General features: G+C 37.9%; 5 protein-coding genes and 1 long non-coding RNA gene across 12 annotated transcripts; 3 read left to right on the forward strand and 3 right to left on the reverse strand.

The window, feature by feature from the left end:
• The first annotated feature begins 21,491 nt into the window (after window positions 1-21,491).
• Window positions 21,492-158,663, forward strand: ITPK1 (inositol-tetrakisphosphate 1-kinase). 2 transcript variants are annotated; one of them, XM_087872792.1, is made up of 10 exons: window positions 21,492-22,094; window positions 52,029-52,053; window positions 103,778-103,903; window positions 120,089-120,206; window positions 142,420-142,518; window positions 144,413-144,453; window positions 147,057-147,222; window positions 151,525-151,592; window positions 152,184-152,346; window positions 155,723-158,663. In XM_087872792.1, exons 1-10 carry the CDS (start codon window positions 22,000-22,002, stop codon window positions 156,040-156,042), a joined length of 1,221 nt encoding a protein of 406 aa, XP_087728918.1. In that variant the 5' UTR covers window positions 21,492-21,999; the 3' UTR covers window positions 156,043-158,663. The 2 variants fall into 2 exon arrangements, with proteins under 2 accessions (XP_087728918.1, XP_087728926.1); XM_087872800.1 differs by lacking the exon at window positions 52,029-52,053 and having other exon boundaries at window positions 155,723-157,909.
• On the forward strand, window positions 54,217-56,505 carry LOC148116403 (uncharacterized). The gene has a single exon (XM_087872787.1). It carries the CDS (start codon window positions 54,769-54,771, stop codon window positions 56,503-56,505), a length of 1,737 nt encoding a protein of 578 aa, XP_087728913.1. The 5' UTR covers window positions 54,217-54,768.
• A 6,192-nt stretch (window positions 158,664-164,855) lies between the features above and the next one.
• Window positions 164,856-186,174, reverse strand: CHGA (chromogranin A). Its single transcript, XM_034418365.3, has 8 exons — window positions 185,373-186,174; window positions 184,358-184,404; window positions 177,502-177,595; window positions 177,208-177,276; window positions 175,372-175,470; window positions 171,940-172,458; window positions 168,885-169,324; window positions 164,856-165,447 (listed from the first exon to the last, which is right to left on the reverse strand). The coding sequence occupies exons 1-8, from the start codon at window positions 185,416-185,418 to the stop codon at window positions 165,364-165,366; spliced, it is 1,398 nt and encodes a 465-aa protein (XP_034274256.2). The 5' UTR covers window positions 185,419-186,174; the 3' UTR covers window positions 164,856-165,363.
• Window positions 186,175-206,402: 20,228 nt separating this feature from the next.
• Window positions 206,403-208,326, reverse strand: LOC132710674 (uncharacterized). Of its 2 annotated transcripts, none has more exons than XR_009621367.2 (3): window positions 208,309-208,326; window positions 207,602-207,914; window positions 206,403-206,568 (listed from the first exon to the last, which is right to left on the reverse strand). It is a non-coding gene; the product is annotated as an uncharacterized LOC132710674 (long non-coding RNA). The 2 variants fall into 2 exon arrangements; XR_015728625.1 differs by lacking the exon at window positions 206,403-206,568 and adding an exon at window positions 206,737-206,974.
• Window positions 208,327-214,669: 6,343 nt separating this feature from the next.
• On the reverse strand, window positions 214,670-235,632 carry GOLGA5 (golgin A5). Of its 3 annotated transcripts, none has more exons than XM_034418361.3 (12): window positions 235,408-235,632; window positions 232,181-232,788; window positions 230,205-230,423; window positions 228,640-228,859; window positions 227,578-227,701; window positions 225,357-225,560; window positions 223,826-224,125; window positions 220,168-220,266; window positions 218,641-218,866; window positions 217,524-217,629; window positions 217,191-217,254; window positions 214,670-215,498 (listed from the first exon to the last, which is right to left on the reverse strand). In XM_034418361.3, the coding sequence occupies exons 2-12, from the start codon at window positions 232,740-232,742 to the stop codon at window positions 215,418-215,420; spliced, it is 2,205 nt and encodes a 734-aa protein (XP_034274252.2). In that variant the 5' UTR covers window positions 232,743-232,788; window positions 235,408-235,632; the 3' UTR covers window positions 214,670-215,417. The 3 variants fall into 3 exon arrangements, with proteins under 3 accessions (XP_034274252.2, XP_034274253.2, XP_087728944.1); XM_034418362.2 differs by having other exon boundaries at window positions 235,382-235,573; XM_087872818.1 differs by lacking the exon at window positions 235,408-235,632 and adding an exon at window positions 235,096-235,198.
• Window positions 235,270-265,274, forward strand: LGMN (legumain). 3 transcript variants are annotated; one of them, XM_087872823.1, is made up of 15 exons: window positions 235,270-235,603; window positions 237,712-238,394; window positions 243,886-244,053; window positions 248,833-248,930; window positions 250,998-251,079; window positions 251,564-251,649; window positions 251,755-251,830; window positions 252,412-252,474; window positions 253,613-253,679; window positions 255,896-256,014; window positions 258,144-258,233; window positions 259,589-259,789; window positions 262,043-262,213; window positions 263,789-263,856; window positions 264,418-265,274. In XM_087872823.1, the coding sequence occupies exons 3-15, from the start codon at window positions 243,916-243,918 to the stop codon at window positions 264,452-264,454; spliced, it is 1,296 nt and encodes a 431-aa protein (XP_087728949.1). In that variant the 5' UTR covers window positions 235,270-235,603; window positions 237,712-238,394; window positions 243,886-243,915; the 3' UTR covers window positions 264,455-265,274. The 3 variants fall into 3 exon arrangements, with proteins under 3 accessions (XP_087728949.1, XP_087728956.1, XP_034274255.2); XM_087872830.1 differs by lacking the exon at window positions 235,270-235,603 and adding an exon at window positions 235,657-235,867; XM_034418364.3 differs by lacking the exon at window positions 235,270-235,603 and having other exon boundaries at window positions 238,388-238,520.
• The last annotated feature ends 5,958 nt before the right edge of the window (window positions 265,275-271,232 follow it).

Consider the following 271,232-nt stretch of genomic DNA (forward strand, 5'->3'; position numbering starts at 1 on the left):
CCTGTTACAAAAATGTTCCTTAAAACAAGTAGAATTCTATGAAAATGGCAAAATATAATGTACCAATAAAAGGAAATTAACTATACTGAATGCTTGTAAAAAAATACTCCATGCCTATGGATAAATCACTTCTGCTAGGATTGTTGCAAAGACCTCTTGGAATAATTTCCACAGCTGGGGCTTTTGAGGAGTTATTTAAAGGTTATTCTTAAGATAAAGGAGGTCCTTTACTCGACTTTATGTTGTGCACCAGTTACACATTTTCCTGGATGGGGAGGCTCTCAGTCACTCGCGCTGGTCATCTCCCGTTTGGACTATTGCAATGCATTCTACGTGGGGCTATCCTTGAAAAGTATCTGGATGCTTCAGCTGATACAAAAGGTATCAATGTTGGGCACCCGAAGAATGGTGCATACCATTGTGCTAAGTGAGTTGCACTGAATGCCAGTTTGCTTCTGGCTCCAATTAAGGTGTTGATTATGATCTTTAAATCTCTACATGGCATGGAGCCAGGTAACCTATAGGACCAGTTTCATCTCATTGCATCAGCCCATCCTACCCAGTCAGGCAGGAAAGGTATGTTGTGATCAATATTAGTTAAAGAATTCTGGCTGAAAGGACTCAGGAAGAAAGCCTTCTGTGTGGTTGCCTCCACCCTTTAGAACAATCTTCCCCCTCTCTCACACACTGGCCCTCAGTCTCCTGGCCTTTCAAAAATGTCTAAAGACCTGGCTCTGCCATCTCTCTTGATGCTTAGAGGGGTGCACTCTAAAGCCCCTCCTTCACCTTTTAATTAATATTTAATACCAAGTTTTAACCAGGGCTGAAATGCTACCGGTTCGGACCGGCTCGGGCGAGTAGGTAGCGATGATGGCTGGTGGTTCGGAGAACCGGTAGCAATGGAAGCTGGAGGCTCCGCCCACCCGCCCCATTCCCCGGAGTCGGGGAATGCACCATTCCCCGACTCCTTCTGCCCACCTTTTTCCCGCAGCTGGCTGTCAGGGAAGGCAAGTACCTGAAAGGTACCGGAGTCGCTCACTCTCCTCCTTGAATGAGTCGCTCTGGTCCACACGCCGGCTGCGCAAGCGCACACTGCTTATTTAATTCAGCGGCAGGTTGGATGTGCGCTTGCGCAGCTGGCGCGTGGACCAGAGCGGCTCATTCAAGAAGGAGAGTGAGTGACTCCGGTACCTTTTGGGCACTTGCCTTCCCTGACAGCCAGCCGCGGGAGAAAGATAAGGACACGCTGGCAGAATAGAAATTTAAAAAGTTTTCCTACTGGGTTCTGTGGGCATGGCTTGGTGGGAGAGGGTCTTGTGACTGAGTGGGCATGGATGTGAGTGACTGAGTTGGCCACGCCCATTCAGTCACAGGACACCCCCCCCCCCAAGCCATGCCCACAGAACCGGTAGGGAAAAATTTTAGATTTCATCCCTGGTTTTAACCATCCTTGCCCCAATTTTAAATTTTTTATATTCATTTTTTTATGTTTTTAAACTTTTATTTGTAGACTGCCCAAAGAGCCTGTGAAGGAGATGGGCAATTTCTAAAGGTAATGAATGAATGAATGTTCTCATTTGTTTCTTCTATTATGCTGGTTTCGGAGACTACATTGAACAATTTTTAATTGTATGAACCCAGCATAATGTTTATTTTGACACATTCTGGTTAAATTATGGCGTATTTATATAAAAGTCATTGGTTTTATTCATATAGGACACCATTACAATGTGGTTTGATTGTGCTTAACATGTTATGGAAATCCTGCCTTGTGGTTGAATTAATAAGTGGAGAGTAAACAAATCATGGCATATTATGTCGGGTGAATCAAACCAGTTTCTTTATTAATGTCAGAAGCACCTTCACATTACAACCATATAACATACAATTCTGACCAAATAAAATAGTTGTAAAATAGGTCATAAAATATAGCATATGTAAAAAGTATGTAAAATAAGTAGGATTAAAACTAAATGACATATGCCTAGTATTGGGCCACGTCAGCACTATTTTCTCTCGCCAGCATAATGTCTTCCTCCATACATGTTAAAGGAATCATACACACCGTAACATATGTGAGATGGATTGTTCTTTTCACACACAGAATCATCTTTTGGGAAGCCCAGGTTGGTTGAAAGTAATTGCCAACATTTTTCCTGTGCTTAAAATTCTGTTGAAGCCCACTAGATGGAGTACAACAGCTGAAAGAAAGCCAATCTTCATGAATAAATCCTAAAGTGCTATAGTAATTCTAAAATACTGGTAGGTTTGACAAATTTGATTGTGGAGATTTGAGAAAAAAAACAGCTTGTTCTTTAGGCTTAACAGAGTAACCTTTCAAGTTGCAAAAGTACTGATTACTGTGCCAGAGCTTCTTAACAATCAGTATTTGCATTTTAGGATAAATATGCTTGTTTGGTTAAACATATGAAGATGTTGCTTTCCATCCATTTTTGTTAAACCAGCAATAATTGTATTTTCCACAATTTCTTCTGTGTAAGAACCATATGGAACAGTGACATTGAGCCTTTGAGCGAGTTTCTGAGAGGCGTTAGGGTGTTGTGAGAAAGAAGCACAAATAGGTTCCATTCATGTGGAGTTGGAGTTCCTGGCCAAAAAGTAATATTGCAAAATCTTTCAAGAAAGGTGAAATGAGAAAGACTTTTGCTATTTCACTTGCATCCCTTTTCTTCTTCTCTTCAGAATCCAATGACAGTGTAATAATTATTACTGGTATAAATATAACTATACATTTTATTTCAGTCTGACTTGCTTGTGCACTAGAGGATCATAATCATAATCATACACAACAGCCACAACAATCCACTTTTTAAAATACAAACCATAGTTCCTATAAAAAAAGAGTGGCTGTGGAAAAGGCAAGGATAATATCAAAATTAAAGTGAAATATTATAGTTATACTATACTATACTATACTATACTATACTATACTATACTATACTATACTATACTATACTAATATTATAATATATTATAATATTAATATAATATAATATACAGTGAAGTTATACAGTATTTTTGTGCAATACCTTGGGAGGTTTTCCTCCTTATGTGGGCTTTTATTTTCAGTCAGAAATCCCCCTTATATATTTATTTGTTTATTTGTTTATATTTATATACTGCCCTTCTCCCGAAGGACTCGGGGCGGTGAACAGCCAACAGATAAAACACAAGAAATACAAAATTTAAAAACAGTATTAAAATCCAATTAAATTAATTTGGCCCACAATTAAAAACACCCCTGTAAAGTGTTGCTTGCTGGAATAAAAACGTCTTTAATAATAATAATAATAATAATAATAATAATAATAATAATAATAATAATAATAATAATAATATTTTATTTCTATACCGCCCTTCTCCCGAAGAACTCAGGACGGTGTACAGCCAATTTAAAAACACCAGACACAACAATGATTAAAAATTAAAATAATTAAATAGATTTGGCCGATTTAAAACCCCAAAAATTTAAAATACCCCAATTTAAAATTATTATGTTGATAGCCCGGCCTGGCGGAACAACATGGTCTTCAATGCGCAGCGAAACACCCGGAGGTCGGACATCTTATGTATTTCCGGGGGCAGTTCATTCCACAGGGCTGGGGCTCCCACAGAGAAGGCCCTCCCCCTGGATGTCGCCAGCCGACATAACTTGGCTGATGGCACCCTGAGGAGACCCTCTCTGTGGGAGTGGACTGGTCGGTGGGAGGCTATTGGTGGCAGAAGACGGTCTTTAGGGAGCGGTGAAAGGTGCGAAGATCCGGGATCCGCCATATCTCTGGGGGCAGCTCATTCCAGAGGGTAGGTGCCCCCACAGAGAAGGCTCTCCCCCTGGGGGCCACCAGTCGACATTGTTTGACCGACGGCACCCTGAGGAGCCCTCTCTGTGGGAGCGTACTGGTCGGTGGGAGACTATCGGTGGCAGAAGGCAGTCTCGTAAATACCCGGGTCCTAAGCCATGGAGCGCTCTAAAGGTGGTAACCAATACCTTGAAGCACACCTGGAAGACCACCGGGAGCCAGTGTAGCTCGCGCAGGAGCGGTGTTACATGGGAACGCTGAGTTGCCCCCATAACCACCCGCGCGGCCGCATTCTGGACCAGCTGGAGCCTCCGGGTGTTCCTCAAGGGGAGCCCCATGTAGAGAGCATTACAGTAGTCCAGGCAGGATGTGACAAAAGCATGAGTGACCGTGCGTAAGGCATCCCGATCCAGAAAGGGACACAACTGATGGATCAGGTGAACCTGATAAAAAGCCCCCCTGGCCACAGCTGTCATATGCTCTTTTAAAGACAGCCGTGTATCCAGGAGGACGGCCAAGTTGCGAGCCCTCTCTGTGGGGGCCAACGACTCGCCCCCAATAGTCAGCAATAGCGCCAACTGACTATATAGGGATGCCGGAAGCCACAGCCACTTGGTCTTGGATGGGTTGAGCCTGAGCCTGTTTCTCCCATCCAGATCCACACAGCCTCCAGGCACCAGGACATCACATCTAGGGCATCGTTGGGGTGGTCCGGGGTGGAGATGTACAGCTGAGTGTCATCAGCGTACAGATGGCACTTCACCCCGAAACCACGGATGATCTCACCCAGCGGCTTCACATAAATGTTGAACAAAAGGGGCGAGAGAACCACCCTTGCGGCACCCCACCCTCCTGACTGGAACGGATCCAGATAGACCTTAGCCAGAAGAAAAAATGCCAGAAAGAAAAATCCATTTCAGTAGAATGCAGGGCCATTGATACGCTTTAAGATCTCATTTTCCACCTAATATTTTGAACTATCATTTTGGAGGTATATCATAGAAATCCTTTGCTGTGAAATACAGTTAGAAGTACATGGTAAAACAAATAACTTTCAGAGATTTTGAGTATGTGTCAAAAACACTGTATGGAATACAACTTAATGGAAGTCTGATCTAGTAGAGTGGAATTGATAAATAGTGTCATGGTGTAGATTTATTAGATCTATATTAGTTCTGAGGCAAGAAATGCATATTTATTGGAACTATTTACATTGGCTATGCATAAGCATGTGCATTTATCCACTGTATAATATAGAAGAGTTGGAGTAAGGAGAAACATAAATGTAAATTATATGCAATGGGAACGGACTACTTGAGTTATATAATAGCAATAGCACTTAGACTTATATACCGCTTCACAGTACTTTGCAGCCTTCTCTAAGTGGTTTACAGAGTCAGCATATTGCCCCCAACAATCTGAGTCCTCACTTTAGCAACCTCTGAAGGATGGAAGGCTGAGTAAACCTTGAGCCCCACCAAGATCAAATGAGTTGTACAAGAAGTGATAGGAGCATGAATGAATTGGTACTAAATATGAATTGAGTAAAAAAAGTAACTGAGCAATACAAAATACATTGAAATTTTGTTCAGAAATGAGGATCAAATTGTAGATCAGCTACATGAAGGAATAATGAATGGATTGAAAGGGGATGGTTGAGAAGATCCTTACTGAATGGCTTTGATGAGATCTCAGACATGAGAAAAATGATAAATGGTATTGGTGTAAACTGGATTTAGCTACATTTCCTTCCTTATGTCATAACTTTAATTGTTTTGCCTTTTTCTTTCTTATTCCTTTTCTATGCTTTCTATAATCTTGCTTACCTCAGAAGAAAATAGGTGATGCATTTATGTTCTTTTACTGTATCACCTAATCAAGATTACATGAAGTAACTGTAGCAAAGATTGAAATTGCTCTATGAACTAACTGTATTTTTTCATTAACTAAATCTGGTCTGTTTTCATTTGTGTTGTTTATGAAAAAGGACCCAGAAACACTATACAGCTATGCTAAGCATTTTTGCCACCAAGATTTGTTGGTCACAGAATTTTTATACAAATTTAACATGATGAATGTAATAAAACATTGCTGGAGCTGCTTGTCTCTAAGACCATATTAATATAAGACCATATTAATAAGATGAACTGGTTCTCATTACCTGCTCCATTCCATTTCTTTCAGCTTTTCTAGCAGGGACGTCAGCACCTTAAATCAAGGAAGCTTGCAGTTCTATAATGCTCCCATGACATTTTCATAGGCATCAATTGGAAAATCATATTCTGTAAACATATCACTTTATAGTTCAAGCTTATTTCTTATAAGATTTAGAATCAAGTGCAGGTAAATGGCATAAGCGAGGAATTAGTCATCCTTTGTGGGCCTTTTGTGATGCTTTTGTAATTTTAAGAGCATGTCATGGTTGCTCCAACAAAATTACTTCCATGGAGAGAGACTTGCCCATTGATGAGATGATGAATATGTCCAGTTTATTCTACTTTTTCCTGCACACAGAATTTGCTCTATGGTTTTATTGCTCAGAAGAGCTTCCTTCCATCCAAACATTCTGAGGTCACATACAATAAGCATTTTCTGAGAATGAAGAATGATTAACTTTTGCATTCTAGGCTTCACTGCTTCCATTTGTTTATTCATAGGATCTGGTCTTTTAATGTAGAGGCATTGGTTAAGCTCCAAAGGACCACTCAATTACTCCAACGCATTCAAAATCCCTTTGGTATTAATTGAATACCAGCTTTACTAGGTTTCATCCATAAACAAGGCTAAGCTGCTTATTGTTGACACTTACTCATTTCCTCTTCATTTTTGTTTTTTCTAGCACTTCAAAGAGTGCTAGATTTGTACACCTACTTACCTATCTTTAATTTTTCTAATTTCCATACCTATAATCACTCAGAGGCATTGTGGAAGATCAAAAGAATGGCTTGGCACACCTAAATAAACAATGCTATTTGTTGGTGGTGTTATGCCACACTTTTTATTTTTTTAAGAAAACAGCTTAAGTTTGTCATGATCCACATACAATATAGAAATAGGAATTACAGGACTCTCTGAAATGGAGATCCAGATAGTGTTGAGTCTTAGACATAATTTTTTCCATGAAATCTATTCCCAACCTAGTCCTTCTTCCTCCACCCATTGCCACTATAATTGTCCATCTGTCTTGCTGCTGGTCACCGTCTTTTATGTCTATCTCAGGGGTAAAATCTACTTACCTTCCCAATCGGTTTGGAAGTGCATGCATCACATGCGCATGCAGACCCTTCTGCTCATGCGCAGAGGGTAAACTGGTTACTTCCTGGTTAAAACCAGGAAGTAACGATGACTGGGTGGGTGGGCGGAGCTTCATGCCGCCATCACTACCGTTTCTCTGAACTACTGGCCGCCATCGCTACCAGTTCAGCCGAACCACTCCGAACCGGGAGCATTTCACCCCTGGTCTATCTTTCTCAACAATATAGACTTCTCACAGATTCTGGCTTTGCAAAATGTATGATTAGAGCCTGGTCATTTGTGTCTTGAATGAGAACTTTGCATTGATATATTCAATGATCCATTTGTTTGTTTATTTTTGGCTATCCCTAGTATTCTCAGGAGTCTTTTCCAACACCAAAGTTTGAAAACATCAACAGTAAAGTTTTTGAAAGCATACTTTTTCTATCCTGTTTTTTCAAATCAAAGTTGAAGTTTTGCTTCTATGGAGTATTGTAGGGAAAACAATTGCAACATAATTTTGATTTTTGTAGATCCAAGTATCTTTTCCAAGATCCTCATAGCTGTTTTACCAAATGCTAATTTGTAGCATATTTCTTGAATGTTAGTCCCTTTACTGTTGATAATCAACCCTAAAAAGCAGAAATTATCCACCACTTCAGTATCTCCACTGTCATTTTTAAGGCTGGTTGCTGTACAATTTGTCATTAGTTTGGTCTTCTTTATATGTATTCTTAGTGCCCTTAACCTTAGTGAAAGTTAATAACAGGGTTGGACGGGACCTTGGTGTCTTGGAAACCCATCTTCAGTTTCTTTACAGCTTGTCATAATACTGCTTCTTCTTTCATCTAACAGCTCTCTGAGATTGTTTAAGCTTCTTCCTAAGACTTTTGTTTTCTTGGATTTGGCTTCTTTTCTTTTTCTTTCCTTCTTTCTTTCTTTCCTTCTTTCTTTCTTTCTTTCTTCCTTCTTCACAATTTGTTTTAACCTCAAAGTTTTCCTTCTTCTGTTTCTTGGTTTTTTGACAGTCTCTTTTTAATTCATGCTTACCAGCTTCCATTTCAGATTGTCTCTGGTTTCCTGTTAATGAGATTCAGGACTACAAAACAATTTCTGATCATCTCCTTGAAAATGGGTGGGTATATAGTCAAGATCATATCATGAAAATTAGTTGTTGTTTTTTCCTTTCATTCTAGTGTAACCTGAAATGTATGGGCAGTACATGATCTGTTTCACAGTAGCCACTAACCTCATCTTTGCTGTTATAATTAAATTCTTCCACCTCCTTGTGCCAATAATATAGTTACTTTGATGTCTGTATATTCTGATCATATTCATGTTTTTAGACATCATGTGGTTATTTGAAGTGTGTTAGCAATGAAAAAAACATTCAGCTCACAGAAATGGATCTCTTTCTTTTGCTTCATTTTGATTTCCTATACAACTTGAAACTGTGGATAAGAAGCACATCTCCTAGAAAAGAATCCAGTGATTTTTTTTTCTTAAAATCATATTGTATGTTCCATTTAACTAGTCCACTTAAATATTATTAGTTCAGCCTTTTAGCCCAGCTTAAATTTCCAAGTATTTACAGTACATGGCAGTTTTATATAGAGCAGGTTATACCAGTCCAAGTGGAATATTACCATAACCAATGAAGACTTGACATTTTCATTGATACTATCAGACTGGGTAGCCTTGGCAGCACATCTCTCAAGATATAAAATCTGACCTTGTAAAATGCATATGTAGGCCTACCCTGTGTTTTTCAGAAGGTAAACTTGTAGCCCAGGGAATACATAGCCATTGGGAGAAAAATAAATATATATGGACAGATATATTTTCCTAAAGTTTGCTTTGCTTCCACCCTGTAGATTAATCACTTTCTCTACCTGGTAACGTAATACAATTTTTATAGTACTTGAACTACTGGAAACTGCACAGGCACTATTAGAATTGCGTGTCCTTAGAACTGTAGATTTTATATCTGATTAAACATTTAATAGCAAACAGCTCTGACATACCACGTAGCAGATCTGCTAGGATAAATCAATCTGATCTTATTATTTACTGGCATTTTTCTGGGGAAATCTGGGATCTGAACAGTATCTTTTTGCCTGAAACTCAGTTATTGGATTCTTGTGAAGCTGATCAAGTTTTGAAACTATGTCCAAATACTAGTAATTCTTGCATAAAAAAAAACAAAGAGCTACCCAGATGAGACAAAAATCCTTCTGATCACAAATGGGAATTCAACCTGCTTTAAATTAATATGAATTCAATTAGGGTTATACTGATGCTTTCTATGTAACTCCACTACTGAAGGCATTCTTCACAGAGCCTTCTGCTAGTCTAAGGAAAGACCCTCCGTGATAAGAGTTTCTGCTTTGCATGTAGAAGGTGTCGATTTAATTTCTAGGCTTTCCCGTTTTTCCAATGAGGCTGAGAAAGTGAATTTGTCAACTCTTCTACGGTTTAAATTTTGCATTTTATATTTGTGGATTGTGCATGTTTTAATATTTTGTGGTACTTTGGGTTTATTGTTTGTTTTTCTACACAAAGTCACATTGTTTGAATTGGGCAACTTTATAAAATCCGGTAAATGAAAGAATAAATAGAAATGAAATAAATGCTGAACTAGCCTGATGTACGGTCTGATTTGTTATAAAGAAACTTCCCATATTCCAGTGGTAGAGCATGGAATCCTTTTCCTGACAAATTATGAATAGTTGTAAGATAAGATTCACATTAATTGCTTTGCTCCCCCACCTCTACAAATCCACTAAGAATACTGTGTATCATGTTTCTGCTGAGGAATTTCATATTAAGCAACAAGAAGAATGGACATAATAAACAAGTGTATTATATTGCATCTTTGCTTCCCCCTTTCCACCACTTCAAATATTTAATTAATTTAATTAATGTATTCAATTTAAGCACCACTGACTCCACCCAACTGGGCGGTATACAAGAAAACCAAACCAAAATAGAAAATATAATGCAATGTAATAACAAAGGAATATCTCAGGTTCCTCCAAGGCACAGAGGTACTTTCTGAACAATACTCAGGGGAGATGTAGATATTGCTAGAGAGGAGGGAATGATTCATAAATGGCCTTAGAACCTAAAGTAAATGAACTTAAAATAAATTCACAAGAATAAAGTTTTCTGCCTTCTCTTCTTTGCAACAGCCCCTCACATTGAAAATAAATGGCGGGGTGGGGGAGGGAAAGTATTTATTTATTGGTGATATTTATGTATGAAAGCAACCAGACTCTAGATGAACTTACTTAATAAAATCCTGGTACAGAATCAGAATAATTACTTAAATTAAATAGCAGTTCCAATTCAATTTTCAATTGATGCTAAAAGTAAAAAGCTGAAATTATAGACTGTAGGGCCACAACATCAGTGGTGGGTTGCTACCAGTTCTTCCCGGTTCTTGCGAACCGGTAGTGGAAATTTTGACTAGTTCGGAGAACCGGTAAATACTACCTCTGCCTGGCCCCGCCCTAATCTATTTGCTGCCTCCCAAGTCCCAGCTGATCAGCTAGAAGGAAGAAAACTGTTTAAACTCTTGCCGCGGCACTTCAAAGGGCCACCCTATAGCTGATCAGCGGTAAAAGGCAGTGTGGTAGTAGACCAGTGCGCTCCAAAAACAAATGGGTTAGACCGGTGCACTCCAAAAACAAATAGGTAGACCGGAACGCTCCAAAAACAAATGGGTAGACGGGTGCATTCCAAAAACAAATGGGTAGACCGGTACGGCTCTGCAAGCAGTTAAAAGCCTGGTAGATCAGTACCTCTGCTAAATCCTTAAAAATTGTCACATGACCATCAAACCACGCCCACAAAATAAGCCACACCCACAGAACCGGTAGTAAAAAAAATTAGAACCCACCCCTGCACTACATATCTCCAGAAGAGCCATGTTTTCATCTGCTTCCATATGGCCATCGGAGAGTGCGCCATCCATGCCTCAGGGTCATCCCTTCAAGGTAAATCAGACTTGACTACTAGTCATCAATTCTAAAATTGCTTCTATTATAGAGTTAAAGTAACAGAATCTTGCAACTCTGAATGTGCCTCTTCTTTCCTTGTCTTTATTCTATAGAAAACCAGGGAGGGTCACCTGAGACACTTTCTCAAATTCCATTTCTCCTTTGAGCTGAGATTTCTCTTATCTGATGATCATCACCTAAGCTGCAGCTCTTCCTCCTCTTCCCCTTGGTCTTCTCCCAACCCATTAAATTCAAGAGTCAAGCTATTCTAGAAGAGAGCTGCTGAAGAAAATGCCAGCTGTTGGGCCCCTCCTGCCATAGCCAAGGCTCCTTATTAGGGGCTCCCTAGTTATATGGATAAAGTGGCAGAAACTATTGAGGAAAGAGAGTCCCTAAAATACCCAAGTCCCAGGTCATACAGAGCTTTATAGATCTATTATGGCTATCATGTTATATAGGAGTAGAAAATGGAAGAGGATTCAGCACATTCTCCATCTGTTACAATAATTTTTACTTTATTTCATTTTTAACTGCTGACTCTTGGTCATTGCTGACAAAAGTCTGTTGTGCTGATAGGAATGAAAGGATATCCTTCATCACAGCTCTCTCTAAGTTTTTTTTTTAAATAATGTTAAAATTTATTTTAAAAACGTTTTATAAGTTGCATTAAAAAGAATCAATCTCTCAAGTAAGCTTTTAGTTTAAATCAGCCTTTCTCAGCTGTTTTCCCCTGATGTTCTTGAAATAATTTTCAAGTCTCAGGGAATCCCTGCATAAAAATTATTGAACCTACAGTTGGCAGAATGTTAGTGTAATTAGTACGCACTCATCCCACCTCTGCAAACATTAGCACTTCACAGTGTGCAAAGTTCAAAAAAACAATGTTTTTTTAAATCATAATATATTGTGATTGGCCAGTTGAGAAAGGCTGGTTTAAAGGCTCAGTATAAATCCTTTTGTTAGAGTCTTAAAAAAAGAAATAAAGGAATAAAAGATTTACAACATTCCACAATCAGACCTCCTAACTTTACTTCATTTCCTCTGCTGGATTTACAGGAGCCTCAGGAAGGAATAATTTTGGAAATTTTGCTTGTGTGAAGTTCCTTAAGTTAGTATTTCAGATCCAAACCAATAGAAATATTATAAAGCTAGAGTACCAGTGACAATGATGAAATCCAAATTTTTTTACTACTGGTTCTGTGGGCATGGCTTGGTGGGTGTGGTGTGGTTTGGTGGACATGGCAGGGAAGGATACTGCAAAATCTCCATTCCCACCCCACTCCAGGGGAAGGATACTGCAAAATCCCCATTCCCTCCACACTCCTGGGGAAAGGATATTGCAAAATCCCCATTCCCATCCAACTCTGGGGCCAACCAGAGGTGGTATTTGCAGGTTCTCCGAACTACTCAAAATTTCCACTCCACTCAGCTAGGTTATTGATTGGTCAATATTGGAAAAGGGATGATATGCCTACAATTCAAGAATGGACTTTGAAGATGGCCAGTTTTGCAGAAATGGCGAAGATATCACCATACTTAAAAGATCGGACTCAAGAGACTTATGCATGGGAGTGGAAGAAATGGATAGATTATGTGCAGAATAAATATCAAACTAGGAAGTACCAGATAGCTTTTAGCTAAATGCTGTGTAGAAATGTATAGTTTATAGGGGGCAAAATAGCCTATTGTTATGTAGAATTGTATAGTACACAGGGGGGAGAATAGAGGGGTGGTAAACTGTGATATAATGTGGATGGATTTCACCTTGGGGAAGTCATGGGGGTGGAGAGGGTTTGGGGGGGTAAGGGAGGGATGGGGGGGAAATGGGGAAAAAATTGATGTTTGTAAAACTTTTTCAATTAAAAAAAAAAATTTTCCACTACCGGTTCTTCAGAACCTGTCAGAACCTGCTGGATTTCACTCCTGACCAGTTATCATCCCATATACCTATGGAGATTCTCAGTCATCCAAGTCATGGTTATCCCAAAGATGCTTGTTTAAAAGGCAATTGGACTTTGTTTTTCCTTGAAGATGTTTAGCTTTTCATCCAAGAAGTTTCTTCAGTTGTCATCTCATAGTTACTCAATGATAATGACTCTATTACTCAATGATTTAGACCTGAATTAAGAGAGTAAAACTAGTTCAGCGTTGTATTTGTAAAAATAAGATAGGATGTTATTAAACATGTTGAGCTTCAGAGGGCACTGTGGGTTAAATGATTCATCATTTGAAAAATATAGCCGGCAGCAGGCAGCTACTCACCTTGGTAGTGTTGTTGTTTTTCCAAAAGTAAATATGGAGGCCTTCCAAATCAGGGAACAGAATGAGGGGAACACAGGCTGAATGCTTCCCTCTCCAGCTGAGACTGTTCTCTGATATCAGTACTCTGTACTGCAAAAGATAGGGATAGGAAAAAAAGTGAAGAAGACAATTCTCTTTCCAGAGAACTTGTTATGCAAAGAGAGAAGTTTGTGTTACACTAGGAGGCAAAAGAAATTGACAGATTCAAGCAAAAATTTTGGATTCTGTTAAAGGGCAACAAACTACCCATTGTTTATTTGCAGCCTCTCCCAATCTGGAGCTTTCCTGATAATTTATGACAATAATTCCCAGAATTTCCTAACCAGCATGTTTCTTTGTTTTAATTGTATTTAAGAGGCCTTTGGATTTGGCACCTGCTCTGGAGACTATTATGTATCTGTCAAGGAACTGGGACTGTCCTTGAGGACCACTTGGAGGCTTCAGCTGGTGCAGAATGCGGCCGTGCGGGTTGTGATGGGAGGGTCCTGATACTCCCACGTTACACCCCTCCTGCGCGACTTGCATTGGTTACTGTTTGCCCTCTGGGTGAGATTCAAGGTGCTGGTGATGACCTATAAAACCCTATATGGCTTAGGCCCAGGATATTTGTCGGACCATCTGCAGCCAGCAACAGCTTCCCATCGTCCGGTACGTTCTCACAGAGAGGGCCTTCTCCGGGTGCCGTCGGCTAGACAATGCCGGCTGGCGACCCCCAGGGGCAGAGCTTTCTCTGTGGGTGCACTCACTCTCTGGAATCAACTCCCCCTGGGGCTTCGGTTGGCTCCTGACCTTCGCACCTTCCGCCACAAATTAAAAACATGGCTGTTTACATCGCCCAACCTGGACTGAGGGGGTTTGATTATTTTAATGGGTTTTAATATATGTTTTAAATTTATATTTATACATTTATGTATTTTGTATGTATTTTATGTTTTATTGGGTTTGTTTTTATTGTTGTGAGCCGTCCTGAGTCTACGGAGATAGGGCGGCATACAAATCACAATAAATAAATAAATAAATAAATAAATAAATAAATAAATAAATAAACAAACTATCTGTTGGCATGTTCTAACTGCCTTCTAATCCTTTGATGTGGATAATAATCCTGTATTAAGCGACATTTAAGAGTTTTTTTTTTCTGGAATGGATACCCATAATGTGCTAAGACAAACCAGTGTCTATAAACCACAATGGCTCAGTGTGCGCAACAACATAAGTCAAAACCCAGCTAGCAACCATATTATTTCTTAATATTATATTTATTTCATTGCCAAATTTACATGACTGCCCATCTTACCCGAAGTGACTCTGGGCAACATACAGTAAAACCAAGAGTTAAAACATGTTGCAAATCCATTAAAAGAACAAACATGGATACAATAAGAATAGGAGAGAAAAGATGTTTAAATACAGTATAACTAGTGTGTAGGTTCCCTATTACCAGGGGATCCTCAGGGTTGCTGAATGCCACCCCCACCCTCGCACACATACATTTTGAGAGGTTTCCTGAAGGCTATAAGGATTGGAGCTAACTTCACCTTGGGAGGGATCCAGATGGCCAGTACTTGGTGGAAAAGGTGTGCCCCCTAGGTCCTATCCGATGGATTTTCTTTGCAGAAGGGACCACAGCATGCCTCTCCTGCCAGACCTGACAGGTTGGGTAGACATAATCAGGAAGATGTGGTCCCTCAAATAACCTGGCTCCATGCTGTGTAGGTGAACAACATCTTCCGTTTCCAGTTAATTGGTTTTGGGCTGTAATTTTCCTAATTTGCAAGTTCCAGTGTGCTAATTCAATCCGAATAACAAAAGAGTGCAACTCCTTCCTTCCTTCCTTGCTAGCAAGTGTCATTTAGCACAGTAACAAGAGCTTGCATTTTCACACTCCCATTTTCGGGAATTTATGTATAAATACCATAACTAAGCGTCATGCTTTGCATAAGAGCAAAGCTACCCCTTAGGCTTTGATTTTCCAGTTATTGCAAACAATAGCAGCAGCATTGCTTACTATACTTGGAGCAAGTATATTACGACATTTCTCCATCAAGCTTTCCTGTTCATACTCTCAAGTTTCCCCTATAAGCCGACCTTTGCTACCTTTTTTAAATAGCAGGGAAGAGTTAGTAAGTCACACCCAGTCTGGTGAGTCACCAGGATAAAAAAAATATTTCCTGCTCCTTGAGGTGCAAAAAGAACCTGCAGTTACATGAAGGGGGAACAGATGGAAGGGCAACCCTGTGGGCTACAGAAAGTGAGAATCATTTAATTTTGTTATCCACATGAACTGAAAACTGGGAGACCAAACTTTCCAAGATCTCCATTAAGAAGACCATAAAATAGCCACATCATCTTCTGTCTGGTTATTTTGTCCCTTATCAATCTTGGATTCACTGCTTTCCTCACTTGCCTGCTTAGAGAAAAAACGCACGCACTCCAGGCTGAGGGGAAAGTTAGACAAAGGGGCTCAGCAGGTTCAACAGAAACCAATTGTTAGGGCTTGCTTCCTATGTTATTGGCATATACTTTAATTCTCCAAGTCCCAATTGAGCAATTTTCCAATTAAAAAAGTCAATTATCTATGCTTATTAATTAGAGTGCTGAAAAAGATCTTGGCTCTCTCAAGGTCAAAGTGGAGGTGAATTCCAAACAGCTTCATACTTGCAGCATGACCATTGAAAGCAGTGGAAATAAGGATAGGTGAAATTGGGCACTCCTACGCCACTATCTTATATCTCTTGGGCACTGTCTTTGGATCCGATTGTTGTCACAATGTCATTTTGTGTGTGGGGGGGGGGGAGAAGTGCTTTTGTTTTTACTTTTGTTTACAGTAACTATTAGTGATTGCACATGTGAGGGTGAGCCATTTTTTTGCAGGAATTTTTGCCTCACTCCTCCTCCTAAATCCAGTCATCATTACTGTTCCTTTCCTTCCACCCTGTCCACCCACAACATCCAGATATCTCATATCTGATTCCTGGAGGTTCCAGTGACTTCAACACTTATCTTTCTCAAACACCAATCCAGCCATTATGACAACATGCAATTTTCATAACCATTATGAAAAATGCCTAAGTTAAAATAGATTGATATGCTATAATTTAAGTATAACAAAGAAATAATGCCAAAATAGCTAGGAAGCTTTTTTTGGGGGGGTGGGGGTGGAGGAGGCTTTTCAAAACATTTTTTACAATTAATTTTCTTGAATGATGATATCCTCTACAGCGGCCTCTCCAATTTTGAGGGCAAATTATGAGGCAAATTTTATAAATCATAGCAATTCAATTATACCCCTTTTGTGTGGAAAGAATGGACTTTTGTTATTTCATGGTTGTGACAGCTCAGGGGACATGATACCAATTGAATGATATGTTTCTTGTTAGTTTGCTGAAGGGAAAGGATGAGCACTGATCGGTTCATGGTGTTCTCTGCATGTTGAGATTGACAGAACTGAAGATGAAAGCAGATTAGTTTCAAACTACTTAGTAAGGTATTAAAGGGAGAAGAAACACTAATGGTATAGAAATAAACATTTTGTAGTTTGATTTCATCCAGTTTCTAATTTTCCTGACTTCAGAGCCGGTCTTTTTGCTCTTATCAGCTTGTGAATTGTTTTGCATCAAAATATGCAAACACTTCCAAACTGGCACATTTTTATTATACTTTGCACATTTTTTGTACTTTCCCTCCAATAGAATTGTTATATTTTATTTTTACCAACGTAATGGTGATGATGTTATCCATTCAGCTGTGTCCGATTCTTATGGGCCAGGTCTCTTCACATCTTCCGATCTTGCACTACTTCTTTGAATTTTTCTATGCTCTGATTGGTATCAGTTTTGATGATGTCCAGCCACTGTGTCCTTTTACCGCTAACACTTCCAAACATAATTACTTTCTCCAGTGAATTCTCCTGCATGACATGGCAAAAATAAGTGAGACGGTTTTATGATTTTGCCTTCCAGTGACATGTCTGATGTTACGCTCTCCAGTATGTGATTGTCAGTCACCTTTGCTGTCCAAGGTATATGCAGGATCCTTCTCCAGCCATCATAGCTCAAACAAGTCGCTTTTCTTCCTGTGTTACTTTTTTAAGGTCCAACTTTCACAATCATAGGTGGCCATGGGGAACACACTAGAGTGGACTAACCTATATTTGGTTGCCATGCTGATGTCCTTGCTTTTCCACATTCAGCTCGTGTTCATCATCATAGTGCAATCCAATGTTTTATTTCTGAGCTACATTCACCACTTTGAGCAATCTGCGATCCTAGGAAAATTATTTTTTTCAACACATTCTATCTCTTCATCGCCAGTTTCTATTTTAACGTTTCCATTCCTTGTAGTGATCATGAGCTTGGTCTTTTTGATGTTCAGAAAGAGCCCAAAATTCTCCCTTTCTTTTTTTGATTTCCTTGAGCAGATGTTCCAGGCCTTCTTTGGTTTGAGAGGAGAGTTGTATCATTAGCATATCGAAGATTGCTAATGTTTCTTCCTCCAATCTTTATCATGATTTTTGATTCTTCAAAATCTAGCTTTCTCAATTTTTTGTGAAATGCATCTCACAATTGAGAAAATTAGATGACTGATTTCAGTTTGTGTATATGTGCAGAACACAAGAATTAAAGTGTATGCTAATATTTGTCTACCAACCCTAATAAGAAGCTATATTTATCTCCCTATTGATCAGTATTACTGTGTTTCCCCAAAAATAAGATCTATCCTGAAAATAAGCCCTTCCTTCATTTTAGTGTTAAAACCCTAACCCTAATCCAAAATAAGTCCCACCCCAAAAATAAGTCCTAGTGAAGTGTGTGTGTGTGTGTGTCCAGCACAGGAGGCGGTAAGCGTGTGCGGGCCGACGGTGTCTGGTAACAGCCAAAGCTCATGTAGCGCAGATGAATTGATTATCTGTCCAAGCATCAGGTGGAAGCAGAGGTGGGGGGAAGCACATGATCTGGGCGTGCTGAAAACCCAGTTGGTGGGCCGGAGCAGAGGGCAGCTGCGGGAGGCTCATCTTTGTGTCCCTTGGGTTGCCTGCAGCCCAGGCGATGCATTGGCATTGCCTGCCTTCTGCCCCGTGCCGCTGTGTGAAAACAAGCCTCTCGTGGCCAGCCACTCTAGCCCACCAACTCTCAGCTTTCCTGCAGTCTGCACAACGCATCTGCATCACCTGCTCCCCCCTGCACTCTGCCTCCGTCTGCTGCTGAACTCACCTGTGCTATGCGGCTGCACAGCCTGAGTGCACCAACCAAAGGACTGGCGGGCTGCAGCTGCTGCCGGATATTGTCAGTCCCCAAGCGCTTGACGCCTCTTGTGTATGTGCCAGGGATGAGGCGTCCAGCTTGGCTGATGACCCTGAAATCATGTTTCCCCAAAAATAAGCCCTAGTCCTTATTTTGGAGCAAAAAAATATATAAGACTGGGTCTTATTTTCGGGGAAATGCAGTATCTATTATGATTGGCAATATTTTTTTGGTTGGAAAGGCTTCTGTCATTATGTTTCAATCAAAGTTCAGTAATTTCAATTCAATGAGATTGAAACCCAAGTACGTGCTCTAATTGACTAACTCATATAGCATTTGCAAGTTTTTTTAAAAAAACTGTGCATATATGACTGTCTAAAAATGGCTTTGTATATTTTTGCACTCTTTTATTCTATCATGTGAGTGTAGTCTGTATTTATTACCTTCTTATAAATTTTGCCCAAGAATCATGAAGAGAGAATACATTCAGATAGGTTTGGCTCAGGTTCAGAAATTTATGTCTACAAGGGAAAACTATGGTTAAGCAAAAATTATTAATTCAACATACTAACTACTGTTTGATAATAATTGTGGCTTTAAAAAAATCCCATTCTGAATTAAATTTGAGCATATGCTTATTTTTGGCTTTTGGCCTAGTCCAAGCATATAGTTTCAAATAAATAAAAGAACAGTATAATAAAGAGGCTTTGCAAAATTATATGCTTTTACAATAGCTGCCTTCTGCTTACGTTATATAATATATAACTATTATAGGATTGGTCCCTCCACCCAGCAAATGTGGCTAGAAAGTCCAAGGTACTAGATACACGTGGCCTGACCAAATGACACAAGAAAAGCATGTTATACGATACGTTAAATTATAAAGTTTGGAATTTATTGGCTACACAGTCACCATCATTTTATCCCCTAGCCTATTTGCATTTGAAGCAAACTTTGTTTTGTTATAGTGTTTTACCTCAAAATAACCATAGTTTTGGAGATCTGGAACTGGGGTTTATACCAAATTTGTCAGCTCTGGCATAATTTTGTGTCCTTCTGGTTGGAGTCCCACATCAAATTTAGTCATAATGTGATGAGTGTACTTTTGACATACTCAATTGTGTGAACCCAGCTACTGTAACTACTTAGTTTGTTGTAGGAAATCAGCCAATTATTATCCATTAAGTCAAATTTAAGCAAATAATGAGTTACAATGATATCTAAAGTCAGTTGTAATCTTAGACTTGTCCATCATGGTGCCCTTCAAGTGTCTTGGACTACAAACCTCCAACCAGGATGCATAGATTTGTATGGGGTGTAATCCAAAGCTACTGGATGACGTTAGTTTTGACAAGATTGTTTTACATAATGCACAAAACTTAAAAGATATATCCTCGGACAAGAGGGAGGGAGGGAAGACAAGAAAAGAAAAGAAGCAAAGATGAAGTACAACCAGTTGCATATTTGTCTCTTATCCTTGTCTTTGCTCTTCCCTAGGGCCAAAAGGCAATAAATGGTCAGATCCTTAGCTTATAGCCATATACCTGACAACACCAGCCTCTTGTGTTGTCCCTGCATAAGTCTTAGAAGGAATTCAAGGTTGAGTTCTCTGCCTCTTTATCTCTTCTTTTCAGAAAATGATGAAGGGTGGCTTTTCTGCATTGCATTAGAATGCTCTTACTTGCAACACTATCAACACAAACAGGTCTCCTCTGCTACAAAGAACCTCCCTTCAGCCCAATCTGAAAAGTGGGGGATTACAGAAGGCACCCCATTATTATTTTTTTCTTCCATACCAGGTTTTTCCCCATTATTATTTTTTTCTTCCATACCAGGTTTTTCCCCATTATTATTTTTTTCTTCCATACCAGGTTTTTCCCCATTATTTTTTTCTTCCATACCAGGTTTTTCCCCATTATTTTTTTCTTCCATACCAGGTTTTTGTCGCCCCATTGACGCAGCTGGTCCCAAAGTCCAGATGCCGCCATCCTTCTTGGGGAGCCTTTTCCGCCTTTTCTCCCCGGTTTTCTTCTCAGCCCCCCCACCCTTTCCTTCCCCCCCCCTCGAAATAAAACCTGTTAATGGGGAGATTCACGGAACAGCTGCCTCACGCCTTTATAGCTTGGTAGCACTCCAAGCGGACGCCCAGGGAGCAGCGCGGGTGTTTGTTTTTTATTTATTTTTTATTTATTTTTTTATTATTATTATTATTATTATTATTATTATTATTATTATTATTATTATTATTATTAAAGGCTCTTGTTTTCTTTACGCGGGAGTAAGCCGTGTTAGCCTAAGGGGCTAACTCGCTTCCGAGTAAGCGAGCAGCCACCCTCAGGGGGATCAGCTCGGCGAAATCAACCACCTCGCTCCCCGCAGCCTCCAAAACCCGACAGGCGAACTTCGATTACCCCCCCACCCCCGCGGAGACTACAGTAAGGGACGAGCCAGCCGCCGCTCCTGCGCAGGGAGAAAGGCGGCGGTGCCTTTCGCGGGCAAGCGCCTCCGCACGCGGGTGCCATAGCAGCGGCGGCGGCGGCGGCGGCGAGGAGGAGGAGGGGGAGGGTGTGTTCTTGAGCCCCCTCCCCTCGGTGTCGGAGGTGGAGAGAGGAGGAGACCGGCGGCGGAGGCGGGAGGAGGAGGAAGTAGAGGCGGCGGAGAATAGCGGGCAAATGGAGCTCTTGAAAGGCTGCGAGAGGTCCGGAGGAAGGAGCTGAGCCGTGCGAGCGGTTTCGATTCGCCCCTTTCCGCCGCCCAGCCCAACCCAGCCGGGGCTCTGGCTTATAAACTCCGAAGTGCCGCCGCCTCCGCCTCAGACGGCGGTTTCCCCAGAAAAAAAGCCCAGCCGCGCCGTCTCTACCCCTCCTATCTATTCCCTCACCCAGGGCGGGTGGAAAGAGAAAGCTCTCCCTCCGCCGGAGGCAACCTTCTCGCCGGCTCGGAACCTTTCCGGATTCGCCGAGCCTCTCGGAGGGCCTGCAGAAAAGGGTTGCACCGAACTTGCTGCTGCTGCTGCTCGCCTCGCTCCTTTGCCTCCCCGCCTCGGCCATGCCCCGTCGATGGCGTGAGGAAGTTTCCTGATGGCTGCTGAGAGGTTCCTCTTCTCTTCCATCCCTACCTCTCCGCTCCGGCCGAGGCTTGCGGTGCTTTCGCCCCCCGTGGCCGCCTCTGGGTGAAATGCTGAAGAACTGGGCCCCCTCTTCGCCTTTTCCCTAGTTCCAGGCTTTTTTCTTCCTTTCTTTTTTTTCTTTTTGGAAATCGAAAACGGGTGTCCTCTTAACGGCCGTAATTACTTCGGAGTAAGGTGTCGGCATCCTTGGCGAGAGGGGAGGAGAGGAATCCTTCCCAATTCTTCTCTCTTCAGAAGAACGGCATGCTCTGCTGAAGGGGGGCAACAAGATGCAGACCTTCTTGAAAGGGAAAAGGGTGGGTTATTGGCTGAGCGAGAAGAAAATCAAGAAGCTCAATTTCCAAGCCTTTGCAGATCTTTGCAGGTAAGGGATTGGCATTTTAGATTAGCTGCTTGGGTGGGGGGGAGTATGTGGGGTTGTTTGGGTGAGAACTCACTGCCCTTTCTCCAGGAAAGTTGGTATTCCAGCTTCTGCTTCTGTCTTGGATAAATACTGTACTTAATTATCCATTTAATTCATTTCGATGCCACCCAGTAAGGTTGGGGGGGGGGGCTACATGGCTATTTCTAACTATCAAAGGTGTGCATAAATTCCACCTGGGTTTAATGTTTTGGTTTTCCATAATCCTCAGCCAACCTAGTTTTGAAGCAGGGTTGGCCGGACAACTTAATGGTTGTCACTTGGGGCATTCAGCTGCGTGAAAAATGCCAGATTATTAAGGAAAAAGATCCAGGGAGAATGTGAAAAGCTTTCAGTTTCATTGGTTTCACTTGATGGACCTAACAGATTAGCTATTACAGGTAGTCCTCCATTTACATCCACGATTGACTCTAAAATTTCTGTTGCTAAGTGAAAAATTTGTTAAGTGAATTTTGCCCCATTTTATGACCTTTCTTGCCACATTTGTTAAGTGAATCACCACAGTTGTTAAATTAGTAATACGGAAGGTTGCAAAAGGTGATAATGTTGCCCTGGGACATAATTTGCCAAGCAACTGAATTTTAATCACATGACTGTGGGGATGCTGTAACAGTCGTAAGTGTGAAAAAAAGTCAAGTCTTTTTTTCAGCACTGTTGTAACTTTGAACAGTCACTACATCAACTGTTGTAAGTCGAGGACTACCCGCATAATGTGAAGCTTTAGGAGTGATGCATTGTAGGCAGTGCATGTTTGAAATAATATATTGAGGAAAGTTATAGCCACCCTTTTTTTTCTTTGATGTTTTTGAATTTTCTTTGCCAGGTTTAAATACTATCACAACATAAATTGATCCATAAAAGCAGGTTCCTTCGCTTTGAAAGACTCGGTAAACAAACTGGAAAGTTAGGCTTTCCATAATACTGTTTTTGAAAAAAACTTCCTCAGTTTTGCTTCTTTTTTAAAGATACCTTGCATCCTTTCCGTGTTATTTTTCTTTCCCTTCTAAGTGAAGTACTAAATTCATATGCCTGAGCTAAGATAGGCCTAAAGATTAGCATTCTTTTTTTCAATTAAATACTACAAAACTCAAAAGCCATGCTCCCTCCCATCCTCCCTCTGGCTGTGCTAGGCTATTTTGAGTTCAAGCTTTCAGACTTTGTTAATTATAAAACTAAGAAAGATTTTTGTTTCTGGTTGGGACTTAATATAATGGTTCTTACTGGTAACTGGATGAATGAGCTAGTTGTTTTGTTATATAGCAAAAGCTATTGAGATTTTTCATATAACCATCCCCGTACAGATAGTAGTGTTAACAGGATATTTGGGAAATTTCTGAATGGTTAAATAGGAAAGTCTACATCTGTAAGGTTATTTATTACATTTCTGCACCTCCCATGTCATCTAAGTGACTAAGTGCCAAGCAGTTACTAAACAAAGCCGGTATTATTTATGATATCCTATTACTGGTAGTTGCTGCTTTTTTCTGAAATTGTTATCTTTCTTGATCAGCTAAATTCTGCAAATCAAAAATGTTTGTTTAAAACCAATATAAAATGTACATTTACTACAGATAATAACTGAGGCTTTATGGATTTTATGCAGATATAGCTTTGATTGTTCCAAATATGTTTATTTGTATAAACAAAAATAAAACCTATTCAGTATATCTAAATCTAACAAATGATTTTTGACTATAAATGTAGTATTTGGATTATTAAATGTTTGTTTAATGTGGGAAAGTAAAAGAAGAGATAAATATCCTTCCACCTTGTTAGTCTCCCTAAAATATTGGACTATATATCACCCATTAGCTTAAAAATGGCACTGAAAAAGTGCTTATTTCTCATTCATGTTTCAAACTGGAGGAAACAACAAGTACAAGCTATAAGGTTGGGTTTGGGGCCTATTACTGTATATTAATGGCATGGATGAGGAACTGAAATATATGCTTATAAAATTTGCAGATTACTAGAAGTGGGATAGTATAACTACTCTAGAAAATATCAAACTTAAAAACAATTTGAAGAAATTAACTGAAAATAACAGATTGCATTTGCCTCTGTTAAATCTTAGAATTTGTTGTTTTTGGAGGAGAGGGAAATCTAATACACAGTTAGAATACTTGTCAGCAACAGAATTTATAGAAAAGATCTTGAAATTATAATTGATTATAAGCTGAATGCTGTGATAAAAAGGCATTCTTGACATTAGACTGCAAAATATACTTCCAATTAATTTTACTCTATATTTGTTGATCAGATATTACCTAGAATACTGTGTTCAATTTTGGGCAAAACACTTTAAGAAGATTGAAATTAATCTGAATAGATTAAGGTCAGTAGGAAGGTTTGCAGAAACTGTGTGTATGTGTAACTTTAAGAAGAGAAGTTTGAGGGAGGTTTCTTCAGTCTAGCTGAAGAAAAATTGCATGAAAGGTCCAAACTCCTCCTCTGTCATCCCAGTAGATGGTGGACTAATAATCTGTAGGAAGGCAGGTTTTTTAAAAATTTCTTAATAAAGGAATTGAATAGCGGGATCAATTATTTTAAGAAATTATGAGCTTTTATTCATAGGAGCTACTGAAACAGAATCTCTGTGTGCTTTAATTTGAACTCCATTTTTTTGTAAGTATGGTAGTTTAGATAGCCTCAGTGCCCTCTCAATGGTACTATTCCTAAGACTCTTCTAAAAAGTATTAAAGCATGGATTTACAGTGAAAACAAAATAAAATTTAGTTTCCCTACATCCTTACTTTCCTTTAGTACTCCTTTGCCAACCAGTTATGCTACCAGATTTTCTGCTTTTGATTTATTAAATAGTATTAATATTGGTGTGATATTTCGCAACATCTTGTTTTAGTTATGCTGTAGATCAGCATTTCTCAGCTTTAAGATGTGTGAACTTCAACTTCCACAGTTCCCCAATCAGCATGCTGGCTGGAGAATTCTGGGAGTTGAAGTGCACACATTTTAAAGTTGTCAAGATTGAAAAATAGTTTGATAATTTCATAATTATTGTATATCTTAGTGATTTTTTAAAAAAAATTGTGTGAACTTTCTGTTTTTTCAAAAAAGCCCTTTTTTCTAATTGCTTCCTTGGCACTGGTTGTGGTAGTGTCTAAGGCCTGGTAAAATGTAACTACACTGTTAATATTCCACTTATATATAGATTTAAATTTGGCAGCACTCACTAGATCAGTGATGGCACATATTTTGGGCTTGACATGTCAAAAATCCAGAAAGTACCAAACTTTACTTTGGTAGTGTCTCTCTCTCATACACCCACACATATACCCACACACATCCTCTGAACAGAAGAGAATCAATTCTCTACCTTCCCACTTTCCAGGCTATCCTGAACAGCAGCACTCGGTAAAACCAAGGTTAGGCCTGAGTCTTTCATCCTAGTATCACCACTACCACTGGAAAAGGCCAGTTCGTGCTATATCCCAAGGCGTGAGTGTCCAATGGTCCAATGTACCCCAGGATCTGGGCACAATGCTTATGTTCAGGTGGTGTCCTCTTTCTGTTGACAGACCCCTGGGGTCTACCCAAGGCTCTCCTCCAGGTTGCACAAGACCTTTGTTCTTGAAGCAGCTTTGGAGAATGCTTTTCCATGGCCTCTGCAGCTTCCAAAACTCATTGAAACGTAAACCCTGTTCTCTTATTTTCTGAAACTCCAAAGGCCAGGAGAGAGCACAGCCCCCTTGTGTGACTTCTGGAAGTGCCAAAGGCTGCACAAGAGCAAACCAATTTGTGTGACCTCTACAAATTACACAGGAATGGGGCGTGATTTCGAGAATAGCTATATAGCCAAAAATAGTTGAGAATATTAGAACATAACACGTATGTTTAAAACACAAAGAGAAAGAAAAGGGATTTTCTATCTGTTTTTATAATATTTGAACAATGGGAAGCCAATAATGGATTATAATTTGAAAGAATCCCTTTTTAAATAAAGTATTTGAATTAATTGAACTGTAAAGATGATAATTTGATTGATCCCGGACCTCCGGACCTTCCGTAAAGCCCTGAAGACGTTTTTATTTCATCAAGCCGGCCTAGCCTAAATGGTTTTTTAATTGGGATTTTAAATTTTATGGATTTGGGGTTTTAAATTTGGATAGCCAATGATTTAATTCTTTTAATTATCTTAACTTTTGCATTTGTATGTTTTTTAATTTTGGCTGTTCACCGCCCTGAGTCCCTTCTGGGAGAAGGGCGGTATACAAATTAAATTAATAAATAAATAAAATAAATAAATAATTTAAAAGAAATATTTAGTGTTTTAAAAAGAACACAAAATTGGAATCAAATTTTTTCCCTTTATGGCTGTTGGTCAAAGAATCTAAAAGAATTTTGCTATTATAAATAATGACAGTGCAAAAAATCTAGTAAGTGCAAATAAAATAGTATTCTATTTCTCACAACAGGAAAAAATGGATAGGGGAAAATGGATCTGGTTGAGATGGCAGTGTAAATTGTTTTAAAGAAAGATTTTATTTGGTCCTGTTTCCATTGGAAAATTGTTTCTGGTTTCTATGCTCGGAATAATAAAAAAAGAAACATAGACTTTCAATTGAAGGTTGAATAATTGTGTAGCTATAGAAATGGCTTGTAATAGCTAAATGGAATCCAAAAAGTGGAGGCTATAACAGTAGTATTTCACTGTATTGGAAAGAGTTGAAAGTCAATGCTTCCCCACCCTTTTTTATCCCACATCTCTCTTAATCTTTATTTTCATTGTATTTTATATTATAATAAATCTTTATAAAAATCAGAATAGTTGTCAGGTGTTGGTGAACACTGGTACGTCACCCAAAATGTTGTGGCGTGTCATCTGTGAACACTGTCCCAGATTTAATGAACATTGGTTTAGCAGATTTCAGATGTAACAGACCAATCTATATGTTACCATGCAGGGGTGAAACGGTCCAAACTGGTAGCGGCGGTGGTGCGTGGTTCGGAGAACCGGTAACAGCGGCAGCATGAGGCTCCGCCCATCTGCCCGGATGTTGTTACTTCCTGGTTTTAACCAGGAAGTAACCTATTTTTGACCCTCTGCGCATGCACAGAAGGCTTTGTGCATGCGCAGAGGGTCCAAGCATGGAGCACACATAATGTAATGGAGTGTGCATTTCTGAACCAGTAGGGAAGGTAAGTAGATTTTACCCGTTACCATGCATGGATAAAATCCCATTTGCTGTAATTTTATCTTACTCAACAGTCTTGAAGTTTTCATGGTAGTTATAATAGTCTTATAAATGTGATATAAGAAAAGAAGACAATTTTTAAAGTTACTTTGTGCTCAAAATTTTTGCTAATTGCACAATGCATTTTATAGGAACAAGCAGGCCAAAAACTATGGAGAGAAGAATGATAAAATTTTAATATTGAAAAGTGCCATTGAAATAGTAAAGCAAGGAGGGAACACTATTTCTGTCACCATGCTTTAATTCTTTTGTGAGATTACTATCCTCCTTCAATTCAGAACAATATTACTAGTTTAAGAAAAAGAATTGTAGAAAAATTTTCAGACAATAGCAGCAGTTGTTTAAAATACTGAACATTTCTAATATCCAATCCTGTGAACTTGTTCAAGATAGTCACATGATTGGTTTATACCCAGAAAAAAAATTAAATGATGAACTGTTGTTGCCTCTTCTTTCTTTTGGTGGTGTCAGTGCTTTTGAAAATAAAAGCTAAAACAAACTCATTGTACATGTTTAATAAGTGTGTGGTTAGTTACTCATTGTGTACTTCAATGGGGGCGCAAAGGCTCAGCAGTTAAAAATGCAGAGCTTGTCAACTGGAAAGCTGGCAGCCTGGGTTCAAGACATGAGCGCTGTGCAACAGGGTGAGCCCCATTAGTTGCCCCATCTTTTTCCCATCTAGCAGTTCAAAAGCATGCAAATGCAAGTAGGTAAATAGGTATCGCTTTGGTGAGAAGATAACAGCATTCCATGTGCCTCGGCCACATGACCACAGAAACATCTTTGGACAACGCTGGCTCCCTCGGCTAAAAAACGGAGATGTGCATCGCCCCCTAGAGTCAGATACAACTGGACAGGGGAAACTTTTACCTTTACCATTCTTCAAGAATTGGAAGCAGGACAGTAATAAGGTGGTGTTTTATATGTTTCTACCCCCACTGGAGCAAACAGATAGATATTTGCTGAATCTGTGAATTTTTTGTTATAGATGAGGTAGGATAAGTATTTCCTGGAAAATGAATTAAAGCCATACTTCCATTTTTTTAAATTAGATTTTTTTAATTAGATAAGGCATCTAATTTAAGTTAAATTTAATTAAACATTGTTAGGATTGAGCATAGACCATTAGATGTACTAGCATAAGAGATGATCAAAATATAAAATATATTAATCACCTATTTAAAAAGTAATGAAGTATATTGTATATCTTCCAGGAACTTTGATAAACCAAAAATTGCAGAGTTTTAATAGTTCTTTGTTAGATTTTTGCCTAGTGCCAACTAAGAGTTTACTTTAGATTTCGAAGTTAATATTAAGAACATTTAAGGGCATGCTGATTTGTAATAATCAAATATTTTCAGTAGAAGGGATAAATAACACTGTTCTAATGAAGTTTTAAAATCCTGAAAAATCTTACTCTAGTTGTTAATTTGATTTGTTCAATTTTTGTATTAAAGCCAGAAATGAATTCTATTAAATATTGTTGGTATCTTGATTAGCTAAACTTTATTGAAAGCACTAAATCATAATTTGTAATGTTTTCTAGTCAGGAAAATTTTTGTATTGGAGCTCTTTTCACTGTCTTAATGATCTTCTTATGTGGTTGTCTCTTCATTTAATTCATAACAACAGTGATTTTCTTCCTATTCATCTTCCCATTCCCCCCCCCCCCCAGCTAGTTTATGCATTCTATGATTTCTGTAAGAGTTTGTGTAGTTCTAATTGACCTGAATATTTAAATAGATAAACAGAATTGGGGAAGGGAAATTGTTGCTTGAGTTACCTCTATATTATAGAGGCTGCCATATTCATTCATTATTAAATATTTTCTAAATAGAAGCAACAACATAATTGGAATGCAAGATGGCATTGCAAAAGAGAATCTGTATATGTAGAGAAGCTAATTCTTTTGTTATCTGTAAATCATCTCCTAAAATGCTTACCTAAGCTGTTCTTTTTTCCATTGAACGTCACCTATTCCTATTCTCTTCACACAGAAACATTCTGAGTAGGCAAATTCATAGATGATACTTGGATTACTATTAGATAGACAGAAACACAAAGAAAACTTTGGTCAAGAAATAAATTTTTGGGCTTCTTTTTTGCCACTGGGAAAAAGGCAAGAGAGTTCAATGAAAGTGTGAGTAGGGGTGTCATTATATGCAAAGGAGTATGGAGATGGTCTTGAAGAAGACATTCAACAACCATTTCATAAATACCAGTTTAAATTAACCTGAAGGGAAGAGTGAGCAGGAAAGAAACTCAAGATTGCCTTGCCTTGATTTTCTTTGATATAAGACAGGAATCTCTAATCATACTTTTAAGATTCTATTATTATTCCTTGTAATATTCTAGTAGCCCTTGTGGAGGCCTTGGGATGTTTAGGGCAGGCAGCCCTGGACCTACGCTAGGTCTCCCAGGGCCTTCCTCAACTTGAGGCACCCCGTGCTCGGTTTAATGACTTATGTGTTTAGCGGCCTCATCAGGGAGAGCAGCGGGTGTGCATTGTCAAAGCAAGGCCATCTCACTTAACAGCTGTCATAATGACCCATTTCAGTCCTATGACGAGGACTACTTATACGCATGTGATTCGTACATTATACCAGGCCTTGAAATGCCATTTTTAAAGTTTTGGTGTAATATGTTACATGACCCCAATCTGTTCTTATTTATTCATTAAATATTTCAACGAGCAGTGGCCTCATAGAATATGTTTCTCATTTAGTACCTTTTAAGCTAATACAAATCCTAGATTATTATAAAGATAGGCTTTGCATTTTGAAATTCTTAGATTTCATGTAAGAAGGAAAATAAAAAAGTGCTGTAGGGGATGTTGATTCTTGTAGCCCTTATTTTATTTAACAAAGAGACATTTTATAGTATATGGATCCCTCTTGGACTGTGAAAAAATAAATTTGCCCTAACAAAACATTACTTAAATTTTTTAGTACGTTTTAGTCTTATTAAGGACAGAACAACATTAAGTTGAACAAAAATTAAGTGAGAGACAACCATCTATTCTTGTAAGAGCAGTTTTTGAATAGGATTTTTTTTTAATTTGTTGTATAATTTTGAGGCACGATTAGTAGGAAATATTTTGCAGAAATAGTGCACATTTTAAGGATAGTCTCTGGGGTACTAAAGTTTGTCATTTATAGAATGACAGAATAGCTTCTGCTACAAAGAAAGTGGATCATAATTTTTTGTCCTTGATTACCAGTTTTTTTTACAAGTCCATATGGAAGATGACCTGCAATTATGATTTGACTGAACTGCATATTTTATGCAGTGTTTGATAAGTAAATTGAATAGAATTGTCCTTGATTTTTTTTGCTCATGAAAAAGCCTAAAAAGTAATGCCTGTATATGCAAGCAATATTTTTGAAAGAAAGCTTGTATTATACCAGTATCTCCTGATACTAGTGATTTCTTACTTGTCATTAAAAGGACATAGAAAAGTAGTATGTCAGCTGATTATTTTACATGGACATCAAGTTGACATTCCTGTGTTAGCAGAAACGTATGCCAGAACTATGTGGTAAAACACATATTAAAAGTCCCAAGGTCAACTCATGTCGTTGGTCAGGAATGGCTCCTGCATGAAAATCTAGGAAACTATTGCTAATCTGTGTATAAGCACTTTTTCAACCAGATAGCCCCAAGATACAGTAGACCATGCCCATAGCATCTAGCATTAGTGAAAGGAAATGGGTTCTAGTCCAGCAGAACTGGAAATCAGCAAATCAGAAAGATTGGCAGGATCAATAATGAGTTTCTGGACCTGTGGTCTGATACAGTAGAAATAGTTTCCTATGTGACTTCAGAACAGCGAAAAATCATTAATAAATGGCTTGTAAAAATAAAAGACATTGGCTGGAATGTTCTACTATTATATTTAATGTTAAAGCCCGCAAACAACTTTTGAAAGCCATTATTGTATCATTCTTTAATATTTTTAGCCTCTAATAAGACAACCTGTGGCATTTTATTGGCAAAAGTGAGATACTGCAATGTTGGCATTATGCAATGCCTAGAATTTAGTGTGCTGTGTTAAACTTGAATTTCTAAAAATGTCAAACAGGTGACTCAGAATGCTAATAGTGTATCAGCATTCCTCACATTGGTGCCCTAAATGACTGGGGAATTATGGGAGATGAAATTTTATGCCAGGATAGGATATGGTATAGTATGATAGCAGTCTTCTAAACTAAACATACTACTGTATGATTTTTTGTTTAATATTTTTCAAGACATTATTTCTTTACCAAATTGTTAGGGCTAATATTTTGGGGAACCTAAAAAAGCCTAGTTTCTTCTATGAATTAATTTTTTAACATCCAGCAATTGCTTTAGCTGAGGTGGACACCTGCCTCATTCCCACCTTTCCTAGTACAATATTTATACAATATGCAATACAGATTGTCCTCGACTTACAACCAGAATTTCCTCTGTTAAGCAAAATAGTTATTAAGTGAGCTGCATGTGATTTTTATGACATTTTTTGCAACAGTTGTTAAGTGAATTACTACACTTTTTAAGTGAATCACACAATCATTGAGCCAATCTGGCTTTTCCCATTGACTTTACTTCTCAGAAGCCAACTGGAAAAGTTGCAAATTGTGATCATGTGACTCCAGGATGCTGCAACCATTATAAATGCATGCTGGCAGCCGAGCAACCAAATTTTGATCACATGACTATGACGATGCTGCAAGGGTCATAAGTGTGAGGACTGATCATAAGTCTCTTTTTCAGTGCCATTGTAACTTCAAACTGTTGCTAAATGAATGCTTGTAAATTGAGGACTGTCTGTATATAACTTTCTGAAAAGAATTGATAAGGGAGCAAATGCTTTAACTTTTATGTCCCATTAAGTCTTTGACTTGGTTCACACACATGCTAAGCCAAAACATGATTTATTTATGTTTAGTATACTTGCTTGTCAATGTGGTTGGTAGTAGTTAATGGTTTAGCATGCTATGCGCACTCATTAGGTTGTGGTTTATTCTGTAAAGCATGGATAAACAGTGGCTAAAGTGACGCATACCAGTTTTATGTCTCTATGAAACCTTAGTAATTAGTAACCTGCTTCTTATGAAAATGACAAGCAGCTGCCCTTTGGGATAGTTTCACTAAGAATGAAGAAAATTGGGTGAGACTGTAATTATTTAGCTGGTCCTGCAGCTGTCATACAGACAAGGAGTTCATTAATCAAATTGACAGCTAGGTATACTTGGATATTCTGTTTTTGAAATAATATGACTTAATTTTTTTTATCCACATAGTGGGGCAGGGGGAACAGGTTGCCAGTTTTCTGTTTTGAAATAAAGTAGCTGAAGTTTGGTCTATTGCTTTAAATATTTTAAATCTTTTCTACATAAATGAAAGACAAATTTTATTCTTTTCAAAAGTGGGAATGACAGTGCAACTTCAGATTTGTTGGAATTCAATATAGTTCTTCACGGTTAATGACATTCTTATGCTTGAGGAGTATCCAAGATTGACTCTGTCATATCTAATCTTGTCACTTATCAACATGCTGATAGTTGCTAGTAAATGATTTGCCCAATTATAAAATAATAAGAGAAACTATATGATAAAATATTTATTTATTATGTACCATGTGACTGTGCCAAACTAACAATTTAGTTCCCCAAACTTATTTTTGTGCTTGGAAATTGATTTTTCAGAGTACGTCATCTTCAGCACACCCAGAATAACTAGAATTTCATGAGATGTATTTTGAGACTGCAAGTTCGGGTTTGGAGAAATATATCTGAGTACCATATGCTATTATAGTATTCAGTGGCCAAAATTCCCAAAGCAAGGAAAGGTAGCACCAGAAGCTCTTTTTGGAGATATTTCTTGTATTGAGTCATATGCCAGCCTGGTAGGACGAGTCATTTACAGCCCTCTCTGAATGGTTTACAGAATCAGCATCTTGCCCCCAACAATCTGGGTCCTCATTTTACTGACATCAGACGAATGGAAGGCTGAGTCAACCTTGAGCCAGTGAGAATTGAACTGTAGAACTGCTGGCAGTCAGCAGAATTAATCTGCAGTAATATATTAGCTACAATTCAACTTGTTCTCTAAATTTCCACTGCTGGACCATTGGCCACTATTATCTCTTGTGGATAGGTGGAGTAGCGATCTTAGATAATAGCTCTTTCCCCATTTCCTTCTGCGAAATAATCTCCTTGAGAACCTGATTTTTCTTTCAGCATATGTCCATTGATCTGTGTAGATAGGTCAAAATCAATGTGTGCTTGTTACTATTATATGGCTACTATTGTACCCTGGGAAGCTTTGGGTTATAAGGAGAGATGTATTGTAATGTATTTAATGTATTTATTTAATATATTAAAAATATTAGATCATAGCAGCTACATATTTATCTTAAACCCTGTATCAATCCTATAGGTAAAACAATTGTGCTTCCAGCAAATGAAATGCATTTGCCAACACCCAAACCAATAGCTTCCATCCATTGAAGAAAATAAATAATATTGTTATTCAATGGCACTAAATAAATAGATACATACCGTAGTTCTCTGTTTCCTATTAAGGACAAATTGACTACAATTTTAATGTCTCCATTCAGTCTTCCAATGTTACTACTGCATTGTGGTAACAGGAAGCTGTGGCGCAAGCAAAACTTAGTAACTTTGCACTCATGCTCATTGCTCTTTTCTGCTTACTCTGAAGCAGTTACTTCCTTATTAGCCTGTTGCCTTCAACGTACACAGTTGCACAAAGGGCATTGTTTCATGAGAGATCTGGCACATAACCCTTTTCCTGTAATATATTTTCTTCCTTAAAGTTAAAAAGTAACAGCCTAATATTATTTTATTGACTAACTCTCCCAGGGATACTTGTTATTACATAGAGACAATTGCCTTGGTTTTCCTTGCCTCTGATAGATGCAGAGCATTCAGAGTATTTAATTTCATTTGTGCCAAGTTTAAAACTTGACAGCAATAGGATACAAGAATAAATAATCCAAATTGAAAAAAGGGATAAGCAAACGGGTGTAAATTTTAGGCTCTTGATTGCTTTCTTCTGTTAACTTTCTGTTAAGTATCTAGACTCATTGGGGAGGAGGGAGTACAGAAACTGTCCAGGTTTATCAGCTAATTATTATGTTTTTCTAACTCCTTAAATTAGAGAATATTGTAGGATCCAGCTCATTTTGTGCATTGTACAGAAAGGTGTCTGAATAAGAGTTCCAGTCATTTGGTATGTTGATTGTAGCACATGAGATGAAGGAAGACCAAAGGAAAGGTAATATTGTATAAGAAGCTATTGTATAAGTTCATGTAAAAATTATGCTTAACAGTGGACATTCAAAACTCAGCTATGTGTGCAGAGATCTACAATATTATGATTAATGTATTTAATTGAGAGCTGTCTTTAAGTTCCTTTTTAGCATCTGCCTAGGGTTAAAGCCTGAATACATTGTTTTCTCCCAGAAGTATTGATCATTTTTCTTCCATAATACAGGGAGTTTGCAAACTTTGTGAGATTGTGATTCCCTAAATTATAAATGAATTTGTGGAGCCCTCCATGAATAAATAATTGACTATTAGAAGACTAGATTCATATATTTAACTACCTGTTAAAACTTGCTCTGGCTTTACTTTCTATTTTGCCTGCATAGGCCAGTTGTGGGCTTGTCTAAGCAAACTGAGAGCAGGTGCTGATAGAACTATTCCTTTGCTTGTGCAAGATTGTATTTTTTTAAAAAGTTGTGATTCCTTTCCAAATTTCTTGCTGCTCTGGATGTGGGAAATGCCCACCGTTTGAGAACCTCTATCAACACAGAAATGCTTAAAGTAAAATATCACTTACTGACATATTACATATAGATAATAGTAATGAAATATGCCTACTATTCATTCAAATACTTACACAGAACTTTTATGTATGTATATATATATATTTATACATGCCTTATACTTTTTTGTGTACCTCCCTCCCTCCCTTCCTGTTTTCTTCTTTTGTATTTAATTAATAAAAACAAAAATTAAAATCAGTTCTCCTTTCTCTGTCACACTGCTCCAGAAAAAATAAGCTGTACAATAACTTCAATAATCATACAGAAGACATACGCTGCTGAATCTGTTTCTTATTTTCTCAATTATCCAAACCTGCTGTAATATTTGGCAGATGGAAATGAAAGTCATTTTACTTATTTGCTTTGCTACAATCAGCATTTCTACTGTTTGCCTCTATGCTTTGTACATTCTAAGTTTGGAGGCCTCTAATTGACTCATAACAATGCAACGAGGGCATTTATAGAGCTCTTAAGGAGTAATTAAATTAGAGTTATGGAGAGAGGACATGGTTCATTTTCTCCCACTATAATAATGAGAGGGTTTAATTTCCCTACCATATGTTAGAAGACAAACTCTACTAAGGATGAACCTTCCAGGAAATTACTGACTTTTCTTGTGTACAATCTTTTCCTTTAGAAAGTAAAGGGAGTCTAAAAGAATCAGCTACACTTATCTTGATGCTAATCAATAGGAAAGACTTATTTGAAGAATTGGAAGTAGCAACAACATCGTGGGAAAGAGACCATGTAATGTTAAAGTTCTTGATTTTAAAGGAAACTAAGTCATATATATCTTGACTTCAAAAAAGTGGATTTTAATAAACTCAGATCAATGTTAATCAAGATCTTATGGTTGAAAAAAGTAATGGGAACAGGAAAAGTTAGGTGCAAATTCTGAAAATAGATACAGTTTATTTGATGATCGTTCGAAGTTACCCCAGCACTGAAAAAAGTGACTTATGACCACTTTTCACACAACCACTGCAGAATTCATGTGATCATGTGATCAAAATTCAGATGCTTGGCAATTGTCACGCATTTATGATGGTTGTAGTGTCCTGGGGTCATGTGATTGCCTTTTGCAATCTGACAAGCAGAGTCCATGGAGAATCTAGATTCACTTAACTGCAGTGATTCACTTAATGACTGGCAAGAAAGGACATGAAACAGGACAAAACTCAGTTAATAAATATCTCACTTAGCAACAGAAATTTGGGGCTTAATTATGGTCATAAGGCAAAGACTACATGTGCTAGATAGACAGTTGTAGACAATTCCAATGAAGAGGAACAAATGGAGGACAGACAGAGTGGTTCTCACAATTTTAGTAAAGTTCGGAAAACTAGAAAGGACCCATAGAAGTAGTAGCTAGGCTATACAATTAATGTCACACTTTGAAGCTGATACATGGAAGGTAAGCATACACAGCTAGTTAAGATTAATGAATATATGCTAAGAAAGTCAAAAGAGCTTCTTGAGTTATGTTCAAAATAAAACTAAAAGTTCAGTATACCAACTGTTCAGGGAAGATGACAAAATTTCAACTGTTAATGAGGAAAATCATACTTCTTATACTCCTGTTATGCTTTATGCTTCAGAAAAATAACGTGAAAATAGTATGTAACTACTTACTGCATTATGGGATATACATAGAAGCATAATACACCTTGATTTAGCAAAGTATCTAGTAGAAATCTCCATGACAGCAGAGCTAATTAACTCTGGACTTCAGCATGATAATGAAGTGCTTATATTGCCTGCTTGAAAGTCATAGTCAAAGAATGTTCAGGAAAGATTCCTCATAAAATTGGGGAGAGGTATGAAATGGAACGCTGCAAGGATCAGTCCTGAATCCTTTACTTGTCATGATTGATTTGGATGTATAGAGTATCCTGCTCTTCTACTAAAGGCACCTGATTTTTCCATTGACATTGGAATAGTTCTGTGAAGTTTAGAAATAAACAAAGGAATGTCATCTACGCTTTTATCTGGATTGTTAGACCTTGCGCATGGCCATTCATGCCCTAATCATTTCTCAGTTGGATAACAGCAATGCACTCTACATAGGACAACCTTTGAGAAATATTTGGAAGCTACATCTGGTGCAGAATGCAGCGGCACACACTGAGGCCTCATATATAGGCTGGCACATATAACACCACTGGAAGTTGAGTCATGGCAACTGGACTTCTTTTCTTTTGGTTTGAAACATTCTGCTCCTTATCCAAGTAGCCTCTTTAGTCTGAGCAAGTTGGTTAGGGAGACACCATATATATGTTTTCCAGGCTGATTTTATTTCTCACCTAATCTGAATAGGTGAATAGGCAGAAAGTTGTTGCTCCTAAATCGTTTCTCCTAGGTAGGTTGTTAAGTGTGGCCTCCCTGGTGAACGTATGAAGTGGTCTTGATCTTCCTGTGGACTGATGCAAGGACAGCATAAAAATGGGGGACCGGTTGTGATTGAGGCCTCCCTCTCTATTGAGGGAAGAATTTTCCACTTTAGTACCCTTCCGGAAGAGTATTAAAATTTGGTTTTGCTGGTTGACCCGGGGGGGGGGCACTCACTGCTAGATGTGGTTGACAGGGAAGACCTTGCCACCATGCTGTCCATCTTGTTGGTTCTGGCAGGGTTTTTTTCCCCTCCGGAGTTTTAAATTTTTTAATGTGCGTTGTTTTAAAATTGTAATTGCTTTTCTGTTTATCTTTTTAGATTCTGTAAGCTGCCCAAAATCAGTCAATTGGGGAGATGAGTGGCATATAAATTTAATACATAAACCTGCAAATAAAACCAAGTTGTATTCAACTAAGTTATGTACTACTCCATAAATCTTCCTGTGTTGTCTAATAGCATGAGCCAAGAGTTCCATGCAGATATTAAAAACTAAGGACTAAAGTAGATATCCTTGTCTAGTTCCTCTAATGAGAGAGTAGGAGAAAACATAACTTTCACTTTAGAGTGAAAGACTCATTATATGATGATTATATTGTAATAATTTTATGAATTCCTAAGGAAATACAAAACTATAGTATACTATGTTAATTGGTCCAAATTGAAATTGATGCCTGTAAGTGAAATTTTGGTTATCTATCCATTTCAGGAAAATCAAGTCTATACTTGTGAGGAATCCATTAAATATTTATGTATTTGTATAGTAAAGGATGTAACTCAGCAAAATATTCTTCAGACTTTGATAGATGGAAATCAATAACCTTTACCCTTTGGATGAAGTTGAACGCTCTCAAATGAATATTATTCCCAGGTTACTTTATATTCTGAAAAGAATTCCAGTTTATATATCTGAAAAATATTTTCAAAAAATAAATTCTTTCTTTACAGATTTCTATGTGGTTCTTTGATTCTGACAATATCTTTACAGAAAATGCAACTACCTATTGATGAGGGAGGGTTTCATTTTTTGAATCGGGAGCTATATCATCACACTTACCTATTGTCAAATATTAAGTGCTGGAAACCAATAATCAGTGTTAATTTTCTGATTTGGGTAACTTTGGAATATGTTTAATGCCTTTGGTTGGATGGATATTATTAGCATCTAATTATATTAAAACTCTAGTATTTCTGGAACAATTACACCAGTTAAAAACCTGTGCAATGTAATATCTAATAAAAAAGATTGAATCCCTTTTTCCCCATGCTTAATTGACTTTATGGGGAAGCTGAATCTTAAAAATGGAAGAAATGATGGTGATATGGAAACATTAGATAGAAGTGAGGATATTCATTTTGGATTGATAGATGATGATTTCTAACATATTCTATGTTAAGAGACAAATATCATTTATCAGGTGTAATCTAATGGCAATATTTATCATTACATTTGTTAACAATTATGCTTGGATCAGCAGCTTTTTTTCAGCTTCTGAAATACAACTTGTTAAATCCTTTAAAACTAGAAACCTAACTATTAGTTTTTATAGATATTTGTTATCAATAGATCGATTTGATATGGAAATTTCCAGAAATGAAGAATAGAATTAAGAATTAGAGGTAGAATTCTTTTCTAAAATTCTAGAAAATAGGAGAGAGTCGATTTCTTTAGCAAGAGAGTCAATGGACCTCAAATTATGACTTATACATCAAGAAAGTAACATTTAGAATTTATTGGATTCCATTACAATTTATCCAGGTAGTCCTCAATTTACGGCCACAATTGAGGCCAAATTTTATGTTGCTAAGTGAGAAATTTGTTAAATGAGTTTTGCCCCATTTTACGACTTTTCTTGTCATTTTTGTTAAAGAGAATCACTGCAATTGTTAAGTTAGTAACACATTTGTTCAATGAATGTGGCTTCCTCATTGACTTTGCTTGTCAGAAGGTTGGAAAAGGGAATCACACAACTCCAGGACACCGCAACATTCATAACTGTGAGTCAGTTGTCAAGCATTCAAATGTAAAGCACATGATCATTGGGATGCTGCAACAGTTATAAGTGTGAAAAATGTTCATAAGTCACTTCTACAGTGCCGTTGTAAATTTGAACAGTCACTAAATGAACTGTTGTAAATTGAGGACTACCTGTATAGAAAAGGACTGTCAAAAACAGCATTTTGGTGGAAATATAATAAGGATAATGCTTCTTTAAAAGACAGTGTACAATAGTTACTAAGTTTGGGGAGAAAATATTGAATTATATAAATATAATTGGGCCACAAAAGCTAAAATTTTCAGATGATAGCATTCTTATGAACTATGATTAATTTGGATGAAGAAATGGAGAGCATAATTATTAAACTTGTGAATTATGAAAAAATGTATATGTAAGAAGACAAAATTCAAAATGACTTTGATAAAGAAATGGCTGAAAGTAACAATCAAATTGAAGAGATGTTTGAAGTTTGTCACTTAGGAAGCAATAATCAAACGCAACATTATAGGGTGCGAATATTACCTAGATTGATAATATTTGTAAGAAATGTTCTTGCAATAGTAGCTAATTGTAAACTGAGATGAACTAGCAGTATGATGTGGCTACAAAGAAGCAAATGTAATTTTAGCCTACATAATTGGAAATACAATTTCTAAATCATAGGAAGTAATTGCTCTATTACATTCTATTTTTAATACACATTCACACACTGAGTATTGTCCTAGTTCTGGGCATGACAATTTAAGTTGGATTTAAATAAATTAGAACAGTTCAGAGAAGGGCATCCAAGATGATCAGGGGACTAAAACAAAGACTTATGAAAATAAATGGAAAGAGCTTAGCTTTCTTATGCCTTGGGAAATAAATTCTGGGTGGAATATGACAGCATTTTTCAAATATCTGAAAGGATGTTACATAGAAGAAGGTCAAGGCTTTTTCTCTTGTTCCAGAGTGCAGGATGTAGAACAATGGCTGTAACTTGAAGAAAGCAAATCTGATAAATTTTCAAAAAAGCTTCTTGTAATTTGGTTTCTTTAAGAGGAGGAAGTCAGTTTCTGTCTGGGATACTTTAATATGGATTCCTGCATTGAGGAGGCAGTTGCATTGGATGGCCAAAATTATCCATTTTTAAAATTATTCCTCAGGGCAGTTTGATGTTAACTGTTGCCATAGAGCTGAAGATTTAACCATTTCAAATTAAAGACAGTCTGGAGTTTACGAAGTCAGTTAAATGGTTATGAGAAACTGAGAATCTAAGGTAGTATTAGCTACTAAAAAATAACATGTTAGCTCATGTGCAGGAGCAGCCAAATTCCCACATGTGTTTAGTCAACATGGTGATTTTAGTTGAGTAATTTTCAGTCTAGGAGCAACTGAGGTGGCTGTGAAAGCTTTTTGCACTCAAATTAGAAATTAATGAGACTATTGCTTTCTATAGTTGCTAAAGCTAATTTGTCTATTTTTGCAGTGGGGTTTTTTCCCCCAGTGTTAGTAATGTGTGGTCTTTTTTCTTATTTGTCCAGCTTAAATGTGAGTGGTGTATAAAAGGAGGAGAATGGTTTGGTAGTATAGTATGTAAGCACCATTGTGATGCAAAATAACAGCCTGTATAGTTAAAGGTGTTCCAGGTGAACAGCTATGAAGGCAAAAAGATAGCATAACCATAAAAATTGTTCAAAACTCCCAAAAGACTTTTGTAACTCAGCCTGGGATTGAGAACAGATGTGATAATGATACCCTTAAATCCTGTGTCTGCTAAATAGAAATTATAGCAGCTTTTGGTTTTTCTATTCTATGGAGAAAGAAATCCCTAAGTTACATCTCTTAATTTTTTGGTAGGGTTTTTTTTTAATTATCCTGCTTTGAGCTAAAAAGAGGCATTGCCTACACATATAGACATTAGCAACCAGACAATAGAAAACATGGTTAAAAACTTGCCACAACTTGCAGCTTTGAACCTCAAGAAGTTGACAAAATTACCCCAAAATCTCTGGGTGGTATCTTCCCCGAAAGTGATCTATGGTCAGAGGTTGCCAGGTTTCTTCAGTTTATAATTGGCATGCTGAAACTTTGTAACCATCAAGATACCACCTACCCATTTGAGTATTTTCCTATTTTTCAGCGATAGACTGTGTGCCTTCAGTTCACTATCAGTTGGTCTTTGGGGCAGGGTGGATTTGATTTAAATCAAACTGATTTAAATCACGATTTAAATCACGATTTAAATCACTAGTCAGTAAAGCTTGATTTAAATCATAGTTTTCTACATAAAGACTAATTCTTGCTGGTATAACTTTAATATGCAAGTAGATGAAGATTTTTAGAATAACAACTTTTCATATTAGTTTTTTTATTCCCAGTTTAATAGGTTAATCATTCATATTTGGACAACTTTTCTGTTGTACTTAGGAAGGAGAAAAATAATCATTACCTTAATAATAACAATTTAAATAGATTTATTCAACTGAAACAATAACATTACAGCATATGTTATTTGCTTAAACAAACATCCATGTTTGTTAACTAATTTGGCTAAACAATATATATATATTTTAAGAAACTTAGACTGTCAGCCCAGCCTACACATGAAAAACTTAAATACTGTCCTCTGTAGCTCACTCATCATCTTCATCATCTTCTTTGGTCATAATCTGGAAAAGAAAAACAAGCTTTCCTGCTTTATCGGGTCCCAAACGATTTCTCAATTTAGAATGAATGAGTCCTAAGGAAGAGAATATTCTTTCAATGCCTGCAGAAGACGCTACTGCTGTTAAAAGTGAAATCATTACTTGAACAGTCTCTAAATCCAAGTGCTTAAGTGACTTCCACCAGTTCACTGGTGTGACTTTCTTTAAAATATCTTCAGCAAACATATATTTCTTGAATGGTTCCCCCTTAGCTTTGAAGTTTATTATAGTTGGCATTACAGATGGATGATTGCTGGATACCCATGTCATAGCTAACTCCTCTTCCTCAGCACTTAAGTTTTGACCCTGATACTGGATATTGACAATATTTGCCAAAAAAAGAGCTGGAGACAGTACTTGTCCCATTCATTTTTTTAATGCTTGTAATTTAATTCTGTCCATGTGTAGTTCTGTTTTTAAGTGTTCACTCAGTTCCTTCCAAATTTCAACAGCATGAGCAATAAAACATTGTGGACATTACTCCACCCATCAATACTTAGGTTAAGAATTCTACCCTCCAGAGCTGTTGCACATTGCTCCATTTCTCTGTCATACACTTTATCCAGCAGTTTCCCTGCAACATCTGCTCTGCTGGGTGGACTGTATCCTGGTCTCAGTGACTGAACCATATTAATGAAATGTGGGTTCTCAGTCAGACGGAAAGAAGAGTTCATTGCATAAACAAACTGGGCAATTTTTTCAGCAATTAACTCTTTTTCTAATCTGCTAGTTTTTATCACAAATTTATCTATGGTGGTTCCAGGAGGGAAGGGTTTTTTCTTTCTTTTAGGTGATAATGATATGTGGCTGTGGGTGTCTAATGATGATGATGCTAATGAAGCACTATCCTGGATGGATAACCCTGTAATTGTAGAACAGGAGGATGGTGATCTTGAAGGTGGATAGTTTCCAGAATCCATGAATTCCCCTAAACAAAAAAGTCAATGCTGTTATTTTATTGTTTATACAATTTCTGCTTATTGTACACAGCACTGTCCCAAAAGGAATATTTGCTTTTCTTCATAACTGTACCAAATGACAGTAACATGCAGTAATAATAAGAAATATAATTTTGCTCAAACATGACAGTTCAAGGCAGTCTTTAGAAATATGATTCAATAAAAATGTTTACCAACCTGAAGATCCTGCTTGTTCAAATGTGTTTTTTCTTTGGTCATCTTCATCACAGCACGATATTGCCTCATTCGGGCCACCAGGCCTTGCATTTCTTTGTTGCAGTGTTTGCAGTTTGCACGCATGCCTGCCTTATCGATAGGTAAAGGAACGTCATTAAAATATTGCCAAACTGGGTCTCTTTTACGGCCTGCTGCCATTATAGGTTTTTTCCTCCAAGGAAAGAATGTGATAAACCTCAGGTCATACATACAAAAAGACTTGTCTGTCTGTGACTGTGCAGTATTGTGCTCAGAAAGTTTCACTTTCATTTTGTACTGCTTGTCTGCTTGCCCCTTCCTCCTCACACTTAGTTTCACTTTCTTCTTGTGCAGATCTACTCAACTCCAAACAATCAGAAAAATATTGTTTCTATTCTATTCACTGAACTTCTTGAAACTTAGCACTGAAGGGGTTGATTCTGTATTCATAGGTTTGTAGAACAATAGGATTAAGGTCTTTTTCTCAACTCTGTTCATGTTATAACATTTTTGCTGTGAAGAAGAGGCATGTGATCTCTGCTGAGTCAAATTCAGTTTTGAGACCTGCAAAAGTAAACCAAGCATCTGTGATAATATCTTGTAGGCAGAGAAACTGCCCAATAATCTTACAAAAACCTCTGGAAGAGCATGACGAATGGATTAATGGAATTTATTTACCAAAAAAATTAAACATATACAGCCTTATTCTACATAATTAAAAAACTAATCTTTATTTCATGATGGAATAACCTTTGGATGGTAATATATTTTCCTCAAAAAGCATTTTATTTAAAAAAATCCGATTTAAATCAACAAAATCCGATTTAAATTAAAAAATCTGATTTTTTGATTTTTTTAAAAACAATCATTGATTTTTATCCACCCTGCTTTGGGGGTTCTTTTCCTGCTTCTACCAGGCACTGCATTCACTACATATTAAGACTTTTAAGTCGAAATTAATTTCTTTCCATTATCATCTACTGTGGCAATAAAAAGGAGACTAGAAATTTCTACTTTGGTTTTAAATGGTTACGTATATTACAATGTGATATTCAGATTAAAACTTTGGTGAATTTTAACTACAATTAAATGAAATAATTTTCTAAACTTTGATTTGAATTTGACTTCCAGTGAAAATTACATTTAAGTTTATTTATTCTATGGTGTTAACATTGCAGGTGCTTTAGAGGGGAAGAGTGATATATGTAAAATGTGTGACTTGATGCAGATAATTTTTATGAAAAAAATTATCATATACCATTGTGCTTAAATAGGATTAATCTGCTGGATGGTAGCACTTTAGTTTGTGATTTTTTTTCCCTATGTGTGTTCTTCATTGGATTTCCAAGAATGCTTTCTCTCCCTCCCCCCCTTTTCCCTGTCTATTAAGGTTAAAATATTTATAATGAATTTAATTATCTAGCAGTTGAATCGATATAATCTTTGCCCAAAACATCATTCCTGAAGGTCAATATTAGTACTAAAGTAAGTTGGGATGTTGTAATACTTCTAATGCTACAGGCTACTGTTTCATAAAATCATAAACCTTGGCCCTCAAGTATTTAGAAAAAATAGAGACTGCTCAGGGCTGAGTCAAGGCCCACTAATGCCCTAAGCACAGCTCAATAGAGGTGCCTCTTGACAGAAGCAAAATGCTGACACCAAGAGACAGAAACAAATCCAATGACATTTTTAAATCAAACTTTTAAACTGTTGTCACTGAACATATAAACCCCCCTCCCATTTTTTAAAACAACAAGAACTTGTCTTTCAACTGAACATAGCAGTTAAGGACAATTATAAAAAAACAAAGTTGAGTGTAGCAGTGAAAGAGTTAGGGACATGATAGATAGGGGGACAGACTTAGTGGTGCCTTTCCTCGTTTGGAGCTCTAAGCATGTGCTTATTTTGCTTAATGGTTAATCCAGGGCTGAGACTACTCAATGAAACAAACAATCCTCTCCCTAAGTTTTCATCATTAATGGCATGAGAATTCATATATTTGGCAAATTAGAAAATGATGGTTGCATTTATGTATGCCTTACCATATTTTCTATTTTTAAAGAACTTTAAAAATGATTTTACTCATATCATAATAGGAAAATCTTGTAATACAAACCTGTTGGGCAAGAATTATATTCCCTAGAAACCCCATAAATACTAAGGGGCTAAGAATGAACGGACTTTAGTCTGGTAAAAACCTATATTAGTCAACATTGTATTTATAATTTGTACTTTTTTTCTGAGTTTGTACAATATTACAGTTACATTTAGTACAGCATAGTACATGTAGATTGAGAAGACCTGTTGAAAATTCAAATTGCTGAAATTTGGTACTGATGTTGGTACCTGTATTGTCACTTTCTTGCTTTTAGTGAATCAGTTTTCAGTAATTGATCCATTCTTGCAAACTAGATGGCTGTGAGGCCATGTGGGAAGGCAGGATATGAAGCTGCTGACAGGCTCTGGCCCATGAGTATGAGGAAGCTATGGCAGGCCATCTTGGACCTCTATAGACAACACTTTTAAGAATCACTGACTTAGACTACAGTGATTAAGTAGTCTTAGTCTACAGTAGACTAAGACTACTTAAGACAAATTCTGCATAGTCTTACATAATCACAGAAATTTGGATCATATTTTTACTATATTGAGGAAGGGCTGCTTCACAATTCACATGGCTTTCTAGCTCTCATTTAACTGAATATTAGATTAATAAGTTAATCACGAGTTAACATAGTCGGGCTTTCAAGACTAATTTATGAATAATCATCCTGAAATGTTTCTCTTCTATTAAGTTACATGGGCAAAGTATAATTGCTGAATTTTCTTCTCAAAACATACCTGTTCCAAAAGGAAAAAGAAACCAAAAACTTGAATATATTGTTTTGGTTCAGTCAACCATATCATATTTTAAAAGTAATTTGATAAATATGGTACAAGAACCAGATTCATACAAAATGTGAAACCAAAACCAAACAAAACATAATGTGACTTTTTTTTTTTTTTTGCTTTAATTTATATGCCGCCCTTCTCCGGAGACTCAGGGCAGCTTACAATGCGTTAAGCAATAGCCTTCATTCTTTTGTATATTTATACAAAGTCAGCTTATTGCCCCCACAAACTGGGTCCTCATTTTACCTACCTTAGAAAGGATGGAAGGCTGAGTCAACCTTGAGCCTGGGGAGATTCGAACTTACAGTAATTGCGGACTTGATGATATATGAGTGGGCTTTCTGGATTTAACTAACAGAATTTTAGTTAATAGCTCTACTTTTTTCCTGAAGTCCAAATACTGTTGTGATATTTCTTTCTGTAATGTTCATTTGGTAGGCATGCCCAGGATGCTTATCCAAATGATAGTTAATTTGCAGTAAATGACATTTAAAACTTTTAAAGGGAGACAAACACATTTCTGCTAAATTACCCTATTTATGGCAAAGATAAGGACTCTTAAGTTATGCACTACTCTTATTTGCTATTTTTACAGAGTACCTTGAACCATATTAAACTAATTGCTATGTAATTCCTTACAATTAATGTAAATTTTCCACTGAGGCACACTATCATCTTTGTATCTAAACAGTGGCCCCCATCATTTCCCTTCTGATTTTTTTTAGTTTACCATAGTCATTTGATCTATTAACACATTAGCATGTGGTATCTGTAGTACAATGAATCACCTTGGAAACTCTGTGGCTGCTTCTATACAATTCTGTCCATACTTAAGCTTGACTTATATCACACTGAGTAATAGCCCTGAATAATCACCTATTCCTAATTCCATGTTGCCATATAAAAAAGTAACAATCTTGATGCAGATCCTTACTAATTTTTATGTAGGTGCATGGCAAAATTATAAATTACTGGACTCACCAACACGTTATGCTGACCAGCATGATAATAGTTGTAATACAGCACATTTGGAAGAAGATAATTTCTTGTCATTTAACTAACATAATGCTATCAGTAATTTCTCTTCATGTTTGTTTATTCAATTTATAATCCACTTTTACATTTATAAGTATGTTTAAATAATTTAAAACTTTTTTTTCAATCTAAGAAGTTCATTCATATATCAGAGGACCAGCAGAAGCATTCTTAGACTTTACTTAGATGTTCTTAGACACTTTGATGCTTGGAAATATAAATTGAGATTAAAGAAAGTTTCCAGGTAGAAAGGAGATGCCTTGTTATGTTCTTTTGTAAATAGTTTATTTATTATACACACAAGCAATTGATTATAATACTTTGTAAGCTGCCTTGGGTCAGTTGGTAAGTGGGTGATCTTAAAAATTAAAGGATTATTGTGTGTAATATGGACAGCTGTATAAGTAGCATAAATAAAAACATTAACTCATTCCAGTTCAGAATACTCTTCCTGTGTGCTGATATAACAACCAGTATAGTGCTCATCAGCATATTGAATATTTGTAGCTAGATAATCTTAGTATATAGTATGTTTTGCAAAGTTTGCTAACTGGTCTTCAAGGATTTCAAATAGAATTTCAACACTTTTCCTCTACAAGTTTCCTTTCAATATCTCTCATGAAATGCATACTGTTACACCTATTCACCAAAAAAGAAAAAATACAAAAACATTTGAAAATTTTGATTCAGAGAGTTTATATGAACATATTAATACTGTAGATGTATAAATTAATCATAAACAATAATCCTTGTAATATAAATGTATTCTCAAATACATCATTAGGTTGTTCAGGACAAACTTTTCCTAATTTACCTTCTGCTCAAATAGAAATTTAGTCTTTTGTTTTTACATATAAATTAGATTTATATGTAAATTTCCATTGGAATCTTGTTATTTTATTTTCTAAAACTCCTGTAGCCATTGCTGTTTGAATAGTCTGTATTCAATAATGTATAGTGCAGTTGCTTTGTTTACAGTCTGTTCATACAAATGCATCAAACAAAAACCAAGAAAATCATATTACATTTGTATAGTATATGAACTTGCTCTCTATATTTTATAACCCCTTGTTTATAGTTTTCAATTTATTTATTGATTTATCAATCAATCAGTCACATTTATATGGCTGCCCATCTCAGAGAAATAAGTCTGAGCAATATATTATATGAGGTCAGTTAATTGTCATTAACTCAATAAGCAATGATTACACAAACCATTAACACAGTATATAAATCCAGTCATAGAATTAATAATTTCTCTGTATCATAACAGACATGATTTATTTTGACTTGCAAAGTAAATCCTATTTTAATTTTCATATAATCTTAATTTGTATGAATTAGCAAGCAAGATTTTAGCAGCTGTTATGTATGCAGAATAAACTATTTTGATGGCCATGCTCAGCCCCACGTTTCCTTGACTGCTAGCCAGGGAGTAGTTTAAATCCTGAAATATTTTTAGAGAAAATTTGAGAGGCATGTCTTATTTTAACCTCAAACATTTAGTTTGATTTGCTTTTCATTGTTAAAGGGTGTGATACCACAATGTCTTTATTGAAAGCTCTCTGAGACCTTTAGAAAGAAAGTTATATATGCCTATAAGTGTGGGAAGGGATTTTAAGACTAAAAGATAGTCAAGCAATTGTACATCAATCATTTCACTGTCCAGAAGATCATCCTTAAGAGAAGTTTTCAGATAACCACTAACTTGCTTCTGCCAGGCCTCAGACAGCAAGATGCCAAAAAAGTTTCTAAGAACCACAAAGTTTCATCAGGTGATCTAGTAGTTGTTCTCTTACCATTGTTTATGTCGCAATACATGAACTTACCATTAGAAAAAAGCTGCACAAATTATATTTACATGGGTCCCAGAAAGAAATGATGTATGCTAATTCTTGTTGAATAAATCACTGCAAGCTCAATTTTTCATTTTTTCAGTTATATCACTTTTATCCTTATGTACTGTTTGAATGAAAATAAAATATTCCATATATCTTAAAAAAGAAAAAAAACCCTGTACATTGCATGAACCTACTCTTTCACATGTTTGTATGCTGAGTTTATTAAATTCTGGAATGTTCTTAGGAAAATAGGAATCCTTCTTATTGTCCTCATGTTAAACCTAAACACAATACAGGAAACCACAGTCTAAACATGGTGAAAGAGACTGGCTGCAGGTTGGCAGTAGAGTGGGATAACCATGTAAATTTTTTCCTTATGTTGAAAGGAGCTGAATTGAAAGATTCTGAGTTTGAAAAATTCTGTGCATTTCTGTAACAAAGTTTTGTGGCTAAAATTAATGCCATTCAGATTTGAAGTTCAGTATTATGCAGTGACTTAATTCTGATTGTTTCCTAAAAAATTCTTGTTACCTGTTTATACGCTTTTCATTTCTTTCGTTTTATTGGTGTAATCCTTTTTATTGTAAACCTTTTAGATTAGCCCCATGGCAAGATAGGCAGCAAATAAATTTAACAAAGAAATAAGAATAAAACCGATAGGTTTAGGAAGTAATAAACTATTTAGCGTCTAAATATATTGTATCATAGTATTGTTGTGATTTTTACAGGTTGTGCGGCTAGATAAACCTTATAAAGAAATGAATAAAATTTCCCAAAGTTCATGACTTTTTATTTCTTCTAAGAGATTCCTTAGAATCTCTTAATATGCCTTGCTGACTTTATATTGTCAAAGCCCCTTTAATATGTTGGTTAAATGAATTTGGAGTCAATAAATACAAGAATGACCACTTTAGGACTAGTTTTCTAAAAAAAATAACATTTTAATTTCATTTGCTGGAGAACTGAAATGCTTCAGTGTATTAATAAAATTGTAGAATACTGCCACGTAGATTATGTACGAACCTCTTAAAGATATTACTGGCTCTGTGCCTGTGTGTATTGCCACCGTAAATATTTTTAACTGTTAACCCTGTTGACAGCGGAAAAAAAATAAAAGAAACTAAGTAATCATCTAGTTCAAAACATCCCACTACCAAAAGCAATGGATGATTAGTTATTTAGATTCCTCTGTTTTTTTTCATCTCTCATTTATCATGAATCGGAGCTCTTTTTTGGCATTGTTTAGGTAACAAGCTCTAATAGTACGAGAAAAATGGATTTTCCTTTTTAAATAGTCAAAACTTCAATCAACGAGATTATGGTTTAGACTTTATATCAAGTTATTTCTTCATTGTGAGACTTTTAAGTAATCTCATTCCTTTATAAAATTTGAAGGGACAACAGTTCAAGTTCTGGTTTTCAAAATTTATTATCTTTATTATAATCTCCCTTTCCTAACCTTCCCCCTACATGATGAAAAACTTCGAAATTAAATACTAAGAGGTGGGGGGGTCTTATCCAGTTTACACCAAGTCTTCAACAGGGTTTCTGCCTTGCTGACTTTGTACCGCCAAAGCCCTTTTAATCTAATCCAAGAAAGACTGCGAGTATCACAAGTTCAAGAGGAAAAGAATTTAGAATGCGCTTTGTTATGCATTAAAGAATCCTGATTAGGTTGAAGGTCAGATCATCTTTCACTATCAATCTTGACAAAAGTTACTACTCATAATATGTTCTTGTATATTAGAAATGCTTTGAATAAATATTTGGTCTAGAGCCGTGATGCCGAACCTATGGCACGCGTGCCATAAGTGGCACACAGAGCCTCCCTGCTGGCACGTGGGCTGTTGCCCCAGATCAGATCTCCATGGCATTTCTTTTGTGAGCTTCTGTTTCCCTGCAAATGATGAAACAGAAGCTCACAAAAGAAAAAGATATTACCTCTTGCCATGCTGCCGGTGTTGGGATGCCACGCTTCCCACCAGCCAGCTGGTCTTTGGGTCTCTGCTGCGCATGTGTGCATGTTCATGCATGCATGCATGCATGTTCACACATGCACACATTTATGCATGTCCGCACATGCACACTCGCATGTCCGCACATCCCACTGGCCAACTGGTCTTAGGGGCGGAACACATGTGGGGGTGGGGTGCATGCAAGGGGCCACGTGCAAATGTGTGTGGGGTGGGGCACATGCAGGGGCACGCGCACATTGCATTTTGGGGGTTCGGGCGCACATGCTTTGGGCACTTGATCCGGAAAAAGTTAGCCATCACCAGTATATAGTATATAATGTAGTGTAGTGTAGTATATAGTATAGTATAGTATAATGCAAAGTGTGGGGTGGGAGGTGGGGGGTGGTGTGGGGTGGGGTGGGGTGGGGTGGTGTGGTGTGTGGTGTGGTATGGTATGGTATAAAATATGCTAATTGTACTACCAAATTGTAGTTTAAACAGACCTTGACATTTAAAAAGGTTGTTTTGCTTTATGCTGATGCATTTATTATATTTTCTTTTGGAAATTGACATTGTAAAATGCTTGAACTGTAATTCTACTGAATTATAAAACCTTCTTCTAACCAAATATTTACTTTGCTCAAAACTAAATGCCATTAACTTTAATAGAACTTCTTCACAAATCAGTAAATAGTATAGAAATTAACCACAAACGTTTTAAATTATCAAAAGATTTCTTCTGCTGAATTAAAAGTTTAATCATTCAGGGGTAAAATCATCCCAAATACTGTTTTACTGATGTTAAACTTATAACTGGTTGTGTATTTCCCTAATATATATATATTTCTTTTTTCTCCTTTTGTTTCTCCAGGAAAAGAGGGATAGAAGTTATACAGGTGAGTGCATTATGTTTGATTTCTATTTTAATGGTTATGTGTATGCTTGTATGGCATCAATATCTTCTCATCTTATATATACGTATATAAAATAATTTGAGAACATCTAACACTAAAAGTTGACTAAAGGGAGTCCTTGATTTATGATCAGTCATTTAACAATTGTTCAGAGTTACAGTGGCCTTGGAAGGGGTGCTTTATGGCCTGTAAAGGACTTCTGCCCCTTGTAAAATGTTGCTCCCCTGCCCGCATTTTGGGCATAGCAACTGGCTCATGTTTATGACCAGTTGTAGCATCTCATGTTCATATGACCACAATTTCCAACTTTCCTGCTGGTTATAACCACATGATTTAGTACCAAATGTGGTACTAAATTGAGGATTATCTGTAGTTTATGAATTTTTATGAATAATAATTGCATATATGAGTAACCCCAACATTATTGTATTTAAAGCTGTAGCTTTGCAAATGCAAGATAGACCTTTTCAAATCCCTGTAATTCTCTTAGTACATTATGTCTGTTTCCTTCTTTTCCTGCTTTCTTCTGTAATTCAGTAATGAAATCTGCAGTGTGATTGACTTCATGTTGTATTTATCAGTATTGCACAAATTAAAGACCAGAAGGAGAATTGGGTTTGTATGCTGTGTAGTAACCCTTCTATTTTTAATACAGGTAGTCCTTGAGCTACAAGCGATTGAAATTATGATAGCGCTGAACAACTGGCCCCCAGACTTCCAGCCATCTCTCTGCGGTCACATGGTCATGATTTGGGTACTTGGCAATCAATCTGTACTTACAACTGTTTGCAGCACCCCATGATCACATGGTCACTTCCCTGCTGGCTTCCCCAGAAAGTCAATGGGAAGCACGGTAGGGAAAATAGCAATTCACTGCAATAAATCACGATGCCAGCCACTCATGTACTCTTACCATGTCTCCCTCATACCCCCATGCACCCTTTCCAACTCACATTTCACCCTTATGCACCCTCATATACCCTCCCTGAATCATGCTTCTCATGCAACCTCGTGCAACCTTTCTGACCCCACCATGCCTTTCACACACCATCTTACACTTGTCTAGACTCATGTAGTGCCTCTGGGGCACCCTCACACAACTTCCCCAACCTGTACTTCTTACATAGCACAGTGCAATCTCCAGACCTTCATTGTACCTCTAGTATATTCCTTCACTTCCTCGCACACCCATCCTGACTTATGCCTCTCACACATTCTCCCTGACCCTCCCCTCCAACTTATACTTTCCCTGTCTCTCTGTGCTCATGACATACCAACCATTTACACACCTTCCTCACCCTCACTGTGCCTTCCTTGCTTTCCAATTGCATCATTTAGCAATGAAAATTCCTGTCCCAATTGCCATCATAATCAAGGACTACCTATATACTTCCCAAATCCATTCAAAGTCTTTAAGGAGATACTCCTAGCAAAAAAATAGTACAAAGTGAAATAGTGACCACACATTCTCCATTGAGAGTGGAGACAGCAGCCAGCGTGGGTAGTGCCCATCCAATCAGCTTGAAGGACTGAGTCTGCCAATTATTCCTAGTCCCGCCCTTGTTGCCGGGCAGACCAGCTTTTGACTCAGTCCTTCAGCGCTGGCTGGTGTGTGGGACTTCTCTCTAGTTTAAACTCCTTTTCGTCTCTTTAGTGTGGTTTTCTCTCGGATTTTTTTGACTTGGACTGTTTGACTGTGCTTTAGTATTCCGATTTGGACATTGATTGCTTTCTCCGGCTGACTTGGACCGTCCTGACGTCGAATTTGTGAGTTGCCATAGACCTCCGTTAACGCCGGTCTCCCCTAGCTTGCCAGGGGCGTGGGGATTCCTTGCCCTCGTTTCTACCAAGGGAGGGCCTTTGGTCGTGAGATCTTCGAGGGACATTCTTCCCTGCGGTTTTTTCCACTCTCCCTCTCAGTTTGGCCGCCCTCGCCCTCTTCTCTCTCGGCAGTTTTGGCGGGCGTTTCTAGCGGCCGCCATTTTGGACGCTGATTTCCCGCCGTTGGGGAGAGCGATTTACAGCGGCCTGCAATTTCGCTAGTAATTCGGCCGGCTGAGGCATTTTCCATCCAAAACGCCTCTCTTGCGGCCGCTCTCTAATTGAATTGAAGCGTGGCGGGCTGAGCGGTTCTCCTGAGGAGCTTCGCGCCCCCGCCCTGCTCTACTGTGGCCTGCAGCTGCGGCCTCTTTTAAAGCGCCTCGTACTAGATCTAACGCTAGCGGCTTGCTGGCGGCAGAGGAGCTTCGCGCCCCCCCCTCCCTCCTTCAACGCTGCAAGATCCGAGACAGGAGGAATTGCTACTGTGCCAGTGGGGCTTCACGCCCCCTCCCTCTGTTGAAGCTATTTGGTCTGGCCTCTGTCTATCATTAATGTCAGTGGAGCTTTGCGCCCCCACACTTGTTCTCGCTTTACAACGGTCACATGACTGTGACCTAGATTGCCTTACTGTTTGTTTGATTAATTGATTGCCTCCCCCCTCAGCACGTGCAAAAAAGCCTTCTCACCACGCCTTTTCAGTTTGAGGAGTTGGTACGCTCCCTTCTTAATTGGTTTGGCCTTTAGTTTATAATTATTCTGTTACAGTCTATTCAAAGCTACCTCACGTGGAGTTTCTCTCGCTCCCCCTTATCTGTTCTGAGTCCGTCCATTGAGGCCCAGTCTAGTGTGTGAGGCTTTTATATTTATCTTGGCACCATGCCTAAGGCCCTTGCAAAGTCTAAGCACGGCCGGAAGGCCAGTGCACGTGAAGTTGGCCAATCAGACTCCATGTCTGTTACCCAGCAATCTGTCATGGAAGATTCCAGGTCTCGTTCCAGGTCTTCTCAACCCTCACGTTCTCATCACAAATCTTCCTCTCGGGACTTGGCATCCTCCTCTTCCAAAGCGGAGAAACGTAGAGACAAAGTTTTGACCAGATTATGCGATAAGGCAAGCGCTCAATTAGCTCCCTCCACTCCTCAACCACCTGACCCTTCTGTTTCTTCCCCGGCCGCTGTGCACCACTCACCTACTCCTGATCAGCTATCGTTGCAGGATTGTCCAGTAACCATTTCCGACGACAATTTGTGGGGTCCTGGCTCAGTTTCTCATCAATTGGCCCCTGATCCAGCACCAGTACAGGGGGATCCTCCTTCTGATCCTGTACCGACCCGCTCTTTGGACTCTATCGTGCCTCCAGATCAACTTCAGCAAATGATCGAGTTGGCGGTTCAAAGGTCTTTGGCTGTCCGTTCGGGTTACTCTAGTCGACATGGATCGGTGAGAGAGGTTTCTCCTTATTCAGCGGGCCGCAACGATGAAGGATGCTCTCATTCAGTTCGATCCGCCTCCCCTACTTCTTCTCACTACAGTCATCCTTCTGCCTTAATTGATGAGGAAGCTCCTGATTCTGACCTATCGGAGGATGAGAACCTTCCCCCTGACCAGCCGGCTTTCACAGGTCTCTTTCCTCAAGCCTTATTCAAATCATTACTCTTCAAAGCTGTTAATACGGCCCGTTTATCCTCTCCAAATGCTGATCCGGCTCCACCTTCATCTTCCTCGGGATCTTTGGACCCAATGTTTGCAGAACCAGCTAGACCCATAACATCCGTTCCTACACCTCCCCTCTTTCTGGATGTGGTGAAACGACAGTGGGAGTCCCCTGCCTCTGCTCCCCTCCCTTCCTCAAATGACAAAAGGAACTTTCAGGTATCCTCGGATCTGGAGGCTCTTCTTCAACTTCCTTCTGTGGATGCTCCAGTCGCAGCTCTTCTTCCTAACTCTAATGTTCCGGGCGATCCTGATGAGGGTCTTCGGCCTGATGAACGCAGATCAGATCAGGTTCTTCAAAAGGCCTTTCAGAGCTCTTCCTGGGCGATTAAAGCAACCACTACGGCTTCCTTCTTCAATCGAACTTTGCTCTGGTTACGTCAGTTGCAAGAAAAGCTAACCCCCGGAGATGCTCGTATCAGACAAGACCTGAATAAGATTGTGGCTGCCGTCCAATTTTCAGCCGACTCTACTCTAAATGCTGCGAAGTTCTCTGCAAAGTCCTTGGCTTCGGCGGTCACAGCTCGTCGTTTACTGTATCTCCGTCACTGGCAGGCGGATGCCAGGTACAAGTGGCGATTGGCTTCAGTTCCCTTCAAGGGCACGAAGCTTTTCGGGGACGCTTTAGATCCTTTCCTCACAGAAACCAGGGACAAAAAGAAGGTGTTAGCAGCTGTTTTCCGGAGAGGACCGCCCCGTTTCTTGCCTTACCCTCCTCGTTCCTTTTCCCGAGGTGCGGATGGGGGATCTTCCTCCTTTTCTTCCTTTCCCTCATTCAGGAGAGATGGGTCTTTCAGCAGACAGCGGGGTTCTTCTGATAGGTCATTCAGAGGGCGTCCCTTTAACCTCAGACGGCCCTTTCGAGGGGGAGGAGGTCGTTTCGCCCGCCGCCGTCGCTGATTGCCCCTTCGACCCTCCCATTGGCGGTAGATTGGGTCTCTTTGCTGCTGTTTGGGAGGAATCCACCTCGGACAAGTGGGTCCACGCCACATTAAAATCTGGGTTGGCCATTGAATTCGTTGCCCCCCCTCCTCGCTCCTTTGTCTGCTGTCCGCTTTCTCGTAATCCCGTTAGGAGGTCCCTTATGGATTCATCGGTTCAGCACCTCCTGGCTATCAGGGCAATTCAACCTGTGCCTCCCGGTCAGGAGGGTTTGGGATTCTACTCGAGAGTGTTTCTTGTTCCTAAGTCTTCGGGGGGGTGGCGTCCTATCCTGGACCTCAAACGTTTAAATAGATATGTTGTGTACCGAAGGTTTAAAATGCAGTCATTGAAGTCTATTCTCGACGGTGTTCGGCGAGGTGATCTCCTCTCTTCTATTGACCTTACTGAGGCCTACCTTCATATTCCTATCCTCCCGTCTCATAGACGGTTTTTGAGGTTTTGTTATAACGGAGCTCACTACCAGTATAGGGCCCTCCCATTTGGCCTTTCTTCTGCCCCTCGCACCTTTACGAAGGTGCTGGCTGCTTTGGCGGCTCGGCTCCGACTTCGTTCAGTCCGCCTCTTGTGTTATTTAGATGATATCCTGCTATTGTCCCCTTCTTTGCATCAGGCTACCATAGATATTCGCCTGACGGTTGAGACGCTAGCAGCTCACGGCTTCTCCGTGAATTTGGAGAAGAGTCATCTCTTCCCCTCCACTAGATTAGTTCACTTGGGTGCCCTGATTGACACTCTCCAAGGCAAAGTCTTTCTTTCTCCCGATAGGCAGACTAGTCTGAGAAGGTTAGTTTCCCAGGTTGAAGGGAGTCGGGTTGTTTCCCCCTATGTCCTGTCTCAGCTCTTAGGTAAGATGATATCTGCGATAGCTATTGTTCCCTGGGCTCAGCTTCATGCCAGGGAACTCCAATGGTTTCTCTTGCCCTTACAGAAGGCTGGCAGAGGCACCTCACTGAAGCCAATCCCTCTCCCTCCCGCGGTACGAAGATCCCTCCGGTGGTGGCACTCCCCCGCTCTCTCGGCGGGGTGCTTCTTCCTCGAACCCTCCAGGGTAGTGGTGACGACAGATGCCAGTCTCCTGGGCTGGGGAGCTCATTGCCAAGGTCATCTGGCTCAAGGGACTTGGACACCCTCGGAAGCTCGGCATCCCATCAATTGGCTGGAACTGAAGGCTGTCCTTCTTGCTCTAAAGTCATTCCGCCATCTGGTCTCCGGAGCCCACGTCCTTGTCCTCACGGACAACGTCGCCGCAAAGGCTCATTTAAACAAACTGGGAGGCACCAGATCGAAGTCTCTTCTGACCCTGGCTGTCGCGTTGGGCATCTGGGCGGAGCACCACCTGTGTTCCCTGCGGGCGGAGCACATCTCCGGGGTAGAGAATGTTCAAGCGGACTGGTTGAGTCGCTGGCGGATAGACAATGCGGAATGGCGTCTCCTCCCGCTCCTTTTCCAGGAACTGTCTCTTCGCTTCGGCCGTCCTGTGATCGACCTGTTCGCGACTCACGAGAACTCTCAACTTCCGCTGTTCTTCTCGCGATACCCTCATCCTCGAGCGGCCGGCGTCGACGCCCTTCGGACTCCTTGGCCGTCGGGCCTTCTCTACGCTTTTCCCCTGACGGCCCTCCTTCCCAGGGTCATCCGCAAGATTATCTCCGAGAGAGCGGAAGTGATACTTGTGGCTCCGCATTGGCCTCGGAGACCTTGGTTTGCGGACCTCGTGTCCCTATCGGTGACCCCATCGTGGCGCATTCCTCTCTCGGACAATATCCTCTCACAGGGCGCCCTACAGCACCCAGACCCGGCCTGGCTCAATCTAACCGCCTGGAGATTGAGCGGTGCTCTTTGAGGGAGGTCCAGGTTCCAGCAGACGTTGTGCATACCTTACTATCATCCCGACGTCCTTCTACGGAACGCATCTACTCTGCCACCTGGCGGAGTTTCTACACCTGGTGTAACCAAGTTGGTGTCATTCCTCTCCAACCGTCTATTATCCATATTCTGATGTTTTTGCAGAAGGGCCTTTCCCAGGGTCTCTCTCCTAACACTCTCCGCCGGCACGTTGCAGCTTTATCTTCAGTACTTACCTGTGGCTCATTGTCTTCTCTAGCCCAACACCCTTTGATCCGCCGTTTCCTTAGGGGAGCTAAGAACTTGTGTCCTCCTGCTCTGCATCGATACCCTACCTGGGACCTTCCTCTCGTCTTACAGTCTCTTACGGGCCCTCCATACGAGCCGCTTCGAACTACCAGTCTCAGACTTCTCACCTGCAAGGTTGCCTTCTTGGTGGCCATTACTTCGGCTCGTCGCATTTCTGAACTCGCCGCCTTGTCCACCCGTCCGGACCTTTGTGTTTTCCATGCAGACCGAGTGATACTCCGTTTGGATCCAACATTCGTGCCAAAGATTAACTCGGTTTTTCACCGGGCCCAGGAACTTGTCCTGCCTAATTTCTGTCCCCGGCCTTCTCACCCTCGGGAACGTCGTTGGCATGCCCTTGATGTCCGGCGGGCACTGCGGATCTACCTGAAGCGGACGGCCCCTTTCCGTCGCTCGGAGTCGCTCTTTGTCTCCTTCTTACCTACCTCTCAAGGCAGTAAGGTCTCGTCTTCAACCATTGGTCGATGGATTCGCCAGACTATTGCCACGGCCTATGATGTCAGAGCCCTTCCACGTCCTTCAGGATTGACAGCTCACTCCACCCGCAGCGCAGCTACGACAGCAGCTTGGGCAACGCAGGCGACTTTGCTGGAGATTTGTAGGGCGGCCACGTGGACTTCCCCTGGTCCTTTCATCCGACACTACAAACTCGACCAGTTTGCATCAGCCGAAGCGTCATTTGGTCGCCGAGTTCTGCAGAGAGTGATTGCCGGAGAGGATAATGTGGTCCAGCGTGATCCCCCCCTAACATCGGGACAGTGAACTTGGGTATGTCCCACGCTGGCTGCTGTCTCCACTCTCAATGGAGAAGGATCGTTGGTTCTTACCTGATACGTTCCTTCTCGTTGAGTGGAGACAGCAGCCAGACCCTCCCCTTTTTTCTTCTTCGTGCTGGACTTGTCATGCTTTCTGTCTTTTCGGCCTTTGGCTTCCCCTTTGTCCCACACACCGAGTCTGTCTTCCAGTCTTCGCCAAAAGCTGGTCTGCCCGGCAACAAGGGCGGGACTAGGAATAATTGGCAGACTCAGTCCTTCAAGCTGATTGGATGGGCACTACCCACGCTGGCTGCTGTCTCCACTCAACGAGAAGGAACGTATCAGGTAAGAACCAACGATCCATTCATTCTAATATAAATATCTTCAAACATAAATATTCGGTGCCTCAAGGATCATTGTTCTTAGTAAGAGATATCTTGTGACATATGCATTAATTAAAAACGTGTGTATCTTCCTGAAGCTGACCAATGGTAAGATAGTGTCTGTGATGAAATTTTCTAGATCCATATCTAATACAGAATAACAAAATTGAAAGAGACCTTCTAGTCCAACCCTCTGCTCAATCAAGAATCCCTATTCCATTCTGGACAAATGGCCATCCAACCACTTCTTAAACCTGCAGTGATGAAGCACCCACACCCTTTCTAGAAGTTGCCTGATTTGATGTAGGAAGTAAAATATGGCTGATCTGCATAGTGAACTAGTCCATTGAAATAGCTTGCAGGTAGAATAATGCATGCTTTTATATATTGTTTTTTTTTTGTTTAGAGCAACCTCCTGTCACACATATGTGTTAGGTTGCTGGATGGAAATGCTAGGAATTGTAGTCCACTATATCTTGAGGGTACCAAATTGAGGAAGATCGAATTAAAGAATTTAAAACAGTATTCATATAATGAAGATTCAGGAATATCTCAGCTTTAAAGTGCTTGCCCTAACCTAGATTACTATTGTAAGCAAATCAACCTTTGTGATTGTTGTGTGTGAATTAAGGAGGGGATGTTAAAGGACCTGTAACACTGTATTTTGTGCATGGGGGAAATACAATCGCTTTTAATTTTTTTAATTTAAAATGTTGGTATAGTCATTCTTGATCTAAACAAGGACTAAAGTTCCACACTGGAGGTAGCTCTGGATTGATGGCAGACTCCATCATTTTCTGGTCTCCACCCAATCATCTTTTATTATCATACTGATGTATTCTCATTTTTTTTTTCATTATTTCATTGTTCTATTATTTTACTTCTGTTTTGTTTACACTCTTTTAATTTCATATTTTTTATTGTAAGCCATCTATGATAACCTCATGGTGAAAAATGTGGCAAATAAATGTAACAAAAATACATAAATAAAGTATATAAATGATGCAATTCCAAAATGTTTATGGTCAGAGTTGCTGATCTGATGACCTTGATGCATATAAATAATAGTTACAATCAGATTAGAAGTATGCAGCCACCCAAGAACATTAAAGATATAACCATTTGTCTGAAGTGGTGTAGGGTTTCCTGTCTAAGCAGGGAGTTGGACTAGATCATCTCCAAGGTCCCTTCCAACTCCGTTATTATATTATATTAAAGAGGTAGAAAACCTATTGTAAGAAAATGATCAAAATGTGGTACAGTACACATTCCAAGAAATGAAAATGTGATGAAACATATTGAAAGCAAATTTCATTTCTAGACAAAATAATTTAGTGTGATTTTACATCTATAAATTTAATCATTCTGGATGGGTAGTTGATCATTTAATATTGTTAGTAGCTGCTCCTTCATAATACAGGTCAAAACTTATTAATGGCAGTTATTCATATAACAAATGCCAATATGCAGGAATTCTTTTTTAGCAGCAACAAAAACAGCCAGTTACTGCCTTAAATCTCTTTCAGACATTATTTTCTTTTTCTTAATTAGTGTGATGTCTGAACTTATCCCAAGGAACAAAGCATGGTTTACAAATTATAGGATGGATGAATACATTTTGGTGCCCAAGCAAACATTGCTTAATATGACATGATCATGGAATCTTAAACTGGAATATGTACTACTTAGAAAATGATCTGTATTGTATTGTATTTGAAAAAACCAAGATAGGGAAAATATTTGTCAAAAAATTATTTTGTCCTTTCATAATAAACACAAATATGCATTAATACATGAAGCTTATATGAAGTTTGAAAAATCAGTTTTGAGTACAAAGAAATAGAAGTTATAATATGTTTATTGAGTCTGAAATAGCTGGTAGAATAGAAGATCTTTTAAAACATTCTATTTAATATTTAATTGTGCTTTGGAAAGTGAGATTTGAAATACATTTGCAGAAGGAAGGTGCTAATTTCTCTCCTTCTCAATGAATCAGCGTTGTGGGTAATAAGTTCTTCTGAAGCTGTAGTCTGCCAGAAGTAATTTGAAGATTTGGTTTAAAATGTCAATTCACAAATAATAGAATAACACCCTTGCAACAGTCTATATTTTAGTAGCTGATCCAGGTATTATTAAATCAAGTCCTGTTAGGATTAGGTAAACCATCAATCTGAAACACTTCTTAGAGAGTAAAGCCCTAGATTAGTGTATATGAAAACAAATGCACTGCTTTGTCTTTTGCTATGTTTTTATTTCCTTTGCGCAGCCAAAATTATTTTTCCTTATTTTTGTTATTTTCTAGAGTACACTAAACCTAATGCTGTTCCATTCATGAAGCGGTCTCCCAATCTTTGCAGCTTGGCGGCCCGGCTGGGGAGGGAGGAGAGGGGAACTGGGCTGTGTGTCCGCCGATCCGCCATTTGCGCATGTTGAGCACGCGAACACACACTCCAGCCAGGCACTCACGTGGCCCAATTCCAAATAGGCCACGGCCCAGTAGTGGGCCACAGTAGTTGGTGACCCCTGCATTAGTGAACTTTGAATTGTGTTTTTATAGAAGTGCTTATCTACAACAAGAATAGCTATGGGATGAAGGTGACCCTCCAAGTGTTGTGAGATAGCAATACCTGTTACCTCTCACCATTTACTTTCGTTAGTTAAAGCTCATGGAGTCCAACAATGTTTGAAGCGCCACAAATTGCCAATCTGTGTTTTAAAAACAAATTATGTTGAGAAATCAAAGCATAGTAAATTGCAAATTAAATCTTAAATTCTGTCATGTTAATAGATTCTGAGAGCATGGCATGCAGTAAAACAGCATGGATGATCCCATATAAAATTATAAAAAATAATGGCTTTCCTTTATAATTGAGAGGGAAAAAATTTCTGTTGTTTCATTCCTTCTGCACAGAGGAAGAGTCCTTACATTTACTGATAACTTTGTTATTCAAAATTGTTGTTGCGATTTAGTCTGAACTAGCAGATTATGTCCAAGAGAACATTGTACTTTTTCAAATGTATTTTGTCTTTAACCTTGACTTAATACTGTCCTCTTTGATGTGCTTGCTATTGCAGCCTGTGTGAACTGTCCTCCATTTTTGTGTATAATTTTACTAATTAAGCATTCCGTTACTTAATAGCAAAAAGATTACACATTCATGTTAGAGGTTTGAAATAGGGAACTAACTACCCACTCTCTGCTGGTTATATATTTGCTTGTTTCTGCAAAAAAAAATTGGGGGGGAACAGCAAAGTCTGATAAATCTTTACTAAATGCGTAGCATTAAATCACTAGATTGTACTTGAAGATGTCACTTTTCTGCTGCTGTTCTGATTGCTATGAAAAAACTGTGGGAGGTAAAAATAAATCCTTCAGAGATTTAACTGAAACTCTTATTTCTGAAAATGGACAAATCCTTAGCTAGGTGAAGTTTATAAAGTTTTATTTAAAACATTTCTTATATTAATAAGAAAAATAGCAATGCTAAATATCCTAAATATTTAATGAACTGATTGGAGGAATATTTGTATTAACCAGCAGAATTGCTTTTAATTTTTCTTTCCAGTGTTACATACTATTGAGCTAAGCTTGATAGAATTCTCATATTGCTGGCATGAGTCATTCTCCTTGAGTGGTTAACAAAATAAAGATTAAATCATAAAGCATACAATGTAAAGAAACAAACTAAAAATAACTGTAGCAAGTAGAAAAATACGGGACCTATTTGTTTTCAAGTTCTTGATGAATTGTAGTTTGTATGGCTCAGTGTTTAAAGACGCTCAGATTGTCAGCTGGAAAAGCGACAGTCGAGATTTGAGAGTCGAGATTGAGTGACGGGGTGAGCTCCCCTTATCTACCTCAGCTCTTGCCAATCTAGCAGTTCAAAAGCATGTAAAATGCAAGTAGATACTGTAAATATGTACCACTTTGATGGGAAAGTTACTGTGTTCCGTAGTTTCATGCTGGCTGATGGAAGTGTCTCTCAGACAATGCAGGTTCCCTCAGCTGAGAATCGGAAATGTGTTGTATCATCCCCTTGAGTTGGTCACAACTGAACAGGGGGAATCTTTAAACCTTTTTAAAGTTGAGCAGTATTTGAGGGGTCATTGATCAAAGATCAGAAATATTTAACATGCTAAAATAGCAATAGCACTTAGACTTATATACCGCTTCATAGTGCTTTTACAGCCCTCTCTAAGCGGTTAACAGAGTCGGCATATTGCCCCCAACAATCTGGGTCCTCATTTTATCCATCTCAGAAGGATGGAAGGCTGAGTCAACCTTGAGCCTGGTGAGATTTGAACTGCCAAATTGCAGCTAGCAGTTCAAATAAACTCTTGGTTTAAAAAAAATTCATTTGATGCTGCAGAAAATGAAAACAAATAAAAATTTGGTCACAGAATAGGATCACAAAAAAAGGAATTAAATAAAGCTCTATGCCTGAGAACCTAGAATGTAGACGTACCCAAAGAAGGATCAGATATGTGTGCATCCTGCCTTTTTATAAATATTCAAAGAAGTGTGCAGCCATTCGTAAACTGGCATTCCAGTTAAGGGTAGTAATCTGAAAGGTAATGGCCAACTACCCATTGGCCTTAGGAAAGCAGTAAATAGTAGAGGTTTTCAATTATTTGTGCTTGTCATATATGAAAAAGCCCTGGCATGGGCATTCCTATTTTGAATTTGCTTAAAAGACAGCCTTATCATTATACAGAATAGTAGTTATGCTAATAACAGTAGTAAATAAGTCTAGCAAGACTTTACTTGGATCTCAACAGGAAGAAGAGGCAAAGATAAGAGAGTGAACACAGAAGGTGCAATTAAACCATCAGGCTAAAAAACCGGACACTGAAAGTTTTAGTCTTAGGCACAAAGCCATCTGGGTGACCTCAGGCCAGCCCTAGGAAGGAGGCAATGGCAAACCAATTCTAAAAAAACCTTGCCAAGAAAACCGCAGGCCTTGTCCAGGAAGTTTCTGAGAAATCAGACACAACTGAATGGAAGAAAAAATAGTTCTGAAGAAGTGTTTGTTCAGCTGTGAATAGTTGTTGATTGCAAGAAGTATATCCTGAGAACTGTTAATTGCCTGTTGCATGTATTTGAATGTATCCTGATAATTAAGCAGCGATATAGAAGGAATATAAAGCAGCTGAGTTAAGCACTATAAGTGAGAAAGGAATACAAACAGGGGTTTGCTGGTGGAATTAAGTGAGACCTGGTGGGAAGGCAGGATTTGGGGAAATTACTAAGAGGCTATGCTTTGTTACAAGGGATGGAAAAGTCCTCTTCTGAAAAACTGCTAATTGCAAGGAATGTGTTCTGAGCATTTTCTGGTTTGATTGATTAGAAAAATGGATAGAAAATTATACAATTCAAGAAAGACATATGCACACATTTTTGTTTAAGAAACAGTAATGATGTGCTTAGATATAAAATGAGGGATATGGGAAGTCCTTGCCTTATGATTATACTGGAACTTCTGTTGCAAAGTGAGTTGGTTGTGTGAGTTTTGTCTTATTCTATGACCCTTTTTGCCACAGTTGTTAAGTAAATCATCCCAGTTGTAAATTAATTTTTTAAAAAAATTTGATTTATATGCCGCCCTTCTCCGGAGACTTAGGGTGGTTTACAATGCGTTAAGCACTAGCCTTCATACTTTTGTATATTTTTACAAAGTCATCTTATTGTCCCCACAAACTGGGTCCTCAATTTACCTACCTTAGAAAGGATGGAAGGCTGAGTCAACCTTGAGCCTGGCAAGATTTGAACTTACTAATTGCAGACAGCTGGAGTTAAATTACAATGCATTAGTCGTCTGAGCTATCCAGGCTCCTTACAAGCTTCCCCCATTGACTTTACTTATTCGAAGCCAGCTGGGAAGGTTGCAGATGTCAATCACATGATCCTAGAATACTATAACCATCATGAATACATCCTGGTTACCAAGTGTTTAGATTTTGATCATGTGACCATGGATATGCTGCGATGGTCATAACTGTGAGAACTGGCTATAAGTCACTTTTTTCAGTGCCACTGCATCTTCAAATTGATGCTAACTATATGTGACTTGGAAATAATACTTGTGAAAACTATCTTAGAATGATAGTTGAATATAAGTCAACAATGTGTCATGGCTACAAAAAAGCTTTAATGCAATATTAGGTTGTATCAGCAAAAGTATAGTTTCTAAATTATGGAAATAATTCTGTTTTACAATGTTAATCTAGCCTCATGTTAAGTATTGTGTTCAATTCCAAAAATTACAGATTAAGACAAACTGGAATAGGCTCAGAGAAGGGCAGGAAGAATGTGAAGTCCTATGATGAGAAGTTAAAGAAGCTGGTCGTGTTTTGCCTTAAGACGTTGAAGGGAGATATGATAGAACTCCTCAGGTACCTGAAAGGAAGTCTTACAAGAGACATTCAAATCTGTGTTCTAATGACAGAACATGTACTAATTAAATTAAGCTACAATGTCAGGGGTGTCAAACTTGCTCGCATCGGAGGCCATATCTTGATGTATCACAATGTTATTTGCCTTTGCGGAGTTGGGGTGGGTGTGGCCTGCACAGGCTGTATACGGCTGCCAGTTGGACAGGCCTAAGCTACAAGAAGGCAGATTTTGATAAAACATTAGAACTTTCCAAAGTAATAAGCAGTTTAAAAATGAAGACAGTTACCCAGAGATTGTGAGTTCTTCTTTCCCTGGAGGTTTTCAAATGGAAGAAAGTGCCCCATCTGTATGAGGCCCTTTAATTTGTATTCCTGCAATAATAGAAGATTAAACTCAATTGCCTGTTGCTTTGTAGTTCTTTGTAATGTACTTATATAATGTCATGTGTGGTGCAGAAAAAGTTTAATAGAAAATAGGAGTGGATATGTTTTTAAATATATAGTTTATAGGGCAGCACTGTCATGAGAAATTACAAATTTTGTAGGTATGTTCTTAAATTACCACTTTGAAATGGGAAAAGGGGGAAAAGTTTCCTTCAGTTTTGAAACAGCTGGATTCATCACAATGCTACAAAGAAGTACATTTGTCTTCAGCCTAAGTAAAATATTGCTGAAAATAGTTTGCAGTAGTTGTTGCTAGGCAACACTTGTTTTTCTGAAATATTGAGGGGGTTATTTTTAAGTGAAACATTAGTCAGTTAAGGAATATACCCAAGGAAAGAGAGCTTATAAAATAAATTCTCAATAACATATACATGAAGACTAAACTGAAAGCCCTCCAAGCAAGCTTAGCATGGCTTAAATGATGTTGGAGAGCTGATTCTGTAGAACCAGGAAAAGGGTGGTATTTATGTTCTTTCACCCTAGCAGTTCCATACAAAGGCACATTTTGTTTATGCATTGTGACTCAAGTCTCGTTACACTTAAGGGGAAATGATTGTATATAAATTAATAAGCATATAATAGTGTTCCAGTATTTCTTATAGAACCCCCAAATACTTACCTAGTGCTTCAGGATATGGAACAAGTTCATAGATTTTGTTAAGTTTATACAAAGCAGTACTAGCCTCAGTACAAATGTTAAACATTATTAGCCTGATTCAATCAGCTGCAGGGTAAATTTCTCCTCATTAAGTTATATACTCTATTCAACCACAATGTCCAGTGCAGGCTGGTAAACAGATGCTTTTCAGTTTTCTGATCTACAGCTGAGTACGAGTAATTGATCCAAAGTCACCCAATCAGTTTATCTGCCTAAAAGAGGACTAGAACCTGATTTTTCCACTCCTTGTTCATCATTTTAACCATTACACTACATCACGGGTGTCAAACTCGCCACATCACTTTGCTGTCATGTGACGTTTCGTGAAGTTTTTCCCATTTGCGAATCTGGGGTGGGCATCTGCATGTGATGCATCTGGACCGTGGGCCACCAGTTTGATACCCCTGCACTACATTGACTCTTCAGCACACATGTGTATGAATATGTGTGTATAAATATGCCCACATACACATATACTATATAGGAAAATATAAACAGCTGCAGTCTGGTAAATTCCCTCATTTGCTTATTTATCTTAGTTTAAAAACTTCCATTTCAGATGGATGGAGCAAGCAAATTATAAATTAAGACTGTACAGAGTCTGTACACAAAAATGTTTTATTTTAAAATAATTCTTGCAACTGATGTATGGAAATGTTAATGATAATCTCTTCTGTATTACATTCTGAAATCTCAGAACTCAAAATGCCAGATGACATTGGTTAACTTGGAAAAAAATAATGTAAAATATCTATTTTCTATACTGCTTTTCCTCCCAGAGGAATCCAAAATAATTTAAAAAGAAGAAGAGTAAAGTTTTAAAACCATTGCAATGAAACCAAAACTACTTAATAAATTAAAAAATGAGGTAAAGCCAGAAAAAAAGTATACATACACACAATGTATACTATACATGTGTGGACAAGGATAAATATGATGCTGATCAGGTAGTTGGCCCTTTTAATTTTTGGAAATTGATGTGCCATAGAGAACAAGTGCTATATCAATATTGATGTATATTTACACAAGGCCATTGAGTTATGCAAAAATTCTATTAAGATCTTAAAAATCAGTGTCAAATAATTTGTCTTCTGGCAATTTTTTTCTTTATATTTTCTTCTGTTTTAATGCCTGTGGTTATATTGACAATAGTTTTATGAATAGGCCAATCTCTTATAACCCTGATTTTATAAATGTGCCCATCACAAATTTTCAGAATCACTATCCCCAAAAGGTTGGAAAACTGGCATACAGCTTTCATGATTCAACTGTGCTTGCAAGGAGACCAAGATATTTGGAGGGTGCCAGTTTGGAGAAGGCTTTTAAAGTAAAGTACTGGTAATCTTTGACACATGACCATTCAAAGTTATGATAAATTTTAAAATCTTTTGAAAGTTTTAAAATCACCCCATCACATGACACTTGGGTCTCGAAACCGGGCTGTCAGCTTTTCAGTTTACAAGCTTAGGGTCTTTAACTGCTGAGCCAACCATGCCCTTCTTCTCTATATAGTCATAACTTATGTGATCCATTCAATATCTAAAGTGCCAGTTTCATGAAACGAGAATTTTCAATTCAGACAAATGCATCCTATGCAAAAAAAAAATCCTACTGGTAAAAAAAAAAAATCACGATTTCAGTTGTTAATAGAAAGGTTAACAATTCCACTTTGCTTCCCAGTGTTCTCTTGCTAAATATTAGCTAATTATTTAGAATGCTTGGACAGAATCCATTGAGAAAGGGATAGAAAAAAGACTGTTGGGCTTGAGTAAACAGAAGGAAATCTAATTATTAGGAACGAGAATGAAGATGGCAACTGGTGCAGATAAAAAATTTTTTCTAAGTTTTATTGGGTAAAGAATTGAGCCTTATGGTTTAGATGCATTAGATGCCTCACTGCAGATGGAGCCTGCATGACCTTGATAAAAGTGTGTGTAAAATGCACTTTAGTATGTATTAAATGTTTAGAATTTTAACTCTTTACTGTAAACAGTCTAATAATTTATTAGACAAATATTGTAAATTTAGAATAAAATTTCAGGAAATATATAAATGGCTCGCTGTATGTATGTATGTATGTATGTATGTATGTATGTATGTATGTTCCAGCATAACTTTGGAACGCCTCAAGCAATTTCAGGATTGGGATAAAGAAATACCTGGGCAATGCCAGGTTATCAGCTAGTTACTGATAAAAAAAGTAACCTGGACATTCTGTGACTGAGTTTATTTTTTTTAAAAAGTTGTTAGAAGCCTTACAGAAAAAGATGGTCTTGGATAAATTTGTGTAAACTAGCATTTTGTGTATCACTATCATTAGGATACTAATCCAGCGGTATGATTAGGGATGGAGGCAACTTTGATGAATTAAACCTTTTAAAATTCATTACAACAAATGCTAACAAAGTTGGCTGCGAAATATACTTGCCTCTGACACAGCAATTTTGCATTCATTTATTCTTCTAGTATGGTGGTGTATCTATTTTCAAACTGGGATGAAACTGCAAGATACGTTGCAGTAATAAATGCTGTAAATGTTAACTTATATTTAGGAATTAAAATCTTCCTAAATATTTTAATTAAATGTTCTTTACATATTCCCACATAGCTTATATACCTTAAATTATGCTTATTTGTCCTTCCATTCATCAGTATGCATTGTAAAAAGAAAATAAAGGAATACAGTTATTTGTATTAACTTAAGATAGTACTATTGATATCAGTTAAAAGAAGAATATTGTACATCTTGCTATTAAAGAAAAGTGGTTATCTACATACTTACTCAGTGCTAACTTCAAGTCTTCATATAAACTAGTTCTGGGCAGTTTTTCAAAAGAAGGACTGTCCTCCGTAAAGGAGGGCACATAGGCACATTTGTAGTTGAGTTCATACATCAAGCTAATCTGGTTAATTTCTTCTAGGGTAATGCTTCATGTAGACACATCCATTGTGGTTTATTAATAATTTACAGTATAGCACTTATTAGAAAACGTGATAAAGCAAACACTGAGTTAGTATAATACATTAACTACCGGTAGTTATTATTGCAACTTGTAAATATAAGACAGTAATACGTACATGGAGCTATAGAAAATTTCATTGAGATTGGATTCCCAGCACACTTGAACCAGCACACATGATTTTTATTAAGATATACTTGGTTGACTTATGCAAACTATTAAACTAAATGCTATGATTCATGAATCAGTGTAACTTGCATTTTTACAATTCATTACATAAAAGTTCACCAAACCACATTACAACTTTATGCAATGTAATAATTCTTTGACCATCCAGAATTTTAATAAAACTTGACAAATTGTCTGAGTTCACATATTTCTCTAAGCCATGTTGTCATTGTTTAATGTATCATGTGATTCAAGACAGTTTTAGAATTCCTCAAGGTATTGATGTTGGGTTTTCCTTTTTTTGCAAGTGAATGTCTAAATACTTTTCTAAAACCCGGAGCATTACAATAAGTACAGCCCTTTACTTGCTTCCCTCGCAGTAGATCTCTTTGAGCTCACTTTTGAATAGGTACAGGATTAAATTTTTCTGTGGGTATAAGATTACACTGAGAGAAGCCTTTTGCAATTTTCAGGTCATGGCTCTCCAGTAATAAGAGAAGCAATATACTAAGTAAAAGGCTGTAAAAAAAATTACCGGTTGCTCTGTGTAGTTATGAACTATTCAAGAATAAAGGCTTTGTAATCCTTTATATGTGCACATGTTAACAAAGGAAATGAAGAATTCACAAAGTTACCACCCAATCCTCAAATTGAAAAAAAAGTAATACAAATAAATGCAGAAATAGATGAGTTGTGTTGAAGAAGGTCTTTGGATATGTTCTTAAAATTTTGCTTCTGTTTGCTTTTATTTATGCTTGCCTATGTTTTGACATAACCAACATGATTCAAACAAAATATAAACACCTTTGATCTCTATGGATTTCAAGAGGAATTTGAAGTACTCACATCTCCCTCCCTCCCCGCTTCTCTCATTCTTCCTCCTGACCCATGAAATAAACACAAAGTATTTAGCTTTCATTCCAGTGACATTTTTGCAATTAATACAAGTCTAAAGGGCACCTAGAGCAAGATGTCTTATTTTCTCCATTACAACATTTAAAAAATATTTTAATTTTTTTGGTAAGGAAAACCCAGGAAGAGATTCTTTTTGTGAGTCCTCTACCTTTTTTGTGTGCCCTCTACCAACAACCATATTTAGCCACGCTATTGTTAAGATCTAACTGTTAGATTTCTGTTCTAACTGTAAGATCTAACTGTTAAGATTTCTGGTTTTGCTGATACCATTTTTAAAGGATTTTGAATGCATTCTACTTTTTGCCCTAAGAGTTGAGCCTTTGAACCTTTCTTTCAGAATTGTGTCACACCGCTATAATGGACAAATTTGAGGTTGTCTCATCCTACTTCAAATAAGCTATTGTCTGTATTTTACTATATGAGATTGTAAAACCAACCTCTCTGCAATGACTCACTTTTTAAAAGTGCTGAAAGCATTAGAAAGGAGAAAATCTAATTAAAAGGTTTTCTAATGTTGTAATTGTTCGTAATTTTGGTTGGAGCCAATAAATGTACAGCATTTTAATTTTTTTTTAGATTGAACTTTATGAAAGTTTATAAATCATAACTTTATTGAAAATTATGATTTAAAAATGGAAATAAGATTGAAAGCTTTCCCATTATGAAGCTGAGTTTGTTTCTGTTCTTATTCTGACATTTAATAAATGGAATACAGGAGACAATTTTTTATGCATGCAGTAATTAAAATTACTTCTGTATGAGTGATAACTTCATTTTCTTTACTTGGCATTTTATTCTACAGCATCATAAAATTTCCTTCTGTAAATTTGTATATAATATCCTTAGAATCCTTTTTTGCCTTTATACTTAAAAAAAAAACTACTACAAATCCTAGAAAAAATATGATTTTTAGAGGAAATATGTTAGAGCCTTTTAATAAGGACAGCTATTGTGGATAGTATTTTATAATAATAAAACTGATTTAGGTAGATGGAATATCATATTAGCTTAAAAAGCAAGGATGTCTTGGCAGTTTTCAGTGTACCATATAAAGTATTATTGATACAATTCATTTCTTTCTTGTACTTCAAAACTGCCCTAGAACTGCAGTTCTCTGGGTGGGTTGTCATAAGCACTATCCAAAGGCATTATTTTGCTGCGTATTCATTTCTCAACAAATTATAAAGTTAGTAAAGTAGTATCATGTAGCAGTTGCTGTATTGCCCAGTGTTCTTCCTTTGAGATTGCTCGCTCAATTCAAAATCAACAACATGTGACTTACTTGGCTTTAGTTAATATCTATTAATACCTTTTTCTGAGTGAATTCGAAGAATTATTTAATGAGTTACCTTTCCAGAATTTGATACCAGTTTGCTATGGGTTACCAGTTCTAAATTAATGGAGAATAAACCGTGGCTGCAAGGCTGCCTGTGGCCTCTTGTATCTGTGTCTGATCATTATTGCTAAAAATTACAGCCTCAGCCAGTTTGAATCAGGAAATAGATAAAAAACTGGAATAAATACAGGTAGTCCTTGGCTATCAATGGTATAGATCGTCCATGACTTATGACTATTTGTTTAACAACAGTTCAAAGTATCACGGCTTCTCAGAAAAAGTGACTTAGAACCCACCCTTGAAGTTATGAATGTCACATCACACCCACACGCCCACGGTCATATGAATTGCAATTTGGGCAATTGGTAACCAGCTCACATCTATGATGGTTGCAGCATCTTGCAATCATGTGATCTTGATTTGTGACCTTCCCATCTGGCTTCTGAGAAGCAAAATCAACCGAGGAATCCAGATTTGCGTAATGACTGCATGACATGCTTAATCACATGATTCACTTAATAACCGTAATAAAAAAATTGGGTCCGATCCCATGCTGACTCACTTTATGATTACTTATGATGGAAATTCCAGCCCCAACTGTGGTCATAACTTGTGGGCTACCTGTTATTGGAATTGCAATTTCCATCACTAAGCACTGCTGTAAAGTACAACATTACATTATCTCATTGCTTAGCAATGACAATCCCAGCATTGTTACAGTTAAGTGAAGATCTCCTCACAACATCCTGCCAGCTTCCAACAACCAGGGGACCCGACAGGCAGTTGCAAATCCCAGGCAGCTCACAAACAGGGTAGCAGATAGGCAAGTGCGTGCACGAAGATGCCTGGATGACCATTGAGAGCATGGTGGTGCTCAGGATGGCTGCTGCCATGTGCAGTAGACTTAAAACTTTCCCTGCCAGCTTCACAATTTAAATATCCATTTATCTGCAGAAAGATCCATATATACTTTGCAGTAAGAAATATAAAATATCCCTGCAGCAGTTACTAGATATAAAGCTAGTTCAGTATAGCTCACTGGAATATTAGGTTTAGTACCGTAGTATTTAATTAAAGTGTAGCACTAGAAAGGAAATTCACTTTTTGGAACTGTTTCATTCTGTTATAAATCATTTTCCAAAATTGTTGAGCCACGTATTGCTATTAAATACGAAAAAAAAAGATGTAGTCTGATCAATACATTTTCAATTTTTTTTTAGAAAATTAACTGCTGTTTTTAACAATGCTGAAGTAACATACCAGACATAAACATGTACCAGTTTTTTCTAGGTATAATGTTCAGAATACAATGGAAGGGACCTTGGAGGTCTTCTAATCCAACCCCCTGCCCAATGAGGAGACCCTATACCAGGAATGTCAGATTCAATCCCATTGCAGGCCACAATGATTTTGCATTCCCATGGTCATGTGATTTACATTCGGATGCTTGACAAATGGTTCATATCAGGGTGGATTTGATTTAAATCGAGTTGATTTAAATCATAATTTTTAAAGAACAACTGTCATCTCTGCTACTCCTTTGACCCACTGTTGACTCACCGATAGTCCCAGTGTTGCAGAATATACAGCCTCATGCTACATAACTAAGCTCCATTTCATGCTGAATAAACTAAATTATTTATGTATCTTAAATAGAAAACTATTTTATGATAGATTTTTACCCCAAAAGTTTTTTATTAAAATAAATTCGATAAAAATCAAAAAAATCCGATTTAAATCAAAAAAATCTGTTTTTTTTTAATTTTTTTAAAAAAATCATTGATTTTTATCCACCCTGGTTCATATTATGACGGTTGCAGTGTCCTGGAGTCATGTGATCATCTTTTGTGAACTTCTGGCAAGCAAAGTCAATGGGGAAGCCAGATTCATTTAACAGCTGTGTTACTAATTTAACAACTGCAATGATTCACTTAACAAATGTGGCAAGAAAAGTTGTAAAATGAGGCAAAACTCACCTAACAAATTTCTCACTTAGCAAAATAAATTCTGGGCTTAGTTGTCGTAAATCAAGTATTAACTGTATATCCAGGTCATAAGTCGAGGACTATCTGTATATCTGATAAAAACTCAGTAGTGTCTTCAGGTTTTAAAGGAATATAACTTTTTTAGTTCTAAGCTTCTTTTATCTTAATATAGGCAAATTCAATAAGTATGCCATGGTAATGTTCTTTGTACTGTTCACAAGCTTATTCTGTAGATAGTTTGAATTTCCAAAATTTCATTTATATCCAAATTGAGAAAGGTTTTGAGTAAGTGTTATATTTTGCTTTCTAAATGTTCTTTCCCCAAATCCTCAGGTATACTTCTGAACATTATGTTATTTTTATGTAATTCTCTTCCATTATTTTTAATTTGGCTTCCGTCATTGTCCTGTCTACAAATCTTTAATTTCTTTATCCTGGTGATCTGATTTAATTTGTCACTTTTAGCATTACAATCAAGTTTCAAGGAATCCAATTTTGCTTCCAAATTTTGATGTTTTTATTGAATTAATTTAGTGATATTCTGCTATATGCATTTCTTGTTGAAATTCAGTCCATTAACTATGAAAACTTAATTTGTGATAATGTAACAAGAATTTATTTTTAAATATTGTAATAAAGATTAGGCAATTTCCAGATTTGTATCTCCTTTGCCATCTTCTACTGATCATTTATAAATTTAAAAAGTGATTTTACATTCAAAAATTATTTCATTAAACAGATCCAGAATAAAATGTACAGTTAAGAGTAAATTATCAAATAAGAAAAAGAAATCCTAAAGTCATGTTTTGTGGAGGTGCTGCAGCCATTTGGAGTTTAGTGGCAGCTATAGAGAGACACATTAGTGCAAAATCCTATATGGACAATCTCCCCTCCCTCACACACACACACACACACACACACACACACACACACACACAAAATAAAAACTGAGAATAAGATTTATTAATATATCAATCTCTAGCATGTGAATTAGGAAGTTCCTTCCAACTTGAGACATTTCTGTAATTTTCTACCACACAACAGGGAAATAAGGAACTTGCATACTGGTTGCGCCATATACGGAGCTAGAATGAAACATGAAGAAGTGGTTTTCAAAATAGAAGGAAACGGTTATCTTTTTAGGCTGATAAAGCAACAAAGTTGGTCCAAGAAAACAGAAAGTAGGTTTTTAGCTGTGGAAGCAGCATAGCCGTGCACCACAGGAGAGTCGAGGATAGCTGTTTTTAAAATAAGAACAAGAAAATCCTCACAAGGAATGGTTTTGGAAGCCAAGGAGAGAGACTGGATTGAACTTGGAAATCAAAACTGACAACATGATAGGACAGATAGGTGTTCATGGAAAAAGAACAAGAAAATCGTCAAATGTCTAAAAGTAAGGGTAGTTCTTTTTTTTTTTCCTTATCAAGATTCTCAGTTACTCATTAGGTATACCTCCTACAATTTGAGCTACAGTCATCTCCTCAAATATCTTATCAAATAATAAAGAAAAAAAACTGTCTGTGTACAAGGTGTTTCCCTTGGGCACTGCACTTTCTCCTCTTTTTGTTGTAAAAGTTAACTTTCATAGATAACTTGATGGAATATAATCAAGTTTACATCGTTTCATTACCTCCTCACTGTCCCCCCCCCCCAATATTGGACTAGTATGTGAACTTCAGAGCTAATTATTGTGGCTGTAAAAAAATCATAAAAGGATGATACATAGAGTCATGACGAAGTCATACAAAATTTTAAAGGAAAAGAGTTTGCCAGATGTATGTATGTATGTATGCATGTGTCAAATTTGGAAATTGCACCTCCCTCACAGTGTGAGTCTGTAGTAGCATGTCTTTATTGTCAATATATAAGCTTTGGCTCTAATATATAAATGTAGAAATCCACAACTAATAAGCCTATTGATTATCCTGCTGTTGCCTTTTGTTCATCAGTTCAGATATAAATAATTCTTCATATTACTTGTACTGCACTTGTATGCAAAAAGCAACAACAGTGTGCTTCTGCTTTTTAAATTGTAAGATATAGAAAAATCTAAACTTATGCTTTGCAACTGCCTACCCAGTTCCTCTGTAGCTGAAATATTTCCTGTTTTTATGCTGCTAAATCTTCACTGCAACATCCCAGGATTTTTAAATGCATATTGACTTTTGCTGCATTTGGGAGTGCATCCAAATATCAGATTGCTATGTGATAACAATGTATGCACCCAAAACTTCATTTCTTTCCTTTTTATATCCACTGCTTAACATAGATATAGGGATAGCCTTCAGTTTGTCTACTGAGTAAAACAGCACAATCTCCAGGTATGCTAAAAGGATTTCCAACTTCTGTCATCTTTTGGCAACAAAATAGAGGTCTAATTTCTCTAAATCACTCAGCTATCATATATAATATATAAATCTCTCTCTCTCTCTCTCTCTCTCTCTCTCTCTCTCTCTCTCTCTCTCTCTCTCTCCCGCTCCCTCCCTCCCTCCCTCCCTCCCTCCCCCTCTGTGTGTGTGTGTGTATGTATATATAGGTATATGTAGGTCTTTGGTTATTCGGGTTTTCTCCCACGTAAAATTAGAAGGGTCTTGGCGATGTTTCGACGAAGTCTCATTCGTCATCTTCAGGCTGGTGTTTTCGGCTTCGTGCTTCTAGGTGCTTCTTGATCGCAGCTGTTTCTTCCTTTTAACTGCCAGTGGGGGTGTGAACTGATTGGGTGGGAGCTTGGCTGTGTTCTGATTGGGTGGAGGTGTGTTCTGATTGGTTGGGAGTTTGGCTGTGCTCTGATTGGATGAGGGTTGGCTGTGCTCTGATTGGCTGGGAGTGTGTTCTGTTTAGGTGGGGGGTTGGTTGTGCTCGGGTTAGTCTGAGTTGCAGGGGATTTAAGGTGGTGAGCGGCGTTGCTGTTGTTTGGCTTCGCGTTCGTGGTTGTGCCACATCTTCATGGTGGGTGTCAGTTTGCTTCATGTATGGATTGGAGGGGTTTAAAGTTGCTAATGATGCAGCTGTGGTCTGGCTTCTGGTTTGTGGTCGTGCCTCATCAGTGTGGGTTTGCTTTTTGTGTGGATGTGTGGTGGTGACATCCTGTGTGGTTTTCGTGAGTGTGGGTCTGGTGTCATTCTTTGTGTTAGGGACTCGTTTGTCAATGAGGGTGGGTTTCCAAATGGCTGGTAGGCGGGAGGTATCATCTCGTTTATTCATGATGTGTGGCTGTTTTTCTATCTCGATGGCTTCTCTGATTATTCTGTTGTTAAAGTGTTCAGTTTTGGCGATAGTTCTGGTCTTTTTAAAGTCAATATCATGTCCTGTGGCTTTAAGGTGTTGGACCAGGGAAGAAGTTGGTTCCTCTTTTCTGACTGAGTTCTTGTGTTCTTCAATGCGTGCACTTATTCTTCTGTTGGTTTGTCCGATTGGGAGACTATGGGCAGCAAAGGATCTGCTGGCTGCCAGAAGGAAAAGAAAAAAAGCCCAGAAACTAGTGAATTGTGATTTCACTGAACTAGGGCTGGATAATATCTTGGTTTACGTAGGTGGAACCTGGCTAGAGAGAAATACACATAAAATCTATGAAAAAGAAAGAAAAACAAATATTGTACCTTTACAGGGAGGATACATGAGATGAGGGTGGGGCTAACTGATGAGGCCTTATAAGGCTGAAATAGATCTCTCTTAGTCTCCCAATGGGCAGCAAAGGGTCTGCTGGCTGCCAGAAGGAAAAGAAAAAAAGCCCAGAAACTAGTGAATTGTGATTTCACTGAACTAGGGCTGCATAATATCTTGATTTACGTAGGTGGAACCTGGCTAGAGAGAAATACACATAAAACCTACGAAAAAGAAAGAAAAACATATATGTATATGTATATATGTATATATATGTGAGAATAAGCAGGGTTGTGAAAATATAATATTGAATAAGAAAGAGGATAATGAGGCTGCATTACTCTAATTTAAGAGTCCAGATATTTGATGATAAGGCAGTCCTGCATATGTGTAAATTCCAAGATCTAGAATGTATAGTGCATATTAATTGAATATATGTATGGACTACAGTTTTGTGAAAAATTATTTGCTCACTTTCAGATTTTCTAAATGTATTAATATTTCTTCACTGACTTTTATCAGAGCTTGATATAGGCCCTCTTTGTATATAAATGAAGTCTGAATAAATAAACAGCACCAGGGTTTACTTGTTTTCCAACATGTGCTATGTCAATGTGAAAAAGTGATCTCCTCCCAAATTCAGTCAATTTAATGAGGTAACTACAGGCAATTATGTGATTATTTCAGGGATATTTTGGATCACTCATATTTAAATCTCAGAAACTTTGGTTTCCAACATCACAATGAGTGACTACTTTTTCACACTGCTATATTGCATGCTGGATGATGATATTTATGAAAGAAAGAAAACCACCAAACTTTGATGTTATTTAGTCAGAGTGTCTTTTTTATATATCCGTAGGTTTCACAAAGAAAGCCAATTGGTACAGTGGTTAAGGAACCAGGCTAGAAACCAGGAAACTGTGAATTCTATTCCTGCTTTAGGCCCAAAGCCAACTAGGTAACCTTGGGCCAATCCCTATTTCAGTAGGGGCTTGATCTAGAAAACCTCCCTTCCAACTCTGTTGTTCTGGAAGCAGGTAATGGCAAATCACTCCTGAAATCTTACTAAGGAGCCAGTCCAGGCAGTCACCAGGTGTCCATACCGACTTGTAGGCACAATTTTTTTTACACAAATCTCTGTCAAAATTATGGAAAACCTCAAAAACTCCAAAATGGGGACAGATACCTTTTCACCAGGGGTGAAATGCTCCCGGTTCGGACCGGCTCGGGCAAGTAGGTAGTGATGGCGGCGGGCAGTTCGGAGAACCGGTAGCAAAAATCCTTGCCCCCGCCCCCCATGCCCAGCTGAGCCGGGCGATCATCAGAAGCTTTTTTTCTTTTAAATGGCTCTGACGATCCCAGCTGAGTTGCCTGATTGGCAGTGGGTTTTTTAAAAACCCTCTGATGATCAGGCAACTCAGCTGGGATCGTCAGAGCCTTTTGAAAGCATTTTTTTACATGTAAAAAATGGTTTTAAAAGTAAAAAAAAATTGGCCACACCCACCCAGTCACATTACCCCCCACCACCAAGCCATGCCCACAGAACTGGTAGTAACAAATTTTAGATTTCACCACTGCTTTTCACAGAATTCTATCTCTGTATTTTCAGCCCACTAGGCAGTTGAATAACTAGTGTAGGCTCTACTGATTTCACAGGTAGCAGTGAATATTCCTGTTTCTTAATTAAGCACTTTTCCAGTTTAGTTAGGAAACTATCAATGGAGCCCAAAAGTATAGTCCTCTCTGTATTGCTGTTCTAGTCCCTTTGCTATACAGAAGGAAAGAAACTGGTTCTTTGTTTTCACTTAGTATTTATTCATTAGCCTTTTCCAGATGTTTCCTCTTAATAGTCAGTCTACTAGTATGAGTCTATTACTGACTTTTGCAGTGCCTATCTAAAGATGGGGTGCTCATTCTTGTAATGTTGGGAATGATGTTTGAAAAATATACATCATTACAGGCTTTTAAGTAATATAGTGGAAATCCAGCAAAACAACTTGGAATTACGGTATATGAGAGATTTTAATTTAATTTTAAATATTCTATTTTTTTTCCTCCAAAGCCTTAAGGCAGCTTACCTAGGAATTTTTCACTATTTTATTTAGTAACAATCCAATTACTGTATTTTTCGGAGTATAAGACGTACCTTTTCCCCCCAAAACAGAGGGTGAAAATCTGGGTGCGTCTTATACTCTGAATTTAGCTCCGCCCAACTTCTCAAATGGAGGTTTCAGAAGCTGAAAAAACAAAGCTTCAGAAAAGAAGCCCCCAAACAGAGCTTCAGAAAAAAAGCCCCCAAACAGAACTTCAGAAAAGAAGGACCCAAATAGAGCTTCAGAGGCTTTTTTTCTGAAGCTCTGTTTTGGAGGCTTTCAGAGGCAGAAAAAAAAGCAAGGCACAGAGCTCACAACCAAGGAACCTGTTGCTAAAATTCACTTCTGGGGACAGCTGACTGGGGGTATTCCGGGAGGCCGATCCACCTGTCAATCAGCCTTTTTCTTATTTTCCTCCCTAAAAACTAAGGTGCGTCTTATACTCTGAAAAATATGGTAGATAGATTGGACTGAGAGAGAGTGACTGGCACATTGTTACCTAGTGAGTTTCCATGACTGAGGATGGATTTGAATTTACTTTCATTGTTTTGAAATGGTCTAGTCCTGGTTCCCAGTCCTGGTATAGAACTTTTAACTATTATAACAAAATAAGATACTAATAAGATACAAACTGCCGCAGAAGCATTACCAGAAATTTAGGTATCATTATAACATTTTCACAAAAACAGACACATGCATGATGGTCTCTTCTAATATCGTGACCTTAATGCCTTGGGGCTAAATTTTAATAGAAGGCTAATAGGATTAGGGCTCCTCCACATGACAGGGAGAAGCTGTTCCATAGATTAGGAACTGTGACAGAGAAGGCATGCCTCCTTAGTCCTACAAGATGGCACTATTTAATAGAACCAGGAACATGACATTCCTATTGGATCGTGTGGAGTGGCCATAATTCTCAGAGACAGATGGTCCTTCAAGTAATCTGACCCTGTGTCATTCAGGGATTTAAAAGTGATAACCAACATTTCATACATTATGTCAGAATGTATGCAGAACGGTGGATGCTGAGAAAAGCTCCATTAGCTAAATTGCAGAATGACGGTATAAGAAAAAGTGACACATTCCTTCATGTTGTATTAGCATAGTCTTTTTTTCAACCTGAATAAAATATGTACTCAAGTACATATTTTCTTGAAAAACTATTGTTAAAGAGAATTCAACTTCTTCCAGCTGTCAATTTATGGCTGTATATGAATAAGCAAAGAATGCTACCTTGATTCTTATTTTCTGGATCTATGAGAATTCTTCACCAATTAATTTAAACTAGTATTGATTGGTACTGATTTGTATCAAACTTCTATCTTATGAGCATTTTCTTAAATGTTCTCATTAATTCAGTTTTTTTTCTTCCTAATAATAGGCTGGCCATGTAGAGTTCTGTAATGAATTTAAAGTGGAAGTGGTTTCATCTCTTTTGATGATCAGAAAAGGGCTTTTTTATTTAGAAAGGAAAAAAGCATCCAAATAGGAATCTGGCTTTTGTGTTTTTTATTGTATCTGGATACAAAAGGTTTCAGTATATTTTTGTTCCCAAATCTTTGGCTAGTGACAAAGACGGACAGCCAATTAGTGAGCTTGCTGAATGAAGTTTTGTTATAAAACAAGCTCTCTTTCTAATGCTTCTAATTTTCAAGAAAAAATTCTTGGTGTCAAGTTGATAGCCGGAGAAGCAGAACTGTTGAGAAATTCTGTAGTGCAATGATAGATGTCCATATTAAAAGCCAGTGTGGTGTAATCCAACCTTGGTTTAGGATTGACAATGAAAAGCAGTTTTGACCAAAAATCTTTTAAAAAACCCTTTAAACTTTTGGATTATAGCTCCCATACCCCTCCAGACAGCACAATGAGCATGGAAAGTGTTGGAAATAATAGTCTAAATAGAAATTTGGAGACTTAGATGTAAAAAAATGGGTGGCTTGAGGAAAGTTTCCTTCTGTTCTATATTTTGGAGAAGCTTTCACATGTCCTCCATGGATATATTTCACTCCTTGCAGATACCAGTTTGAGGAAAAGTGCCCTAAATGTTTACAAATAATAATTTTGCATAATATAAAACTGGACAATATGTGCAATGATAACAAAAAGTAATAGTGGCGAAGGAAGATATTTTATGAAAATAAGAAATTTGAAAGCCTGAGACCGGGCTTCTTTTAAGTGGACACAAATAGAAATGTGTTCAGGTAAATTAATTTTAGTTGCCAAAGTTGTATAATAATTAAGGTTTTGGAATAGAACTCAGGGAACTCACATCTACCTTTTCCTAGGGCTCTCTTGATGTGGGCCTCTTTTTCTCAGGTAGCCTGCCTAGCTCAAAAAGCTGTTGTGGGGATAAAGGGGAGATCCTCTTGTAAGTTGTCTTGATCTAACAAAGTTGTCTTAAAGCTAACAAAAATCAACCAATCAATCAATAAGTGGCTCGAGTTTTCCATAAGAAAGCTGAAATCTGCTTCTGTAAAGTCTTCCAAGATTTCTAAGACTTATTGCTGGAAATGATGATTACCGTATTTTCCGGCGTATAAGACGACTTTTTAATCCAGGAAAATCATCTCAAAAGTCGGGGGTCGTCTTATACGCCGGGTACCCGAATCTGAGTTGCTGGCGCTGACTGATGACACTTTGGGAGCGCCGGCAACATTGAGGGGAAGCTGTACTCTGAATTAGTTCCAACCTACAAGAGGTGCCAGGCAGTGCGCGGCCCACGAGAAAGGAACGCGTCCCCACTCTACCCCGGAATTCGGGTCACCTTCCTTCCTTTCCCAGCAGTCCACGGTGAAAGCGGCGGCGCGGTCGACCTGGGCCAGCGCCTTGCACACCTGGCTCTGCGTCTCCATTATGAGAAGCTCCATGCGACTTCGCATGTCTCCGCCCCAGTCGCGCAGCTCTCGCAATCCGCTCACCGGAGGAGCCATGAAGTGCTCGCACCGCCTTGCCAGATCTTCCTCGTCCTCCTTTCCCCACGGCTTTTCCCGTTGTAATTGCTGCTGCTGCTGCCGCCGAGGCTGCTCCTTCATCTCCGCCCACCGCACCAGACCCAGCCCGGCCAGCACCGCCGTGGCTCCCGCAGTCCAAGAAGATCGGCACCTGGGCTCGCAGGCGAAGGGTGGGAGTGCGCAGCGATCGACGCTGATCGCAGCCACCCACCATCGCCCCAACGGGAAGAACTGCCCGGCAGCGATTCCAAGGAGCCCGAAGCGAACATCCTGGAGCAGCACGGGCTGGCCCAGAGGCTTAAACCCTGGGAGCCCAGATGCCGAACCCCGCACAGCAGAAAAGACATGACAGCCGGTGCCCAGTTCCTTCTGCAGCCATCCGGATCAGCGTCCGGGCTCGCAGGCAAAGGGTGGGAGTGCGCAGCGCATTTTCCTGGCTTGGCGCCGATCCGGACGGCTGCAGAACGAACTGGGCACCGGCTGTCATGTCTTTTCTGCTGTGCGGGGTTCGGCACCTATGCTCCCAGGGTTTAAGCCTCCGGGCCAGCCCGTGCTGCTCCAGGATGTTCGCTTCAGGCTCCTTGGAATCGCTGCTGGGTGGTTCTTCCCGTTGGGGCGATGGTGGGTGGCTGCGAGCCTGGAAGAGGTGGTGAAATGCAGAGCAATACCTCGTGGGGAAGGAGTCCGCCGTGGCTCCCGCAGTCCAAGCGACGCCGATCGCTGCCACCCACCATCGCCCCAACGGGAAGAACTGCCCGGCAGCGATTCCAAGGAGCCCGAAGTGAACATCCTGGAGCAGCACGGGCTGGCCCAGAGGCTTAAACCCCGGGAGCCCAGGTGCCGAACCCCGCACAGCAGAAAAGACATGACAGCCGGTGCCCAGTTCGTTCTGCAGCCGTCCGGATCAGCGTCCGGGCTCGCAGGCAAAGGGTGGGAGTGCGCAGCGCATTTTCCTGGCTTGCTTACCTTAGCTCAGTGGTTGGGGGGGTCAAACAACCCTTTCACAGGGGTTTTGATGGTGGTGCAATACAGAAAAACGAGCGCAGCCCTCGCCATCCGGAATGAATGGTGCTGTTGTGGCGGTGGGGGAGGGGGCGGCAGAAGCGGGAAGAAGCGGCGTTTGCGATGGCTGGAAGCTGTGGGAGTGAAGCACAACTTTCATTTGTATGGCAGCAGCATTCCGCCTTGGTATATTTGTGTCAGGAGTGGCGCAAGGCAGCCTTTGTTTCCTGCTGCCTGGGACTCAGAGTGGTAAATGGCGTCTGATCCGGAGAGCTGCTGGATTTTGCTCTCTAATCCGGATGCCAAATCGGCCCCCTGCAAACTCTCGTCTCTCAAGGAGCGCTCCCTGAAGCGGGGCTGGAAACTTTGGTTGGACTGCTTGAGAGGAGAGCTTGCAGGGGGGCGATCTGATGTCTGCAATGGAGAGCGGCATCCGGCTTTTTCTCTCCGCTGTAAGAGCGCTGTAAGAGTGGCAGCCCTCATCTCCTAATGCTTGGGACTGCAAAATCCAGCTGCTCCCTGGACCAGTCACCATTTATCGCTCCGAGTCCCAAACATTAGGAGATGAGGGCTGCCGTTCTTACAGCGCTCTTACAGCGGAGAGAAAAAGCCGGATGCCGTTCTCCATTGCAGACACCAGATCGCCCCCCTGCAAGCTCTCCTCTCAAGCAGTCCAACCAAAGTTTCCAGCCCCGCTTCAGGGAGCGCTCCTTGAGAGACGAGAGTTTGCAGGGGGCCGATTTGGCATCCGGATTAGAGAGCAAAATCCAGCAGCTCTCCGGATCAGACGCTATTTACCGCTCTGAGTCCCAAGCAGCAGGAAACAAAGGCTGCCTTGTGCCGCAAATATAGCAAGGCAGAATCCTGATGCTGCACTTTCAGCAGACAGATGAGGGCTGCCTTGGCCATCGGCTGGCGCAAATATACCAAGGCGAATGCTCATGCCGCACAAGTTCAAGTAGTGCTTCGCTCCCACACTTCTTCCGGCCCTCAGTCTCTCAGGGAGATGCTTGACTTCCTCTCAGCCCCAAGACACTGGCTGGCCCATGAGATGAGAGAGAGAGAGAATGAGAGAGAAAGAGAGAATCAGAATAAGACAGAGAGAGAAAGAGACAAAGAATGAAAGAGAGAGAAAGACAGAATGAAAGAGAATGAGAGAAAGAGACAGAGAGAATCAGAGAGAGAGAGTGAGAGAGAGAGAATGAGAGACAGAGAAAGAGACAGAATCAAAGAGAACCAAAGAATCAGAGAGAGAATGAGAGAGAGGGAGAGAAAATGAAAGAGAATCAGAGTGAGAGAATCAGAATGAGAGGGAGAGAGTGGGGAGAGAGAGAAAGAGGGGGAGAGAGAAAGAGAATGAGAGAGAAAGAGAAAGAGCGGGAGGGAGAAAGAGAAAGGGGGACAGAGAGAAAGAGAGAATGAGAGAGAGTGGGGGGGAGAGAAAGAGAGTGGGAGAAAGAGAGAGAGAAAGGGGGGAGAAAGAGAATGAGAGAGAAAGAGTGGGAGAGAGAGAGAAAGAATGAGAAAGAGGGGAGAGAAAGGGAAAGAGTGGGGGAAAGAAAGAATGAGAAAGAGAGGGGGAGAGAGAAAGAGAATGAGAGAGGGGGAGAGAGAAAGAGAGAATGAGAAAGAGTGGGAGAGAAAGAAAGAGAGGGAGAGAGAGAGAAAGCGAAAATGAGAGAGAGAGAAAGAGAGAATGAGAGAGAAAGAGTGGGAGACAGAGAGAGAGAGAGACAGAGAGGATGGAGAGTGCCTGAAGGACCCCATCCCGTACTGGGAGTCCAGGTGCTTCAGCAAGCGGGGCACTGGATTCGTATTAGTGGTCTGCGAAATTTAAAATTATGAAGTTGGTGGTCCCTGAGGTCCAAAAGGTTGGGGACCCCTGGCCTAAGACCATCGGAAAACAAATATTTTTGATGGTTTTAGGAATAACTTTATCGTTGGGGGTCACCACAACATGAGGAACTGTATTAAAGGGTCGCGGCATTAGGAAGGTTGAGAACCACTGCCTTAGCTGCTTGCCTTGCTTCGCTTGCCTGAATCCATTCCATCAGCAAGCAACTCCCTGCCTACAACCAAGCAGGCAGGGAGTTGTGGACTTCAACTCCCAGAATTCCTCAGCCAGCAAAACAAAGCTGGCTGAGGAATTGTGGGAGTTGAAGTCTACAAGTCTTAAAGTTGCCAAGGTGGGAGACCCCTGTTCTATTGGGTACGTAAGTTTTTTTCCCCTTTGGGATCTTTAAAAAAAAATAGTTAATTGGGTTTTTTTTAAGTTCTTTTTTAGACCTAGCCATTTAAAGTTTAGGAAGTTTTAAATTTAGCTTTCATATAAAAATAAAATAAAATAAAATAAAATAATATTTGTGCAGCTTTCTGAGATTTAGTGTGTTTCTGTAGTGTTTCACTCTAACTACACAAACACACAAAATCTCACACAGCTGTATGTGGAATTTTGTGTGTGTAAAGTGTGAAAGTTGGGTTTTGGGGCTTTTTGTGGCTGTGTGAAGTTCCTGCTTGTTGCAGGGGCCATTTTGGGTCTAGCACAGCTACTTTTACATTGTGGATGAGCCAGTTGTGTTGTGTTGTGTTGTGTTGTGTGTGTGTAAAGCGTGAAAGTTGTTTTTTGGGGCTTTTTGGGGCTGTGTGAGGTTCCTGCTTGTTTCAGGGGCCATTTTGGGTCTAGCACAGCTGCTTTTACATTGTGGGTGAGCCAGTTGATGTTTTTTTAATTTTTATTTGGTGTGCGTTGGAAGAGGGATAGTCTTATACGGCGAGTATAGCCCAAACCCTATATTTTAACAGGAAAAGTAGGGGGTCGTCTTATACGCCCAGTCGTCTTATACGCAGGAAAATACGGTACTATGAATTACTTGTAAGCTTCTCTGGTAATTCTGAAAAATGTGTGAACCTGCTGGTTAATTTAATTAAAGTAGAAATGGCTTTTGCAAAGGGTGTTCAGAATATTGTTTTGGGTTTTCATGTTTCTTCATGCTCCATTTTATTTGGATTGTTAATATGTGGAATAAGATTTAGATTCATAAAGGCTTGCCAAAGAATATTTTTTCTAGTTTAAAAACTGGGAATAATCTAAAAATGACTGACATGAAGAAAAGATTTAGTTTGTTTTCAACAAATATTTACATGCTATAATATTGCCAAGGTGATATCAACTGAAAATTGAAGAGGAAAAGAAATACATCAAAATAATAAAAATATTTAAGATTTTAAAACAGGCTAATTGTTTTAATAAGCTTAATAAGAAATATATTTCTTACCTGCTGTTGCAAAAGAGCCTGGATGGAATTACTTGGTAGAGTCTTATTACTGAGTATCATCAGTATATTGATGATATTTGTCAGTGTATTTTAGGGGTGAGCTCACCCAGTGCTTTCAGGAAGATGTTAAATAAGAGCAGCATAGAGGGAGTAGAGCCTGGATAGCTCTGCAGACTAAGCACTGTAATTTAACTCCAGCTGTCTGCAATTAAAGTAAGTTCGAATCTTGCCAGGCTCAAGGTTGACTCAGCCTTCCATTCTTTCTAAGGTAGGTAAATTGAGGACCCAGTTTGTGGGGGCAATAAGCTGACTTCGTGTAAAATATACAAAAGTATGAAGGCTATGCTTAACGCACTGTAAGCCGCCCTGAGTCTCCGGAGAAGGGCGGCATATAAATCAATTTTTTTTAAAAAAAAAATCCCTGCAGGACCCCAAAGTGTAGTGCTTTATGGCCATGCCTCTCTCCCCAGAAGTACAGGTGTTAAATGTATTTGTGTTGGAGCTTTCAGAAGATGCCCTATTGAAAGTCAGATCATAAGGTGAAAACAAGGGATCTGTAGAAAGCTTGACCTAAGCAATGTAAGGTTTTGTATTGTATAGTGGTTGTGATATGCAACTTGCAACCAGGCTACTGTACAAAATACATTGTCTGAGACACTAAATAAATCTTATATGTGATAGCAAGCTATATATACTATGCTGTAATTGGGACCAATTTATATCAAATTTCTCTCCCAATATTTTTCTATTGTTTTGATTTGTATTGAATTGAAAGAACAATAAAATCACTTTTGAAAGAGCCAATATAACCTCTGTAAGATCATCTTCTAGTTTCTAATGTCCTCTGTATTGTTCTCAGGCCTGATTTGTTATCATATCCAATTCAGTGCCAGTTTTGAAACCTGAAAAATGTGCAGGTTTGATTCTTTTACTTGATATTTAGCTCTTTTTGACAAATTCTTTCATAAGACAATTATACACTTTCGGCTGAACTACACTGCTTCAAAATTCATTTTCAATAATTATTTTGAATATGCAAGTTCACTACTCCTGCTAGAAATGAGTGAATGACTAAATTAGCTCTGTGCATCTGCCTTATTATGTAACATTTCTGTCATCCACTCTTTTACCCAAAAAAGATTTAACTGCTTTCTATTCCAAGCAGGTTTTATTCTGTGCGCTTTCTTAGTTAAATTTCTGTTTTCAACACATATTCAAATAATCACTGGGAAAGTGTGTCCAATGGGAGAGCAAGGTCACTTTTCACGAAAGCATGTCTATAAAATTGGGGTATCTGAATACTGTAGAGAGATTAGTATAACTAGTTCCTGTGGCTTCTGGAATAAGATTAAGTGTAATTTTGTAGTTATAAAAAAATTAATTCAAACCATTAAAATATTGCTGGCTATCAAGCCTTGATTGGAAAATGGAAATATAGTACCACTATTTCTTAAAATGAGAAAAATAGAATATAGATTTCTTTATGAACATATTAATAGCAATATTATGTTTACCATTATACATGGGCTACATAGAATAAGTTCACATGTTACATTAAGTTAGGGATGCTCAGCTAATTGTAATTTTTTATGCTACAAGTTACTGGTTTTTAATTGATTTGATTCTGCTTTTGTTTTAATTGTATTTAATTGTTTTAATCATAACTACCTTAAATACTATTTTTAGTGAATAGCCAGAATATTAATATATAGAAATGAACTATGTATACATTCTTTTTGCACACAGGATAGTGTAAAAGTAATGCCTATGCACATAAATAACAACAAAAATCATTAATATCATTGACTTTTCAGTGCCTATTTTAATGAGTAATAACAAGAAATATTTTATTGTCCAGATATTTTGCATTGGTTGTGAGCGCTTATTTATTGATTCTCTTTATGTTGGATATTTCCAGTTCTGTGAAAAATGAAAAAGTAATGCTATTGCTATTATTAATTCACTGTGAGAGTTGAATTTTCTCTCTGGCAGGCTTTAGCATGGAGATATTTGGCTGATCAAATATTAAAGGGAGAGAGAAAGACTGGGAAGCCTCCACAGTGGATTTGTTTCCCTAGTTCTGGTTTTCATTTGGCAGAAATTAAATTGATAATCAAATGAACTACTGCAATATGTAACATGGTAGAGATAAACAGAGACTTGTGGTTGAGCTTTTTAGTCTTTTCCTTACTGTCTTGAGTTACCCTTTTCAGTAGCTTTTCTAATCACAAGAAGAGGTTTATAAGCCACTTGTTTTTCCTCCCTCCCTTTGGTTGCAACCCATTTTAACTTATAGCTGAGCTTATTCTAACCTTTGAAAAAAAAATTGACTGGACAAAGCCGATAAGGAAATGAATAAGTATATTAATATATATTATTAAGTATATATTGTATTTATAAGTATATGTAAGTATATATTGTATTTAATATATAAGTATAATAAATGATTTACTCCAACTCAGTTTGTTTCCCTGCTTTTAGATGACCATATTTATTGCATCTCTTCCTTCTTTCTCTAGTACTTCTACTGCAGACTTTCAAATGCACTTGAACAGATGTAAATCTGAATCTTTTTCTGTCATGCATTTGTTGAAGGACATAGGTGCATTTGTTGAAGGACCTGACATTCGTGGTTTTGAGGCCTGAAATAGCTAAAAATTATTATGAAGTTGCAAGATCAAGTGTACCATTAAATCCAAGTTCTGGAGGTTCTTTCATAATTGAGCATTGAAGAATTGAAAAACGTGAGAATATACTTGTATGGAAGCCCATCAAGCTTTTCATAAATATCAAATGCAAATGTACTTTTTCTGAAGTATAGATATATATACACATGCACATTGTTACACACCCAGTCTTTGAGTAGATAATGAGCTTTTCAAAGCTCTGTTAATCTAGTTGCCCCCTAAATATATTCCCAGTTCAATAAGAATTCCAGTAACATGTTTTGTAATTTTACAAAAATTACAAGGATTTGTAATTTTTGTAAAATTACAAGAATTTGTAATTTTTCAAGACCCAATAGGATTTCAGCTTTCAAAATCCCTTTCCTTTGGATCAGTGACTGTCTTTGAATCCATTCTTCCTCAATGAGTGGTTGATAGAATAAAAGGAATTGGTGGGAGGAGACTCACTTATATGGTCCTGATTTTCACACAAAAGCCAAGGAAATATAAATATTATAAATAACTAGATAAGATTTGATAGAAATAAATCAGTTGAGTTATATATTGTTGTGGAGGCTTGTTTTTAGTGCACTTTGTTAAATTGAAATCTCAAACTACAAATAAATGAAAATTTTCTGACTTAGTAACCCTGAGAGAATAATCCCTACATATTACAGTTGCCTCAGAAATACTGCATATAGACTTTGGACAGGGTCAGTAAAGGCGAGCTCTGTACATTCTGTTCTGAAGAAGTCAAGTCCAATGCCAGAAGCACTGAAATCAGTGTGAAAGCATTAAACTGTACAACTTATGGAATTATGTTGTGCCATAAATCTTTTGTTGAAGAATACGGAATGTACAAATGCTATTAATTTTTGTGTCTAAGATAAGGTGTAATATTACAAAACCCAAATCCTCAAATGTTAAACTTTAATTTTAATCTGTACAATGGGATATTAACCATATTTGATTTTGAAATTTTTAAACTATTACCATTATATGTAAAATATGTTGTTGAAGTCAACAGAATAACAATGAGATAAAAAAATAGTAATATGTAACACTTACACAGTATGTGGTTTATATTTTAGTAATCCATACAACCAACTAAGAAAGATTGGGTTTATTGTAACTGAAATTATACCATCATAGAAACAAAAAGTAAAAAATAATTTCAACAGTATAGGGAAAATTTATTTTCTCATAGTCTCACATGCAGGTCTTTAGTTTCTGAGCTGATATAAACTTAAGTTTGTGCTATTATCTGCTGAATCCAATTGCATAAGTAACTCTAGTATGTGAGTATAATAAAAATTCTATTAATCTAGTCTAGTTTTGTCTAGAATCTATTTTGTTTCTAAAATCCACCATACTCTCTATCACTGTTCAATTCTACCATTGGCTCTCTCAGATTAAAACTCCCACATCTTGATTTTCTTCTTCTTCTTGCTGATTATAGAATCAGAATATATAAGCAATACACTGAATTTGTCGCAAAAATTAATGTTTTAGTGTTACTATTATTTAAAGGGAAATACTGCAAGGAGCAGGTAACAGGAGAAGCGGAATTCCAGTCAGAAAATGACATTCTGTTTTGTGGTTGTGGTCAGCAGAAGTCCATAAGAAATATGCACTAAGAAGGAGCTATTTCTGTTAGAAAAGCTTTATTTTGTTGACATAAAGACTTTATGCCAGCATACAAAGAAAACATGGAAAGAATCCAAATTCGGTTCAGTTTAGAAATATTTACTTTTTTATAGTTACAAATTGTTCTCAGAACATGAAAATATTCTTGCAAACATTATAATCTGTCTAATAATTGGCTGACATTGTCGGTTCTTGCTATTAGAAATTATGATCTAGGCAAGGTATTTCATATTTAGAAGCCAGTGTACATCACATGGAACAAATCTCTTCCTTATCTAAGCACTGAGGGCAAGAATTTTCTCATGCGAGAAAAATTAACCTCACAAGATTGATCTTTATGCTTCTTCACTTTGGGATATGTTTTCTGAAGTGAATAGTTCTTAGCAAGATAGGGATTTTTTGTATTGTGATAGTCATATCATAAAAGGCAGAATACAAAGACATATGCATGCATAGAAAGTATACTTCTAGACAAAATATACATGAGTAGCAAAATCAGTAAAATCATATTTTAACATATGTATTCATACGTTTTTCATACAGCCTATTTATTTGAGGCCTGGTAAGGAATGCTTGTTCTTACAACTCAAATGTAATTTTATTTAATATACTTGTGTAAGGGGATGGTTATTTAACGTGACTGTTAATCTCCTATGTTAAATATTCTGTTACTATACTACTATAAAGTAACCTTCCTGGAGCATCGGCAGTGTGTTTCTTGTATTTGGTCTACCTTGAAGGGCTGAGAAGATGTGCAATTGAATGGGAAGGGAAGAAGAAGGGGGGGGAGACAAAATATGTGGGGGGGGTTAAATTTCATGTGTTGCCTTATGTTCGGTGATCTCAGCTTATTCGCTGCTGACTTTATTTTTTTACTCAAAAAAAAAAACTAATCTAGAAATAGAGTTAATATGGAACAAAACATCCTTTTGGCATTTTCCCCAGCTATTACAACATTCATTCTCATAACAACATTAAAAAAACCTTACAACGTAAAACAATTACAGCAACAAGAGAGTAAGACAAAGAAATAGTTGGATATGAGAGATTCTATAGAAGACAGTGAAGTTGTCACATGTGGGAGTTTCTCCACTTTAAGCTGGCCAACTTTGTCTAGGATTGGAAGTTATCACTGTCAGTCCTGGTGAAAATGGTACCTAGATGAACAACTGCTTGAGAATTCCAGGAATATGGACCAACCATGGATGTCAAACTCAATCGTGTAACGTGATGTTACATGACGTATTGCGGTGTTTTTTGGGTTTTTTTGCGGAGCCGGGGTGGGCGTGGCCTGCACGTGATGCAAGCTGCCAATTTGACACCCCTGGACTTAGGCCATGACAAAATGCTTCTGTACTGTTGCCAAAAACAGATCTATCAGCTAGGAGTTAAGCTTGATTCAAAGGAAACATTTTATAAAGCACAGCAGAGTCTTACAAAACCTTTTTTAAAATTTGATGATTTATATCAGGCCGGAAAACTGCAAATATGCTTTGTCTACTTCCTATTGATCTGAAATAGAGTTCTAGCCATCCTTCGAGCATAAATTGTCTAGATTTCTTGTTCTAATGAAAGGAATCCTGCAGGGCGACTGCATATGAACAATAAGTTCCTTCTTCAGATTAATGCCAGTAGTGTATTATCTATCTATCAATGTTGCAGACATAACAGGCAGACTTTGTTTTCATTATTAAATGTTTGCTGACATAATTAGAAGATACCAGGCAAAAAAATAGTTACCTTTTAGTGGGAATATCATTTAGAATCTATGCAGTTGACTCTAATGTCCATGTTTTCATGCTTTTTTGAAGGCTGCTAAAGAGGATCCATATAAAACTCTATCAGGATACTCTTCCAGAGGGCTAATTCCACAATAGAGAAAACCTTCTTCCTGGGGCCCTATTAGATGGCATTGCTTCATTGACAGGACCCAGAGTGAAGCTATACTGTATAGGCCAGGCAGAAATGATAGGAGACAAATGGAACTTCAAGTACCTAAGTTTAAGGTCATGTGAGGTTTTAATGGACAATGAGCAAGTACAGGTAGTCCTCGATTTACGACCGTAGTTGAGCCCAAAATTACTGTTGTTAAGTGAGATGCGGTATTTGTTAAATGAGTTTTGCCCCATTTTATGACATTTCTTGCCACAGTTGTTAAGTGAATCACTGCAGTTGATAAGTTAGTAATACAATTGTTAAGTGAGTTCCCCATTGACTTTGCTTGTCAAAAGGTTGCAAAAGGTGATCACATGACCTTGGGACACAGCAAGGGTCATAAGTATGAACCAGTTGCCATGCATCTGAATTTTGATCACATGATCATGGGGATGCTACAAAGGTCATAAGTGTGAAAAAGGTCATGTCACTTTTTTCAGTATCGTAACTCTGAACGATCACTAAATGAACTGTTGTAAATGGAGAACTACCTATAAAGCAATCAACTGAGGAGATAAGCCATAATCAAGAATTAATCTGTCAAACAGATGAAATCAGCAAAATTTTATTAACTGTAGAGGGAAGTTTGATAGGTACTTATAATCCTAAAATATAGGAAATCATATGTAAAAGCAAGATTTTATGTACTCCAATCTATAGTGTTACCAGGCTAGTTTGGGTTAGGGTTAACATATCAACTCCTATGAATCAGGATCAATAGTGAACATTAAGCATATCTTACATATAGCTTTCATAGCAAGTCCCATGCTAAGTATATTTATACATCTTTCCCTGCAATTCCCAGATCACTTGGAACAATTCTACACCTTTTTATTCCTGTCAAATGAGAAACATTACACATAATGTGGCAAATTTTTCTGTGATCGCATATAAAGGTTGATAGGAGGCAATGTCTAGATTACTTATATGTTTTCTGGTGTCTGCCAGAAGAGTATACATACTTTTTAGCTTGTTTTTATAATGTTCTGCATATATAATGTATCATTGATGCTATGCTGTTCATTAATATTTATCTTCCTGACTCCTGGCTTCAATAATAAAGTTTTAATTGAATTGAATTAAATTAACAGGTTCTAAATTTTAGATTACAGCTTGCTTAGTAGTTTTAATTATATATCTTAACATCACAGAAATTTTATAGAAAACACATTTTATCCATTCTTTAAGGATATTTGAACAAGAATGTTCAAACTATCGCACCATTGCACTCATTTCACATGCTAGTAAAGTTATGCTCAAAATCCTACAAGCTAGGCTCCAGCAGTTTGTGGATCGAGAACTACCAGAAGTACAGGCAGAATTTCGAAGAGGCAGAGGAACTAGAGATCAAATTGCCAACATGCGCTGGATCATGGAGAAAGCTAGGGAGTTGCAGAAAAACATCTACTTCTGCTTCATTGACTATGCTAAAGCCTTTGATTGTGTGGATCACAACAAATTGTGGCAATTTGGAGTTAAAAGAAAGTTGGGGGGGAATGGATTATTTAGTCTGGCACATGTGGTACAAATGGCTAGAGAACAGAAGTAAAGATTAAGTAAGGTAGTTTAAGAGAAATATTAAAATTCAAAGATAATGTATATAGTTAAAGAAAGAACAAGGAATGTTGTATATGTTTTGTATGTATGTGTATTATCGTTGCTGGAAAGCTGTTAAAATTGTAAATGTGATATAAAATGATGAAATATGTTCAGTAAAAATAATTTTAAAAGAAAAGAAAAAGTAAACAAGTTGTTTCACCTAGGCAGTTCTTTGGGCACCTGGCAAGCACTCTGCCTTACCTGGTTTTTAAACTTGTTTTCTAGGCTCAATTTTAAAAGAAAATTAGAAGCAGCAAATGAGTAGAAATGTACTTGTAGCCATAATGAATATACAGGTTTATTTATATTCAGTAAATAAACTGCTTGATTAATCATTAATACATCTGATAACACCATATTGCACAATACCATGGAATTTCCTCCATTTAGGCTAAATCCAGTAATATTTTGGGAACAGACTAAAACCTCGCCATAGGATTTTGTTTACTGATGTGCCAAGTCACACTGGTCCTGTAAATATAAGGCCTCCTGACTATACAGCCGTGCAGTAACATATATAAAGGTAAAGGTTCCCCCACACATGCATGCTAGTCGTTTCCGGCTCTAGGGGCGGTGCTCATCTCTGGTTTTAAGCCAAAGAGCCAGCGCTGTCTGAAGACGTCTCCGTGGTCATGTGGCCGGCATGACTAAACGCCGAATGCACACGGAGTGCTGTTACCTTACCACCAAAGTGGTTTTTATTTTTACGTGCTTTTGAACTGCTAGGTTGGCAGAAGCTGGGACAAATAACGGGAGCTCACCCCATTACGCGGCACTAGGGATTTGAACCACTGAACTGCCGACCTTTCGATCGACAAGCTCAGCGTCTTAGCCACTGAGCCACCACGTATAGGCAGCTTCTAATGCTCTTCTCAAAATCTTACTTATTTCTCACCTCCAAAGTGATAATTTGGCACCAACGTATGTATTTAACAGTTGAAAAGAAAATGAGAACAGGTTTGCAATATTCTGCAATGAAATAATACAATGCTCTAATGCCAAGTCTTAGTATCCCCATAGAAAAATTAGTATTATAAACTAGATTAATATGACATTCCACTTTCAAGAAGGAGTAGGAAATTTCTATGTTCAAATAAAGATTTGCCTTCATAATTGTTATATAAGATATTGGAATATGATTTTTAAATACTTGTGGAGTAGAGGTGTAGAATTCTTTTCCTGATCCATTTTTTCTTTTTCTGTACAATCATTACCCACCATCCTCCTAATAATAGTTTTTATTCTTTCTCAGCTGATCCTATCTATCTATCTATCTATCTATCTATCTATCTATCTATCTATCTTTTCGAGCCATTGGAAGATGATAGATAGATAGATAGATAGATAGATAGATAGATAGATACATAGATACACACATACATACATACATACATACATACATACATACATACATACATACGGAATAGAATAATTGTGTTCACTCATTATGATAAGCCTGTTTAAAGCATAGTTTGTAAAATAAACCAAATATACTAAACCAAATAAATCACATTATGGCTTGTCATGCCTTTAATTACTTAATTTAATTTAGATGCCCCTGTCCCTTGGAAAATCTGGCTTTTTTTGTAGGCCTTAGGCAGGGATGAGATTCAAAAATTGTAGCAACCAGTTTTCTGCCTGGTTGCTGGGTGGGCGTGGCCATGGTGGGCGTGGCCTACTCGGTTTCCTACACCATGGTGGGGGGGGGAATTTTCACCCTTCCCAGGCTCTGGGAAACGGCCTCCCCTGGGCTCCAGAGACCCTCCGGAGGCTAGAAACGGGCGAGTTTCCAGACTTCCGGGAGCCCGTTTTTTGCCTTCCAAGAGCCTCCATGTGGGCCCTGCACTTACCTGGCATCTAAAATGGGCTGCATGGAGACTTTTGGGAGGGTAGGGGTGGACGGGGTCAGCCAGAGCTTGCAACTACCGGTTCAGCGAACCAGATGTAAAATTAGCATCTGGTTTGCCCGAACTGGTCCAAACCAGCTGAATTCCACCCCTGGCTTTAGGTTATTGTTACTCAATTCCCCATTCTGAAATGTAACTGATAATTTGAAATGCATGCAGTGGTAATACAAAACTCAACCATGACTGTTTTCATTCATTCCAGGTTTGTGTGTCTCTGTATATCACATAAATGAATTTAAACTGGTGAGAGATAAAAGTATAATTTTCACAAGTGGAAAACCCTATGGAAGCTATTGGAATATAACTTATAATGAGCAGTAGCCTCATAACAATATTAGTGGCCTTATGCTTTTCCCAAAATTATTTACGGTAATTCCTTATTAAGTCCCTATTCCTGATAGGTGAGAAATTAGTACCGTATTTTCCGGCGTATAAGACGACTGGGCGTATAAGACGACCCCCTACTTTTCCTGTTAAAATATAGGGTTTGGGCTATACTCGCCGTATAAGACTATCCCTCTTCCAACGCACACCAAATAAAAATTAAAAAAACATCAACTGGCTCACCCACAATGTAAAAGCAGCTGTGCTAGACCCAAAATGGCCCCTGAAACAAGCAGGAACCTCACACAGCCCCAAAAAGCCCCAAAAAACAACTTTCACGCTTTACACACACACAACACAACACAACACAACACAACTGGCTCATCCACAATGTAAAAGTAGCTGTGCTAGACCCAAAATGGCCCCTGCAACAAGCAGGAACTTCACACAGCCACAAAAAGCCCCAAAACCCAACTTTCACACTTTACACACACAAAATTCCACATACAGCTGTGTGAGATTTTGTGTGTTTGTGTAGTTAGAGTGAAACACTACAGAAACACACTAAATCTCAGAAAGCTGCACAAATATTATTTTATTTTATTTTATTTTATTTTTATATGAAAGCTAAATTTAAAACTTCCTAAACTTTAAATGGCTAGGTCTAAAAAAGAACTTAAAAAAAACCCAATTAACTATTTTTTTTTAAAGATCCCAAAGGGGAAAAAAACTTACGTACCCAATAGAACAGGGGTCTCCCACCTTGGCAACTTTAAGACTTGTAGACTTCAACTCCCACAATTCCTCAGCCAGCTTTGTTTTGCTGGCTGAGGAATTCTGGGAGTTGAAGTCCACAACTCCCTGCCTGCTTGGTTGTAGGCAGGGAGTTGCTTGCTGATGGAATGGATTCAGGCAAGCGAAGCAAGGCAAGCAGCTAAGGCAGTGGTTCTCAACCTTCCTAATGCCGCGACCCTTTAATACAGTTCCTCATGTTGTGGTGACCCCCAACGATAAAGTTATTCCTAAAACCATCAAAAATATTTGTTTTCCGATGGTCTTAGGCCAGGGGTCCCCAACCTTTTGGACCTCAGGGACCACCAACTTCATAATTTTAAATTTCACAGACCGCTAATACGAATCCAGTGCCCCGCTTGCTGAAGCACCTGGACTCCCAGTACGGGATGGGGTCCTTCAGGCACTCTCCATCCTCTCTGTCTCTCTCTCTCTCTGTCTCCCACTCTTTCTCTCTCATTCTCTCTTTCTCTCTCTCTCATTTTCGCTTTCTCTCTCTCTCCCTCTCTTTCTTTCTCTCCCACTCTTTCTCATTCTCTCTTTCTCTCTCCCCCTCTCTCATTCTCTTTCTCTCTCCCCCTCTCTTTCTCATTCTTTCTTTCCCCCACTCTTTCCCTTTCTCTCCCCTCTTTCTCATTCTTTCTCTCTCTCTCCCACTCTTTCTCTCTCATTCTCTTTCTCCCCCCTTTCTCTCTCTCTTTCTCCCACTCTCTTTCTCTCCCCCCCACTCTCTCTCATTCTCTCTTTCTCTCTGTCCCCCTTTCTCTTTCTCCCTCCCGCTCTTTCTCTTTCTCTCTCATTCTCTTTCTCTCTCCCCCTCTTTCTCTCTCTCCCCACTCTCTCCCTCTCATTCTGATTCTCTCACTCTGATTCTCTTTCATTTTCTCTCCCTCTCTCTCATTCTCTCTCTGATTCTTTGGTTCTCTTTGATTCTGTCTCTTTCTCTGTCTCTCATTCTCTCTCTCTCACTCTCTCTCTCTGATTCTCTCTGTCTCTTTCTCTCATTCTCTTTCATTCTGTCTTTCTCTCTCTTTCATTCTTTGTCTCTTTCTCTCTCTGTCTTATTCTGATTCTCTCTTTCTCTCTCATTCTCTCTCTCTCTCATCTCATGGGCCAGCCAGTGTCTTGGGGCTGAGAGGAAGTCAAGCATCTCCCTGAGAGACTGAGGGCCGGAAGAAGTGTGGGAGCGAAGCACTACTTGAACTTGTGCGGCATGAGCATTCGCCTTGGTATATTTGCGCCAGCCGATGGCCAAGGCAGCCCTCATCTGTCTGCTGAAAGTGCAGCATCAGGATTCTGCCTTGCTATATTTGCGGCGCAAGGCAGCCTTTGTTTCCTGCTGCTTGGGACTCAGAGCGGTAAATAGCGTCTGATCCGGAGAGCTGCTGGATTTTGCTCTCTAATCCGGATGCCAAATCGGCCCCCTGCAAACTCTCGTCTCTCAAGGAGCGCTCCCTGAAGCGGGGCTGGAAACTTTGGTTGGACTGCTTGAGAGGAGAGCTTGCAGGGGGGCGATCTGGTGTCTGCAATGGAGAACGGCATCCGGCTTTTTCTCTCCGCTGTAAGAGCGCTGTAAGAACGGCAGCCCTCATCTCCTAATGTTTGGGACTCGGAGCGATAAATGGTGACTGGTCCAGGGAGCAGCTGGATTTTGCAGTCCCAAGCATTAGGAGATGAGGGCTGCCACTCTTACAGCGCTCTTACAGCGGAGAGAAAAAGCCGGATGCCGCTCTCCATTGCAGACATCAGATCGCCCCCCTGCAAGCTCTCCTCTCAAGCAGTCCAACCAAAGTTTCCAGCCCCGCTTCAGGGAGCGCTCCTTGAGAGACGAGAGTTTGCAGGGGGCCGATTTGGCATCCGGATTAGAGAGCAAAATCCAGCAGCTCTCCGGATCAGACGCCATTTACCACTCTGAGTCCCAGGCAGCAGGAAACAAAGGCTGCCTTGCGCCACTCCTGACACAAATATACCAAGGCGGAATGCTGCTGCCATACAAATGAAAGTTGTGCTTCACTCCCACAGCTTCCAGCCATCGCAAACGCCGCTTCTTCCCGCTTCTGCCGCCCCCTCCCCCACCGCCACAACAGCACCATTCATTCCGGATGGCGAGGGCTGCGCTCGTTTTTCTGTATTGCACCACCATCAAAACCCCTGTGAAAGGGTTGTTTGACCCCCCCAACCACTGAGCTAAGGTAAGCAAGCCAGGAAAATGCGCTGCGCACTCCCACCCTTTGCCTGCGAGCCCGGACGCTGATCCGGACGGCTGCAGAACGAACTGGGCACCGGCTGTCATGTCTTTTCTGCTGTGCGGGGTTCGGCACCTGGGCTCCCGGGGTTTAAGCCTCTGGGCCAGCCCGTGCTGCTCCAGGATGTTCACTTCGGGCTCCTTGGAATCGCTGCCGGGCAGTTCTTCCCGTTGGGGCGATGGTGGGTGGCAGCGATCGGCGTCGCTTGGACTGCGGGAGCCACGGCGGACTCCTTCCCCACGAGGTATTGCTCTGCATTTCACCACCTCTTCCAGGCTCGCAGCCACCCACCATCGCCCCAACGGGAAGAACCACCCAGCAGCGATTCCAAGGAGCCTGAAGCGAACATCCTGGAGCAGCACGGGCTGGCCCGGAGGCTTAAACCCTGGGAGCATAGGTGCCGAACCCCGCACAGCAGAAAAGACATGACAGCCGGTGCCCAGTTCGTTCTGCAGCCGTCCGGATCGGCGCCAAGCCAGGAAAATGCGCTGCGCACTCCCACCCTTTGCCTGCGAGCCCGGACGCTGATCCGGATGGCTGCAGAAGGAACTGGGCACCGGCTGTCATGTCTTTTCTGCTGTGCGGGGTTCGGCATCTGGGCTCCCAGGGTTTAAGCCTCTGGGCCAGCCCGTGCTGCTCCAGGATGTTCGCTTCGGGCTCCTTGGAATCGCTGCCGGGCGGTTCTTCCCGTTGGGGCGATGGTGGGTGGCTGCGATCAGCGTCGATCGCTGCGCACTCCCACCCTTCGCCTGCGAGCCCAGGTGCCGATCTTCTTGGACTGCGGGAGCCACGGCGGTGCTGGCCGGGCTGGGTCTGGTGCGGTGGGCGGAGATGAAGGAGCAGCCTCGGCGGCGGCAGCAGCAGCAATTACAACGGGAAAAGCCGTGGGGAAAGGAGGACGAGGAAGATCTGGCAAGGCGGTGCGAGCACTTCATGGCTCCTCCGGTGAGCGGATTGCGAGAGCTGCGCGACTGGGGCGGAGACATGCGAAGTCGCATGGAGCTTCTCATAATGGAGACGCAGAGCCAGGTGTGCAAGGCGCTGGCCCAGGTCGACCGCGCCGCCGCTTTCACCGTGGACTGCTGGGAAAGGAAGGAAGGTGACCCGAATTCCGGGGTAGAGTGGGGACGCGTTCCTTTCTCGTGGGCCGCGCACTGCCTGGCACCTCTTGTAGGTTGGAACTAATTCAGAGTACAGCTTCCCCTCAATGTTGCCGGCGCTCCCAAAGTGTCATCAGTCAGCGCCAGCAACTCAGATTCGGGTACCCGGCGTATAAGACGACCCCCGACTTTTGAGATGATTTTCCTGGGTTAAAAAGTCGTCTTATACGCCGGAAAATACGGTACATTTCTATGGTTTTCCCTTTTCATTTTAGACATATAGAGCCAACTCTAATAATAGCTATTTCTCCATTTTGTAATAAATTATATCCTCTATGTACCTACAAATTTATATACTACAGGGTTTCTGAGGAAGAGCTTTGATATAATGGATAGTGAGACGGACAGCATATACATTTAACAAATAAAAGCTTCCCATTTAGCTCCTCTCGACAATATTTTATACTCTTCTCTCTCTTAGTTATTCAGTAGAAACATGACTACACATAGGCAAGATAGTTTAAGTTTTTACTTTCATAATTAATATATGAAGAATAATAAGTTATGATATACACTTGGAGAAATGTTTTTCAAAATCCTTAATTCAGTAGGAAATTTATTAATGGTAGGTATTCTATGAGGCCATCACACTTTATCACATGGTCACATTTCATTTAAGCCACAACAATGGTTGATATAAACACGTTCTAAATAATCAAATTGTAGTTGTTTCTTGCCTCAAGCACAGTTTCAAAATCTTGTCCATCAGGTTTAGTAAGTGTATTGTATGCTAACTATAGAAATAAGATAGGCAAGACAGGACTAGGGAAAACCATTCTGTCAATTTAGATCAAGTGTCTTCCAAAGCCCTATAAGAGACTAGTTAAGGAACTTTTGAGTAAGAAAATCAGAAAAAAAATCTAGAATTTAAATAATGGAACATGAACCTATGTGTAGAATTTAATTTTAGCTTCACTCTTGTCTGGAGTAAAAAGACTAATCTTGCTGAGTCATGTCCATGTCTTATGATGAGTAAACCAATTCCTGAATAAAGGATTAAGTGTCCAGATAGCCAAGTTTTCCGCTATGACTGGTGTGAAACCTATATCCACCCAAGCAGAATTAGAGCCAGTTGGATGCAAGCAGTGCATTTATGACACATTCACACTTACTGCATGGCTTAGCTTGACATCCAAATGATTGTAGTTCATATAGCTAAAATAAATATGAATACAAGCTTGGTTTATTTTATTTTGGAATTAATTTTTGTTAACTGCCTCGAATACTCACTGTTTGTAACTATTTCAGAAAACTTCAGCATGAAATATAGACAGGGAAATAACAAAGCTAGGCTTTGCACACACAGTATTTCAAGTTCACCATTCAGGACCCCAACTGAAAGGTTAAGAAGTGTTTACAGTGCTGTAAAATACTCTGTGCTGTAGGGTCTACAAATCTCTTCTGAGTCACCCTCATCCCTCCAGCTTTGATTCCAGATAATGATAACCTAGAAATCCAATCCTTACCTGACAGCAGCTTTGCTTATAAAGTAGCTCATGGTTTGTAAGTGAATGTTCTATGCAGAAGTCATTATTACATGGTTTGTACAATTCTGCTTGAGAGAGATTAAGTTCAATTATCCTCCCATAAGTATTTCTTTCAAAATTTATTTTATTTATTTATAATATTTATTGGCTGCCCATCTTACCACGTAACTCTGAGTGGCTTAACAATAGTAAAAGATAAATATATATAGTAAAAACACAAGGCTACAATCCAATTAAAGACAGGGAGGGTGGGACCAGGGTGGGAGGGAAGTGGAAAATACTTTTAATTAATTAAGTTATTGGGGAATAAGGAAATATCGGAAGGGCAAATTTAGAACTTTATAGAATAATCCTTTTTTTTCCTTTCATTATCACATTTTTCTCAGCTCGACCTTACCAAACGAATAGAAGATCAGGGCCCATTAGATGTGATCATACATAAACTGACAGATGTCCTAATTGAAGCTGACCAAAATGACAGCCAGTCATTGGAGTTGGTTCACAGGTTCCAGGTGAGTAGTATTTATTATATGCAGTTATCAGCTACATTATCTCTTCAATCCCTCTGCAAACAATTCTTTTAGGTCACAGTTGAGAATTGCCTAAAAATATTTTATGTAAAGAAAGAATATGGAATGTGTTCTTGACCTTAATGGTGAAGGAGCAATCACAGTTGAATCTTCCTCTCCTGACAAACTTCCTGTTGTCATAGATTAAAAAACACATCTTTCAAAAACAATGAAAAAGTGTGACATGAATAAATAAACATGCAAAAATGTGCAAATCACACATTAAAAACTACTGTGTTCCTGTCTGCAGTATAATTTTGTATATGGTAGCACTGTTGTATAGAGGCAATGCCTTGGTCAAACAATTTTGTTCCAAGTATCAGATGAGGTGAGTGTATTCTCTGCAAGCAAAAATACATATTAAGTTCAACAAAAGCATACTACGAAAATCCATCCATCCATCCATCCATCCATCTATCTATCTATCTATCTATCTATCTATTTATTTATTTATTTATTTATTTATTTATTTATTTATTTATTGTTTGATTTATATGCCGCCCTTCTCCGGAGACTCAGTGCGGCTTACAATGCGTTAAGCAATAGCCTTCATACTTTTGTATATACCTGCTTAGTAGGGCTTTCGGCCCCCCCCAAGCGGTGTTCTTTTTTATATAAAGTCAGTTTATTGCCCCCACAATCTGGGTCCTCATTTTACCTACCTCGGAAGGATGGAAGGCTGAGTCAACCTTGAGCCTGGTGAGATTTGAACTTATTGCAGGCAGCTGGCAGCTAAGTGCTACTTAACAGCACTTTAGTCCGCTGCTCCACCAAGGCTCCTTAATTTACCTCTATAAGTTACAATATTATGCTATTAATATCCCTGGCTTTATATCTGGCAACATGCATAATCTAAAGGATACCTCAATGTAAGGAAAATGTTGATGTCTGAAGAGGCACAATGTTGGCAGTGGCCAGAGAGCCTTTTGTCAATTCTGGTATGTCCATCAACAGCCAAAATTGATCTTAGTTAATCTAGACAGATTAAAGATGTGACTCTTAGATCACGGGTGTCAAATTTGATCGCGTCACATGACGTATCGTGACTTTTTTGCGGAGCTAAGGTGGGCGTGGCCTGCATGTGACGCATCCAGGCCATCAGTTTGACACCCATGACTTAGATGTTTAAGGAGTTAGAGACTCTAAATGCATTATCAAACACAATTTTACATCAGTTGAATTGGTTATCAATTCAAATTGTTTGTTAGGGTCTTAAATCTCTAAAAAGTTTGGAACCTATTACCTTAATAGCCAGATTCATTTATATGACATTGCAAACACATTAATTTCTTTTTCAGTGTCTGCTAATAAAATCTATTACACAAGGAACAAAATTGTCTTGATCCAATATTTATGGAATTCAATTGCAGTTGATTTAACTCCTTATATAAGCAACTTTAAAAAGGTCTTCAACACTTCTGGCTTCGTTGCTGTAATATCTTAAGGGTTTATATGACTTGCGGAGTCATAGAATTTTTATCTCATAATTTCTAATATATCCAACATACCTTATCTCATTCTTCTTGTATGGACTTTAGTCCTTGGCTCAGAAACGTTAGAGTGATATTGTGAGAGCTTGGCTGTAAAACTGTCTTGAATAAATAAGATATAAAATGAGTAGTTCTTCCCTTAAGATTAACAGTAATAATCATGAAGTTATACTGTCTAAGCAAAAGAAAAATTAACTAGGCCAGGCAATTAAAAACATAAGTTACTTATCTTTAAAACACAAAATGAGCGTATGACTAGTTTCTTGTATTTCTTTTAAGAGGCACAGTTTGTACAAATAATATATGACCTAGATTGAATGTTTTGGCAAATTTTGTTCTTTTCTTTGTTTCTTTATTTTCTTTTTTCTTTTTGGACCATATTGTAGAGAGACACTTCAAGGTGAAATATACTTAAATGAAAAACTATTCAAAATAATATCCACAATTGTGTAATATTTTAGGAATAAAGTCAGTAAAGTTGTTATTCATAGATATTATTCTGCTTTGATTTTCAAAGTAGATTTTTCTGTGGCATTATGTGACATATTTGGATAGCCCCTGGGCTCATTATTAATAAATCAAATTATATTTTGATTATGTCACATGAATTAATAAAACAGTGTTTCCATCCTATTTTTAAGAGTTAGTACTTTCATTGTTCTAAATCTCACCACTGGAATTAGGGAGCCCCCCAAAAATGAGGAGCCTATTAACTGTATGTAGTTAGACTGCACTCTCCCATCTTTTTATTACAGTATTATATTTTTAAATTTATTTTTAATTATTTTAATTGATTTTAATGGTGGAAGGCTATAGCTTTATGGCAGTGATGGGTAAAGTAAAATATGGGAGAAGGAGTTGGCCACTCTTGGGCAACACAGGACTGTTGTCTTGTGCCAGTTTTGCATTCCAGTTTCTTGGTCTCAACTCCAGTACCTTTTCAGCAAACACTCAGTGGTTCTGGCTTTCAGCTGCTGCTACTGAATTCTAGGTCATTTTGTAATAAGGCCTCCTTCATTAGTGATTTAATGAAGAGTGCCAGCTTATCATGTATCACCATTTCTGGAACGGGGTTGCTCTTTTGGAGATATGCCCAGCTGGGTTTCAGGTGTGGCATCAGCCCAGACTCCAGGGCAGGGGTGGCATTGTGGCTGTTGTCATCCAGGAATCTCTTATGTAGGGTTGCCACGTGTCCACTATTTGAGCGGACAGTCCACTTTTTTCACATTATGTTCACTATTTTTTTTTTCACAAAATAGTGGACATTTTTTTATTCAAAAGCTTTATGATGAAATGGTACGTAATCTAAAGCTGTACAGTCTAAGAGAATAAGGATAGGAGAATCGTGTTTTGTCTTTTTTTTCATAGGTTAGAATGAGACAAAGATCGAATGCTCATTGCAATAATCACATTTTACACAACAGTGCAGAAAATGCATTAAAACAGTTATCTTTGATATCGAAAATGTAGTGCTGAAGGTTTTTGCTGAATTTTCGAATTCTGCGAAGAAACGAGAAGAGTTGAAATCATTTTTTGAGTTTTGTGAGTCAGAATTCCATGAAGTTTTGCGCCATATTCCAACACATTGGTTAAGTTTGTTTAAAGCGGTCGAAAGACTTCTTCTAAACTGGATACCTCTAAAATCGTATTTTATTTCTCTTGGATCTGATGAGTGCCATAAGGTTATCTGGAACCTTATTTCGGATCAGGAAAATGAACTCACAAAGGATGATGAACCAATAATTTCAGAATTGTATTTATATTTCACGCACTTCTTCATGTCAATAATGCAAGACACCCTACTGAAGCTGGAAAGCAAGAAAATTCTTGCATGTGATCTTCACATTATCATGTGTAAGCTGCGTGATTCTTTGCAAAAAAAATACGATGAGCAGTTTTTTGGAATGAAAGTTTTATTTGCCTTACATAAAAAACATTTGCCTGAGAATGCCGTGCAAAAGTTCAAGAAAGAAGCCATCAATGTGTATCAAAGAGCCATTGCGTACCTAGAAAAGTGGTATAATTTCACTGATTCAGTATATGAGACGCTAAGTTGTTTCAATCTAATTGATCGCAATAATCCTCCAACTTTAGAACAAATGACGAACATCTGGTTATTATCACCATGGCGAGAAGAACTTCCACCCAACATTCTCTTCGATGAAATTTCTGCCTTAGTGTTGTGGGATCCCGCCCTCTGAGCCTATCCCATCGGAGGAAGAAAGCTCCGAGCATGAGGAAGAGGAGTCAGCCAGGCCTCCCTCTCCAGGCCCCTCCCCTCTGGCACTGTCTCAGGTGCCGGCCGAGGGAGAGGAGATTAGCCGGGAGACAGGTGTCTCGGATGAGAATGAAGGAGAGACATCATTCCTGGACGCATGCCTCCGAAGGCGTGATAAACTATTGCAGCAGCTCAGGAGGCGTGCTAGGGATTAGAACTGAGTCACTGGACCACACCCCAGAGACTATATAATAGAGGGTGGTGGCCAGTGATCCCTGTGACAAACAAAAATAAACCTTGGATAGTCACTAAAGCCTCGTCCGAAATTGCTGAGAGGAATATTCTGTCTGTTGGACTCTTGTACGCTGAGTATTTTATCTTTCTGTTTCTGTGGAAATAAATGCACTTGGCAGACGGTGTGTATATCGCTGCCAAGTTGGAGATAAAGACCTGGGTGTGTGCCAAGTGCTTCCTTAACCCTCGGCTGGCTGTGTTTGTGTGTGTGTGTGGACGGGGACAGATCACTTAGAAGAAGTTTATGTTCATCTGCAGGGCGATTCATCCCTTGATAAGTGGACGTACTTTTTCAAGAAAGAGCCAGCTCTGAGTTTACTGAAACTGTTCCAGTATTGTGCATCAATTCCGGTATCAAATGCAAATGTTGAACGAATTTTCAGCGTCATGGGAAATTTGTGGACTGACGAACGTAACCGACTGCTTGTACCATCAGTTCGAAGTGAACTTTGTATATTTTTTAATATTTCTCAACGTTGTACTGAAATTAAAGAATTATTCCTTAAACACAAAGAATTGATCAAAGCTGCGCAGTCAAATAAAAAATACACATGACAGCAAAGTAAAATGTAATTTAATATTTTACATATTATTATAATATATTCAATGTTTTGAATTTTAAGTAAAGTTTTGAAGTGATTATTTTAATACATGTTAAAATGTTTGTAAGAAAATATATAATTTAATTGTAAAAAAAAAATTTTTTTTTTTACTACTTAACACCCCCCTCCCCTGCTTGTCCGCTATTTTTTGGAAGCAGACCTGGCAGCCCTACTCTTATGGCTTTCTGGAATGCTGTACCACAGGTCCCCAGATGTGAGAACCTGTTCATTAAGTTGGTTTCTAAGGATCAGTTGGAATTTTTGCTGATGTACAGTCTTCTGCTGCATAACAACCTCTCTATCTGAACTCCATTTCTCAGTTGGCAGTGAAGTTTCCCAAACTTGGTTCTGGGAGACTTTAATCTTCCTTCTCTGGGAATGGGGTCTGAAATGTCTTGAGAGTTCATGGCCACTATGATCACCATGGGCCTATCCCAGATCATCCAGAGCCCAACATGGGACAGGAAGCTCACAGCAGATCTGTTGTTCCTTCCAGAGCAGTGACTGTGTGATCTGAAGGGGGGTGAGTTCTTGGTGTCTCTCTTGTCACGGTCATATCATGCCCTGATTTCCATGGGTAATGGAAATCAGGGCATGATTTATCAAATCACATAGAGGCTGGACTCATTTGATAAATCCAGCCCTGGTGACTGATGGACCAGGATGGGTTTCAGAAGGAGTTGGAGGTTGTTCTTGCTAATCTGCTGTATGGTTGTAATGGAATGTGTGGATAACCTTGGAGGTTGAGGGAAGAGATACTGCCTAGGAAACAGTCAGACAAGAGAGGGGGAAGCCTCAAGTAAATTAAATGTTGGAGGAAGAAAGTTAGGAAGTACCCATCCTAATTGAATAGACTGATAAATGTAATGGCAGGATGGTTGTGTCAGGTTGTCCCAAGGGTGATTTTTTTTGAAAGGCAACTTGGTCATTATTGCTTAACGCAATGTAAGCCACCCTGAGTCTCCAGAGAAGGGCGGCATATAAATCAAATTTTAAAATAAAATAAAATAAAAATAAATGCAAGCCAGTTGCCAAGTTCCCAGATCAAGTGACCGCAAGGGTAGTGGCTATGGTTGTGTGAGTACAATTACTTTTTTGAACCATTTTTGAATGAATGGTGATAACTACTTTTATTATACTGATAGTCTTTGGTTAGTGATTATCCTATTTAGCAGTGTTCAGACAGCACTGAAAAATTTATTTATGACCAGTCCTTGAATTTACGACCATTGCAACATTCCTGAAGTGAAGTGATTGCATATCAGGGACTGGGCAATTGGTGCACATTTATGACACTTACAGGGTCACAGGATCACTATTTGAGATTCACAGCGTCTCAGTCATGTGACATCATGCTTAATGACATCATGTGGAACTGACATTGTAAATTTGGTACCTTCATTTGGTGTTTCTGCGTTGCTTAGTGATGGAGTTGCCAGTCCCAATTGCATTCATTAAATGAGGACTACCTGGACTTTTAAATTAGCATTGACATCTCTCTCTCCCCCTCCCCCCCCTGTCTCTCTCACACACACACACATTTTCCAAGTGCTCTCATACATGTTCTTCATCCTAATGGAAATCATAATACCAAGTTGATTATAATAACATACACTGCACCAGATTGTGCAGCTAAGCAAAAATACATAATTCATGTTCCAGCCATAGGATTGGATAAGTTTCACAACTGTTGGAAGGGAAAAAGGATATAGAGATGGTGAAAACAGAGAAAAAGTATGTACAGATTATGATTTTTGATTAAAGGTAAAGGTAAACGTTCTCCTCGTACATATGTGCTAGTCATTCCCAACTCTTGACTAGGGGTGGTGCTCATCTCTGTTTCAAAGCTGTAGAGCCAGCACTGTCCGAAGACATCTCCATGGTCATGTGGCCGGCATGACTAAACGCCAAAGGCGCACGGAATGCTGTTACCCTCCTACCAGCGTGGGAAGGTAAATTTTTCTACTTGCATTTTTTATGTGCTTTTGAACTGCTAGGTTTTTATGTGCTTTTGAACTGCTAGGTTGGCAGAAGCTGGGACAAGTAATGGGAGCTCACCCCATTACGCGGCACTAGGGATTTGAACCGCTGAACTGCCGACCTTTCGATCGACAAGCTCAGCGTCTTAGCCACTAAGCCACCATGATTTTCAATTATTGCTTGTTAATAGTGACAAGATTTAAAAGGTTATTAATTTGAAAAAAATCTCAGACAATCACTGCCTGTCCACAGCTTTGGGGAGGCAACAAAAGGAGGAATTGTTTTGCTGTTATCAAAACACCCCTGGAGTTTAGCCAATAGTAGAACCATATGACTGAATTTGTATTATAATTATTATTTATATACCGAATATAGTGACCTAAACGTTACATAGTAGTTATGTAAAGGAAGAAACTCTGTTTACAAATATTTGATGTACTATAAAAAGGCAAGGGAATAAGGAAGAGGAGATGTAGCTACTACTATTAGAGATGGGAGATTGGCAGGAGTGATTTTCTGAGAAAAAGAGCAATCAGAAAAAGCATAGAGGCATGAAGCAGAGGAAGTAATTGTAATTTAATTAAGAAAACACTGCAGTGAAGAAAACAAGTAGTCAAATAAGCTATTTATTTATTTGTATCCCACCTTTATTATTTTTACAAATAATTCAAGGACCTGAACGTATCCAACATACCTTCTTACTCCTATTTTCCTCACAACAATCCTGTGTGGCAAATTAGGTTGAGAGAGAATGACTGGCCCAAAGCTGGATTTCATGGCTAAGACAGAACTTGAACTCACAGACTCCTTTCTAGCCTGGTGCCTTAACCAAACTGACTAAATTTGAGAAGAGGGAAGTAAAGCAGTTTAATTCACAAAAGTAAGGAACTTAAATGGGAGAATGCCTGTTTGCTTTGTTTACAAGCAATTGCTGATACAGTCTGCTTGATTGCTCCTGCTTGGCTACAGATATTGATGCTGGACAAAGCCAGTTAGGAGCAGCTGCGAAGCTTCTATGACCACATTGTTTACAACAACAATAAATAAGGATTCCTGTAATTCTCATAACACTTTTTCACAAACTCAATGGATAAAATTCATCTATTAAAAAATAGAAAAGGTAAGAGATTATTAGAAAGGAAGCATGTAGATGGTTCAGGAAGAAAAAAACCTAAAAAATATGTTATTCACATAATATTACAATAAAGGATTATAGGATGGATAGAAAGAAGAGGTTAACATTTATCATTGAAGAATTCCTTTAAGAAAAAAGAGAAAATCTTAGTATTAATAAAAAGAAGATAAATCTAGAATCATGAAAACACATGTCTATCAAAATCTAAAAAGTACTGGAAGAAGAACCGAAACAATACATTATGTAAAATGAAAGCTATATTTTATGTCAGGGGTATCAAGCTCAAGGCCCACGGGCCACATTCGGCCTGCAGGGTGCTTAGATGTGGCCTGCGGAGCCACCCTGGAAAGAGCAAAGGACCGCGCTGCCTCTGCCAGCTAAAATGGAGCTCAGGCTTCACTTTTGGCTGCAACAGCCTACATGTGCCCCCCTCGAGCTCTGTTTTTGCTGGCAGAGGGCTGCATGAGGCCATCGTGGCCAAAAACAGGACCCAGGGACCGCTCGCAGCCCCCCCCAGCTCTGTTTTCACTGGCAGAGGGCTGCAGGAAGCCAAGTGACACAAGTGACATCAAGCTGGCCATGCCCACCCTGGCCATTCCCACCCCCAAGATCAAACACAACCCTGATGCAGCCCTCAGTGAAATTGAGTTTGACACCCCTGTTCTATGTACATGAATGCTTTTATGTTATAGAGGATTCTTTTACAAATTCTGCTTAATTCACATAGAGATTTTTATGAAAGACATACATCTTAAGTAATTTTATTTTAATTTAACTTCTTACTTCTTCATCCTTTTTCTTCAGTTCATTGGACATTGTTCAATGAAAAAGCTGTAAAAAATTTTTTTAAGATAGGTAATGAATTTCCTTGGATTTTTTTTTTCTCCCAGAATAAAAGGGTTAAGACAAGAAAGATGAGTTCATCCGTGAATGTTCTCTTTAGATCTGCTTTTATCTCCATTAGTAAACAGACATTAGTTGCTGTTGTTTTAATTTAGATACTGCATGCTTGTATGGTAGCCAATCCGTTTCATTACGCAATGGATACCATATTCTTGGATATTCCCTAGAATTCACTCTGTGTAGTCTGTAGAATGCTTTTAGTTCAATGACCAGTTTTTAAAGCAGTATTGATTTGCCATTGCTTCAAATGTACGTTGCCCAGAGCTACAGCTACCTCTGTTTACTTGCTGCTCGAATCATATATTTGTGCTCTATGTTCCTTTTACTCAAATGCTCCAATATAATTGCTTTGCGTTTAATTTGTTCTGAAGATTATTGATCATATTGAATGGAAACGTACTAGAAAGGGGCTTGAAAGTAGTTGTAACAAAAATGTTACATTTATTTTATTTCAGTAAGTAAAGTAAGACTGAGATATAAGAATGAGCCTTTTCCTGTGTAAATATTTTAAATATATACTCATTTGTTTTAAATGCAAAGAATTGATGTTTGTTTTTAGGCTTTCTTTTAAACAAAGTATTGATAATCACTACACTGTGTATTTTATGATAAAAATAATTTAGAAATATCATTTTTCCTGGGAGAGATCATAAATTTGTACAATTAAATATTTAGAAGCAAAGTTTTGTGTTGATTATAAATCATTGTGTGAATAAATAGTTCCTAGAGGAGTACATCAATAATTTCTTTGAGCTAGTAATTTTCTTCTGTGGCACTTTACTACAGGAGAGGTTTGAATACGTTCTAACATCCACCTTATGCAAAGCTTCATCAAATATCACCCCTCTCCCCCCAAACAAGAGGGAATTAAGTATATACCCCTAGAGTATATTATAAAAACTTTTCAAATATTTATTTAATATTTATTTAATATTAAATATTCAAAATATTTAATATTTTGAAAAATATTAAAACTGAAAAGGGGTTGGTGAATAAACTAAAAGACCATCTTATTAGATTGGCACTGAAAGTTGAAAAAGAACTCATGTTGAATGAAGTATAATTGACTTTTTACATTCACTCCAATATAACTGTCCGCCTTTGAAATTAATAAAAAATTAGATACAGAAATGTGGACAAAGCAGTCCATTGTTAGGTACTGAATCTCTCCATAGATCATCATCTAAGCTTGAGGTCAAATGTACCAACAAAGAGTACATAGTTTGTGAAGATTCTGCAGGTCAGAAATGGGAGACTGACAGGAGTACAGTTCTAGGAATTGGCTCCTGAAAATAAAAAAAGTTACTGAAGGGGCCTGTTGAGTAAAAATTGGAAGAGAAGATCTAAATCACCAACATATAAATTATGACTATGATAATATTCATGTTTTGATTCTTGCTATTTCTTGTAGCACATGCAGATGATTGCACATACTACTTTCACAAATATGTTGTCAAGCTCCTTATAGCAATATATGTCAGGAAACAAAATTTTCAGTCTTATTAAGCAGGCATGATGGGATTAGATAATACCTTGAAAACCAAATATGAAAATTCATTTATGAGGGAACATGTTAAAATAGGGTCTATGGGGACTGATTGACTTTCTCCCTCACAGATTCTGTAACTGGTGGACTGAAGCCTTATGAAGAGATAACATTAAAATAACCTTCCATTCCTCATTTGCCATGTTTGGATCAACTCCCTTTTCTTTTTCAGATTTGGAAAATACCATTACATATCCTTCTGCAAACAGAAGCTCTCTGTGCACCTTACACAACCTCCAAAATTAAATTTTGTGGTATTGAGAGCCCTCCCCTGACAGCACTATTGAATTTTGGTGACTCAGTTGCTAAAAAAGGTGTCATACTGAGATAGAAAAATAGCACACAAGTATATAAGCCCTAAAGTAGACCATAGTATTTTTTTTAAATCCTCAAAAAATAGATCATTCCAGTCATGTTTGGATGGAATGAAACATTCCTATCTCTTCTCCTTCCCTGTTGTACTCCTCGGGCCACTTACAGTAAATAGTGCTAAATGCAGCTCCTAGTCATCAAAAAGTAGCCCATTTATACAAAAAAGCAGGAAGAAAATACATGTTTTCGCTGATTTTGTCCTGCTGACACCCATAACTATATGCTATTCTAAGAAACCTGCCTAGAATTCCGCTTTTGGAAGAATTATTTTGAAAACTCTGGATCTATATTTTTTTTTCTACAGTATTGCTTGTTCTTTGTAGATAACTAGTAATTAGTTTCTTGTTCACCAAATGGGATTACAGAGTATGGAATGCAATATAACCTTTGCTATAAATCTTTACCCTAAAAACAATCCACTATCAGGATTAAGATTACTATTCCTCTATAATTTTTTTTCCCATGTGAAAATAACTGAACTGGTCTCCCATGAGACTTAGCTGTTAACAAACTGCCTAAGGTAATAGGTATTCATCAGTTTTATTCCTTGGGCCTAACTAAAATAGAGATACAGATGGAGAAATCCAGGGTCAAGCTAAAAATATGCAATGCCTTAATATAGCCATTTTATTTTGCTGTTGCTCAAGGGGGCATTTTCCTCGCTTGCATTCTAAAAGTTGCATATTTCCGTTGATGACATGGTCACACAACTGTTCATTTATTGCCAAAGCCTGGAAAAATACGGTGCCTAGCTGTATTTCCTTCTCTTTCTCCCGGATATGTAGAAAATTAAAAGCAAGCTTGTTTCTAATAGAACAATGGCATTGTAATCATTTTTGCCTTGTAGTTAAAACAAGATTTGTATAGCCTTATTCTTTGGAATTGACTTTCTGCCCTCTCAGACTCAATATGATAACTCAAAGTGGCAGGAAGCTAACTTTTTAACTGTTTCTAAAGTATTACATGTTGCTCCGTAATTTCTTCACATTATCTCTTTCAAATTTAAATGAACATATTTCTGCAGCCTGTTTAGTGCCGAACTATTTTAGCCCACTCTTTTAAGGGAAAGAATTACTGAGCAACTCTTCTCAGAATTAAAAGGCATCCAATTTTATGTTATCAATGCTATGTTCCAGTTTAGGCTCCCATGAAAGAACTAGAAAGTTAGAAAATGATTAGCTTTCACTCAATTTGAGTCTTCCAGGTATTTTTAATTCCCATAATTCCGAATTTGGGAAAGATGGACTGGACTAATAATGTCTAGTCAGGAATGTTTTTACATATTCATTAAACCAGCAACGAGTAATGTTTTATGGGCAGAAGCCACACCTGAGTTTCTTAATCTATTAGTGGGCCACAAGTCTTCTGCTGATACAGTGATTTTCAGCCTCTTTTTTATATATAATTTCTGAGTTTAGAGGGAAGAGAGTAAGAGTGAGGATGGGAATGTTTCCTCTGTAAAAACCCTTGTATTGTCTTTCCTATCTTTAGTTCTGTCTTAGGAGGTTATTGAAAATCACCAAACCTAATTTTGGTGGTAAAAAAATTATGTCTATTGGGGAGCTCCACATAGACTTGAGGCTGCTTATCCCACCATTAAATTATATGTGGTTCATCTACAGCATGTGCATGCAGATCCCTCTTTTGTGGCATGTTTTAATGCAAGCAAAGAGCCTCTTTTTGAAATGGTAAAGGTTGCATTTCCTTGTCTGTGCAGGCAGAGACAATGCATCCATTAGGGCTGTCATCAAAGAAACTGTACATACACATATATTTGTACAGTCTGTCACCTGGAGGCCACAAAGTGGCCCCACCAGCCTTGCAAAGGTCACGGATGCTTTAACATTTCAGGGACAAATGTTCCACTAACACATTTTTAAATCTCCTCTTTCAAATGTTCTTTATAGTCCTGCTTACATGCATTCATTATCATTCCATCACAAAAAGAATTAATGAGTTTAATCAGTACTGTTGCTTATATGCCTACATACCAGTATACATCCATACAAATATATCTGTCATGCTGTTTACTTTCAAATAAGAACAAAGTTATGGAGAGTGCAAAAATGGGGGGGGGGATGGGGGGGATAAGGTAACATAATAAAAGCATGACATAAACAGAAAAAGAAACAGCTAAATGTAGCTTATACAATAATCATTCACAATATTTCTTAATGGCTTACTATCTTTATTAATCATACTTCCTTTTGTTACGCCCATACTCTGCTTTATACAATACCTTTTGTTCTTTACAATTTTCACTTGCCTCTTTTCTGAGTGTCACATCGGCAACCTGCTGGTCTTCCTCTTTCACTCCACCCATTCATTCCTTTATATATTTATTTTGTGATTCGATCCTCATTTGTTCTCCTATGACCAAGTCACCTCATTGTATTTCTTTCACATTGGTTATTCATTTTTTTTTATCCAATCCAAATTCATCCAGGGTCTTTTCATTCCTGTCCATATCTTTTCTTGCTTTAAGATACACATTTCCTAATTACCCTATGTTCCTGCTGCATCCAGCTTATTTTTATTCTTTTGCTAACATACCCAATTTAACTTATGTAAAACAAACTGGGAAGACTCTCTGGGAGTCAGACAGCATATACATTTAATAAATTATTATGGATGGTTGCACAGTCAGAGGTTTAGACTGAATTTGGCATTTTTGTCCACCTATTGAGTCCTTCCCAAGGACCTGGAATAGACAGATGTTGCTGTTTAAAAATATTAAAAGTATCATCACAAGATGTAAGCTGTTCCAAGCAAAGCTATCTTTTGAAATTGACTGATGGTGATTTTGTCAATGCTGATGGTGTTCAAGTGATAGTCAGTTGTTTTGGAATTGCACCCAAGGCATCTATTACTATCAGTACTATCCTTACTTTTGTTTACTACAATCATTCTACTTCTTTGTTTCATCTTTGTTATTTTCTCCAGTTTTCTTTTCTTCTGTCTTCTGGGAAAAAAGAGAGAGAGAGACTGAAAAAATCATACAGCTACTCCATAAGCATTCCCATATTTCAACATTTCTTAATTATCTACACCTGGCAATTTCTGAATTGTTCAATATTCTCACAACACCTCTTACTTCCTTTTCATCATTTTTTTCTACATTACATTCTACAAAAGTTGTTTTGGATCTCGATAAAGAAGCCTAAACAATTATTTCTATCAAAATGGCTTTATTTTGTCTTGGCTTCTTTTAATCTTTTTTTTTTTCCTTATTTGGTTTGCCTATACTCTTTGTAGCTATCTATCCTGACCCCTCAGGTGTGATATTTTCATGGACCATGGGGACAGACCTTTTCTATCACAGTCCTACTTCTCTGGAACAGCATATCTCTAGAACAGAGATGTCAAACTCAAGGCCCAAGGGCCGGATTCAGCCTGCAGGGTGCTTAGATCTGGCCTGCGGGGCCGCCCTGGAAACAGCAAAGGACCGGCTCGCAGTGCCTCTGCCAGCGAAAACGGAGCTCCATTTTCTCTGGCAGATGGTTGCAGGAGGCCATTGCAGTTGAAAACAGAGCTTGCGAGGGCCACGGGCAGCACTCCCAAGCTCCATTTTTTCTGGCAGAAGGTTGCAGGAGGCCATCACAGCCAAAATGGAGCTCAGAAGCTAGTTTCACTGGCAGAGCGCTCGGGCCACCACAGGTGCCCTCAATACGAGTGATGTCGAGCTGGCCATACCCACCCTGGCCACACCCTCCCCAGCCCCCCAAGGTCAAACACAATCTTGATGCGGCCCTCAATGAAATTGAGTTTGACATCCCTGCTCTAGGACATCCCCAATTCTGATATAATTTCAGAAAGGCATTACAGCTTGGCTCTTTTGAGAGGACCTTTTAAAGATATGGACTGGTCAATCCTGAAGAATGCTGGTAGCAATGGTTGTAGGTTTGTTATATCTTTGTTACAATTTGTAATGTTTTGTTATATTTGTTATTGTCATTTTTTAAAAAATCTTTAGATATGGAATTACAAGTTATTCAGAGTAATTTTTAAGTGGAGCAGCATATATTATTAAATAATAAAGAGTCATGAGTCTGGATTCCTACTTTCATATGCACTTACAGCTTAGATGACATCAGGATATTTTTCTTAAAAATAATTGTCTTTCAGGTTTTAGTAAGATTTCCACAAAAAAAAGACTTGAAGATAAGCAGTTTGACATACAGGTTACATTTTTAAAAGTAGAGTTATAAATTGTTCATTCCCTTTTGCAGCACATGTTTTAAAAAACAAAATTATGGAAATTCACCTCTTCACTAAGTTTACTGTCACTGTTCTTTGGCAAGCAGTTCTGATGATTCACAAATGAAGGAATTGCTTGTTGATTTTCTATGAGCTTTTTAAGATACCTTAATAAATATCTGTCCTGAAATCCAAGCAAAGGTTCATTTTCCCAAATATCTTTATTTTTTTTGTCTAGATTACTGCTATCTGGTATTAAAAATGTTATAGAAGGAGAACACACACACAGTATTCAGATTAATTTGATCCTACTGCCCTTTAAATGTTTTAACATGGAGTTGCATATAAATAGAATCTGTATCCTTGCTCTTCTGGCATAAATAGCACTAAACAGATTAAAGACAGAAATAAAACAGTTGAAGGTTCGGAATTGATTTGTATTTTGGAGTCAGGAGATTGTTAGTGGGCTTTTTTTTAATTATTGAAGAGTTTTAAAAATATTTTTGAATTTGCTTTTTAGAATATAGATCTAGATTAATCAGATTAAAGATGTGACATATTGGTAACTCTGCTGAACTTGAGATATTACATAAGTGATTACATTTTGCATACAGTCTTAAGTCTCTAGGCATCATTACTATAATTTTTTTAATTCAGGCATGAGTCTAACTTCATCAGATGTTAATGGTGCCATTGCTACCAAGATTTCATAGTTGTTGTATGAATTTAAGAAGATTTAGATCATCCAGTATTCTGTTCTCACAGTGTCTGGTCATGTACTTCTGGGGAACTCATAATCACAATGTCAATCCATCACTTACTGCTCCAGTAATGGATATTCAGTATTTGGCTGTCTAGCTTGGGAAGTGTTATGGCTATCCATCATGATTATAGCTATAGAAAAAAGTATAAATTATTTTAAATTTAGTTATACCTAAATTGTTTTAATATCTGCTATTATTAGGCTAGTGTTCATTGCAATGAAAGTATCACCAAGGTTCAAATAAGGCTTTTTAGCGTATTTATTGTTAAGAAAATTTTGTATACAAACATAGGAGGAATGAGAGGAATTATAAATCAACTCTCCCAGCTTGATGTCTTCCAATTGTTTGAAATTGCAATTCATACCATCTTTAGTGGAAATTTCAGGAGTTGTTATCCAACCTGTTTACACATACTATACATTCACCATATTCTGTGTCACTTTAATTTTGGGATATGGCTGAGAATCACACCATCTATTACTTAAATGATTGATATGATACTACTTGAAATCCAATTATGGTTAATTGAAGATATGCTGAACTGGAAGTAACTTTCTATCATGTACTAAGTTTCCAACAGTAATTCTTCTCTGAAGAATATCACATGCCATGTCTTCATTTCCCTAGGAATATATTGATGCTCATCCTGAAACTATAATTCTGGATCCTCTTCCTGCTATCAGGACATTACTGGACCGATCAAAGTCTTACGAACTTATTAGACAGATAGAACTGTATATGAAAGGTAAGCCTCTAACCTTTTTATTGGGAAACTAAAAGCTAGTGGTGGGTTGGTAAAACTTAACTACTTTACATTTGTGTTTGCATATGGAGAAATACACTCCTACTAAAAGGAAATTGTTTATATCTGCAAGAAATACCACAACTGGTGGGACTATAAAATAGATAAAGCATATCCAATAGTAGATTTTTTGCATACATATATGCATACATACATGCATGCATGCATACCAGAAAAAAAACTGAGTATAATAAGATATAAAAATAAATAAGAACATAGATAATAACATAACTTAAATTCCATCTAAAATGGCATCACTGTTCAATATTATCTAAATAGTAAGTAAGATATTGCAATAGACTTTGGACTGGACAAATATGCCACCCTTGCTATCAGTGAAAATTGCAGGAATCAAAATGTTCTGTGCAAATAGCATCAAGAGTTTGAATGAAGAAGATAATTCCAAATACCTGAGTCTCCTTCAGGCTGACAACAAAGTCAAGAAGAACATTAGTAGTTAATACAACAGAAGAATGAAGATCTTAAAGTCCAAAGTCAGTGGCAGAAATGTCATTCAATTCCAGTCATTAGATAACAGCTGGAAAGTGAACTTGACTCAAGCAGAACTAAAAGCTCTGGATAACAAGACCAAAAAAATAGTGACAATGAATCATGCCTTTCATCCATGCACAGATGTTGTCAGAGACTATTTACCAAGAAGCATAGGTGAATATGGAATGTTGCAGCTACATCAGTCAGTTGAAGAAGAAAAAAGGCTAGAAAAAGAATATCTGAAGGACATAACATTCAGGACAGAAAACATCCCAAAGCTAGAATACCAGAAGGGGTTACTGAGTAGTGGGAAGACCAAACTACAAGAAATAACCAAACAGTGAATAGCAATAGCACTTAGACTTATATACCGCTTCATAGTGCTTTACAGCCCTTTTTTAAGCGGTTACAGAATCAGCCTATTGTCCCCAATGATCTGGGCCCTAATTTTATTGACCTCAGAAGGATGGAAGGCTGAGTCAATCTTGAGCCGGTCAGGATTGAAGGAATTGAACACCTGGCAATGTGAGCAGAGTTAGCCTGCAGTACTGCATTCTAACCACTGTGCCACCACCACTCTTATATAATAGGAAAGTGTCATGGCAACAAAAATTATTACATGACTAGTACATAAAAAAACCTAGCAGAGAACAAGACCTGGTAATGGCTAAGAGCCGGAAAGTTGAAGAAAGAGGCAGAGAGGCTAATTCTGGATCCATGAGACCAAGCCTTAAGAATAAATGAGCATAAAGCTAGAATTGAGAAAACAGAAACAGTGGAACATCTGGTTAACTGCTGGAAGAAAATCACACAGACAGATTACAAATAGTAGCATAACAAAGTAGCAACAACTGATGAGACCCCAAAATAGCCACAGATAAGTGTCTGCCATATAACACTTCAGACTTTTTTAATCAGAAAGACAAAGTATGGATAGTGGACATTGCAATACCTAGAGACAGCAGAAAAAAATAGAACTGGATAAAATCACAAAATATGCAAATATAAGTAGAACAATTATGGCAAAAGATAGCATCTATAATAATAGGTGCCTTGGTTGCAATTCCAAAACAACTGGAGCACCTCCTGAACACAATCAGCATTGACAAAATCACCAACAGTCAATTGCAAAAGGTAATTTTATTTGGAACCAGTTACATCCTGTGATGATAATTTTAGTATTATTAAATAAGATCTATCTATCCGAACAGCGTGGTGGCCTAGTGGTGGAGCTCTCTCCTCACAATAAGGAGGCGGTGAGTTCAATCCTAGTTAGTGGCAGATATTTCTCTCTCTGAGCGCAAAGAGAAAATATCTGCTGTGAGCTCCACATAGGCATCAGGAAGGGGATCTGGCCAGTAAATGCTCTACTCCATTCAGTTGCCATGACTCCACCCCGATGCAAGGGATTACAGAGTTGTGATACACACACACACACACACACACACACACACACACACACACCTATCCCAAGGTGTTGGGAAAGACAAAAATGCCAAATCCAATCTAAATATCTGGCTGACTGTGCGACCAAGAGGATTATTTGTTCAGTTGTAAGGCCAGATACAGTAAAATATCCAATAGTAGAACTGTTCCATATATGCGTACACATAAATTTATGTGTACATTATTTAATATCTTTTAAATTGTTTTAATTTTTGTATGCTGTGTTTTTACTTTGGCTGTCCACTGCCCTGAGTCCTGCTGGAGAAGGGCGATATAAAAATCAAATAAATAAATAAAATAAACACACACACAGATATCAGAAAAACAATTATAAAGATGAATAAGAATATGTATAAAAACAAAATAAAAGTAGTATTATAAAACCCCTAATACAACATTTTCCACCTTGGTCTGTTGAGTCTACAATTCTCAGAGTACCTCTTCAGCATGGTTGTGGACAGCCCTAATACATTAGATATTTTTGAAATATGGAAACTTCTGTGATTATATATATAATTACAGGTAATTTACAGGTAATTTACTTTTAAATGCTGTAATCTTGCATATTTATTTTATGGGTAAATTTACTCAGCTAATTTTAGAAGTATGCTCACAATGTTAATAATTAGAATTAGTTTTTAACTTCTTTAGAAAGAATTAAAGGATAGGTGTGCTGGCAGTCTGGTCCATTCACAAATTGGAGGATGAATGACTAAGATAGCAGTGCTTTTGAAATGAATGGAAAGCAGTACAATGAGTTTATTTAAAACTTTTAAAGTCTTCTAAGATGAGTTTGATAAGAATAGACTCTGCCACATCAGATTCCCATCTATTTCATTACTAGAAGCCAACAAAATAATCTACATCAGTTTTCATATTTATTCAGTTTCAAGATGTTATCATTCTGTTTTCATTTTAAGAAATAATGAAAAATGATACTCTGTTTCCCCGAAAATGAGACACCCAAATAATAATAATGATAATAAGCCCAATCGGGCTTTTGAGCGCACGCACTAAAATAAGCATCTCCCCAAAAATAAGCACTCCCCAAAAATATTTAAGCGCAGAGCTGGAAATCAGGTAAGACGGCAAGAGGAGCCCCATCTTGCTCCACGCACCCCAAAATAATAAGATCTCCCTGAAAATAAGGCCAAGCACTTATTTTAGGGTTCAAAAAAACACAGGAAAACACAGTATTTTTGTATACATTTTCCAATCTATATATTTATTACTGAAAATATTTGTACTATTATGTATTTTTAATGCTAAAACTATTGTCAGATTCGGGTTAATGTCAGGGTTCCGAGTAACACCCCCAATGAAAGAAGACTCTGAGACTAGAAATTCCTCAAAGTTCCACTTTATTAGAGATGTCGGCACATCTGGGAAAACCCGAATCTGAAAGCTTCCAGGTTTTCCCCACCCAGTTGAAAGTTCACACCCAAAAAATCATCACATGGTCCAATCCATTCTTCCAATGCAACTGGAGACAATCCCCAGCCACTCCCATCCAGGTGCAGGCATATGTCCTTGACTCCCAGAGTAAGGAATGTTGTTGTGGCTAAATTTCCACCGCTTCAACAAAATACCCTCTCCCAATTTTCCAGGCTAAAAAATGTGACAGTCAAGAAGCTAAAAGAAAAAAATGGCTTCCAAAACTGACAACTATATTGAAAAACACCATCTCAAATACACTCTGTCTTCTAGTGTAGGAATGAGGAACATGTGACTCTCATGATGTTGCTGCACTACAACGCAGTATTTCTTACAGTACATAAGTAATCACTATGCTGGCTGGGGCTGATGAAAACATGAGCTTTTCTTGATTTTTTTATCATAAAAAACAAATTTAATACAAACTTATCTCTTTTTAATTTTACACTTTATGACATATGCTCTTTTTTACTTGCTAATCACTGACAACAGTCTTTTAAAAAGTTTCACACTATCTTCCATGTGTCTCTTTCTTAAATATATTGGAAACTCATTGAGTATTATCAGCTAGCTCCTATTGCTATATACTTCCCCAACTATCAACTTGTTTGTATTTTTTCCAAGCAATTTCTTATTATCAAAGTCAGAATAAATGTTTGTAGAAAATATGTATTTTTACACAGTTGTTGCTTTGCAGGGGAATTTGTGGTAAGTTGAGCATGGAAAGCGCATGGATGTACATTAAAATATATTTTCCTCCTCAAATTTATAATTGGTGTTTTGCAAATATATGCAAACATCTTCTGCTGCTTAAAATAAGTAACAGATAACGGGGGAGGGGACCTTAAAAATGTTTGTATTTTATGAAAGGAGAGTATGTTGAAATCTATGCCATAGTCAAAATACTTCTGATTATGTTGAAGATTATATTCTTTGGAATGTGGCTACTGTAGAAACAAGCTGTCACAAGAATTCTTTTACACCTGCCAAAACACAATCTTAAAAATTATACTGCATGATTAAAGAGCTAAAGCCTCTAACTGCAGGGTATTACTGGGTTCTTTTATATCATAATCTCTGGTTCAATTTAACATTTTTCCTACCATTTCAAAAGCACATGCACACACACACACACATACATCCCTCTGCCAAGTAATGATTAAATGCATCCACCAGAAGATAATTAACTTGTAACAGCTGTATGCAAAGTTAGCATTAGATGTTTTAAGTCTTGACATTGCTAATTTTTGTGGTATGATAGTTGCTTATGGTAGGTTGTTGTCATTGAGTAATTCATGCACATAATACCTAAACTAATCTAAGGCAACAGAAGGCTCTTCAGTCAAGTTATCCAGCCTTACAGAACTGGAAACGACAAATCACTGCTCAAAGACAGAAAAAGAAATAAGAAAATATGATTGGTTGACTCATATAATTACCCTTTTTGGTAATTGTGGGCCATATGTAATGTCTTCAGAAGGGAGATAGAGTGGGGAAAAGTAGCAATGAAAAGTGGGTGAGGCTGTGTCCCACATTGGTAAGAATGGGAGTCTCAGGAGGGGCTTGCTGTGTAAGCTTCAAGTTCTATCAGTACTTGTTCAGATCTGTTTTTGGTTTTCCACCATCTTATCTCTAAGGAAGATACTTTCAGTTCCTTCGTTGTCTAGGTCTTTGATAAACCAAGGAGCCACTTGCAGGAATACTCTCTTGGCAAGGGCAGATTTTACAAGTGCAATCTTTTCCACGTCTCTAGCCTTCTCTAGATTCCAGAAATGACCTTGGCATGATACGTACCGTACATCAAATTCTCAACAAAACTCTCAAGCATTCACTAGAACAGGGGTCCCCAACTCCTGGGCTGTGGCCTACTACTGGGCCTTGGCCCAGACGCAGCAGGTGAACACATGCATGTGCGCAGCTCCACTTGCAAAAACAGTGGGTGTGCGCACCCAGTTCTGTTTGTGTGAGCGGTGGGTATGTGTGCCCATCACTCACACAAATGGACCTGTGCATGTGTAACCATTCCGTCTCCCCCTGCCGGTCCCTAAAGCCAGAAAGATTGGGGAACGTTGCTCTAGAAACTCTGGAACTACATGACTGATCATTTTAAAGGGTCCACACAAAGATGTAGGGTGTCAATGATCCAGTGTCTGATAAGGAAATGGTTTGACTTAAGAGAAAGAACAAATGTCAGTGTCTTCAGATCCTGTCCCATCTGCTCCGAAATAAAGATCTGGCCCAGTCACCTGTGTTGGGATTACAATTATTTGTGACAAAACTCCAACATTAATATACCATGAATTTTATCTGTGACCTTTTACATTCAAAAGTTTCTGAACTGTACTCTTCTTTGTCCATTTATAAACTATAGAATTAGAATTAACTTGACTATTCAAATGCCAGCATCAGATTTCCAGAGACCAACTCCCCTGTGTTGAAGTACTCTATCCTCTTGCTTTGATAACCATTTTTTTTTTTATAAATCTATTGTAAATGTGTGTTAATTACGACTTTGTGTATGGTTGCTATATTTTCCTAGTTCTTACTTCTTTTCCTTTTCCACTTTGTGTGCACCATTAATAAAGGCTTATTTGAATGATAAATTTGAAAATCTATTAACATGGAATTCTTTAATTCAGTCTTTTCATACTGGCTAAGAATTACTGAAATCTTACATATTCAGCGTTTATGAAAACGCTGGTCTGGCTGTCTAAAGTTCAGCCTGATTAGATCTAGAATTAACTCTTAATCTCAGTTTATGACATGGCACTATTCTTTCATTCTTTATCACATAATGTCTCCGGTCATTATTTTCTTCTAAGAAAATTACACTTTTGCTATATACCTTAAATGGGAGCACAACTATTTTGTGCTTCTCTCTTTACTAACTCAGTGTTGAAATTCAGTAATGTTTACATTTCCTATTTCTTCCACACTGATTTGGTTAGGAGTCCATGTTTCAGAAGGCTGTTAAAATGCTAAACACAGGATGACAAATTTATGCTTACACATTAACTTCAAATATATTTAATGGTGGAAAGAAAATTTGTAGAAATTTTGTAAATATCTATACAATTGTTCCTTACATGCAATAGCTGCTCTTAGTTACTTACCATATTTTGTAGTTAACGCCAGCTAGTTTGCTTCTACGTATTGTACAGCTAAATGCCAGAAGATCATAGAATTTACATTCAGTTGTATCCTGTTCTTCTGTTGATGAGTTGTTTTTTTGATCAGGTTATGAATTGAGTACATTCTTAGATAATCCTGTCATTGGTTTGAGCTGTGATTAGATGGCATTCTGATGTTAGGATGAAAAGAAAAAAACAGGTTGAATGGAATTATCAGAACGCTGCATTTTACCTATAACTGTTTCATCAATATTTTAAAGTAGTGTTTTTGAAAATCTCTGAGAAAGGATTACTGCTTTGTGATACAGAGGGATGATATAGAAAAGAATGGTTGCCCCTGCATGTGCACAGCAATTAATACCTTCCTCTACTTTGTATATTTCCCTTATTTATCCATACTCTCTTAAATCATTTAAATGTATTGTAATACCATCATTTTTTTAAAACAGCATTACTTTTTTAAAAAACCTCCCTAATTATATTAATGCTGGTGCCATTCTTCCTGCTGTGATGAACACATTAATGAATTTGTACGCTTTAAGTTAAGTTAGCTTTTATCTTAATACAGGTAGCCCTAGACATATAACAGTTCATTTGGTGACTGTTCAAAGTTACAACAGCACTGAAAAAAGTGACTTACTGACAATTTTTCACATTTACTACCATTGCAGCATCCTCATGCTCACTTGATCAAAATTCAGATGCTTGGCAGTTGACTTATATTTATGTCAGTTGCAGTATCCCAGGGTCATCAGCTTTTGTAATCTTCTGACAAGCAAAATCAATAGGAAAACTGGATTCATTTAACAACTGTATTACTAACTTAATAACTGCAGCTATTCCCTTAACAACTGTGGCAAGAAAGGTAATAAAATGGGGCAAAACTCACTTCACAAATGTCCCACTTACAGCAGAAATTTTGGGCTCAATTGTTGTAAGTCAAGGATTACCTGTGTTTTATGACGATGACTCTTACCTTCCCACCAGGTTTTTCAGTTCATGTCATGTTAAAGATACCATCAAATATCTTATCTCTTGATGGCTACACAAATGCTTTTATATATTTTATCTCAGCAACAGCGGTTTGCATTTGCCTTCCTCTGAGACATTTCTTCATCTTCCCCGCTGTATCCTATAATCCTCGCATTTCCTGATGTTCTAAGTATACAAGTAATAACTGGGTCTGACCCTTCTTAGCTATTTTGAGATCAGCCAAATTCAGAGAAGTGCTGCCACCTGCTGCAGCTGACCAATTTTTTTTTTAAACTACATTTATTCCTTGTTAGCAAGTTCTGATTGCCCTATAAATAAGCTATAAATGCAATTGTTTTCTTGGCCAGGATTCCCATTTGACCTTTAAATATTAGCAACTACAGTCCAAAAAGTAGCTGTTATTACAGGAAAAATTGATTTCATTTATTTTAACTTAATTATGATTTACAATAATTAATCCTACACATATTCAACATTAATTTCTATCATACTAAAAGATAAGATGTGGGGACAACTTTTGGAGGGACCAGAAGGCCACATGTCAGCATTCAGGCAGTTGTGTTGAAACTTGGACCTTAAATTTTGCAGCTTTGATAAGAATTATTCCCATCAGAATAATAGAATTGAAAGTGAATTGTGTCACGGGAATATTTTGAGAAATGTTGTTCCATGTACAGAAACATTTTATCCTCGGATTTCAGCTTCCAATGCCACATATTCTAAATAAATATTCAGTGTAATTTTGGAAAATCTCACATATAATATTAACCGTTTGGTGACGATGTACTTTGAAAGTAAGGGCCAAGTATTCTCTTGAAATGTTTATTGTGATCTGTCTATGTTTCAGATTGGAATAAGAGACCTATCACATTGGAACACAAGAGATGGCTGTATATAGCTGCATTTTCCTTGAGCTACTATGGCATTAGAGGCATTTTTAGAGAAAGAGCAGCTGAAATATTTGTATTTTGCTTTATGGGCCATTCCTGCCACCAATGCTTTCCCACTAAAATGGGTCCCTGCTGTTGATTGCAGATTAAATGTTTTTCTAAACTCTTGACTAATAGGAGAGAGAGCTGATAAATAGGAGGCACTTGGAGGGACAGCTATGTCCCAGAGAAAGATCAGGGGAGAGTGCACCATGACTTTGAAAATGCATAAAATGTAAAGGAGAAGTGGGGGAGATGGAATACAGAAGAGAGACGTAATGGGAGTGGGTGGATACCTAAAAGCAAGCAGATCAGAGGAAATAATTTATAATAGTCCAGAAGGATTATGTGTACTTTTCCTATTTTCCAAAAAAAAGGGAGCATGTCATATGTTTGGGGTTATGAAATGCACGGAAGGAGAAGGCCAGTTTGGTATAGTGATTAAGGCATCAAGTTTAGAGAGCAATAATCTCCAAGATGTAATCCTTCCTGAGTCAGAAAGCCACTGGATGACATTGGACCAGTCACTCTCAGCCCAAGGAAGGAGGCATTGGCAAACCACTTCCAAAAAACCTTCCTGAGAAAACTGCAGGACTTCCCCAGGTAGTCATCAGGAGTCAACATTGATTTAAAGGCACTCTCCCCTCCCCTCCCCTCCAAAAAAAACAGCATGGAAGACAGAGGAAAATACTTGGATTTGGATAATCCCATTAATATGGAAGAGTGAAAAATAAAATAATACAGAAATGTTTGGGAAGAAATTACTTCACTTATCTTTTGACGAAAGGGCAGTCTGCTAAAGCAGCAAAGTAAGTGTTATATGTTGAGTTGGGGAAAGCTAAATATAGGCAACAGGAAGGGAGGTGCCTGCTTTGGGTTCAGGTTCTTCAGTAATTTCAGCGGATATTAAATTGGTCACTTACAGCAGCCACTTTGTGGCTACCTGTCCCTCACTGCTACAGGTAATCCTCACTGAACAATCATTCATTCAGCAACCATTTGAAATTATAATGGCAATGAACAAAGGGACTTAATTACTCGTGCTTGAAGTTATAACCAGTGAAAAAGCCCCATGGTTCTGTGATTGTGATCTGGGCGCTCGGCATGCATGTGATTACCATTTGCAATCTTCCTTGCTGGTTTAATGGTGAAGCCAGCAGAGAAGGTCATAAGTCTCTGCCACCTGCTAAGAGGACTCCCTCTGGTTTCTGGGGACTGGGTAAAAATATCCATCTTCAAATATAAGAAGGATTTTGGCATGGAACATTTACAGCACATAGCATTTGCAGCCAGCCCCCAGAGATAAGAGGACTCCCTCTGGTTTTGGTGGGCTGGCTGCAAAAGCCCATTCTGCAAATGCTTTGTGCCAAAATCCTGCTTGGATTTTGGGACGAGCTTTTTTCATTTGAGTTTTGATTTAGCCATCCACAAGTGAATTAGCCTGCAGAAAAGGGTCAGCCAATAAAGATATGCAATGCTTTATAGGCATTGTTTATAGGCATCTGCTTATTGCCTAAGCCTGACACTTTCCTGGGAACACATCTAGAGAATGACAGTTGAAGAAGGCTGTTTTGTTTATTTTATTTTTTGGCAATCTGAAGCTCAGTGTTCTCAATCAGAAGTGTGCGTGTATTCTATGAGATCTAGTTGTAGTTGTGCTCCTGGTTTCATCCAAAAAGTCATGTTTTTTCTCTCTTCCAATGCTGATTTTGATTTTCACCACTTGCAGGGAGAAAGTCACTGTATACCTTTGGAAGATGAATAATTATCAAAATGTTTATGTTTTCCCCATAGAAACACACATGTCTAACATACAGATTTGCAGAGTAATCCAAGTCCCCCTTTTGATTTCATGAAATGCTTTTTGGCCTGACTAAACATCTGGAAGTGGGTAAAAAGCAAACTGTAAATTGTGGCTTTTTGGAATTTGCTTGTCTGTCAACAATTGAAGTTATAGCTCCTGTGCATGGCTGTTTGGGAAACACTGAATATCATAGGGCTGAAACAGACCTTGGGTTCCCTCCACACACACACCCCCCAATCCCTTCCTCCCTCTCTGCTTCAAATTCTGAGACCAGAATTTATCATGAAACATAATTTATTCTTCTTTCTCAATTGTAAATTTCTTAATTATTTCAAAATTTATGGGGCTAGATCTTTACTGACTCAACTGTCCCAGAAAGGTCATGTCTGTTTCCAAAACAAGAAGAGTTGTTTTTAGTTTTGCTACTTATTCCTGATTTATTTACTAACTCCAAAAGTTTCCATATGCATACAGCTTTTGTAGATGGACTGACTAGATAATGTCAAGGCAGTTGTTTTCTCTATATTTATGGCCTTTCTTTTTTACACTTTGTTCCTTTTACTTCCTCCCCCTAAATTCTCCTGAAATTATTTATAGCACAGAATCCAAAAGTATTCTTATCCCAGGTTTTTCAGTAAATTTTCATATGTTCCTGAAATAATACATAGGTTAAAAATGGAAATTGATATAAAGTCTATGTAGATGTGCTACAATGATTGAGGTGCTCAGTAAAAACTGTAAAGGGCTTAATTTCTTAAATTGCTCTCTTGGCATAATTAGAATAGAATAACAGAGTTGGAAGGGACCTTGAAGGTCTTCTAGTCCAACCCCCTGCTTAGGCAGAAAACCCTACACCACTTCAGACAAATGGTTATCCAACATCTTCTTAAAAACTTCCAGTGTTGGAGCATTCACTTCTGGAGGCAAGTTGTTCCACTGATTAATTGTTCTAATTGTCAGGAAATTTCTCCTTAGTTCCTAGTTGCTTCTCTCCTTGATTAGTTTCCACCCATTGCTTCTTGTCCTACCCTCAGGTGCTTTGGAGAATAGCTTGACTCCCTCTTCTTTGTGGCAACCCCTGAGATATCGAAACACTGCTATCATATCACCTCTAGTCCTTCTTTTCATTAAACTAAACATACCCAGTTCCTGCAACCGTTCTTCATATGTTTTAGCCTCCAGTCCCCTAATCATCTTTGTTGCTTTTCTTTGCACTCTTTCTAGAGTCTCAACATCTTTTTTACATCGTGGTGACCAAAACTGAATGCAATATTCCAAATGTGGCCTTACCAAGGCATTATAAAGTAGTTATTGTTCAATTACATTTATCATTGTTTTATGCCATTTTTCTTATTAACTTTAACTAAAAGTGGGATACCATAGTCCTTTTTTTAGTTCTTTCTTAAATACTAAAATTTTGAAGACTACCTCACTCTCCCTTTGATTTTACAGCTTGTCAGTATTCAGTTGTGTTTCAGTGTCTTTTATTTTTGTTATAGAAATGCAAGATACAGATTTTTGAAGGATTCAAACTATGGTTTAGTTTGATTCAAGGCATTGTACGATTGGCCACAATTATGGCAAGTTTTGTCCCTTTGTCAATAAAAGAAATGTCTTTTAGATTTCTCAAATGCAGTAATGACACTTCAGTGTTCCTGTTCCTTACCCAAATATAATGCCCAGCAACAGAAGATGGAAGAAAAGACAGTACTTATGGCATTGTAAGTTTTATACAGAGATACATGAGAAATAGAACACTCACACCAACAATTTTGCAAAAATTGGACTCCTTTGGTCCAAAATATTACCAATCAGTGTCATTTTGGGGAATGGGCTTTGTTTGTTTGTATTTTGGCTTGTGCTGAGAGTAATGAAATGTATCTTGGAAGTATGACTAGAGCAGTATCAAGATGAAAGCAATGCAAACTGGAAACCAGTTTGTCCTCCTTGGCTATGACCCATAACAAAAAAGATGCAGTTTTCTAGTTCAAACCATTCTTTATCAGCCTGATGTCCTTCTGATTTGCTGGTGCCAGAATTCACTATCATGGCCCATGCCCTTATTTCCTTGATGTGACTGGAAATGGCTCCAGTATCTAATTGCAGAAAATAATCTGCTTTGGTTTTCCATCTAGATTCAAGGTTTTTAGTTGGATGGTTCTTTATTTAAGACTATCTAAACCAACATGTTATATAGGTATCATAAAGTCTGAGCTATGGTTGTACTTTTGTCATCTATTCAACTTCCTTCTTTGAAAAAGTTTTTTATGACATAAATTGCCACTGAAGTCAAAAAATGTCCACTCTTTATTACAGGTTAGAAGGGAGCTTGCACCATTTATAAATATTTTTCCATAGCCGTTTCATATTATAGCGTTTCATATCAGTTACCATTTAATATTGTTTCTAATTAACACCCACTATACAGGTAGTCCTTGTCTTACAAATATTCATTAAGTGACTGTTTGAAGTTACAACAGCACTGAAAAAAGTGACTTATGACCATTTTTCACATGACTCTTGCAGCATCCCTGTGGTCACATAATCAAAATCTGAGCGCTTGTCAACTGGCATGTATTTATGACTGTTGCAGTGTCCCAGGGTCATGTCATCACCTTTTGCAATCTTTGACAAGCAAAGTCAATGGGGAAGCCAGATTCATTTAACACTTCAGTGATTCACTTAAGAACTGTGGCAAGAAAGGTTGTAAAATGGGGCAAAACTCACTTAACAAATGTCTCACTTAGCAACAGAAATTTCAATTGTGCTCGTATGTCAAGCAATATATACATGAATGTATGTATGTATGTATGTATGTATGTATGTATGTATGTATGTATAGAGGGAGAGAGGGAGGGAGAGAGTTTTATGCAAATAAATTGTCTTTCCCAACTGTGATCCCCTAGGTGGGAATTGGGGAGTATTGGTTGAGGAAAGTTGATACAAAGAATGATATACCTTATTGTCCTGTTTTACATGTGCTGGGGCTGAAAACTTGCACTAAAAACCTTTCCCAATGGTAGGCTTTATGTTTCTTGTCTTCCTTTTTTAATCAATGGGAACCTAAAAGCTTAAATAGAGAAAACTAAAACCCAATATTTTTTTAAAAGTCTCTCCAGCTCCAAAGAATCTCCAGTAACTCTTGGCAGTTTTACCTGTTCATTGTGTTAGATTACAGCTGTGCTACAAGGGAAGAAAAAAATCATGAGTATAGATTTTTGGAAATGAAAGAAGGTAATACAGCTTTCATTGGGTATTGGCTGAAAAGCTTTTTATATTTTGGTATGAAAAGAATACATTTCTCCATTTTTAAAACAAACAAAATCAAATGTTCATTGTGTTAAAAAGAACAGAGAGAGAGAGAGAGACAGATCTATAAGCATGTTTATTGAAAGACGTTTTTTGCAATGTATTATAGCTGTGGTGATCAAAGAAACAGGTGCTGGGAACTGGATGTTCTTTCAGTGACAACAAAATAATTACTTAGAAATAAATTCATCCTATTATATAAGTGAGGATTAGTAGGGAAGGTAAGGTAGATTCCTTTATTTCCAAAGGCATATATATTAAGTATATCATTTGCTTAAAACCATATGCTAAATAACCTACAATTTCTGTGAGGATTAAATCTTTATATTTGCATGTTAGTAGATGATTCTGAAGGTTAAAAAAAATAAATCCTATTTGTGTTAAGAGTGGACTCTTTGTGTTCAGAAGCCATAAATGAGTAACAACCATAATGGTTTAGTCTCTCTTAAGGGATGATACAAGAGCCCTCTGGATGAGATCCTTGGAGAGCTGCTGCCTGTTATAGCAGACAGTACTGGGATAGATAGAGTAACTGAACAATATTCTGGAACGAGCTCCCCCCGGAGATACGGAGGATCCTGGATCTGCGTACCTTCCGTCGCGTGCTCAAGACTTTCCTATTTCATCAAGCCGGCCTGACCTAAGTCTTTCCCCTTTTTAAATGGAAATTTTAAATTTGGTTTTAAATTATTGGGGTTTTAAATTTGTTCAGCCAAATTATTTAATTCGTTTTAGTCTATTTTAAATTTTGTATTTATATGTTTTATTCTATGGCTGTTCACCGCCCTGAGTCCTTCGGGAGTAGGGCGGTATACAAATTCAATAAAATAAATAAATAAATAAATAAACAAACAAACAAACAAACAAACAAACAAACAAACAAATATTCCATATTATGGCTGGGTCCGTTTTAGAAAAGTATTCTGTCCTACATATTGAAGTAGACTATCCCACTTTTTTATTAGGGTTTCCAGGAATTCAGAAGGAGTAGAAGGTTTTTCAGTTGTTTCATTGGTTATATCTTTCCAATTGATTGAGCCATTTGGATAGATTTAATACGATCTTCCTCAGTTTATTGCATCCACATATATTGAATTTTTATCAAGATTATTTTAATAGGCACAAGATTATGGGATTTAATTTAATCTAACCAATTTAAAATAATCAAGTAAATACTGCAGTCATGATTTTAGAACACTGTTGTGCAAATTATAGTTTCAGAATAAGACACAATATCTTAAGCAAACATAGTATTTTCTTTATAACCAGTGTTAAATTACTGGTTTTCTATTGTAGTAACATTCATGTCGTAATGCTTATGCAACACACCAGTACATGTTATAATTTTTAATTCGTGCATGGGTTTGCTTATAAATTAGGAACATTTATATTGCTATTATTTTACTGTTTATAATCCTAATCATATTATGTTATGATTTTACTTTTAAGACAAATATTTTATTCTTAAGTGGCCCACACCAGTTAAAAATAAAGCTTTAAAAACCAAGCACATACAAGGGACAAATGAGCACGGAAGTTAGAGAGAAAAAAGATCATTTGACAGTACCAAAATACAATGGTGAGTTGTAAATAAACATGCCTATCTAGTGGGGCTAAGATGATCATTGCTTGCTGGTGGTCTTTCTTTGACAGAGATTTTGCGGTGACCTTTTTTCCTGGCTGGTGGCAGAGGCTGAAGTCCCAGGACAATGGGCGTGAATGGAGCAAAATGTTCCTTCTTGGCAAGATTAACTAGCTCCTTGCAGCTGCTATTTCCCTGGCCAGTGAATGAAACCTGGTTAATTTTCTTATTGCTGTTATTAAAATCCATGTAACTTCTCTCCCCTCTCCCAATTGTCATTTTAGAACTATCAAATGGTTCTCTCTCTTTCTCTCTCGCTCTCTCTCTCGCTCTCGCTCTCTCTCCCCTCCCTCCCTCCCCCCCTCAATTATTTTCCTCTTAATGTATTTATGTAATTGCAAACTTGAATATTCCTTGCCCTCAGAAATTCCACTGAAACAAAAGAATCATTATTTAATAATGCCCTTTTTATTGGAACAAAGGTGGGGGACATACAGTAAATCATGATTCAATTTAAGATTCTGTCCCAATAACTTTTATTAATTAATGAGTCAATCCCCACATTCAGCATCAGAACTATGTAATAAAGAGAACATTTAGCTTATTAAAATGAACTGTCTTCATTACACGTGTCAGCTTCTAACAGAATACAGGTAGAGTATCTGATAAATGAATGTTCCCTGATAAGAAATGAATTTAAATCCCATACAAAAAGTATAGCCTATTTTCTGATTAGCAATATAATTATGGTGGTTTGTTTTGTTTTTTTCAATGAGATGCATTTAGTGAGTGATCTCTTATTTGCAATTTGAAACAACAATCTTCAAATATATTACTCAGTAAGATGTAGTCTTTTCTAAAAACTGAATGTTTGAATACATTTATAGTACTTTGCCAAATCAACCAAGCCATCTAAACAGTTTGACCCAGAAATGCCAAACCTTTGCTGTTACATGATTTAAAATGTATAATATCTTTCCTTGGTTTTAGTCCAGTGTTAGATCATAGTATCCATTTATCTTTCATGTTATAATCTAATGACAATATTTTGACTCCTTTATTCCTTATAAATTAAGATCGTTCTGGTATTCTAATTTTAAAAATGCAAGAGATTTTAGTAATGTGTACAGAAATACAGACATTAGCTCATTTGCTCGCTTTCCCCCTCTGGAATGATCATGTTGAGAGATGTCTTTGATTTCATCCAACTATAGTTGGAAGTGGGCTGTAGAGCAGATTTGAATCTGTAAACAGTTCAAAAGGAAAATAAATTGGAGTGTAGAGAATGATATTAAATAACTTAGACAGAAAGGAAATAGATTGTCTAATAAATCAAATCCTACTTTACACAAACCCATATTGGACCATGGTAAGAAGTATCCTGTTTGTTGAATTTAGCTGTGTTTCTTTGAAAAATAGCCAGCACTTTCTCTTTTGTTACAAAATATTACACTTCAGATTCTCTGTTAGGCAGCATAAATCCACATGAAGTAAATTCTTTTGCAGTTTTGTAGTAGATTGCTGGTTATAGCAATACAAAAATTTTCCTCCTCAATCCCTTGAGGCATCTAAATATGTAAATAGTCAAATTAAACTCCATACATAGAGCTTTTCGTGGTCATTGAGTTGAGGAGATTGTTTATAATGTTTGGTAACCCTATGCAACAAGATTTTTTGTTTATACCTATTCACATTGAGGTTTACAAAGAACTATATCTTTGTATAAAACACTTCAGACAGCCAAACACATACTAATAGTCTAGTATTTTAGAGTATTCTAGTATACTAATAGAATCATGGCTAATAGTCATTTATGATTCAGGGCAATTATTGTTGCCTCATTAGTAGCCAAGAACCATTGGGGCACTCACCCTAATGATATTCTGGAAGTTGGTAAAAAAAAATAGCTTTTTCTGAGAGCATTTGGAGCTTGTGCAGCTTGGGTTTGTCTTTCTTTGTTTTATTATTTAATTTCATTGATTGCCCAATTTTATTGGGCAAATCACTAATCAGTGATTTGTTGGTGACTATTTACTGCTGTTTTTTCATGTTGGTGATTTCAACAGTATCAACAACTAATAAGTAAAAATCTCACTTGGGGAAAATGTCAAGTTAGGTCAACAGCAATCTCATTGTCACATGGCCTTAATGAAAGAATGGCCCTCAGAATGTTACTCTAAAAGGCACAAGGGATTTGGAGCTTTCGCTTACCAAGCCATGGGGCCCAGAAGCCTCTTAAAACCTAGTACCATTCTTTAAATGCACTCAGTTAACACTAATTCAGTGGTGGACAATCTGTTTCAGAAGTTAGAAGTTTTTCAGCTTCAATTGCTTATCTCATTAAGAATGTAGAGATCTGTCAGTCAGAATAGACAATATTGGGTTGACGAGCTAATAGTCTGAACTGGTTAAAAGCAACTTCCTGTGCTCTTACAATTTTCCAGTCATAAATCAACTCATAAAGCATACAGTGCATTTATCAAGGCTTTATATCAGCTATGGCACTTAAGAGTTTCTTCCTGTTCTGCTTTCCTAAAGCAAACTCAAGAAGGTTACATTAGTAGATTTATTGTACCGAATTAAGAAACCATACATACAAGCTTTCTTCTAACAACATGCACTAATCCTACCTTCCATGTTAGCCCCAAAGTTTCAATCCCTCCTGCCATTCTAAGACAGTAGCTTTCAGGCTACACATTTCCTGGACTGAAGGTTATCATCATCGTGCCTTGTTTACAAATGGCTTTCTCTGGTGTGGCTGTGAAATGAGAATTGGAGGATCCTGCCTCACCAGCTTCAATCCCCTTAAACTTAATTGAGTCTCATTAAATGTTAAATAGTTGCAAAAGAGAGAGCTAAAAGATGCTCCCCCACTCCAAAAAAGCCCCTTTCCATTGCTACCTTTTCCATGAGCATTCATTTGAATACTGACAGCTAGTTATGCCACACGAAGTAACAATCGCCTTGCTTCAGACAGTGGCTTGTGGGGGATGGGGTGTGTGTGCCTGTGTTACAGGTATTGTACATTCCTCAGAGTTCATGCCAAAATGAGGTGGTAGTTGAAAGGGGCCTTGTTGTTAACCACTTTTCATGAAAGGATTCTTTTCTGTGAACTTGCAACAGCCTGTCTTCCAGTCTGACCTTTTCCATCTGTTCTGATCTGATGGGAAATGCTGGTTCCCAAAGGCATCATATGCAAAGTAGATATAAAATACACCTACTCTACGAAGATCAGTGTTGCAATAGCCATTGGTTAATCACAGAGTTGGTTTAATGCCGTTCCCATAGCTCTGTAACTCACATACAAACTTTTATGAGTATAAGTGGCATATATATTTGCAGCATTCTTGATGAAAACTGATCTTTGACATCTACTGTCACTCTGAGCCACCAGAACTCTGCCACCTAACACAGAGTATTAAATGTGCCTCTGTGTCCAGCAACTCTGTTGTCATGGCACAGTCGCAACACTTCTTCCCTTAAAGAAGGGCATCATATAAACGGTCATTGTGAAACAGATTGCCAACATTTAAAGTAAAAGGTGAAGAATCAGTCTGATATCCCTGGAGGTCATCCATACAAGCCCTGACATATGCAACCATTTCTGTTGAACTCTAATCTGGTCTACAATCTGTCTCCCTGCTCCAGATCTCTCAGAAAGGTCTAACACTGGAGAAAGGACAAGTTGCTTGGCTGCAGTATTGTGGAAGGAGAAATTGAGTAGGAAAAGTCATATTCAAGTTTGCACGATTGAGCATCTGGAAGCTTTTTCTGTGAGCCAGGAGTACATATATGATATGAAAACTGAAATGAGAGAAAAATTGTGCCCATTTGACTTGCTAGGATATGAGAGATTGTGTTTTCTGCAGAACTTCCAAATTCCACAGGTATCTATGGATAACTCTGCTTCCTTCTTGGAAGTGCCTCAATTAGTGGAATGTTGGCTTTTCTGCAAGCATTTTTTTGTTTTAGATTTTTTTTTTCATATACAACTCAAAGCAGTGAACATACCAATACTCCTTCCTCCTAGTTTCCCATAACATTCCTGTGTGATAAGCTGGGCTGAGAAAGTGACTAGCCCAGCTGGTTTTTCATGCCTAAGGCAGGACTGGAACTCAGTTTCCTTGTTTCTAAACCAACATTTTAACTATTGCACAAAACTGGTTCTCTAATGTATTATATAATTATATTAACAGTATCATAGTTCCATACCTTATAGAAGCAACTCAGGCCTGAAAGTTGCAATACAATTAGATCCGCAGTTCATTTTTAATCATTTTAATAGATTAAAATAAAAATAAGCAAAGCCCAGAAATGTTCTACATCCTTTACATTTCTGTATAGTCAGGAACTGTAGCTTTCAAGATCTATTTGAATTCCTTTAGTTGATATTCTATAATCCAAAGAGTTGAATTGGGGAAGATCAAATGCAAAGTGCAATATTTGACTCTCTATCTAAGAACTCCACAATAAAACCATAAAATGATCTCTCTCCTTTCTACTTACATTCAGACATCTACAATGATCTTGTCCTTCGATTTCCACCTGTCCCAGCACCCAGATCACAATCTGGGTGATTGGCAACCCATTCACACTTATGACTGGTTTTCAAGCATTTCATGATCATGTGATTGCCATTTGCAAACTTCCCTGCTGGCTTCCCCAGAAAGTCATTTGGGTAGTGGGCAAGGAAGGTCATAAGTCACTTAGGTATGTCTCCCCCATTCTTGGCGCTCATGCCATGCCATTGCACATCCTCAGGCACCCTCCATGACACTCCCCATGCTTTTTTACACACCCTCCCCAACCTGCACTGTACCCTCATGCACACGAACCCCCACAGCACTTCTTATGTACATCCTCACACCCTCTTCAGCCCTCCCCAGTGTGCATGATGCCTCTGGCACACACCTTCATGCATCCTTCCCAATCCATGCGATGTTTCTCATGCAGTCCCTTGCTGCCTCAATCTCTGCAGTGCCTCTTGTGCATTCTCTTTCAGCCTTGTGCGTCCTACCTTACCCTCATTGATACACTGTTGCTGCACCTCTTGTGCAGCCTCCCTAGTGCAGCCCCCCTGCACCCCTAATGAACCCTCACCAACACTCCGCCATCTGGATGCACCTGCCTGCAGGCCTGAAACTTGTAATACATTTAGATCTGCAGTTCATTTTTAATCATTTTAATAGCATAAAAGCACTGACTTCTTCACTGGCAACTAAGATTGCAGGGATTGCCATCACTGAGCAATGCAATTGTGCTCCATGACCACATTGCTTGGCAACATAAATTCTGGTCCCAATTGCCCTTGTAAATTGAGGACTATCTGTATAGGCCAGATCAGGAAACAGACTCCACAGAATTACTGGGACTTTATTTTTACAGGATAGAATTACCAAATCTTGAAAGCCTTGACAGCATCTTTCCTCCCTCCCTTCTCTTACTCAGGCGGAACTGATCTGAATTTCCTTCTAATATTTTCTTCCTGTCCTGGATTTAAATCATGTTTTTTCAACTGCAGTCACATAATTTTTCCAAGATTATATCTGTGATTCTCTACAATTTCTGAAGAAAGAAAGTTACCTAAAACTTCCTGGTCCAATTGGCTGAGTTTGGATTTATTTTTATATTTTAAATATATACAGAGTATACCAAGGTCCCGTAGACCAATCACAATATTTTATTTATGAATATAAATATTGTTTTCCAGAGAAAATGTACTAGGAATACACTAGGAATATTCAAATGTGATGCATCAAAGAAGTATGTGATGCATCAAAGCAGTATGCTAGAATAAAGTGGCAAGCAACTCATTTATTGTAATATAGTACCATGTTTCTCCAAAAAGAAGGCCGGGTCTTATTTTCTTTTGACCCCCGAAAAAATGGCTAGGCCTTCTTTTTGGATGGTTCTGATTATTGACTCACTTCGTGGTGGTGGCACCAACAGCCCTCCCCAACAGGAGCCCGCTGCTGGCCCACTTCTTCTGTGGCCGTTTGCTGCCACTCACACGCATCGCTCTGGCCTCCGTTTTGCTTTCAGATGCTTGCTGGAAGGCATCTGAAGGCGAAACGGAGGCCAAGGCAATGCATGTGAGTGGCGGCAAGTGGAAGAAGGCAAGGCAGATGTCTGGGTATGCGAGGTCTGGTAAGTAGGGCAGATCCACCGCCCCCATCCCCACCCCAGCTTATTTTTTACCTCTGTGCCTTGGCCCACCTCCTGCACCCTGGGGTAGGTGGGTTCTTAATTAGAGCTAATTTTGTAGGTGGGGCTTAATTTGATTGCATGCGCTCAAAAATGTGATAGGGCTTCTTTTCAAGGTGGGTCATCTTTTTGGAGAAACACGGTATATATAATAATTTAATTTCTATGGGGCCTGACTTTTAGTACAACCTGTATATATTTAAGCTATTGAATCAGATGATCCAACTACTTTTATAGACAGTTTTCTTATTTCTATTCTAATTAATGGATTTGTTGTTTAAACTTATCACTCGTATCCACAAGGCAAATGATAATGTGTGTGATGACATTATACAAATGCTATGACTTATGTACTTGCATTAGAAAATTGGATGCAAATAAGTGTATCATTGTATGATAACGTCCTTGTATATCTGGCATCAGTTTTCAGTAGATTCTCCAGAAATGATATATTAAGCATTTTCTTGTGTGTTTGGAACAAATATTGTTACAAGATAAAATTGATATGACTTAAATATTGGTTTTAGGGATAATTTTCATTAATTTTTGTCACTTTGCTTGGATACAGTTTTCAGTTAGATTTGTATACACAACCATTGCACTATGTGTGAGCAAGGACATGAGCAACAATGTTTTGTTGGAAGGACTAACAGATACAAAGCTTTCATGAACCGGATGCACAAAATATCTTTCTCAGATGGCAGTATTATAGAAAATGCTGAAAGGAGCAGAGTAAAATTGAGGAATATTTACAGTATAGAAAGCAAGAACTGGGATAAACTGAAAACATCTATAAACTGTTCGGACTGTTTTTTCTATCTCTTTTCTTCAGATGACAGAATCTGTTCTCCGCCATTTATGGAATTAACAAATGCATGTGGAGAAGACACCTTGAAGCAAATAGAAAAAAATGGAATTGCATTCCCATTCAGTATGTGAACAGTTTTTATATTTTACTTAATAGTAAAGTTGTAAAGCATTTCCTCCACTACTGCTGAAATCAGTGCAATTTAGCTAAGTACTCTTGAGGGGACGGAGAGGACTTGCACAGGAGATAGCTAAAATAAAAATCTGTAAAGGCTATATGTGCATATCGTGCATAAAGTCCTTCTTTCTGTTATTTTCTCTTTTTCATTTTCTCTGTCTCTGCTATTTTGCAGATGAATTATCAGTTATTTTGGAAGTGTCTGCCTTTATTTCAATATGCATAATGTTGGTGTTGGTTTACTAGAAAAAGGCCCTAATGCCCATTTAAAATAGAGCCTTGGTAGTACAGTGGTCTAAAGCACCCTGTTATTAAGACCAGCTGCCTGCAATTACTGCAGGTTCAAATCTCACCAGGCTCAAGGTTGACTCAGCCTTCCATCCTTTCTAAGGTAGGTAAATTGAGGATTCAGTTGTGGGGGCAATAAGCTGACTTTGTATAAATATACAAAAAGGATGAAGGCTATTGCTTAGCGCATTGTAAGCCGCCCTGAGTCTCCGGAGAAGGGCGGCATAGAAATCAAATAAAAAAAAAAAAAAACCCAAAACTACAGAGTAATGTTTTGTCACATTGAGAACTATTTTTTGCATTTTAAGTATGCTATACTAACATGAATCTTAGATGTACTATTATCTTATAGTTGTTTGTATGTATACTGAGAGCTTATGCACCGGAGACAAATTCCTTATATGTCCAATCACACTTGGCCAATAAAGTATTCAATCCCTATCCCAATCCTACCCTACCCTACCCTATCCTATTATAGTATATCTATTATAGTATATTAAATGTACTACTGTACATTAATGTAAATATAAATTATCTGGGCAAGTTAATAATATGCAACATCAATATATTAAACTATAGAACAATGAAAGTATTCATTTTAAATTGAGAATCTCACACTATCAATCATTTAAATGGCTCTAGTAATGTCAATAGATCATAAGGATTAAATAAGGCAAATTCCTCTAGCAGTGCTCTTCTATATTTCAGATGCCACTCCCCAAAAAGCCATCCCTTTTCATTTTGTTTTATTTGGAAAGATCTTTTTAAATAAATAACAGGTGTATTAATTCCAATAGAATTAGCATAGCTATCAAAGACTTAACCCAGCTATTCATTTAAAAAGTTCAAGAACTTCAACAGTTTGTCACTGAATTATAGTGACAAGTTCTTGAAGAAGAAACAGTGACTGCATATAGTACAGTGTAGTGTAGCAGCTAAAGTGGTGGACTAATTGGGAACATCCAAATTCAAGTACCCAGCTTAACTAAGACATTTACTGTATTACTTCTGGTCAGTTTCCGTTTCTCAGACAAGTCAATCTGACAAGGTAATTGTGGGAATAAGATTAGAGAAGATCCCTGTGTAAACTGCCTCCATCTCTGAGAGCAGCATTTCTCAACTTGTTTTATATTAAAAAGTTTGCGGTCTTCAACTCTCAGAATTCCCTAACTAGCATGCTTGAAATTCACACTTCTTAAATTTAATGTACATTTGAAAAACACTGTCTTAGAGGAAAGACAGGAATATAAATACAATTGAAGAGATAATAATGGAAAGTGCTGGTGCCAGACTCCATCAATGGACCCTAGATTATCCATTCCTTTTGAGAACTTGCTTGTCCTCTTTGATGCCATCCTGGATAATCCAAGAGTTGAAGTATCAGCACCAGATAAGAGAATGCTGGTTTCAAGGGAAGGGCAGCCATAGGGCAAATATCATTCAGTTGGGTAGATCAGCTAAATCAGTAGAGTTAGTTGTTACAAATGGTACTGAAGTGCTCTGTGTATATTCTTTTGTACTGACTCACGGTTTACTTTTTTTATTACTGAAGTTTGTAAGACAAGAGTCGCCCATGGAACCAACTCTCATGAGGTAAGTATTTGTACAAGATGTCATATAATGTGTATTTAGAAAAACTGCTTTGGCTGGGAATTAAGAAAAAAACTATAGTAGTCTATCTGTGAGTTTGATTCATAAACTTCAAGGAAAAGTAAGGAGGTTTTATTCTTGTTGTCTCTCATGCATACATAGAAGTCATTCTTCATAGCCTTATGGCTTCATTAATATTGCAAATCTGTTTTTCTCTCTTTTTGAAGGCCAGTTTATACATACTCATACCCATCTGTCCATCATTTGTTTATTTATTTGCAGTTTTATAATCCATCCTAATGCACAGGTTTTAGGCAGCATTTGTCAAAATAGAACATAAAAGAGAAAGACATAGAATGAATAAATACTCCAAGATGATTGCCATTAAATAATGATGACTTGGGTAAAAAAAAAATGGAATAGGATATTGACAGCTTTACAAAATGCCAGGGGGAGAGCGGAGGGGGTTACAAAAGCCTATGAAGAAAAGGCATTTGAAAATATGGGAACTATAACAGAAAAGTCCTGTCACTTAGTCTTCTTAAAGAGGGTGGAGGGGCAGGGGGAAGGTAGTCTCAAGGATCTTCTCACAATGTTTCTACTTCATGAATGGGTTTAAGTATGGCAAAGAAATGCCTTCTCTAACATAGTGCAATGCTACATAGGACTTTATAGTTTATGATCCGCACTTTGAGTTGAGACCAGAAGCCTACTGGCAACTAGTGGGAAGACTTTGACAATGGTGCCAACCTGCAGTGATGAGTTACTCTGTCATTGGTTCAACTGCCACTTATGATCTAGCTGCAACTTCTGGGTCATCTACAAAGGCATCTCATCTCAATTTGGTAGATGATCTCAGTAGTTTCACAGACATGTTAAATAACATAGGGGAGAGCACCAAACCCTGTGAGGTTTTCATTGGAGAAACTATAGAATTGTCATCTTCCTCGCCCCAGTGATCCAAACTGGATACAGATAGTCCTTGACTTACAACACTTTATTTAGTGACTGTTTGAAGTTACAATGGAACTGAAAAAAGTTACTTATGACCATCTTTCACACTTATGACCATTGCAGCATCCCCACGATCACGTGATTTATATTTGGATGTTTGACAACTGATTCACATTTATGATGGTTACAATGTCCCGGGGTCATGTGATCCTCTTTTGCAACCTTCTGACAAGCAAAGTCAATGGGGAAGCCAGATTCACTTAACAACTGTGTTACTAATTTAACAACTACAGGGATTCATTTAACAACTGTGGCAAAACTGCCTATGGGTTTGCGCCCATAGGGAGGGCCTGCTCAGTGTGCCGTCAGCGAGACAATGTCGGCTGGCGGCCCCCAGGGGTAGAGCCTTCTCTGGGCACGCCCACCCTCTGGAATCAACTTCCCTTGGGGCTTCGGCTGGCCCCTGACCTTCGCACCTTTCACCGCGAATTAAAAACTTGGTTATTCGAGTCCCCCGGCCTGGACTGATGGGGTTTTTTACGGGTTTTTAATTGTATCTGATTCAATTAGGCATTTTAACTTGCATTATGGATTGTGGTTTTATTGTTGTGAGCCGCCCTGAGTCCGTTGGAGATAGGGCAGCATATAAGCCTAATAAAATTAAATAAATAAATAAATAAAACTCACTTAACAAATGCCTCACTTTACAACATAAATTCGGGCTCAATTGTGGTTGTAAGTCGAAGACTACCTGTATTCTCACTGACAGCACTGAAGTGGAGTACATTCTTGATGAACATATCTTTTCTTTTATGTACACTGAGAGCATATGCACCAAGACAAATTCCTTGTGTGTCCAATCACACTTGGCCAATAAAAAATTCTATTCTATACTATTCTACATCCAACGTAGGTGGTGTAGGGTCACCACATAGGTGACCCTACAGATAACATGGACAATGTTTCTAAATGCTGCCAAAAGTTCTCACAAGACCAAGAGAAATATCCTGATCCAATAAAGGATCTGTGAAGGTCATGTAGAATGATGACTACCATTTCCATCCCATTACATAATTGCCTTATTCTGTATTTTATTGTAAACCATTTTGAGATGCTTTGGCGTAATGAAGCAGTAGACAAGCATAATTAAATTTGGAGGAAAAGCTAAATAAGAAATCAGCTGCAAGTTGGAGAGACAGATTGCCAAGTGTTTCCAACTGGATAGCACAGTTCTGCATCTTCTGTTTGTCTGAATACTTGGCTTTTATGCAGCTGGACCAAGCCAGTATCTTAAACACTTCAACATTATGTGTTTTATAGTGATCAAGCAACTGCATTCAAGAGGCTCACAACAAAAAGAAAGGAAGGCAATAATGTTCTTCCGTTCCTGCTCCCTATATTAGCTTGTATTTAAGTTTTGCTATCTCTAATCAAGAATAATAAACACCAATAACCCAATCTTTCATCAGTTTGTTCAATCCCTTTTAAAACCATCTGAATGTATACTAATGCTGGCAGCAGCGAATAATTGTATGTATGTATGCATGCTGTGCATACTGCTACTGGAACCACCAAATACAATGCTTGTTTATGTGAAACATGTATTTTTCATCTGTACAACTGTAATTGCAAGTCATATCTTTATTTTTCAGATGGCTATCATATTCAACCGGGAAGGCCTGAAAGCCATCCAACCTCCATGTGTGATTCAAAGTTTCATCAACCACAATGCTGTCCTGTACAAAGTCTTTGTGGTTGGGGAGTCATATACTGTGGTGAAGAGGCCCTCTGTGAAGAACTTCTCAGCAGGCATTTCTGGTAAGCTTTGGGAATAGTAATTCAACACGATGTACTAATGGGAAAATCTGAAGAACACCATTTTCCATTTTGGTGAATCCTGATCCAAAACATGTAGCGGACATCAGGTTGAAGAAGATTGAACTCGGTGTTTCCCTGACTTTTTGGATTTTTTGATATTTTTTTAATTTGACCCTTATGCTCCCAAACCCTTGTAGCACTAATTTCATTGGGAGATAGCAACTGTTCTTGCCAACAGCTGCTATGTACATTCAGATTTACGTACGAAAATACTAATCTCAAACTGGAGAAAAAGGAGAGGACATCACAGACTTCTTCCTAAAAGAAGCAAGTCAAGATGCAAGCAGAAGAGATTGTTTTGACTAGGAACTCCTACATGTTTTTAATTCTGTCTAGCTTCCACAGAGGTTTTAAGATTATGGCATCATAAATCTTTTGCTAGATGCAGTTGGTTTCAAGTTCTATTTGATACTTGACCCTGACCATCTCCACTGAACTCTTCCTCTTAAGAAATTTGGAAAATTCTTCCCTGCATGATATGTACATTCTACCTGAACTTTATTGTAAGCGCCCAGAGCAGTGGTGGGTTGCCCCTGGTTCAGACCAGTTCACAAGAACCGGTAGTAAAACCGGCGGGAGGATCTGTCCACTGACCCAGATATCATCATAGGTGATCTGGGCATGTGCAGAAGCTTCTGCACATGTGCAGAAGAGCACGAGCGGGCGCGATGCGAACTGGTAGTAAAGGTAAGTAGAACCCACCCCTGCCCCAGAATCACAATTTATGAAAAGGGCAGTTATATAAATATGATTGATTGATTGATTGATTGACCATATTATGATCTTTCTTGAAGGCTTTGATATTTTATTCATATGCTATTTGCTTGAAATCATACTAATGAAATTATTACATTGGTTCATAATATCTAGATGGTCTGATTATGATATATTTTTCAAGATAAATGCCCTGAGTTAAAATGTTCTGTGATTTCATTTATTTATTTTCTTTACTCCCTATGAACAAAACATTTTTGAAACTGTAATAGGTCTGCTTTTCATTTAACTGTTTATGTTGAATCACTGTGTTGATTTATAAATATTTTATCCAAAGTCAATTGTGCAAAATAACAAGATGAAATATTTTTAAAAAGATATTTGCCAAAGTCACAAATTCTAAAAATAAATACACATCAAGATAACAAACCATAATATCAAAAATGATTAAAATTGGTATGAAAAGTTTAGTTTTCTTTGAGTTCAATTCAATTCCTAGTGTACATGTATTTTCATAAGGTTTGTCACTAAATGCTGCAGGGTAATTTTTTTACTTTATCATAGACTACAGTTGTGATTATTCCTAGTAGTCTCCTGTTCAAACAAATAATCCTGCTTTTGTTTTTTGTTTAGATATTCAGCACACATGTAGCACTTAAAATATTCTTCAGTTCAGTACATTATTCAACTAAAATTTAAATGTGGTAGATAAACAGAGGGATTATCTACTGAATAATATATTTAAAAACTGTTTCTTCCATTAATTGAATGATAGCTTTTTAATAATAAAATTATTCCTACATTCCTTCAGTACTTTCAAAAAGTTCCATTGTGGAATGGTCACATTCAAAATAGATATATGATAGTCCTTGACTTACAACAGTTCATTTAGTGACCGTTTGAAGTTACAATGATAGATTTTAGCAAGATGAATATTTATTTTAGATTTTTTTCTTCATATAATGCATAGTTAATTTTTGACTTCTGTTTTCTACATTGTAGCAATACCCATTAATATCAGTGACTTTTAAAGAATCTTACCCAAATTCAGAAATAATAAGGCTGTCAAGTGCACTCAATTGGGATGTTTTGAATTTCCTACAATTTTGGGAATAATTCCAGAAAATATAATTTAATAAGTTTGATACTCTTTTACTTATATGCTGACAATAGCAACAATGACAGCATTGGAAAAGTCCCATTGGGCCAACAATGCAAGATTGGGGCAGCAATAACAAAACTGACAATATATATTCATAATAAAAATTTAATCAAATTTAAGCAAGAAAGGCTTATATACAGTGCATTTCCCAGCAAGGCATATTCAGACATTTGGAATATGGCTTTTAGAAAAAGAGACTAATTTAAAACAACAAACAAAATTACGAAGCGACATAAGCAAAAATCTCAAATATTTAATATTAAGTAATAAAACCATAGCATAAATATTAAAATTGTGTATAATTATTGGAGAAGAGAATGGGAGGAAAGAGTGAATATGTTACCAAAATTACCTTTCACGATGTGTTTACTTGTGATCTACTTTTCCTCTTGCCTTTTGTATCTTTATGCTTTGCTTTTTTGTATTCTTTTAGCTTATGCAATGTAATAGAAAACATCGGAAGTAGTTTGATATTGTTAATCAACAAATACTATTTAGAGTGGTTCGTTAAACCCTATAACCTTATCCAAGTTTTCAGTTTAAATACATATAAGTTTTAGTGCCAATGCACACTTCGCTTTAGCCAAAAATTACACCTTTATTTTTTTAATGTTTCAGTTGTCACCTGAAATGAAAACTTGGGACCATGAATTCAGTGGCTAGAAAATGATTCATCTTCTGCTTATTTCTAATGAATCAATGAATACATCTTCATTCTTTTGGGAGTAGTTCAGATATGACTAATTATTTACATGGGCAAATAGGCTGCAGTATCAGAAACTCTTGATTTCTTGATTTGTCTATGTGATTGATCTACTACTTGAAATCTAACAGACTCTAGGTGGCTTACAGGATTTCTTGCATAAACACCGTGCAAAATTAATATTAAAATCAATTATATAATAAAACTCATAATCTAATTCTCCAAATTAGAGTTCTTACATAATAACTACAAATTAATTTGACATTTGGTTTGGCGCCACTGACTATAATCCCTCGAGGTCTTCTGGAAGAGCCATGTAATCACCTGCTTCTGAAAAACCATAAGGATGGGTGCCATCCTTGTTTCAGGGGGCAATCAATTCCAAAGGAGGTGTGCTGCAGAGAACATCCCTTGTCAGGTCACCTCCCATTGTATTTTGTGATACACAGGGATCCTTAGGTGCTCCCTAGTTCAGATGGGACAGTCCAAAACCATATGGGGGAGGGAAATGGTCTGTATAGTATGGTCCAGAGGATACAGCTTTACAGTGACTGGCCCTTTGAATTGCACTGACAAGCCTTCTAGTAACCAGTGCAGAGCTGTCATATGCCAATATTGTAACTGGCCTCTGGGTATACGTGCTGTAATACATACATTCTTGATCACCCGAAATTTCTGGATGGTCTTCAAGGGTTTCCCTGTGTAGAATGAATTACAGTAACCTAATTTGGAAATGACCGGGGCATGAGTGCATAGCAAAGCAAAACCCCATAAAGTCAAAGATGGAGAAGTTGGCCTCTGGAGCAACAGCCACTCCATCTGGTTTGGGTTAAGTCTGAGCCTGTTTTTCCCCATCCAGACCGTGACAGCCTCCAGACACCGAGTCATGTCTTCCACAGCATCTCCCAATGGGCTTGGAATGGAGATATATACCAGGAGAATAGGACAAATAGTAAGTCACAGACCAAGAGATGGAAGTCAAAGTGGGGAGTGTTAATCAGAGTTCTAGGCAAATATATTGGCAAAGTGGCAGCAGAAAAATAGCTTTACAAAAATTAGCCCAAACAGTAGGCTGCTGAATTATCTTACAGACATCCCTGACCAAGTAGATGTACAAGATGTTCTTCGCTGATCACAAACAACCTGTCTACAGTGACTGGGCATAAGCAGCACAATCTCTTAAAAGGCAATGCTTCTTCTTATTTCATTGTTGAATTATTATTATTATTATTTTGAAGCAAGCAAGCATCAACACAGGTATCTTTTCCCTTCTCCAGCAACTCCTGCCATTTTTTCCATTTTTTAAAATTTCTTTTGTTATTGTTTCAAATAAATAAATAAAAAGCCTGATAAAAGCTCTGCTCCTTTATACAAATTTCCTCGTCAATTATGGAAGCCAGGACATTGCATTATGGCAATTGATTAGAGCTCAGTACAAATAGGAATGGTGTAAATATCAAGGATTTTATTAGTTGAAAATATGGATAAAGTTGCTGGATTATAGTGCCCTCTAGTGCTTGTAGATTAACATATTTTTAAGATTTAAGTAGTGATTTTGAATGTAACTTTTAAGAACAATTTTTGGTTACTTGCATGTAATTTTTTTAATTCTACAGATTTGTTGGTAATTTATATTTTTTTCCCTTTAATTTCCAATCTATAGATAGAGAGTCAATATTTTTCAACAGCCACAATGTATCAAAACCAGAATCCTCTTCCATCTTAACAGCAGTAAGTATTCTAGACTTCTTTCTCCAAACACTGATTCTACCAATAGAAGCCTCTCAATTTAACACTGTTCTTCTCAGGTTTATTTTTAGGAATTATTGTAGGAAAGCAAAAGCTCAGAATCATCCAAAATCTTTCACAAACATATCTGAAAATGTTTTTTTTTTCCTTGAAACATAGGAATTATAATACTTGGTTAAGAACCATTCATTCAGTGACCAATCAAAATTACACAGTCTCTAGGTGAATGGTCCTTATGCCCAGTCCCCAAAGTTGGGGCTCTTGCAGCTCTGCACTTATGACCACAGGGGGGCCTTCAGCTCTCCCATCCACCCACCCATTTCTTTGCCCCTCCGCATCGCTGCCTTTTTGGCTGCCATGCAGTCTACTGCCTCTGCTAGCCCTGCCACCTTAGAGTTGACATTTTGTCCCCAGAGTTATGGGATTTTGTCATTCTGGAAAGATTTCAGACATTTTAAAATATTGAACTGTGGTATCTGCAGATGCTGTGTTTCATGTCTGGAGGAAATGTGAGGATACCTGTTTTTTATTTAATATCCCTCTACAATTTCATTCTCTGTCTTTCTTTTGCAGCTTGATAAAATAGAAGGGGTGTTCGAGAGACCAAATGATGACGTTATCCGAGCAATCTCAAAGACACTAAGACAGACTTTGGGGATTTCTCTCTTTGGCATTGACATTATCATTAACAATCAGACTGGTCAGCATGCAGTCATTGATATAAATGCATTTCCAGGTGAGAGCAAACTGATATATACAATACACCAAAATACAAATATCATACTTCAAAGTTAACATTCATTTCAAGCAAGAGTGCAGAATATTTTTCCCAGACAAAGCCCCAGAATTGTCCTTTCATAATATACATTATATATATTATGTAAATCAGATTAAATCAAATCAGATTAAATACAAATAATAGGATTTCATCCACTTCTATCATAATAAAAAGTATTTTTGAGATACCCTGAGGATTCCAAACTCTGGCTTCCCCCTTTAAAAATTTTAAAATATACTCATTCTCAAGACATGGATGAAGAAACCTAGATCCAAGAACCATGTTTTTGGATCTAAGTTCAGCATCAATACTTCTGTCAGAATTTTATCCTTGCCTCAACAAGTTCAAGAGCAGACAGGTAATCTACATGAGTAAGATCCTCCATTGAGTTAGAAGCTCAAATTATGCAATGGATCCTTTACAATTCTAAGTACAGGTAGTCCTTGACTTACAACAGTTCATTCAGTGACCATTCAAAGTTACAGCAGCACTGAAAAAAATGACTTATGCCCATTTTCCACACTTATGACCTTTGCAGCATCACGTGAAGTGTTAATACGACTTTATAATGCCTTGGTACGGCCACACTTGGAATACAGCAATCAGTTTTGGTCGCCACAATGTAAAAAAGATGTTGAGACTCTAGAAAGAGTGCAAAGAAGAGCAACAAAGATAATTAGGGGACTGGAGGCTAAAACATATGAAGAACGGTTGCAGGAATTGGGTATGTCTAGTTTAATGAAAAAAAGGACTAGGGGAGACATGATAGCAGTGTTCCAATATCTCAGGGGCTGCCACAAAGAAGAGGGAGTCAAGCTATTCTCCAAAGCACCTGAGAAGCAATGGGTGGAAGCTAACCAAGTAACCATTTGTCTGAAGTAGTTTAGAGTTTCCTGCCTAAGCAGGGGGTTGGACTAGAAGACCTCCAAGATCCCTTCCAACTCTGTTATTCTATTCTATTCTATTCATGGTCACAAGATCAAAATTCTGATTCGTATTTATGACAGTTGCATTCTGATAAGCAGTTCTGATAAGCAAAATCAATGGGGAAGCAAATTCACTTAAAACTGTGTACTAACTTAACTGCAGTGATTCACTTAACAACTGTGGCAAGAAAGGTCATAAAATGGGGCAAAACTCAATGTATCGTTGAGCACAGAAATTTTGGGCTCAATTGTGGTTGTAAGTTGAAGACTACTTGTACATATAAGGTAACTGTATACACACCAACTGCAGGCAAATTGTGTTTTTTGAATGTTTTGGACTGCAATTCTGTGGTTTGTTTTTGATCATGCTAGGTAAAGCTGACATTGGAAAGTTAATAAGGTAATAGTAACTTGGTAAAACACATATTCAGATGTAATATGTTATCACAAATTGTTTAACTTTCTCCAACCTGAGTGCCTAACAGTGGTGTGGATCTCAACTTTCATAATGCTGCAGTAGCATGGTTGTCATTAAGGACATCTGTGTCCAACTGTGTATCTGAGGCACACTTAAGATGTGGAAAGATTGCATAAAGTGTACTTATGAAACTGTAAATTAATGCAGAAACCAGACTTTGCTTTTATTCACTGCTACAGTATATTTTTATTGTCTTCAACCCTGTAGCTGATTTCATTAGTAATGTAATTAACAATAGCTTTTTTCCTCCTTTCAGTTAACTGGCTGCCTCTAGATATGATCAATTACTATCCAATTTAGATCCATTTGGTTTCTCTAGTAGCATTAAGTTGGGCACTTCCAGATCTTGGGCGACTTTTCATCAGTCGAAAACCAGCTACTTTTCTATAGATTTCATTTGGTCTACAAATAAATTGGTACTCTAAGAAATACAGGCTGCAAAACTATTTAATTTATTTATTTATTATCACATTTAAAAACTGAATTATACCAAACTATGAAGGGAAGCAAAAGAAATGCTGGGTTTTTAAAAACATATCTTTTTAAAAAGTATATATTGAAGTTCAAGAACATTTCAGAAGAGCTCTGCTGTTAATCTGTTTAAGATATGAACAAGAATGTTAGATTCTTGAGATGTGTTTCACAAAAACAAACCCAGCCTATTCTCCCAAATCGGTGTGGTTTCAGTTTGATTTTAGTGTCAGTAGAAATGCATTCATTAGAGGTACTATTTGGTTTTGGGCTTCCAAGCTGTTCTTTCCTATTTTCACTGAGTGTTCGCTCAAAATTCTGCAGAGCAAATTCATTCTAATTTTCTTCAGAAAATTAAATCATCTATTTTCTCACAGGAGACATCTGCTAATACTATCATTTTCCTTGCTTTTAAAAAGGATTGGGGAATGATTCAGCTTCTGAGACATTAAGTCTCAACCTGGTGGCCTCTTGCATACAAAAATGTTACTGCCCCAAAGCTAAGTGGTCCTTCCATTGAAATTGGCTTCACAAGGCACTTAAAATGACTTCTGTTGCATTGCAGCATCCCAATAAATTCCAAATGATCGCATTGCACTGTGTGTACAGGGCTCATATACACCTTTTACAACAGCAAATATATTTCTGACAAGCATGATGCAATAAGATATTCATTACATTAAACGATTTTACAAGAAGCACTTATGTACAACAAATTTCATTTTACATACAATGTACTTCCTCCTGAGAGGAGCTGTTCCTGAGAACAAGAGGTGGAATGGGACAATATATAATGCTAAATTGAAGGGCAGCGTAAGACTTTGATTGAAAATGGAAAGTTAGTTCTTTGAATTAAACTCTAACTAATACAAGAAAAAGTTCAGGATACGTCTCTCCTGTGTTTAGATTAACATTTCTTGCCATGTCTAAAAATGTCCAGGTTTCTCTCCATAGTATGTTTATCCTACTGTGTCAAGAGGAATTATCATTTCTCTGGAAAAAAAATAAGAATATCTCTTAAAAGCATTGCAGGAATCTGGCAATGTGTTTTATATCACTATATTGTAGCATCACCTTTGGAGAAGCAAGGTTTTTAATCCCCCAGTGAATCTTTCCATCTAATCTGAGTTCTGTGCCTATCTCTGTAGCAGTCATGCATCAATTAATATCAATGACATTGATCAGGAGAAAGGAAACAGTCTCTTAGAGCTTCCTTTGTTCAAAACTTTTGTACTTTTAAAAAGAGCACTTAACAGAGAAATAAAATATGGGAGACGTTTTAAAGACATTTTTAAAAGAAAAAAAAGTGATATTTCCAGGAGGTAGAGCACACAAGTTGGTGAATTATCGCTAAAAGTGATGTGCCATCTTCTTGCGTATGAAGGGGGAAGAGAACTTTAACAAAAAAAACGGTAGCCATAGCTAATGTTTTATCGCCTGACTTCTTCATTACTTTCAGGATATGAAGGTGTCTCAGAGTTTTTCACTGACCTCCTGAACCACATAGCTACCACCCTGCAGGAGCAAACTCCAGAATTGTCCCAGCTGAACCATAACAAATTCTTGGCAGAGCAGAGCAGCAGCCTCGTGGGGGAGCGGACATGCTGTGCTAACACTAGCTGCCGGAGCATGGCAAGCCAAGACCCCTGGATTGTGGAGAACGAGACCAACAGCTCAGTCAAGCTGCAGCACCAGAGGCTGGGCTGTAACTCATCCATGTCACCGAGCTTTCAGCAGCATTGTGTGGCCACGTTGGCCACAAAAGCTTCCTCTCAATGATCCCTATCTGTGCCACAGACTGAGAAAGAAAGCAGTCAGCCCCTGGGCTGTGAATTCAGTGTAATTTTTTGAAAGAAAGTGAAATTAGTGATATGGGTCCACTTTAACAGATTCCTCTTATAGTTCTATAGTGAGTTTATCCATCCATGTATGGGTGCCTGTTGTGTGCATGTATCTTAAACACTATATCTTAAATGTGGGAGGATGGATTTGTGTTTTTTTTTCCCTATGCCTTTTCCTTTTCTTGTAATCATCGACCAGAGTTGGGTGATGAATCGTCTCGGATTGATAAGAATTTGTGTTGAAAATTTGCACACTGGGATTCAACACCCTTCCATCTTTTTTCCACCCCATTCCAAAGAGTAAAACATGCATTGATTGTACACCTAAATCCAGAGGAAACCTGCATACCCAGGATCAGCATTTTACTTCTTCGTGGAAAACTTCGAAGTTAGAAAGTGCTTCAGATAGTTTCCCATTTCCCTAAAGAAGAATAATGCCTGGGTATTTGTTTGCTGTTGTGAAAAACTATAGGTTGATGTAATACTGCCCTTAATCTCATTTGGGGGCAGAGGACGTCCTAATTGTTGGAGGATTACCACATCTAACATAAGAACAAGCTAGGGAGTTTGGCTTTTTCTGCTGCTTTACTGATCCTGAGACTAAAGGACATCACTTTCACGTATTTATTAACTGATAGGGTGGCTTATTTTTAGCTTTGTATGATGCACAGATCCATTCACTGTGATTTATAATTCATAGTTTCTTTGTTAGGGTGGGCTTGTGCATCATATTAAACAAAAAACTCAAATTGTGGATTAGCATTACATGTGATTTAGGGGCCTGTTTGTAAGCACTACTCTGCACAAGTATTTTTCCTTAGTGGTGGGTAGAAGTAAAAGTAAATTTGTTGAAGCAAATCAGCAGCAATTTGTCTCCATTTCTGGTCTATCATTTGTGGGGTTGAACAATTGAGATACAGTATAAGGGTAATATTTATCCAACCTGTAATTCAGTCTGGTTATATTTTAAGAACAAGTAACAAAACAACAGTGCATCTTTAACTCTGTTTCTTTCGACACAACATCATCTTTGTGCAGCTTTGAACTGGTCATTAATTTGAAAAGGTACTGTGAATGAGTTTTGGGACTCTTAATTTGAGACAATCTGTCTCAGGAAACATTGTTAAAGTATTTTACATATTAGATACATTTGGAAAGATTGATCATCATGAATTAGGGATCTATGGACTAATTCACACTCAGGTAATAGTGTGAATATATACGACATACATGCTACAAGTTGTACACATGAATCCCAATTTTTAAAAGGATAATATATTAGTAATATTTGCATACAGGCAACATTATGTGTTTTTTGATGGATTAAAGAAAGTTTGAATTCTCAGATTCTCTCAGTTCCTATAAAGATAACCCATTTCTTAATATGTATGAACTGATATTAATATATTTTCCTCTGCTGATGGCAGCTTTTTATTCGTTTCTTTGTTTTTAGAGTAAGGGGAAAAATGGAAATATCTGATGAAATATGAAAGGGAGGTTAAAAAGGGAGGACCAGAAATGATTCCAACTATGATGTAAGTGCAGGAAACTGTTCAAGAATTAATAGGAAGGAGAATTGCTATGTTCCTTTGTGGTTTTGTTTCTAAAGTTCTTCATAATTCTGCAATAGGTATTGACTATAAATAGCTGAAGAGACAACAATATTTGTAGATAGGTTTCTTATATGACACTATACAGTCATTTTGTTTATTTCTAATTCAAATTTGAGTCATATGATGATCCTGAATTATTGTCTATCTCAATAATAACAGTTACTGCAATTTCCCAATAAATTATTGATATTTCTCCATGCATATTTTACATGCCTTTGGTGGGAGTGAAAAATAGGTCAGAAATATTTTCATAAAACTTTTTTTCAATATAGCAACACTATTAAAGGTTACTGATATTTTTTAAAAAGATTGGATTTTAACATTACGCGCACCCACAAACACACACAAACAATACAAGCCAAAATTGTCCTGATGAAAGGCACCTTTGAACATAGCTGAGTCTCCCCCTCCCCTGTAATTTTAATTAAGGCAAGAGTATTTCATTGCTGTACTGAGCATTGCCACCCCCACCCACCCCAAATACTACCTCCTTGACTGCTGCTTGCATGGATCAAGAAACTAACAATTTGCAACAGGGTTCAAACCATCTTGTTCTTCAGCTTGTGGGAGAACCAAGGGAAGAGGCAAAATAAGTTAGTTCTTCTGGCATGTCTTCAGGGAACAAGCAATATTATCTGATTCAGAGGGTTATTATGACAATATTTTTAATTTTAAGGAAAAAAACCTCCCCCACATCATCATCATTTATACAATAAATTTCAGTTCTTAGGTGAGCAAGCTGGAAAAAAGAATGTTCCATCTGGTTTAGTTAGAAGACATTTCAAAATTGTTGATCAGCCTGGACTATTTGATCCAGTTTAAATATATTTCTGCTATTTCCTATTTTTAATAATGAGTAAGAATTTCTTTTAATGGCTGCCTTCTAAATTTTGGTTAGCCTATTTTGCACTGTTTTATTTCTCCAAAATAAACTACTGATACGTAATTGTACATTTTATATTTATTTACAAATGATATATTTCGTAAATTCTCCAAAGTCTTAATACAAAGTATATCTGATAAAAGTGCAGTTCATATCTTGACTTTAGCTAGAATCTAATTTAATTCTGTAGCCAAATAGGTTGTCGGCTTCGTTCACCCCTTGATGTAACTGCTGCTTATTTAAACAATTGTTGTTTATTTAAACAACAGTTCATACCTTGCATTTAGTTTAATAAGAATGTATTGCAAGAAGGCTGGCCAACAGACAGTTTGTAATCCTTTCTGTGGTTTTTTTCGTATCAGACTATTTTGTGTGGGATAAAATATGAATAATATTGTCAGGTTCCAGAGAGAGCACAGTGTGCTATTACATTACAGAGCACTGAGCATATGGTACTAAAAAAATGAGTGCAAAATCAATTATTTCATCTCTGTTTGGTTGCAGCAAATTTCTTGAACTCTTTTTCAATCTAAAAACACTGCCATGTGTTCCTCCCCAAGGGCGATTTTATGTGAGAACTGAAATGTGCTTTACAGCCTCCCGTTTGTCAGAGATTGAAGATAAACGTGTCTTTTTTTTTCCTTCTGGAAAGCCCTGGGAGAGGAGGGTTGTAGTTTGGTTGTATGATTCCAATTTTTTTCAACCTGAAAGGCCAAGCTCTACTTTTGAGGGTCTGTTGAGTAATAGCAAAAATGTTGCCAATGCACGTAGGTCCCAAAAGAAGCATTACTGGTGTTGTTAAATATTGAAGGACAATTAAAGTAGACAGACTTAAATGTACACAAATAGCATCCATGTTTGATTTGTTTAAGGAAGTGTAACTATCCATAACTGCATCTCTACTCGTGGCAGGAAAATAAGAAGTAACTTTGTAAACATTTTTTTCCACTTTTCAGTATATATACATTACAAATAATCTTTTGTGCCTCTCATTAGAATGTTTCTTTGTATAAAGCTAATTTTCAGTACTATACTTTAAATTTCTACCAGAAAATCAGTCCATCTTCCTTATTAGAGAAATAAGTGTTTGGATGTAAAATTCCAGAAAAATCTTAATGTGATTAAAAACAGCTAAAAATGTAAAACCTCAGTAGACCTGATTTATCACATTCTGTTCAAAATCTGAGGAAGATTACATGTTAGATTTATGTGAGTGAATAATATCTGCTCCATGGCTAGATTACCCTAACTAATAAATGAGAAATAATTGGTACTAAAAATGGTTAAAACTTAAAATTTTTACTCTACAACAAATATACTTTTTATATCATAAATAAGCTAAAGATCATATTAAGAAAGAGTTTAAACCTTTTCAGGTTAATTTCAAAATATGGTAATTGATTACATTTTATATAGGCTGTTGTTCCTTTGCTTTATATAATCAGTTATAAATGGTAATTCATTTAATAAATACTGGAAATCTACTTTTTAAAAAAAATGAATTTAAGCTAAGAAATGATTAACTAGAATTATTAATTACATAACATCAGAACAAAACATGTGCTCTGTCTGAGTAACATAATTATTTTTTAGACACATAGTATAAAATTCTCCACTCTTAGACAAATATATCTTGGGCTTTTTCTTCCATCTGCATCTGGATAAGCAGATCAAGATTTTTTTTGAATCAGCAAACCTCTTATCAGCAAGGGCTCTCCTAGTTGGCAGCTTCCTTTCCATGCCTGATAACTCAGAAGTGCAGATAACTGTAGGTTGTTCTGAGCATTTTATAAGATCTTTTCCCAGAATGTTTATATCATGCTCAGTTCTACTGCTAGCCTGTTCTTGATTGACATCATTGTGTGAGCTGGCAAGAGCAAACAGGTACGTGACGTGGCAGACACCTGTGGATCGAATTTGGTCTCCCAAACATTATTTAAGAATAAAGTAATGCTGTTTTCAGAAGCGCCAGGTTGGTGTTTTGACATCAGTTTTTAAATCCCCTTTTTTTCTAGAAAAGGGTCTTGAGCCATTTTTATTGGGAATGTAATGCAGTAACTATTGGTGTCCCAGTGGTATTCAAAGGGAATAGACATTCCTTACTTTTTATTCTCAAAATATGCTATGGTAGCCTGTCTTAAGAAAATTATTCATGGCACTGAGCTATACATATGAAGAAAGAATGTTGGACTTACCTACAATACCAAGATACTGATTTTTTTTTTTTGTTTTTGCTGTCTTCATATAACTGTTTACTCCCTTCTATTCTTAGTTTCTCCCTCCTGTTTCCATCTATATAAATATGAATGAGTTACTTGATTTGTTGTCTGCAGAATGTTTCCTTTTTGAACCCATCATATGTAAAGTTGGTGGTGTTCAAGAAGAAATACACTTCCTTTATAAAAGCACTTCCTCTTTTGAGACAGTGTAATCTTCCATTTTTATAAGTACTTGATACACTTTTTTAAGTGTATCAAAATAAAATTTTTCCTGATGTAATTTGCGAATAATATTTAAGTCTGTCAGAATATGTAATTCACCACTGATTCAGTTCAATCTTAGTAATATAAAAAAATCAAATTTCCTGATAAATGTGGTCCTCATGAGGGCAAGAATTACCTATGATTGTGTCAAAGAAACTGAGTGCTAACTTTTTCAGAGGCTCTTTACATTTCTTTACTAAATATTGTCTTCTTTAATGTTTGAATTGTGTTCCAAAATGGCAAATCAGTACAAACCAATCCAGTTTTCAATAACAGAGCATTCCTTCCTCAGTATCTCAATAAAGTTAGCTAACACATTTTATTTAAGAATGGCTTTATAAAAATATTACTCTGTATGCAGTTGGGACTAAGAATATATAAGAAGAGGAAAAAGTTGTTCCTGGATTATGGAATACTGAATTCAGTTTCCATTCAATTCAAGTTTTCAGAATTAAAATTGCTGTGTGATAGTGAAGAATTCAATTAGTACAACCTCACCTGCAGTCTGAATTAGTATGGTCAAGAAACATATTTATTTGCTAGGTTCAAAGAACCAACCGGTGTTTTGTAACAAGTTTCCTTTAGTCAAACCCACTTTTGTAAATTGCATCTATTTTCCTTGTGATCTATTGTTTGGTTTAATCTTATTTTCACAGGACATAATCCAACAATTTGCTTATAATGAAAAATTGAGACATAAATTCTCAATGCACTGTTAGATTTTACTTTAGAAGACACTACCAAAATATTATATGTTGTAATGATAAGGATATTGGGTGGAGGAGGAGACTTGTTTGCAAGTAGTTTATGGCCCATTGGCACTTGTATCTTTCACCATTCACACAGCAACATCTTAGTGTATTGTTTAGTATGTGAAAGGACTCATATTTATAAAATGCAAATATGTAAGTATAAAAATAGTGACATCTATATTTCAGTTTGTGTGCACCCTTAAATAATAGGGATTCTTTCATGAAAAAAAAGTGCAGTAAAAATATGGGATGTATTTTTTTTTCCAGTTCTTTAGAATTCTTCCTTGGTGTTTTCGTATAGTTCATATGTCTTCTTCTGTGTTCAATTCCAGTCAATGTCCCAGTGAATTGGACTCATCTCTATGCTAATATGGATTGTACATCTCTTTTTCTTTTTACCCCTTCACCTCTTCCCATCTCCTTTTTATTTTTTGGATGGGACAGAATTTGTGGAAAGTTTTACAAAAACTTAAGGCATGCTTAAGCATTTTATCAGTTCAAAGTTGAAGTTATCTTGGACCATTTCTTTATTATGTCACGTTTGAATTAAGGATATCAATGCTGTCTTCTGCTATTTTAGATAGTGTTATAGCAAGTGTGAGTGTTGTGATTCGCTTTGGCCCTGTTCACAAAATTACTTTCATAAAATTAAATTTTTTCGTATTTAGAGTGTCTGTGTGTACACAACGATACACACATGCATATAAATATATATGATTTCATTTTTTAAAAAATAGCCCTATATAAAACCAAAAATATTAGTACCTTGGCTATTTACTTGTAGTGCATGACTGACGTCCTTCTCAATAATCACATGGTGCTTCTCTTGCTTAAATCATTGATTTCCATAATCTTTTTTCTTCATTTCATCCTTATTTGCCAAACACTTGTGACAAATATTTTACTATTTTAACCATAGAGTTAAAATGCACTTAAATCTCCTCTGTTGTTTCAATGTCTGCTTCAGGGAGAAAACTCCATTTTCCAAAAACATGATTAAAATAAATGCCTTATACAAAACCTCATTCTGTGTTCTGGTTAATGACTGAAATATTGTATATCTGAATTTGTTGATACACCTTTGTATACCTAAATTATGTATATTCTGAGAGTTTGTAACATGGCGTGAATTTGTTCAACTTTGGCACCAAGCACTTATTTCCATTTCAGTGAGATCAGGCTTTCTAACCCTATAATCTCCACTTTATGCACTTCAGAAATCTTACACCAGAAAAGTTGTCTTCCTCCTCTGCTAGTTTATTTTTACCAGGGATACCAGGAATGCAGTCTCCAATTTCTTTGCATGACAATATAATTTATTAGATTTGTAGGGAGACCCAATTCAAATCAGTTCTGGGCAATGTACCATATTAACAATGAATGAAAATGATCAAAAATGGCTTGGGGTACCTCCACAACTACATGAATACACTTGAAGACCCCACCCATAAAGCTAATTAAAATCCTGGGAGAAAACCCAAGTTTTGAGAGCTTTTTGAGGGTGGCATCAGTGCCAGAGAAAGCAGAGTTCCAGGGTCCCATTGGTTGACATTTTATCAGCAGGACTTGGGCATGCCAATTCCGTCAGATCAGATGGAAAGGATTAACACTGGGAGATAATCCTTCAAGTAGCTAATAGCTAGGCCTAATGCTGTAGGGGGGTTAAAAGTAATAACCGGCTCCTTGAATTACATTGAAAGCCTTTTGTTAGCCCCAGTGCATCTCCTAAATCAAAAGATGTTAGCTGGATATACTGAAGCATACAAGTAACTGCCCAGGTTGCTGCATTCCGGATCAGCTGCAACGTCTGAGGTATTCAAGATCTGAGGTATAAAAATATGTTACAAGTCCATATGTGAAGTGACCAAAGGACTTGTGGCCAAAAAGAGTACAATTAGAATAAAGGTGGATCTATGTAAATACCTTTTTAACCAGAGCTATTGCCTGTTTTTCAAACAGAAGTTGCAGGTTCAAAAAACCCTTAAATTGCTCACTAACCCTAAGTGAGGTAATATAACCCTCCCTAGGTGGTGGTTATGTTTGCAACTGTATTTTGGATGTTATGAGCTGCCTCAGAATCTATCTGAAGGGGAAACTTAAGAAATCTAAATCCCCATTCACCAATTCTAGGAGACCCAAATATCCATAGCCATTTAGTGTTACTACCCCATCCAGACCCTCAGGGCCTCCAGGCACTGGGACAGCTGATTTACAGTACTATCAAAATGACCTATCCAGCTGATGAATACTGTGGCCTTATCGGAGTGAAATCCAGCAGGTTCTGGAGAACCAGTAGCAGAAACTTTGAGCAGTTCGAAGAACCAGTAGCGGAAATTTTGAGTAGTTCCAAGAACCAGCAAATGCCACCTCTGGCTGGCCCCAGAGTGGGATGGGAATGAGGATTTTGAAGTATCCTTCCCCTGGAGTGGGGTGGGAATGGAGATTTTGCAGTATTCTTCCCCTGCCACCCCACCAAGCCATGCCCACAGAAGCGGTAGTAAAAATTTTTGGATTTCACCACTGGGCCTTATACTCCTTTACTTGGCTGGCATAGTTGATCTGCGGAGGGCAAAAATAGTTCATTAAAAATAGTTACATTTTAGGAATAGGCATGGGTTTTTATTTTTGTCTTTCTGTTTCTTCCTCTCAATTCAGAGGACTGCTAAAAGAAAAGCTTCACTTTGTATAGCATTCAAAGAGGCTATTTGAAAAGTTATTGGTGCTTATTGAAGTTAAGCCAATGGCTGCAAATTGCCCATCCTGCTTTAGAAAGTACAACTTTCCTTTACCCTGTATACAGGCCAGGTTTATTCACTGAGCTACTTTTAAAAAACTTACCTTACAAAAATATTAGATTTATTCAACAAACCAGAGGAATTGTATGTGAATCTATATCTATACACAGAATCCAGAATCAGCACTTTAATCACTGCACTATCTTGGGCCTTTGCAAAAATGTTACCCAAAAGTATATTAGATTGCAGCTGAAATAGGCAAAGAAGGGAGACAAGATTGTGTCATTATTTTTCTCCTTAGTTTTTATATAGAATATATTGCAGTCAAGAATGCTATCTTTAAATCAGAAGGTTAACAAGTTATTGCAAGTAATTTTATCCAGGAAATCTAATGGGAGAAATAATTCTAGAAATCTGATAATGAAGGAAAAAGAGGAGGGGAAAAGAAATAACAGGAGAGGAAATTATAAATTAATCCCCCCCCCCTTTTTTTTTGCGCAATAGAGAATACATGAGTTAAGTCATACTGCTTGTTATACAGTAATCCAAACATTTCAAAATAAAATGATTACTAAAGCAAGCAGAAAGCAAATAAGCAAATAATGACAAAAAGCAAGAAAGCATCGCAACTAGAAAAAAAGAGAAATGGTTGATTTTTTGTTGCAATACAGGCTTCTGCAAAAAAAATAAAAAAATCACCTCCTCCATTATTACTTTATTGTTTTAAAATAAAATGCAGTGTTTAAAACAGGGATTCAACATTTCTGGTGTCTTGCTCCCATGTTATGGTGCATTAACCTCTTCTCAGGGCGTGGAGCTTGCGAGCAACTTTCTCCAGTTCCGCTTCAATTGCAGCCAAGCTTTCCAGTTCTTGGTCCTAAAAGAGAAAAAAAAAGTTTAATGATGCAAATCATTAAAGCAAAATGATGTATTCACTTTACTGTCCATCTCTATCCATGTACTAACCAATGGATTCAAAAGTGTTTAACTTTTAGGAATTCAGCCAGTGTTGGCTAGGTGCATTTATAAAGTTGATTTCTATCAAGTTGGACTAAGGATCTATCTTCCTCCAATTTAGTACTCCAGATGTTTTGGAATGTAATTTTCATAACTCAACAGTCAAATTCACTTCCTATATCCATTAGCCTGTATCAAATGCCAGGAGAGGGGTTATATCTGAAACAGGTTCTAGTTTATGGAAGAGTGATCTGTACTATTTGGCAATAGTTCTACAAATTCCCATCTATCAGCCTAACCTAAAATAGCTAAAGAACCTCAACTTTCAGTGTCTACTATGATTCTTCTCTGGCTTCATTCTTAGGATATTATACCATTCTGGATATTGGAAAGGCACAGCCTGCGGCACAAAATGATTCCATGGAGCCAAGCACAAGAATATTCACAAGATCCTGTTTGCTGAATTCAGTCCATAAGATAAAACTATAAGAAAAAGCCAATTTAGATTTTCCTGATGCCAAAAAGAATTCATGCTTGTGAAATACAGTACTTCATGAATAATTACAATTGACGGTTACTATCTTTAATAGCCCAACTATTGTTCTTGCATGAATGGATGTACATGTCTGAATGGATGCACCCCTGTCATATTTCTTTTTCCTCCCATGGGTATCCAAACAAGTATGGAGCAATGAGACAAAAAAAAAATATTTCCTTCTTCCTTTTCTCCTTGTACTCAGCTGATGGCAAAGAGTTTTCTTCTCCTACAGGTACCTGAGCAACTGTTGCCAAGGTTCTCTTGTTGATTCCCTGATGCATTGTTATTGCAATTCCATGAAAACCTAGGCTAGAAAGGTGAAAACAAGCCAAAATAGTTAGAATAGAAGAAAAGAAATAATCACCTGGTTTTGTGATTCATTCAGTGGGCTTATTTTTTTTGGATACAAAGCTTTGCAGCTACCGAGCACCAAAGGAGAAAAGAGGCGTGTCTGTGGAGTAGTCCTTTATATATTGCCTTGAGTAAAATTAACTCCATTGTGTGGCCAAATGAAATAACTGCCTTGGGCTGTCACCTGTTTCCTTTCCACCTCTAAGTAACAGCATCCTAGTGATGGTGAGGCTGCTTTGTTACTGACTAGAGCAAGCTGGATATCTTACTTAATAATTTTCACTAAATTATATAACAGGTGGAATCACTTGAAGATTCTCTTCATCAAGAGATAGGGATCCAAGATGGTAATACATATGAAGCCACTGTTCAGCTCATACAATGCACATCAGCCCTACTACACTGTAGTATTTGTGCGAAGGAGCTGGTATTAAATAGAGAACTGAACAAACTGGAAGATCCTAGAACATGGGTGTCAAACTCGCTGCGTCACATTGCCGTCACATGATGTTTTGTGACGTTTTTCCCATTCGCGGCACTGGGATGGGCATGGCCTGCGCATGACACATCCGACCCACGGGCCGCCAGTTTGATGGGGGGGGGAAAGAGAGATGTGTATTCTGATACAAATCACCTAATTGGCCTACTGCCATTAAGTTGGGCTCCCAAACTCCAATCTGTGGACCAGCGGCATGCCAGCAACTAAGCTGTACAAACAAGCGAAGCCCCATCTGCAGGATGCAGGCAGCATGCAAAATCATGCCCCCTCCGGTCCACAGAAAAACCTGCCTCCACAGAACCAGTCCCTGATGCCCAAAAGGTTGGGGGCCACTGCATTAAGTGACATGATGCTCAGTTTTGCAATAAGAATCAAATGCTAATTTTGTTGACTTCTATGTAATAAAAAGGGAAGAGTGGGGGAGCATCTCCTGCTTTCTTTAAGGCAGCAAGCTACCTTGGGTCAGCCTTATGCAGATTATAGTATTTCAGCAGTTGACCTGTCAACAGGGATGAGTAATTCTAGTTCACTCCCTAAAAACACTTACGAGAACCCGAGGCCATAACAATTTTGCCAAAAGTTTAGGGATATTATTTATTTCAGTCCTTGAGTTGAAGCTGCAATCAAAAGGCAAAGGGCTATCCAGCACTGGGAAAATCAGGAGATTCAGGCAGTTCAAATGAGTATACAGATTTATTGCAAGCTTAACTCTACAAGAATCTGGCCAAGTTAAGCAAGGAATTAAGAATTAAGCAAGGAATTCAAGGTGGGCTGGACTTAGATCTCTTGTGGGTGCACAGGAACTCATGATTTATGACACATTTGACCCCTCCCTCAAGCACAGCCTGGTCACCACCTACAAGGGCTTTGGAAATATATTTGAAGATTATTCAGATTCAGAGCATTTTAATGGAATGATCTCAAAGATTTCTAGCTTTTGAATCTGGAACTTTGACCAGAGCAGCTTTTGTAGTATCATATGTAATCACTGAAATTTAGGACATATACTTGACAGTATAAGGAATACATGCTGGGGCGACTTTTATTACAACTTATCTCCTTTATTACAGGCTTGAACTATTATAAGAAATGTGAACTTGAGTCTGGGGATCATTATGTCACATTACAGTCACTCTAGGCATAGTAAAACCCACTTAAAACATTCAGGATATTTCATATAAAAGAATTATATTAGATAACATGTACCTCTAAGCATACAATAAAAAGATTGCTTATACCCATCTCAGCTCACATAATGAGCTGAGTAGCAATCACAAGATGACAATTGTATCAGTAGTGGGTTCCACTTACCTTCACTACCAGTTCGGAACTGTGTGCCTACACGCGGTACTTCTGCGCATGCGCAGAGCATCCATTATGACGTCCAGGCGGGTGGGCAGAGCCTGCTGCTGCTGCCACTACCGGTTCACCAGTAGAAACCCACCACTGAATTGTATGCATGTATAAATGGGGCATCATGGGACAACCTCCATCTTGCCTATTTTGAAACCTCCAATGGACATCACTGTAAAAAGCTTATGAAACACAACCGTACAATTTGGAAAAGACAGAAGAAAAGAGGAAACCCTGATATAGCTCGAGATAGTGCACAAAGGGTGCCTTGCATTTTTCCCCTGTCAATTCTCATATGATTTGCTTTACAACTTCTTTCAGAGGAGAAATAAATTTCTGTGAATTCTGTGAATTTCTTATAGAAGAGGTACGATGTTCTTGCCCTGATTTACTTAAGAAGTGGTCAAGTGTGGTATGTGAAGTGGCCAGTCTTTTGCTGCCAGCATTTCTGCAGCAGCCTGCAGCCTCTCTGGTTTTCCCATCTTCTACCAGTATTATCTGTTATCTCTGACTAAAAAATAAGCTCAAAATTTCCACCAAGATAAATTCTCAAGCATTCTTCCGGCTTTTGACACTTTATTCAAAACATGGTTTCTACAAGAATTTGTCAACCTACCTCTGTCCTCCTGTTTGCACTTCCTTCTTCATCCTTTTTTTCTTCGGGTATGGGAAGAAGTGGAAAACCTTGTTCACTGTCCTCTTTTGAATGATGCTTCTGCAGCCGCCTTGCTTCATCTTCTGGAGAATTACGGAAGTCACCTGTGTTGCGGGATTTGAAAGCCATTTTCATGGATCTATCTGGATCTTCATCACTTTCATTCTCCTCTGCACGCTTTGTAGTAGTCAGTTGTTTGGCCAGTTCATCCATCTTGTTCCATCTCTTAGCATCTTCTACATCTTGAAAAGAGTTTTTTTCCATTTCTTCACTTTTGGAATTGCTGTCATGGGAGGAGTCATCATCCTGCCTTGTTCCCTCTAGAAAACGATGCCCTCTACTTTTCACACTATGATATTTATCTGTATCTTCTGAGATATTTTTGTCATCATCTTGATTATCTATAAGGAAAATAGAACTAGATGTAAATCATTTTTCTTTTTCTTCAGAAGTTATAGTTTGGTGCTATCAATAGGATGAAGAAAGCTGATTTAAAACCTTGTCAAATGGCCATCTAAAATACAAGATATCTGAGTGTATTAGGATGTGAAATCACCTTTGCAGAGTACATGAAATGGTCCTTTATCATAAAATTGATCAATCATCTGGTGCTGTGTAAGAAGAGAAGCCATTTTCCATAAATATATATTTATTTCTTAACCTGGATAAGGAATGAGATTTGCTGCACTGAGCCCAGAGTACCAAATTAATTATTCTTTCAGTGGGGCAGAAAATTATGCTGAATCCTAACCATCTTCTGTGTAACTTACTTTGTTATACATAGTTGTTGTAAAATCAATTAGGATCTCAGAGTATGCACAGGTGGTTATTTCAATTAGCCATCACAATAGCAATAGCATTTAGACTTGTATACCACTTCACAGTGCTTTACAGCCCTCTCTAAGTGGTTTACAGAGTCAGCATATTTCCCCCAACAATCTGGGTCCTTTACCAACCTCAGAAGATTGGAAGGCTGAGTCAAAGTTGAGCCAGTGAAAATCGAACTACTGGCACTTGGCAGAATTAACCTGCAATACAGCATTCTAACCATTGCACCATCACAATACTTTCTCTAAGGATTGCATAGTTACCATGTGGCAACTGTCCCCAATCATACATATTTGAGTACCCTGGACTACAACTCTCAATCAATGTGAACAATTGCTATAGCTCTGTGAGCCTTCTATCAGGTTTGAATTGTTTCATTTGTTTGCCCAGGATTGGAGATTTAACCACTGTAATTTAGACTTTAATATATTACAGAAATGACTACAGTATTATAATATCTACTTCATGCTTGGAATTGTAGTTGATACAACATATTTTAATATACTTTTACTCCACGTGATATGTTGTAACCACTGGTTACCAGTTAATTGCTGATATTAACTTTTAAATTCCTAATGAGACTTATTTAACACAAGAAACTATTTCCATTCCTTTGTCACCTGCTCCTGTCATTTACAATTAAGAGCTTACATATAAGAAACAAGATCTTCTCACCCCAGTACTTAGGAAAGCTGTTTCCTGCAGGGCTCAAATGTGCTTCTCAAATAAGAACCTGTGTCTTCTCCAATTTATTTCCTGCAGAAATGCTGGATTGTAATTCTTATAATTTCCCGGTTGTCATATCCATTTGCTGAAAATTGAAATCCTACACAACCGGAGGCACTATATTATGAAAGGCTGAATTATTATTTGGAGAAGATTGGAGAATATCTAAGGTGACAGTCTTACTTGTTGAAGCGAGAAATAAATGTATGTAGGGAGCATGTTTGTTTGTTTGTTTTACAAAATTCACTAAAATTGATGTCCAACATATTCATGCAATCAATCAAAATTGATTTATGGCCCAAGGTCAAATGTAAGAAAAAAGACTAACAATCTATAAAAAGGAATAAAAATTGTGAGATAAATGCTGAAATAATTAACAGTTGCTATTCAGTAGCATGAGGGAGGAACCAGATGGTTTGCAATAATCAGGACTATTTATAAAAAATTTGCAATCTTTTTTGAGGTTTCTCAAGTGTGATCACTCAGAAGAAGGGTAATGGCCTCCAGGTTGCAACGACAATTAGAGTTGTGTACATGTATTAAATTCAATAATCATTGACTGTAAAGTAGACATTTTAATAGCATATGTGAGACAGATTCTAGCTCCAAATTTGACCAAAAACAAGATTGGTTTTCACAAAGGAGACTTTATATTTATTTTTATGTATGTTATTTATCAAATTTATACACCATCCATTTCACCTAAGTGCTCTAGATGGTTTACAAATAAAAGTCATACAGCCATATAAAAATATAGATAAAAACAAAGTTAAAAATGGCGTATAAATACTGTAAGTTAAAAACTTTAAAAGGCAGAGGGAGCCCCCTCAAGCCACCAACCAACCCCAGGGATTCATGTGGCAATAACCATAGCATTTAAGCTTATATACTGCCCCATACTACAGCATTCTCTAGGTAGTTTATAATGCAAAAGCATTATTTGCATATTGCCCCCAACAATCTGGGTCCTCATTTTACAGACTTCAAAAAGATAAAAGGTTGAGTCAACCTTAAGCCAGTCAGCATCAAACTTCAGGCTGTGGGTAGAGTTTGCCTGCAATACTACACCAGGGCTCTATCTACCAGATGTTGTCTTAATAGGTAATGCCTCAATATGGGCCAAAGAAAGCAGTTTACTATGAGGAATATATAAAATATATTTAGGAACAGTCCTGGGAGAAGGGGAAATTATGCTGTAAAAGTGATGGGAAATGTTGGCTCTATCATTTTGGATATCTATATCCAGATCCTCTGCTTTAGTTAATCCCAAAGCTAGTAGCGCTGGCAGCATAAGATTGCAAAATGCCAAGTAATCATTAATCTGTCATTTTAGCAGTAAGGAGAAGCTATCTAGCAAGGAAGTTCCCCAATAGACTTGCTTCAGCCATAATCTAAAAGATGGGAAATATGGGTCCGCCCCACATATTAAATGTTGAGTTTGAGCCCAAACTAATAGACATACCATCTTCCCTTTGATCATCCACATTATCTGAACTGGTAGGATGTTCTTCTTCAGAAGCATTCCTCTCTTTCTCTTTCTCTTCTTCTTCATCCTTTTCTTCCTCCTCTTCTTCCTCCTCAACTTGCTCTCTGACCTTGCCAACCTCTTCCTCCTTCCTTTCCTCCTGACTCTCTTTGAAAACATGTTCCTTCTCATCTTCAGATCCCTCTGTCCCTGCAACTTCTTCAACTTCCTGGTGTGTCTGCTTAAGTACATCATCTTCCCTGATGTCACTGATGTGATTGTCTATTGTATCACTCCAAGGCAATCCTTCCATTTCATCAACCTCGTTGCCTTCAAATCCTGCTATATTCTCCTTTTCATCATCAAGATCAACATCTCGAATCCTTGGCTCTCTCTCTTCCAAGCTATTTCCCTCCTCCTCTTTCAAAACATCCTCTTTATTCTGAAAAGACTTTTCTGCTTCCAGCTCGGCCAAAGAGGCCGTTGGCTTCTCATTGTGGGTCCCCTCTGATGGATCTGAAGGTCAGAAATAGGAGAAACAAACAGAAGATGGGTAATAATAATAATAATAATAATAATAATAATAATAATTATGGGTAGAAAGCCATATTAAAACAGAACTGCAAACTCAAAGTAAATCAATTCCACATGTTCTTTTGGACATGATATATTTTTTACTTGCTTTTATTTAACTAGAGAGCAGCATATTTTTTTCCCAATCTACTATTTCAAGATTGTATTTCATGATTTAAAGGTAAATCAGACTGTTCTATTTCTAATTCTATTCCATTAATATATGAATTTATTATTCTAATATTCTATCTATAAATTGGAGTAAATGAGACTCGGTATCACTGGGTTTTAGCCATAATATAGAAAAGTATAAGATCTAGTTTATTCTTTGTTCTTTGTTTTATCTTGGTTAAGGATTCCCAAGAAGATTTTTCAAAGGGTACATTAAAAATTATTCCCTGTTCTGATGCAAACAAAAGAATGTCTAGATAGAATTGCTTTTAGAATATGGGATAAGATAAATATGACTGAAATGAAGTCTTAAAGTCTCACTTTTCCAAAACTGTCACTTTCAGTCTGCCAAAAGTATCCTGGAACTCTGGATTTTTTTTGCTACCACAAACTAATGTGGCTCTGATCTTATAATTTCTTTAAATAAAGTGATTAGTTTGTTACAAACGTAAAACTAGATTAATTCCCACCAACCCCAGAAATCTTCATGTGCATTAACACATCAGAGAATTTGTTGTTTAGTCGCTAAATCGTGTCCGACTCTTTGCAACTCCATGGACACCCAAACCCCCCCCAATCCTCTGCTGACTCCCAGAGTTTGCCCAAATTCATGTTCATCGAATCAATGACGCTATCTAACCAATCAGAGGATTACTGTTTGAAATGTAACTCAGGAAGGTAGAATAGCTCAGGTATTTGCACTTCCTTTTTCTAACAGAACAGAATAACAGAGTTGGAAGGAACTTGGAAGCCTTCTAGTCCAACCCCCTGCTCAGGCAGGAGATCCTATACCATTTCAGACAAGCAGCTGTCCAGTCTGTTCTTAAAAGCCTCCGGTGATGGAGCACCCACAGCTTCTGAAGGCAGCCCGTTCCACTGATTAATTGTTCTCACTGTTAGGAAATTTCTCCTTAATTCTAGGTTGCTTCTCTTCTTGATTAGTTTCCATCCATTGCTTCTTGTCCTGATTTCTGGTGCTTTAGAAAATAGGTTGAGCCTTTCTTTTTGTGACAACTCCTCAAATATTGGAACACTGCTATCATGTCGTCCCTAGTCCTTCTTTTCACTAAATTAGACATGCCCAATTCTGTAACTGTTCTTCATGTCAAGTTTCGAGGTCATCTCGAATAAATTGCATTTCAAACAAAGAAAGAACTCCTATTTATTAAGCATGACATTCTAACCTGACTCCAAACGAAGCCAACACTGACTTCCAGCCCCCAAACCCTCCCTTTCCGTTCCCCACTCCCCTGCACTCATTGGTCATCTTCCAAGTCATTCTACCCCTAATCTACTCCAGCTCAAAGGAATTCCCCCCTCCCATCTCATCTCCTAGGGGATATTATCTCCAGGGAAAATAAGTAGGTGAAAAGGCAAATGTCCCTTTCCAGACGCCTTCGCTTCTCCTTCTTATGTCAGCACTAGAGTAAATGCAGGTTGAAGTGCTGACACTTCATATGTTTTAGCCTTCAGCCCCCTAACCATCTTTTTTGCTCTTCTCTGCACTCTTTCCAGAATCTCAACATCTTTTTTATACTTTGGTGATCAAAACTGGATCCAAATTCCAAATTCCAAGTCGTAATAAAAAGGTACTAAGACTTCACATGGTTGTGATTCTATCCTTCTGTTAATGCAGCCTAGGATTGCATTAGCTTGTTTGGCTGCTGCAGCACACTGCTGGCTATATTTTATCATATTTCTTTCTTTTTGTTGACAATATAATAATAATAAATAAATAAACATGAACAGTAACTTTAAAATGACTGCTGTACTCTATGTTAATATTGCATATGTTCTTGGTTATATCCAATAGTGTGGGGAACTGGCATATACCACCTTGAAAAAGCCAATTGTTAAATTTCCTTTTTTTTCCTATTTCCCTTTTTTCCTATTTTCCAAAGCATTAGAAGGCAAGACAAAGAAACAATGGATAGAAACTAATCAAGGAGAGAACCAACATGGAATTAAGGAGAAACTTCCTAACAGTGAAAACAGTTAACTAGTGTAACAGCTTTGCCCTCAGAAGTTGTGGGTGCTTCATCACTGGACGTGTTAAAGAAGAGACCAGACAGCCACTTGTCTGAAATGGTACAGAGTGTCCTGCTTGAGCAGGGGGTTGGACTAGAAGACCTCCAAAGTCCCCTCCAACTCTATTCTATTCTGATTCCTGGAATTTTCTGAGCTGGTTGAGAGCAAAGCAGAGGAGTAAAAGAGCCAGCAGAGCTGATTATTAAACATGTACCAGCACATCAATGGTTATATTCCTACTATTTGGAATCTATAAAGAAGTGTGGCTTTTCTTTAGCTGCCCCAAAAAGAATTGTTGTACAGTGCAATTCAGGAAGGAGAAATTTACACTTGGCTCTTAACATGTGTGTGTTGTCAATATTTGAAGTAATTTTTGCTCAACAAAGAGACAAAGAAGAAGACGTTTAAGCAATATGGTGTTTGTAGCTGTTTGTAACATAATTTTCCTTATTGGTTTAGATCAGCATTGCAGAAGGTTTTTAGATATTATCAAAAATTTTCCTTGCTGTGAATCAAGCAGTGTGGAGATGACCTGGTCACAGTTGTCACAGAAACCAGTTTGGCTGTGAAGCAGGTGTGTGTCCCAAGGCCATTTGAAATAACATCCACATTTACATTGCTTGGAAAGGATTATGTAGAGGTTATGCTGACATCAACCTCTTTCCGTGTTCCCATTGCCCTGGCTTTCAAGGACTTCAGAGAGCTCGTCTTCAAATCCACTGTTTTTCTTCTGCTGCTCTGTTCTTTCACTTGCTCCTGTTTCAGAAATGGAAAATAAGAATATAAACATTTTTTCAGCACTTCTTTTGTTGTTGTCATCATCATCAATATGTGTCCCCTCATCATTACAAGTGCATAGTATACTAAAAGTCAAATCTAAGGGTTCCAATATCCAATATTCCAATTTCTAAGAGGCAACCACAAAGAAGAGGGGATCAACCTATTCTCCAAAGCACCTGAAGGCGGAACAAGAAGTAATGGATGGAAACTACGGTAATCAAAGAGAGAAGCAACCTAGAACGAAGGAGAAATTTCCTGACAGTTAGAACAATTAATCAGTGGAACAACTTGCCTCCAGAAGTTGTGGGTGTTTCAACACTGGAAGTTTTTAAGAAGAGATTGGACTACCATTTGTCTGAAATGGTGTAGGGTTTCCTGTTATTCTGTTAAATCTTTCCTATTTAGTGATAGGGGAGCAGGAGAAAGAATAATTACAACTAGACGATAACTATGATGTATACTATTATTAAAACATGTGCACAGAATGCCACATGGCCAGCTAACTTAACTATGACTTCAACTACAGTCACCATTAATACTAACTGTGGAGTTAATTCATACTTCTTTCACTAACAATTCTCCTTTAAGCATGATGAAGATAGCACTGCAATTTTTGATCAAGCTTCCTGGGAGTATGTTCCCTTAAAGTCAATAGATATACAGGCAATCTTCACTTAACATCAATAGTTGGGACTGGAGTTTCTGTTGTTAAACAATTTGGTCATAAAATGCAATGTCATGTGATTGCTTAGTGATGGCAATCCAGTTAGTCCCAATTGTTGTTGTCGTTAAGCAAGGATCACAGATGGTTAGGGGAGAAGTTTATGTGAGTGCAGCTTGCCACTTTCTGCCAGATTCCAACGGGAAGTCAATGGGGAAGCCAACAGGAAGTTGCAAGTCCCAGTCACAGCAAGTCTTTTCTTAGATGGCTCGCAAGTAGGCTGGTGGGCAGGTAAATGCTACCAAGTGCAGAAGGGCAAGTGGGCAGTAGGTTCCGTGGCACAGTGCAAGTGTGGGTGGGTTGGAGGTGGACGCTACAGCCTGACTTGAGTGCAACTGGGCAGATGAGTACTACTGAGTGCAGATGGAGGAGTGCTGCAGGCAGGTGGATACAATAGAATACAAGATTGCCAGAATCTTGTACTGTTTAGCATGACTTCTCCGTACAAAAAGTGGCAGGAATGGGAGAGCCTTACAACTTCCCTGCTGACTTCCCCAATGACTGATTTTTGAGGCAGCTGTTATCCGTTTTATCATGCCATCCAGCTCATAGTTATAAGTATTTACTTAATTATTTATGTCAGACAGCATTTCAAAATGTACTATCAAATATTTTCCTGAAATCGAAGTACATTATGTCTACAGCATTCCCAACATCCATTAAAATAGTTCTCTGAGCATGACCTGAGGTTAGTCTGACAAGATTTGTTCTTAACAAATCCATGCTGATCTGTTAATTACTACATTTTCTCGAAGTATTTACAATCTCCTTGTGATCTGCCTTACAATTTTATCAGGCATTGATGCCAACTTGATTGGTCTGTCATTTGCTGCATTTTCTATTTCCCCCTTTTGAAAAATAGGGAAAATATTTTGTGGCATTCTCACATTATGTGTAGACATAATCCTATCTGTATTACATTTTAAAAAAAATTCCCATAATAGTAGATAGCCCCAACCCACAAAAGGCACAAAATTCCAACAGAATTGTACCTTGAACTGCAATCTCTTGAAGCTCCCTTAGTAAGTTTTGATGGCGAAGGATGGAACGAATTCTTTCATCTGAAAGAACAGAAGGTCTTATTATTTTAGTAGTAACAAATTGAGTTGGCACACAATGGTTTTGTTCATCATAGTTTCATTGGCAGACCAGTTACTTGAGTTCAACTTATCTACCCATTTTTTTTAAATTTAAAAGTGACTTTTGACATACATGTTCTTAAAACTTTAATATTCAATCTTGTTAACTTCTAAATTGTTTAAAAGAGAATTGGAAAGCAAATGTACCTCCTTGGAGAGTTTCTAGGCATTCTTGGCTGATTGAGAGTGGTTTTGGCTTCGCTACTGTATTAGAAATAACCTCAGCGATGCATGTCATCACCTAGAAAAATACAATATATTTGTATGGATTTTATATTTAAATTTTCCTTCATGGTGTTTTGTTTAATATGTGTAATTCTCCCTTCACCACTCCTGTCCTGTTTTATCCTTGCAACAACCTTGTGAAATAGCATAGATTGGGAGCCACTTGACTATGGTTAGCCACAAAGCTTCAAAGCTCAGAAGGTTTTGAACCTGGTCTTCCTTTCTGCCATGCTGAATCCTAATCCATCATTAACGTAATATTATCCCATTCGAATAAAAAATCTGTGTGTGATTTCAATTAAATGCAGTGCAAACTTCTCTGCACCATTTTTGCTATTTTTTCATAGTCGGAATTGGCATTAAAATTATGTTTTGTTTCCTTTTACCTTATGCTGTTCCTTTTCATGTTGCTTTCTGTTTCCTGTATTCTTCCCATATACTTAAGTTTGTACTAAATTTGAATTGAGGAGGCTTTTAATAAAGGATATCAACAAACAGAAAGATATGATAGAAATAGAGAACTCTTTAGAAAGAACTAACCTTTATAAAGCACAACTGTGGCTTTTTAAAATAACAAATATATTATTCATATGATCTATTCAGGTCACTGTATAAACAAGTCTGGGTCACCAGTCAGCAAATGGTATCAGTGGGATTAGAAATTAGATAAATGCACACGTAGAGTTGTAAAACGATATTCATCTGCTTTTTAAAATCTCTTTTATCATGGATTTAAGGCTTTATTTTAAATACACTGAACAAAAAGAGCTATGAAATGTATATCTATGTTGTGAGACTTTTTAGTAGAATCTTCCACCTGGTTTTCAATTGGGGAAAAGTATTATTCCTGATTTTCATGTACCACGCATCTGCATCAAGGAAAAGCTTTTTTTCAGCCCTAACTCCCTCCGACTCTCAGCTGTGCTTTAGAAGCTTTTTTAATCCCCAAGCAAGGGATAAAAAGTGCTCTCGCTCAAAACCAACAAACTAATGTGCTGAAGCTGACCAGACTAAGGATGCTAGTCAGATGAATACCTGGTAGGCAAATTTTTCCCCTATTTTCCTCCCCAAAAACTAAGCTGTGTCTTATACTGCAGTAAGTCTTATACTCCAAAAAATACAGGTACTGGGTTTTTTCTATGTACAACATCTCCATCTTGTCTGGAATGATTCAATTTATTTGCTTTTATCCATCAAAAGCTCTTTCTAAAACTGCCAGCCCTTCATAGCTGTCCAGATCAGGAAACAGATTTCACAAGAAGATTCGAACTGAGTTCTACATTGGAATCTTGCAAGTCTAATTGTTTTTTCTCTTTCTCTTATACCTGAGTGAGTCAAAGAGAAGCCATCCTGAATTTCTTCCTAATAATGTCTCCCTTCCCAGGGTTTAAAGATTGCTACTGCCCTTTTTTATTTTTGTAACAGCTTCTGAATATTTCCCTCAAAGCCATCTCCATGACTCTCTACAAAATCTCATTCAAGAAGAATATAGCCTATCTGGGAGTTATAAACAGATAGATATTTTTATCCTACAACTAACATCACATTCAAACCTCTGAACAATCCACTCAACAATTACAACTACTACATCTCCCTACCTATCAAACTCATTTTAGAAAGGCACTTTTGGATATTATTGGTTGATATCCTTGAATATTACTAATCCTGTATCTGAATTTTTTTGGCAAGTTTCACATTAATATTTTTAAGGTGTCCTAATGTCATCCAACCATATTGTGCAAATAATGAGGGAAACTTTCCTTTCTTTCTCTTGTCAAAGCTATATCTACTTCTGTCTTTCACTATGCTGAAGATTTAGGCCATTTTGTTCTGATTTGGAACTGGCAAGCCTTTCATTGCTAAGCATGTGTTAAAACTTCATCAAAGAACTGCACATGACAACAGAGTGCACAAGTATGTGAGAGAAAATATGTAGGTTTTGATTGTCTTTCAAAGACTGCATCAAATTAAAGGAACAAATGAATATCTGAAGAAGTGGGTGTTTAAACAATTGATGATTCAGATGAATTGTCTTTCATTATTATGCATAGATATTAAGTGCATGTGGAATACACAACAGTAGAACTGACATAAAACATTAAAATAGCAAGCACCAAGAAATGCTAATTCATATTACATAAGCAAAAAAAAAATATTTTTAGAAATTAACCCCCATTCCATCAAATAAACATGAATGTCAGGATTTCAAAAGCCTTAATTTCAGGTAAACAGTGTGCAATCATAAGAAAAGAACAAAAGGAATCAGAAAGCTATCAAGGGGGGAATTTTTCTGTAGCAAACAACATTAGAATTATTGCCCTAAATTTGTCTTGTAGTTTCAACACCAACAAAAAGAAGTGAGAATCTTTCAAATTATTCCACAACAACCAATGTGAAGTAAAAACAAAGTGCCAAATTCTGGGGGACCAGCTTTGTACTTTTTCCTACTTACAGAAATGGTTCATTTGTGTCTTTTGCTGAGTTTCTTAACTGATTTGAAGGCAAGGTAAGGGTAATAGAACTTTATTTTAGAATTACTGAGTAAATAACTCCTTATTCCTTCTGTCTGTCTGTCTGTCTGTCTGTCTGTCTGTCTGTCTGTCTGTCTATCTATCTATCTATCTATCTATCTATCTATCTTCTATCTATCATCTACCTATCCCTATCTTCATCTATCTATAATCTATATCCCAGTATTCCTCAAAAACTTGCATGAGAATACCTTTTTCATTTTTTTCCTGCATGACAACTAAGGGAAGTTGGTTGAGCTGAGGGAAAAGTGAAATAAAGTCACCCTGGTGTTTCCATAGTAGAGGATGCAGCTGAACGTGGTCCCCCCAGTTGCATCCCAACACCTCAACTTCCACCCCATTGAACAGGCATGTCCAACCCATGCTCGGTAGCTTGCATGTAGCCCTGAACAGTTAGTAATGCAGCCTCACAAGATATAATAAAATATATTTTAAAAGGACATTTGTTATTTATATACATTGACTATATTATATATTTTATGTGTGGCCCAAGATAATTGATCTTCACTCAGTGAAGCTCAGGCAAGCCAAAAGGTTGGATACCTATGCCATAGAAACTTCATTTGTAGAGCTGCAGTTTGCTGTATTGCTTGAGAATTTAGTGAGGATGGTGCTGGTAATTTTTTTGCTGTGGAAGTGGGGTGAATGTATAATCATATATTTGACCTTCTTACATTGTCAGCTATGCTAGATGAATAACAGTTGCTGGAAGGGCTGCTTATAGAAGTCAACCTTGGATTAGAATTTGGCTCAGCAAAGGCAGCATATGGCTGACCTTGTCTGGATTTAGAACCTAAGCTGGATGGGGCCTGTTTAATACTTGGAAATGTGATCACCAAGGACTTCCAAGCAGAGAACGCAAAACATCCTAGGTGGCAAATAATTTCTCTCTGGGGCCACACACTCACAGAAGTAGAACTCAACTTGAGGGAATCTTTTCCTTTATTTTTTACAAGGAAACGCACTGATCTTCAAGTGCTTTTAAATGAAAAATAGTGTTATTAGAAAGTAACTTGTGGTACAGTAAATGAGCAGAGTGTTTTCCAATGGTACTGTCCTATAGCTGTTTATTCCTGTGAGCTTCACTAGGACTTTCCCCCAAGTAACAATCTATTGGATTGCATGGTTTCAGATTCCCAGTATTTGCATGTAATAGTCTATTACATTCTCATTTCCATATAATTCATTGGATTTCTTGGATTATAATTGTTTTTAGAAGTCATTTGATTATATTTGGACATTATAGAAAAATATCCAATAGATTGTACAAATATTAATTTTATATAAAATCATGGAATCATAGGATTGGAAGGGACTTTGGAGGTCTTCTAGTCCATCCCCTTGCCCAAGGCAGGAAACCTTATGCTATTCTGGACAAATTGTTGTCCAAACATTTATTGAAAACCTCCAGCAATAGATCATCCATAATTCCAGCTGTTCCATTCATTGTTCTCACTGTCAGAAAAAAAATCCTTACTTCCAAGTTCAATCTCTCTTTATTTTAATAGATTTTCTGGCTCATGTGCTATTTTCTTCTCTGTGCTGTAGATTTGTATCCAAAATATATACAGCAGTAAGAAAATCCATTTTTCTACCAGCAACAAGAGTTTTCTTTTTCTGTGTGTACCTTATGCTATTCTTCTCTCTCAATTTTTTGCTTTTTCAGATAATTTCCATTTGACCGAACCTATACAAGATTGTGCAACTAGCAACAATCTATTTCTAGTGCTTTCCTTGTATGAGGCAAAGGATCACTTATATTTGGCCCACAATCCAGCAAAAACCTGCTTAAACCTATTCATATCTAGTCTGCATACAGTATATCTGACATTATATGTCATATCATATAGTGAACTTTTATACAAATATTATTCAGGTGCCATATTCTTTTATCTTTAGCAACAGTATGCTGTCATGTGCTTTTTCTAGTATTTTTCTATTTTCTATTACTGAATTCTATAGCACAGCATGTCTTTTTATAGTGCAACACTTGAATTCAAGCCATGGACAATAGCTATGCTGCAGATGGCATCATTAAGACAAAAGAAAATGCAGCACAGATTCAATTGGATATTGAAGCATATACTGTATATATATATAGAGGGGAATTTATGGGCATTTTAGGAAACTCAAAATGGCACGATAACAACAAATTATTATGCAATCTGCATAATACAGTGCCATGGAAAGCACTGATCTACTCTTAATGAAGGAAAATGTAACATTTTGGGCTTCCAAGTAAGACAGTAATCAAGATGTTTGAAATCTTCCAAAAACTGCTGGTTGGACATGCTGACTTCTAAACCAAACAGCCCCTCAGGCTCCCAGCTGGCAGAAATGGGATAGAATTGCAGAGTGCAGAGTTTTAACAGTACTGGAAATTATAGTATGTTTGTAGAGATTAAGAATAATTAATATGGCAAAGAAGCTGGAAAATGTTTCCTGGTTTTATTTCCATCACGGGAAAATTGAGAAATCCCTTGTCATTAATTACATAAAAAATGGGGGAAAGAACTACATTTTCTGTTTAGGAAAATTAGAAGAGGGCAGCAATTTTGAAAATCCAGCATATTAAATAAAATAATTGGCTATTCTGACTGTAAACTCTGGTTTGTTTATGGAAGCCACACACATACACAAGCCAGAAATAGATATCAGACCCAGCATAGGGAGCTTTGCTAGTCTCTACAGGTCTCAGGATTTTTGGCCAATTTTAGCCCTATCTGGAAGGTGTTAACCTGGGAAGAGCTTTCCTAATACAATATGCATAGAGCCAGCCACGTGCTTATCAACTTGCCCCTGTGTCCATTCAATAAAAATCAGCCAATGCTCAGATCAAGCATTGGCAACCTATATTTAAAAATGTATGGATTCATTTTCATGAGTGGATTTACTTGTCCGTATGCACTCTGATATGCATATGTGAAATATCCTATGTATTTATATCTGAATCTCATATATGATGGAAGAATACTGTTCATCCAATTTGCCACACAATGGAAAAACATATTCCAGATTCTAATTGTATATATGTTATACAGTATGTGTATACCACTGTGGATGAGTTCACACATTGTGTTAAGATATAAAACATGGCTTACACAAAATACAGTGTCTGGGTTAATCATGGTAAACTGTACCAAACCATCACATTATAGTTTCGTGCAATATCTGAACCCAACCCATCTGTCCAGAAAGTTTAAAAGTATGAAATGGGACATCTAATTCATACTTATTTAAAGATACCAAACCAAAAAACCAAAACATTCCACTCAGTCGGCACCATGTCATTCAATGCACACAAGCCTGATATACTGTATGTGTATCACATATAATGCACAGCTTTCTCAATCAAAGGTATATTAATATGTGCCCTTTCTTCAACTGCATGAATAAGAAATGTTATGGATAACTTGACATGAAGAATGAATACATTCCAAAGATGTTAGTACCAACTTGAGTTCAGAGGCAACTCTTTTTCCTTTTATCCAAACATACCGTTTATCCAAATAATTCTTTAAATTCAGATTCAGTAATTATGCCTCATCACCATTGTGCATATACTATGTATGCTTTCAGCTATTGGGAGTTTACTGTTCCTTTATGCCACCTGAATAATAGAAATATGTATATTTTTTCTTTGGTTCTTCCTTTTGATTTATATTGCCTCCTCTGTATTTAGTGCCACTTAATGACTATTTTCAATATGCTGTCAGCAACTCTTGAGTTTTTTAAAAGCAACAGGTTAGGTCTAGCTGACAACAAACTTACACAGGATATATATGAAAAGCTAATCCATTAAACTTTCATATTTTTAAGAAAAGCATCTATAACTGTTCCTGAAAGCTAAACAAATTTCCCCATTGTATTATTTGGCCATGCACCTTAACAGGACCAAAAAAATATAGCAAATAAAGCATTTATCTGTAGTTTCATTTCAGACACTCTATAGCACAATCCTGATTTTATAACTGTATATTTGCATAGATTCTTTATTTCTTCATGGATGCACTTGCAATTATACATGGAGTTTAAAGTATTTATTGCAGTTACTCTTCATAGATAGATCTACAAAACTTCTATGTACACTTGAAAAATTAATGTGTGAAAAGACTTAGCAATCCCATTGTTATTTCAAGAAGTTTTAAAAACGATAGATTGTACATTTATAGATTTGTACATACATAGAAATAATATATAACAATATTCCTGCTTCAAATCTTTTTTTTTCTCCTTTTTCAACTCACCTTGGTGTCATCTTGAGTTGTTGGATTTGTTACTGGAAGTGAAATGACTAAGAAAGAGAGAAAAGAAAGAATGACTTTAATATTTCACATTCTCTATGACAGTTCCAATCAGAAGGAGTGTGAAGAAAATCAGTAGAAAGGTACACAGGAGACTGTAAACCAGACCAATAGTATATAAAACGAGCATCAGAAATTTGCTCACCTTTTGCATTTTAAAATAGTTGCTACTAAAAAAAAGAATGGGTGAACTGAGCTGATGATTTTATGGAGGACTCAATCTGCAATCAGTTGAGGATTCTGACTAGTGAATGGAACCATTGTTCGTAACTGCACTATATGGCATTCAAAGATGCAAGTAGAGGAGTAACTGAGAAGAATGGACATTTCATAAGACTGAAGATTAGAATTGCAATTTCTTCTGGTTTTTAAAATAAAACTCTTTGCCAACAGTGCTTTGTTTTGGAAGATTAAACAGTGCTTTGCTGTTTTGGAACATTAAAAAGTTTGAGTAAAAAGGATGTCTATGGAGATCCTCAGTCATCAGGTCATGGTTGTCCCAAAGGTGCTTTTTCAAGAGGCAACTTGGACTTTCTGGTTTTTCTTTGTAGACGTTTCGCTTCTCATCCAAGAAGCTTCGAAGCTTCTTGGATGAGAAGCGAAACGTCTGCAAAGAAAAACCAGAAAGTCCAAGTTGCCTCTTGAAAAAGCACCTTTGGGACGAGTAAAAAGGAACTTGACATTCAATGATGATCCTGCCGTCACTGGCAATAGTCGAATGAAGTCTCTAGATTTCCTACCGCTGACTTCATCATCATCATCATCATCATCATCATCATCATCATCATCAAGCAGGCCTTCTTGTTCGAATAAGCGCCGAACGGCACCACGTCGCGCCGGCCAGCGCATCGGCTATTCGGGGCAATGGCCTCAGCGGCTCTGTCCTTGGTGCTGAAAAGGGCAGCCTAAAGAGGACAGCGCCTCCGCGCAACTTCTCCCACCTACCTCTTGAGCTTACCTGGCGCTACGAGGAGGAAGGCTGCGAAAAACGCCGCGCGAGTCATTCTGCTGGCCGTAGAGACTGCGGGGTGAAGGGTGGGGCCCGTCCGGCTGCGCTTCTCGGCTTGGTCGGCGGGGCCAAAAGATGGGCGTGGGGCCCCGGCTTGTCAGAAGCGAGAGGCGCTGACCTTGAGCGTGCGCCGAAGTCGCGAAATAGATTATCCACTGTCCTTCTTGCCCGTCCCAAGATCCTCTGCCTTCTCCAAAGCGGTTGCCGACAATCCCCGACCGAACACTGCAGCAGCAACCAGGCTTATATATTCGGCCCCCTCTCCTCCGGAAACGGCGTCAGGAGGAAGCTCACTCCCCCTCCCAGGAAGGCCCCGTCCAATCGCTCCTCTGCGGGGGATTGCAGAGCCAGGGTGAGGTGAAGCTGTCCCTTCGCCCGATCACCTAACTAAGCAAAGGACAAGGCGGGGCCTGGCAGCTAGCAGCGACTCGCATCTGGAAGAAAGAGGCAACCAACAGCAAGTTCGACAACCGCTATTTTTCCGCGCTGTAAAAAGCGCGCAGGTGTTTCTTCCCGTGCGGATCATCATCTCTGGTGCTGGATAAGATCTGAGATGAAAGCTCAGCCCATCACTCTGGGAAACACGTCAGGGAAGACAGGAGGTCATCTGAAGCATCTTTAGGATCTTGCGCTTGATCCTTTTTAGGACGACATTTTGGCGTGGTGAAGGGTTGACCCAGGGGTGGGAGAGCTGGCTTCCCAAACTGTGAAGGAGGCGTCTTCTCATCTAAATATATGGGAGCTTTTGATCGTTGTGGTAATAATTGTGCCAGTCATTTATAGAAATAATCAGTTCAAATGTAATTACTAATCCAATTGGCATTTTATCTTGACTGGTTCAGGAAGCAGTGGTCTGAAACTAATTTGGGCTCTTGTTTCTTGTATAATTGCTTCTTCTGAACCCCATAAAGTTCCTCCTCAAAGAACATTCAATTGAAGCATCATTATTGCCCAGGTTTAATTTAGTTTATCATTACTTAGATAATGCAATAATATCAGTCACTTAGCAAAGTAGACCCCAAACTTTAATTCTGCACAATTTTGCCATTAGAGCCACAAAATAGGAAAGACAACAGAACATGGAAGATATCCATTGGAGCAGCATCTTGCTGAAGAATAGTTCAGACAAGTTGGGTTATTCTTGATTTCTTTTCAACCATTATGTGCTCTGTCTCCCTCCCCCCCCTAAAAATCAAGCAACAATACAGTACTTATATGGGTTAAAGAATGGATTAATTTGAGGCACAAAAGACTATTAACCTTAGAAGGACACTGCCTTCAATTAGGTTGGCACATTTTTTTTTATGGTATGGGAAGAATAAGATACATAGCTATTTTCAAAGACACTATATTAGAAACGCATTGTTATCAGTATGGGTTAAAATTAAAGAACAACATTATTTAAAAGTACCAGTCTGGCTTTCCACAATGAAGCATGGCTACATCCTAATGTTATTAACATAGAAAAATTGTAAGATAAAAGATATTCTGAATGAAAAAGGGGAACTAAAAATTAAGCAAGAACTTAATAGTCAAGGGATGGACATAGCATGGTGACCACAAATGCAGATACAATCTTGATATGAGAAAGATGCTAAAATGTATGATTTTAATAAAGAATTAACAGAACTGGACCAGATATTAACTGGAAAGGATGAAAAACCGATAAAGAAAATATATAGCTACTTATTAAGTATCAAACTGGAAAGTGAGCAGGTAAAGAGACAATGATAGTTTGGGCTGAAGATTTTGGATATGCAATAGAACTGGATAAATGGCAGAAATTGTGGGATAGAAATGTCAAATTAGCTATGTCAACTGCATATAAAGAAAATTTGTATAAAGTGTTTTATAGATGGCATTTTGCACCAACAAGACTGGCAAAAATGTTTAAACATAGATCCACTAAATGTTGAAAGTGCAACCAGATACCTGGTTCCTATTATAATTTGTGGTGGACATACCCAAAAGCTAAAAAATGTTAGAATGTGCAGAGATGGATAAATTAACACTTATAACTAAGGAAAAAGAAGAAACTGAATATTTCTTGATATGGGACCTATTTTACCAATGGTTAGATAATAAAAACAGAAGTTAGAAGTATGGGGATATAAAAAGGATAAATGTTATAAAGGAGACTTGTTAAAGTAAATTAAGTTAAATATTATTGTTATTATAGTATTAATATTATTGTGATGAATATTATTGTAAATATCTTGATTATAATTGCCTAAAAATAATTGTACCCAGACAACACACTATTTGATTGAAATTGAATTTTTACGTTATATAAAAAAACAAATAAAACAATAATGAGAATCCGATTAAAAAAAACCAATCAAGCAATAATAAAAATAATAATCAGTATTCTGATTTTGTCCCAGATCAAATTCATATTTTATTTTCTACCCATGTCCAGCTTTTAAGTGCATTTTCAGTCTTGAAATTGTCCTCTTGCTGCTCCCTGTCCTGTCTTGTCCATAAATGTGATAAATCCCTTATTCAAGTCATGTATAAAAATATGTATAAAACATGTATAAAACCTGGGAGTTTTGTTAAATCACCCAACTGAACAATCTTTAACAATGCTTAAATAAGCCAATTACAGTATTCTTCCAACTGGCAATGGTGATTTACTACTATTACTATTATGTTCATTTTATTAAGTAGGAGCTCATTTTAACTAACCTGAAAAGTAATCTGTTGTTCAAACAATCATGGCTCGGATATATTGTTCCCACATATACAGTATTTAATGTGCTTATCTTTGCACAGTACTGTTGGAAATTCAGGTGTGTGAAATCTGATGTTGTTGCAACAGCTGTCATGCTGTATTGTTCTTGATCTGTAAGCAAACAAAACCTGAGATTTTTAATTAAAATAAGTGTTCCTTACAATTCAATCAAGAGCTAGTCAATGGGCTAGTAAATTAAGGTAGCTTACTTATTTAAAATATGAATTTGATTTTAAAAAATGAAGTATTATATAGGAAAGCCAGGGTGGTTAACATAATTATTATTTTATTATAAAATTGCAAACTTTTGTTCATATTTCAGATGATATTAAAAATCATCAGGGATTGCTGTTGGAAAGGACAATAACTCAGAGGGGTATATATGTTTTATATGAAGAAAGCTACAAATTTGGTCTTATTATATATCCAAAACCCAGTTTTTAATTATGTTACATAAAAACTTATGCACACACACACATACTGAGAGAAAATTTTCAGACTTCATTTATGTGCAAGAACTATCTCCTAGGATTCCATATCTTTTATCTTCATATCTGCTTACTTAAAAATTATGAGAATGAGATCATGTCAATTACTTGAGGGGTCTGTAAGTGAATGAAAATCAGGCTGTGGTGCCTCTCATACAATGTTATATTTCTCCAACTAATAATGAAAGAAAATTTCAGTTCTTATAAATCTATCAAAGGGATATCAAGCAGTCTAGAGGTTTGAACGTATTTCCACTGGTTAGAATAGAATTGTTTACAAACTTTAGGCTTTACTTAATTAACAATTGTTACCAGCATTAGGAGGCTGTCAAAGAAAAATGCAACTAAACCATAGCTGAATAAAGGGTCAGTTAGTACTATTACTAAGTCAAATGTTACATCTTTACACCTTTAAATCTGAAGCACTGCACCACTTTAATATGTGGCCCAAACTGGGGTTGAGTTTGATTTTTGTTCTTGTTCCAAACACTACGAAATGCTAAAAAGACTGATAGAGTTGAACATTAGCAAGCCATGCCTGGTTGCAACTTGCCACACTAACAAGTATTAATGCAAGTACCAGATTTGTGTTTGCCAATTGTTTAGGAAAAAACGGCCTGAAAAAAGCCTTGAAAATGGCCAAAAAGCCGAAAAAATGGGCTGAAAAAAACCTTGAAAATGGGCCAAAAAAGCCTCAAAAATGGGCTGAAAAAACCCTCAAAAATGGGCGGAAAAAACCCCCAAAAACGGGCCCAAAAAAACCCTTGAAAATGAGGCAAAAAAAGGCTGGAAAAGGCCCGAAAAAAGCCCAAAAATCAGGCGCGTAGAGGCCAAAAACTTTTTTTTGTTGATTTCCTCTTCTAAATTTAGGTGTGTCTTATAGTCAGGTGCGATTTATAATCTGAAGCATACGGTATATGCTATCAAGCTCACGTCAACTCTTAGCAATTACAAAGATTCTCTCTAGGAAAATCTGTCCCCAATCTGGTCCTTCAGGTCTTCCAATAGTGCACATATCACCATAATGTAATCCGCTATGAGAAAGTAATTCTGTTGGTTTACTCTATGTCAGCTCTTACAGATATGTGAGGGCTACATATCTTGGCATTCCAATTCTCAGTCTCTCACAGTGTAGCAGCCGGCAGGCCTGGGGCCGTTGATCTTGCTATGGTGATCTTGTGAGACCCGGCCACGAATTGGAATGTATAGGTTTTAATGTTTTTTAAAACTTTTGTATGGGATATTGTTCAAATTGTTTTATTCTTTGTTGTTAGCCGCCCAGAGTCCCTTGGGAGTTGGGCGGCATAAAAATGCGACTAATAAATAGTGGCTATAGCAAAACTACTTCTCCTTCTCCTTCTCCTTCTCCTTCTCCTTCTCCTTCTTCATCTTCTTCTTCGTCTTCTTCTTCTTCATCTTCTTCTGGAATTGTAAGTTTGGGGAAGACATATGCTCTTACAGCTATAGTCTTTATAAACAGATGTTTTAAGCCAGGGGTGAAATGCTCCCGGTTCAGACCAGATCACCCGATCTGGTAGCAATGGCGGCGGGTGGTTTGGAGAACCGGTAGCAAAAATCCCTGTGCCCTCCCACCCCCACCATGCTCAGCTAAGCCGCACGATCATCAGAGGCTTTTTTTTTTTTACTTTTAAAGGCATTTTTTCTACAACCTCTTCCGATGAAAAAATGCTTTTAAAAGTAAAAAAAAAAGCCTCTGATGATCGCGCGGCTCAGCTGGGATCGTCAGAGGCTTTTCAAAGCATTTTTTTCTGCAACCTCTTGGCCGAAGAGGTGGTAAAAAAATTGCTTTGAAAAGTCTCTGACGATCCCAACTGAGTTCCCTGATCGGCAGAGAAGCTTTTCAAAGCATTAGAAAAAATGCTTTGAAAAGTTTAAAAAAAAAAAGTTGGCCACACCCACCCAGTCACATTACCTCCACCACCAAGCCACGCCCACAGAACCGGTAGTAACAGATTTTACATTTCATCCCTGTTTTAAGTACATTTAAACTACTTTATTGATTGCTATCATATAAACTTGGAGGGCTTTTTTTCCTTCACGTATTGATGATCTCAATCTTGGTCACCACCCTACAAAAGCATTTGCAATAATAATGGAACTAGAGGTCTGTCACCCATGTGATGTACCTCCACTGAAAAACTGTCCTTTTCATATGCCGTACTGTAGAATAAGTTTGTCAAATCAAAAGTTGAGCCCACCTCATTGATCTTTTGGCAATGAGTCCTGAAATGTGTGCCTTGTATTCTTGAAGAAAATGGCCTAGGAGAAAACTTGCAGGCAGATTGGAATGAGCAGCTAAGTACAGCAGTCCCTGCCATAAATCTTACCATTTGAAATTGTGCCCAAAATAGAGCAATGCTGTTAAATTATGGTGAGCAGTAACCTTGTTTGTCCTTGTAAGAGGGGCCCTCAGTTCACTTTAATTACAGTAAGTGTTGATGTAATGGTTAAGGAAGCTATTGAAGGTACATGATATCCATGCTCAGAAGAAATAACATTCAGCAGTCAATCTAATGAGACTGTTATCTTTAATCCAACCAAGGATGAGGAAGAATATTTATATCCCTTTGTTAAATAAACAAATAAAAAAAGGACCATGAGAGGTTTTATATCTTTGATACATGATAAAATCGGTATTAAAAATGCCAGATGCTCTACAATTTAATTTATCAAAGTGGTTTAGAGGATATGTTTGGATGAATGAAGGTGTGTTTGTTTGATAGGAAAAGGTCTTGTAGCTTTTGTGATGAAGTTTGCACGTCACTCTCCAACCTGATTGCACAATGTAAGCAAACGTTTATTCTTAACCATAGCTTAAGGACATGATTTATTCTTTGGCCAAAATGAAGCCCAATTTGTGTTCGCCAAATAGAACAGCATATAGACTATATTCCATAGAGAATATGGAAGAAAATAACATCCCCACCACACTGACAGGGCAAGATACTGTATGTAAAACAGGGAGCAAACCCTACTCCCTTCTACACTGAAGATATTACTTAACCTGATAACAAAATACCTGCAAGCAAACCATCAAGCTCAAAGAGCATAAAGCCCATTTAGCTAGATTTCATTTTTCTAAGGACCACAATCATGAGCAGAAAGAATGGTGAACAGAAAGTTTTTAGACTGCCATGCCAGATTTTATTAGCCTTTAACTCCATAATCCCCATATACATATTGGCTATTTATTTATTTATAAAATGTATTGGCCGTCCATCTTACCATAGGTTAACTCTGGGCAGCTTACAACCATAATTGCAGATGGAAACTGGGATCCACCAATATCTGGAGAGTCATAACGTTTCCTACCTCAGTTTTAAAGACAGAAATATTAATACTGCTAAAGGAATTGCCTCACATGTTTCCATCCCTCAGGGCCTAAGGACAAGAGATATTCCATTATTTTTCTCCAGTCCTCTTGTTCCAACCTTACCTGTACTACAGATATCTGGATCTGGAAAGAAACAGGAGAAAGAGTGGTCAATAAACAAACAAGAGACAAATGTTGCTATATATCAGGGTAGGGAAGAGTTGAAAGGTCATGCAGATAGGAATCTGCAAAGGTGTATGGATAAAACGGTCAATCTTTTTTAGATTGGAATGGGACAACTTTTCACAGCCAACTCACCACAGCTAATTCATCATGGCCAACTCACCGCAGGGCAACTTGCCATGGCCAACCTGCCACAGGACAACTCACTGCGGGACAATCAACAATTCAATTTAATTATTTTAAATAGTTTAAAGAATATGTCAGAGTTTAGGCAGTGTGACTAGTATTATGAGATAAACCCAGGAGCAAAACACAGCACACAGCACACAGAGCCTTTAGATAATTAACATGGTTTTATCTACAGCTAAATATATACAGACTTATACGTGGTAAATACCTTATCATACAGCTACTGACACGACGAGAGAGAACATGAGGAGAAGAAGAGAACGCCCTCTAATGGCTTCCCTTATATAGGCAGCTTCTGCCCAGCTTCTTAAAGTGGCAGTAACCCTGCTGCCTCATTCCCATTGCATCAAGTTTCAGTTGCTTCCGCTTACAACCTTCCATTAGCTTACAGCTATTCAATCTACATACCCTGACAGAATATTTTAGTTTTGTCATTCAGATTTCATTTTGTCCCTCCTTTGGCATCCTTTCTTTAATGATTCTATTCTACTATTTCTTCAATATTAGTGTAACTCTTGGTCAGTGGTGAGTTGGCCATGGTGAATTGTCCTGTGGTCAGTTGGCTGTGGCGAGTTGGCCATGGTGAGTTGGCTGTGGCAAATTGTCATAGACTGTTTTTACACATGTTGCATATGAGACATTTAAAAAAAGGGTGGGACTTCCTTGATGGAAAAATTAATTAAAGGATCAAAATGGAGGCTAAGAGACTGTTTCCATCTTCCTTCCTTCCAGATATGACCTATGCAAAACCCTCCCATCAGTCTCAGAAAGGACAAAGCCCCCAAGCCAAAAAAAGAAGATGCCTCCTTCTCCCCCTCATGCTGTAGTGTAACCTGTAAATAAAGAAATTGCAAGATAGCAACCAAGCAAAATCTGCAGGTATCCCACTCCCAGCAAAGAACATGCATTCAAGTATTTCAGCTTCCCACCTCTTTAGCAACTGCCTTCATTTTTTGCTCCTTTACATGGAACATTGGGACAAGAACGTGTCTGCTATTTCCCAACAGCTGCAAGTGAATCAGAGCCCAAGGACTTTCTGGTTCACAATCTATGCTTTCTACAAAAATCCACACCTTCCTTTGTTCAGGGTTCCTCTTTCTAATGAAGCTGGGACCCAACTATCTTTGAAGAAATGTTTGTATGCCACACTCACTGGAGTGGGTGGAAAATCAGAGGAGATCTTTGCAGTCACAGGCTTGTACTCAATGTATTTTATCCAGCTGGATATAGGAAAGCCAACTCCAAATCAATCCTATTAGCATAAATTTCCCCAGGCTTGTTTGCACTAGTAACGATAGCCTCATCTTGTTGGTAAAAATCCTGCATAATTATCCAACTTCATAAATAAAGCACCAGAAGAAATCCTGAAAATCAGTCTTAATCTGTACTCACTTTATATCTTATTAGGGTATGAATTTGTTATGTAAAGTATTTATATTCCACTTTTTAGTTAGAATTCCCAAGGTATCTAATAATGCAAAAATATGAAATAATTGATATGCATTTGGCAAAACCAAATAAATATGTGCTTTAGCATGCAAGATGAAGTCATCTCTCGAGGAATGAAAATTTAGCAGCACTTTACTTAACATAGAAAAATTCATTTGAAGTACAGAACAAGGCAATTTGGCAGCATTGAAGACCAAGTTTAGGGAGTTAAGAATGAAGAAATGAAATTGTAGTATTGGACAGGACAGTGATGTAACTTGCTAATCATGCATCCAACTCTCCTTCTGTGTATGATCCTAACTGGGTACCTGACGAAGATTAAGTGAAAGTAGAAAGATTGGAAAATTCAGAAGATTATGCAGAAGAGAAGAACATGACACACTAACTTGGAACTATCTTATTTTTTTCCCCATTGTAGCTAGGCACCTTCTCTGCCTGTGTTATAAAGATGTATTCCAGTGGGAAGATGAAGCAGAATCTAATAATACACTTATCCATTCTGAAACCCTTCCATCCTCCTCTGAGTCTAATTAATTGGATCCATTTTCTTTGGAGGCCTTATAAATGGGATGCTTCTTTCAGCTACCACTACATTAGCACCATTAAACAGCCAATATATAGAAAAACACTTCCACCCTAGGCCTACTTTTAAAAGATTGCTACAGTTTTTGAAATGTTAAAAGGAGGTACCTGCAAGCGCTTACATCCCCTGACCATAAAACAGCCATAGTCACTGTTTTTTGTGCTATAACAAAGTAGCAAAAGGATATAGCTCAGATTTTTTTTTTTTGTTTCCAAGGAGGATGGTGATTCTACTATTTATCTAATTTACCAACTGTTTTGATTACTGCTCTAATGGATGAGAAATATTTTAAACAGTCTGTCTAATGATAACTATTATGATTGCAAACTGTTGACGGTCACATTTCACATAGACTTGACCAAGGGAAATGGATGTCTCTTTTACAATGCAAATGTGTGCAATTTGTAGCCTCATTTGTAAATATCAGTGGAGGCAAAATGACTGAACATGCAGACATCTTAGCTAAACGTTGTTAAAAGGAGCTATGATGCAAGTCAGTTTTCATGGTTGTTCAAAAAGAAAAGGAAAAGAAATATATAAATAAATGACAACTCATATAAACAATTTTAGTAACTTATCGCCTTCTCTTAAAATCAATAAATGATCTCTTCTTCCCATATCTCATCTCTTATCTATAAACAGATCCTTAAAATCTCACCATTTCAGTTCTGATCAGCAAAAGTCCACTAAGGATTCTGAGAGAGAACAATAAATCCATTTTAATGTTGATCAAATAAACCAACTTTAAATTTTGTACTTTTAATAATCTTGATCTTTAGTCTCTTCAAAGAAGGTAAGTAAAAGAACTTGATTTCTTTTCATTTTTTTCTTTATCCCTTTTCATAAAATTCTTCAAGTTTTAACAAGCTTCTTTTGTAAATCCAATATAGGGAAATTATCCAGATTATTGTTTTGGTTTGTTGTTTGAATATCCCTTCAAATCAAATATGTTTATTACAATCTTTGACCAGCTTTTACAGTAAAAACAGAAACAGTTTAATGCAATTCATTATTTGGAAATGAAAAGAATAGGACAATAAAATGATATCTAATTCTTCTTCATCAGACTACTATCCCCAAAGGTGAATTGACTGACAATTGTCTAAAGCATTTTTTCATAGATTTTGATATAATAACTAAGTTCCTAAGTACAATTGTACAAATTGATTAAACTTGAATTTAATTTTTGCTAAAGATTGAAGGAAGCTCACTTATTGCTGTAAAACCTGTTGATCTAAAGCAGGGGTGTCAAACTGCCAGCCCACAGGTCGGATGCATCATGCGCAGGCCATGCCCACCCCAGCTCCATGAAGGGAAAAAACATCACGGTACATCATGTGATGGCAACATGATGCCGCAGGTTTGACATCCGTGATCTAAAGATTTCTAAAAGCTAAAAAGCAATTAACAAACAATTTCCAAAAGTGATCACAAAAGGAAGGATGTAAACCCTTTATACTTTTGAAGGCACCAACTGTGGCTTAGGCAAGAATGACTTTTCTTTATCTGAGGACCCAAGTAAAGGTCCTCAAATATTGGCAGCATACCGTTGGGGGCAATATGCTGACTCTGTAAACCACTTAGAGAGGGCTGTAAAGCACTGTGAAATGGTATCTAAGTCTAAGTGCTATTGGTATCTCCCAGAGCTTTAAACCAGTGGTGAAATCCAAATTTTTTTACTATCGATTCTGTAGGTGTGTCTTGGTGGGCATGGTGTGGCTTGATGGACATGGCTTGGTGGGCGTGGCAGGGAAGGATACTGCAAAATCTCCATTCCCACCCCACTCCAGGGAAAGGATAGTGCAAAAACCCCATTCCCTCCTCACTCCTGGGGGAAGGATATTGCAAAATCTCCATTCCCACACCACTCTGGGGCCAGCCAGAGGTGCTATTTGCCGGTTCTCCAAACTACTCAAAATTTCCGCTACTGGTTCTCCAGAACCTGTCAGAACCTACTGGATTTCACCCCTGCTTTAAACCCACCAGAGATTATTGCCTTGCAGTCTTCTTGCAAGAAGCAACTATATGGAGCACTTGTGAGGAATCTCAAGTCCTCTTCTTGTCCAGAGAGGAATTACGAAGAACTATTTGCCAGCTTTTCATTTTGCTAGAGTTGTCAGTTTTCCTTTTAGCAGAACCATCTTCAGTTTGTCATTTCTTCCCCAAAAACTGATTTTGGCACTAGCTCTTGTGATCTCTTACCATTGCCTGAAGTGATATGGGGTGCAGTAGATGTTTTGAATAAGGTATTTGTTCTGAGGAGGCACGTAATTTCTTTTAAGTAACATGTCTGATAAATCAGACATGCCTGATGTCATTAGATAAATTGGCTAGCCTTGCCAAAACCAAGCCAAATGAGGGATGTTGGGGGGATCAGTGTTACTGAGAGATGACATTAGCACAAATGAAAATTGACAAACCAATGACAATAGAGAAGCAAAATCCATATTTTTAAAAGCATCCTGGCATCGTAACATGAATAAAACATCAGGAATGTGTGCTTGAGAAAGAAAAAGAGCAGGATGAAGGTAACTGTAAAAGCTGCTTGTTTGAGGCTGTCTAGAAAAAACAGTGCAAAGAAGGGACCATAGTTAATGCTCCCCATAAATCCAACAGGGTCATTTCAGTGGAGGATGCTGTGTACATCCCAAATCAACTTCTGAGTGTTAGGTGAGAACCAGACTATGGAACCAATATCATATAGGGCAGGTATATGCAACTCTGAGTGTCAACTCTGAAGCAAACCTGGCTGAAGCCAGCTTGTGCTGCCTCATAGTTGCCACGAAGCCTGAGAGAGGGAAGGGAGGGGAGGAAGTAGATAGCCCAGGTTTAGAGTTGGTTTTCACTGGCTGTGCCAATATGATGTATCCAATAAACATGTTCTTTGAGGAATCTACCTGCCTCGGAGTTCTGCTTTAAATGGGTGTGTTACTTGGAATGCTGACACTGAGTTTCTTCTTAATGTTTTCTTTGTGTCTGTTGTAGCTGATTGGTGATTGTATAGAGCAGCGGTTCTCAACTTGGGGGTCGCGACCCCTTTGGGGGTCGAACGGCCATTTCACGGGGGTCGCCAAAGCCCTCTCTCACCACCCCCCATGCCTTCACTCACCCTCACCGTCTGCCTCTGTTGGATCGCCCGGTCGCCGTTCGCTTACCCCGCCCACTCCCAATCTATTGCTGCCTCCGGAGTCCCAGCTAATGGCTAGAGGGGAAAAAAACTTTAAATTCTTGCCGCCGGGCTTCAAAGAGCCGCCCTACTCTCAGCTGTTTTGCGGAGGGCTCTGTTGCTAGCTAGCTGCAAAGAGGTAAATTCCTGGAGCAGATTTTTTTCCCCCTAGCTATGCTGAAAAAGCAAAGTTGAAAGTAAGCAGGGTCTTGGCTGCAACGTGACAAAATGAGGCAGAGAGATTTCTTTTTCTTTTTCCTCACCAAAAAAGGTAGGTGCAAACTGCAAACAATGGGAAATTTAGAGCAAGAGGAGGTTCAAGATTTTAAAACACAGAAGAAAAAAAGCTCTATTTAACTAGGGAATTGTAATAATTGAGATACTATTAATTGCATATTGTGTTGAAAGCAGAAATGGTTAAGTTGTGGTTTGGAGGAATATATGGGGGAAATTATTTGGTTTATTATTATTGGTAAATATAATTAATTGATTTGTAAGAAATTGGATTGCATGGAAATAATTGGAATATTCATGTTCATATTGATTAATATACAAAAAAGGTAGTTATATAACTAATTGATTTATATTAAAATGTTGAATTTGTATTAAACAACTGTATTACATAATTAACCAATGTGAGGATGGATATAAAAATAGATGACAATGGAAAGGGGTATAATATAGAATAGAAGGGAAAAATTGAATTTGATTAAGATTAGAGATGAGGATGAAGGGTAATATTGGTTTTTTAAAAAAATAGATGAGGAATAAATATGGTAAAAAGGAAATATAAAAATTGTAAATTTATTTGAAATGACTAAATACTGTGTTGGAAGAAATATCCTTCTGGGTTCTGCTCCAAGTGGGGAAAAAGACACTGGAAACATGGAGACTGCTTGGAAAGATGGTTTAATGGTGGACAGGTTCACATGGCTTGATGGGGCCCATTGTGTTAGTTTCTGTTGCTATTGTGTTGCAAATGTCCTTTGACAAAGGATTGAGTTTCTGCCTCTGGCCCATTAACAAAGGGTGGAGGGCAGGAAGGTGGGAGCTGCTTTGTCTGTAAAATATGCTTCTCCATTTCTCATACAGGAAAATATAATATTCTGCCTTTTTAATATTTCCCAAAATATTTCATTCTTCTAGGAAAGGGGTGGGTACCAACCTCCTACAACTGTTTAAATTTGTGAACCGGCCAAATACTCTGTTCAAAGAAAATACGTTGCATGTTTGTATGTGTGTTTCTAATTATTGCTATTTATTGCTATTTGTTCTCTTTTATTCTTTAAAGTTTAACAATTCATTCTTTATCTTAATATCTTAATATTTGTTTGGGGTTGGCTTTCTTCCCTTTCATCTTTTTTATTGTACAGCAATCTTTCTCCTCAAACCTACCACCTCTCTCTTTTCTTTCTTACTTACTTTCTCTTCCCCCCCTTCTTCTTCTCCCTACTTCCTCTTTCTTTCTCCTTCTCCTCCTCTCTTCCTCCCTCTCTTACCTTCACTCCTACTCTAATTTCCCTTCCCTTCTTTATCCCTCTCTATTGCTGTATCCTTTTATGCATATGGACTATTCAGAGGGCTGAAAAAGTTATTTTTGACTGGTCCTCGCACTTTTGACCAGTCTTTGAACTTACGACTGTCCTCACATTTTACGTTTTTTGCCCTATCTTATACCATGTTGAAGAGAAGCAGTAGTGAAATGAGTGACATGGTTGTTAAGAATGCTGCACAGGCATAAATGTGAGGATGGTCATAAGTGTGAGGACCAGTCAAAAGTGCGAGGACCTGTCAGAAATGACTTTTTTCAGCCCTCTGAGTAGTCCCTATACACATAGCCATGGCCACCCAGTCACATGACCAGCTAGCCACGGCCACTCAGTCACATGACCTCCAAGCCACGCCCACAAAATAAGCCACACCCACAGAACCAGTAGTAAAAAAAATTAGAACCCACCCCTGGTTGGGGGTCACCACAACATGAGAAACTGTATTAAACGGTCGTGGCATTAGGAAGGTTGAGAACCACTGGTATAGAGAGAAACGGTGTAGTTTCTCTAAAGCCATTTCTGTGACGCTCTACACCTGAAGCAGCTGCATAACTTACCAATTAACTCTTGAATCAACTTCAAGCCGTTGCTTTTGTCAAAGACCACCAACAATTTGTGACAAAAATACTTGATGCTTTGCCTTTGCTGTTACAAACTTGGTAGCATTCTAAGGTAATCAGAAAAAGTATGGTTTCTTTGTGTTGTAAGTAGATGTCATCTTGTGCAGTGGTGAAATCCAAATTTTTTTACTACCGGTTCTGTGGGTGTGGCTTGGTGGGCGTGGTGTGGCTTGGTGGGTGTGGCTTGGTGGGCGTGGCAGGGGAAGGATACTGCAAAATCTCCATTCCCATCCCTCTCCAGGAGAAGCATACTGCAAAATCCCGATTCCCTCCCCACTCCTGGGGGAAGGATATTGCAAAATCTCCATTCCCACCCCACTCTGGGGCCAGCCAGAGGGGGTCTTTGCCGGTTCTCCGAACTACTCAATATTTCCGTTACCGGTTCTCCAGAACCTTCAGAACCTGTTGGATTTCACCCCTGATCTTGTGGTTAGGCACAGACCTGTAAACCTTCCTCCTCCCTGAACTTTGTAAAGTGCCCACTGATGCATCTGTTAGAACCCGACTCTCCTTTCAGATTTTCCACGAATGTAGTCCTGGTTTTCCCTGTCCCATCTTTCCTGGATATTTCATTACAATCTGGAACCTAGGACTGCACCATATCATTGATTAAATATGTTAATTAAAATGTTTTTAAAACATGTCCTGGTTCAATCTTTCATTCAACATTTCCCTGATGGAGCATCAGGCTGTTGAGGAATCTGAATATGGATGGTTCCTATGACTAACAAATCACTATATTGGTGATTTTTAAAGTAAATTTAAAATGTGTAGACTTCAACCCTCAGAATTCAGAAATTGAATTTCATGCATGTAATTTTCCCCAGAAGTTGAAATCCACACATCTTAAAGTTGCCAAGGTATACTATACTGGTGTGAGTCCAGTGCTGAAATTCTTAAAATGTGGATCATCCCAATTCAGTGTTCTATAGCAATTTACAATATAGTGTTCACTTCTATGTAAACATACATGGAATCAAACTATGTAATATGGTTTACATGATAAGCAATTTATCAGAACATGCTTACTAGATTTATGTCTTGTTTTTCGTATCTTCTACCATGCAATTCCTCATGGAATATATTGGATTCCCAGGTAGTTTCGCCTCTATGCATCACAAACGTATCTTTAGCAAGGCATTCACATTATATGCCTTAAGGCACAGTTTCCAGTGTCCTGCCTTTCAAGCAACTTGAGGACAACTCAAGCATATAATTCTAATTTTAAATAAACATGAATAGGTGTTTTTTGAACTCTGTTCTTTCCATAAGTATGACAGATCTAAAATTCTTTGTGTTCAAATCTATTTTGTTTCTGTTAATCAAAAGTTTTAATTCCTTTCTTATTATATTTTAAAGGAGTTGTGCAACAGTGGATATTCCTTAATGGGTATTTTTTATTATTTCCTGGACCATGAAGTGAGATTCTTGTCAGCAACACATCTGTTTTTAATATCCTGGTACAGCATATAAATGAGATATGATGACTAAACAAAGGGAACATCCAATTAAATTGTCTTTGCTTCTTGCTTTATAAACATGCATGAAATTAATTGATTTATGTGAAAAATAACATGAACACTATGAGTTTTAATAAATTGGCAAAGTAACCTTAGCTGTTTGAACTGAGGCTTTAATCAAGAAAGGTTTACCGAGTAAGCCTATCCAGAATAATATGATTTTTATTGTAAGGATTCGCTCTAGTTTGTGGTGAGCAAACAATCCAGGAAAAAATATGGACAGGGACACTACTAACACAACGGGCAGGAGGCATCTCTCAGAGTTAAATCTGATATATGTAATATTAACGATAATTTCTATGAGGCTTCCTGGGGTCCTTGATCATCTCTGGATCTCTGGATCATAACAAATTATTCCTTCTAAATTATATACTCGGAATCTAACCAAATAAACTAAGCCTGTAATGGGAGAGGTTTTGTGCAACAAGACACAGAAGATTAGCTTGTACATCAAGCTTTTGAAATTCACAGCCAATTTTAGTGGACAAAACAAAGATTATCCAGAGGAGATGTCTCTGTGTGTGTATGTATGTGTGTGTCTGTGTATGTATGCAACAATTGTTTGAACATTTCCCCAGGTGTACAAGAAAAGTATTTTTTTAGGATGTATTATTATAAAAAGTTACTTGGAGCTATAGGTATCAGGTATTGAGTTTGATTTAAAGGGTTTATTTATTTAATTTTAACACTAATTTAACACCAAAATTTGTCTGCCTTCATTGAATCTTTTAAGAAGGAGAAGAAGAAGGGGAAGGGGAAGGGGGAGGAAGAGAAGGAGAAGGAGAAGCCAAGGAAAGGGCTGAGAAGGGAACAAATATCTAATGACCAGGAGTGACCAATTGAACTCTTCCTAGAAGTGTTTATCATGCACTTTGAATTCCAGGGTCTCAAAGAATATCTATTCGGGCAGTTAAATGAGTCTCTATCCATTTCTATGGCAATGAACATGGAAATGGTCCAGAGGAACATAACGGGCCAGCCACAATCCCACCGGGCCAACATGCTGGTTATCCTCCTTGAATGACAACCTAATTGGTTGTAATCTGTAGGGTTGCATGGATGTGGGATTCTTGAAGAAAACATATATATTGAATGAGAACTTGGTGCTGACTCTAATAGATTTTGCTTAGCAAAATGCAGCTTCTGCATTAGAATAACCCAGGGGTGTCAAACTCGCGTTGTCATGGCGTCGTCATGTGTCATATTGGGACTTTCCCCCCTTCGCTAAACTGGGCATGGGCGTGGCCAATGCGTGGTGCATCCAGCCCACAGGCCGTGATTTTGACAGCCCTGGAATAACCCTTTTCCTATGTTTGACTCAGTGATTTAAATCTGATGATACAGTGTAACTCAGACAATTCAGCCTTTTCCAACTGTCTTTATGATTTCTGCCATTTAGGTAGAAGTAGATTTATTAAACGCTCCCCCCCCCATTTCCTTTGTGCTTCTGGGCGGTTGTGGATTCTGTTTGTCTTTGCAGCTCAGTGTTTGTAGCTCAGTGTTTCTTATTTTATTATTATACACTGTTGGTTCCTCACCAAGCTTCTTGCCAGAGCCTTAAATAATTTTTTAAAATATTATTTTATTACAGGTCTCCCTTGTCAGATGATAGTATTTAATTTGTTTGCACATTGGTCATAATGATCAATGAAATAATGCATTTTTCTCTACTAAAAATGTATATCCCCACTTTATTTTTTCAAAGGAACTTAAAGCAATTCAAATGTATCTCTTATTATTATTTTCTGTGAAGTCGGTTAGATTGAAACCAGCTTTCCCCAGGCATAGTCTAACATGCCAACAGACAATTGAAAATTATTTGAATAAGCTAAGCAAAATTTTAAGCCCATAATTATCATCATTATACTCTACAACTTAAAAAATAGACTGCCTGTTTTTTCTTGCTAATTAGCCTGCAGAAGAATTGAATGTTCTCAAACCAGTTTAGTTTAATCTCTGTTTCTTTAAATATATTTATATTTTTCTCCTTTAAAAAAAAAAGTTTAATTCCCAGCCCCCTGCCAGCTTTTGGATACTCAAAAGTTGAACAAATTCTTTCCAGTTACCCAAGAAATCACCTAAACAGGAAAAATTCTACAAACTTGGGAATTATTTTTGAAGAATAAACAATTAAAGTCTTTTAAACTGATCTCAACTCTCAATAATTTACTTAGCAATAATATGGAAGTGGTTTGCCAATGCCTTCTGGGACATTTTTGTTTTTAATTCACCAGTCTAGCCTACAGCTATGGATTAGTCTCTAATTGAGTCAAACTCTCTAATACTAACCAAGTCAAATTCTGCTTAGCCCTTTCAAGATCAACCATGGTTAGTTTACATATTGCCACGTGCTGTGAAGGATACAGAATGCCACCACTGAAAACTTACGTTTTTTTAATGTTTATAAATTTAATTACGAATTCTAATTATACAAATATAATCTAATACAATAAGATTTAAAAAAGAGAACAGAAAAGAGTAAAATGTACAAGAAAAAAATCAAGAATAAAGAAAAAGAAATATAAAGAAGTAACTTCTAACATTTATCACAGGTATAAAAAATTAGTGACTCTTCACCTCCTGCATGATTACAAACATTTATCTTTTCATTGCATACCCCATCTCTTAACTATAAACAAATCCACAAAGCATTATCTTTTCAGTTCTAGTGCCAGCAGAATTATTACTTTACTGCTTTGCAATATTTTTACAAGCTTGCAAATCTTTCCTCTGTTTAAAATCTTTAGTTCCCTATAGTGTTCAGTTTCTGAAATGATAAAATGTCCCTGTTAATTCATTTCTTTCAGAGATTCTGCATCACTATGTTAACTAACTAATATAGGAAAGTTGCACAGGCAAAATGCAGCCTTCTAGGGTACTAAATTTCTTGGCGCCTCATTTTGGAAATATAGAAATAAAATTAGTACTTTGCTATTTCCAAACATTTTGAACTGTTGCTTTTTAAACAATTATTATGCTGCAGGCATCTTTTCACATCTACCATTTTAAACATCCATGTTTTATATTTTCATTTAATCCCATTTTGCATAAGAGTTAAGGCAATCAATGACTAGAAAAATTCAGAATTGTGAGATGTTGCTAGATTGGATCAATGAATCAGTTGTTCCCACTTGGCTGCTTCCACAAAACTTACTGAAGCAGAAAATAATGTCTGAATCAAATTCTCACTCTTCTAACAATATGAAACCTAAAAGCCAGTATTGGTTTGTTGAAAAAAATATCCTTCTGGGTTCAGCTCCAAATGGGGAAAAACACTGGAAACATGGAGACTGCTTGGAAAGATGGTTTAATGGTGGACAGGATCACATGGTTTGAGTTCCTGAGCAGAAAAAGTTCAGAGATGCTGGGAGTCCCTGAGTTTTATGCCCTCTCTGAGCTTTGAACTTCCTTGGGCACAGGAAGGGTATCCTGATTGGTTTAGATTCCCAGGGGGTGGGTGTCTTAGCTAGCCTTGCTGGCTGATGTAATCTTCCCAGGTGCCATGTGGTGAGTTTCTGTTGCTAGATGGGTCCTATTGTGTTGCAGATGATGGTCCATTGACAAAGGTGGGGGGAATGAGTGAGCTTGGCTGAGGCCTTAATGGCCCATTGACAAAGGTGCGGGGAGGCAGGAAGGTGCTTTGTCTTTAAAACATGTTTCTCCATTTCTCATCCAGGGAAATATAATATTCTGCCTTTTTAATATTTCCTAAAATATTTCATTCTTCTAGGAGAGGAGTGAGTGCTAACTTCATACAGGTTTGAATAAAATTATTCTCCTCCCCCCACTCCATATTTTGCTAAGTTCGTGGTTAGTTCAGATGTATATTTCGGCTTGCAGAAGTGTCAAATGGGAGCAGTTGATAACCTGTAGTAGATTGCTCCATCATGAATAATAAAACCTGACAAATTCTAACTCAGCATTTTGATACAAATTTAGTTATAGACAGACTGGTGGTCCAGGCTTGATATTCTGAAAAGATAAGCGGTTGTGGATTTGGTTCAGGAATGCCCAAAGTTTAGTCTCCTTTTGGCCATGGAGAAAGTAAGGGCTGATTGCAGGCCAGTCCCTTGTTTCAACTGAGCTTCTCTCTTAGGGGTAAGAGGAAGTTTAAAGCAGTATATGAGAATTATCTACAAGCCAATATAAAGAACTTATTTTAAAGCAGTAAAATGGCTTTACTGTTTTATTTAAAATAAGAGTTTAATTATACCTAGATCTTACATGCAAATTAATTCCTGTACATTTTACTTTTTTACAGAAATCCCAGAACTTGGTTCTAACCAAATGCCATTCTAGAGAAGTGGCTCTCTTGCAGTCATTTTGCATTTTGTATATCTTTTTGCTCTGGATTCTTTGGAAGCATCAGTTTTTAAAATTTTTTTCCTGTCTACTGCCTTTATCTGCTCAGATCTTTATTTGAAGCCTATGATACCTATGGAAAAAGTCTGTGGCCTTTTCATACATTTATAAACCATCAAAACATTTCCCCCCCCCCGATTTTAAAATCAGAAGTTCATCAGCCACTATCCCCCTCTCTGTTTAGTTCTGGAATGCAAATGGCTGCTTGGTCTCTGCTTAGATACATCCAGCAAAGAGGAATCCACCATCGCTCCTAGGAATTGCTCCAAAATCAACCTGCTCTTATTATTTTTTTCAAAAATAATTCTCTAACATTCAGCTGAAATCTGTTTCTTGTGATCTAAACCTTTTATCTAAATCTTTTTCTCTGCCTTATGTTCTGAATGACAAAGATGCCTTGTCCTTTTCAGATATTTGAAGATTTTTGTCATATTCTCTGTCTTTTTCTTTCTCAATTAAGCATATCCACATCCTTTATTCCCTATGGTTTCCTGTCCTCTAACCATTCACATTGCCATTCTCTGAAACACTTTCAGCTTGTTTGAATGTTGACCACAAGTAATGCATAAACCGCAATCACAAAATCACTTGTCATTCTATCTTTCTGCATTTGCAGATGAGTGAGCCAGCACTGGGGTATGCCTAGAGCATTGTGCTATTTTAAATAACATTTATTTTCTAATATAGCTAATGACAGTAAAAGAGAAGGCTTCTGTCTCGCTTTTGGGGGGGGGGAGGAGGAATCTGAATCCAAAATTTGCCTTAAGCCCTCTATAAAAAAACAATTCCCCAAAAGCTTTAGCTGGAGTCATATTTTAATCCAAGGAAGAAAAAGACAGAAGCTAAGTTAAAAATAAAGAGAAAGGTCTCATTATATTTGCCCACTCAGTAAAAGAAAAACATGCGTGTCCTTTGAGTTCACAGAATTTTCCAGCTGCCTTTCCTCTTTGTATATTTAATAGGTTTTCTAATGAAAGATAACAGAGAAATGGTTAATAATAGATAATTTCAGCTCTCAGCATATTAACAGCGATAATAATAAAACAAGATATTAGTCTGAAAATACGGTGTCCGTTTCCTTATTATTTTTCCTACCCTGATTGCTAGCAAATAGAACAGTTTCATAAAGACCTGATTGCCACATGGCCCTATTGACAGGGTACAAAGGCAAAGAAGACTATGGTAACCACATTAGCTCTATCACCAGAATAAATATAGTTGATACAATGAGCAAAAGAGAAAAACAACACTTACCTGGTGGCCAGTTACATCGCACAGAACAGGCCTAAAAAACCAGGTTCCACCTATGGTACTTCAGCATGACTGACAATAATCCATCACCTTAAGTGTGCTTTTCCAGTTATTGATCTATGCTGATGTAGTTATTGAATTTAAAATAGAGAGTTGGGCCCATTCAGACTCTTAAAGAACAACTAGAAACCAGCCAATCTATCCCAGCCAACAGGGGTGGGCTTCAAAAATTTTAGCAAGGGGATCTCTGCCCAGTTGCTGGGTGGACGTTGCCATGGAGCTGTGGCCTAGTTGGCCTCCTGCACCATGGGGTGGGGGAGCATTTTCCCTTCCCCAGGCTCCGGAGGCTTTCCTCAAGCCTCCAGGAGGGTGAAAACGGTCTCCTCAGGCTCCGAAGGCCCTCTGTTTCTGGCCTTCCAGTAAGCCTGTTTTTCGCCCTCACTGAGCCTCCGTGCGTGCCCTACACTTACCTGCATCCAAAACAGGCCACGTGGGGACTCCTGGGAGGGGCGGGGTGGGTGGGGCCAGCCAGGAGTGGGATTTGGGAATTCTCCAAACTGCACAGAATCTTAGCTAGAGGTTCTCCCAAACCCTTGCAAACCCCCAGCAGCCCACCCCTGCCAACCAAGGAAAAGGGTTTTTTTTGGGGGGGGGGTGAGACAATTATTCTGAGCCCTGAAAGGGAGAATGCTCTATTCAAATTATGGTTCAATATTAGAAATGGTACAAGGAATCTCCTCTATATTTACCAGATAGAAACAAAATTCCTGCTCCCCCATTTGTGAACCGAGGGTTTGTTGAGAAGAAAATGGAACACACAGAAGAGCACATACAAACAAGTAAATGGGTGGAGTGCAAATGGCTGCATACATCCTCTGCATGAAAAATGTGGATGCCTTCCAAAATTAGATATCACTTGGGAGAAGCTGTTTGCCTGGTGAACGTAGGCATTCTTGAAATAAAAATCACCGCAAGATCAAGGTATAAAATATTCTCAGAGCCACAGAGGGGAATGACAAAGGTTATTCAGGCCACTTGTGCATTTTTTTTACGTCAGTGTTCCTGAATCCATATAAGAAAACATAGAACAAAACCAATTTATTTGGGAAACTACCAAAGATGAAATAGTTTCAGAGACTTCCTTCCTTCCTTCCTTCCTTCCTTCCTTCCTTCCTTCCTTCCTTCCTTCCTTCCTTCCTTCCCACCCTCCCTCCCTCCCTTCCTTGACTTTCATTGAATGCTTCTTAGTAAGCAAAAGAAACATCAGATTAAATAGCTATGCCACATGAAGACTCCCTACTTATAATAAACACAGCACTTTCTTTTGGCATATTTTGACCAGTATGCCACAAACAGAACCATCCACTGCAAGCATATTCACATTATTCTATGCAAACCAGGCTCTCAGATGTAAAGATGAGCATAAAAGGAAACTGCCATATATGAATGTACTGACACATTAAATGATTAGACTGAATAGGAAAAAAAAATCTATGATGTCATAGAAAACCCTACATTCTAGAACAGTAAACATGTGAAAATACCCTAGGAAGCTCTTTCCAGCATAGTTAGGATTCTGTGTTTTGGTATATATTCCATATTTCTATTTCCCCTCTGGATTATTCTGTGATTATGCAACATCCATACAAATGGATTTCAGATGGGAAGAAGGGGAGGAAAGAACTTTTACGGGAATAAAATAAAAAGACAAGTATATCTCAAGTATTCTTGACCAATAGTTTTCAGAAGACAACATACAAGGAGAGATAAATTCAGCAAACAAAAAAAGGAAAAGAAAAAAGAATGGAAAATACCGAGGATGCTGCAAGCAATAAAACAAATGAAGAAATTAAGGACATTTCAGAAACTGATGAACAAAATAGCAAAGTAGAAAGTTCAACTATCTTTAAAGGAATAAATGATGAACACCCGGAAGAACAGCATGATCAGCATATTATTTCCAGCAGTGACATGGAAAAAATGTCAGAAGAGTGCCATCACAGCAGTCATAAAACTTCAAGCCAGCCAAAAAGTCATCCTTCTGTTGGTCAGTACTCTCTTCGCAGCAATACAGCGTCAGTAAAACATGGAAAGGAAATAGATAGTGAGTTTAGTCCACCATTGGTAAGCCGAAGAACTGGCAAACCACTGTGCAACAATTTTAACCAGACAAGTCTCATTTGGGAGAAAAAGCCCCTTGCAGAAATTCTACATCCTAAAATACCTCCAATAGGAGGAGATACCGACAAACATACAGATGCTGAAGATCATGTACCACCTTCTGCTGGGGACATAGAAAATAAACAGGCTTCCTTTGAGATCTCCCAATCTGTGGAGGGAGAGGAATCTAAAAATGATGATCAGCTGTCAAAAGAAGAGGAATCGACACTTAGCAATCAGCCTAGAGAAACGAAGCTATCTCAGGACAGTACGAAGAGCATCCCAACACCAGGAGAATACTATTATGGCCCAGAAAGTTCATGCCCAGAAGGACTGCGGATAAAATTTGAGGAGCCGGTGCAGGAGAAAAAACCTCCCCGGTTGCAGCAAATAACTGCTGAGGAAGGTGGTGTTTGGATTAGCCAGAAGACAGGCAAGGAAGTTAGAAGCAATTTCAATCAAACAAGTCTCATTTGGGAAAAAAAGCCACTAGCAGAAATCCTACAGCGTTCTTCAACAAAGAATAAAACATCAAATCCAGATGAGGCTCAGTCACCAGAAGATTAGGAAGATTTTGCTCAGGTTCAAAGTTCTTATGGGGTTCCTACATGAGTAGTTTTTGAGGGGTGTGTTAAATACCACTTCTCTAGGACTATTGAGTACTAATACTACTACTACTAATATTAAATGTTATGAAATATCAGTTCATAGATCCTTACTTCACTGAACATGTATAAATAATTGAAAAGAAACACAGGTTCATTAAAAAGCAACAGAAAAATACGTTCAGTAAAACTCTTTTGACCATGAATTTACTAAAGTTCTTAACATGACTTAGATTCTATTTTAAATATTCCTATTGTTAAATGCTAACTGCAAGAAAAGTCAGTGTAGATTTGTGCTGTAACCTCCTTATTCAATGGTACATCAGTTATGCTAATAGTGCCACATTTATTTTCTGATTCAATTGAAGATAATTTGTTTAGCTCAGCAAATATTCACAAGAATTTCTTTAATCCAAATTAATTAATGGGTATGTAATCTGTAAAGACAGAGTTCTGCTGTGAAATCAGGGCAAATCTCCTTCACATTTAGCAGATTTATGGGCACTTCATAAAAATCTAAAATATAAATATATACACATACATATATACATGTACATATATAAAAATAACAATTGCAGCTTGCCCAACTTGGCTTCTTAATATTTTCAATCTTTGAGGCATTACGTTTAAAACGATATTTAAGAAGTTATGACATAGAATGGACATTTCTAATCACCCAGTCCAGATTTACTAAAAATAATGAGTTCATTGAAAATGAAATTATGAATAAGGTTGATCTGGAATGAAGGAAATACTCAGAAGTATGAATTTTATCTTTATTCTTGATAAAATAACCAAACAGCTATTCACACATAATACTGAATCATAATATGATTCCATTTTGGTTAGCATTGAATAGGCTAGTTGCATTCTGCCTCCTTGCGTGTCATGAACAGATTGAGCAGATTTAAAGTTGGTAGGTAATATATAGATTTTTCGGACCACCATATTTTCAGTTTGCCCAAACAGATTATTTGCCCAACAATCCACTTTGGAAATCAAATTGGAATATTCCTTTGTTGTCTTTTTTCAAGTCTATACTAATATTCAGACAGTAGAGTGAATACATTTAATGTGTAGCACTTGGAGAGAAAACTATGACTGTTTACAAGATGCACTGATAGCTACATACAAGTATCCTGTCCCTTGGGTTTCTATAGATGATGAATTAATAACAATTTCTTCATTCCCCCCTTCCATTTAAAGTAAAATCAAGTATTTTGCTAGCATTTCTCCTCTGCTTTTTTAAGCCATATATTTGTCACTGTGTATTTCTAGACATTCGTCATGTTATTCTTTGGGGAAAAAACAATTTCGGAAAGGCTGTTGTGAGACATAATGAGGAAGATTTATTGTAATAATGATAAATTATGGATTTAAAAGCCTATGTGGTCACCATGGCAGCAAGTTGAATAATAGGGTTATATAGTCAACATCAGAGCAAACTTGCACCTGAAAGTTTCAATTCTGGTTTTTAAAGTGAAATTTATCTCCATTAAAAAGTTTAATCATTATTTTTGATGGTGCTCTGGCTCTTTCTTCAAGAAAGGCAGAATAACATAACAGTTATAGGTTGTGTGGCCTGTAGAGTAGCATTTTTGCATTTAAAAGCCTTGTCTTTCCAAATGGCTATGGTTGTGGTGCTTGTTACTAAACAAGGTAGACAGACATTTCTTGGAAGAATAGATTTACAACATCTATTGTAAATCTATTCTTACAATAGATTTACAATATTGTAAATACTGTATTTACAATGAAATGTACAATATTGTAAATTTTGGTGATTTCAGCCGCTGTATCTGCTCTAATTTCATGTTGAAACTGTGCACAGGAAAGGGGAATATGTGACAAGGATGCCCTCCAGTGGAAAAGAGACCACCCTCATTAGGTGCAGAAGCGTTACTGAACTTTCTGCTCTGATAAGAATTGTGCTATTTTCGAGTACGGGCTGCTGGTACATCGAGAATGTTTTGCATATAACAGAAAACATTAATACCACTATTTTCCCACATCTGATCAAAGTTTTTCCCCATTCTCCAGCCTGGTATTTAATGGATACAGAAACAACTTTGAATGAATTATTTATTACTGCAGAGAAAAAGAGTGTTACTTATATCTTGCGTAACTTGATAAATGCCATAGGAAAAAGACATATATTTTATGTAGCAGTGGCATAACATATGAACCAGGGGTGGGTTCTACTTACCTTTACTACCAGTTTGCAATGAGGCCTCGCGCACGCGCTCGCTTCGCTTGCATGCGTGCTCTTCTGCGCAAGCACAGAAGCATTTTGATGACATCAGGGTCAGTGGGCAGAGCCTCCCGCTGCTTTTACTACCAGTTCTATAGAACTGGTGCGAACCGGGGGCAACCCACCACTGGTATGAACAATATAGAAGTGTGTATTCATAATTAAGACACCTATATTTAGATCTGTGGGAATCTGTGGGGGAATTGGCAGCTAGGCTGAAGAGAAGGGTCAAGCAAGAGCCGAGCTTGGTGTTATTGCACAGTTGAAAATGGTTTAAGCATGACCTCCCCCCCAGAATCCATAAAGCTTTATCTGGTCATTCCCAGGGGAAGACAGTTTGGTGAGATTCTTGTAACATAGGTGCTAAACAATAAAGTTCAAAGTGTTATTCATGAGTGATTTTGGTTGCTCGTGCCTGACAGAATCTAACCTACTTAAGATTCTCAGCAAATGAGGGACAGAAATTTTGAAGTTACACCTTTGACACCGATACTTCGTAGGTGTCGTATGGCAATTGTAATATGTAAAAAAATCCTGAAGTACAAAGTAAACTTTTAAACTAAAAACAATATCTAAGGACAACCATAGAACTAGAACGGCCTCTGATTTTATGATTTGTCCTTTGATATAGACTAAGGGCCTGTGGAGTCTGTGCTGTGGAATATTCTCCCCACTTCCTGAGGTGAGGATGGCTTCATTGCTTCTAAGCTTTTGGGGGAACCTAGATATGCTGGCAAGCTTGGGGACTCCAGCGGATGGCTGAAATGGTCAAGTGGCTCCATTACTATTATCCACCTTTTGCCTATTAATTTTATTTAGTTGTTTTTAATAGTTTTTTAAAAAACATTTTAATATTGATTAATGATAATTATTTGAGATACTTATTTAGTTTTAATGGGGGCAATAAGCTGACTTTGTATAAAAAAAGAACACCGCTTGGGGCCCCCCGAAAGCCTAACTAAGCAAGTATATACAAAAGTATGAAGGCTATTGCTTAATGCATTGTAAGCCGCCCTGAGTCTCCGGAGAAGGGCGGCATATAAATCAAACCAATAAATAAATAATAAATAAATATGTGCTTGTTTTAACTGATGAACCGGGTTTTAAACCAGTGGTTTTTTAAAATTAAATACCAAAGTCTGGTGAGTCAGAAATACTGAGCTGCTGCTTTCTTGTCTTTTTCTGAGAATACCATTCATGTATCCTCATATGATGAATGGCACAGAAGCTCTGCTCTCAACTTTAGCATTAGTCTGAAAAGCCTCTTTAATTCCCTCCCTTTGGCTAAGCTGCTTCAACATGCTTGGCTATTACACAGAATAGGATTTTGAACAGGACTGAAACCACACCTACACGAGATCCTGCTGAAAGTACATTTCAGAGCCACTTTTAAGCCAATTAACTATTAACATCGTGACATCCTTGACATGGGTTGTGCTTTTTGCAGGCGGTCAGATGCCTGCAGGCTCTGAACTTTCCTGATTGCGACGTTCATTTATGAGGCGGTTTGGGTGGACAGAAGAGGCAAGAAGTTCATCTTTCTTTCTGGCGCAAAGCTAGCTCACCCTCCTGAGGCGCACCTTGAGAAGCGTGCAAGCGTGTACCACAACAGAGCTAGTAAATTGGCAGCCAAACTACTGCTCTGCATTAACATTGCAATCTCCTGGCTAATGTAACAATGCCATACAATACTAATACTAATAGTAGTAGTAGTAGTAGTAGTAAAATAAAATGAAATTTGATTTGCAAATTGAAGTTGTGGAGAAAGAAATCAATGGTTGTACCAATAGTAATAGGAGCCCTTGGAGCAATACCAAAAAGGGCTGTCTAGATACATTGAAATGTTGAACTTATTAGACCTGAATATTCTGACTTTGTAAAAACCCACTTTACTCGGAACTGCCTAGCAACTCAGACGTTACCTTAACAGCTCTTAGGTGCTTGGTTAGGACTTGAACTGTTAAGTTTTTACCAGTCCCAGACTGAATCGAATTGAAGATTAAATCAATAATAATAATAATAATAATAATAATAATAATAATAATATAAAATAAAAATGAGAAGGTGAAGGTGAAGATCTTGTGGGACTTTCAAATACAGACGGATCATCACTTGGAACGCAACATGGCAGGTATCACAGCTGTCGAAAACCAAACCATACAATTTATTGACATTGCGGTACCAGGAGATGCCAGAGTCAAAGAAAAAGAATTGGAAAAAATCATGAGATATCGTGACCTGGCCATTGAAACTACATGGCTATAGATGAAACATATAACAGTGATACCCATTGTCATCAGGGCACTTGGTACTATGTCCAAGAATTTTATAAGATACATCAGCAAATTGCAGCTTCCTGCAATAAATAACACCAGCGCAACTGCAAAAAACTGTGCTACTTGGGTCGTCATACATCTGAAGAAGGTACTTGGTTGATACCTAGGACACTGGCAGCAACCCGTATCAACCATTAGCACTAGTCAATGATATTTGTGATGCATTTTTGAATGTTCAGTTGACTGAGTTTCATATTTAATGAATAAAGATAATAATAAAATAATAATAACTGCAAAAAACTGTGCTACTTGGGTCGTCATACATCTGAAGAAGGTACTTGGTTGATACCTAGGACACTGGCAGCAACCCGTATCAACCATTAGCACTAGTCAATGATATTTGTGATGCATTTTTGAATGTTCAGTTGACTGAGTTTCATATTTAATGAATAAAGATAATAATAAAATAATAATTCTATTCTGCAGTTAATAAATAAATATGTATTAAGATGAATGCTATGAAAATCTGAAGAAAAAATAAGTTTTAATAAGATAGCTAATAACAATGTGAAAAAAACAAAGATCAAAAGGCACTAAATTGTACAATTCTTTATGTGCTCTATTGTACATGATAATTAAAATAAGCATTAACAGGTTTTCTGCATTACCATGGAAAATAAATTTCTGATATGCTGAAGGACCATATTTTAAGGACCGCATCATCTCTATTCTCTTCTTTAATGCTTTTTAAAGGAAAGCATTCTGCAAAGCAGCTGTCAAATCCATAATATATGGAAAAATTTACACTAATTTATATTATTTACAAAGTTAAAAGGTGCACTAAAGGCAAAAAAAAAAAAAAGAATAAAAAGCTTCTTCTCAGCTTTTAAGTTCATTTATTTTTTGGACGATAGCCCCATTTCCTGTAGAATCAAAAATACATTATGTTACATATACATCTATAGTCTTAAAACCAGGCTTCTATGCATATATATATGTTTTGACATGAATGTACCACAAAAAGAGGGATGAAGAAAGGTGGCAGCAGCAGTTCACTTAGTTGCTTTTCCCGAAGAAGTTGCGTGTTTTTACAGTTACTAAGCTTAGATCCCCTCATGTTATTTAATTTTTCTCAAGCAGCTAAAGAAAAGATGTAACGGTTGGTTCATATATTGTTCAAATATTGACAAAAGCTTTTCTCTTCAAAGAGTCTTTATTGGATTCTTTTTCAAATTCAGTATATATTGCATGAAGGAGTCTCTTCCAGACTGGTCTAATTCCCACTTGGATGATCATGATGCATTTCTGGTGTGTATGTAAGTAGAACAATCATGACCCAAAGATGAAGCAGGACCTGACAAAAGAAAAATAGGAATAATGCATGGCACTTTAAATCAAAATAAACCAAACAGTCTGATGTGCACATTAGTTGCAAGCAATATGACTGATCTAGAAAGCTAAGCACCTTGACTGAGTTAGATAATTAAGAGGGTCAACCCCTGGCTACTACTTGACTGGAGAACCATCTGAGAAATCCATAGCTAAACTTTGGCAGATTAGATTGGGAAGCCAAATAAATGCTATTTTAAAAAGGCAGTGGCAAACAAAATTTCCATTTCATGTCAAGAAAACTGCATAGAAGTGTCCATGTATCAGGAATTGTATTGGATTTGATAGTAACTTTAACTTTTTTATACAAGAACCAAATGCATCAGCTGGGATTAGTGGTATTCAAGAGAGTCAGAATGGTGGAAGTGGCATCATGATGTAACCTCTACCCCTTTTGTGTGTTGACATATACTTGGAAACAGGCTCTGTTAAGTATAAAGCAAAAAAAGCTTTACATTTAACAAGGACCTAAATATGGATCATTATCCAAAAGGCTGCCTGCTGCCTTCATTGTCGTGCCCTATTTCCTGCTGTGCTGCCCTGTAGAAAAGCACTCACACCGAGAGCCAGATGACCCACACATGCTGTGTGCTGAAACTACCCTGAATAAAAGTCATCTACTTCTGAATTTTCGTGTTACGAACATTCACTCATATAAACAAACCTGTCTGAAACTCCAACCTAGAATGTTCCGGAAGGCAGAAGAAAACGGAAGAGTGAATTTACAGTGTGCCGCATATGTACACTTGGCAGCACTATCATGCATTGAGAGGCCCCCGGGACACTGTCCTCTCCTGTCTGTTCGCTGATTTTGTGGGGTTTAGTTTACAGTGTTCTGCCTTTGTGTAGTGGGTAAGGTAAAAATTGTATTGTGCATATTTTTCATAATTGAATGAAACAGCCTCATGGAATTTAATGTGTTTGTAAGGAGAAGGCTGTCTGTATTGCTCTTTCACAAGTAAGACTAAATATCTACAGTAACCATGACTGCCATCGGTTACACTTTGAAAGTAATGAGCTATGGTGTCTATGGAGATTCTCTGTCATCCAGGTCCTGGTTGTCTCGAAGGTGCTTTTTCAAAAAACAACTGGACTTTCTGCTTTTTTGTTGAAGATATTTCGCTTATCCAAGAAGCTTCTTCAGTTCAGAACTGAAGAAGCTTCTTGGATGAGAAGCAAAACGTCTTCTTGAAAAAGCACCTTTGGGATAATGAGCTACAGAATTTTAAAGACTTTATTGCTTGAAATGATAGTAACATATAAAAAGACAAAAAGACAAAATCTTTTTAAAAAGATTTCAAATTTGCATTAGTTTGCATCCTGCTGCACAGTTACAAGAAGTAAATTGTGTAAGTTCTTATTTATTTTTATCTCACCCTTATTTGTACAAATAACTCAAGGTGGCAAACATATCCAACACAGCTTCCTCCTCCTCTTTCCCCCACATCAATCCTGTGAGGTGGGTGGGATTGTGAGAGGATGGCATGCCCAAAGTCGCCCAGCTGGCTTTCATGTTACTTAGATTTATAGCAAATGATTACAATTAACTATATTTGACCTGTTTTGTACATTTCATTCATTGCATATCAGATCAAGATGAAATAATATATAATGAAAACTGCATATTTTGCATTATGACTACATTAAGCAGACTCACCATGTAAATGATTACAAATACCCTTGCAATAGGATATCGACGCAGAAAGATTCCAAGTCGAATGCTGTAACCAATTACAATAAAAATATTAGAAGATACCCTAGCATATATGTGGCACCAGAGATTTGCATAAAGACATTATTACATTGCAAGTTTTATTGACCATTCATTTTCCAAACATCCCAATAATTCAGATTTTTCACAGGACCCAAATATTGGTTCAACATTTTAATCAGGATATCCACTGCAATATCAAGATTTCTTTCAAAGATCTTCTCCGTGGACATAATTCCTTCTTCCAAGCAATCTTTCTATTCTCTGCCTTCTCCTCACCTGAACTGGTCTATAGTACTTGCAGCTTTGCGAACCTTGCCATACATTCCTGCTGAATTCACATCGAGATCACCAAAAAGGACAGGAACATTTCTCATGCGAGTGCCTAGAGGAAGAATAATAATTTCAAAAGCAATTAGCAGCAGTAAAAACGATTCATAAGCTACAATAAATATTCATTACAATAAGGTATGACGATATTATGAGAAAGCAAAGTAGAAGCAGACCAAATTAGATGTGTGATTTTATAATGTTTTGCATTTTATCACGACCCCTTTGACAGAATAGAAATTTCAAACATATTTAAAAGGACTTTGTATGAGTCTCTGAGGATTTTGCATTCATTTCTATTTTATTTTATTGAAATACTCCACAGGTCAGGCAATCTACGTCTGTAAACATCCTCACTGCAGAACACAGGTTGCAAAGCTATTATCAGAATTACAGCGGCCTATTAAGAATCATGTCATAGCAAAAATCGTTTGGGAAAACTCTCTCTGTGCTATAAAATGAAGCTATTTGAGGTAAAACTTTTTCATTGTAACATGGAGCCCATTACTGTCTCTATTTCGCAGGTTTTCAGATGTGAAATCCACTGCTTTGTTGTTTCATTTTATTTGTTACATTTTTATGCTGCCTATCTCCCCTATAAAGTGATTCTGGGTGGCTTTTCTTATGTAACAAAATGGCTCATCTATATGCATGAGAGGAAGACATTAGAGGAAAAAAAATCAGAAAATATTGGGAAGGCAGAAGGGAAAAGGGAAAAGGGAAGGGAAACCACGCAAAGACTGAGAAGCTCAGAGGCTGTTGAAAGAAAAAAATAATGGAAACTATGAATAAAGGAATGGAATGGAGGAAGGTCGATTGGAAGGACTGATTGGTGTCATGGCAGAAACATCAACATTAATGTGTTAAACCAGCGTTTCTCAACCTTGGCAAGTTTAAGATGGGTGGACTTCAGCTCCCAGAATTCCCCAGAGCAGCTGGCTGGGGAATTCTGGGAGTTGAAGTCCATCCATCTTAAACTTGTCAAGGTTGAGAAACACTGTTTTAAGCTTTCCAATCTATCAAGATATACATTCACTCACAGTAAACAGTTCATTCCTCATTTTACCTTCGCTGTTGTCAATTCCTGCCATATTAATGGAGGAGCCATTTGCTGAAGCTCCCTGGACAGTCTTCAGCTGCTGCTCCAGTCGTTCCAGCTGATAGACTAAAGCATTTTTTTCTGTGCTGAGATTCTCCAGCATGGTTTGTTTCTGAATTAGTGTCTCTGTCAATTGATGCAGCCGATTTTCTAACTCTGTTTGGCTACTGCTGCTCAGTGTTTTGTTCGTTAGCTGTGGAGTGAACAAAGTACCATTGGAAGAGGAAACGAGTAAGCACCTTCACTGGAACAAGTGTGGACTGAACTAAATCCCTTTACTTGTATTTTGTTCTACGCTCTTGCTTAATAGCAGGGGTCCTCAAACTGCAGCTCGCGGGCTGGATATGGCCTGCCGAAGCCATTAATCTGGCCCACACAGGAACACTAGGCTTCCCCGTCCCCCATTGTCCCCCCGCCGTCCCCCCTTTGGCTGAACGCAGGATTTACCTTCGCGAGCCCTGCAGGCTGGAACTAAGGCCGTGTAAGGCCAACATTTTTTGCTGGCAGAGTACCACTGGAGGCCAAAAACGGGCCCATTTTTGGACTGCACAGTGCTACTGGAGGTGGGGGAGGTAAAAAAGGGGTGCGCAGACGCCCTGGGAGGCCAAAAATGAGTTTGTTTTTGGACCGCAGCGTGCTACTGGGGGCCAGGAGGCCAAAAATTGGATGCACGGAGGCCCCAGGAGGGGAAAATGGCGCTCTCTGCCTCCGGCAGCACCTCAACAAGCGATGTCAAGTGGGCCATACCCCTGGCCACACCCAGTCAGTCATGACCAGCCTGTTCACACCCCTTCCCCTGCCATATCCCTCCTCCACACCTCCCAACAGTCTGAGGGACCGTGAATTGGCTCCCTGTTAAAAAGTTTGAGGACCCCTCCTTTATAGTAAAGCACAAAGCCCAGCATTCTTTCCCTTGGAAAACCTGGGAGCGGGGGAAGGATAGGACTTGCTACCAAATAAGCACAAATTGCTATTAGGCAGCAGAATTTGACAGGTCTCATTCCCCCACCCTTCCATTTTTGGAAAAAACTTGGCAGAGAAGTGGCACGGGACTGCATAAAGGTGAATAGATTCCACACAGGAGGCTCTACCCAGCATTTCCACCACCAACCTAAATATGAGAGGTCAGGCTTAGCAGAAGAAAGAGAAGTGAACACATTCATTTTTTTCTTAAAACTTTGTCAATCCAGAAGCATAAATCCAAATGTTGGACATAGATTCCATTTAGCTTTGCTTCCAAAGAATGATCTCCCTGAGACAGCATAACTTTGAAAGGAAGTGATTGCCCTTTGACCGTCTTTGTACCCTTATTTTAAGATTTTTCTTTTTAATTATTTTATTAAGAAAAGATAAATATAATGATTTAAAAGAAATCCAATAGTTGAGCCAATTTCACTTCAAGGTTAGCTGGTGCAATGTTGCAGGGGCATGGTTAAAGATTTTGGTTGTTCAGAAATGTATGTTGACTGCAAAATTGTTAAGCTAATCCATTACCTGATTTCTTAGTTTCTGAATCTCCTCCTCTCTATCTGTTATTCGGCTTTGCAGAGAATTTTTTGTCCTGTACAATTCTTCCTCAGTGTAGCGTAATTCCTGGAAAATAAGCATGTCCAGCAGCAATTAATATATTAAACGTCACAATAAAAGCAAAACATGATGGTACTACTGTGACCTATTTGTGGTTACAACTAGAAACTTGCTTTCTTTTCTGCAATTGAAAAGGCATTGCCGAAGCAGTGAAACACTATATTAAGACCATAACGAACATTTAGAAATTCCTAGATACAGGCAAGTAATTGCAAAAAGCGGTATTACTAGTGGGGACCAGTTTGAACATTTATTTGAAATGTAAAAAGCTGACAGTGTATAGATATTCCTTGGCTTTGTTTCTATAGGTAGTCCTCGATTTAGGACTACAATGGAATCCACAATTTCAGTTGCTAAGCAAGACGGTTCTTAAGTGAATTTTGCTCCATTTTGTGACCTTTCCTGCAACAATTGTTAAGTGAATCACTGCAGTTAAGTTGTTAAGTTAGTAACACGGTTGTTACGTGAATCTGACTTCCCCATCGACTTTGCTTGGAAGAAGGTCACAAAAGATGATCCCATGACCCAGGGACACTGCAGGCATCATGAGTCAGTTGCCAAGCATCTGAATTTTGATCATGTGACCACGGGGATGATGCAACGGTCCTGTGAAAATCGGTCACAAGTCCCTTTTTTCAGTATTGTTGTAACTCTGAATGATCACTCAATGAACTGTTGTAAATTGAGGACTACTGTACCTGTATTTCTTTCATAAAGGTGTTATATGACTAGTGATCTCTATGACAACAAGGAAACATTCAGAATTGTATAGGTAGTCCTCAACTTACAATTGGTTGATTAACCGTCTTTTGAATTTATGACAGATCTCCCTAGGGCTACTTACAACCCGGATTTGGAGTTCTGATGGTGTCCCCCTGCAGTCATATGGCTGCCTTTTGGATACTCAACAACCAGCCTGCATTTATTGCTACCGGTCTTTGCAGCGTCCCACGGTCAGATAATTGCGACTTGCAATGTTTTTTTACTGCAAATCAACATTTATTTCTGCCCATTGGATACAAAGGCGCCCATTGGATACAATGGGTTCATTTAACAACTATGCTGATTCATTTAACAACCGCCACAAAAAGGTCATTAAATGGGGAATGATCATGTGGTGACCTACTTAACAACCAGCACAACACACACGGACATAATTCCGGTATTTCAGAGATGAGACTGTATTTATAATGGCTTTGACTTAGCAAAGGGATAAGAAAAGTATGGATATTGAACTGTAACTTCCTTCATCCCAGCCAGAGTGACTAATGATGATGGATCCTGTGAGTTTACCAAATGTAAAACCACATTCTCAAATGACTTAACAGACAGCATTTCTATTTTGATAGGCCAGAAACAATTTTTTTGCTTTTCCAGAATAGAATGGAGGACACAAAGTAATTACATATGTAAAATGAACAAAAACCTAGTGCACCTGAGTGAGCAGAACCCCTATCTACTTACTGCAAAGCTGTTTCTACATAACCACAGGAGGAGAAAAAAAAGCTACTCTTTTAGTATATCATTCTTTCAAAAACTAGAAATACAACCTGAATAATTGCAAAAAACTAAGATTTAAGGAAGAGTGATGGCAGAGCTACAGTAAACAAAGGACAATCCCACATGACATTAATGCTTAGGACTGGAAAAAATATTGCAACCTTGATGATTTTTATAGACCAGGTGCTACAGTTCAGCTTCTTCTACAAATCTGTAGAAGAATAAGCAAGGGGTTTCCTCAGAGACAGAATACTCAAACCTCTCCTGATCTTAATTTTAGCACTGTTTCAACATGAATATATTCGTTCTTGTATCATTTATCCGAAGTGTTACTTAGCTCCAGAAGATGAATAAAACAAGAATACTTGAGGGAATTAGATCTAGTGCTTATATGCCAATACAAACAAAACAGATGAGATTCAGTTCATTTCAAAGTATTTTTATCCCGGAACAAAATGAGTTAAACATGAAGAGCTATAATAAAACACCACCATATGGCTTCAAGATACAGAATTAATATTATCTTTTGAAAGCAAGCACGGATCTTTTGCTTTTTCATTAGTTCAGTTCAATCCTGTCCAATTAATATGGAGTTTCTTGTGAAACAGGTAACCTCTAAGATAAATAATCAGGAAAAGCAAATTAAACACCTTGCCTTTGATGGTTTCATCTACAGCAACTGTTCACAATAACAATAAAACCACTGAGAAAAGAGACCTATTTTCAGTCAAATAGAATTTACAGACATTTGTGTGGAAATCCAATTGTAACAATTTCTAGAGACCAGTTTTGTCAGCTAATTTTTCATTAGCTGCACCCAAGTGAAAAAATTGGAATTTAATTTGCCCAAATAAGCAGTTATGTGTATTAGGAGCTCCATAACACAATCCTTAATAAAACAATGATAATTCATTTCTAATCTGCACATTATCCTGAGCTGACTGGATACAAGGATGCCTAGGGGCAACTTTTAACTAGGCATTTGCAAAATTCTTTTGGTGAACAGAAGAAATACTTGAGTAAGAATTGCTCTTAAATCCAGTCAGCTATTGAGTTAGATACAAGTTTGTTTCAAAAAGATGTAGATAAAATTGTGTTCAGAATCAGGCAATACTGCTAAACACAAAATATCAAATTAGCTGCATAAACAATTTTGCTTGCTCACAAGTAAGTTTCTAACTATATAAATGTTTTCATTTATTTAGCATATGGCTACAGATGTTTTGAAATTTCAACTTTAGAAGAGGATTTCGAACATTTGTAGACTATTATACTGTCATAGGGGGTGACAAATTTCGCTGGACTTTACTGATCTCAAAAGGGAATTGTGGTTGGACTAGCAGAGAAGCCAAGAGCTACCATCTATAGCTATGTTTTTTTTCAAACTTGGTGACTTTTAATATGTCTGGATTTCAAATCACAGAATTGGGAGTTGAGTGAATGCTGGCTGGAGAATGACGGGAGTTAAAATCTGTGCATCATAAACTTGTCATGTCTGAAAAACACTAGTCGAGACTGGAAAGTTTTTTACAAAGGCAAACCATTTCTATACTGGTATAAAAAAACCTGCACTGATGAATCTAAGTCACCAACACTGAAGCTGACTTGACAGAACTTTTACCTTTATTGTTAACTTTCTAAATTGTACTGATGCTAAGAAAATTTGTCACTTAAAACGGAATCCTATAACTGTCTCCCCCTTAAGCCAAGAGGTCATTTATACGTTCTTTTTTTTTAAAAAAAAATAAAGCCCTGCTTTAGGAGTAATTCCTTTTGGTGTATTTATCCTTTGTGTAGCACACTGCACTAAAAAAAATACATTTGGGCGTCAAAGGATGCACAGAAGCACTGATTAAGGAAGGGTACATATGTCCATCATCCGGTATTTGGTCAATAAGAATACTAACAATGTTGATACCCATCATTACACACATATGGCTTTTCTTTTAATTATGTAATTCCAATATATATCTTCCCCATATATGAGCCCCCAAATATATCAATATATACTGAGAGCTCCTGAAATACCACTCAGCAAGCCATTTCAACCCTTCCCAATATTTACCTGTTTCTGCCTCTCTAGTTCAGCCTCTACTTCTTGTTTGGCTGTTTTGTGCGCTGCAATTTGATCCTGCAAATCTTGAATTTGCTCTCTTGTGGACTCAGCTTCACTTATCTGCTGTGCTTCCATATCCTGCAGTTCAATTCTCAATTGTTGCATTTGGCCCCACAGCTTCTGTACTTCTTCCTTTTGCGTGTCCCGTTCATGCCTCAGTTCCTCTAACTCCATAATGCTTGCTGTTTGACTATCCAGACCTTCAATACCGGAGCCTTCTTTCAGACTGTTTATCAACTTCTCCTTAGACTGAGATGCAAAGACAAAATTAAGGATAAGTGAAATTGCATTACAATCCTTAGTTTGTTAACTGTAACCAAAAGGCAGAATGTAAATACAGTAATGGAACCCTATTTGTGCTCAGTGTCACTACTTTGCTTTGGAACACAAAGTTTCCATATCTAACATTAGTAATCGCCTAAATGTCAAGGTGAGGAATTTATGGACCTCTAGCAGTAATTGGAATTTTAATCTCTCACCACTCACTACTACTGCTTGTGCGGAATAAAATTGATGGGAATTGGAGTTGAACCCTCATTTGAGCGGGACACAAGATCCCTATCTCAAATCAAATATATGGCATATGTGAGCAAAATGAGCTGAGGTGGCGCAGTGGTTAGAGTGCAGTACTGCAGCTACTTCAACTGATTGCTAGTTCAGCAGGTCAGCAGATCAAATCTCACCGGCTCAAGGTTGACTCAGCCTTTCATCCTTCCAAGGTGGGTAAAATGAGGACCCAGATTGTTGGGGGCAATATGCTAATGCTAATGCAATATGCTAATATGTAATATGCTATATGCTAACTTTGTAAACCGCTTACAGAGGGCTGTAAAGCACTATGAAGCGGTATAGAAGTCTAAACAATAATAAAAAGTACATGACATCGGGTTGCCGAAAAACATTATTTAATAAACGTTTTGTTGAAACTTTTCAAATTGAATATAAAATTTTATCAAATGCAAAACTTCCTTAACAAGGATTTTTTTTGGTGATGAATGGTTTCTATTAATATTTTTTAGTCCTTTCAAATCATGCTAAAACACAAACCTAACTAACAACGGTTTTATATTTTATTAACAAATTGCATCTGTTTCAGAGGTGGTATTCAGCAGGTTCTGACCAGTTCTGGAGAACCGGTAGTGGAAATTTTAAGTAGTTCAGAGAACCGGTAAATACCACCTGACTGGCCCCGCCCCCATCTATTCTCTGCCTCCCGAGTCCCAGCTGATTGGGAGGAAATGGGGATTTTGCAGTAACCTTCCCCTGAAGTGGGGTTGGAATGGAGATTTTACAGTATCCTTCCCCTGCCATGCCCACCAAGCCACTGGTAGAACAGAACACTACAGAACTGGTAGTAAAAAAATTTGAATCCCACCACTGATCTGTTTGTTACTTCAGGTTGTAGGACAGCCTGCCCTGTTTGCTTGTTTAGCGATGTCAGGAGGACATTGTTGAACTGGATTACTATGGTGAGCGTTACCTGGAGTATGCGGGTGGCTTTCTGCTTGTAGTCCACCAACTCTTGCTTAGCAGACTCCAAGCTAGCTTTGCCTACTTTAATTTGCTGTTGAAATTCCTCTGATTTCCGCTTCTCTTCCACATATTTCCTCTCGGATGCAGTTATGGCTTCAGCCAAGTTCTGACGTTCAGCTTCCATTTTACTCAGGCGAGTTGCAAATTCATTCTGATGGAGGAAGTTTGGTTTGGTTTTAGTACAAAAGAAATAAATAATAAAATTGAACATGGAAATAGTATGCCTACAAGAAGTGCACATTCCAAAAGGGAAAAGTGGTTTTTTGGAAACCCCCAAACTAGGGAAATTATTTGTAGCATTGGCAGAAACAAACAAACAAACAAACAAAAAAAGGGATAGCAGTTTATATAAAGAAAAGGTTAAATTCCAAACATATGCAGATAATGATTAAAATCTCAATAAAACAAAACAAATAAAGAAATAAATAAACTGAGAGAGATGTCTCAGTTGCTTTTGATACCATCAATCATGGCTTCCTTCTGGACCATTTCTGAGGACTGAAGGAAGTACATTTGGGACTGATTCTTTTCCTTCTTTTAGGGAGTGGATAGATAGGTTAATCCCTAAGGCTTTCTACTCTGGAATGCCACAGGACTCTGATTTTATTATCAGTTATTATTAGTTTATTAGTCATTATTAGCTATTCACTGTGTTTTTAATGTTTGTTGTGTTTATAAGAGCCGTGGTGGCAGCAGTGGTTAGAATGCAGTACTGCAGGCTACTTCTGCCGGGTGTCAGCAGTTCGAGTCTCACTGGTTCAAGGTTGACTCAGCTTTCCATCCTTTCGAGGTGGGTAAAATGAGGAGCCAGATGGTTGGGGCCAATATGCTGACTTTGTAAATGCTTTTGAGAGGGCTGTAAAGCAATGTGAAGTGGTATATAAGTCTAAGTGCTATTGTTATTTATTGCTTTAATTTTTCTTGCTTACTGTCCTTGCAAGTAACACTTAAGGGTTATCTTTAGTTGAAATGGTTTATAAGCCTAAATGGATGTGAATGGATGCACAGGGAAAGGAAGGAAAACAGATTGCCCAGACTGACCCTTACTTAATACTGATGTTCGACATTTTATATTGATGCAGCAGATTAAGACATACTGTTTGAAGTCTGCTAGCTTGCTGGACTACCATCCACCCACAAGGAGCAGCCTTTTCCAATCTAAATGAGTGGATATCGACTTCCAGACTTCTATAGCAATGACTGGCTGGAAATTTTGGGAATTAAAATCTAGGTATCTGAATTGAAGGCATTCTTTTGTTTGTGTTTGTGTGTGTGTATGTTTGTGTGTGTGTGTATGACGACCCTGATATGAAGGATGGGATAAGTAGGCTCAATTCTGATTTTCCACATCAGATACATCCTGAATATAAGGGTACAAATGAATTTTGTTTTTTTTCCAGGATAACCTTTATTACACCTCTAAAACCATATTTTTAATAGTTCCAATAATTTGAAAATAAATATTCGATATTTATTAATATTTATAAATATTAAATATGAGATTTTGCTTTGGGTCTGCATACATTTGGTCTGTCCTGGTTTACAAGCATGTTCCTAATCAGCAAAAAAGCCCATTTGGAGCTGCAACAGGAATTGATCTTTGGCCCAATTATATAGAAAAGCATAGGGCGGAGATGGGAAGTGAGAGCCTCCTTTCCCCCCCCACCCTCCAGGCACCAAATGCATGGATTGGAAGAAGAGAGGGTTTCGTTATCTCCCTTTATGTGAGAAAAGAGAAGGCCCTAAAAACTCTCAGTCCAAACCTCACTTAAATTCAGCAAAATTTCTGCATTGCACAAAGCTAGTTGAGCCATTGACAGAAAGGCAGCCTTCTGGATGATATGTCTAGCCAAGTGTCTCAACAGTAACAAAGCACTGCATGTTAAATCTAATACTAGGTGTTACTGAAGCTTAGTAAATTTGCACAGGAGTGGATACCTTTGAAGTAGATCGTGACTCAGGCACTGAATGCATTGAAAGATATTTGAGCTTTCATTCTAAGCACATAAAATACGAACTTGGCTCCGGATGGTGGGCCTTGGGAATCTGGTCAGAAACAATGTTGATCTAATAAATCTGAAGTGTCTCTGTCTCTATAACTGAGATATAGTTCTTCAATCGGTGAAAAAAAATAAAATAAACAGCATTCCCCAGGTCTGCTATCTAACCTGCATCTGCTTGTAGTTGTCTTGTTCCCGCCTAAGAGTGGACTCCGCTTCATGCAACCGTTCCTGAAGAGTCTGAAGGGCTTGATTGTGCAGGCTGTTGCCTTCGCTATTATCCTTTATTATTCTGTATAGGTAGAGGACAAAGATTTAAGGAAACATCTTTTAAGATCCATATCCATGTTCGGTGGCCTCCTGTACATATTACTTCTTTGTATTCTGCAATGCTCACTCTCCATCACTTCACAGCTTCTTGCCATTCCCAACATCTGTGTTGGCATTGGCTTACAGCTTTTGTTTTATATATTGTTTTTATCCTTGGGTTATAAGGATACGATTATAAGGGTGTCCAGAGTTTGGTTTAAGTTGGCTGGCCATTTAAAAAAAACCCTTGCAAACTCCTTTTCAATTATTTGTAAGGATGTGAAACAAAATAAGGGACCAGTCTTGCTTATCATCTCGTCAGAATACAGATATCACCTCAATCTCTAAAATGCTTTCTTTCCCTTCTATTGTCATGGCATGATATGTTAACATAATTTTTCCTATTTAAAGTCAGTGGTGCAGTAGACAAGAGTACAGGAAGAAATGAAAATACTTAAATCATGCCTGGGATTATATTTTAACTGAGTAGTTTTGCTGCTTTGATATATATTTATCGTATATTTATCTGAACAAAGCCTACACTCTTTTTCAGAACGTAAGAGAAGTATCCACAAACACCCCCCCCCCAAAGCAATAACTTCCACCAAATGAAAAAAATAATAGACAATTAACTCCTTCTCCTTTTGCTTTCGCATAAAGAGGAATCTTCTAGTGGATCCAGTTTTCCAGATGTCAACACGTACCTTTGCTATTAACATATTATTTAAAGTAAATGTTCCTTAATATAAAGAATTAAGATCAGCATACAGACACACACCTCTATTTGGGCACTGAGTTTAAATAAATAAATAAATAAATAAATAGATGCAAAAATAATTTTAACAAACAAGAAGCCAATACACTTAAACCTAAGCAGCCTGATCTCTCCAATAATACAGTGACATGATGGATGCTGAATACCTGGATTTTTCATTCTGTAATGTTTCCAGGGCTTTATTACGTGAACTCAGAAGTTGATCAGCCTCCTGTAATCTGACTTTGAGGACAGCCAATTGGGAATCCTTGGCAGCAGCAGCTTCAGTCAGATCATCAGCTCGAGCTTGAAGTTCCCGAACTAGTCTGTCATTGCTTGAATTGTCAGCATTCCATTTTTCAACTCTTGCCCGGGCATTGGTTAATTCTATAAAGTTGAGGTCAGTAAATATCAGTAAGTTTATAGTTCATATTATTATGTATGCAACGTGATTCTGTCAGTGATCAGAAAAAGTTATTTGGTTCATACATTGACCCACTACACCAGGATTTTTTAAAATCGTATTTTGTTACTTAGACTATATGTCCTGGTTCAACCATAATGCTTAAACCATAATGTCTGGATTTACATATCCAACAAATCCAGAAACAAACTTTAATTATGGCTTAGCATAATACATAAACTCAGTCATGTTTCCAGTTATGTAACTATGGTAGGAAAACCAGTTTGGTGTGTGGTTAAAGGAATTAGGCCAAGAATGGAAGAATGTGAGTTCTAATCCTGCTTTAGGCATGAAAATGTCTGGATTACTTTGGGCCAATCACTCTTTCTTAACTCTAGGAAGAAGGCAAACCACTTTCAAAAAAGGTTGCTATGGAAATCGTGTGGAATTGGAATCAAGATGGACTTGAATGCACAAAATATACAATATAAAACTACTACAGTTGGAATATTAAATCATATTGGAAGCAATCATTACTCCTTTTATTCTTCCACAAACCTGGAAGAAAAATGGAGTTCTTCCATTTTTCTCCTGAATTTGATCACTGGGTTTTCAATGACAGTAATCTTTGAAAATATCAATCAGCTTCAGATCCTGCTTATACAGACAATCCTGGTTGTATTGAGGCAAAGCAAGCAATGGAAACAAAGGAAGAATTCACAAAGAAGTAGATGAAACATGGTGCACTTTCTATCTCAAATCCTAATTAGAAGGAATATTGCATTTTAAGTCTAACATGGAATGCTGATTGCTCATGCTTTATGTGCTTGAAACACTTGGCTCTCTCCTTTTGCATTTCCAGTTAAGGATGGAGAAAAAGACTAATCTCCCTAAGAGGGGCAGAAGGAAGCGGTAGCATTATCAGGGATGGGCAGAAGTTTTACCAGGTACATATAAAACAGTAAACCACTAGACAGGTGGAAGTAAATTACTAAATGAGACATATACATTTGGCTACACAGGAGAAAATGAAAATGAAAAAAGATCATCCAAAGGGGAAAAAAATACTTTTATAAATCTCTGATTTAACCCATTTCTATATGTTCATCCCAACATCATCCCAACAAGAAAATATATGTAATTTGGTGTACTTCAAAGCCATCATTTAGCATTTAACTTTGCTACAGAATACAAAACACCTTGTTTTGATGAACACCACTATTTTTTTTTTTTAAAGATAGCTCCCACTTGGATTGAACAGATTGAAAAGACTTCTTTAACTAGCAGCCCACCAAAGGATCTTTTAAAATGTGCAAACCCGCACTCTACCTGTTTGGGTTTCTTTGGCTCGCTGAATTAATGATGCCATTTCTTGATTTAAAGATTGCACTTCGTTACGCAGTAGTTGATTTTCAAGGCGAAGATTGGACAGTTCATGTGATTTACCATCATTAAGAGTAAGCTTGGGATTAATTTCTGGGGTTTGCAATGAATCCTTTTTAATATCCACGTCAGTCTCCAATCCAGAACTGGAACTATCAGATGTCTCTATACAAAGAGATTCGTATTTAACCTTTCTTTCTCTGTTCAAATTATATAGCTATTGAAAGTCTCATTGAGTTTAACGGGATTGCTACAATAAATAATTGTACATTAGCTTATAACCAGGAACATAAAAAAATTATTATCAAAATAATTATAGGACTACTATAAACATGATACATCCTTACTTCACATGTGCTATAAACAAACCAAACATCTGACATTTTAAAAATAGGAGATAATACATTAAGACTTGTTCGTTTATGACCCACAAAATTAAAGATGTTCAAATGCTGGATAGGTCTCCCACCTTTCAAAATGCAGGCAAAAACTGCAGGTTACATATAAGTGCCTATATATGCACTTGCGTGCAAAATGGTAAACCTCAAAACACAACTGAATGAACTGTGTTCATTTCAGCATGCTGAAAGCCAAGAACCCCTGCTGTTGGCTGGGTCTTACTCTGCCTAACAAAACCAACCTTGCAATAATAAAGGTAATAAACAAAGTATATCTTACAACTAGAAATGGGGGAAAAAAAAAAAGATACCTTCCGGATATTTTGGATTATAATTCTCACAATTCAGGGCCAATTTCCATGCTGGCTAAGGCCGATGGGGGCTGAAATCCAAAACCCTCTCAAGAGTCCCCATTTGCCTATTGCTGTCACATCATTTTTGTCAGTACACTAATAAAAAGAAAACTATGTAGTTTCATAGGTAATTAAAAGAGTTACTAAAATAAGCAACCCTGATTGTTTGCTTCACTAGTTCAGTTCCCACGGTATTATTTATTTCATTTAGCAAAGAGTGCCTTTGGAGGGATAAACAAAAATTCAGCAAGGTTGAAAACTACTTAGAAATATCATGCATTCTTATCATAAGGGAAGATGGCCACCTACAGGAAATAATGAAATGTAGTAAAATGAGAACCTATTCCCAGGGAAGATTTAAAAAGCTGTTATACGTTTTGTAGTATTGCGGGCCATCCATATTAATAAACAGATACATTTGAATTGCTATTTTAAGTACCCATACCTCTGTTTGCAAGAGGCAAGTAAGGCCTCAAATTTAAACGAGTTTCAGAAGTGCATCGGGCATTTTACAATTTGTAGCAATAATTTTAGAGGGAAAAAAAAAACAAGACAACGCCTTTAGAATTAATAATGCAACACTGACTTGTCTATACCCACTCATTATGGACTAGAATGATTAAATATTTAATTTATTAAAATATTTAAACTTGCATCATCATCATCCTCTCAAGGAGCAGGGATTGCTGGAAAATTATAGAAATAGTACATTCAGTGAACCTGTACCAAGGAAATAGAAAACTCTGATATTTCTACATTTGCTGCCAATGGACTAACCTCATTATTATATTTACTAAGATTACATCACTTGCTTTGATCCTTGAAAATCATTTACATGGAGGGCAATCTCCACCCCTTTGCAATTTATGTGAATGCTGCTTATGAAACAAGGATTAGGAAATCAGACGACGATTTCTAATTTACAAAAGAAGTTTGGTATGAATGAGTTTGGTATGAATCTATACCAATGTTTTCAACAAACTATCCAGATGCTTTGATTAGAATTTAGGAGACATCCTAAACTGTGACCCATATGCTTATATAATCTTACTTTAGCCAACAGAATCAGAATGTTCTGATCATCAATATCAGACCAGGATCCTGTCACCATTAACACCCTTCAAAAGAATCCTTAAAACATTCCTTAACATCTGTAGTTATGCTTAACTACCATTGCCTTGACTTCGAATGGAAGGATCTTCCCCTGTTTTGATGCTGTGTGAACTTGCTGACACAGAGCTAATACTTGAAGTCCGAGAATGGTTTTGAACAGTGGCTGCTTTGCTCTTCTCCCTTTTCAGGTCCTTTTTCCCATTAGGTTCTTTTTCAGAACTATTCAGGAAGTCAAACAGGAGTTCATCGTTTGGTTCAGATTTTTTCCTTTTCACATATTGGAAAGAGGGTCTGGACACAGAAGCTGTTTCTGTGGATGGAGATCCTTCCATAGGGGCCCTGGGTGCTACCTTAATATTGGCAGTTCCTGCTAAAATTGTTGCCTTCTGATGTTTAATGTTCTCCGCTGCTGATGAAATAAAGCTTGATGTAGATGACACATGAGCCTGCTGCTCCCTGGTTTTATATGGATTGGGATACACATCGACATCATCCACCTGGCTACCAACATAGTTTATACCGCTTGCATTTTCTTTCTTGCTTAAAGCAGTTGCAGCTCCTTGGTCTACTCTATTGAGAAGGTCCTCTGCCTTGCCAGCCAGGTCGGCAAACCAAGACATAATGCAAATCAAAGAGTCTATGGAATTTTATCATCCAACATTCAACCTGGGGGAAAAAAATACAAAGAACAGAAAAGTTACATCCACACAGTCACAGACTAAATGTCAAAAAACATTAGCACAATATATCTTCTGTTCTTTGAAATGTAATGATGCAATTAATATAGTTTGCCTTTCCCATTCTGCATTATATGTGTTTCCTCATTTTTACAGGCAACTCAAAATGAGGTAAGATGTATTAGTACACCATCCCTGGAAACAAAAGTAGGATGTCAAAAGGAAGATGAAAAACATAAGTTCAAGCTGATAAGAAATGCAATTTTTTTCTTTATATTTCAGAAGAATAGTCTGTCACAATAGACTGTGGAATAGGCAGCTGTCAGATGGAAAGGTTCAATTCACATTACATTTATTTTTTGCTCATAAATTAGAACTCTTTCCCTCGGATTTCTAAGAGATTGTGGCATCTCTAGAAGGTATAACTTGCCTTAAACAGGAATAAGTTGTTTTGGTAGTACAAATGACTTGCTGGAGGTTGACTTGGGGTACAGTAGTAGGCAATTGGCTAGTAGCAGGCAACTACTATGAGACATGCAGAACACAATCCACTTGGAAAATTTTCTCTGCAATTTCCCCAAGCTACACAAGAAACGTGGATGTTTCTAATTTGTTAAATATAGGGAGAAAGCTGGATTCAGATGGTTCATTTCCAAACAGTTACATCAAGAAAATATGTATAAAATAATACTGGTGACATATCTGTACCTGACAAATTTATATATCTTACCACTGGAATAAATGGCCAGAAATATGAATAGAAATCTGTCAAAAATATTAAAAAATTCATTTGCTTTAGCTTCAAACATAATGCAGGAAATTATGTAACATCCATACATTTGTTGTTAGTTGCGAAGTTGTGTCCGACTCATCGCGACCCCATGGACAACTTTCCTCCAGGCCTTCCTATCCTCTATCATCCCCGGGAGACCATTTAAACTATTAAAACAATTGTGATTTTCCTTTCTGATTCTTATCTGCATTATTACTATATGGGTAATCTACCCATGTTACATTGTTATAGTTATTAATTCTCATCAGCAAGCCCAAAATGCATACAATTTCCTAAGCATAAAATCAATCCGGTGTAAAAGATCACGTCCACAGCTGAAGATTCAATTAAAACTGATTTACTGTATTCATGTCAATGCAGAAGAATGGTCTCACCTAATGGTTAGCACCTGCTAGGAGTTAGATAAGGATCAAAGGAATGGGGGGGGGGTTAGACTTATGGCTATGTAGAGATTCTAAGTTGATCCCTCTTTCAACTCCATCCCCTCAGGTTCTGCCACTCCTTCCTCTACAAAATCAGAACACAGTGATCTTTCTGCCAAAAACAAGTAAGTTCCTTGCAGCTGCTACATTTTTCTGATTAAAGTATTAAGTCAAACTAGACTACTCCTTGTTATATTATTCCTGGGAGCCAGAGGTACATCATCTCTGAAAGGTTTATTTCTAGTCAATGTCCGAGTTCAAGATACAGTATGTTTCCTTCTGTTCTACAGTCCCAGGTTCTTTGGAACTCAATATGTAGAGAATGGGAGTGTAGTGATCTTCCTTTTTTTTTTTTATCATCCTCTTGGAAGAAATTATAAATACGTGCAGCACAGAAATCCTCAGATTAAGGCTTTATCGACTTCTGCCATCAAATAAATTACATTTTACAATTGATCACATACAGTAAACGCATACGTGAAAACACTTGTATTTTGCATACAAAAGAAAAACTTTAGGGTACGCTAGCCTCAATATTCTTTTGTATGCTAGTACACTACTGATGATGTCACCTACTTTGGGTAATGAAACATCTGCAAGATAACAAGCAAGCTCAGAGAGCACCAAGGAACCCTCATTTCAACCCTGAGTCACAAATATTCTCCTTTAAAGAAAAAAAATATGTGAAAACAGACTTTTTGGTAACCATGTAAATGGCTATATGGCCATATAATATTTACAAATACTGTATATTGTTTGATGCCACCCCTTACTAAGCTAGGCCAAATTGGTAAGAAAATGGAACAATAGTGCAGCACTCCAGAGTCATGCATTTGGTATCTTTGCCATTAGTCTACTGTACTCAAATTTGCCAATTCTTTCTATTTACTCAAAAAAAAAAAAAATCCAATCTATGAATTCAATCTTATTCTGCTAAAGGTTTTCTCCTTCTTACTATCTAATATCCTCAACTTTGGGCCAGATACTCTCCCTTGCCCTCTTAACTGCCGTTAACTTTGATCTTTCTTTCTTTTTTCTCCATGAGAAGGACACTACATTTTTTCACACCCTCAGTAAGCACCTTTTATTCGGCTGGGTCTCTCTTGTCTTTCCCAGATTCACGGCAGCCTTTCAACAGGTAAAGATCTCTCTGCTACTTCCGACCGATGACGCTAGCAAAACCTGCATTGGCTCAACCTACCCTGCAATTGGCGGGGATTCCTGCCACAATAAGAGCAGGAAGGGGGAAAGACACGACCAGCCTGGAGTCCAAGGCGCTCTAAAGAACTCTCGGGGTCTTGATTCCTCTTCCCGCCCCTCCGATCTCCACCTATTCAGACGACCCCCACCTATATACACACACACACCTCCGGTCTCTTAGGCCTCTGCTTACCCCGGGTTTCTTTCGCCACCGATTCCGCCACGGTCCCTTCAATCAGGAGCCCAAAGCGGACCCGGAATCCCGAGACAGGATGAAAAGGAGGCAAACGGGTTGCCGTCAGCCCGCAGAGGCATCCGGATAAACCTTCCGGGAGACGTGGCCACCGGCAGGCGAGCACAAGGACCCAACGGAACTTCTCTCCTACAAGGTTTGCAAGGCGCCGGCGCGGACAATACCTGCCGGGAAGTGACGCAAACACGCATGCCCGATTCCGCGCGCTTCTCGTGAACGACTGGGGCGCTACAAGGGGAGGGGGAGGGAGGGAGGAAAGGGGTAGTAGGAATAAGAGGGTTTTTTTTTTTTTTTTGCTTTGCGTTGAAAGGAAGAAAGGGAAAAGGATTACGTTTTTGACTGGAAACGCCGAGGTGATACTGACTACACATTCGTGACGAAGATGTGCGCTGCAATCCAGGTTCATACGTAGAACGGTGTTTTTCCGTTCTTGACAACTTTGAGGTGTGTGGACTTCAATTCCCAGAATTCTGCTGCCGGCATTGGTGGCGTAGGAATTCTGGGAGTTGAAGTCCATACACTTTTAAATGTCCCAAGATGGGAATCACCGATCTAAAATGTTGCACTATATACCAATTTACGTTTAACAAATTGTTTACATTACTTTTCGGTGATTTCATGGACACATCCGATTTTTTTCCCCGCGTCAATGCAAAGGATTTGCTGCTGCAGTTTCCAGAATGTTTACATATTATCTATTTCACCATTCAGACTAGTTTTATAATTTCCTGGTGCTCTCCCATCCAAGAACTATCCCGTTCCAACCTTGCTTGCCTTTCTGAGCTCAGCCAAAATTGGATGACAATAGTAGTAGCTTTAGGAGAGTTAGTTTTAACCATTATGCATTTTCAGATAGTATTTCCAAGGCATCCTTTGTTTCAAGAGGTATTTTGCTTTTATTAGTAACAAATGTGATTAATACAAATAACAGAAGTGTGCTTTGAATATATGCAACATGCTGCTTATTTTACAGCTATCACTGCAATTGCCTGATTATGGAAAACTTTTAAATTAGAACACAGGACTTTTATTCTGTATTAAAATATCTTGGGAGGTATATACCTTAACATAATTTACCTTACTAGGGAGAATACTTATTTATGTTTATTCTCCATATAATCTCCATAAAATAATAAAATGACTAAGATAATGGAGTCATCTTTGAAATAGGAAAATATGGGGAGTTGTGAGTTTAATTAGACAACTTAATTTTTAGATTTGAAAGTTGGCCTCAAGCTAATGATGGAATTTTAGTTTTCATCCAGCAGAGGACACTGTCTGAAAACTTTTAGTCTCTCTTAAAAATGGGTTTTGGTTTGAATTTTGGTGTTTTACTACATAAAATTGAGTTTCCTGATTTTTAAAGCATTTCTTCTTTCAAGAAGCTACTATTTTTCCCCTAAAAAGAAGAAACAGACAGCAGAAATGGGAACATTTATGTTTTAATAATAATAATAATAACTTGTCATTGTATGCGTATACGCAGTATACCCCTACAACGAAATTCACTTAACACCCAAAGACCAGGTCCAACACACATAACAATCCCCAAACACACTCCCACCCACCACAGTTCTCCACCCCTAAACCACCCAAACATCCACACAACAGACCAAGTAATACTGTCCAGCAGCTCACTGATGGTGGCCCTTTAGTTAATTAGGAAAGGATTGTGAGAGATAAATAGTGACACACACGCGCACACACACACACTTAAGGAGTGAAAGAAAGGAAAAGGCTAAAAAAAACCCCTCATAAATGGATTATTGAACAAATCAATTCAGCATTCTCACTGGAAGCACAAATGATCAGGCACACATTATCTTACTTAGGACAAATTATGTAAAGACCCAAGAGAAGGCTCTAATGCTGGGAAAGATGGAAGGAAAGAGAAAAAGAGGACAACCAAACAGCAAGGCAAATGGACTTGATCACTGTGGCAATGTATGCACCATTGGAAAACCTGCAAGAAAAGGTTAGAGACAGATCATTACAGAGAAAGAAATCTATTTGGCTGCTAAGAATAGGCACTGACTCGATGGCACATAATCAGTGATTTTCAGAAATGACTGTTAGGGTAGATATTCCATAGGTAAAATCTGTTTAGGGCATATTCAGCTATTCATCTCGAGAATAAGGTAGGATGAAAGGGCTAAAATATGGTTCACCTTGAAATGCAGTCATTTATCACTGCTATTTTTCTAGTTAAAGAGGTTTCTTTTTCTTTTACCAATTTCTTTGTAGGATGTCACAATGTGTGCAATTTAATTCTATTTTTTTAAAATGAGAAAATGAGAGTCATCGCTGCTGAAGGACAGAACGTTAGCCAGGAGAAATACGAGCAAATTCAGAAGTGTTTTTTTCTGCTGCAGTCAATGAGGTTAAATCTCATATACGAGTGTCTGTAGGAATGCGACCTTTAGGCGACTTGTATAAAAAAGGAAACTCGCTAATCCGGAGAAGCCGACGGAACCCTTGAGCAAACACGCATCGGGCTGCACAAGCGGGAATCCTATTTGCGAGAAGCTTCCTTCCCTCTCAGCACTAATCCAGTCGCAGCCTCGACTACCCACATCCACGGGAGCTTATCCTCGGATTGCTATCTCCGTTCCCATCATGCAACGCTCTCTCTCACGCGACAGCCTCCATCCCGAGGGATTGCCATCCTACGCACTCGGGCCTGGCCTCTGGATGCGTTTTGCTGGGAGGCCAATGGTCGCAAAGTCCGCCAATCACGCGCCTGCCCCACCTCTTGTTTTGTTTTTCTCCCCCCCCCCGCTTCCCTCTCATAAAGAGTCTCCAGCACCCGCACGAACCTCCGGCGCCACCGTTGGTTCTCTGTTTCCCGACGGAACGGAGTTGGAGAGGACGGATCGGGCGGGAGCAGCCCCATTTACACCACCACCTCGTTTCTTCTTCCAGCGTAGGTAAGTGCCCACTTGCTGAAGGTTAAATGTTGTTTGGCGGGAAGAGCACGTGGAATTGCTAGGAGGTGGGCATTAGCTTGCAGAAAGACCCCACTCGGGCAGCTTGCAACGAAATTTCATTGTAAGGTATGCCGATTAGTGTACATTCAAAGTGATAATGAAGTTATTCTGTTCTATTCTTGCTGGCGGGGATGGGACGGAATTGGGATTACATTTCCCGGACTTCATCCGCCCCCAATTTGAAGGGGCGAATGATTCGATTAAGGTCCCAAGAATTGCTGAGTTGGAAAGGATCCAGCACTTCGCCCTGCCCGAGGGTCGCCAGAACAACAACAGCCATTTCCTGTTGTTGGTTTCGGGACGGACAGGTTCGCAACCAATAGTTGTGGCTGGGAATGCCCGGCTCCTGCTACGTCAGGTGTGGAGAATCGATGGACTGATTGTTTTCGGGCTTTGATGTATAATCTGATTTCATAAATAGAAGTGACCCCCAAATTTGCAGCCTGGGCTATGAGAGTCTCACTAGCCACCTTTGCGATGGCCTCCTTTCTCCTTTTGTCAGGGAAGGGTATACCTGGCTTTCTCGGTGTTGGGTTGTGGATGAAGCAGCGATGAAGCGGATGGTCTCTGCCTTTCCAGAACTTTAAAGAAAATCTGATTTCCCGGAATTCAGTATTTCACCAGAGTTATTTATCTTGTTTTACTCTGGGTATAAGGATTTCTTCAGGTTGCAGTTTCTCAATCCATATTCTTGATAAATCCAGTAAATGGAGTTACTGGAAGAAATCTTATTAGAATTGGGGGTATTTAGCAGTATTTATTTATAACTGTTAGTATACTCAAGACTTAAAATGTTAGCTTGCGAAAATGTGGAGCAATACTGAATTATGTATTCAGAACTCAGTGTAGTTGGATCCCCTGTGGTTAAAGATGCAGGAAGCAGATGGGTGCATTTCTTTTAGAACAGTAATTCTTAAATTGGAATGTGAAACTTAAAACAGGTCAAGATAGTGGATATGTATGGCTTCATACAGTTGCCAGGAATCAAGCCTGAATCTGTGACCCTTACCTAAATTATAGTATTAGAAGATTAGTATCTTGCCTACACATGTCTTAGAATCCTTTGGTGAAATCGAATGACAAAAATACAATTATCAGAAAAAATAACATAACAAGTTAAGTATTCCCTTTTTTTGGCTATTTGTTTAAAGTGCATTGAAACTGAAGGGGAAAATGTTACAAACATTTTAAAACTATCTTAAAAACCTTTGTGAGAGTCAACATGGCTGAAATACAAGGCTTCTCAGCAAATAAAAATTAATATTTCTTTATGAACAGTAAGTTTTACAAACCACTTTTCTAAAAGCACTTAAGGGCAGCCTTAAGTTTTAAGAGCCCTGAGTAGCTGTGTTCACACAAACTGCAGATTGTTGACACAGTGAACCACTCATAAACTACTTTAGTGTTCAGTGTTTTGTGGAAACCCAGATGTTGGGTTAATGAGTTACTTATTTTGTACAGTCTAACTACTATAATAATTTTACTGCTCCAGTTTCAAAGCGTTCCCTTTGACAGTTACATGACTGGTGAAAATTCGTGCATGGTTTCAAGTGCTATATAGGAAGAAAGTTATACGTACTTGGTTGTTTCTCATACCAGCGGTTAATAAAGGAAAAAAAATGAGAAAAAAATTAATATCTAGAGAGTTTACTTACCGTGTTTCCCCGAAAATAAGACCCTGTCTTATATTTTTCTGAACCCTGAAATAAACACTTGGCCTTATTGCCATGTGCTCAAAAATCCAATTGGGCTTATTATCAGGGGATGTCTTATTTTGGGGAAAACAAGGTATATACTACAGGCAAATGAATTTATCAGTCATAGTTTCATAACAACATGAGAAGTGTCCCCTATCAGCAGCAGGCATTAAGTAAACTGTGTGTGTGTGTGTGTGTGTGTGTGTGTGTGTGTTTTCATGTGAGGGTATAGAAAGTGTCCCAGTGGCAGTAGGAACATTCGGAGCTGAGCCTCCTAAGCTGGGAGAGTGGCTCCAACAGACCCCAGGAACAAAATCAGAGCGCTCTGTCCAGAAGAATGTAATGATAAGAACAGCTAAGATATGGTACAGAACCTTAAAATTCTCCTAGGCCTCTGATGAAGGACCCCAAATTAATGTCTATGGAGATTCTGTTATCCAGGTCACGGTGATCATGGTTGTCCCAAACGTGCTTTTTCAAGAGGCAACTGGACTTTCTGGTTTTTCTTTGAAGATGCTTCGCTTCTCATCCACCTTCGGAAAGTAAATAGGAATGGAGCTGACCTCACTTTGGGGGGGGGGAGTTCCATAAGAGGGGCACCACTGTAGAGAAGATGTACCTCCTCAAATCCACCAAACGTTATTCCCTAACAAGTAGGACCGGCAGCATGCATCTTCTGCCAGATCTGATAGGATGGGCAGATGTAATTGGGGCGAGATGGTCCCTCTGATAACCTTGCCCCATGCTATGGAAAGCTTTAAAGGTTAAAACCAACACCTTGAATTGGACCTGGAAGCAAACTGACAACCAATACAGCATGATAAGCAAAGTAGAAATATACATAACTGCCTGCACTGCTGCATTTTGCACCAAGTGAAGGTTCTGGATACTTCAAGGTTCTTCAAGGGCAGCCCCATGTAGAGCATATTACTGTAATCCAATTGAGAGGTGACAAGGGCCTAACTGAACATATGTATGTATTTGAAGTAATGTAAAATTGGGGCATTAAAACTTAGACATATTGACATAAGTTTAGTGATTCATGGGACTGGACTATCTTTGGGATTACTGTTTTTGTATTGGCTTTTACATTTTTGTAAGCCAACAGGAGTCGCTGAGAGTGAGTTGGGAGGCCATATAAATTTTCATAAATAAATTGGTGTTTTGCATTTGAAGTATTCAGTGGCTGGGTATTATATTCTGTTCTAATCAAGTCTAGATAATGTCACTGTTACCACTAGTTAATGAAAGAAAATGAATGTAACTTTTTGAAGTAGAAGTAGATAAATTTCCATTGTAACCCGATTACATTGCTCTCAGCTGACTTGCACAAACTTTGTTTTTGTGAGATTTTTCTGATTATTGGGAGGTATATAATGGTGTCTCTTCCTATTAAGTTTGCTTCAAATTAGGAGAACTATGGATCCATGGTAAAACATGTGATTTGGACCCTGGCATTTTAGGCAATGTGTCACAAGTTAATGAAGTGCTGCTGTTGATAGTAGAATCAGGACAAGAACATGAAACATTTACAAAATCCTGAAAGCTATATGTAGGTTATGAGATACTTGGTTAAGCTGGCTCCACTTGTAATCACTCAGCCATGGGTGTAATAGTGATGTAAGGAAAACTACCTTGAGTTTACCAGTTAAGAATTTCAACATACTGAAGAGATAATATTTTCAATACAGCATAAAGTCAGGGTATGAGGAGCACTAATGGTCTGGAAGAAGGATGAAGAGTGGTAGATAAACTTTCCCAAGTGACAATTTGTTCTCCATTGCTTATCTTTCCCTGCCAAGCATGACAACAGGACTGTATTGGGTGTGTTTGGGGTCCACCTTTAATATGTGACTTAACTGGCTTAGCCAGAATCCTAAGTGGGTTGAATGCATGTACCTAAAACTCTGATGCTCTCAGAGATTGTTGGATATTCAACACAAGGATATTAAAATCAAGCCCTTTCCTTCTCTTAGAAATGTTAATAAATCATTGCTAGCCAGCTTGGATTGTCTTTATCTAAAAATGATGAGGCTGTTTAATAAAATAGTTCCTTAATCCATCATTTTAATAGGATGGCTGTAATGCTGTTTTTATTTATCAGGAAGTCTCACAAAAGCCTGCAGATTCATTTTTTAAAAAACCCCAGATGTAATTAAGTTCAAAGTACAGCACACTGGGTATGATTATGTACTCAGAGAGTTCAAATGCATATACTGGCATTTTCATGTGATTGAAAAGTTCCTATGATTTCCCAACTTTTCCTGCATAAGGAGAGTCAACACCATAATGCCTTGTGATTCTGTGTTGAAAGAAGCCAACTCCTTGATGTACTCATTTTAAGTCAATGTCAGCCCAGTAAGCTATGCCAAACAAAACAAAAACAATGCCAGAACTGCTTCCCATAAAGTGAGAAATTTAAAAGCAAATTGCTGCAAAGTTGATGATAAAGGGCTGAATTAACACAAGAAGCTTTGGAGGAGAAAACATGCCCCTTCTTATATGATGACTTTCATAGTAACAGATAGAATTACACCATCTAGACCAGGGGTGTCAAACTCACCTCTTCATGGCGGCGTCACATGACATATTAGGACTTTTTCCCCTTTCACTAAACCGGGCATGGGCGCGGCCAGCGCATGACTCATCCGGCCCGTGGGCTGGGAGTTGACAACCCTGATCAAGACACGTAGCAGTATCTGCACTCCAGCTTTTTTTGTTCTCCCTAGAGAAGGGGTATCAAACTCGTGTCGTCACATGACATATCGTGACTTTTCCCCCCTTTGCTAAAATGGGACTGGGCGTGGCCAACATGTGAGGCATCTGGCCCGTGGTGAATTTGATATCCCTGCTCTAGAGCCTCCAAAACTTATTCTACTGATATTGTGCCAAATCACCAAATAATAGTGGCATATAATTCTACTTAAACAGGCACAAATACCTTCTATTAAGCCTCCATTAAATTAAGTGTGCCTAATTTACTAAAAAAAAGAAAGAAAGAAATGCTAATAATTAGGAGATTTTAGTTTTGCTTCCTTGGATGATGTCAGCACCATGCTTTCTATAGCCAAAATTATTGAAGCAAAAAGATTTCCCTGCTCCTGACTATATTTAGATCTCCTCGTCCTGATGTTTCATGTTCTAGGATGCATCTGCTTTTTCCCACTTTAATTATTAAAAGGTAGAGAAGCACTAGAACAATCTCTATATATTTAATACTAGCTGGATCATTGGGTGATTTGTGCAACTTGCTAAACAATTTTTAATGACTTGCAGTGCCCTTTCGCCTTTTTATTGTTTTGTATAAACCAAAAGAAAGAAAAAAATGTGAAGTAGTCTACAGTTTGACTGTGGTGAACAGCGGATTTATGTAACAATAAATAGATCAAATTTAAAAAGTTTTTGCTGTAGCTAAATTGAGGCCAAATTAAGTTGTCAGTTTGGCATAGTATGGTAGAGAATACTATACCAATATAGTAATGGTGGCTAAAGCATCAGCCATGGATCCAACTCCAAGCAGTCAAGTATAAATGCAATACAATAACAAATCAATCTATCAGTTAATTTCAGGCACATATGCTTAGTTTAACCAAGTTCAAAATAAGTCGTATTATCCCTTATCGCACTCATACTGTGAGTATGTGAATCATACTTTGTAAAATTTGTAAAATTCTTTTTTACAGGCATTTTGCTACGGCTTCGTTTCAAAGGTTGTTTGCTATCTTGTCTCTCAGTTCTGGTAGGTCTTGAATAAAAAAGAAGAAATGGCCTTGAAGGTAGCTGTACTTCTGAGCTGTGTGCTGGCAATTAGTACCCTGACCCTGGAGGATCCTGAGGATGGAGGCAAGCATTGGGTTGTCATCGTGGCTGGTTCCAATGGCTGGTATAACTATAGGCACCAGGTGAGAAGGCTTTGAGTCCAGTTGAACAATACTGAGTAAACAGAAGACTTTGTGCTGAATTGAATAGAATTTTGTAGGACTCCCTTTACCTAGCTAAAAATGTCAGTAGACTGCACTGAGAATGAATGTCTTGTTTGTTGAAGTTTAGCCTACTCAATGTGGTTTTTTTATTAATACTAACCTGATGTATAATAATAATGAAATAACCCATAGCTAAAATGTTTAAGCCTGAGCTGCCCATCAAAGTAACTGAGAGCCATCACTGTAACCAATCTTCCCTACTTCACTTTCAAATATTTATTCTCACAACTTGAAGAAACTGCATGGGTGTAATATGGCAGAGGAAATTGTTCTTGTTAATTGTCTTAAGTAACTGTCCTCTTGAGTAGGAAGGCAGGATACACATTGCATAAGTAGAGTCAAAATATTACTACCATTCTGCTTCTAGCACAGGTTTTGGTATGATACAGATTTATTTAGACTTCCCATCCAGAAGTCACCAGCCCATCCAGAAGTCACCAACTTGGCACCAAATCTTAACATTTTTAGCAAATGAGGTTTGGCGTTCTTTGCTATAGTGCACAGACAGAACAGACTATGCTTTCTCCTCATTTAGTGGCTGCATTCTGTTCCATTGACTTGGTCATTAAGTGCTATTGTCACTAAGTGAATACGTGAATAAGAGAGAGATGCTGCAAAGATCACTACCATCTCATTCAGATAAACTTCTCTGGCACAATGTCCAACCTGATTTTCTTCCCTTTTTTCCCCCTTTCAGGGTGGAGAGATTATTTAAACAAGTTGTCTCTTCCTGAGCTGCTCCCCACCCCTCCCAGAGCTTCCCTAAAAAGTGCTAATGCAAGTTAACAGGCTCAGCGTCCTGATCTTAATAAGTTGATTAGAACCCTGCTGCCTGAAACTGACCAAACTTTAATCAGTTTCACTGTCAGGAAATTTTGTAAATGCTACATAGTTCTGAAATGATTTTTTAATTACAGTTTATGATCTTTGTATTTGTGCATGGTCATTAACTAATATAGTCACCAAGCAAGAACTGCTGTAAATAAGGCAATCTAATAGGTTTTGCAGTTCCAGTTCAGTTTTGTAAACATTAAGTACAAACCAGGTCAAAGAGAAACAGACAGAATAAGGTATGTATGGAGGAGGAAGCTTGAGGTAAGGAAAATTTCATAGATAGTCACATGAAGAGAAGTTGCAACAGAAGATGTAGAAACAGCAGCTGTCAGATTCTGCAGAAGGACATGTTTACCTTTTTTAAAAAAAACACTAAGTAAAAGCAACAGTGATTTTTATTGTGAAACCTTCCTCTCTTTTGCCCCAAACTTGTTTGTCCTTGTTGCAACTAGAAACTTGTTGACAGAAGATGGAAACTGTACTAAACTGCAATTGGTCAGAATAACCAGACGTTGCAGAAATGTGCAGCCCTCTTAAAGAAGAGTCAGTCTGAACTTTTCACTGAAGGAAACAAAATAGATTCTATCCCTTTTCATGACCTAGAAACCAATATTTCTCAACCTTGACAATTAAATTATTTGGACTTCAACTCCCAGATTTCTCCAGCTGGCATGAGAATTCTGAGAGAATACTGAAACTTGAAGTTCACACATATTAAATTTGCCAAGGTTGAGAAACAATGCCTAAAAATTACTGTGTCTTCAGATGTTTCTTTTATTCCCTACTTACTTTTTATTATTAATCTCCATTTATTCTCTGACTTTTCAGTATGTAACCTGGCTAAAATATCTCTGTAGATCTTTATTCCACTATGCTTGCAATAGAGAAGAAAATGGAAAGGCTAACATAACATTGACCTATGCATTTTGTGTGACAAAGTTATCCCACTATTGGAACATATGTACATATACATTTTCAGAATTGTTGGAGTAAGAAATGTTGTTCATTCTACGTGTTTATGAGAAAACAAATATTAAGGAAAATACTGATATCCACTATAGTGCAGTGTGAGTTTTGTTTTTGTTTTTTGCAATAAATCTTTTCTATTATTGAATTTTTAAGCACTTTTGAAAGTCATTCATTACAGTGTCCTGTGAAAGTTAAATGTTGAGTAATATCCGTTTCTTTCTAAACAAGGAAATTAGAGGACTTCAGATATTGAACAGCCTCCAACTAGGAACTGGAACAATTGTTCCTTTGACTTAGCTATAGGTTTAATTTCTAGTTTAAAGGAATTTTTCCAGGATTTTTCAAACCGTATAGAAGCATTTACAAAATAAATTATAAAATCTCACCATTTTTCCTGCTCTTTATTTGGAATAAGTTAGATTTACTACAATAGAGTGGCTAGAATGAAAAAGTATTGTTGTGAGCATATAGAGTTTATTTGGAGAATGACTCATAATTTTGCAGGTGTTGGCTTCTCCTTCCCAAGCAGTGACCCACACAGCAAACCACAGAAATTTAGTGAAGTGTGAATGCTTTAAATATGGTCTCAATTTTGGCCTCTTCAAAACTGTGTTGCTAGATATGCAAACATTATAAGCTGTTGCAATTGGAAAATTCCAGAATTACACCTGCAGTTTACCACATCATCAAATCTTTATTATGATCAAAGATCATCATAAGGAGGGTGACGTACAATCAATTAAAAAGCATAGAAAATACCTCAGAGTCTAAACAATAGTAATTATAAAAAGCTAAGGGATATAAAAGAGAAGTATATATAAAGCAAAAGTCTAAAAAGACTCTAAAAGGGGAGGTAGAAGCATTAGATGGATGTAGGGGGCATAAAAGTTAGTGGTAGACTAAATTATCACAGTACAAAGCACTTTAGGATGAGGAAGTAGTGCTCATTGAGACTAGTTTATGACCCAGATCATCTGATGAATTTTAAGCACTGATGCATACAACAGGGCAATATATGTTGTATCAGGGTCGGTATCCACAAACAACAGGGAGATGTAAACTTCTCCTATGCACCCTGGGTGTACACTATTGTACAGTAATGGTGAGATGAAGCTAGTGCAAATGTCTCTGTAGTACAGGCACTAGAGAAATATATGTTCTGTTATTTCTGTGTGTTCAGAGTCACAAAGATATTGTGTATGTTGGTAGAGAATTTTCCTGTATCAGCCTTCAAGGCCAGCTGAGGAGAGGACATGATATCTCGCCAGAGTAAACCTCTGGTGGTTAGGTACTTCAAGATTAGTTATGTATCCAATAGGGAAGGCAGAGTACCTGTTGGATTCACCAGCAGTAAAGGTGGAGACCTGATTAGATCCAAATATGTGTTTGCTACACTCATTGTCCTCACCATATCCCATGCTGAGTAGAGGATATGGAGCAAAGCCCAAGGATGAGATTTTAATTGTCATTGTCTTTTCTCATGTGGATTGAAAATCATCCTTCATAGATAGTGAGCAAGGCAAGTGGTGTGAAAATGATAGTTGAACCAATAGTTGAGTATAGTCACCCACACTATAGTCTCCACTATAGTGTCCCTAGTCCCAGGGTAGCATTAGAGACTCATTTTGGGACTTGAAGGGCCTATCTTAGAAATTTGGATTGAACATGTTCTACTGACACAAAATCAGGGAAGGGGCCCAGCTGAATACCATAAAGATTTGCTATTGGCTTTTGCAGGTTTATAGTAAGCACCTCTTATTTTGAGGAGTTTTAGATGGCAGATGAGCTCCTCTGTGCATTTTAAGCAATGCAGTCCTTCTGGGTTTTTCCATTGTTGGCAGAATAAAGAACTACTCCTAGATACTTGAAAAAAGAGACATGCTCAATCTTCTGGCCATCTATTGTGCAGGAGTGGTTTGTGAGCCTTTTAGCAAATGCCATCATTTTGGGTTTCTGATCATTGAGTTCTAGCTAGACTTCCTTGCAATACTGTGTTAGAACCTGCAGCTTAAAGTGTAATATACAGGAGCACAGACAATGCTACTGGAATTAGGCATAACTTATATTTGGTTCTGAGTTTAACATTAATTCAACTCGGAGAATCTATGATAGAGGCTATATTTGCTTCTGGAATTCTGGAAAAGGTGTGCTGAGCACCAACAAAGTAACTGTTGGGATGAGTGACCTCTTCCAAAATGATGTGAATACCATTTTCCTCCCTATTTTGTGTTGTCTGTGTACACTTGCTGATGCCACTCACTTGTTTTCCTACCTGTTTCCTTAGTTATTTCCTTTAGATGGTGCTATCTTTCTCTCTCCCCAGTGTGTCACCCAGTCTGCTATTTTCTCCATTAACTCATTGCCAGACTTTTTCACCCCAGCACTGTGCCCAATATTTTTCCGCTATGGATTCTTGCATTTCTCATCAGTTTTCCATCCGTATCATGCAACAGTGATCCTTCCTTCCTTCTTCCCTCTCTTCTTCTCATAGATGGACTTGCCATGAGCCACCCATCATCTTTTCTCTGGAATCTGCCCAGATCCACATTCATTCCATCTTTTCTATTCCTCCTCTGCTTTCTAAGGTTTCACTTTTAGGTGATGCTGCTACTTCTACTTGGGATGTGTTTTGTCAGGTGAGGACATTCTAGTCTCCTTGGCATTTCTCCTACAGCATGTTTCATCTTCTCTGTATTTAGGGGTTTCTCCAAATACACCTCTAATTTTGCAATAACCCCATTTTGGTTACTGTACAGTGAGTAATCATTATGTTGACAATCATGTTCCAACACTATATTGTGAGAAACAAGGTATTAACTTAAGCAAAATCCATGTAATGTCATACCGTCTTTGTTGAAAAACAGTTGGTAAAGAAAACTATCTTACATCTTTCAGGCTGATGCATGCCATGCTTACCAAATTGTGCATCGGAATGGTATACCAGATGAACAAATCGTTGTAATGATGTATGATGACATTGCTTATAATGATGAGTAAGTAATAAACATTTATTACTTAACCATTAACCACAACAATGTTATAATAAAGTCACAAGTTTTTTTTTCTTATAAAGTCTCAATTTCACAACTTCACCTTTGCTTACTGTTTGAATGAGTTTCATGTAATGCTTTCAGGCACATCCACAATCAACTTATTTGGGCTTGCCTTAACGTTCTATTTTTTCTCAGGAAACAATAACACAGATTGCATTCCACTGGAATGATCGATACAGATAGTTCTCGACTTACAACCAGTCATTTAATGACTGTTTGCGGTCATGACAGACTCACTATGGATACTTTACAGCCCTAAAGCACTTTCAGTCATCATTAAGTCTTGCACCGGGTCCCCTAGTCCCATAAGTGCATTTCGAGTGCTTGACAACCTGTTCTCATTCACGACTAGTGTCCTGCAATCAAGTGATTGCCATTTGCAATTGTCTCTGCCAGTTTCCCCAAAAAGTCAGTGGGGAAGCCATCAGGGAATGTTGCAAGTGGAAGGGATAATGGATTTGAGATCTGTTTCCCCAGTGCACCAAGGAATTTGCCCTCTGCGGAGAAGGGAAATCTTCCACCATGCTGGAAGAATGGACCTCAAATCTGGCAAAATTGCTAGTGAATGTCAACGTCCTGGAAGACTCAGAATATTGGCATTTACTAGTGTTTTTTCTCTGGAGAGGCAGAAACTAGTGAATGCCAGTGTTCAGGGTCTTCCAGAATGATGGTGTTTGCAGTCATTTTCTCTGGTGGAAAAGGGAGATGGCCTGGGACTCCCGGGTATGTGGGGACGCTCAGGCCCTCTCCTTCTCCCACCAGCCTAGGAGGCTCAAGCCCTCTCCCTAGCAGTTCACTTAATAACCCTGTGCAGTCACTGCAACAGAGAGAGGGGAATGTAGTCATTGAGCAAAACAGTCAGTTGGCATCTCACTTAATGACCACATCACTCAAGAACTAAGTGGTTATAAGAGGGGTAGTATCTGTAAATTTGAAAGAAGACATAAAGGGGACAGAAAATATAAATATATATATATATTCTTAGAATGTAATCACAAGCTAGCTCATAGCTCATCTTGGGAATCACAAAACTATGGCTTAAGATTGGCCATTTTTGTTTCAAAGGCAGATTAGGGCAATTTATAGGTACAGATACACTTGAGTATCATATTTGAATTGACACTCACAGGCTGCATGGGACATATAAAGCTATCCAGCAACAAAAGAAGTAAAATAACTATGTAAAGCATTTTGCAGCTGGTCCAAGCTGCCATATACTATTTTATGTGTTATTTAGCATCTAATATTCCATTTCTTTACAGCAATGCTTGGCAACAGGCCGCATGGCCAGGATATCACTTCCATTCTAAAGCAGCTTCCACAGCCCATAAACTGAATAAAACAAAGACAAATTGCATAATTCCAGCTCTTTTACTTAAGATCCTGCTTATTTTTTTAAAAAAAGAACCCCTTGTATCTACTCCATGATACTACCTAAAACTGGGGCCAATCCATGATCTATAGATAAGGAAAGGATAATGTTTTTCATAGGGATTGAGTAAGTGGTAAGATAATGAAGTAATGTTAAGAATTCCAAAAATTTTGGGTGTTTTATTATCTCAGCATAAAAGATATGTATATCTAAAAGTTTGGAAAAGCTGTGTGTATATATTCTTTCTTTCTTTCTTTCTTTCTTTCTTTCTTTCTTTCCTTCCTTCCTTCCTTCCTTCCTTCCTTCCTTCCTTCCTTCCTTCTTTCTTTCTTTCTTTCTTTCTTTCTTTCTTTCTTTCTTTCTTTCTTTCTTTGTTAGCTGTAGACTAATATCATCATAATGAAATTGGAAGAAAAAGGAAATCAAAGGGAGAAAGTTTAATGGATCAGGATGGGGAAATTGGCTTCCCTGAAGGAAAAATTAGATTTCCCCCTAATGATTAGAATTCTTATTTAGCATTAGACCTGCTTTATAGAAGGTTCTCCTTTCTATAGCAGTTGATGCTCATGTTGTGAAATCTCTGGAGACATATTTTATGTATGTCTGTAATTTTCACACTCTTTTTCCATTTCCAGAAATCCAACCAAAGGCACTATTATTAATCGACCAAATGGCACAGATGTATACAAAGGAGTATTAAAGGACTACACAAACGATGTAAGTGTCTGATTTCCTTGCATGATGATATTGGAACAGAAGAGCTAATTCGTGATGAAACAGTGCTTGTTACTATAAAAGCAGTAATTAAACCCAAATTAAAAAATACTGTATATCCAAATAACAAGAGTGCAAACTATAGAAAATGCTATTTCAGTTTGGCTTTTACGCTGCTGGAGGCCATTTTAATTCTAGACTCCATACCTAGTTTTGTTAATCTCAGACCAGTCAGTTTGCATGTATCCTATACTGTACTTACCCCTCTGCTTGAGAAACATTGCTGTTGCTTGCGTATAATGAAGGCGATATTATATTACATATTATATTATAATATAATATATATAATTATATATAATATAATTATATTACATATAACAATAAAGGCAGGATTTAAATACATTAATAGATATGCTGGTTATGGGTTGCTTGCTACAGATACAGAACGCAGAGCTCATTTTGGTTTTCAATTTGTACCAATCTGTAGGATGTAACACCGGAGACCTTCCTTGCTGTGCTGAGGGGTGATGCTGAAGCAGTAAAGAATAAAGGATCAGGAAAAGTATTACAAAGGTAATGGGAAAAAGAACGGATTAGGTTCCCAAAAGATGACTTCATAGCTAATGTAATTTTACAGACTGAACATAAATAAGTGATGAGTTCTTTTTTATTTTACAGCGGCCCCAAGGATCACGTATTTGTTTACTTCACGGATCATGGCGGCCCTGGAATTCTGGCTTTTCCAGATGATGATGTATGTTTTTCCACACAAAATGCCTGTTTTATGTGTCTGCAAGGAAATCAAAAAGGAGAGAAAGGGAGAGGGGAGAGAAAGCTCCTGGGTGTTTATTTCTTTGGTGCTTTATGAAAAGGAAACCAGAATATCAGTTCCTGAATTTGACATGGGATCCTTGAAAAAATTGTTTCTGAATGGTGGGGGGAGGTCCATGTGTACGTATGAATAATAGTATGAAAAAATGCATGCATATTGGTTGAGAATTGTAATAAATTTTCCAACTAGTATATATATATATTAGATTGACTATAAAAATAGAATGTAAATAATCATTGCTTTAATTTCTGAATTTATATCTTCTTTCTCTAACATGAGGATATATTGAAGTTAGATAAATTATGAGATTTTTTTTACTTCCAACAACTTGATTTTACCGAAACAGGGACTAAACTCAAAAATCAGCCTTCTCTTTAATCTCATATTCATGTATAATTATGCTAGCATATATCTCAAATTGTAAAGGTTTCATATAATTTTGGGAGAGGAATGTTTCTAATTTCATTTGCCCGAGAGCTAATTGTGAACAATTTGTTTTCCAGCTCAAGGTGCAACACCTGAACAAGACAATTAGGTATATGTACCATCATAAAAAATATCAAAAGGTAAAATTCTTATGTTCAAGGTGTAAAAATAGTGTAGATTTCTTTATAGTTTTATTTGTAATTTTTACATGAGTTTAATGGAATGGATGACATTATAGAAAGTTAGAAGTTTGTGTTTCCAAGTATGAGGAATTATACTATAGCAGCAAACCTACAAGCCTTGTTATAAATCTTGGTTTTGAAGTGCCTGGGAATCATACAGTATTCAGTTCTATGCTGTGATACAATAAATTTTACACTAATAAACTACTTGGAATGTGGCCTTGTTCACAAGATTATGAGGAAAATGCATGGGGAAATTGATGTTAAATCTGGGCTCAGTTATATGAAGGCTTCTTTTTGTCAGTACTCTTGCTGCTATAGCTCTGGTATGATTAATGACAAGTACGAGTTAATTTGGGATATAAGATGTAAATAAAATAACAGCAAACTTCACTCCTTTTTAGCACTGATGATGTTACCTATAAAACATCTGTAAGAAAACCACCAAGCTCAGAGAGCATGAAGGACCCCATAGGTCAACCCTGAGCTATGAATATTTTACCACTACATTCACTTTTTTTAAAAAAAAAGTACAAAGAAAAATACAGCTCTACATAGCTAAGCTGTCATCTGTTTTGAACGTCTGAATTGAAACGCAGGTGCTTATATTATTCTCTGCTTGATGTGAATGCTCATTTCCAGAGAAAAGGATAAAATAGAACCTTTTTTCTTCAATTCTATTAATCCAGAGACCCCCTAAGTAGGACTTTGTTGATGTGTCCAATTTATATTCCCTTTGCAGTGTCCTAGAAACTTGAATAATAAATCATCAAATTTGAAATAGGTTTTAAAAATAATTGTGTTTAAATGTACAGTGTTTTCATGTAAATATATTGGAAAGAGTTTCAACTGCCTTTCTATCAACTTTTTACAAAATTTGTCTTTGCCAACCTATGTGAGAACTATAATTCCCACAGTCCCTAGCCAGGTTTCGCAATCACTGGGAGTGTTGACTAAGAATTATAATCTCAATGTATCTTGAGGATTCTAGATCAGAGAGGGCTGGTTTAAAAGGCAATATACTAGAGAGAAAACATGAATATAATGAACCAACCACTGCTAAAATATTTCTAATAGAGTCTTCTGTAAATTACAGATGGTTTTTTACATTGAAGCATGTGAGTCTGGATCAATGATGGAAAATTTACCTAATGATATTAATGGTAAGTGATTAGTCAGTATTTTGATCTGGAAACCAGTAAGTAACACTAGTGAAAACTCAGCTTAAAGGAACATTTGAAGGAAAAATTCTCAATCCTTATAAATCCAAATTTATATCATAGACATTAATTTATGAAATTATAGTAATTTGCAAAGTCACATAATTGACACTCTCATATAATTTGTGCCCATTTATTTGATGATGCCACCTCACTGCAGTTGACTTTGGGAGGCTCACAAAAATCAATAGCATTAAAACCACAGAATACAAAAATAAGTACAGAATAATGACAAGAAGGCAATCCAACAACAAAGGAAACATTTAAAAAATCACAAAGAGGGAAGTCTCATCCACCTTACCCCAAAGTCTGGGAGATCAACCAGATGTTGAAGTCCTTCTGGAATGCTATATGGATCTCAGGAGGGACCTTGTTCCAAAGAGGAGATACCACTTCAGAGAAGGCATATGCTTCCTGGGTCCCAAAAGATGACACTCTTTAATTGAGGGGCCATGTCCACTAGGCTGGATTGTACTGGATAGGCAGAAACCATGGGAGATGGGCAGCCCCACAGATATCCAGGCCCTATGCCATGTAGACTTTATAGATGATAGCACCACCTTGAATTGCACATAGATGCACTCTGTCAATTAATACAACCATGGAGCAGAGGGGCGTGAACATTTTGGATTAATTGAAGCTTCTGAATGGTCTTCAAGGGCATATCCATGTACAGCACTTTACAGTAGTTGAGACATGAAATGACATTTATCTCGACAGACTAAAAACAATGAACTTGACTGTTCTTAAAGAGTGAAGATTTGGTTGGCTATATCCAGTAAAATGATTATTAATCCAAGTTTTCATTGTAGTTCATTTCAGCAGATAGGATATGTGTTGACAGTATAATTGAACTACTATTTAATTATGGTTTAATAATAGAGAACCTTGACTAACTTGCCACTGGCTGATGTTTTACTTATTTTGTATTTATTTATTTCAATCTGTGGGTTTTCTTCTAGCACTTAAAACTTTACATTTTGGGGGGCATCTAATAGTATTTTGTGAATAGAACTAAAAAAATCTTGTGAAAAAGTAACTTTGTAACCAATCCTCACATTTACCCTCTTTGCAGGCCAATAAAGCCAACAAAAGATGAAACAAGATCATAAACACAATTGTGGTTTCACTTAGTGACCACTTTGCTTAACCACTGAGTTGTCAATCTCAACTGTGGTTGATAAACAATATATGTAGTTCTTTTCAAGTGTTCAGACTCAGTGACTTTGAAATTGTTGAAGAACCATTAAGAATGTGCAAGCAAACACAAATTGTTTGTGGTCTGAAAGAACTATTTGCATTATTTATATGTATGAAAAGAGACTTTATTCTTCAGACTTCTTCCATGTCTAGATTAAAAACTTTAAACTGCCAGAATGAAGACCAAAATAGGTTATTATTGGTACATTCTTCAAAGATTTAAAATGTAAAGATGTATTTAGTCAAAGTTCTCCTCAAATTAATGCCAGCACATTCATTGGCATTTAGGACGTTAGACCACCTAGTCCTGTGATGGTGAACTTACGGTACGTGTGTCAGGAGTGGCATGCAGAGCCATCTCTCCGGGCACACCAGCTGTCGCCCGTTGCTTTTCTGGGTTGTGTGCCAGCCAACTGGTCTTCACACATACATGCACCCACAAAGCAGAAGACCAGGTGATTGGCACGCATGTGCACGCCGGAAACAAGCTCAGCTTCCTGGTGCACACATGCGCGCCGGGGAACTGCTCTTTCAGTTTCCGGTGCTCCTGTTTCGGCACTCGGTGCTGAAAAGGCTCGCCAGCACTGACCTAGTCCCTTTTGTAGATTCTAAATATATATAAATACAATTTACAGTATGTTCAATTGAAAGCTCTAATTAAAATTGAAAATGCAAATTAAAATCTCAGATACCATTCAAGCTGGAACCATTTATCCTGTGCCAGGCTGAAATTGCTAACATATCTTAGAAGTTTCATTACTGATTGATTACCTTGTTCAGTCTGTCCTTTTAGTTTATTTGATTTAAGGTGAAAAGATTTTTTTAAAGATTATTCATTGTTATTGGAGCAAATTACCTAAAAATCCAAGTGCTTCAAATGGCACCATTGGTCAGGTTGTACAAGTATAACTGACTTCTGTCCTGAGCAAGTCAATAGGCCGTATCCATTTTCTTCACAGTTTATGCCACAACAGCATCTAACCCTGATGAATCTTCCTATGCGTGTTACTACGATGAAAAGAGACAAACATACCTGGGGGATTTGTACAGTGTAAAATGGATGGAAGATTCTGATGTGGTAAGTTGCCAAGATCTGGTATTTGCTTGTGCAAGGACCCATATTGGGGATTACATTGTGGCAAGATGAAACAGAGATATTCCTTTGCTTTTATTGCATCTGCAAATAGCCAGCTAGTGGCCCCATTCCAAATGATTTATTCCTATCTGGAGAGAATCAATTGGGATGCCCTTGTGAAAAGTATTGGCATCTGGGGGATCACTCACAGATGGACCTTGACTAGGTTGGTCCCATTAAGATGATAAAGGCATGGTCGATTATCTGGGAATAATTGGATTCTCAGAAACGTTTCCTGTGGAAGTGGACAGGATCCTTTGGGCTGTTAGGCCAGTCACCTGACATGAGGTTGAGTCTGTGCAGTGGTGTCAGCCTTCTTGAGGGAGGGAGAGGCTTATTCTGTTAGCCTTGAAAGAGACATCAGTCTTCAAAAGGCCATTTATCCAGATAACTATCCTAGACAATTTTTGTTTGGTCTTCTTGTTGAGAAGATGGTTGGGTTACAGCTGCAGAGAGCCCTGGAAGAAGTGGATTACTTATATCCTGAATCAGTTGGATCTAGATTGTATAGCACCAAGATGGCATGATGGTTGCACTGGTTAGTGACCTATGTTGCAAAAAATAAGGATGGTGCAACCTTAATGATATAGGAGGAGCTTGGATTTAAGAAACAGGTGGCCAAATTCACAATTAAATGATCCTGTCCATTTAATAAGGAATCACGAGTCAAATTCAGTCCACCTAGCATCACAAGACTGTATCCCAGGCAGTTCATTGGACCTGACTAGTCAGAGTCCAACTCTTGAGTGAATCCAAATTACTTTATCCACCAAATAGCAAGAAAGGCTCTGTGACCCTGTAGGGGACTCCTGGATTCTGACTTTCCTCACTAAATGGGTCGTGCAGACGTAACAAATCTGGAGAAATAATGGTGTTTTGCCACACTTATTGCCATGATGTATGCCTGAATATGGGCTGTTACTCATGTTTAGTCTGATTAGTCTTTGTCTTTCCCTTCTGGTGCTTCATTTCCCAGAGTTTCTGGGAGAGGTGATAGAGAGAAGCCACATAAGAGCAGTCTGGTCCATGTCCTCAGCCACCCACCTATTTGAGGCTGAAGCTAAGGCCAATAAGGTCATCCAGGGCCAGCTCTAGACATTTTGCTGCCTTAGGTAAAGTCATATTCTGGTACTCCCTATGGTTTGGTTCATCTTCCGATTTTGTTAGCAATTTCAAAACGACACCTATTTTTTTCCCTTGTGAGTGTTATACTTATGATTTTCATCCATGGACAATTTTTTTTGGGGAGATTAACCTATTTACACACTAAATAATGTTAATTATATAGGCACCCATTGTTGGCCTGTGGCAAGAATTCTGAAAAATGTGCACTGGTTATTGAGTACACTATTATTGCTTTTAGCTCTTTTATTTTGGTTTCTGGAAATCAGAAAGAGAGAGGGAGGGAGAGAAGGAGAGAGAGGGAGAGAAGTAACCTCAAAACACTTCTGAATACCATTAGTAAAGTGTATTGCAAAAATGTCTAAATGAGGCATATTCTATCATTTCTCTGAATATTAATCACCAGTCCTTGCATGTTCCTCATAATTTTTTTCAGTGTAAGACAAATGATCTGTGATGACTTTTGTGGAAATTCCTTTTTTTTAAAAAAAAAAAAAAGATTTATTTGCTGCCCTTCTCCGGAGACTCAGGGCGGCTTATAATGCATTAAGCAATAGTCTTCATACTTTTGTATATTTATATAAAGTCAGCTTATTGCCCCCACAAACTGGGTCCTCAATTTACCCACCTTAGAAAGGATGGAAGGCTGAGTCGACCTTGAGCCTGATGAGAATTGAACTCGCAGTAATTACAGGCATCTGGATGTTAAATGCTGCCTTAGGAGGCATTAGCCTCCTACGCCACTCAGGCTCCATTTATGCAATAGAGTTTTAAGCTCTTTTGAGCTTAAAAGTCTATTGCATAAATTGCCACTTGGGATGTTTTTCAGCATTTTTAAAAAAGATTATATTATAAAGATGCTAACCGGGAACCAAAACTTTGGAGAGAAACTGTGTTTGAATATTTGTTCATAAAAGTCTTAATCACATTGTTTCTTTTTCATTTTGCAGGAAGATTTGAAAAAAGAAACCCTCCACAGGCAGTTTGTGTTAGTAAGGAACTACACCAACACTAGTCATGTGATGCAATATGGAAACATTGTGAGTAATTAATAGTAGGGAAATGTCGAGACAGGTTTCTGTGATAGTAGCCTTCTACCCAGAACTGAAGAAGCTTCTTGAATGAGAAGTGAAATATTTTCAAAGGAAAAAACCAAGAAAGTCCCTTGAAAAAGCACTTTTGGGACAACCATGACCTGGATGGTTGAGACTCCCCATAGACATCCACTTCTGTAAAATTCTTTCTAAAAGCTACATTAGAAAAGGGGGGGGGACCATGGATGTTGCATTTACAGCTCCATACAAGGAATGCAACTTTTAAATTGCCAGGCCTTTGAGTTTGAAAGATGGAAAGAAAAAAGAAAAAAAGAGGGAGGGGGGGTGGAGAATCCTTTACCTTCCTTGTTTTATAGTTTCTAATTAAGATCTAACTTTCAATAGATTAGCTTACCACGGTAGGCATGGCCCTGGCTTCTAGGAGGATAAAGAATGGGCAACTGTCTTCCCTAACATAAGTTTTCTAAATTAAGTTCACATAAGGGGCAGACTCCTTCCCAGTTCTAGGATTGAGATGATGCTGGGAGTTGTTTAGCATAGGGAACAGGGAATAATGGAAGCTCACAATTTTGCTGAACTACAACTCTCAGTAAACCCATCTGTAGCAGCATCCAACTTTCCCTTTGCTTATCATTTCTGTGCCAGGTAGACCAATAGGTGTTAAGGATATTCTTGGCTCATAACCGATGTTGTAGGTTATTGAGCAGAATACCGTTTCAGTAAACGCATGAAAAGCGAGTGGTTGAACAATCACAGTCAACATACAAACACACTGAGTTGTTGTAGTCTTTTACTTTTAGAAAAAGTAAAGCAAAGTCCAAAAACAATCTAAGTCATACACAGATAAGACAAGAGTTAAAAGATCAATCCAGGGATATTTCAAGTACAAAGTCTTCTTACTAGTTGTAGTCATACACAATAAAACAGTTGTTCTTGAGTTTCAAAACAGGAACAAGTTTAATATCAAAACATTCAATAAATAGTAGAAAACAACATGTAGCTATGATCAAACAGTGATCATGCAGAGAGATCAGGTAGAGAGTTACAGCAAATAAGCAGGTAAAATGGTGTAGTATCCACACAAGCCATGATCCTGACTTCCCTTAAGTTCATTGGCTACAGAGTTTAGCCAATCAGGATTCAGGATGATGCAATACAGTCTTAAAGCAATATAATATCTTTCTGACTGCAAACATACATTGTTGGTTTATATATTGCCTGACCAACAAGTTAGACAAATAACCATTTCCTAACAATAGGGACCATGTTTTACAATGTGATCCTTATGACCAAGTTGTTGTTTTTTTCAAGTGGTTGTCTTTTTATTTTTCCACTTGCAGTCTATCTCTCATATGAAAGTAATGCAGTTCCAGGGCTCAAAAAGGAATTCCAGCATCCCCATTTCATTGCCGCCGGTCGATCACTATGACCTCACACCTAGCCCTGATGTGCCCCTTGCAATTATGAAGCGAAAACTGATGGCCACCAATGACATCTATGAAGCAAAGGCAATTGTAAAAGAGATGAAGTCACATCTGGAGGTAAGAGTGAGGAGGAAATGTAACATATGGAAAGGGACTGTCTTGTGTCTCTGTGAAAAGCATCTCTGTTAGAACAGAAATGCCCCGTTCACATATTGGGTTAAGCTAAGACTGAGCAAGCTGAAGCCACAGGGGTTCATACCATGCCTCTGGAAATGGAAACCCTTTCACTGACAGTGGTAAAAAATTTTTAGCAACATGGCTTTCTCACCAGTGGTTTATAATGCAAGCTTTACAGAAAGGGACTTGCCTCAAACAAGCAAAAGAATATCCTGCTTAGGGCTGTGATACACTTACTTTGCATCTTGACTCTATCTACTCTGCCCCCCCCCCACATATGTAAAATGTAGCTCCTAGCAAAAAATTGCCACCTTTATATTAAACCATGCTTAATCCTAATTTATTAGTAAATCTCAATCTGTGTGGTAAATTCACACAATGCATTAACTAAATAAACTATATCATGATTTAACATGATGTTTAATTCATGCTACTAGCTGCCCAAGGGGATTAAAAAAAATGCTATTAAATGTATTTCAGTATTTAGAAAATGCTGCTTCATTGTCTTATTTGAGGGGGAAATAATGCCTTTAAATTGTGGTGCTAGGAAAAAAACAGCTGATAATACAGTACCATATTTATTTGACTAGTATAACCCGCCTATCTCAAAAAGGTGTAACATAAAACAATTAAAGGTTATAAAACAATTAAAACTGTGTAAAATAAAATACATATGACACCATGTAAAACTGTAGCTATGGATACATCCAGAATACAGGACCCTTAACACACTTGAGGGAGTCCAGGAACACAGCCACTGCAGAAAAAAAAAATCATTGGAAAAAACCCCGAGAAAAAATCAAAAGCAATAAAAAATATGCTGTCAGCAAACAAGTTGGCTAGATACTACCACTGATGACCCAAACATGAGTTTACAAGAATTCAAAGTAGTAGTAGTAGTTGAGGCAGGAACCATCTATTTTGGAGAACTATGCTCTCTCTCTACTCTGAATTAGGCAAGTGAGAACTGTTGATTTAAAGTTCATCATACTAAGCAGGGATAGTGGAAGATCAACTAGCCAGTTTTGCCATAGTCCTCCCTCTATAGTAAGTTGCTAAACTCCACACGGTCTTGTTTTAGTGTGATATCATTATACTTTTTTGTTATTTAGAGCTTTAAAGTCTGGGACCAGAAGCATTAAACTTGGATGTTTTAATGTATGGAGTTTGGCAAGGATGTTCTTAAGAATAGGGACGGTAAACAACCAGTGAGCTAAAAATAGATAAAGTGCAAATAGTCTGGTTTATTTCAGCTGAGTTGACAATGCAGACTTTATTTCAGCTGCCGATGCAGACTTGAAATATCCTTTTTTAAAAATATATTGGGTTCAGATTTAATCCGGTTTAAAGGAAAACATTGAAAATGTTGAGACCTAAATCTTTGTATATATTTTTTTTTATTGCAAAAGTTTTACAATTACATTTTCACCCCTTTTTCCCCCCCCCACCTCCCCCCCCAGACTTCCCAACCTCCCTAACCCTCCCTACCCCTCCCCTCCCCCCAGACTTAGTATATTTTGAGTATATTAAATTTCATTAACTTAATGGTTTTACTCAAAGAATGAGTTACTTCTTCCAGGAGTGACTGGATTGTATATTGTTGCATCATAAGTATGGAATTATGACCAAATATTTGCAACCATCTGCATAATTGTAACCTCTATTTTGCAAGGTTTGTAGAATTGGAAAATTCCAAAAAGTTTTTAAAAATGCATGAAACATCAGTCTGAATGAGGAGGAAGATAATACTAAGAATTTAAGTGTTATGGCATGGAACCAGATATTTCCCTAAAATTTGACCTTGAAAAGCTATTATGATGATTGTAGGCAGATTGTAGGAGGGAAAACATTCATGTGCAAGTGAATACGGACAGTTCTCATTTAATATCTGTCTTGTACAGCAATTCTTCACAGTTACACAGTGATGAAAAAAATAACTTTGCAACCAGTCCTTGCAATTATGAAATGAAATTTTGAAGTAAAATCAGAAAATTGTGATGTTTCACTTAGCGGTCGCTGAGTTTCTAGTCCCACTGGTGGTTGCTAAAAGCCTGTTCTTGTTTTACTTTATCCTGAAAGAAAATGAAAATTGTTCCAGCATTCATTCATTCTTCTGGTGTTTTCGAGGAATTCTTGTTACATTTCTAAGATCCTAAAAATATCAATTTTTCTTGTATTTTTTTTCTCTTTTAGGCCAGGCAGCTGATTCAGGAATCAATGCAAAATATCATGTTTTTAATAACGGGTTCTAAAGAGCATGCAAGTAAAATCTTATCATCTAGACTGAACCTCAGAAATTATGACTGTTACGAGTCAGCAATGGATCACTTTAAAAAGCATTGCTTTAACTGGCACAATCCTTTGGTAAGTTAACTCAAGATGTTGGGGTAGGTAACAGGGATTGGAACTGGTCTTACTTGGACTGTGTAAAATTGAAAAACTGGTCTGTTCTATTTGTATAAGAAGGAAAAGTTCAGTTTGGTTATTTGGTTGACCGGGATTGTGAATATTTGCATTTTTGTTTTTTCCACTTGAGAAGAAGTAGATCTTGCAATCTTAAGAGAATTGTCTGGAATTGTCAAGGGCTTGTGTCAAGGTACTTTGATTTTGAATGAGATAGCATTGCAGCAGCCTTGCGAAAGCAGTGTATTTTATATCCTGTTCTAAGATATGTTGGGCATTGTGTTTCTGAGCCTCCGTTTCTTGCACCCTTGACTGTTGGCCAAGTTGGTTGGGGCTGCTGGAAGTTATAGCTTCTTCAAGTGTGAAAAATCAAGATTCCTCATTCCTGGTTTGATAAAACTTCTTACCATACATTTTTTATTTGCTGTGAAGTACAACTTTGTTCAACAGAAGAAAAAGTTACTGAAATAATCCATTATGGGGAAAAAATGTTTGGTATGGTGTGTGCCTACGTCATGGCAGAAAATTGGGTCCTCCCCTGGATCCAACTATGCCTGTAAAAAGGTGGCCTTGTCACTTCACTTCTGAACTGTTGTAATTTGGTCTATAAGAGCTGGCCTTCAAGATCATTCAAAAGTGTTGGATGATCCAGCAGGAGAAGGCTCATTTGTTACAGGTGTACCAAATCAAATAAAAAATCTGTCAGACCTGGAAGCCATCTTTTCCATTTGGGCCTTCAGGCCTGCCGCATATTCGTCTGTGGGAAAATAGGAGGGGGATTGCATAGAGTATGGGTGATATGTAGTATGTAGTCAAAATAACATTCCTTTCTCAGAGAGTCAATTGCCCTGGCACCTGGAGTTGGATGACTGGGAGGTGTTTCCAGTTTGGATGGTGGATGATTGGACCATGTGATGGACATGAGAGTGCTGGGCAGGGACTTGAACTTGTTTTTACAAAACACCAGTAAGGGAGCTGTATTGGCTGCCATCTAGCTTCTGGTTACTATTGAAGGTGCTAGTTGTCACTTTGAAAGCTTCACGTGGCTCAGGGATATATCAGTGGGACCATGTCCTTAGGTTGCATCTGCCCACCTGAAGTGATCAGGGAAAGAAGGCTTGTTAGGGGTTATGACTTATGTACTTATGAGGAAATGCCATCTGCAGAGACCCCCTGCTAAGTTTTTTCAGTGAGAGAAAAAATGAATCCCATTATTTGGACGTCCATTCCTTATTATGCTTCTAAAGAGCTATAACAACATAGTTCTTGAGAAGAGCATTTGAAGATGAGTATTACTCTTTCTTTAAGGGATGGTACATCAGATTGGCTTCAGCTAAATAGTAACAGTTTTGCTTTTGGTTTTACTGCCGTTCTATTGGTTTGCTGTGAGTTGCTCAGAATTTTCAGAAACTGAGTAACTTAAGAAAACAGATAAATCCATTGAAAATGAATAGGATTAATAAAATCTAGGAAAATCTCTTAAACCTGCAGATTGAGTGATGAAAAGTAATTTCTCTTGTTTGTGTTCATTTTCAGTATGAATATGCTCTGAGACAGTTGTACGCCTTGGTCAATGTTTGTGAAACGGGATATCCCGTTGTCAGGTAAAAAAAGCACATGTGTATTTTATCTATTGATCTGTTGAAAGGCAATATTATATAATATTTTATAATCAAAGGCCACTATAAAAAAAAAGCCTGAAAGCCGTAAAGGGTATAGCAGTGACATTCCTGGATGGACTTGTCCTCATCTTCATGTGATTTTAATTTTTTTTAAAAAATAATGTGTTTTCAAATTTCTATAATGTAATCTCAGTGGGATATCAAGAAAGGGAGGCACATATGGTCCATTGCAGGGTGGGTTCTACTTACCTTTACTACCAGTTTGCAGCATGCGCAGAAGCATTTTGATGATGTCAGGGTCAGTAGGCGGAGCCTCCCGCTGGTTTTACTAGAACCAGTGCGAACCTGGGGCAACCCATCACTGGTCCATTGTTATCAGCCCTTGTCTACTGCTAGCTCTGGTAACCTCCACATGTAGACATTTTTATTGGAGCTCTGTGAAAATGTGCTTTAGTGGTTGGTACTTTATAAAATTTTGATGTCTAAATATAAAACATTAATGCTATGAAGGTTTTAATAATTTACCATTGTTTCCTCTTGCAGAATACAGTTAGCCATGGATCAAGTGTGCCTTGGTTAACTATCCGTTCCAGGAAAATCTACCTCCTTTCAATAAATAAATCAATAACCATGACATTAATCTGGAATAATCAACAAGGAATTAGCGCAAAGCAAGGCAAAGCAAAATCATTTACAGGCATACGTTACAAAGCAACAAGCTCATGTTATTTTTAAAACAAGTGACTGGGTCCTACACTTTAAAGTTTTCACAGAATGCGGTGTTGTGATCCACCCAGGTCTGTGTTTTACTCCAGGAGCTGCTTCTGGGTTTTGGGTTCCTGGTTCTTCAGAGCCCTCCCAGTTGCTACCTGGATTCCTCTGTGTCAGCCTGGGATAGTTTTATTTGTAATATTTTACGAATGGGCTAACTTGCGGAAGCTCTTCTTTTGAATTGAAATATGTTGAATTATAATCCTTTTACAGAAGCTTTGGGTGTCTCAACCATTTACAGGTGACCCAATAGATTTCCCAAAATTCCCTTTTGTGAATGTAATATTCTTGGTTTTTATAATTGTAGGTCAGTGCTTTCATGATTTGAAGGATACATTATTAATTAAAAGGTTTACATTGCATGGCTCAAGAATAAAAAGCCATCAATCTCTCCCTCCCCATTAAAGCAGTGGGGAAATGTGCTATAATGCTTTAACATGATTCAGCTTCATTAAAGAACGAATCACGGTCTCTAAACTCAGGAGTGATGGAAGAATTATTCCGCAGCTTCTTCTGAAAGAGAATATATATTGTGTTTGTTTTCAAGTCTGATGTATGTTTACAAAAGTTGATAGGTGACATTGCCTTATTTAGGGCAATCTTTGAATTAAAAAGAAATTAATAAACCATATGTGTGCTTCTGTAGTTTTTGTGTTTAAATGGGTGATATGTTATTGCAAAAGAATTTCTGCCTGTAATGCCTGTATTTTAGCTTTTACCTGAGGAACCTGAAGTGTTTTCTGGAATCTTTGGGGTTCCCCAGGAGTTTAGGAAACGTTCCTTGAAGAGAAAATTAATAGTAGCAGGGAAGTTAGCACGAAATGAAGTTTTTCCAGTAAAACTAATCTTTCTGCTGGTTTCCTGAAGCAAATAACAAACTTATTGTTTGTCCTTATCTTTGTCCTTGAAGATAAGAGTACCACAGCAGCCAAGAGTTTCATGTTGAAAAGTAAGGGTTCTTCATTAGCTAGCTTAGTAAGAAGGAGGATTCTGAAAGTCTTAATTATTTGAGATCTGTCATAAAAATATATACTTCATTTATGCCAATCTTGTGAATCTTAGTAAATGGCATTTACCCGAAAACCTAATATTCATTCTATTTGTTTCCTTGATCCAAGTTGCTTTCATCCTGCTACTGAAAGCATGGATCAATCAATATGGTGGCCATGACTGATTAGGGCCCTGCCCTTGTTACAACTATTTCACATATCCATGTAAAAAGAATTCCAACTATACAGTTGTGGTTGCCATTTTGGCTTTTTTTTTTTTACACACACACACACTGATTCACCTGAATGGATAAAATCTTAGCCTGGAGGTGAGAGGGTACTTCTTGATTTGTCTTGGAGACTATAAAAAATGGGATGTTAATCTTATGATTTAGGAGAAGTGGTTGGTCCAAGATTTGGGGACTTTTAGGGCTTTAGTAAGTGAAACAAGTGGTTTCACAGGAACAAGGTACCTATTTTGTCACTTAAAATCCCCTTCCCAGGAGTCCCAATTATGGGAAAAATCTGAGGGCTGCAAATGAAATGTTGGGGTTTGCCCACTAAATTTTCTTTATAAAAAGTTGTATCTAATCATACATGTACTATACAGTTCCTAAACCTTTCCCATACTTATCTCAGTGTTTCTCAACTTCAGCAAGTTTAAGACATGTAGACATCTTAATTCTGGGAGTTGAAGTTCACACACAAACTTGCTGAAGTTGAGAGTCACTGCATAAGTTGTGTGTTCGATGCTTCGTTTCTAATGTCCTGTGAAAACATTATTTTGCAGTTGTTCAAACATTTCCAGAGAATATTTTTCAGAGAATATTAAAAGCCCAAAATGTTTTAGACGCTAAACTGTGAAAAAGCTGTGTTACAGAGATATCACGCTGACTAGCAAAAAAAAAAGGCATCAAGTCAAACTGTTCTGAAGCAAGTTTTCAGCTGATCCATCTGTGAGGTGTATTAAAAATAACAAGTACCCAAAAGAGGCTTTCTGTCAAGAAGACTGGTTGTGAAAGAATACCCACAGTATGTTTTCACAATTCAAAGAAAAGTTGTGCCTTATTCCTTTTCACCACTTTTCTCCCATCCCACCCATCCCAACCTTTTCCTCTTAAAGGTTAACTGGCCTGCTTGTTTGCTTTTCCTATTTCCTTTTGCTTCTAGCAAATCATTACACAACAAAGAACTGCTGAACTAAGTAACATGGTTTGATCCTATGACCTCTGTTCCCTAAAGACCTTAGTAAGCTAATAGGCTTTCCTGCAGCTGTTAGCTTTGTCTGAGTTTTAAATTACTTCTTCCTTAAAAAACAAGACATTGCACTTTTTCCTTCCTCTTATTATGTCTCCCATCCCTCATCTCTCACGGGTGGTTGGAAATTCATTGCTTAGAATCTGAATGAATTAAATTGAAATTTACTAGAGTTGCACTGGTTTCCAATGGTGGTTGATACGTTTCTTGTTTTTATTAAGATTTCCAGTCCAAAATACTCATGAAATTTCTACTGAAACATACTGAATCAAGATCACGTGAAGTGTTAATACCACTTTATAATGCCTTGGTAAGGCCACACTTGGAATACTGCATTCAGTTTTGGTCGCCACAATGTAAAAAAAGATGTGGAGACTCTAGAAAGAGTGCAGAGAAGAGCAACAAAGATGATTAGGGAACTGGAGGCTAAAACAAAAATGGTTGCAGGAACTGGGTATGTCTAGTTTAATGAAAACAAGGACTAGGGGAGGCATGATAGCAGTGTTCCAATATCTCGGGCTGCCCCAAAGAAGAGGGAGTCAAGCTATTCTCCAAAGCACCTCAGGGCAAGACAAGAAGCAATGGATGGAAACTAATCAAGGAGAGAAGCAGCTTAGAACTAAGGAGAAATTTCCTGACAGAACAATTAATCAGTGGAACAACTTGCCTCCAGAAGTTGTGAATGCTCCAACACTGGAAGTTTTTAAGAAGATGTTGGATAACCGTTTGTCTGAAGTGGTGTAGGGTTTCCTGCATAAGCAGGGGGTTGGACTAGAACAGGGGTCACCAACCTTTCGGACCTCAGGGACCATTAAATTCATAATTTTAAACCCCGTGGACCACTAATATGATCTGCCTAATAACTGGCTGGATGGGCGTGGCTAGGTGGTCTTGTGACTGGGTGGGTGTGGCCAACTCGATGTCACTCATGTCAAGGGTGCCTCGCAGGCCTCTACTCGCCACTCCCCTCCCAGCCACTCCTTGCCTGCCCGTGCCTGGGCTCCTTAAGGCCCCAACAGGAAGCAGTTGTTGGAGCTAAGCAGCCACCACGGGAAAGAGTTGGCAAAACAGCTCAGTTCAAATTGGATCTGACCAAGAAGGAGGCTCAGCAGAAGCACCTCACTGAGGACTAGAAGCATAGGCTTTCCAAGCAGAGGGAAGACCTGTGGGAGTGGAAAGCCAAGTACCGGCGCCTGGAGGCTCAGCGGGCTGAGATGGTCAACCAGTTCCAGGCCATGATGCAGTCCCACTGGAACGAGGCCCTCCAGCTCCTTGCCACCAGTGGCGTTTCCGTCCAGCTTTCGCCCAAAGCCCCACACCAGGAGGCTGAAGCAGACCCCAAGTCGGAATTTCTGCCTCCCCCTCCGACCTGCACAAAAAGACCCCAAAGGGGGGGGGAGACTCTGCAGCAACACAAACGTTTATTGCATTTATCTGCCCCAGGGGGCGTAGTTTGAGGACCCCTGATTTAGTGCAATATAAAAAATGCAAATAATTTTTCTGCGGACCACCAAAATTTTTTAACGGACCACCAGTGGTCCACGGACCACCAGTTGGTGACCGCTGGACTAGAAGACTTCCAAGGTCCCTTCCAACTCTGTTATTCTAAATTCTACATTGATCCAAGTGGACTTGATACCCTAATTTACAACTCTATGATAGATTAATGAAAACCAAACTACTCAGGATTAGAAGGGCTAACTTTATGTTTGTCGTTGTGGAGATCTCCAACATTTAATATGGGTATAGGGGATCCCAGTGGTGCAAAATTGAGCTAGGAGTAGCACAGAGTTAGGAGTTTGTCTTTGGTCTTTGCTAGAAAAGTGCACTTGGAAGTTTTCAGCTGAGTTTAGAAACCACAATGATTTCTCATTGAAGAAATGCCTTCCTGGCTTCTGAGTTCTGTAACTTTATGGGAATGGACACCTACATTGTTGTCTACTCCCAGAGAATGAATAAATTCACTACACAAATCAGATACAACAACTTCCTATCTACTCTCTAGCCCCAGAAATTCACTCTGCCGGCTAATACAAAGCTATTTATGAAAGCACATTTTTCTGTAAAATGGATAAATTGCTATTTGTGGAATCTTGTATGTGCCTCAAATATGAATCCGGTTGAGTTAAAGGATCCTTATTCCCAGGTAAATGATAGAATTCCAATTTCTTAGCACAGGTAAATCATACCCGTTAAATCAGACAGTCTTTGCAACTTTGGAACCACATGAATACAAGACAGATGATCCTTCACTTCCACTTTCTTCCCCCTCCCACTTCTGCTATTTGGCTTCTACAGGGGAAAGTTTTCCTTCAAATAGTGCTTGACTCCTGGTGACATCACAGACACCTTCATTTAGTTGTCATGGCAGCAATACAAGGGTGGTATTGCCACAGGTTTATGATATATAGCTCAGACTCAGTAAGATAAAAGAGGATAAATGTTTATTGTGGACATATACTTTCTGTCCAGGGCCACTGTATCCTAAAGAGTCTGGAATTATCAGTTCAACTTTTCCATGTTTGCTTGGTGACACGCAGTTGAAACTCTTATTTGGGTAGACAATTTGCCCTTTCCAAATGCCATATTTTTTAAAAATAAAATTAGGATATAAATGGAATGCAAGATTACTTTGCCACCTAGTAGTTGACTGGTTCCAGTTCAGTGTATATGAGAGCTATTCAAGCCTTCTTTATTCATGTATGAATTACCTCAGCTAATACTGTACACAAGGATGTTGCATAATGTTTGCATAACAAATCAATCCCCAATTGTTTATGTCTTTGAGTGCTTTCACAATCATTTAAGTGTGCATTAGAAATGAATAAAATATTTTAAAAAGTAAACATACTTTCAAAATTAAACAATTTCATTGTTTCCATGCACCATCCCTCCCCCCCGTTAATTTTAGTAATATATAACCATGTGAAAAAATAAAATTCCATCAGCAGAGTTTTTGAAACAGGATCCATCAAACAGCAACAAAGCAGTTCCCAAAGCAGATGGGAAAACAAGTATCTAAATGGCCACAGGCTGGTTTCAATATTTGAATTGAAAGTGAAAATCTTACACATCTTTACAGGTGCATTCCTCTAAGTCAGGGGTGTCAAACTCACATGATCACAGCGGCATCACGTGATGTATTGGGACTTTCTCCCCCTTCGCTAAACCAGGCATGGGCGTGGCCAGCACATGACGCATCCGGCCTGTGGGCCGGGAGTTTGACTGCCCTGCTCTAAATTAAAAAACAGTGTGCTAGGAGCCTGTGTTCCTTCATCCTCTTTTCCTTTGAACTAGCTAGACTTGTCACTCTTTCCTTGCATGAATCTAAGATTAAATTCATATCTTAAAAATCAAGCTGTTTTTAAAAGTACAAGTTCCGATTCATTAAACAAAATCTTGTCACGCATCAGCAAAGGGACCTTAACAGGAAGAGCAATGGGAATCCCCATTCAGGGCATGGCTGATTTATGTATCTGACATGAAAAGGCCTCTGCTTTACTCAGTGTTGAATAGTGAAGTCTTGGTAGAACTTTTATAATGAATTATGAATCTTTCCTGTGAGATTCCCCCACTTCATATGTGAAAAAATAAAGAAGAGACAGATGTTTATCCAAATTACAGAAGGTGACTAACAGAGGGGCAGAGTTCCCAGAAGCTGAGTGAATTTTGCACTATCAGCTGATAAGTCATGTGAATAATCTAAGTCACTAGAGGAATGTTCCACTTACTTTTTCACATGACAATGGCTCATGTCAACAAAACTGCTGTTGCTGCTGCTTTAGTTCCCGAAACCTGGCCAGAAGAGTACAACTTTTTCTGTGTCAAAGGCCATACTTGTCCTTTGGATAATTTCCTGAGACCTGCTTCCAGACAGCCACAATTTAAGGCCAAGACAAAAATGGAATCTGACATGATTTTTTCATATATAGTTATAGTCAGTAAATTAAATATAGTTTATATGATTATCTTCCAATCAAGGATATAATAGTCTTCTTTTTGTCTTATAACAATGATATTTCCTAAAAATGTTGAAATCTCTTAGAACCTCACTTAAAGCTTTTGGGGCTGCCTGAGATTGGACCTGAATTCTGGATTATGGCAGCAATCAGAATATTCATAGCCTTCTTCATTTCATAGATGTCTTGAAACACCTTAATCTTGTGTCAGAGATTTTCCCCTTATGACAACTTGTAAAAGACACAGATTCGCAAACAATTGCACATGCTGATTTGTATGTATACGTATAACTCTTTAAAGTATAATAAAACTAAATAGAAAGCTATTTTTGTTGGGATGTTGGGGAAGATTGAAGGCAAAAAGAGAAGGGGACAATATGAT

The sequence above is a fragment of the Pantherophis guttatus genome, chromosome 1 (assembly GCF_059756535.1).
Source record: "Pantherophis guttatus breed Tessera chromosome 1, ASM5975653v1, whole genome shotgun sequence".
Lineage (NCBI taxonomy): Eukaryota > Metazoa > Chordata > Lepidosauria > Squamata > Colubridae > Pantherophis > Pantherophis guttatus.

What these genes read in the sequence shown, in the direction of transcription:
- ITPK1 (XM_087872792.1), top strand. Translation starts at nt 22,000, where the DNA reads ATGCAGACCTTCTTGAAAGGGAAAAGGGTGGGTTATTGGCTGAGCGAG. An exon ending in TGGAATTGCATTCCCATTCA is followed by an intron (nt 142,519 to 144,412) that starts GTATGTGAACAG and finishes TTATTACTGAAG; the next exon opens with TTTGTAAGACAAGAGTCGCC. An exon ending in ATGGAACCAACTCTCATGAG is followed by an intron (nt 144,454 to 147,056) that starts GTAAGTATTTGT and finishes TTTATTTTTCAG; the next exon opens with ATGGCTATCATATTCAACCG.
- LGMN (XM_087872823.1), top strand. Translation starts at nt 243,916, where the DNA reads ATGGCCTTGAAGGTAGCTGTACTTCTGAGCTGTGTGCTGGCAATTAGT. An exon ending in GGTATAACTATAGGCACCAG is followed by an intron (nt 244,054 to 248,832) that starts GTGAGAAGGCTT and finishes TACATCTTTCAG; the next exon opens with GCTGATGCATGCCATGCTTA. An exon ending in TTAACTGGCACAATCCTTTG is followed by an intron (nt 262,214 to 263,788) that starts GTAAGTTAACTC and finishes GTTCATTTTCAG; the next exon opens with TATGAATATGCTCTGAGACA.
- CHGA (XM_034418365.3), bottom strand. Translation starts at nt 185,418, where the DNA reads ATGACTCGCGCGGCGTTTTTCGCAGCCTTCCTCCTCGTAGCGCCAG. An exon ending in CAACTCAAGATGACACCAAG is followed by an intron (nt 177,596 to 184,357) that starts GTGAGTTGAAAA and finishes GTATTTTTCTAG; the next exon opens with GTGATGACATGCATCGCTGA. An exon ending in CCTAGAAACTCTCCAAGGAG is followed by an intron (nt 177,277 to 177,501) that starts GTACATTTGCTT and finishes CTGTTCTTTCAG; the next exon opens with ATGAAAGAATTCGTTCCATC.
- GOLGA5 (XM_034418361.3), bottom strand. Translation starts at nt 232,742, where the DNA reads ATGTCTTGGTTTGCCGACCTGGCTGGCAAGGCAGAGGACCTTCTCAAT. An exon ending in CATTCGAAGTCAAGGCAATG is followed by an intron (nt 230,424 to 232,180) that starts GTAGTTAAGCAT and finishes CTCTTTGTATAG; the next exon opens with AGACATCTGATAGTTCCAGT. An exon ending in AGTACTATAGACCAGTTCAG is followed by an intron (nt 217,255 to 217,523) that starts GTGAGGAGAAGG and finishes AATTGGTTACAG; the next exon opens with CATTCGACTTGGAATCTTTC.
- LOC148116403 (XM_087872787.1), top strand. Translation starts at nt 54,769, where the DNA reads ATGCCTAAGGCCCTTGCAAAGTCTAAGCACGGCCGGAAGGCCAGTGCA.